At 40.7% G+C, this 255,412-nt stretch overlaps 14 protein-coding genes across 15 annotated transcripts; 6 read left to right on the top strand and 8 right to left on the bottom strand.

Annotated features, from left to right (window-relative positions):
• The first annotated feature begins 7,163 nt into the window (after positions 1 to 7,163).
• Positions 7,164 to 9,657, top strand: socs3a (suppressor of cytokine signaling 3a). Its single transcript, XM_083896379.1, has 2 exons — positions 7,164 to 7,295; positions 7,815 to 9,657. Exon 2 carries the CDS (start codon positions 7,975 to 7,977, stop codon positions 8,590 to 8,592), a length of 618 nt encoding a protein of 205 aa, XP_083752505.1. The 5' UTR covers positions 7,164 to 7,295; positions 7,815 to 7,974; the 3' UTR covers positions 8,593 to 9,657.
• Positions 9,658 to 42,542: 32,885 nt separating this feature from the next.
• LOC310933559 (transmembrane protein 235) lies at positions 42,543 to 47,451 on the bottom strand (the record flags this gene model as incomplete). The annotated part of the gene is made up of 4 exons (XM_083897072.1): positions 42,543 to 42,787; positions 45,206 to 45,343; positions 46,026 to 46,100; positions 47,280 to 47,451. 4 exons carry the CDS (start codon positions 47,449 to 47,451, stop codon positions 42,543 to 42,545), a joined length of 630 nt encoding a protein of 209 aa, XP_083753198.1.
• Positions 47,452 to 58,718: 11,267 nt separating this feature from the next.
• On the bottom strand, positions 58,719 to 63,155 carry fscn2a (fascin actin-bundling protein 2a, retinal; the record flags this gene model as incomplete). The annotated part of the gene is made up of 5 exons (XM_083897048.1): positions 58,719 to 58,924; positions 59,008 to 59,175; positions 59,263 to 59,384; positions 59,490 to 59,646; positions 62,333 to 63,155. The coding sequence occupies 5 exons, from the start codon at positions 63,153 to 63,155 to the stop codon at positions 58,719 to 58,721; spliced, it is 1,476 nt and encodes a 491-aa protein (XP_083753174.1).
• A 35,136-nt stretch (positions 63,156 to 98,291) lies between these two features.
• On the bottom strand, positions 98,292 to 161,686 carry bahcc1a (BAH domain and coiled-coil containing 1a). The gene is made up of 28 exons (XM_083895829.1): positions 161,480 to 161,686; positions 129,372 to 129,554; positions 122,334 to 122,459; positions 119,627 to 122,119; positions 119,252 to 119,366; positions 118,942 to 119,141; positions 118,662 to 118,820; positions 117,307 to 117,599; positions 116,615 to 116,960; positions 115,409 to 115,879; positions 114,473 to 114,528; positions 113,549 to 113,746; positions 113,308 to 113,444; positions 113,011 to 113,124; positions 110,589 to 110,703; positions 110,046 to 110,280; positions 109,734 to 109,928; positions 108,683 to 108,856; positions 108,264 to 108,547; positions 106,273 to 106,399; positions 106,070 to 106,184; positions 105,324 to 105,399; positions 103,080 to 103,188; positions 102,842 to 102,958; positions 102,577 to 102,738; positions 100,809 to 102,049; positions 100,428 to 100,664; positions 98,292 to 100,323 (listed from the first exon to the last, which is right to left on the bottom strand). Exons 1-28 carry the CDS (start codon positions 161,649 to 161,651, stop codon positions 100,114 to 100,116), a joined length of 8,460 nt encoding a protein of 2,819 aa, XP_083751955.1. The 5' UTR covers positions 161,652 to 161,686; the 3' UTR covers positions 98,292 to 100,113.
• On the bottom strand, positions 113,706 to 115,419 carry LOC310932823 (uncharacterized protein). The gene is made up of 2 exons (XM_083896192.1): positions 114,941 to 115,419; positions 113,706 to 114,803 (listed from the first exon to the last, which is right to left on the bottom strand). The coding sequence occupies exons 1-2, from the start codon at positions 115,368 to 115,370 to the stop codon at positions 114,724 to 114,726; spliced, it is 510 nt and encodes a 169-aa protein (XP_083752318.1). The 5' UTR covers positions 115,371 to 115,419; the 3' UTR covers positions 113,706 to 114,723.
• A 58-nt stretch (positions 161,687 to 161,744) lies between the features above and the next one.
• LOC310933191 (protein VCF1) lies at positions 161,745 to 191,634 on the bottom strand. Of its 2 annotated transcripts, XR_014592947.1 has the most exons (4): positions 191,118 to 191,634; positions 190,150 to 190,270; positions 188,047 to 188,425; positions 161,745 to 161,806 (listed from the first exon to the last, which is right to left on the bottom strand). XR_014592947.1 is itself a non-coding variant. In XM_083896617.1 (3 exons), exons 1-3 carry the CDS (start codon positions 191,132 to 191,134, stop codon positions 188,207 to 188,209), a joined length of 357 nt encoding a protein of 118 aa, XP_083752743.1. In that variant the 5' UTR covers positions 191,135 to 191,634; the 3' UTR covers positions 186,143 to 188,206. The 2 variants fall into 2 exon arrangements, 1 of the variants encoding a protein (XP_083752743.1); XM_083896617.1 differs by lacking the exon at positions 161,745 to 161,806 and having other exon boundaries at positions 186,143 to 188,425.
• Positions 191,635 to 192,529: 895 nt separating this feature from the next.
• Positions 192,530 to 201,421, top strand: hid1a (HID1 domain containing a; the record flags this gene model as incomplete). The annotated part of the gene is made up of 18 exons (XM_083896247.1): positions 192,530 to 192,595; positions 194,242 to 194,391; positions 195,304 to 195,474; positions 195,941 to 196,057; positions 196,517 to 196,623; positions 197,407 to 197,523; positions 197,648 to 198,017; positions 198,112 to 198,252; positions 198,448 to 198,538; positions 198,630 to 198,781; positions 198,877 to 198,955; positions 199,093 to 199,257; positions 199,374 to 199,601; positions 199,700 to 199,851; positions 199,935 to 200,021; positions 200,907 to 200,998; positions 201,115 to 201,273; positions 201,358 to 201,421. The coding sequence occupies 18 exons, from the start codon at positions 192,530 to 192,532 to the stop codon at positions 201,419 to 201,421; spliced, it is 2,508 nt and encodes an 835-aa protein (XP_083752373.1).
• A 1,234-nt stretch (positions 201,422 to 202,655) lies between these two features.
• Positions 202,656 to 205,821, bottom strand: LOC310933178 (proton channel OTOP2-like; the record flags this gene model as incomplete). The annotated part of the gene is made up of 7 exons (XM_083896602.1): positions 202,656 to 202,826; positions 202,906 to 203,708; positions 203,784 to 203,908; positions 203,991 to 204,049; positions 204,138 to 204,274; positions 204,347 to 204,744; positions 205,769 to 205,821. The coding sequence occupies 7 exons, from the start codon at positions 205,819 to 205,821 to the stop codon at positions 202,656 to 202,658; spliced, it is 1,746 nt and encodes a 581-aa protein (XP_083752728.1).
• A 1,260-nt stretch (positions 205,822 to 207,081) lies between these two features.
• Positions 207,082 to 208,515, top strand: amn (amnion associated transmembrane protein; the record flags this gene model as incomplete). The annotated part of the gene is made up of 1 exon (XM_083896997.1): positions 207,082 to 208,515. Exon 1 carries the CDS (start codon positions 207,097 to 207,099, stop codon positions 208,513 to 208,515), a length of 1,419 nt encoding a protein of 472 aa, XP_083753123.1. The 5' UTR covers positions 207,082 to 207,096.
• Positions 208,516 to 208,723: 208 nt separating this feature from the next.
• On the bottom strand, positions 208,724 to 213,096 carry LOC310933237 (tripartite motif-containing protein 16-like). The gene is made up of 6 exons (XM_083896672.1): positions 212,654 to 213,096; positions 211,778 to 211,873; positions 211,461 to 211,694; positions 210,139 to 210,310; positions 209,602 to 209,676; positions 208,724 to 209,508 (listed from the first exon to the last, which is right to left on the bottom strand). Exons 1-6 carry the CDS (start codon positions 213,062 to 213,064, stop codon positions 208,973 to 208,975), a joined length of 1,524 nt encoding a protein of 507 aa, XP_083752798.1. The 5' UTR covers positions 213,065 to 213,096; the 3' UTR covers positions 208,724 to 208,972.
• Positions 213,097 to 215,317: 2,221 nt separating this feature from the next.
• Positions 215,318 to 220,298, bottom strand: ush1ga (Usher syndrome 1Ga (autosomal recessive); the record flags this gene model as incomplete). Its single annotated transcript, XM_083896807.1, has 3 exons — positions 215,318 to 216,109; positions 216,309 to 216,762; positions 220,135 to 220,298. 3 exons carry the CDS (start codon positions 220,296 to 220,298, stop codon positions 215,318 to 215,320), a joined length of 1,410 nt encoding a protein of 469 aa, XP_083752933.1.
• Positions 220,299 to 222,351: 2,053 nt separating this feature from the next.
• On the top strand, positions 222,352 to 224,888 carry LOC310932884 (proton channel OTOP2-like; the record flags this gene model as incomplete). The annotated part of the gene is made up of 6 exons (XM_083896271.1): positions 222,352 to 222,787; positions 222,888 to 223,024; positions 223,126 to 223,184; positions 223,541 to 223,683; positions 223,777 to 224,624; positions 224,718 to 224,888. The coding sequence occupies 6 exons, from the start codon at positions 222,352 to 222,354 to the stop codon at positions 224,886 to 224,888; spliced, it is 1,794 nt and encodes a 597-aa protein (XP_083752397.1).
• Positions 224,889 to 226,495: 1,607 nt separating this feature from the next.
• On the top strand, positions 226,496 to 231,162 carry LOC310933360 (Golgi apparatus membrane protein TVP23 homolog B-like). Its single transcript, XM_083896832.1, has 5 exons — positions 226,496 to 226,602; positions 227,241 to 227,330; positions 227,644 to 227,766; positions 227,877 to 228,005; positions 231,047 to 231,162. Exons 1-5 carry the CDS (start codon positions 226,555 to 226,557, stop codon positions 231,086 to 231,088), a joined length of 432 nt encoding a protein of 143 aa, XP_083752958.1. The 5' UTR covers positions 226,496 to 226,554; the 3' UTR covers positions 231,089 to 231,162.
• Positions 231,163 to 238,319: 7,157 nt separating this feature from the next.
• LOC310932505 (Golgi apparatus membrane protein TVP23 homolog B-like) lies at positions 238,320 to 243,119 on the top strand (the record flags this gene model as incomplete). The annotated part of the gene is made up of 4 exons (XM_083895830.1): positions 238,320 to 238,366; positions 239,535 to 239,625; positions 240,163 to 240,252; positions 243,018 to 243,119. 4 exons carry the CDS (start codon positions 238,320 to 238,322, stop codon positions 243,117 to 243,119), a joined length of 330 nt encoding a protein of 109 aa, XP_083751956.1.
• Between the last annotated feature and the right edge of the window lie 12,293 nt (positions 243,120 to 255,412).

A 255,412-nucleotide genomic window follows, 5' to 3' on the forward strand; every position in this document is an offset into this window, starting at 1 on the left:
CAACAGCAGCTGACAGGACCAATCATTTCTAAACATTTCTCCAGTGCATCAATTCAAAACACTGTCAGACTCACTTTTACATTTTGTTCAGCCATAAAAGTGTCGATTGGCATAAATATAAATACATGATAACGTATTGTCCCTATATCATTTGATTAGACCCACATACTGTAGTCTCCTGGTGTAGAATACAAAGATAACAATAAAGTGGCTTGTATTCTGTTGAATGACCACCAGAGAGAGACCCATTTGGTTGTAAAAAAAAAAAAAGTTCTGTATATAAGTTTTCTGTAAAAATAACCCTACATCTCACTTGATTAAATAAAAGTAGTCTAAATAATCGAGCAATTGACTATGAGTGGTAACTTGCGTAGATAAACAAAAATCATGCCACTTCGTTCAGCCAATCAGCGAAGGTTAGGCAAATTCACAAATACAGTAGATTAAGTAAAGCATTTTTTAAAATGCTACTTTAGAATTTACTTTCAACGGGCAAGAACATAAATGGTAACTATTGATCTTGATTTTCTACATTCAAATTTAAAGGTGCCATATGTAAGAATGTGGCCAAAAACGGTTACTACACTCAACTTAACTGGCAACCCGTGGTTGCTCGGCAGCTGAGACTCTACAGACTGCAATGATTGATAGACGGTGGTAGGTGGCGCCACATGCCAAAACATGATTTCAAAACATAAACATGATTTGCAGTCTGCAAAAGATTTTTTTTAATTCAAATATTTTGGCTGTACTGTTGTTGTTGGTGAGTTCAGTTTGTTATAAAAACATTATTCCTGAGTCTCTGTGACATATTGGAGGATTTTATGGCCAGTTGCTTTAGATTTATTACCTTTAATATTTTTAAGTAAAGTAAAGTAAAAAAAAAAGTCTTGACCTGTAATGACACTGAAATTTAGAATTTCCAAGTATTTCAATGACGGCTCCATAAAGGTTTGAGGTGTCAGTCGCTATAGTTCCAGATGTTCTTCAAGCAAATGCTCCCATTTTTAGTAAAACAGACAATAGAGTATGAAATGCTTTAGGGTGAGAATACTGTATGTTGTCCCTCACTCCTATGTTAACCTTGTTTTTATGGTAGCACAGTTTCACACTAGCTTCATGAACATCAGTAAATTAACTGCATTCTCAAATTTCACAAACGTACAGTAGAGTTTACAACATTTTTACAGATGAAGTGCACGGGTTAGAGTTCATGTGACAAAGTCAGCCTCATCCTGAATCTAGAGGCCATTTTCAAACAGGTTTTGTTTGTAAACCTAGTTTGCATTTTTTATTTGACGTTGTTGTTGTTGTTGTTGACGCAATGAGGAAAAAACCATGATATTTTCCTGGACGCTTTCCTAACCTGACTGTGATTATCTTCATTTCCTCATTTCTTCTTAAAACACCACATGCTGACTAATAATAACACATTGTTGCTACATCTATAGACGCCGTCAGTCCTTTACGAAACATCATGGAGCTTACAGTTAAGCTGTGTGGAAACACACCCAGCCATTTTTGAGGAGATGGTGTTACCCTGCCAACTAATAAATAAATACCTATTTATTTGATTTTATTCCTTTATTTATTTAACCATATTTAACGATACTCTTAGAAATAAAAGTGCTAAGTAGAACCATATAAGTTTCTTTGGCTTGTCCTCATAGGAGAACCCTTTTGGCTCCAGGTAGAACCTTTTTATAAAGGTTCCACCAAGAACCCTTTAAAACCCTTTATTCAGGAAAGGGGTTTTAAAGGGTTCTCTGGATCAAAACGGGTTCTTACTGGAACCATTAGTGTTACCAAGAACCCTTCTTCGGGGAAAGGGTTTTTCAGAAGCAAATGGTTCTAGGTAGAACTTCAGCCCTTGTAGAAGCACCATTTTGGAAGCAAATGCAATAGACTTCACTCAGTTACACATTAAAAGAAAACAGATTCAATGTACAAACAGATTATGTAATAAGTGTACCTTGTGGAGTTGGCCTCAATAGTGTTTGGATTTAAAAAAACATATGGTATAGTATGGACATATAGGACAGAAAGCAACAAATGGTATTTTTTCACCTAAAAACACTGTAATGTCAAACATTTCAACTTCAGCTTTGTGGTAAATGTCGAGGTTGCCTCGTGTTTTTCGTTACCACGTCTATCGCAACGTGGACAAATGAAATAATGACACACTGAGATCCAGGCTCTGCACAGTGACGTTAGTGACATTTGCATTGTGAACTTCTCCTTTCGCAGCGTGACGGTGCAGTCAGTTTTTGATCCCTGCGTTTCCTGCCTTTATTGTCACAGGTCGGCGTTAAAATGTCTAAATAGTCATTGCCACATCGCGTTCATCAGCTACATGTGATTTGGAAAGGTTTTGAAATTCCAGTGCAGGTCTTTGGGGGGGAGTCAGTCCTGTGATGCCTGCTCTCAATAATAGCCCCCTGCAGACACGACGGTCACACGGTTAACAATGTTGGAAAATGACCCACATGCTCTTCCAGTCGCAGCTTATCACAACAACACTGGACACTAACAATCCTCCCATTGGCCTCTGCCAGGAAAATAAAAGCCGAGAGGTGAAATCAGGCACCAGATAATTGCAGGCAGCCGTGATCTCCTGTAGTCACTCTAGAGAAGCAGATAGCACGGGCTCTTGAAATCTTTGTTAATTTTCTGGCACGGCTAATGTCGGTAATTAGATCATTTATTATGGTTGTGTATCGCAACTGTTTTGTACATATTTTAACTCAAGATAAATATGAATAAAGGTCAAAGAAAGAAATGAGGAAAAAGAGAAACGCTGCTGAGAATAGCTGCCGTGGTCAAATATCATTGTGGATAATGTTCTGGGTGTGAAAGATACAAAGTTAATGGCTCTGTGTTCTGCTTTTAGCTCTTCCCAGAAGACAGCTGTGACAGTGACGATACTCACATGCCAGAAATAGACTCCGTGTGATTTGTGGGGAGGAATGTGAGAGCTGCATGTGCCCTACATGTTACACTAGATCTGACTTTTTTTATTTTTGTTTTTTTTCGTGTGACTCTTTGCTTACTAAAGAAAAGCGGCGAGACGCGTTTGATTGACAGCACGGACGGCAGCGTGCTCAGTTATTACAGGGTGTGATATTTTGAAGAAGTGTTAGGTGACAGGAATAGTTTCTGACTTATTACTTAGCCTCAAAGTGTAACTCAGTGTAAGCTTTTGTATCAGCTTTAGTTGAGCTTTTATACACTCACACTCACACGGTTTCTCATCAAGGGCTGGATGACAGATAGTTCATGATAACATGGTTTGCTGAAGTGTAAATTTACAGTAATGCTTCATGGAATTGCACAATGACGACAAGCATGACCGGCACTCATGAATGAACAAAATGTTCTGAGCTCAATTACTGGCACTAAAAAAAAAACAAAAAAAAAAAAACATATCTATATTTAAAAAATTCACATATTTTGATTGTGTGTGTAGGAAATTGAAAAAAAAAAAAAAAATAAATAAAAAAACGTTGTTGCCTCTTTGGGATTTGTGGTTTGCTGTTCAACTGTGGTGGCCACACATGACACTTCCCATAATTCACACACACACACACACACACACACACACACACACACACACACACACACACACACACACACACACACACACACACACACACACACACACACACACACACACACACACACACACACACACACACACACACACACACACACACACACAAAGGACAACATTGATAGCAGCACAATAGAGCGAGAGCGCATTACCAGGAAATATTACTGGATAACTAGTAATCATTCTCAAGTGATCTTACTCAACCAACAAGGAAGTTTTACTGTAACACATGAGCACACGTTGTACCAGACTGATACTGAAGTGCTACAGGTGAAGTTAGTATCAGAGATTGTGAGGCAGAGCTAACAGGAATACATGTTTTCTTTTCTGGTGAAGCAGGAAACTTCCTGCAAACATCAGCAGCATTGTCACATGCCGTTCCAAAGAATTATACAGAGAGGAAAATACAAATATTTTATGTTTGATTCCGCCTCATTTTATATTGTATAATAATAATAATAATGTGGCGCCTCTGCAATCTCATAGACTGGATCCCCCCCTGCTCTGTGAAATCCTTGCAAAATATTTTGTCGAATAACGTTTTTTTTTTGTTTTTTTTCTGCTTTTCACAGCGTCCTCCCAGTCGTAAGGTCTGCTCTCTTTTTACCCCTCTCACACCCAGACATTTTTTTTTGTTTTTTTCCCCGTTTTTTTTTTTTTACGGGAACCATGGGCTCGAGTAAATTTCTGAGTCACTGTGGGAAAACTTATACAGCCGCCTTTTCCACTAAACAGTGGTTTAGACCAACAAGCTATCATGCAAGGCCTCGTCTCACAGAGAGGACACTTTTTTACTTTGCACATGAAATTTAAACTCATGTGACTGGAGGTTTTTTTTTTTTTTTTTTTTTTTTTCTTGGTTGAATGTTTACATTCTGCAAACCTACTGGAAATGAAAGACACAGAAATGCACAAACTCATGCAGCCTGCAGATGTTTGGCTTCAGTCCCACTGTGTGCTCATAGCTCGAGGTCACTTGGTTCACCTCAGCCAACCAAACATAGTGATGGTGACTTCTGGCTAAAGCTAGTTTAGTTTTTTTTAATGATATTTTTTTAAGTAGTTTTGCTAGAGTACAACTGCCATGAGCTATTACAACAGAAATGCTAATAATTGAAGTCAGGATGCTGTAATAATGCGGTTTCCAGGGAAACGTGGGGAACTACAATAGTGTGGCGGGATTTTTCTGACTCCTTTTCCTTTATTTGACTCCAGGGGGGGAGAAGACTCGGGATGCTGAACAAATGCCTAGCGATGATGCAATAGATTTTCTGGAAACAAGAGGACCATTACGAGGTTATCCTACTGCCCAACCCCCACCACCACCACTGTGTCCTAATGATGGCCTGAATCACACAACACCTGAGTCACGTCTGTGGACACAGCTGGCTTTTACGAAAGACCCATCCGACTGTGTGGCGTCAATCCATTGTCAACAAGTCCCTCAGAGACAAGGTTTGGTGAAAACCAATGATTCTAGCCAAGCATGTACAGTACCGTTCAAAGGTTTGGGTTTTTTGTGTCAAAAGTCAGACTTTTATTCATCAAAAGAGTTGACAAATGAATAGCAAATATAGTCAAGACGTTAACAAGATTAGAAATAATGATTTTTATTCAAAATAAAGAACCAGCAAAACTGTGCTAACACAATTGCACAAGGGTTTTCTAATCATCCAATAGCCTTCTAACGCGATTAGCAAACACAATGTACCATTAGAACACTGGAAATGGGCCTCTATACACGTATGTACATATTCCATAAACCAGACGTTTGCAGCTAGAATAGTCGTTTACCACATTAACAATGTAAAGAGTGTATTTCTGATTAATTTAATGTTATATTCATTGAAAGAAAAGTGATTTTCCTTCAAAAATAATGACATTTCTAAGTGACCCCAAACTTTTGAACGGTAGCGTATCTTCTAAAAAGTACGGAAGTTTATTTATTTTTTTTATTCGTCTGACTGTGACATTTTTGTACCTACAGGCTCCTACAAGCTGCAGCACTCGTCGCGGTGCTCAAGCGTGTGATGTGACACCATAGCCTGGAGTTAATCTACAGCACAATAAGCACCTGAGGCCCGTGATTGTCATGGCTGAGTCAGGCCGCTGATGAGGACTGTATCAGTCACGCCGTATCAGTCACACACACACACACACACCCACACACCCACACACACACACTTTATCGTTACATGAAGATCTAAAGCAACACCTCCTTCACACAGACTTCTTCAAAAGATTCATAAATGAGTAAAGTGATGATTAGAGGAAGGCTCACGGGCAGGGGAAGGGAAAAAGGAAATTACAAATCTGTCGCCATGTCGCTCAGAAGCAATGGACTCTACAAAAAAGGGGAAAGAAAGTACACACTTATACAATATTTACTGTATTTTCCATTTTTTTTTTTTTTTTATCGTCGATAAGAAACTTAGATGTTAGCGAATATAAAAACACATTGATTAAAAATATTCCCCTGATGCTACAACTCACAAACACATAAATAAATATGTTTGTTCACAACATCATTATGTGTTAAATGAAATAATACAGTATATAGCATGTTTCCTTTTTATTGTACATGTGTTATATGGCAGGCGTTATTAATAATAGAGGAGAAGGTTTATTTTATTGTGCTGTGGACCTTGATAATGTCATTTATAGTCTTCTTTTTTCTTCATTAAGCTTCCAGCTTGTGCAGTATTCTGCATATTATAATAATAATAACAAGTTTATGTATTTACATTTTCAGTATGGAGAAAGTGTGTTTGGATATATGAGAAGCCCATGGCAACTGAGAGAGTTGCTGGTTCAAATCCCTTGCTCAGTGCTGGGTGAGGATGGGTTAAATGCAGAGAGATTATTTTTCCCTCGTGAGGATGAATAAAGAAACTCGACACAACACAAACGCAAAATATAGGAAATTACTTGAAGGGAAGCGCATAAATAATAACCCGTTGCCCCTGGTTACCAGCAGGATGCAGCTGCTGCTGCTGGTGGGAAATGCCTTTTAGTCAAGTTCCCCAAATGTGGCGCCCTCTATGGGGAAATGCTGCTCAATATCTGTGAGCCACTGACAAATCCACGAGAGTTTCTCAGAAATCGATTACACAAACTGTCTCAGGCTGAATCATTACCTCACATATGACGCCAAAGCGGAACTTCTACTCTAAAAAAACAAGTCAATAAATACAATAGTACAATAGTAATACACAATAACAAAAATAACACAAGAGTGTCAGAAATGTAAGTCTGTATTGATAAATGTGTTCATAGGTGGAGAAGCGTTGCTAGGAATCCCTGCTTAACTTCGTTTTGGAGGGGAGGGGGTGAGGGGGGGAGGGGGGGTAGGGCACTTCTCAGAGCAGGAATCCTGTAAAATAAATAAATAAAAGCACGCTTCCTGTCAATCTGCGCACAGAGAGAGAGGCTTTACTGGAAGGAGGCGGAGTCAGCTCACACAGAGGAGGAGTCATCACCTCCTCCTGCTCCTGCTGCCTTAAAGCTCTCAGCTCACCACACAGAGAGAGCGCACTCCACAGGAGGAGACTTACACACACACACGAAAAGAAGAAGAATAAGAATAAGAAAAAAAACTGAAATAAACTTTAAAGGTTTACAACAAACTGTCAACAAACTCTTTGGATTTATTCGGACAGAGAGCGTCTTTGGAGACACATTTGAGGTAATTCACTTTTTTTTTTCAGTTTTTTAAGGTATTGTTATTTTTAACATAGGATGTTTATTATAACAACGGTTTACTATTGCGTGTAGAACCTATGGAGTGTTTGCGTGTGAAGTAGTTGGTGTGTCTTGAAGCCGGCCATCGCGTGCGTAAATTGCGCAATCGGGAGTTTTACTGGAACTGACCGTGGTGCCTGAGTCCCGAGGGCAGATTACACACGAAAGTTTCCTAGAAACGGCTTCAAGTTAAATGACTGGGCGAGTCACGCACGCCGAGAAAACACTCCAGCAGAGGAGAGAGTCACGGTGGAAAGAAAGAAAGAAAGAAAGAAAGAAAGAAAGAAAGAAAGAAAGAAAGAAGTGTGAATTAGAATGAAGTGCAGAATACAGGGAAAAATCAACAAATAAACTATATTATATAGGGTTAAGTTTAACGGCACATATGGACATATAATTGACATTAAAAACAAACATGAATAAAATAATGAATTGTTTCCCTCCTTCCTGTCTTTCTCATCAGGTGTTCCATTTCCACACAAACCAAAGAAGTGCTGACCTCTTCTTGGCCCCGCCTCTCCCCACACGACCCTCTGAACCCTCTGTTTGACTTCCTCTCTTCTCCGCTTGTCTGTGTGGCGCCCCGGTGCTCCCCAGGCTACCCAGAGAGAGGGCACAGCGCCATGGTAACTCACAGCAAGTTTGACTTCGCAATGAGCAGCAGCCTCTTGGACTCCAACATGCGGCTGCCTCACCGTTACAAGACTTTCACCTCCAAGGCACAGTACCAGATGGTGCTCGCCACGCTCCACAAGCTCCAGGAGAGCGGCTTTTACTGGGGCGCCATCACTGGCAAGGAGGCCAACGCCGTGCTGGCGTCTGAGAGCAACGGCAGCTTCCTCATCCGGGACAGTTCAGACAACCGGCACCTGTTCACGCTCAGCGTGAAAACGGCGTCGGGCACCAAGAACCTGCGCATCCAGTGTGACGCTGCTTCCTTTCACCTGCAAACAGACCCTAAGAGCATTCAGTCTGTCCCCCACTTTGACTGCGTCCTTAAGCTGGTCCATTACTACATGCCTCAGAGCAAGGCCAACGCTCGCAGTGGGAATATGTATTACATTTACTCTGGAGGGGAGAAGATCCCCCTGGAGCTCATCAAACCTCTCTCCTGCAGCTTGTCCACCCTGCAGCACCTGTGCAGGAAAACAGTCAATGGACATTTGGACATGTCTACCAAAAGAGACCAACTCCCTCACCCTCTCAGGGAGTTTCTCCAGGAGTATGATGCTCCCATCTAGAGGCGCTGGCATGATGCTCTAGAAGGAGCACGTTCGAGTGCAACAGAGAAACTAGACGGTTTCAGTGCCGCTCCGCTATAGGGCGACGCGTGGACGAGTCACGACCAGAGCAGAGACAAGAGACAGTTGAGCCCAGGACTCATGCAAAGGAGCGGTGTTGTACTGACAAGTTCTCACAGATTAGCAGCCGGTCTCTCAAGGTTCCACATTTCCGTGAAAAAAAAAGACGTGGGACTGAAGAGTAGTAGTTTGTAGGGGCGCGAAAGATAGAGAATAAAACTCTGTCGGCTTCCTATACCGTCTGGTGACGTACAACTTACTGAAAACTGAAGTAAGGCTCAGTCAGCTGTCTACAGTCTGATGACACACAGGTTCTGTCTGCTGCTGCTAACCAGAGTGCTGTGACGCTGTGGAGCTCACACACACACACATACATACACACACACCAGCCTCACAAAGTCATTCATCCATTAAAGCTGGACTATGCTTTTACGATCAGACTTTTGCTGACAGTGGATGATAATCGTGGATGTTTGAAATAATGTCCATGCAGTGGTTTTGGATCTCTGACCAAGTGTACGCTCGAGAGGAGACCCTGATATCCTGGGCCCATAGTGGTGTCAACCATGATGGTTAAGGGCTGAAGTTTTTTTTTTTTTTTTAAAGAATGTACAAAGAAGATATATTTCTGACATTCTGTTTTGAAGAAGGGTTTATGCCAAATATGCCTGAGTAAAACCAACATGACTGAATCCCACAGGATCTTAACAGAGAGAGGCAGCACCACTGCTGAGATATTAATACTAAAAGAAAAGTGAGACATGTTTTTGTGAAAACAACAAGGAAACGCAAACCACGGCTTTCACATGAATGTATTAAACATGACATAAGTCTTTTCCTAATAAGGAGAAGAGTCAACGTGTGTCATTTCCTGAAAACCAATGTTTACATGAGTGAAGATGAAATGGTTATTGTGCTGTCTTTTGTAAAGATGTACCTTTTTTTTTTTTCCTCTCCAGCCAAACCATTGGCTGTGGATGCTTGAAGATATTTTGACAAGTTTGACAAAGCAAGCAGACTGATGCAGACATTTTTGCACTTATTTATATTTGTAGGAACATTTCATTAATTTATAATAAAGAGCACTATTTTTTTCTACGAAACAACCCTGATCTCATCGTTTCATTTGACTTGTGACGTGCCTTCATTTCCACTTGGTTGTGAGAAATGACTAACGCTGTGTCCTATTTTATCTTTTGAGGTTTTTCTCACTAATAGTGAAACACATATACGCACACATCCCACTTGGCTTGGATACCACGCTGCTGAGGTCACACCACAAGTTCACCGTTTGTCATTATTTCCTTTTTATTAGGCACCATGAACCCACTCATTTAAGTGACACTGCATTTTTCAAAGACACACTGAACACAACCTGGCATGTTACCAGTGTGTAATTATGTACAAGCGCTTTGAGGTTCCTTTGAACAGCAGTCTGAGTATTTTACTTACTAAGAGGTTGGGCAACTGCTTCCAACTAAATTTTGCAGAATAATCCAAGCCTCAGATGACGTGTGAGGACACTCCTTTGTTCTGTATCGACACTGCATCCTCTTGTGTCTGCTCTCAGACAAAGATGAAACACATTCTTACATATTTCCCCTAACCCTACAGTTGTACAATCAGGTAGCAGTGTCTGCACCTCTGCACGCAGGAATTCGAAGGCACGCCATGTTTGTCAGTGCCACACGAGACGTCACATCCAGTAATCGCCTGGACCGTTTCCAAGCCTTTGGCAGAACGTGTTTGGAAGGTTTGACCACAACATACTTGACACGCCGTCTTTCTACCTGCACAATAGCACAACAAAGGCCGGGTGTCTTTCAGGACACAGGATTCCTTCTGAGAATCACGTCAGATGTTATTTTTAGGATTATTTTTAGGATTATTTTTAGATCGACTCCTTTGAAAAAGTGCCTTGGTTTCCGTGCATAAATGTTTCCTCTTCCACTAAAGTTCCCACAGCAATATTTGATTTGTTTAACCTTAAAGGTCTATTATGCAATAAAGCTAAATCAACTAGCCATAAAATCCTCCTAATATGTCACAGAGACTCAGGAATAATGTATAATATAATAATCATATAACAAACTGAAATCACCAACAACAACAGTACAGCCAAAATATTTGCTTTAAAAAAAACATTTTGCAGACTGCAAATCATGTTTATGTTTTGAAATCATGTTTTGGCATGTGGCGCCACCTACCGCCGCCTACCAACCTTTGCAGTCAGTAGAGTCTCAGCTGCCGAGCAACCACGGGTTGCCAGTTACGTCAGAAAACAAAACCTAAAAGACCTCGGTATTTTGCATTTGAACGTAGTAACCGTTTTTGGCCACATTCTTACATATAGCGCCTTTAATGTTCTTTTAGAAGGAAGTTCTTTGCGTCACTAACATTTTACATTCCAGATTTTTTAATGACAATTCCGAGATGATCTGTAGCATTTTATTGCGAGCATGACTCCTACATGTCTACTGCACACATACAGCGTAACCGCAACCAGGAAGACATGCACATTTACTGCAAACAGCTGAAATAAAGGATGAACAGGAACCTGCAATCACCTCCGTAATTACCTGCTTCTGCAGCACTTTACCGTTTCCTCTCCGCCAATACGGCTCAGCACAGAGGATTCAATAAAAGAAAAGGTGATTTGCACTCTGTGAGTGGTTCACAACCAGAATGTGTTGACATTAAATGCACATTCTATTAGAATACACGCCGGCGCGCCTCGTCGTAAATTTGATTTAGACTGTTTTGGAAAGTTCTTGTTTTCCAAGTAAAACATTCAAGCAAAATGAGGGCAAATGCAATATTTAGCCATCTGTTTTTGCATCTCCAGCTGAATTCAGTTTCAGTAGAAAAGGGCAGGGTGAGGGAGAGAATATTAAATACAGCCTTTGTGAGTGATAATTACAAATAAGTCCAGGCTTCTTCGAAAATTGCCGAGCTTTAAAAAGAAGCCATCCTTGTTTCCCAGTAATCCTGAGCTCTTCCTATACCGAGAAACAGTCGACGTGTGCGTCTGTGGTATACTCATAGGATGAGTGTTTTATGAGATTGTTTGCACTTGACACACAGGATTTATGTGATGTGTCGTTTGTCCTTAATAAAACCAAGTATTCAGAATCATTTGGAACATATGTGGCTGGTTTGTGTTGCCTTATCAGGTGTTTAAAGTGTCAGGGACCTTTTTTGTTTGAAATACGACTGAAGCCTGGACAACTGATCTGTCATTCGGCAGAGAACTAATTTAAGCATTCAGGCTAAGCTCAGGAGAAATTCTCTGGTAGTGCATGGTCACATTGTTCTAGAGAATCTTTTGTCAGTGAAGCTCCACCCACAACCACTCCACTGTATCCAACACACAATCTGACACCAGTGCCTCTTCCATATCGGTTTTCTATTATGCTCTACTCACACCTGTCATGTTATAACAAACATACGCACGCACGCACACACACATTGATTTTAATATTATTTAGTTTTGGGAATGTGATATTTATGAATAAGTTGAGAAGTAAGTATTATTCTGCTGCTCAAAAAGGGAACATTAAAATGTGATGAATGGAATATTTCACCCTGAAAACTATCATACATTATATAATCCATCAATGGAGACAAAAAAACACACAGAAAAGAGTATTTCTACTTTATCTGACCTGAAAAAAAAAAAATAAAATAAAAAGAAACATCTGTTATATTTGGCCTCATGTAATAGTTAAACAATTATTATCCCTAAGCACATTCATTGTCCGTGCATCTATAGAAGATATTGTGGCACAAGTGTCTCATGCATTATTTATGATTCATGGTAAACACCACTTGTTGATTGGGGAAAATGAAAAAGAACGAAATAATCAAAGAAGAAGAAGAAAAAAAACGTCTCTATAATCAGTTGAAATCACTGATGACAAAAATGGCACAAAGTGATCTGTGATCCCACAGAGAAGACGTTTTAGAAAATCCTTATCCTTATCTTTACTGTCTTTCTGCTGTAATAATGTACATTTCCCCACTGCAGGACAAATAAAGGATTCTCTTATCTTATCTTAATCATAAAACACATTTTTAATATCTGATATGTCCTTTGGCCTTGTCTTCACAAGACCATACAGGGCGGGAAAATGTGTATAAATTATGGTAAATGATGAGATCATTTTATATAATCAAATATATTCGACTTAATTCAGGTTACATTTTCAGAATTATAACCCTATGGCCTCATATAACCTCACAACTAGACAGAAGAGGGTTTTGTTGTGCTTCAGCAGAACTACTATTTTGGGAAGTGCATGACTAAATGTGCTGCCACACAGAAAATGAGGGCCGTCACTGACGCTAAACATCATGCAGCAATTCAAATAAACGTTTAAATTAAAGAAATAAATCAATACAGAGGAAGCAGGAAGAAGTCTTTTTTTTTGTTTAGGTTATCATCTTAAATGTTACTCCTGAATGGAGATGTTGGTTCACAAGGGACATAAATTGTGGAACAAGTGTGCGATATTTCATTTAAATTAGATTTAGACATTCGCCATGTCAACTTTTTACAGTAGTATGGCCAGAATCTGACTTTTGAACACTGCGTATAATCATGAGTCTGTCTGTGCATCTAGTCATTTTCTCTGAGCACGTGAAGAAACAGGAAAATTCTAATTCCCACTCATCTTTCCAGTATCTCAGTCTGTTTACAATTCCACAACTGGTGGTTGCCATGGAGTTTTCTGTGAGTAATGAGTTCCAGATGCCAGGTAGCCGAGCCAACCAGTGAGGAGCCTTGAGTCACCACAGCCCACAAGTCCCACCCTTCAAGACTCTTCTCCGGGCATGCTCCTCCTGTTCCTCCTCTAGGCCTCCACATTTACTGTAAGCACTCCACTCCCCTGTGCTCGACTTCAGACGTTAATACTATAAATCTGCACTTTCATCTTCACCGTGTTCTTCGAGACTAACTCGTCTGCCACCTCAGCAGCTCTGCGCGCGCTTTTATATCCATGCTCTGCTGTGTTTCACGGTGACGCAAATGAAAGGCCGGCCTATGAGGGAATACTACACAATTAGACTTTCAGAGCCATTACCACTCATGGTCATGTGCACGAGAGTGTCTGGCTGCTCTCAAAATGACCTTGGATTTATTCCCCCCCCCCCCCCCGGCTTATCACTTATTTTTAAAATACACGTTATACTTGTATAATCTTAGTGTTGTAATATAACAAAGCACAAATACTTTGTCATGTATCAGTACTTTACTTTGTTATTTATATTCCTAATAAATTTTACTTTTACTCCACTGCATTACCCCTAACTATCGTTGTTACTACCGAATACCATCAGGGTAACACTTTAGATTGGGGAACACATATTCACCATTAACTAGGTGCTTACTAAAATGTATATAAGTAGCATACTAGCCCTTTATTAATGTTGAATATGTGTACCTTAATCTAAAGTGTTACCAAAATCGTAAGAAGTGTTGGTACTGGTTTGTATATAGCACTTTTCTAGTCTCGATGGCCACTCACACAAAGCTGCTTTACGCTACATTTTTTCCATACCCATTCACAGCCTCCAGGAGCAACATGCGGTTACGTGTCTTGCCCAAGGACACACGTTAGACTTAGTGGGAGCAGGGAATCAAACCCACAACCCTCCAGTTGAAACTATATTTTGATTAACATCTAATACTTTTAATTCTAAAACTAAACTACATTTTATTTAAGAAAATCTCTTTCGATACTTACAGTAAATTTTATATATACCTTATATACTGTATCCGTATACTTTAAGATACTTGTACTCAAGTATCACTTTTAGGTACTTTATAAAAGACTGCCGTCTCATATATCTTGTGCACCACGTCTGTTACACTTTCTTTAAAGCTGCAGTGAGTGACACACTTAAAGCAGCCATAATGTGAGATAAGTTATGTTTCTGCTGCAACAGGTGGAGATAAAAATAAATAAATGTGTGGGCAGCTGTAGGGGTTACACACTTGTAGGTAGGCGTTATCCATTTTCAGTTGACGAGGGAGTCATGCAGACATGTTTTGAGTCAGTATTACTCTGACTGTGGTTCCTGTTGTAGTGTGGAGACCCCGCTACAGTTTTACTGGAAACCAGTCATCCTGTCAAGTGAGCACAGTGAAATATTGACATCACCTTGCTAATGTGATCCATGTCGTGTGGGTTGTCTTTTCGATGGGTTCCATACACCTACGCTAGTGCACTAACAATAGCGAAAGTACGAGAAAATAGACTCATTACATTTATCACAAACCACACAGGTGCAAGAATAACCTAGGAAACAGGTGCATGCCCACAGTCGTGTTCGGTCGCTCCACTTTTGCTTTATGAAATGAAACAAAGCAATGTCACCGCTTCAGTTTCATTACTGATCCTTTTTTCTGCCTTTTTCGAGGAAGCCGTTTGCCGATGCTAATGTCAAGCAGGTCGTGAATGTAAACAATGTCAGCTGAGAAGAAATCCCAAACACTCCTTCAGCACTGCCGGGAAACACCCTCTGAGTCACAGCGGCACAAGGTAGGCTGGCCCAGAGTGAACATGACGTACTTGTGTTTGCTGGTTTGTGCACAGGATACTTTAACACAACACCATGAGCAAACAGTCTGATTTTCTTCGTCTTTTTTTTAGTGTAAACAACACAGCCCACCCTTGTGGAGCAGGGCATTACGAGCTTACATGACAACTGTAATCCGCTGTCAAATAACACTGAGCAGATAGTGATGAATGGAAAAGATGTGGCAACATGTTTAACAAGCTCGGTGCTATGAGCTTGTTGTGGTGATACCCTGACTCACTTCCTGATCAAGTTGTCTCTGTGGGAAACACTCGTAATCAAACTTTTGCTCACGATCACACGCCAAAACTAATCATGAGTGACACTGTAACACTGCACAATGCAGCTTCACTAATGCACCTGACACTTTAGTGTTTATATAAGCATTTAGTGACAAAAGAAGCCTCTATAAATAATCTATTTATAGAGGCAGTGTACAGGGTGTGCCTGTGGAAATGTGGCATGCTTACGTTAGTTCTTTGCCCGTTTATTGCGCAACATGGCTTCTTATCACCATTGCAACCAAATAATACAGCATACATATTATATATGTGTGTGTGTGTCTGCAGTAGGTGGTAAAGGTTCAGGACTACATGCTGATCCCATTAAAACTGTAGTGGGCAGGCGGAATAAAAATACTCTTGCTTTTCTGAGCCCCTTCCATCAAATGAGCAGTGCTAGAAGCCCAGTGCTTGGTTGGTGTATTAGTGTGGGTGTCTCTTTTGTCTCCTCCAGGTGGACTCTCCGCCCCCCTGAGACTCAGGTGTCTCTAGTTGGTCATCAGTGGAGGTGATAAAAGGAGGGTGAAAAGTCTCACTCACTCAATCGCTCTTTTGTGAGCCGAGCTGCTGCTTCTTGGTGAGGCCTTGACGGTGTTTGTGTAGAGTGTTTTGGCAGTGCTGTTTCCCTCCTTGGTTGTGAGTATGGTTTTTCCTTTGACTTCTTTTTTGGAACGGGTGACCAGCAGTTTAGGTTTATCAGACTTTGTATATTAGACTTCAATATCAATATTAATCTTTCAATTAATGTAAATAAAGTTACACCTCATATTTTGAAGCCTCAATGGCCTTCTTTTCCCATCCCAGTGCACAATTGCTTTGTTTGTCCTCCATCCCCATAGCCCAAAAAACTCTTTATCCAGATATTCCATCCATAGTCTATCGCTTTAGCCACCACATGAGGGTTGCGGGGATCGCTGGTGCCAATCCCAGCTGAAGGGATATCCAGGGTGAAAGGTGAGACACACCCTGGATAGGTTGTCAGTCCATCACAACCATTCACACTCACACCTATTGTCAATTTACAGTGTTCAATTTGCCTAATCCCCAAAACTGCATGTTTTTGGACTGCGGCAGTTAAAACCCACACGCACACATGCACGAGGAGAACATGCAAAACTCAGAAAAACATGCAGAAAGGCCTTTGTTCCAACTGGGACTTCATGCTGCAAAGGCAAGAGTGCTAACCACTACATTAACTGTGTGTCCTCTACACCAGTTGTTTTAAAGGGGTCATATTATACCCTATTTCTCCAAGTTAACCTTGTTCCTGGTGTCCTAATGAACATGTCTGTGACATGCTTTGGTCAAAAGACCATAAGGATGAAGCACCACAGCAGTTCAATCACCCTGCCAAAACAGCCATGTTCAGAACACTCGGTTTAGTAGTATCTTTTTAGGTCCACCTTAAAAAAAGAAAGAAAGTAAAACAAAACTTAAGGGACATAAAATTACTTCAGCCACAAAGACTACTGGGAGACAACAGTGGTTAGCATTTGGAAAAGTGATCATTTGCAGGCTCTAGCAGGCACATTGTCGTCATATATAACACGTGTCCACTGGACAGATAAATCCTCTGAGGCTGGAAGTTTGTGGAGGACTCTGTGCTGCACTGTGAAGCCAAGAATAGAACTTTTTTCAGACTTCCGGTTGTCAGACGCCGTTGCCCTTGCCAGCACTCTCACATGCTTTATGGACCTAGTGGAGCTCCTCGAGACAACAATTCCAGGAATTTAGCGGTTGGCTTCCCAATATGTGCGGAAGTCAACATCGCATGCTTCATCTCCTGTACTTAGACTGAAACATGACTGAGTAATCTTTTTTCACACTTTGCCGACTGATAGGGCCTCCAGAGTCCCAAATATAAGCATTTAAATGATTAAAAAGTTGATTTTTTATAATATGTCCCCTTTAATGCTTTTATTATCCAACTGTCATTGCAAAAATTGTTGCCCATGCTGGAGTAGTGACCTTTCCGCTGCTAATAGGAGCGCCCTCCCTGCAACTGCCCTAATTTATCAAGTTATGCCATCATGGGCTGGGTTTCCACTGAACTGGGAACAAAGCCCAGTGTCATTGCAGGAGTGTAGTTGTTTCTCAGATTATTTGCATTTCATTATGTTAAAACTGTTTTGCTCAACGTTCACATACATTTCTGCATTGAAATATCTAAAAAATAACACATATAATCACGTATATAAAGGTTTAGATTGATAAAGATAATATTTGGTACTACTAGTTAGCCAGTGCGTTGTCTTTTATTTCATTGTGTGAATTTGTCACTAATGGGAATCGAATGGGAATGAGTTCTCACTTCTATTTGCTATGTATTTTTCTGCCAAAGTGCTGTGGAACTGAAGAAGTAACCCCTAGCAGCAAAAATGACCGTGTTTTAATAATGCCAAGCATGTTTATTTAGATCTAATCTCCTCACATCAGCAAAACCATGTGTCAGAAAGCTCAGCAGTTTGACTAATAGTACAGTAACACTTCCTCTTGTGCGTCATCTCCAAATACATGTTCTCCAGAAACGCTATTTCCCAGGAAATACAATTCAATACTTCCCCAGAACACTGTTCAAGTGTATACAATATTCTAGATGTTTCCTGCAGCTGTTTGTGCAGCGTTATCAAACAGCTGGCAGATAATCATCTGTAACACACTGATGTGGCCGTCGTTCCTCTGAAGTTCCTGAGAATTTCTGTTTTATACACACGTTTGTGACACACAGTAGATAAGCAGATAAATGAATGAACGCTGACAGGTTGTGCTCGGATTGTCGAGGTTACGTTAATGTTGACACACATCAGTCATTAACTTCGTTCGAACACTTGCATTGCACACAATCTTTAAGTATGTTATGTAATGACATTCCCTAAGATAACCCGATGTTCATAAACTGAAGTGACCTCAGCACTCGTATAATATTAGAATCATAAAACACAACAAGTCTTAACAAAGGAAACATTAGATGACAAAAAAATTATGTATTTTTTCAATATGTGGTGATATTACGTATGCTTTGCATGTTGTCCTTACATTTCATTGAAATTCAACAAGTTGCCTATGTGTGGCTTTTATTCTCAGAGCTATATTGTTCTCCAGAAATATCAAAAACAGCTCTATGAAGAACATCACTTGGCAACATGTTTCTTTATTTATAAGCAGAGTTTTACCGTAGCAATGAAATCCTTTATTTCATCTTAATATCCCTTTCACACCTGACAGCTGTTGCAGTCCTGGCCTTTAATATTTGCAAATTCTTTTTAGCTCAGAACACTTTACTTTTTGTTTTTGTTTGTTTGCAGGTGACAGGGTTAAATCTATCATTCATTAATTGTCCCCTTTTTTTATCCTCCACATGATTGTTGCATGCAGGATTAAGTACACGATTAAGGGAAGTTAAAAACAACAGTGTGAATGAGCTGCCAAGCATTTTAGAAACATGCAAGCAGGAGTGCAGTGCGACTTCCATTACAGTCAGACTTAGTGGTCATTTAGAGTCGTAGTAGTAATAGTAGTAGCAGCTGCTTGCCAATCTCAATTGGTGATGGGGGCTGGTCTCTTATACACAGCAGCTCCAGATCTATTTTTGTTTTCTATCTTGTACATTTAGTTTCCAGCCATCGTTTGATTCACACTTTGTGTAGCTCCCTCTGCAACAATAAAAATGTTTTCTACAACACGTATGCAATACTAAAAACAGTATGATTCTCCTGGGCCAAGATACACAGAATGACAGGTTCGCACAAATGAAACTTGATTTGTTATTGTCATTTTCATAGACTCATGCTTCTGCATGTTGTTGCTGCTGTTCCGTGAATCAACTCGGCTCCCTGCAAGGAGAGCTTTTGTATGTCTGGAGCGTGCAACCTGATCCGACGCTGGAATTCAGTCACAAGAATAAAGAAAAACAGGCCCAAAGACACATTTCTGTGTGGACCATAAGTGAGCTGGTTAACTGGAAACTCCCTGATAATGTGTCAGAGGAGCCATTCAATACATCAAGCCACTGACTCAGTATACTATGACAGCTTAGTGTGTGTGTGTGTGCGTGTGGCTGCATGAAAAAAACATGGCTTTTATTTTCAGTGTATGCGTTTGTGTGTGTGTGTGTGTGTGTGTGTGTGTGTTTGCTCATGATGCAGCATTTTGATAAGAGAACAAAAAAAAAAAGAAGAAGAAGCTGAAACCAGAGATTAGTGAGGCTGCCCTTCCTGTAACAGAGGTCATCAGGTGACCTGCAATGACCTTGAGTGCATTGAAATCGCAGAGTGCCGGGATGGTACGTCAGCAAAGAGTTGAGCCACTTACTGGATCACGGTGTTAAATAAAGAGAGTGAGACAGAAGGAAAAACACTGGCAGATGATTAAATGTAAAACACTGTCTGATGTTTATACTGTGCAAACACTAAAAGTAACAGCACTTACGGTAATGATTAATTCATCAATATTAAATGTCGTTTTATTTTCGCGGTTGATGATTTTATAGAAATTTGAACATCTTGAAAACAGAATTATTTTGCCCATGGTTACCATGTATGTGTCATTATTATTTGTCTATTATGTAAACACGGCTAAGTAAGCAGCTGCAGACACACTGACATAGGCGTCTATATTCATTCTAAAAATGTTTATACAGTCATAGTATTTGCTACTGACACCACCACCAAGATGCAACTGATTCTCGCTCACTAATTATTTAGCCTCTACTTGGAAACTGTGCACGGAAACTTAGATTATATGATACGAGTGTTGGCATTACAGTGAGCTTATCACTTCTCATGTGTGACCAACAATTCTAATCTAATTAGACCATGGAATACAACAATAACAGCGCCAGAAAAAACTGAAATGTCAAAGCTTTTAGGCTCAGGAATAGTCCCCTGCTTGGGTCTTGCAACAAGACTCTCAGCAGAAAATTCCTGTTAGGACATGAGGTACCAGGGATCACCATGGAGACGTCCGCTGACGACATTGCAGGAAAGTGCACGGTGCGGGGAATGCTCCAGGAACAGCTGCTGCCACTTCCATGGAAACACAACAGAGTGAACAGCGAAACACTCTGACACTGTCCCGGCAGGCCCCCACAGAGCCCACACACCGACTGCAAAGCAGGTCCAGTTGCACGCCGCCTCTCACAGCATAACAAACCTAAACCTCAAATGTCAGTGCAATGACGGCGAAGCCCACCATTAAGGGCTCACTGGTCTGAGAGGAAACAAAACTTCAGGAATTTAGTTTTTTTTCATGATGGGAAAACCCAACTGGATCATGTCCTGGATATAAAACTTTGGTGGTTTCCATTGCCATGAAATGTTTGTTTCTCTCTCTCTCTGTGTATGTGTGTGTGTGTGCATGCTAGAAACTGGGACTTTCATCTGCAATAATGAATATCAGGAAAAAAGAAGAAGACTTATTTTACATAACTTATTTACATGATGAAAGATTTGGTTTGATTCGGGTTTGACCGAGGTCTTTCTGTGTTGATTTAGCATATTGTGTTCATGGGTTTCCCCCGGTTATTCCATCTTCCTCCCACTTGGAACAATTCAACGCAATAGTTGTAGCTCAGCTCGGCCATTTTAATAGGTCTTCATCCAAGTAATCAAGCACGACAATGTAATCAATATATGGAATGACGTGTCTTCACCGCTGCGTCTTCCTGTGGGCCCCCTTTTCAGCTCGTTGGTTTCAGGCATTTCCTGGTTGACCTATTGCTTCACAGACAACAACTCTAGTCTTTATTAGCATGTAAGGCTCCCCTCTTTGTCTTTCTACAACCATTAAGTTCTAAATATGTAGTTTTTTCAGCTGACAGTCCACATCAGTACACTTTCTCTGCGTACCAACTTCTTCATACGCAGAGTGCCGAGGACAGCTTGAGTCTTGAGACTAATATTTTTACATGTATTCTGAAAGACTGTTTTTAGTCAGACTTACACAGTACATTTTGTTTTCAATATTATATATTCACAGTCCAAAGACATGCCGTTAAAAGAAAAACTAAATAGAGGATGTTTATGTCGGTCTTTGATCCTCTCACCCATTGTCAAGTGAAATTGGCTTCTGCTCACTCAGTACGTTTACATGCACAGTGCAATCGAGCTAAGGCCATAGTCCGACTAAGACAGGCAATCGGACAACTTGCCTAGTCCGAGTATACACACCAAGGAGGAAATTGTTTTATTGGCCGTGTATGTCTGACTCCACCTCCGTAGGTGGCGCTGTAACTCTCTATGAGCTAGTGCATATTGAAGAATCCTGAGCCTTCTGTCACAGAAATCCTGGACTATCTGCTGTACACACAAATTAGACCAGACGGCTCTTGTGGTTGCTATTGTTGTTTGTATGATTTCCGGCAACAGTACTGCAGTTTTACAGTACTACATCGTCTCCTTCTACGACCGAGGAGGAAATTTTGGGGCATGCGCAGAATGCCAAGTCGGACTCTAGTCCGACTAAGCGTACATACAGGAGTAATCTGACTATGAATCGCATTAGCCCGGTATGTTACGAAGAAACTAAAATTGTACTTTGTGTGTTGCCAGATTGGAATTGTTGAAGTCACAGCAACTAGGTATCTTATTTTGAGGAAAATTATCATATGTGCACTCAATTTGCATTCTAGACCATTTGCTTCAAAAGCACAGCAGACATCGTGGACTATAATATTATGGCCTATAACACTGTTTTACCTTGAAATAATCTAACAGAACTGTTTAAAAAAAAAAATCACCTCTGGCAGAATTTCTAACTCTCTATTTACGTTGTGACTCGTGCTACGTAATGCGTTGATTCGCTGTAAAGAGGCACGTGAGACAATGGGTAAAAACAAGTGCAGTATGTATGGATTCATATTTGTGTTTTCTGTTTGTAATGAAGGGGTCAAATTATGGCACAAATCCGATAATTGTCATACGCCTGGCAACTCCACCCCCACCCCCACCCCCACCCCCCCACAAACCACCAAAGGTAAGCAACATAATGGATGGATTTTATAAAACAGCCCTGTTTTTCCATGAATGCATGATGTGTTTTAGTGCAATTAATTCAGTATGAAGCACCCTGACATGGGTTAAGGGGTCAAGGGTTTAATTTTCCAATTAAACTGTACAAGTGGATGTTTGACCCAGCGTGTTTTTACATCGATGACTGAAGTACTGGTAATTGGAGGCAAAGGTTAAATACGAATTTTCTCTGTCCATAACAGCCAACCGTGCAGTCAGTGCATGTCAATTTGATTTTTCGCTACATGTGGAGGAGAAACGGTGCAGGGAGAATTTCGATGCCCGCAGCAGTGTGTCTCTTCAGTGAAAACAGAGCCACATTTACTGTAACACTCCATAACATTCCAACACTGGTTGGGCAAAGTTCTTTTTTTCTAATAAGCACTGAGGTTGTTTTTCTCTTGAGGGTGGTGAATTTGCCAGATACAGGCCTCACAGCTGAGGAGGAATGAATGTGCTGGCAAGTGATTCACATGAACTACGCAAGCAACCATGGTCCAAGACTTCTTATGAACAAAGTATAGTAGAGGGCCTTTTTATATGTCTGCTCCAAAAAAGCAAGTAAACACTTGAGCCTTTGTAGACTGTGCCCAAGTATGTTAATGCACAACATGGAAGGGAGGAAATTGGGATGTGAACACGCGACTCTTTTTGGAAAACAACAATAATCACAGTTGAACTGGGGCTGACTCATACTGTTGGAAACTGTCCTGCACGAGGAAGCCCCGAAATGTTGCTAGGTAACAAACTTAGAGGAAATAGAAAATGTACAAATGGAACTTCAGCAATATGTGTCGAATATTTAACTGTTACCGAATGCCCTTTCGCGCCTGTGGGTGTACGTAAACTCTGCAGTTTGGTAAATGAGCTCACAGGTCAGTTGAGGACGCGGATACATATACAGGCCCACTCCTTTTTCACTGGGCTGACTCAAAAATGGGGATTTGAAGGGGGAGCAAACATGGAACACATCAGTTCAGAGATAATTTCTAAATGCTAATTCAATTCACATAATTGTACTAAGAGTGTCACCCATCTTTAGTTTTCCTGTTTCTTTGTTAAACAAAAAAAACCAAAAAACATTAAGGCTGTTTATTTTCCACCGAAGTGTAAACATTACTATATTAAAAAAAGCTCCATAAAACGTCGGATTTTAGATACTGTTTGAAGTGTGTCTCAATACAGGATATTAATATTAATGACACACTTAATGGGTCTGTGATTATAATAATTGACCAGAAGAATCTCAAGCAGTTACCCAAGAAAAACCTCGCAATGAACAAAGGTGATTACAGTTCCTGCAGGTTGAGTCACTAAATACACACACTGACTGTAAACAGGGAGGATGACTATTCCCATCATCATCTATGCACACATCCTGTCTGGACACATAATGTCCCAAAAAAATAAAAATACTTTATCTACATATATATAAATTTTTCAGTGAAGATAGCACTTGAACATGATCATTCTCCATGTGGGAAGTGCAACTACAGAAGTAGGTCTATACTGGAACTAATGTAATAATTGCAACATTGGTCAAAACAGGAAAACATTATTGCGACATACAGAATTTTACAGCATGTTTATCCCGGCACGAGGATGCTATAATGTACACTACGCGCTTGCAAAATGCCTCTAACAAGAAACACACTTGCTCAATTTACATGCCAGAGGAAGTGCTGAAATAGCTCTGTGCATTAAGTATGAACTAACAGGTGAGCGTGGCGGCACAGGTGCCCCCTCAAAAAAAACAAACAAAAACAAAAAAACCCACTGATGCGATATGTGGCAGCAAACCGATCAGCGAGAAACGCAGCTGCAGGAGGAACAGTTGCGATACCCGTGCTCTGCTGGGAAGTTCACTATCAGCGATCACATATGTGAGCGTGAGGTTTGGTTATGGAACTTTTTTTTTGACACCATCACCATGCAACGAGAGGGGAAGTGGGTCATTTATTATTTTTTTCTTGCTGATATTATGAAAGGACAAAGGCTGAAATATTCCATGATGGACACAACACAGTGATGAGTGCATGTGGCTGAAATTAGCTGGAAACTGTTGTGTTACAGTGAATCTGAATCACTTCAATTCTGTTGAAGATGAGTGATTCTGTCGATATTCTTTTATGGTGTGCCGCGTTCAGGATTTCCCAAGAAACAACATGCAAGCGTCATAGGTTTTGAAATGTTTCCACAGAACTGTGTATGTGATACTATCTGTCTCACTGTAACCTCACCATTTTCATTGTCAACAAACAGGGGACAGGGAAAGAAAATTAGATCACACAGGTTACAAAAAGCGTTGATGAAAGGCGAATGTAAAGTGGAGTGAGAGTGAGAGGACGTGTGCTTTAGAAGTGAGACCAAAGAAAGCAATAAAACCCTTTTTTGTGTAACATGTAAAGTCAGTCACTATCTGGGCAGATTATGACACACTTTGCATGAATGAGAAAATGACGACCATAGATAGAAGGACAGGAGGGCGCGGGGGAGGAGGAGGGGCACTTGTTCTCTTAGTAACAATTCAAGGAACTGATTACAGCCTCTGAGAAGTGTGACTCATCCTGTGCCATATCAGGAAACCCTTTAAATGTCGGTCATAACCTGTGTGCCTTGCGCAAATATGACTACGTTGTATGCAGAAACCGTATCACACACACCTCCTAATCTCTGTCTCTGTCTGTCTCTCGTTAAAATCATTAACACTCAGCGAAGGAATGACGAGCGCTAACTTTATTCAGCCTGTTTCACTTTAGAGCTCACACAGGATATTGACACATTTGTGATTGGAAGTGCAGTGAAGAAACACACGGGCCTCACATGCCGAGCTGCTCGCGTCATTTGTTGAAAGGCCTCGTCCTCGCTTCCCATAACAAAGAGAGAGAGAGAGAGAGAGACATAGAGTGTGTGTGTGTGTGTGTGTGTAGTGATGCAGTCCGTCGTAGTTACGGGCTGTACATGCACAGCGTCTAAGTAAACTTGTATGAAGCTATTTAAATGATGAACTGCTCAACCGAAAAAGAAAGAAAAAAAGAAGAAGAAAATAACTTTTTGGAAAGAACAAATGAATCACAAGTCAGGACATGCCAACATGTTACTCATTGAGCAGGAATCTGTGGATAGAAAAGCCCCACCAGATGAGTGTCAGTGGACTTTTATGTCCTTCGCTGAAAAAAACAACAACATTTTATTTAAATATTCTGCTGTTTCTAATAAAAAAAAACAAAAAAAAAAACACACCCCTTCCCTTAATGCCTCTGTTACACGATGTGTGACATGAAGTTGAGAAAGCTTGCACACCACCACCCTTCTCCCCCCCGCCTCCTCCTCTTACCCAGAGCAGTGATAGGAAGTGACACTATTGGGACCCCTGTGTGTAAAGCTGCAGTTCTGATAACAGGAGAAGGCTAACTCCTGTCAGACAACTGGTTTCCTCTAAACTCTCTCTCTCTCTCTCTCTGTGTGTGTGTGTGAGTGAGTCTTCTCCCAAAAGTGTTTAGTCAGTTACAGATTAAGGCTGTGCCCACTCAGATCGAATGATTCCACCGCTTTGTTGTCGGTGATGTGAACATGAGTCCTCGCAGCTCCTCTGAGATTTACAGAAACCTCAGTGTGGTGATGGTGAGGAGGCCAGTGTAGGAACTCTTGCTGTCATACAGTGACTATAGCGAGAGAGAAATTCACGAGAGAAAAATGTAAGAATGATTAATCTTATGGGAAAATGGCTCTTTTCTCTAGAATCGAGTAAAAGTATTTGTTTATATTTAAAGAAAGGGAGTACTTGCTATTTTTTTTCAAACATATTTTTCTCAAGTACATTGCTTCATCTTGCATGTGTGTGTGTGTGTTGAGGGTGCAGAGAACCATGGAAAAGACACCATGAAGCAAATACACACGCACGCACACACACACACACACACACACACACACACACACACACACACACACACACGCACACACACACACGAGATAAAGTCACCCTGCCGGTGCATATTGTGAGAAGTGAGAGTGAAACGCTTGAGGCTCGGGAGATCAAAGGAGCCAAGCTCATGTCTTTATGCAAATCTGACTCAGGTGAGCTGTGTAGAAGAGGCTCTTAATCTCCCTGCTTCCTGGAAAAAGTCAGCTTCTTTCAACATATTATCAGAGTCACTTCCCATAAACTAGATGGTTGCGACACCACAAAACCACGACACTCGCACGAAACGAAGCCAAACAGGGATAAAATGTTATGACCTTATGTTAAAAAGGTAATTTTTTTTTTTTTTTTTTTTTAACATTTTGTGCAGTTTGAAACAACTAAAGGATGTTGCGTTCCCTGGTGTGGCCTTCCTGGAAATCAACCCGGAAACACTGTAATTTTGTTCCAGTAATTCAGATATGAAACAGTGTTTCTGCACGTTGCATGAATGCACCTGTGTACACTCATTTCCTGTCAGGCATTCATTTTTATTTAGACATTTACAGAGGGATTTAAAAATTCATTTGTCTCTTCTTGTGTGTGTCTGTGTGTGTAAAAAGGGGGGAAAAAATGTAAATGTGAGCAACCACCAGAGAACTGACAAAAAGTCGGTCCTGACACAAGTCTTGTAAACAAAGAAAAATCTATTTTTCACGAATAAGCCACTCCTTGCTTCAAATAAGAGAACTGGGTTTTTTTTTAAAACTGTAAACATTGTATTTGAATTTGGTTCATTTAAGAGGAAATTCCCCCTGGGAGCCGTTTAATGTTTAACAAATGGGACCTCAACAGGGTCAGTGAGGACTGATCTTGTCTTTGCATAGACAAATTATTATACATCTTTAAAAAAAACACAACAAGGAAACACCATGTTTGGAAGGCTGAAGCAGAACTATCTATGCCAGCCTTACAATGTATTTATTTTATTTTATACTTGAATTCATTCTGCAAGTTGAGCGTTCATTTTTGTCACATTTACTCCCTGAACGTGGAGAGAAACTGCAGCTCTGTTACAGGTTTTGATTTCATTAACCACCAAATGTTCTTGATTCATATTTAAATACTGCAACATTCCAATGTAGGTACAATAAATGGACACCAATTTAACACAAATATTAGATTGATGTAAAATAAGGATTTTTGCTCTCGTACACACACACACACACAAATACAAAATCCACATTCAGTGTTTCCACATAAGATAAGTTAACTGGAGAAACTGGGGGTTTGAGGTTTCTGTGCAGTATCTAAGACTTCTGGATAGACAACTCCAATGTAATCTAACAGCGTCACTCTCTGATTTTGTGGGTCACAGCCCCCAGTTCTCCACCTACCACTGGCACCATTTTCTCTTTACAGCTCCTCTCTCAGCCCTTGGCTTTTGTTTTTTTAATCTTCTTGTGTTCCTTCTCCTCGTTGCTGTCAATTGATGGTTGTTCCATAACCAGTTGGTCAGTCTGGATCTGGAAGACCAATGAGGTCCGGTAGGGTCCACATCCACAATCCTTTTTTGGTCCAGAGAGACATAAAAGAAGACAGAAACCATGGAAACTTGCTTGAGGAGGTCTGCTGGTACCTACACACAGTACACACCAAATTGTTTAAAGAATACACGGACATACAAATGAGCAGGGACGGAATGAGATGCTGATTATGCATGCGTGGAATGGTGGACTGACAAGGACCCCCCTTTAGTTTCAACTGAACCCTGGTCAAGTACACACATGCACAAATGTGAATGGAAATTATTCTTCAATCACTTTATTGGAACACATTCAGATCTGGGAGGTTAGGGGGGGTTTTGACAGCAATATAAACTTTGATAAACAGCTTGACTCTGCAGCTTTATCTTAATGTAACTAAAGTAAAGCCGTTCATGATCTTGAAAAGGCCAGTGATGCATTCATGAGCTCAAGAATTGGCGTTGATCTTCACCGGTCTTCTCTGTCACACCTTCATCATGCTCAAAACGCATCTACTTGCGTTTTCACAGACACCCATAGGTGTGAACACATCCGTTCTTCACACACTCCTCTGGCTGCCGGTTTCTTTTAGCACTGATTTTTAAGATTTTACAGTTTTTCTTTTGTTTTTTTTTAAGCAATTAATGGCCAATCTCCACCTTACTTGGCAGAGATTCTCTGCTGTTGCTGGCCCAAAGCTTTGGAACCCTCTGATTTGCATACCGCCACCAATCTGGCACTTTTTAAAGCCAAACTTAAATCCATTTACTTACTTTACTTTCAATATCTGACATTCTTAATATATATTTTCTCATTTTATTGTTTCTTTTATTCCCATTTCACTGTATGTTTTACTATTACTATATTTGTATGTATGAAGAGCGTGCACACAATGATATTGTCTTGTGATATGGCTGTAGTTATGGTACAGAGAGTCAGAGCTGCATACTTCTTTGGAACTTCTTATAACCGAGACGTTGCTTCCGTTATCAGTTCCCTGATAAGATATAAAAAGAGAGAACTGTTTCATTGGAAATTATACGGCATTTACTGCTTCCTCGTAAGGCCGCATTTGGTTTTAAACGGACACAACACACACTTCCATTTGAGGAAACTTTTACAGCTTCTGGTAACTTTTTTTCAGAAATCCCATACAAACCACAATAGGTCAGTGAGTGCTTTCAGGTTTGTCTGAAAGGCAGACAATGTTTTGATGTGGTGTCCTGACGCAGAAAACAGATGCCACGCGTGGACACCTGCAAGGTCAGATTATAACAGTGCAGCATTTCAAAGCACTGCATTTGGGACAGAGAGAGAAACAGACAGAGAGAGAGAGAGAGAGAGGTGGATCAGTTGTCCAGATGTAAGAGAAAACAGACAAAGAAGGAAAAATTGCTTAAATGCAAACACATGAAAAAGCAGCTAAGGCTGCAGGATATGGATCTGTTATTCCACTCTTTACAGGAAAAACTGACCACACTGTTACTGTGGCAACCAGGTGACCTGCGCAAACGGGTTCCAGTGGTCAGGCAGCCTGACAGACCACAGTGCCTGACCAGAGCTGGACGCGAGTGACGCCAGGGCAAAGCCCTCCATTCACCAGGCCGCCCCGGGTGAGTCAGTCAAGCATTTCCAGTCAAGTAAGCCGATACAATCATGCACGTACAAGTCCATACAGATGCATGCACACACATACACATGAGACAGACAGACAGACAGACAGACAGACGCACAATTGGCAGACGGGAGAAGAAAATTGCAATGTAAGGAGAAAACCTCCACTTTCCATAGTCAGTCGCCATGTTTTCTCAGTAACATCTGTGCTGGAGCTCACAAAATAAATTCAATCAGGAGACACAAAATCATTCAGGTTTTGTTTTCTGGGCTTCAAACAGTTCAGTCTCAGCTGTACCAAGCCTAATATTTATATTTAAATGTGTGAACTATTTATTAAAATCAGCTAAACTGATATGTTGAATCTGCCGCTCAGTTTCTCACACACCTTTACCTGAGTGTAAGTCTTTCTCGGCTCTGATTGGTTTGTTCAAACACATGTGATCTGTAACCAGGAAGCAGGCCTGTGGTGCTGTTTCTCCTCATCTAGAGTTACCCAAACCACCAAACAACCAACTCTCACGTCATGACATCAACACTGTAAGTCAATGTTTTTTTTCCCACACGGATGCATTTCTGTTCACAAGTAATCAAGGTGCAAAGCCACAAATTAAATATATAAACTTATAAAGTCTTTCTTGTTAGATTTACCCTCTAGCACCGGAACACCCCTGAGTTGCTTGCTGTGTCACAACCTGGAAATAATGTTGAAAATAATGTTAATGTATTGTTGTCCAACAACAAAGAAGAAGCACAGATAAAATGGCAAAGTTGTCTTTGAGCAACATTTTTGAATCGGACAGAGCTATTGTTGCAGAATGGACCAGACTCCCATTTATTCTGAGCCTGAGAAACACAAGCTCCCCTGGCCTTAGGTAATGCATAGAGCTGCATGAGTGGATCAGATGACAGCAGAGAGACCAGGGAGAGACACTTCCATTTTTAATCAACTCACTGACACACACACATGTCCTCTCTGTCTTTCTCTGTTTGTCTGTGAGAGAGAGAGAGAGTCTGTGTTTTTCATGTTGATTTCTTGCTCTCTCTGAGGTGAAAATGGGGATTAAGTCCCAGCACATTATGTCCGGGGCTTATTGATCACACAGTTATCCAAACAGGATAGCAGCGCAAGCTTGACTTTTAAAAGTGCATTGGCTGCAAACTTATTCTTATCATTTATTTAATTCCCCTGTCCCAACATGAGTGAAGCTACAGGAACTTACTGGTTTATCTCCCTGTCAATCAATGTGCTTGTTAGCAAAATGAACGTTTAATTATTTCTTCTTATTACCCTTCCTTGTGCATACATATTGTGGTAAGCATGTGAGCAAGTTGTGTCGCCTTTGTCAATTATGACAATTATGCCAATTGTGATGCTTTTGTAAATATTTGACTTTCACTTGTACAGCTTTGTTTTTTTTTGTTTTTTTTTATACATTTCAAACAAGTCTGTTTACTTGCTTTAAGGCTCTGGGGAGTCTTGTTCTGTCAGTTTCACTGGAAACCCTAACACGGGTCACTCATTGGTCAGAAGAGTTCAGTGCAAATCTAAATTTACTGTATTTATACTGTACTGGAACATCAAAAAGATTCTTCCTATTCAAAAGTTGTGTTTTTTCTTAGTAAGGCGTGGGATTAGCATTTACATGTGAATCTAGTGAGGGACAGAAAAAGCTGATTCTGGACCAGGGTCAGAAAGTGGCCAAAGATCAGTGGTAGAGCAGGTGATCCTCCCCTTCTTTTCAAGTCCAGTCGTTGCTCCTGATAATGGGTTTGCTGGCAGCAGGCGAATGGGTTTGAAAGATGTGTGATAGATACGGCATTGACTGTAGGTGTGTTGCATAAATGAGTGAATGAATGGTTGAATGGCAAAAACTGTGGTGTTAAGTGAGTGAGGGCTCATCCAGACAAGAAAGACACATAAATACAGACTTTTAAAGGGGGCATATTATGCAAATTCAACTTTTTAATCATTTTAATCCTTATATTTGAGACTCTGGAGGTCCTTTCCATCGACAAAGTGTGAAAAAAGGTGGACCTAAAGAGATACTACTAAACAGTAAAAAAGTTTAACTAGGAGAAATAAGGTATAATATGACCCCTTTAACGATAATAAAATGTAGCAATAACACACGGGCAAAATAACCTTCCATTCCAACAAAAAGTCTAAAATTCACTTTAAACCAGGGACACAAACTAATGAAATAAGTTTGAAATGAAAGGAAAAGGCATTTAAATTGGATCAAAAAGGGACATTTTAATTTTGTGGCATTTCACATGAATCATGTGAGAACAATTTATGTAATTATGTTTCCTCTTTCCAAGTAACCAGTTCAGGTGCACGGCCAGCAGATGACACAGTCCCAGCTTATCAGGGTGAATTCTTTGGAAACTCAGCTGGTTATTTATTAACTTGTAAACTACTATGGGAAATTCAAGAGTATTGACAGCTGAGCCGCAGGAGTTATGCATTCACAGCCTGGGGGTCTATCTGGGAGCGGTTTGGTAAACTGATTGCACTACAGTCTCCATTCTTGTTGTTGTTGTTGTAATATTTAAGTCTTGCTCCATAGTCAAACAGAATTGTAAAATGAAGGTCAGGCTGACTCGTTTTTTCTAGAAGAGGCAGGGAGAGGAGAAACATGATCGGACAGAAAGGTTGTGTGTGGAAAGAGGCGATGGGGGGAAAAAAACCTTCAATGTTTTGACATTCAGCTTTCTTAGTGTAACACCTGGCTCCAACAGTAGATGTTAATAAAAATGCAAACTCCTCCTGTCTGTTTTCATTAGGAGATGGAGACTGGGGAGGGAGGGGGTACATGGGGGCTGATTATGTGTGAATAGCAGGAGAGCTGGCAGCAGTGCCAACAATGAACTCATGTCAGTGCTTCCCGTCTTGGCTTCACCTCTGCATCTTCATCCCCCACAACGGCCTATCTAACAGTGAGCTGTTTAGCGCCCAGTGGGAGTGACCTCCTCCTGCTTGCGGAGGGCGCAGGCTGAGTGGATTAAGATAGGAAAGGGCACATAGTGACCATGCCACAGTGCTGTTTGTTTTGGCAGCAGAGCCATGTCTACTGGAATGAACATACACACACACACACACACACACACACACACACATCTCAGCTCAGGCAATCTTCTCATGCTGGTTGCAGAGCCGGGGTCTGTGCAGAAATACCAGTCAGCAGATGTAGGCCGTGTAAAATGGAAATGGGTCCTATCCTGGGAAACACTGCATGACTGTTTGCTTGTTAGTTTCCCATACAAATATATGAGTCAGAACAGCTTTGTAAAAGGAGATCTTGTCCACCCGCACAAACATAGCAAAATAACACAATGAAGTGGACCTTTTGTTCTCACACAAAAAAATTGGGCAAAAGGGCCCTCTCTGAAACAAAAACAAAGGAATTTTCCTCCTACAAGTCATGGGCGTTAACGTTGTCCACATCAAAGCAGGAATGAACTTGAGCCTTGAAGACAATGGATCCTTATTCATGGTTAAAACTCCAGTGTGTAGCTTTCAGATATGAACAAATGTCCATTAGATTTAAACTACTGACACATGAGTTTGTTGCACAATGCTTCACACGACTCTCTCTCTGTTTCTGAGTATCGTGATGTTCTTGTGCACTGCACACAGGAAGTGTATTTTGTTAAGGCAAGAAGACAGATAAGAGGCAACAGAATCATTGCACTAGTGGAGTGAGGTTGGAGTTGTGACTGAAAACACAAAGAAGCACCGGCGAGAAAATGTCAGAAATTGATTTTACTGCTCAAAAAACCCAACTGTTCAACACTTTTGAGTCTTAAATTGCGTCTCGTCCCTACCACTGCACACACTCAGTCAGTTCTGATCAATATAATGTTATAATTTCCGTTGATGACGACACCAAAACATGTGCATTGTAGCTTTAACACAAAGCAAAAAAAAAAAAAGAACCAAAAAAACCTCACAAAAATAGAAGTGTGATTCCATAACAAAACAAACAAGCCCAAACAAAGTCGTGCTAATCAGGCAAGATTTATTGTCCAGGACCTTACTGTAATACAATAAAATATGAGGAAACGGTGCCCAGTGCCAACTCTAACTCTCTTACTGGAAGCACATAGCTCTCTCAGTGACCTCATATGACACATGTGTCACCTCAGGCCAGCAAGGAGTAATTTAGTTATTGTCACTTGGCACAATAGCAAAACTGCTCAGAATAAACTTGCAGAGTGACACAGGTGCTATAAAATGTGATAATAACGATTAAGGTCCATGTTGGATAACTTGAAGCTAAATTTAGAGCTAGGCAACAATGATTTACTTGATTTCAACTGCTGTTGCCAGGGGTAGCATCATAACTATAAAGTAAAGCGTAACAAAGGCGTGTATTTTTTTCTTCTTCTTTTGTTTACATCTGACAAACTGTTTCTTGCAGAGTGATACATGAAGAGAATGGGAGAATACTGACACCTGGTGGATGAGTGGATATCAACCCCCCACAAAAACAAAATCGTCCAGAGCAGGACATGGATCAGTGTGACAGCTGTATATGTTGCTTGTCCCTCTCTGGATGATTAATGACTCTCCTACAGGCTCACTACATGCATAAATGAGATGGCGATCAAGCTTGGGTAAGCTTTGGATTGCAGGCATGATAATGCTGTCAACGATAAAGTTAGAATTCTCCATAATTATTAGCAACACCAGTTTTCCTGCAGGGTGTGTGTTCTTATATGATGAAGTTTCCCCACGTAAGCAATGCTTGGCACTTACTTGCCTATGGCAGCATAGCTTTGTTGAGTATTTGCAATACAATGTTGTACAATGAATGGTTGGCTTGCCCATTTTTGCAGCTCTACTAGTGTTCAAGCAACTTTCATCTCATTGTTTGTCCATTGTTATCCCATTTTCCCTCGACTTTTGCATTATCCGACTACAATGCTGATGGCTTTTACAGCTATGTGCTCTTGCAGCTCTTTCCGCAATGTTCAAGAATTCTTCTAAGAGAAAACAAGAGAAGCTTCTCGGCATCAATAATTCAACTTATGCCGGTTTCTACCGTGTCAATCATGAAATGTCTGTATTCAGGTGAGGACTAAAATCACATAAGAGGTCGTGGGGTGTCATGGTGTATCAGGTTGCCATGACTCTGGAAGGCACCCGTCATAATGTTTGGAGGCAGTATAGTGCACATGAAGCCTGTTTCTCACTGACAATTTGCTTCTTTTGCGCCGTTTGTTCGTTTCATTTAACCTGATTAGCCTCACACGGACTGTTGTGGCTGGTGATTTGGTGGTATTAGGGAAGCTGCACAGCAGAGATAAGAAAACATTTAGCTCCAACAGGCACAATTTGTCTTTCTCTTCTGGCCTGAACCCAGTAAGGCAGAGAAAGTGGAATAGAGAGAGAGGGTAACAAAGGTGGAGGAAAAATATCACCGTTTATTTGCTGCTTTGCCAGCCATTATGCTTCCCCGTTCTTTTGTGGATAACAACACTGTTCATCATGAAGGGAGGCAATTTGATGAAGAGTGAGGAATTCACCATTCATTCTTTGTTCCTTCCACATCATTTTTGATTTACCAGTCTGAAACATACCTTTGCTATGTTTTTGTGCACATATTCTTTGTGTAGCACTACTCATTTTTTCCTCATGAATCACTGAGACACATCAGTTTTTTTACCCCACTCAGCAGCAAAGGTTGATATACTTTCATGCTGTTTTTTCATACACTTTTTAATGCAGAAAAACAACCATAGCTAATGTTTTCAATTAGTTGAACAGCAGCTATAAACGCTGTCTAAAAGTTAATCATGTGAAACAATAGGACGCCTTGTCTATAGTCTGCTTTAGAAAAATGGAAGTGGACAAATAAATCATTTCGTTCCTTCTTTTATGATATGTCATGGTTGGAGGAGCATCAGTGGAGACGAGTACCCACTCACCTCCCGCCTACAGTCTATAGAGTGTCCAATTAACCTCTGCATGACTTCAAAGTTGAACCCGGAGAACCTGGAGTAAACCCACGCACACATGAAGAACATGCAAACTGTGCTGAGTGCTGTGAGGCAACACTGTGTGCCGCTGTGGCCTGTAACTCAATTTAATGTATTTATAATTTTTAGTTCAGCCACCAAGGGTTGTCATAATTGTTATTGCTTCATAGATTAGCAGATAAATCTTTTCACTTTTTGGGACTTGGCCAAATGGAGTAAAGGATAAAGTCCTGTCAATTAGAAGGGACATGGGAAATGGTGGCTGTGGTTGACAAAAATAATAAATAGTGTTTATAGATAAGTATAGTCTATAGTATTGGAAATGTGTGAGGAAATAAGATACGCAACGTCTTCTATTTCCTGAATGATCCCATTAACGTTGTCACACACTGAGCGTGGCAAGGGTCTAATTAACTTTCCAAGTGGTTCCCAGGTAAGAGAAAACATCTTATTCACGTTTCTCCAGGGACTGAATCCCTCCACGGTTTATGAGATCACTTAATCCTGAGACATCTGCTCCTCACACGCCTCACTTTCACACCTCAATAAAGCGATGCGATGTGGTGAAGTGGCCAGCAGAATCAAGATTTAAGTAACTACTTCAAGATGGGGGAAATTATGGCTTGAATCAGAATGTGAGGTTGAAAATGAGGGAGAGTCAATCATCCGGCGGCGGTGTCGGAAGGACCCTTGCGACACTGCTTCTCCCCCTTGGTCGCATAAATCACTTTAGCTTCATGTCCTATTTAAATACATTGTGTATATTCTTCATTTAAAGTTGATATATGTACCGTTTGGTATGTGCAATCGCGACGTTCAGCGATTACTGCAATCTCAGTTCTTAAACACTACATGAGTGTAGCTTTAGGTTGCAAGACTTGACAAAATAATGAGGGGAGACGACAGGGCAGCAATAATGGGCTGAAAAAACAATATAAAATATATTTTTAGGTCGGGTATTGTTCAGTATTTATGATGCTGAGCAGCCAGCTGCAGTCTGCTGACATCCTTGTGTGTTGAAGTACTACATACTATTGAGTGGGTTTGTGTGACAGACCAAATAATTAATTAAATTGTTAATGCATTCATCGTCTACTGCTCTATCCTCCACACGAGGGTCCTGACACAGGGCGATAGGCGGGGTACACCTCGGACAGGTCGCCACAAACCAAAAAAAGAGATGTGGCATTGTTATCAGTGAAGCCAGTATTCCAGTTTAACGTTTCCTTAATCTCTGATGACACACCGTGGTCATTATATATCTTAGTATAATACATTTCTTACAAATGTCACCTTTAAAGGTCCCATATTATGCAAAATCAACTTTTTAATCATACTTATTTTTGGGACTCTGGAGGCCCTACCAGTCGCCAAAGTGTGCAAAAAGATGACTCACTCATGTTTTTGTGGTCCTCCTCAGTCTAAGTACAGGAGATAAAACGCGCGATGTTGACTTCCGCACTCACTGGGACGTTCAAGACCTTAAAATGTGCGAGAGTGCTGGCGAGGGCAACGGCATCTGAAAACTGGAAGTCCGCGAGAAGTTATTTTCTTGGCTCCACAGTGCAGCACAGAGTCCTACACAAACCTCCAGCCTCAGAGGATTTATCTGTCCAGTGGATACATGTCATATATGACGACAATGTGCCTGCTAGAGCCTGCAAATGATCACTTTTTCAAATGCTAGTGTGTGTGCTTAGCTCCTAGTAGCCTCTGTGGCTCATTTCCTCTCCCTGAAGTTTCGTTAACTTTTTTTTTTTAAAGAGATACGACTAAACCGAGCGTTCTGAACAGGGCTGTTTTGGCAGGGTGATTGAACTGCTGTGGTGCTTCATTCTTATGGCGTTTTGACCAAAGTATGTTACAGACATGTTCATTAGGACACCAGGGAAATAGGTTAACTTGGATAAATAGGGTATAAAATGGGACCTTTTAAGGGACGTGTGCCTTATGTGTTAAAACTCATTTCTTTAGTGTATTACCGTAGTGTGTTGAGATAAGGTAAAATTTGATCTTTCTTCATGGCATCAGTGGGGGTTAACAGCCATTTGTTGAAGTCGGTGTGTTGGAATCAGGGACACATGTTGCTGGTTAACAACTGCATGATTTATTAGTGTGATTGAGGAAAGGACAAATGATGAACCAGTAACAGGGGTCAGAGGCATCCAAAGCTCCGTCATGTGGTAGTGTACGGTCAATTAATTTATTCAAAAGGAAGAGCAAAATGACTTCATCAAACAACTGGTTCATTCTCAGTAGAGCTGAAATATCGGTCATTGTTAAAGGATGGGCGGGTGATGCATTATGTTTTACATTTGTTTACATTTGAATGTCATGTAAATGTATATTTATTCAATAAAATTCTGGTTATTTTGTATGAAATGTTTTCTAAAAATCAATGCTATACAAGAAGACGTCGGGTCATTTTAGTAAGAGGCATGGCTGTACTGTATGTGTAAGTCACTTTATCCTTTCACACACCTAGTATTAGCAGTCGTATTAAACATCAAATTAATGGTTTCCCCCAAGAGTCTGTGTTCTTCCTAAGAGCTCAGCACTGAGCGTGCAGATTAAGAAAACAATATACCGTAAATTAAACCTTTACGTTGCAGCCCAATGTAATCTTTTAAGCCTTCACACATCAATTGTGTTGCACTTCTAACCTATAATTTTCTATTATTTTTATTTGTGTCGTTGTATTAAGATCAGGCAACAAAACTGCTTGGTCTGGTCACGCCTCTACGAGAAAGCCTATTTGCCAGAAAGCTTTTCTGCCTTGAGGGGGGAAACTTCTCTTTGTGTGTGGTTTATTTATTATGATGTCAGACCTGAAAATGAACCATGGCCTGAGGGAATGACTAGTGGTACAACAGCCTTGTTTTAAACAGTAAATCCATATGTGACGCTTTTTAGGTTTATGACTTGTACCAGCGTTTCCTATAGTAATGATTTCTTGGAAGAAAAAAATACAGCATGTTCTTAAACCTTTTCCTGAGGGGATGGTTTTTGTTTCCGTAATATGTTATAATTCATGTGTTGTTATGATTGTTGTATTGGCCGAAGATGAAGGATATGAACACTTTCAGATCCATTTGACTCTGAACGTCGAGACATCGATTGTTTTAACCCACTTGATAGCGGTTCAAGATAAACATCAGATTAAGCCACAAAAGCTAACGACAAAGGAAATAATCGTTTCTTTTTAAATCAGCATTAAGAGGATCAATTTATAAATCCACCAATTTCTTTTTTTGGTTGAGTTTTTAAAAAAACAGCTGAAAGTTTTTGAGCAAAGACAAAGCAAATAAATCCTTAAATGTGTGAGTGTAAAGGTCACCCGAGTCAAAATTACTGCATTCTGTCAACGCTGAGGCCATAGACCATAAATTAATGGTCTAGTACCAACTTTGGTGTTTTTTTCTGCCTGGGAGGATTGAATTATTATGTTCCATAAAAGTTTAATGGGATTTCAGTAGACCCAATATATATAAACGGGAGGCTGCAAGACTGTGCCACTGTGCTCTGGTCCTTCCTTTATAGCTCTCAGTGCTCCCCCTCTCTATACCATCTGAGAGAGGTTTACTAGACAGGGAGATGCCCAACAAACAGCTGAGTGGACACAATGTTTCATGGTTTGGATTTTGATTCACTCGCCGAGGCACATTAAATCACATTGGAAATCACATGTAGGCGACCATGAGCACACGCACACTTTCCAGTGTTTTAGCATAATCATCTCCATCATGAGCGCACTTGGCAAAGACCTTTGCGTTGCTTTGTCGTTATAGTGCTGAAGATTGGTCCATTTACGGCACTAAGTGTAGTAAGTGCAACTCCTATTTTTTATTGTAGCCCGCGACTCAACCGTTCTGATAGCAACTCTGCAGGAGCAAAATCATCAGTGTAATTAGTCAATTCATTTGGCCATCACTATTTCTCATTCATCAACAGAATCTTGTTTTAAAAAAAATGCTTGGTCTGAACTAAAATTTAGACTGTATTTACAGCTATAACTCATCACATTTCCAAACAATTGAATATGTGTTTTTATTTCTAATTAACTAATTATCATTAGACTGTGACAAAGCTGTTGGTGAATTTGCTGAAAGGTGTCCTCCCCATTCTTGATCAAAATTCCTCAATGAGTAGACGATTTGTCAGTATGCCCTGCCTCAAAAACATCTCCCCTGCTGTTGCTCACAGCCACAATTGTCATCGTTGTTTTCTCTCTTGTTAACATTAAATGTTTTTTTTTGTCAAAACACATGCAGGAAGGATGAAATAACACGTTTTCTCCTGGATTATATCACAAAAACAAAACAAAACTGGTTGTCAGTTTTTTTGTTTTTTTTCTGGGCGGGTTTTGTGTCCAAGCTGTTCCTCTGACTGTGCTCCTCTGCTCACAGAGATCTCACATGTTGTTCCTGAAGCCACTCTCCCAGTTTGGGGCCTACAGTGTTCATATCACCACTGGGACTATTTAGGGTCGCATTTATTCCCCACATCTTCTCTAGCTTGATATTTCACAAGCTTTTTGTTGATGTTACTGTTGGAATTGCTACATCTATCACCATTGCTCCCATCTGCTGTTTATCAATGACTACAGTCTGGTTAATTATCCTCCACCAATTTGTTTGTCTGGATTTGGAAGTTCCATCTGACCTTAGCACTGTCATTCTCAACCACCTTTGTAGGCTTCTTCCATCTTCACCCTGATGGGACCTCCAGTCCATACTTGGTGCAGACGTTTCTGTGGACCTGGCTGTTATAGACCCCCAGCGTCTATTGATCTGGTGCTTAGGGCCTATTCCTGTGTGGCCATGATAAACACCTCTGTGCTGCTTTCTCCAGCCACTGGTATGTTTTCCCAATATTAGCAACGTCTTCAACATGGAACATGCCATGTAGGGGATGTTTGCCCATCTGGCTCCTCTTCTCTGCTGGTTTCCAGTTGCCTGGGTCTGTCACTTTAGCATGTCATCACTGGGGACCATACTCCTGATGCAGCTCCTTGGTATATTCCACATTTGATGCTCACTTAGGCGATGGGCTTTGTGTCAGCCTCTAGAGTAATCTTCCAAAGTCCCATCAAGTTCTTGATGAAGTCCCTAATTGTCCTATTGGTATTGTATCGCTCAAAGCACTCCAGTATCCAAGCGTGTGGCAGTGAGATGTTTCTTGTAGTCAATCCATATGTCCATCCTCGTCAATACCAATAAAAATCTCCACATTTTCAGCTCTGCCACCTCCAGCTCCACCTCCTGTCTTTAATGCCAATAATCTCCAAACCATACATCATAGTAGGTCTCACTACCATCTTGTAGACCTTCCCTTTCACTTTTGCTGCTGTCTTAGAATTATTGAACAAATTACGAGTCATTATATATTAATTTGAACTTATTTTATTTTAGATATATACAGTATATAGTAATAGTATTCTTATCTCTATTTCTTTTAGTTTAAGTTTAAATACTATAAATACGAGTTGTTTCCTTTAATACTGTGTGTCCATTGATATTATCTGTATGCAACAATCAATGAATTATAACAATTCAAATCTCGTTTTTAAAGGATATTTAATTGCTGTATATTGATATGGTAAAAATGATAATATAAAGGATCACTTGTTGCCAGTATTTCCCACCCCTAGTTTGAATAGAGGTACTCGTGTAAATTAAACAACATGCGGTGCATGACAGACACATCTCTGTAGTGATTTCGATTTTAATGTTTCATAACGCAGACAAAAATCAGTATGGTGAAAACATTACAGAATCTAACATGAGGATGTATTGGCTCAATATGCTTTTTTCCCCCTCTCTAATTTGTATTCACAGTATGGATTCATGCCACAACTGGACAGATGTTTTAGTTCTTGGAGCACACGTGAGGACAACACTACAGAGAACAGCATTGCAAAGGGTGAAATTTTCTACAGGAGTCTTTTTCTTTCTTCTTTTTTTCAATCTCAATATTCTGAGACGTGGAGGCTCATTTTTCACAGCACGGGATTGATACAACAACATCTAACTGTTATTAAGCAGGCAGCAACACATGCACATATTTGGTGCTGCTGTAAAGAAACAGCTTGCAGGATCCCCCCGGAATTCAGTCCTATTTCTGTGATTATGGGATTCACCACCAGAATGGGCACAGCAGGCTGTAAGCAGGAGGCACAAAATAAACAAACTAAACATTATCTCTAAATAACACAATACCCAGCAGCCACCATCATTGATCAATCGCTACATTGATGCTACATTGATCAATTGCTTTTCACAAGCGGTGATATGCAAATTAGTCTAATTGCAGCACCTGTATTCTTAAATTCTGTCATTCTGGCCCAACTTGCATTGCTTCTTCTGCTGCGGAATCCACAACACTTCCATTTGTATGCCACACACCAATATAGATTTAAATATATACATTATAACATAAAGGTGTGGCAAAAATAAGCCTGTGTTGCACACTTAATATGCCCGTATTCTTATTGCAAGGCAGCGAGTACGCATTTGCCTTGTAGATGAAGCTGCTTTCTTTATAGACATATTAATAGCATGGAAACACAGAATCAAATTATGCATTACAATGGTTTTCACAGTGTCTGGATTGTACGGCGGCAACAAAAGACTGCACTTATCGAGACTAATGAAGCCATGAAAGAAATACAAAATATATTCCATAATTACTCTGTGAATGATTAGTCTTTTTTTCCATGTTTCCCATTTGGAACATCTGGCACAGTTGAAAGAAAATGACAGAGAGGATGAAATGAGAGGTATAGTCGCATCAAACAGTGTCACTTAAACCAGCATGTATGCGCCTACGGTTAAGTCAATTTTAGCTTTCATCTACTGTACACTTTGATATCCTGGCTCTTGGCCATACAATACTACTGTACACTGTTCTTTTTTTTTTTCCAGCATCAAAAAAAAAAAAAAATTACGAAGGCAATGAAATTCCATCCAATCTGTGAGCTCTCAGCTTCAATCTACAACACGGCGATTGCTACCCCGGAGTCATAACGACCCTTCATTTGAGTTATTGTGGCGGCGAGCATGAGCAGCAGGCCAGCGGCCACCTCCAGACTGTAGGAGAGCCAGGCCATGGTCAAGGACCAGCCGAACGACACGTTCACGTAGGCGAGGTCCTCTTGGGAAACCGTCTGCTGGAACAAGTCCATGGCGTGGTTCGAGTATTTGATGTAGACGCTGACCCCAGACAGGGTGAACAGACCTGTTGGTGCACAGAAACGGAGAGATGTTACCAGATAAGGTAAAATATCACAGTCCTTTATTAGTACCACACTGGGGAGATGTGTGGTGTCACAGTATGTATAAAAAGATATTGACTATTAAGATAATAAAGTAGAATATAATATACATTAAGTATGGAACATGGAGCTTTTAAGCTGTGTAATCACACATTATCTTTGACATGGTCATTGAGGTAGAAATGCAATAATTAACAAAAATCTTTTTTTCCCCAAAAAACTAATTGTCTTTACACAACACAATGGATGTTATGAGATAATATAAGCCCATTAGTTTGAAGCTAATGGGCTTATATTATTATGAATTAGTATAAACTTGGAGCATTAGAAATTTAACACACAAAAAAATCTTATTCATTTGCAAATTATTCCAGTGCTTTTATCTTGACAAAAGTTTTCACTGGAGGGATTTGTGATTTAAATATGACAACGCTACTCTGTATTAGTTCAGTTTTCAAATCTTAATTGAATTATAATAATGATTATTAAAATGATATAATAGGCATGACTAAACAAATTAGACTGACCTTCAGTCAGTGTGGAACCGGGGAAAGCATGAACAACTACACACTGCAGCAATCAATCTCCCGTAATTACAGATCATTTTAAACGAACAACTGTGGGCTTGTCTGTCCATGACAATGATGAAGTGTGCTTCATATTCACGTATGGTTGGCTAAGGAAGGAAGGAAGGAAGAAATAACGAGACTTAATGTAAAGTCTGAGCTAGGATGAGCTGATACACTATTAAAGGCCAAATTAAAGCCCCCCCCCCCCCCCCCCCAAAAAAAAAAAAAAAATACAGTTTTCTTTACTAATCTCCAGACATAAATGCATTATTCAATCATCAGACAGTGGATCTGTGATACATGTCTCATTCCCACAACAAAGGATGACGTTGGGATTGTAAAACAATGTTTTTAAAATTGACAAAAAGTCAACATCAAAGAAAATAAAAGCCCCATACTGCTCTTTACTGTGTTTCTGTCAAGTTATATGAGTGAAAGATCTGAAGAAAAACTGTGGCCGTGGCATTGAGCCGTCCTAGCTTTCCCTACACTTTTTTTTAAAACAAGCCTCGGCAGTCGCTGTGAACTGTCAAAACCTGAAAGTGAGCTGCTAATACATTACATAAGAAATAGAACCAGAACAAATCAATTATCCCTTTCCTTTTGACCAATATCTGACATGGTGTTGTGCAAGAGCTCACTATGTGCCAGGATTGGATGCAGGATGAATGAATGTATATTCAAATTAGCTGTCTCTGCTGTGAGGTATAGGAGGCTGGGCCTGTCTACAGAAATAGCAAAGTATATAAAAAGACCTTTGACATCTATGAAACATTCATACTTTCCTCCTCGGTCTCGCCTTAACCGAAATTCAGACCCATTTTCGCCTTAGCTCAGACCAAATCAAATGATTTATTTGAAGGATATTCAATTTACCACAGCTGCCCAAAAGCTGAACTCTTCAAAGTGATGGAGGGAACAAGAAGGAATCCTTCTGTTACTACGCTGCTGATGAAAGTGTGTCCTCCGTGTATGGATTGAAACTTGGTTCCTTTTTGCGAGGAGAGCAACTCAATTTTTAAACTTCAATTTATAGCACACAGCACTGCTCTGCATGGACAGACAAACTATATCGGGCCATGTTCATTAGATAGCTATTAATGATTTGATTGCCAATCTGGGTAATTTCACATGGACAGTATATCTAATATATTATATTATAAAATTCTATCTAATATTATAATATTTCGTACACTCAAAAATGCTGCTACTTATTCCTTCCTACAAGCTCTTGCACAGTCTTCACATCAGGAATTACGCCTTGTCATACACTTAATACTAATACTTATTCATTCTAATATGATATAATTGCTGGCAGCCATGTAATGTTCAAGCAGTTCAGGTTCATTTTATGCAAATCTCACTGTCATCTGCTAAAAGTATCTAATTTTTCTCGCACACTACTACTGTAACCAGTCAATTTCGGACAAACGCATTGAATGAATAATACATTGCTGTTGCACCGCACTGGTACAGCCACCGGTATAAAAGTGCTTAACTGTTCGTCTTAATATTCTACAAGTACAGCTGATGGAGAGAAGTTTTCGAGCGGTGAGTCTTTGAGTCAGAAGTGAGTGAGAACAGAAGTGAGTGAGAACAGTTGACAGTTCAAGGTTTTCCGCACGCCGTCACACATGCACACAACAAACACACACTTGTACCACCCACACTTGTTGTTCCTGTGTTGCACATAAAGAAAAGGCATGTGAGTGAGCCTATGTCCAGAGACCTGATCACAGCTTGAGGCTCAGAAAAAGAAAGACAAACAACATTAACACACACACACACCATAACAATTATTCTGTGACTTACTGCAGATGAGAAGGTATGTTGCTGATCCAGCCAACAGTTTTGGGCTGCAGGCCAATGAACTGACAAGGCTAAGGATCCAGCCAAGCACCAGCAGAACCAGGCTGAGGGGCAGTAAGATGACCACCACCATGTGTAAGCCTGCAAACACGCATGCATGAATAATCACCCAGTGGTTTTTGTACTTGTTGTATGGGGGATTATTAAAAGCCCTGCGCCTGCAAGTCACTCGATTTTTCTGAGTACAACCGTTTCCAAATACAGTTCATATTTTATGATTGATTTCTATGGGGAGTCATTGGTTTTCATTACAATTGTTTTCAGAGCAGGAAAAATCCAATTTCACAATATCTATCTGGAGTAGCTTTCGACACAGATGAGAAAACATTGTTTTTCAACAACCTGTCAATCCGTCGAAGGCAATGTTTTAATAATTGGCACCGGTTGACGATGAGACATTTTTTTAAAATCCAAAAATACATATATATTTATTTTTGATGAGTTTATACAGTATAATTACAAGACATACCATAAATACCATGTTGCTCAATGACTGGTTGAGTGAATCAATAGTATGTATTATCATTAAACAGTTCGATTATATATGATGGGGGGGGGGCAATAATCTGTTAAATATATGGATCAAAATTGGCATCAACTATCATCCATCAACTGCCCTGATTTCTAATCATTAGCCATAGAAAAACCCATATTGGTCGACCTCTCCAAGAAGTACAAGCTACCACTGCTGTGACTCATTTGGTTGGCTCTCAAATCCACGATCATCTCCATCATCTATTAGCCGATTGACAAAAGCACTCACCAAGAAGGTGCCTTTCCACTTCTGACCAGCTGGACATATTTTCTGTGAAGGAGGGGACGACTGAACTGTTTGCTCCTGAAAATGTCAAGGGAAAAGGTTATGCATGAAATCGTCTGTGGACAGAAAAACTGCTCCTGGATTGTGGACAGTTTTAGAATTCGTTTTTCTTTTATATAAATACAATACATATAATTATCACAGTATGCAGAGATGCTTGTCTCTAAGGGGAATCTTGGAATCGTTTAAGGTAACCTTAGCAATTAAAGCTTTAGATATTGATTGAAAACATTTACATTCTCTTTAAGTGTTCGCTCTCAACATGGCCTAACGTGACAATTCAATTTCAGCTTTTTAAGGGAACAACCACAGAGATAAACACTCTATGTAACTTCTGCAGACACTAACTGCAGAACATCTTTGCATCTTTGGCTGACAACTTACCGGAAACAGTCCGGCTGACTTATTTAAAGCGAGAAATATGTATGCATATGTAATAGTCAATTTCCTTTTTGCTTTATTTCTCTCCTGCTCTCACACAGGAACGCTCCCTGAAGAGACTGAAACATTGTGCTGTCTCCTTCCATTGAAGCAAGTGGTAGGTGTGCAGCTTAAAAGCAAAATGTAACAGCTTATGTGGCAAAAAAAAAATACAATAAAAAAATATCATTTCTCTCTGCAGCTTCATGTGTTTGCGCCTGCTTTTGCCTGCAGGGGCCAATGTGTGCAACTCCCTGATGGCTCTGCAAGGAAAAATAACGGATATTTTAGTTCTATAATTGCTGCATTTGTGGTCCATTTTCTTCCTAATAAATCCAAAGTGAGATTTAGGGAATTGGAACAGTACAATTAGTGAGTAAATTTCATGTCATTGTATTTGAGAAAAATACTGTTATGTCACCTCTGTGCATCACTTGGACTGTCTCTTTCGCTTCAGTCGATGTAGAATGAAGGATGTTAAATCTCAAATGACCACAGATAAATAATGATCTTCTGTGTTTGCTCGTCAACACAAGGGACATGAATAGCCTATACCTGCAGGCTTTATTGTCTGAGGTACATACACGACTGGTTGTGGAATTACACATGTTATTTGAAATCATAGTGCGTTTTTTTTTTAACTGTGCGCGACAGTGATTGATGCTACAGGGCAGGGGCAGAGAAATAGCGCAAAAGTTGAAAAATCATATTTCACACGTATAATGATAAAAAAAAATAATCTGAACAGAGAAGAGCGCAAAACTCGGGATCACATACCTTCATAAATTGTCCAGAGTCCAGAGTGTGAACTCAGCTCGTCTGGACCTGTGTGGTTGGGCTTATTCACATCGATGATGTACCAATAATCAGTCCCAATTGCCACGGCCAGGAGGCTGAAACTGAGCAAACCTGAAAACCCAGCAGCGAGAACCACCGAACTGTACTTCATCGTAAAAACTCGACCCGCACACTGAGCTCAACAAGGCTTAAATTCAGCAGAGCTCTGGTGTGTTTCTAATCTGTGAGATCCACCGACGCTCCAAGATGTGCGATGCGTAAAAGCGGTCCAGCTGATGGGTCCTTTCCTGCAAAGTGTTGGTTCTCCGTGTGGCTCTCAATGCTAAAATGTAGTTTAGGAAGGAAACTGAGATAAAAGGCAAAATTCACACATTGTTTCCACTTAATTGCAAAAGAGAGAGAAGCAACGGGGATGTGCATTTTCTTTCTCTGCGCCAGTTTACAAGACTGACAGGTAATTGTAGCCAGCAGCAGCTGTACAGCGCTCCTGGATTCTCCCATAGTGACCATCACCTGAAGTCAGACACGAGACTTCCGGTGCCGTGTTTCAAAATAAATCTCTGACCGGCGGACATGTAGTGTGAGCGCACGCACTTGGTGAAACAACGTTTTACATCCGGCCGCTTTTTAAAGTGGACTTGACTATTTAACTGTAATTTAATTATTGCATATTTTCAACAGGGCAACATACCCCACGTTACCGCTGCTGTATGAAAAGACCAACGCGCACTTCAGGAATAAAAAAATAAAATTAAAAAAACACATTCAAAGAGATGGTTCAGGGTTTCTTTAAGCCTGGTTGTGTGAGGTTTATGGACACATAATCAACACTGTTTTCTCCACCTTCTTTAGCTCATGGGGAGCTGCTGCATCACCGCTGTCTCTTTTGGATAATTTGTGTAACTAAGGTAAATCGGAGCAAATGATTTCCAATACCAAAGTCACAAGACAACACGTTTTAACTTGCTGATGGAGGCAGCCGCGGATTAACAAGTCCCATGTGCATTGATGTGCTCCTGGAAATGATGCTTTTCCTTGTACTTTGGTGCAGAGAGAGAACGGTTTTACAGTCTTTGGTTACAACACAGAAGAGACTGTCGGGTGTAACAGTGAGAGAAAGTGGAGTGGTGAGCTTTTTGTTCGGTGATTAAAATTAGTTTTTCCTTCTGTTCCCCGTAGTCGGCCACGTTATCAGTCAGAGCGAGTGTCTGGGTCCCAGACTGGTTCTCAGAAACAGCTGTGCGCTCTGCAGCAGGCTCAGGGAAGAATGCATCAGATGAGATGGAGAGAGATTGCCTTGGGCTATCTTATGGGGCTTTTCCATTATACCTTTCTAGCACTTGTTTTTCCATTAGGGATAGTACCTGCATTTATACCTGGTGCTTTTTCTGGTCCCTGCTCTGGCCACATTATTATGTTTGGTGGCTGACGAGAGGATCCAGAGAGAGCTGTGTTGTGTATAAAGCAAACATGATATGACCAACATGACGAGGAGATGCTATGAAGTAATAGAAAACACATTATGAAATGTCTTTCTTTGCTCATCTGCTGAGTGGTCAGGAATGAGAGCCGGGATCCAAAAAACAGGACTATTTCAATGAAACGCTTCTGTATTTTTCAGTGTGTGATTGGTCACTTTCTACTTGGGGGCAGGTAGTTTATAAATACCCGCTTTGTACGCCAGCCTCCTTCAGTCTTCTGTTTAACAGCTAGTCTGCGCATTGGCATTGACATTTGAGCAGCTGTTAGCAGCGAATTAAATTCGTAGATATGAAATTTTCATGTATATATATGAAATGTTCATATCTACCAGCGAATATAAACGGATTTAAAGACCTTCTTTGTCGTGTGGATCGGACTTCAGCAGCAGTAGAACCAGCGGAGGTAAAGCGCTATCTCTCCTCTAATGGCTAGTTAGCATGCTATTAGCATAGCATATTAGCTTCAAGTCGCTCCCTGGTCACACGAAAAAACAACAACGATACAACGATGTAATTGAACGAGTCATTTAAAATAGTGTTGCCACAGCTTCTGTAGATATTGTTTTTCGGTTTTATTTTGTTTAATGTAGTTTACATTACGTTTTTTGCTTGATGGTGAGCCTGCCCCTCTTTACATGTGTTTAGCATAATGTATGTATGTATATATATATATGTATGTATATATATATATATATGTATATATATATATGTATGTATATATATATGTATGTATATATGTATATATGTATGTATGTATATATGTATGTATGTATGTATACATGTATGTATGTATACATGTATGTATGTATACATGTATGTATGTATGTATGTATACATGTATATATGTATGTATACATATATGTATGTATGTATGTATGTATACATATATGTATGTATATATGTATGTATACATGTATGTATGTATATATGTATGGATGTGTATATGTATATATGTGTATATGTATATCTATGTATACATATATATGCATGTGTATGTATTATGTATGCATGTATATCTATGTATACATATATATGTATGTGTATGTATAATGTATGTATGTATGTATATATATATATATATGTATGTATGTATATATATGTATGTTTGCATATGTATGTATGCATATGTATGTATGTATATATGCATGTATGTATGTATATGTATGTATATATATATATATATGTATATGTATTTATAGATATGTATGTATGTATATTTACGTATTTTTATGTATGTATGTATATATGTGTGTGTACATATACATACACATATAGGTATACATACATGTATGTATGTATGTTTTATGTAGTGTTTTTTTCTTCAACATTAAATCAGTCGTGTTGTTGATTGGCTTTTGTTTTGCATTTATAACTTTGAAAAAAACAGAAGGAAATGTGATATTTTCTCAGTTTTATTGTTTTTCTTTTTTCATGAATGGGCATTTCTTCATTTTCTACCATTAAAGCTCTCTTTTTTTCTGTTTCAAAGTGTGTTGAAAGCGTGTGGAAACGTTTCTTTTTTTTTCAATTTTGTATACTTTTGTACTGTGTGAGACTGTCTGTGTAAGTGTGTGACACTGTGACTGTAGTACTCTCCATCGCATCCAATCAGTCAAACTATTGACTTTTACGGAGTGGAATTTCAGCAGCAAGGTTTGTTTTGGACTGAGAATGCCCTCAAGATGTATGAAAACACAGATTAAGAGGTAGTTCATTGTTCATCGACAATCATGTAACATGTGAATGACCTTCACGAGACCAAGTTTTACTTGACCTTGTAATAGCTATGCAGCAATATTCAAAGAGGCATTCAAAAAAAACTTGTATGAAGAACAAAACTGTTTGTCAATTCAACTTTCTGAGACCTTCCTTTAAATCTTGAAATGTTCTTGAAATTCCTGTGTCTTGAAAGTCAGGCTGACTAAAATATTAATATTTTTGTCTTTTTTTTTTCTTCCTCTCCAGGGACACTCGGCACTTGAAGTAAATTGCTATCCCTGCAGACCCTCGACTTCATCTTCCTCCATGGAAGCTGGAAGGTTCTTTTAGTGGGAGTCGTGGTGCTTGTTTTAGTGCTGTCGTGCTGTCTACACCACACTTCCCTTGTCCCTGTCTCCTTCCCATTTGTTCAATACAGGGTTCCTATGCAGTATGGAAAAGTATGGAATTTCATTTGAGTAATTTACAGGTCTGGATAAGTGTGGAAAAAGGGAGAAGAACATGTTTTTGTTGTTTCCAGACTATTATCTCACTTTTTAAAATACAATATACTAATAAATACAAATCAAAACAAGTTTACTAACGCAACATAGCCTACCTGTGGATGATATGAAACTATTCAAGCTGGCTGTAGAATGGTGTCGGGTTACCATGGTTATCGTACGCCGTGCGACTGTGAGTCTCATTTATTTATTTTATTCTTTCCATACATGTCTTCGAGCCAGCCACCTGCCAGTAGGCAGTGACAGTGTCATGGGTCAGTGCAAGGTTTCCGAGGGCTTTCCGATGTCTTGTAATTACTTGGCAACATAATGGCAGTTAAACTTTAACAAATAGTTAAGAGTTGGATTTTAAAACCATTTATTTACATAATAAGCATCTCACAATTGGTATTCAGGTGTTTAATATTGACTGAAAATCGTTTGAGAAGTGTGGAAATTTGAGTCTGGGAAAAGTATGGAATTTTGAAATGGAACATGTGTAGGAACTCTGTCAATATGATTTAACGGCATTCTTGATGGTTCATGTTCTGAAAAAAATTTCATTAAAATCACAAACTGTAATGAGTTGTCAAGACCCGTATGTCCTGTTCCCATAACTGAATACACAATTACACGTGTGTATAGGCATGTATTAGCTATAATTGCTGTTAGGAGTAGGTTTCTCAGTATGTTTTTCTAATAGTTTCAGATCCTAATGGAACCAGTAGCTTTCTAATGGTATGGTATTATACTGGATTTTTCAGCAGGGCTATTCTTTGTCACCTGTCATATTGAAGAAGTCCTGTCGGGTGAAGCATCACTTTGACATTAATCTACCTAAATAACAAATCTGTTGAGCCAACAGGGATGAAGTTTACAAATAAATATTTGCGAGTGGAGTTGGATGCAGGCTATGGTTGGACAGTTACTGTGCACAGCTCCTTATTACCTTTGTTTACCAAGGACAAATAATGAGAGAGAATTAGCATCTGTGGGTTTGCATTTCTTCTGCACTTACACAAAGTGTTCATTTTCAATGTCTTTGAACAAAATGAAACTTCAAATTAAGTGGAGGGCAGTGTTTAAATGTCAATATGTGTCTGAGTTATTGAGGTTATATAATCTTTTTCCCCCACCTACTCTTCTGTTATATAACCTGCTGCAAGTGATTTGCACAGTAGTTTTTGGAGATTTTATCAGCACTGTACTAGATTTTCCTGAGTTCTTGTTTCACTATAGGACAATGAGCATTTAATGATAGAAAGGATGTGCACTACTGCACATAATCTCCTTTTAAATATTCTGAAGCACATGGTTTTTCACTTTAATCTCTGTTTCTGCAGAGGGACCAATCAGCATTGAATTGCCGTCTTGATGTGCATCACTTTTTGTGTTTGTATATAAAGTCTAGCTACATAGACGGATTCATTGTCAATTTGTGCGCGTGCATGGTTGCGGTTTGACGCGAGGGAGAACGGAGAGCCAGGAGAAGAATGAAAAAAGGTGTTTGTGTTCTTATTGCTATAAAACAGTGGCTAACATGCATGCCAGATGATCTCTGATAGTTGTCAGAGTAATTGGATCTTGAACGTATCTCCCGTCTTGGGAGAGTTTGCACCTGCACGTAGCTGCTGTCCACTTGTGGGATTGATTTTGATATCAGGTCTGAACAGAGCTTCTGTCTCTCACCGTGAGTCTGTTTGTTTGCACCTTCTGTTGTTGGCAGAATGCTGTCAGGTTTATCTGTGGGGGAACAGCCCCAGTTGCCATGCTGTGGTCACTCTCTGTCTTCCTCTGTGCATGTTGTTTGCATATCCCAGTTAATCTGTGTCTCTCAGTTTTGTCTCTTCTGTGCTAAACAGCAGTGACTTGTTCTAATAAATGACGTTTTATCACATTAGCTGTTTGATGAGCTGAGCCTGTGTATTGGTATTATGGGTGTTGGGGTGTGTCTACATCTTTGTTTCTTTATGTATAGCTTTTAAAAGCTGGGACACATGTTTGTGCTTCATTCAGAGGACATAATGCATTCCTTACCCCAGTGGTCAGCTATTGGTGGCCCGTGGGCCAAAACTGGTCCACCAGCATCATTATCTGGCCCAGGAGATGATTCAACAAATCTGATATTAAACGATTTGCTTGTCTTCACAAAAGAAAGAGTTCAGAGCTTTTATTCTGAAAAAAAAACAAACAAATGAATTGCCAGTTAACCTAAACTAAAGATTTGATTTGAAGAATAAAAATAAAAACATTGCTGTTGTCATGTGCAGCCAGGTTTGGGGAGTAAATGTCTGTAAAATAACTATTATGATATGTCGGCTCAAAGAAGAAGCTGTAATTATTAAAATTGAAATGATGCACAACAAATATTAACAGTACAAATCTCACATACATTTGCCTTCGTAACAAGCTGGTGATTAAAGACGTCATCCACATTATTGTTAGCTTAAGGCAGCAAACGTGGGTTTTTGTTTCTGACTGAAGACGTTTTAAGCCACTTTGACCAATGAAAATACGTTGTTTTCTCCCAATATTATCAAAATGGCCCTCGACCACATTTACTTACTGATTCCCTGTCACAGCCCCTTACCGTAACCTTAACCATCACAAATAAAAGCCTAACCCTACCCCTTACCTAAACCCAATTCTAACCCTAACCCTAAAACTAGGACTTAACCCCCCAAAAGCCTTTAAAGTGAGATGTGAGGACCAGCTAAATGTCCTCACTCCATATTGTTTACATTTTTTGCTGCACACATGGACATATGTGAAAAGACAACATGGCATTGTGAGTGAGATTAAATTTCAAGCTGGCTATTCCACATATAACCAGACCCTCTCAGGTCAGACTGCATGTGCTCTCTTCAAATCATTAAAAAAGCATTAGCGCTTCAGCCGAAACTTCAAATTACAAACGTCCTCGCATAAGACCTAGTGAAAGTAATGCAGGGTTCACTGTGTGTTCAGCCTAGAGGAACAGCAGATGAGATGCATTCAAGACCCTCTAGTAATCAACGCACCGCAAATTAGGCAATCACTGGAGTGGAATTTTTTTTTTTATCCGTGTAGTCACTGATATACATTTTTAATATGATATTTTTGTAATCATTTCATGCCCATTCATAGTTCAAGCACATACTGTAAATGAGTGCATATTGTGTTTCTGTGGACTTCAGTCTGCAGGTTTCAGTTGAGCGTCCCCACACTTGACAACCATATGGTCTGTGTTGTGTTTGATCTATGCTACAGGAAATTCTACTTTCATTCACTGAATACTAATAAAATAAAATTCGCCCCCTAGGTGTAATTTGTATTCCTTAAAATAGATAATTATGTTTGTTGTAGCTCAGTGGAGCCATGTGAAACCTCATGTGAATATCACTGAGGTCTGTACTTTTGTTGTTCTTTGCACAGCAAAAGTTGTTCCAACATTATCTGAAGATAATACTCTAACATCAGTTTGTCTGCGAATGCAAGAAAAGTAACATACTTACAAGATGGAGATAAGGGTTTTCTGAAGACACTTTTTAATTGTCTTCTTTTAACTGTCCATCACAGGTATGACAATACTGTTTGAGTTCAATACTAATTGGATGGAGTTTCTCTTAAAAATTAAGCACATTTTACATTGTTATAATTTTTATACAGACATTAAGAAGCCTGCAAAAATATCCTTAGGCACTTCTACTGTAACATTATGTGTAATGTCAAATATAATATAAGCTATGTATAGTTTAACCCTTAGTTCTCACGTGGCAGGTGAGGATCTCTGTGCCGTGGGAATAATACACAACTCCTTATATGGACATCCTAGGGTGTGTGTTTATAGGTATTCAGGTTTTTTCCGTCTTCTTATGTATTGTTGAGTCAAAGTTCTGATTCATTTTATATTACATTTTTAGGAGTGATATAAAGTACCAATAATTGTGCAGAAGTCACAAAAAATAGACAATTTTATAACTGTGTCATATTTCCAAATTTCACAAATACAATCCGATTTTAAACATTTTTAGTACTTTTTGCTCAGGTCATATAGGTGGCAAAGATAAAAAAATACTTGAATTATTATATATAGTTTATATTTTTGCTGATATTGTATACATCATAGACAATTTTGTAATGGTCATGCATACAAAATGAATAAATTATCTAATCATTTGACCATTCCTGAATCGCCCCCACGCTATTATTCTGTTCTGTAGAAAAGAAAAGTGCATAATAATAAGCCTATTAAACGCCAATACTGATATATCTGTGAAATGCCAATACTCTCTCAGTCGGGCTGTAAGTCGTGTTTGTTTGTTTGCATTTTTGCTGGAGTTTTGTCTCTGATCCAAGGAGCTGGCTGCAACCACGGATAAAGGCTTAGCTGAGCGTCTGCCATCTGTTGAACACAAGCTCTTGCTTTTAATCTACAAGACATCAATATTGGATTTGTCCGTAATGTTTGCAATGATGAGATAAGTGTTTGCTAGTGATTAGAAAATTCAAGATTTTGTGTCATCACAACCCGACACAGTAACCCTATATATAATATGCTACTTTGTTGTCTGTCCAGAACAACTCTGAGGAGAAGAGGGAGAGAGTGTGCCAGGAAAAAAACATCGTGACCTTACGCCGTTCAATCTTACCAGAGCTCTCACAGCTCTCCAGTTCACACACACAGAGGAATAAAAATAGCACTTTACTGGAAATGAATTTTTTACTTTGACTTCCTTCAGACTTTTGTTTGCAAATGTTTGTGCTCTGTGTTTCTTTCATGGCAGAAATTATACAGTCAATATGCATTTGGGCATCGTATTGAATGAAAGTTAAGCTGGTGAAACATTTCAGTGAGTTGTGTGCATTGATCAGGGCTGAACACGGCGTTTATATGGGCCATGATTCTCAGTGTAAACTTGGGCCAGTGTAATTATAGAATTAAACACGACAAGGTCGTTGCGTCTGTGCGTGAGTGTTTTAAAAAACATTTTTTTGTCACTTTAAACCTCAATAGAAATTATAGGACTTTTTTTTTGTTTTATATTGTTTTACCATTGATCGAGTGTGAGCTGCCAAGTCTGTCAAAAGATTCCAGGCGGTGTGGCAAATTGCTAGCAGGTGTTTGTATTCGTCATGATTGCAGCAAATTTTAAGTATTCTTGTCACCGTCGTAACTGAGAGTGAACTCAGAGAGACACACACTGCCACCCAGTGTAGTTAATGGAAAAAATCACACGTACACTCACTGTCATCAGCCTTTTCTCTGTGGAGGGATGTTGTCAAGGTTAGAATGTTCTATGTTGCTGTCGCTGCCAAGAGTATATGCTTAATTTTTATTTGCATGTTACCACTTAAAAATTCTGGAATTATTTCCTGAAATCAAGGTCATATTGACTCATCAGCCACTTTCAGGAGATAGTTACAGTATGTCATAGCAACTCAATTTACATCGCAAGAGAAGATGCCATCATGGAGCCAGAGGACCCTCAGCTAAATATATAATAATCCAATTTAATCTACTGTCATAAAATGCCTTTTTACACATATTCACAATGGTTTTACACACAGCTTTTTTTTCAAATAATATTTTGGCTTTTGTTGTTGAATCTCTGGCATCTCTGCTCAGAGTTTCTTTTCATATAAAAGTGAACCTTAAAATAAAAACAGGTAGAAACTGTTATGATTAATACCTGTGATTTTTTCCATTAGCAAGTAATTTCTGCTCCACGTCTTAGGTTCCTGAAGTGATTGCAAATAATAATAAACAGTAATTATGTTTGCAGACATTTAACATTATAGTAATTTGGTCAGACGTTGATGTTCACTGCCTTTGTCGAAGGAGAAATGTCCACAGTTTTAATACAATTCTCGTCTGAAAGTCGGCAAAGTTGATGTTGTCAAGTGTTTATTGTTATCAGCATTTTCAAAACTCATATCAGCAAACAAAACAATAAAATAAAATAAATCTACAAAGGTCTTTATATAATTTAGGGTACATTTCATTTATGGCCAGAGGCTTTCTATATCGAGCTGATGCAGGGTTCATAGGTGACCAAGCCTCATAGACCTTGCTTACTAGACAGACCATCACACATCCATTGGTTTAGAAATTATACCTGAACTATTGCAGATTTAATGTCTCCTTGGTTAGAAAATAGGAGCAAGATCTAAAGGATAAATTGTACACAGGTTTATACAGGTTTCCGATTTCCTTTGTAGTGCACACTGACATCTGTTTCAATCTAAACTTACGGCCTTGAATCTGCACTGCATGTCTCAGCCAACCAGTCAAACTGTGTCGACACGCACAACTGTGTTCCTCATGTTTCTAGAGACGAAGAGAAGAAAATGTACTTCCGTACAGTTTGTGACCATGAAGTGTCATCATTTAAGTATTCAAACGTGTGTCCTTGAATTGCAAAAAAAGATTGAATCCCGATCAGTTCATCTTGAAAAATCTGAGGAATTTGCTCAGGAAATGGAATGGACTTGTGATCATATTGACCTTGAACTTTGACCACTAACATCAGATCTTAACCATATTCTTCTTATTATTAGTAGTAATATTATTATAATAAAATCCTTTCACAAATTAAATTCATTCCATCATCTCATTTTGCATATGGGTAAACAAAAAAATATTGTTTTTTTTCCTAGATTTATATTCAAAACATTTCTTTCTGCATCACTCTTTTTTTTATTCATTTCACTATTTTCCTGGACACGTAATCCAGTCAATAATCAAAATGATTCATTATATTATATCATTTTAGACTGAGCGCCCAACTGTAAACATAAGATTAGGGTATAAAGGAATAATAAAGGAATATAGAGTGCAGTAAGGTTTAAGGCCCCTAGGCAGAAGACTAGAGAATCACTTCACATCTGGTATATTAAGAATGATGTACAGTACATCAAATACATTAAATGTGCGCCTCCTTTGGTATCTTGCTTGTAAAACATTTCTACAGAGATTTGTTTTCATTATGTATGGTCTACGTACATTAATCCATGTATTTCTGTGTCCTCTTTGGACATTTTTCAGCATTGCAGCGGTGCCTGATAGAACACTGTCTCACTATTTCCTTCAGTTCGCTTTTTTTTTTGCTTGTAATTTTCCTTTTATGAAAGCTCTGTACGGTCCATTTAAGATAAATGAAAACGCATCTGACTTCAGCCGTCTCTGTTCTTGAAGACAATGACGCATTACACCAATGACTCCACAGTGCCAAACTCTTAAAATCATTCAGAAGTTGGAAACAAACACAACTCACTAATGTCTACTAAATTTTTCATTAGGTGTTGAATTTGTATTTTATCTATTTGCCTTGTGGAACTTAACGGACATTCATTCCAAAAAAAAAAAAAAAAATACTAACCAAAGAATGTGTTACTGTGTAATAACTGACCAGTGTGGCTGATAAACTACATGGAACAAAATGTGTCTGAAGGAATTGGAACATTCACTTTCTTATTCCATTATGTGTGAAATTACACATTTTCCGCACTGCTTGTTGTTGGCATGTTGATGATGATCATTTGGAAGACAAAACATTTAACACTTACAGAAAAAAACATACCTTTCTATAGCATTCACTTCTTCCCAATTAAAAAAAAAAAAACAATGACAAACACCTGGCAACTAGTATAAAAACAGGCAGGAACATGTTTATCACTCAGTTCACTTCATATAAGCTGGTAGAAGCAGGTCGTGCACCCACTCGGCCCTCATTGAGGACCCTCATTAGAGCGCATCAGTACTCCCAGAGAGCAGATGCATCCACAGATGTACCATCACCCATAAGTGTGCCTCCCTTATCTCCACGAAGGTACTTGCCATTGGAGCCCTTGATGGCAACGCGTCCATGTTCCAGGAACTCGAGGAAAAAGTCTTCTGGCTTTTCTCCGTCTGAGTACACAAAGCCACTGGTCGAGATGTACCAGAACTTTCCGTTCACACCTGCAGAAGAACGTGCTGTGAGTTAACAACTAATGTCCGCCTACAGATATATGGAATGTGATGAAACACATTGAAACACTGACTTTTCACATTGTAGGCGCCGTCGTTGAAGATCAGCGAGAAAATGTCATAGACGGACCGGTTTGCGTCGAGAGTGTTGGAGTTCTTATGGTGACACACAAAGCCATTCTCTCCATGGAGGATCAGCATAGGGCGGTTGATGAGTTTCATCAGGAATAATTCGTCGTCACCTGTGATTAAGGATAAATGCTGTTCGTTCATTATACGGCGATTTAACCACTGAATTGATCAAATCGCTGAATCTTGAGCCCACTTACCCACTGTATCACTCACTGCTGAGAGCTGCCCATTCTTCTTTGTGCAAACATATTTTCCATTACTCGCCTTGAGTGCCACTCTCTGTCCTCGCCACTCAATGTCAAACATTGTGTTGATCTCTCTGGGTGAGAAAACACACGTTTGGGGAGAAGTGGGGGGTAAGAGGTGAATGCAATCAGACAAAAAAGCTTTTCTCGTAGTGCAAAAAAAAAAAAAAACTCCTTACACTTCTGTGGCAGTGGACTGGATCTCTGCGTGAGTGACTAGAGTCCAGTAGGATCCGCCATTGGTCCTAAACATAGCTTTTTTATTCTCCTTATCGATCTCCATCTGGAAGGTCTCCATGTCTGTCTCCGCATCCTGATTGGCTGAAATACTCACTCCTGGCAATGAGGGGGAAAAGACAGACATGACAGTTGCCCGTTTATTAAATTGAAATGATGGATTACAATGTCGGCGACTTGTGTTCATAATTGTAATAGAACATTTAATTACCATTGTGATGCAGATGTGCTGTGTTTACATCATTACTTTTTTTCGTAGTTTCGTTTTGTGTGAGTTTTTTTTCGTAATATTTGATTCGTATTTCATTTTTGTACACTTTTTATAATATTTATATTATATTATAACACAATATTCCATCACGATACTGCAATAATCATTTTCATGATATGTCACAGAAATGTCACGTACGCATGTTTGTTTTGAAATGAAATGATGTATAGTTGATATATAGAATCAAAAAATTATATTATTAATTAAAACATAAGGGCAACTGTAATTAAAGGTGCCATATGTAAGAATGTGGCCAAAAACGGTTACTACGTTCAAATTCAAAATACCGAGGTCTTTTAGGTTTCGTTTTCTGACGTAACTGGCAACCCGTGGTTGCTCGGCAGCTGAGACTCTAATGACTGCAATGATTGGTAGACGGTGGTAGGTGGCTCCGCATGCCAATGACATGATTTCAAAACATAAACATGATTTGCAGTCTGCAAAAGATTTTTTTTAATGCAAATATTTTGGCTGTACTCTTGTTGTTGGTGAGTTCAGTTTGTTATATGAATATTATTCCTGAGTCTCTGTGACATATTAGGAGGATTTTATGTATGTTTTAGATGTATTACATAATGCACCTTTAAAACACTAAACAAGCTAATGCATTATTATAATAAAAAATGTTGCTAACAGACATTAGTACTCTATCTTCATGCTTCCACCTCATTATGACATATTACATGGTGGGCCATATGTTATTGACTGGAAGGCCACATGTACTCTGCTTTAAACTATGTTCATTTAGATGCCTTCATACAACCTGCAAGTAAAGCTAAACCCGCTAGCCCACTGAATTATCTTTGTATTCAGTCGCTTAGTGCACTGTTGTCTAAACCTGAATGTTTCCACTTGCCGCCAATTGTGTGTTATTTACTTAATCCACATGTATTAACTCTGTCTGGTGAGGGTGATTTTAGGTGGAGGGGAATGCACAGACACAGAACTGAGCTGTGTCTGCTGTCGTTCAAACTGGATGCTACAGAAATATCCTTTAACCTTTCTCTTAAGCCTGTTACAACCCTAATCCCCCACAGTCACCCTTCCACCCTCCCAGTAATTCCCTGAGTGGTGAAATGCAAATCTGCACCACTAAGCAGCTTTCAGTGTCTTGTTCCTTAAAAAAAAAAATGCAAAAGGAACATTTAAAAATGTCACTATTTTCCTCACATAATGAGAATACAGTACTGCATTGTTGAAATATTGCCCTAACCATAACTTTTAAAAGCAGTTTTATTAATGCATAAGCACGTGACATGTAGTCTCAAGTAGGCCTGTTCTAATTAATGCTATATGGTTGCATATACACTGTGTCACAGTATGTCATGCAGTTATTAACTTGAAAGAATTGCTATCACAATGACGTTTTAAAGCTTTAAAAAGCTGTGACAGAAAACGCTTTTCGTCCTTGTTCACACACACACACACGGTTTGCTCGAATAATCATAGTGGACAGAGGAGATCACAGCATGCACGCTGTGACGAGAACGTGTAATCGATCTGTCTGCCGCGGCATAATCATAGCTATTTTGTGTCGCCTACTCATTGCCACAATGGTTGACAAGTTCCTCCATTTGAAGGAACTTCTGGCAGTACCTGAAGATAAAGCACAAGAAGCTACAAGGCTTAAATCCTGTTAATGGTAACTGACACCATTGAGGCACAAATGTGCCCTGGAGTCATTTGCACGCTTAATCTTCAATGGACACAGTGGACATGACAAAGCCCATTATCACAGTTACCTCCACACTGTAACTGTCAACCACTACAACAAGTACAGTCGAACAGAACGACTCCAATTCCAGGCCATGTGATGTTATTTTCAGTCCTTTTGTGACGACACGAGCGATATTTGAATTTACATCACACTCAAAAGTGTCACTGCTTCACTCAACAATATACTGTGTTTTGTGTCAAAGTGTAAACCGGGTACTGTACTGCGTGCGCTGTGACGTTTAGCTGTTTTACATAGGGAAAACTTGACTTCTAACCAAATGCACTGCAAAATGTTCCTATCTATATGAGAAAAGTAGAATAATCTTAAAAGGATAGGAGAATTATAACTTACCAGTAACTTGAAAAAAACATATTTTTCGCCACTCTTGATAATTAACTCACTGCGTTTCACATGCTAACTGCTGGCTTGTAGGAATCACAGCAGGTGCATAGCAACCTCAAAATTGTAGTGGAGGTAATGTTTGTATTTTATTTAGTCAAGTGCTTAATTTATAGATTTAGAGATATCGTTCTTATTGAGAATGCAGCCTCTGGGACTAGATCTAAATGTTTAGCTTACATATTTGCATGTACTTCGGTCTGTTTGCCTTTGTGAAAGCATCACACGTTTACATGTATTTGCCAACATCCCAGTCTCATTTGCTAACCTCTTGCTAACCTCACTACTTGAAAGCATCATTTTCAAAAAACTAACAGACAAATAAATAAATGTATCATCATTAGACGAGGTCAGATGCAATTACACACACACACAAATCACATTACCAGCTGCATTACCTTGCTTGACCGAGACAAATCTTTTATTGACGGCTTGAAAAACTACTTGTGGATGACTCTCCTCAAGATCAAACAGCTCATCCTTTCCGGGCTTGGAGCATCGGCCAGAACGCAGCGTTCCTGTGGGACCTATGGGGGTCAGATATTTCCCCTCACAGTCCTTAAAGGCCAGCTTGCCAGATTTCAACTCCAGAGTGAAGCTCGTAGCGTTAGTGTTCTCCTTCACCAGTTTGCCATTGTTACTGAGGAAACGGCTGTTACAGGTCTTTAGGCTGTACTTGCCATCCAGGTATACCAAGGTGACCAGGGAGTCCACTCCCCAGGGAATGTTGCTGTCCACAGAGATCTCCCCTTCCGAAGCAGACAGATGGGCATAGCGCTTACGTGCTACACTGAGCAGACTGGCCTGTGGGTGTAAAGCCAAATGGACAGCCCACAGTTCTTGTTCCCCAACGACTTGGGAAAAGCAAGACAGGTAGTCTGCAGAACCTCCAAAGTAGCGTAGATACGTCTCTGATTGCAGTGCCCAGCGACCATCCGATTGGGGCACAATAAGGAAATGGCAGTCATGGTCAGGCTTCTCGGCCCCACATGAGATCTTCCCATCCTTGTCAGAGGCCAGATAGCGTCCCAGGTGGCTGCGGAGGAACACTATTTGGCCATCTTGTTCATCCTGTTCTAAAGTCCAGATCTGTTTCTTCTTCATACTGGTGCCTGAGGCATTCACCTTGAAACTGAAGTTCTCGGCAGTCAGGTAGCGGTTCTCATGGTTTATGAGGCCAAACTGTAGCTTCAGGGCCCTGTTGATTCCGTTTGTGGGCATGCTTGACCAGGCCACACACGACGCAATTGCAAGAAAGTTAGGACAAAAAAGGGAGAGGGTAATGAGGGTAAGCAGACATGAGAAAGAGAAGCAAAATAAAAGGCTTGAAATCTCCCCTGTTCTGAATGGTTAGCTGATATTTAAGTCCAATTTTCAGCCTTTGAGAAGAGTTCTTCCTTCTGTTGTCACTTTCCCCAGAGGGCTTGTACAGGCACTTGCTCTCTGTTCCTTAATGAGTTAGGATTAAAATCAGCATGACACAGTAGCTCAGTCCAACAAGCTGCTGACGTCACCGACCAGAGCACCAACCACAAACACCCCTTCCTCCCACTTGTGTGTGACACACTCAGCCGAGCTGCACTTTGTGTGTTTTTTTTTTTCAACATTTATCTCATCTCTGTCTTTTCTCCGCTTCCCTTGCCTTCATTTCCTGGGCATTTTACAATGACACACATGAATTTCTTTGCCAGACCTCTTTTTGCTTAACTCTCATATTTAGGTCCGCATACCAGTGATCACAGCATTTCAGCCCGAGGATTATCGCAGCTTTGATCTTTTGTTCCCGCTGTTTCTCACATTTGGAATGAAATTTCCTGTCCATGACTGCGCATTTTGCCTCTTTAAAAACATGACGTAAAGATTAAAACTCTAGTCACAAAGAGCCTCTTTTACATCAAATTTAAGTATGGATGACTGATTTGGAAGCATAGTCTTAACTTCCACAGCAGGACAAAGGTTTCTATGTAAGAATTATAATTTCTGTTTGCCACATGCAGGTTTTTAAGGCGTTATAGAGCAACATTATGTTTGGCTAAAGGCTTCAGAGATATTTAAATGAGTCAAGTCGCAGAGCTCAGAATTTGAATAGGTCACATTTGAATGTACAAGCATTTGGCCTTTCCTCCACTTTTAACATGATTGTTTCTCAGCCTTAGTCTCTCTAATCTTTCCTATCTTTATTTATTTTTTGCTTGCCAATTGATAATAGAGGTTGCCGCTTCCTGCACGCTTCCTGTGACCTTTGTCACAGTGCACGCCAAGATCAACCTTTGTAAGAGCATTACCACCATCTTTCATTGAGGTTCCAGGGGGGATTTTAAGGGCAGTGGCTTCGGAAAAGTATATGCTGCAAATGCTAAGAACGTGAACGATGTGAGATTCCAACTGTAGCAAAAAGCAAAATCTGTAGTGTTAACACACTTTTATTTAAACACATTTAATGGCAAATTATCTCATCCAATGGCTGTGACGGTTAAGAGGTATTAGGATAATGATCTTTACCACACAGGAAGTTAATGCTCCAATGTTATTCTAAGGACAAAGTTTAGTTATAACCCAAAGCTAATTAGAAGCAACAATATGTGTTTCACATTGATATGTATTGTGTAGTGTAGTTTGGATCCAGATCCAACACACTTGAAAACACATTTTACATAAGTATTTACATACTGAAAGTATGAGACAGCAATGCTTTGCATTCACTGTCGGAGGTCTCATTCTCCAGAGGGACCTGATTCAGACAAACACCAATTAGTTACAGACAGACAGAAATACCGTAAAATCAATACTGACGGGACTCAGTTTGGAAGTGAATGAGGATGAAAAGTCTGTGTAGTTTCTGTCCTTCTAGACTAAAGCACAAAGCTTTTAAACCCAAAATGGAGCTGTCTGCTTTTCCAAAAAGCCTCTGTGTTATGGGCAGGAACCCTCAAGTTTTAGTGCGGACACTGTGGTTGCTGTGTTACCAGTATTGCACAGTGTTTGGGCACACACAGGTTATGTAACCAGCCCATGGGCTCAACCTTACCGTGCAGTGGTGGAGTCAGATCATGGGCAAGAGAGGGTGGCTGAGAGCCAAAACAGACAATTTGATGTCAAAGGACGGCAAAAGAAAAACATTCTGGAAGTATTGACGGCTAGAAAGTCAACTGATCCAAGCACAGTGTGATCATGAGAAGTGTATATGTCTGAGTATATAAAACCTTCAGGAAACACTGCACACAATTAAACACAAATGTGCTCAACACACATCTTTAAATGTCTTTAAATAAGAAGCAATGATTTTTGTCGTTAATTTTACTATCTGATGCAAATGTTTTGATACCTGTGTTGACACAGTATGCACCTGAACAGTGCTGTAACTTCCCCAAACCACTGATTTGACATACATACCCGTTTCACACCACGATGGAGCAGGATGTAGAGATGAGAGAGTAGATATGATTTTAATGTCTTTCTCTAAAACACCTTTTCTAACTGATATCCATCTGTCTATTAGCTACACTCCCTAAACATTTTAAGGGCGACAGGTGGAAGCCATGTCCCTGACACTTGGCACGAATGGTCGCCAGATCACCTCACCTTTATGTCTACATGTGTCTGTACAAGAGGAAACCCATGTGTATGCACACAACGTGTTTACTCTTAAATAAAGGCTCAGGCTGGCAGAACGAGTCAAAAACACTAACCACTACACTGCTTTGGCCTCCTAAGAAAGCCTGTGTGATGAATAACCTCAGTGTATGATCATAAACAGCCTGCTTGTGTCCCAGAAACAGGTGTGACATGTAAATTCAATGCGAGCATCTTTCACTCCCTTCCGGAGAGTCTCTTCTTCCAGCTTACTATTGTAACATGAGCACCCTCTGTGTCTGTGTCCATGCATTTTTATACAAAGGTAAGGTGAGGCAAAACAAAGGAGCAGGATTCTTTTCTTGAACAGGCTGTACACACTGGGCTTAAGAAAATGCCCTTTCATTAAAAACAACAACCTCATAGCTCAATTTTGTGTATGCCTGTTATTATAAAGTCATTAGAACATAATAAAGTCTGCACAGGCAGGAGTCTGTGGTGGATGAACTGTTTAATTATTTAACATAGGACTGTACCAACAAAAAAATGTTTAGATGTTAATTCTGGGTATCGTAGGGAAGGTTGTCATGATACATGACAGCAGTGTAGTAGAAACTATGAATGCATTTGAGAGATGATATTTCTTATTCTCCTTTAATGATGATTAATATGTATCTCTATGCCAATGCGTCTTATCGTTGACAGTGTCTGCTTGGAAAAACTGCCGAATAAACACACATCGGATTTTTGATAAGGTCAGACAAGGTGTTATTTAGGGACTCGTACATTTCGACCCAGATCTGGTGAGGAACTCAACTCTCATGAAACACTGTCTTTTCAGGTGAGACTGACTGAAAAAGCACCATTATCCCTAAATTTAACCTATACTCCCCACTGACCCCCACCATTTTATTTCACTTTTAAGTACATGGATGGATGAACAAAAACAATACATTCAAATGCATAGTTAGAGAGTCTCAGTTACTGAATGGCAGTGCTAATGTTGTATTGACAATTGGCTCTCATTTTACACTTAACTTTTTCTCGATTTCAACCTCAAATTAGAACCAACCCATCATATCATTCTCCAGCTCAATATACTGCATTTCTTTTCTTCAGAGTATTATCACAATGTGTCCATTAGGTGGCAGCACTGCATTGTAGTATGAGCATAAATAACAATGTTGTACAGATGAATACACTGTCAAGCTACTGATGTTTCATTACAGTTTCACACCAATTATACTAGTTGGTCTAAAGCCCTTTTCTAGTCTTGATGACCACTTTAAGTGCTTTACACTTCCTTTTTGCCATTCACACATTCACACACACATCCATCCAGTGCATCTGTATGAAGCACTTTTTTTTTTAAAAATCTGTCACACACATCCACACCACCAGGAACAGAGGCAGGTTAAGTGTCTTGTCCAGAGGCTCACTGTCATGTCGACAAGGAGTTGAACGATGATCACTGATCCACAGCAGTAGACTACACATTCATTAAATACAGTGAGATAGTGATTCTTTTAGTTGTGGGAAATCTTTAAATTGCCAGTTACATGCTATGGCTTTACAGAAACTCAAATAACAAATAACACGGCAGTGAAATTGCTGAAGTAATCTTATTTTGGGGACTATAGATTGTTTTGAGCAGAGATTGGAAGTTGTGAAGACAGAAAGAAAACATCACCAAACTGCATAGAGAAGCTTTTGGATGCATGTGTTTGTGAATTTTGCGAACAGGATGAGGCTAGGACGGAAAAGAGGACTCCGTCATCCCCAAGTCTCTGTCCACAACAGCCTTCGCTACAGGCTGTGACAAACCCATTGATACAGATGGATCCTTGCATTTAAAGACTTTTGAGTCTTTATTTTTTGTAATTGTGTATTGTGTGTTTTGGGTAACATCTACTGCACGTCTGTCTGTGCAGGGATCTCCCTAAGGTTTCTACCTCTTTCTTTTTCCCTGTTATAAGGGTTTTTTCCCTGGTAGTTTTTCCTCACCCTGGTCGAGGGTCTAAGGACAGAGGATGTTACCAACCCTGTGGAGTCCCGCGAGACAAACTGTGTTTTGTAAATTATGGGCTATAAACATCAAATGTAATTCCATCAGATGCTTCCTATCTCTTTGTACAATACCATTTTAACAGAATTCATATTATTTGTACATGGACGCCACCTGTTTTAAAATTGTGACCTAAAGCATGTGGTTGGTACAATTAATGCTTGTCCAGTAGATGGCACTGTTGACCATAAATGGTAACTGGTTTACTTACTCTAACACATTTGGACTCCTGAACACAAAGTAAACGCAGAATAATTTCACTTCTCATTTTTTTTTTTCCTCCCTAAAGAAGAGTCTCACTCAACTAATCCATGTAAAAGATGTGTACGTTTATTGGTAATAGATTATGTGAACAAGGGCAAATACATGTTCTGAAGTTCTGTTTAATATCATTTGTGATAAAAATGTGGTAAAAGGAAGAGTGACTTTTTTTGTTTTTGTGCTTTTAGGGGGCTCCTTATCATTCTGTGAGAGAAGTATGACAGAGTTGGGGTGTCACAGGTTAAAAGAACCATGGGGTGTTCTGAGGAAACGCTGTCACCATTACCCAGTGAGTCTGTGGTGATTGAAATATTTAGCAAATGAAGGCGATCATTCTTTTGTCCTTCAGACACGACTTCTGCCTCACAGGTCTGGGTTGCCTGGCACTCCAGCAGCCAGGCCATATTGCCTATACTGCTACCGTCTCCTGTTTCTCTTTCTTGGTTGTCCTCCTGGTTTTGTCATCCGTCTTTCTTCCCTATATTATCTATATGGCCGAATAATAATCATAATAATAAAAACATTGTTAGCGCTAAAAGAAAATGATTGAAGGGGTGGGGGAAAAAAATGATTGAAAGGGCCTGGTTACCCTGTAAACACATGTACAGTATATGTATGTGTGTAGACATGCATATACTGTACATGCACTCACACACACAGATCAAATGGCGAGCTGAGGTCCCCCCCTTGGGGCATGAACATGGATTAATGTGCCCGGCGTGATTATTTAATTTATAACTGTCCTGGACCTTTTCAGATAAGACCATTTTTCAGGTTGCCGTCCATTAGTACCCTTAGACTGCATCTATTAGCCTGCCAAGCACTCAGAGTTCCATTTAAAGGGCCAGTGCCCTCCTCGTTTGGCTTGCACTGTAAAGCTCTTTCACAGCGGAGTCAAGGTTGTCGAGTAACAAAATAGACCCAAATAACCCTAAAAGGACTATGGCACAAAATGTCTAAACTCGTCTAATGAATAACACAACATGTTTTTCACCTCAAAAAAAAATTTCCGCAATGAATAAGATGATTATTCACAATGAAATCATCAGAACGATAGAGTCACCAATTCTGGTAAGCTCAGTTGGAATTATTTGCGATTTCTTGGAAAAAAATCTGAATCATTGTACATCAGCATAAACCATTCAGAGTTTCTACTTAAGTGTTGTGTCCTTGGAGTGTCAGTGAGTATATAAAATCCTAACTGTGTAACTATCAATTCCATTGCTCAGGTGCAAAAATAATGTCCTTTCTCTGCTGTCTGTCCCTGTGGGAGCATCCCCCTGCCCCCTTTAAAACCACCAGAGGAAAACGGCCCATGAGATATGCAGTAAAAGTAAAATGTAAAATGGCTGCCTTGGCTGGGATTCTCCTTCCTCAGCAGCTTGGCGATCACTGACCCCATTAATCCAGGTGTTCATTCATCTGCAGGAAGATCCTCCCACAGGCCGTTAACAGCTCACCCCACTGTGTTTACCCGGCCCCAGTCCAGCCCAGTCCTGCACTCCTCACTCCCTGCTTTACCCAGCGAAATGGGCGCTGCCAATGAGCTAAGTGTGGGTAGCCATATAAATGAGCCCCGGTAAATGTCAAGCCTTTTAATTCTCAGTTGTAACGCCACATTTGTTTTGCAGGATATCATTTGTTTTTAGAGTGAGCCAAACTTGTAAAACCGCCACCACCTTCCCCCTCCTCGTCCTCACTCATCAAGAAGACAAAGACCTGCTCGTGCAGACAGAGATGGTAGAATAACCTAATTGGAGGTTATGTCAGCACAAAAAAAGTTATTGACAAAGATAGCTCAGGTCCCAGCGTAAGCAGACTGTAAATAGGTAATGTGTAAAAGCTGCTCTTCATTGATTAATCGGTGTCTGTGTTTGGCTCTGTGCAGACTAGACTCTTGTTCTGATGCGTGTGTGTGTGCGCGTCTACCCTAGAATTAGGGTTTAAATTAGGGTTAGGGGCTAGGGAACGCAATATGTTCTCACTTAAAATTCACCCATTCATATAGATAGATAGATAGATAGATAGATAGATAGATAGATAGATAGATAGATAGATAGATAGATAGATAGATAGATAGATAGATAGATAGATAGATAGATAGATAGATAGATAGATAGATAGATAGCGATGAAAGGTGGCGCTACAATGGCTACACATTATGACGCGAGATCAATATTGGCGCTGATAGCTAATGACACTGGCTTGAAGTCGGCAGTTGGAGCCGTCAGTTGGAAGAGAGGGGAGGATGTGAGGGAGGAGAGAGAGAGTGATAAAGAAAGGAGAGGGAGCCGTTATTATGTAGTGTGAACTGAGCCAAGCTGTATATCCAACGTCTGTCTCCATAAGCTCTGAGCACTTGGTTTGTGTTCATCTACACAGAGAGAGATGCCATTTGTCCAACCACACACAAACACACACACACACAAACACACACACACATTCCCTACAACCAGACTACCGTAGCTTGTCTGACAAATTGAGCACATTTGTTCGTTGCAGAAATGTTCATTGAACAACTGGGTCTTCTCCCCGTCTCCTGTTGTTTCTCATTCAGAGGTTTCCTCCCCTCTTTCTCCGTCTGGGTAGATTGTTTTACAGCAGGAAGTGGCTGGCATCTACTCACTTGGCATTGGGATACAGTGACTTGGCTAATGCAAGTAGACAACATCATTCACACAGGCCCGCTGCCTGCTTCAATGCAATTCATGTGCTTTTGGGAGACATCTTTTCCAGATAGAGAGCATTTTGGTTGATTATTCTGTCTGTTTTTGATTTCGCACTGGCTGTTCCTGGAAAGCCAGTGGACGATTCAGTTATCATTTTGTAGATTGGTTAATGGGGCCTGGGCTGGAGGTATATTTGCTGGGGTTCAAAACAGTGGGTTGGCAGGGAGTGTCAGTTGTTGCAGCCATGATTACTGCTTAGAAATGTGTGTGTGTGTGTGTGTTTGTTTCTTTTCCATTTTATTTGTGTGAACAGACAAGTGGCCGCGCAATTGTTTGTCAAAGCTGTAAGTCGTCAAATGTTTAATCCATCTCACGACTGTTTGGCCTGTTGTTTGCCCAGCTGTGAAGTTTACGTACTGTAAAAGAGAGAATTGGAGTCTTGAAGGTGCAAACAGAATCTTTGGCCTTTGACCCTTCTGAGATGGATGCTGCATGGTCTGAATAGTGCTGCATAAGTAGTCCAATTGCTCTCTGCTGAAGTGCTAAGCCCATTGGGGCTGTTTGTGCTGGGTAAGCTTTGTATTTCCTTGAGCATGCACCACCTGTCAGCAAACAACACCACTGTGCTTGCATATGTTCCCGCATGGAACTTACATGTGTATCATGACTTGGGGACCAAGTCAAACCCACAGTCAAACACACAGAGGTTGGCATCCACTGATTGAGGAGCCTCTACACTGTGTAATTGTATTCCAAGATTGTTTGTGCTTGTGTATGCTTATGTTCTTGCATGAGCAACATTCCCATGGGGGGCTACGTGATCCTATTACATTATCCAGCGCACATCAAAGGGTTAAGAGCTGTCTGCCTCTATAGTCATTAAACCCTCTCTTAGCCACAGTAAATCAACGCTGTGCTGGCAACAGCTGCTCTGATCACCTATTAAAACTTCCATAATGTGCCGTGTGTATAGAGTGGGGCCTGTAAGCTGATACTGGCCAATGGAGCCCAGACAAAGGCCATCGTGAGCCTCTGATCCGGTTCCTATGGTCAGTATAGGAAGGAAAGTGGAGCTGAGTGGGGAGAGATGACAGAACAGCCTTGTCATTAAGAACAACTGCCTCAGGGCTCAAAACCACGCAGATTACAAAACAGATAGGCAGCGTACTGTAGATGTATTTATACCTCAAGAGTATTAGATGTTATCAAGTCTTCAGTCCAGTTGGTTTGAAGTCTTTAAACATTAATATGTTAAAAGCTGGAGAGTTTCCTTTGCGAATGCCTGATAGCAGCTGAGAAAACACTTTGTCTGATGGGATAGGAGTTTTACATTTTCAGGGATGCATCATTAACTGTCTCTCAAAGCACTTCCTGAATGTTAGTGATCAACCAAGTGGCAACCTGGCGTGCTGTCAACCATGAGAATCTGAACTCTATGTTTTGAAGCCTCAAAATTCATGATATGATATTGCTGACCTTTTGCAAAAGGAGATGGACCTGTGTGTGATACCAGGTCAGTCATTTTGGAATGTGCTGTGCTTTATCATCTATTTTTCCTCGAAATGGGGAAATAACTCACCAAGTTGACATCATGTGCTATTGAAGAAGACCCGAAACTAGCGAGTGAGACATTAACTCTTCAGGAAAAAGCTTAATGATGTTATAATTCAAGTGCAAAGTGTCCTTATCTTCCGATAGACTTAAATTTAAAGTAAGTTCTTTTTGAAGTTGCCCCCTGGACACTCCTACTTCCCTCTAGCTTCATTAGCAAACTGGACATCTACATCAATTATTTATATGCGGTTTCTGTGATTAACTGAAAAGCAAATTTAAAATAAATAATAAATACATCTAAAGAGTTTTTTTTGCTGTCAATCACAGCAGAGAATATAACCACACTTTAGCTTTTTCCAATGATCTGGTCTGGGACATTGTGCAGAAATCAATAGCAGGACTAACTAGCCGGACAACTGTCAGTCTGTAGAGAAGTGCACACTCAGGAGGTCCGTCTCCATGGAGACACAAACAGGGCATAAGACTGCCTCAGGTGAATGCTCAGTGTGGCTCCGCCAGCTGAATTGGTCCATTTAGGTTTCATTTTCTGTCTTGCCTACATCTTTCTGTTTCTCCTTTTCTTTTACTCTCACCCCCACTGTTCAGCAGAATGTCCATATCCCGACTTTTCTGTCCCGCTCTTTCATTCACTCTCTCTTCTGTTTCTCTCCCACTGACAGATAGAAGGGCTACAATTCAAGAGAAGGTATAAGACAAAATTGGCTCTTCATACATATCAGCTGTCACAGGCCGTTCAGAGGACGGGAGCCGATTTGCCTCTGTCGAGGTTGCAGAGATGTTTGTCAGTTGATCTCATAGCACGACCCATGCACGCTGTGCTCCTCCCTCTCCTCCCTCTCGCAGAATTTCTCTTCACCCATCCATGTCCTCATCCCTTTGACATCTTTACCTCTTCCCCTCCTAGATTGTTTTTCGGCACCTCACCTCTTTATTAAAGCAAAACATGTGCGGCTGAGTGTCAGTTTCCTGCATCACAAGGTGCGTTTAGTGCTTTGAGTTTATTTCAAATTTAGCACAGCGACCCCAATGGATTTGTTTGAAGAAAACAGGAGATGTCTCTAAAAATGCCTGATCAAAGCCGGTTGCCCAGGGGCTTTAACTCATGTTGATGAGACATCCAAGTGCCATGGAGCTTATGACTGCCTTGTATCCAAGCAGATTATATATATATATGTATGTATTTTTAAAAGTGATAGATATAAATGAGGAGGAGAGCAGAGCCATATAGTGACTGATGAGTTTAAGGGTTCTGAAAAGCTGAGCTGGGGGACTGGCAGCTGGGAAGAATTATTTCATATCCTGCTATGAATGACTTCCATGTCCTACACTCACTCACCACTCATGCTGTTATTCATGCTGATATCCCATTTCACCGTGGGTGAGGCTACTACAGAACTGCACTAGATTTGAAGAAGAGCTTGTGATTGTGAGTGTGTGTGTGTGTTGCCTTCATTTGTTTAGTTTAAGGTCTGGATTTATTGCCTGTTTTGTCAGAAAGAGGAGACAATAGCTCAAACGTGCAATTAATTCATTTTCCTTAAGTTCTAACAGAACGTTTCTTTATTGACTGCCTAGTTTGCACAATGTTTGTTTTTTTAAGTTTCCCTATTTGCATAAAACCTTTCATTAAAAAAAAGAATTCAAATGAAACCACAAGGAAGTGCAGGCAGTGAGAGGGAGTGAGATCTTTATCTTTTTAAACAGTGGCGAAGATGACGTGGTTGTATATCATTTACATCACTAAGGGTTAAATCCCTATACATTTCAAATATTGACTGGATTTTAACTTGTTTCTTAAATGTGTAACTCACTGCATTGCTGCTGGTTGTTAATCATTTGTTATTTGAGAGGATCTCAGGCACATGAAACACGAAATGACACAAAAACGCACAGGCATATACAGTAGACTTCACCTATTACCACTTGTATACACATGGAGGAGCGTATAGGCCCAGACAGGCCCATATTCCGCTGGCTCTATGTAGAGGCTATTGTATTTTGATAAATGGAGTGTCTCCTGTCGCTATCGCCTCAAGGCCCCGCAGCGGTCTGCTGGGAGCGTGGGGATGCATGGTGGCCTTTCTCCCAGGTTTCCTGCCTCCTGACTCAGCACCAGCTGTGCAGGAAAAAGGAACATGCGAAGGGTAAAAATAATTCGGTGAAGATTCATGGTGCAGTGTGACCCTAAGGTAGTCAGTTGGAGAATACTCTTGCTTTTACCTAACAGCAAGGCAAGCAAAGCGTGACAGAGGAAGCGCCATCATTCTCTGTGAGATAATGGACAATGTCATGTAGGCACAGGTAGTGATTTTAAAACTTTTTTCTAACCCAGAGAATTGTGATATTTCTACTTAATTGATGAACAGGAACAGATAGCAGTTGCCAATGTTTCTGAAAAAGTAGTTTCCATGTTCCATCTTCATTTCAGGGTTTTGAGAAAAAGATATTTTTCAGTTTCATTTGAAGCGCGCTAATTCACAGGCTCACATTTTTGTGCTGAGTCCTGTTTTGAAAGGCGTTATAAATGTTTTAGTGCAGCCTTTTATTTTACTTATTACACCAATCGCTCAGTGAACACTGATTAGGCAAAGCTAAATAACACTTAATTTTCTACTTGGCTTAATTGCATCTATTTTAATATTAGCACGGGCTGCTAAATATAGCAGTTAACTGTTGTACATCATGTACCACTGTCCCATTCAATGTAGATAAATGTCTGACTGACGTGATATGTGCATTGATTTTTGAATATGTCTCATATGATAAATGTGTCATGGTTTATAGTGTTAAGAAATCATTTAGTTTTGGTTTAAGGAAGAAAATAAAATGACTTTTATCAACGTTTACTGAATTGCACCACTCGTTAAATTAAATCGCCACTCAATTATTGTAATACAATCGAATCGCGACCGAAGCATATCGTCTAAAACCCTAATGCTGTGTTATTGTCACACTGTAAAAACCTTGTTTTCTTGTAAATATGTTTGTGCCAGTTCAGACTACATCAGCTGGATGTGATTACTTCTTGTTTAAACCACCACCAGAGGATTGCACTGCATCTTATACAGAGATACTTAATCAGAAGCCGAACTCTGCAAATTTGTCTTGCGGTTTGTAGACACTCTCCAACAGTTGCCCTGGCTGACTCTACGCCCAGAAGCCCCTGTGGCATTTTAGGAGATTGAGCTTTATGGCAACAATGACAGACGTGCCAGCGGACCCAGCCTTCGTGGTTGCGACCATGGTGGGCTGTCGGAGAGAGAGCTGTGTGGCAGCATTGTGTGGTTAAAGCGCCCGATCTCTCCATAATGGAACAGCTGTTTGGAGCGCGGTGCACCAGTGTGCTGGGGCACAGAGTAAATAGAGGGGAAGAGCAATGTAAACAGAGATGGGATGGAGGGAGCTGCTTCCCTGCTACTGTGAAGGGGGATAAACACCCTAGAGAACTAGATGGAAGGGTTGTCGACACAGGAATGCACAAACACCACTACACAGGAAGGTGTGGGAAGAGAGGAGGGCATTATGTAAAGGGGGGGGGGGGCAGTTATGCTTTTATTTCCACATCAGCTCCCTTTTATTTTGATGGAACAGATAATTACAAGTGTCGAGACGCAAAATCATACCTGCTGCCTTGGAGACCAGCCCCGGTAATTCATATTTTAAAACAGAGTTTAATTTGATTTGATTTTGGAAGAAACTAATTAATAGTGTCCATTGGTGATCTCCCTCCGAGGAAGGCCAAAGGCCGTTCTCTCTTATTTATGAGATACATAGTGTTTCCAGCTGTTTAGCACTTACAAATTAGATAGTATGAGAATGTGCCTGACCTCTTTTATTACAGGCTGTAACTCTTCCTGCTGTTGTTGGGTCAGTAGAGTACTGTGTTGGCACAGCTTTGGTATTTTTTTGCACAATGACAACTGTACATGTATGTAGTAAGATGAAACACAGGAAGGCTACAGTTTATTTTAGATCAAACATGGATTTGCGTAGGTTCTGGGGTCATTTAGGAGCAATAAAAACAAGTGGATCTGAATTTTTAACTATTCACAAAAGCTGAAAAGGCAGTTTGATACACCTATCTCCTGATTATGCATTATTATCCTGCTGTTGGCCAATTATTCTATAAATTCACCACTAAATTAATTGTTTTTGATCTTTATGTCAGATACAGGTATAGTTGAAGATGATGATATTGGAATGATTTATCCTCCTTAAATTGTTGACTTACATTGACATGTTAATTCTGCCTTTCTGGATTACCTCCATAGTGATTTATGCAGACTACCACAGGATCAAACAACAGAAGGAACAATATGGAAATATCTTTTGGATAAAAAGAGGATGTGTCACCATTTTAACCAAATAAAATGTTTGGTGGGATATCATATCCACGTTTGTGAGCAACATATGCAGTGAGGAGCAACACTAATCCCGTAATACTGCGAAAAGCTCTTTTAGCATAGCTGATATCGGATCTTTACTAGCCACTAATAACGAGCAACAGAGAAATGGATTAGGGGTGGCATGGCTGGATCTGGGCCACAGTGAGCAACACACTTGCACAGTTGTGAGATGACTGTGTGCTAGCATTTGTCTGTGCAACGCCACAAGTATGCGTCAGTCCAAAATATCCCTAAATGAGGAAGCACAGATATCTGAAAACAGCAGGTGGTTCAGCAGTCAGCATGAAGCAAATAATATCATCTTGTTTATCACAGAAATGCCTTGAAACTTGCTGGTAAAGAATACTTTGTCATGTACATTACACCTAATTCCTCTCATCTGCACATCTCACTCGTCAAAATCTGGATAAATCCAATCTGTATTAATCCAAATGTAGACATGAAGGATATTCTGTGTATTCCATGCACAGTTTTGTTTCTTTTCATGCAGGAATTGTGAGTGTGTTACAAGAGCATACAAGCATAAAGTATGAATGCAGTTATTTAATAGCTGCAGTAACTGCTTCAAAATTCTTGTTCCTAAAGAAAATGTAGGATCAGAAGTTTTTTTTTTTTTTTTTTTTTTTTTTAAATGACCTCTTTGACTTTTTTTTATCACATTTTGAACGACATACTATAGTATGACGTTTTTGTCAAGTTTTGGACCAAAAAAAAGATGCTTTTCAAAAAAATTGTCAGATTTTGGACGACATAGTATAGTATGTCGTTTTTGTCAAATTTTGGACCAATTAATTATATTTTTTTAAAATGTTCACATTTTGGAGACATAGTATGGTAAGACGTACTACATAGTATAGTATGACGGTTTTGTCAAGTTTTGGACCAAAAAAATGTTTTTCAAAAAAAGTGCCAGATTTTGGACGACATAGTATAGTATGACGTTTTTGTCACGTTTTAGACCAAAATAAATGCTTTTCAAAAAAATTGTCAGATTTTGGACGACATAGTATATAGTATGTCGTTTTTGTCAAATTTTGGACCAATTTATTTATTTTTTTTTAAAATGGTCACATTTTGGAGACATAGTATGGTAAGAAGTACTACATAGTATAGTATGACGGTTTTGTCAAGTTTTGAACCAAAAAAATGTTTTTCAAAAAAAGTGCCAGATTTTGGACGACATATTGTAGCATGAACTACTACATACTATAGTATGACGTTTTTGTCACGTTTTGGACCAAAACATTTTTTTTCAAAAAAATTGTCAGATTTGGACGACATAGTATATAGTATGTCGTTTTTGTCAAATTTTGGACCAAATGTTTTTTTCAAAAAATGGTCAGATATTGGACGACATAGTGTAGTATGATGACTACATAGTATAGTATGACGTTTTTGTCAAGTTTTGGACAAAAAAAAATGTTTTTCAAAAAACATTTTGGACCAAATGTTTTTTTCAAAAAACATTTTGGACCAAATGTTTTTTTCAAAAAATGGTCAGATTTTGGACGACATAGTGTAGTATGACGTACTACATAGTATAGTATGACGTACCACATAGTATAGTATGACGTTTTTGTCAAGTTTTGGACCAAAAAAATGTTTTTAAAAATGTGTCAGATTTTGGACGACATAGTGTAGTATGACGTACTACATAGTATGGTGTGACGTTTTTGTTACGTTTTGGACCTAAAAAATGTTTTTCAAAAAAATTGTCAGATTTTGGACGACATATATAGTATGTCATTTTTGTCAAATTTTGGACCAAATGTTTTTTTTTTTTAAATGGTCAGATTTTGGACGACATAGTGTAGTATGACGTACTACATAGTATAGTGTGACGTTTTTGTTACGTTTTGGACCTAAAAAATGTTTTTCAAAAAAATTGTCAGATTTTGGACGACATATATAGTATGTCATTTTTGTCAAATTTTGGACCAAATGTTTTTTTTTTTTAAATGGTCAGATTTTGGACGACATAGTGTAGTATGACGTACTACATAGTATAGTGTGACGTTTTTGTCACGTTTTGGACCTAAAAAATGTTTTTAAAAATGTGTCAGATTTTGGACGACATAGTGTAGTATGACGTACTACATAGTATGGTGTGACGTTTTTGTTACGTTTTGGACCTAAAAAATGTTTTTCAAAAAAATTGTCAGATTTTGGACGACATATATAGTATGTCATTTTTGTCAAATTTTGGACCAAATGTTTTTTTTTTTTAAATGGTCAGATTTTGGACGACATAGTGTAGTATGACGTACTACATAGTATAGTGTGACGTTTTTGTCACGTTTTGGACCTAAAAAATGTTTTTCAAAAAAATTGTCAGATTTTGGACGACATAGTATAGTATGTCGTTTTTGTCAAATTTTGGACCAAATTTTTTTTCAAAAAAATGTTCAAATTTTGGACGAAATAGTGTAGTATGAAGTACTACATAGTATAGTATGACGTTTTTGTCACGTTTTGGACCAAAAAAATGTTTTTCAAAAAAATGGTCAGATTTTGGACGACAGTATAGTATGTCGTTTTTGTCAAATTTTGGACCAAATGTTTTTTTTTTAAAAATGGTCAGATTTTGGACGACATAGTGTAGTATGACGTACTACATAGTATAGTGTGACGTTTTTGTCAAGTTTTGGACCTAAAAAATGTTTTTCAAAAAAATTGTCAGATTTTGGACGACATATATAGTATGTCATTTTTGTCAAATTTTGGACCAAATGTTTTTTCTTTTTAAATGGTCAGATTTTGGACGACATAGTGTAGTATGACGTACTACATAGTATAGTGTGACGTTTTTGTCACGTTTTGGACCTAAAAAATGTTTTTCAAAAAAATTGTCAGATTTTGGACGACATAGTATAGTATGTCGTTTTTGTCAAATTTTGGACCAACTTTTTTTTTCAAAAAATGGCCACATTTTGGACGAAATAGTGTAGTATGACGTACCACATAGTATAGTATGACGTTTTTGTCAAGTTTTGGACCAAAAAAATGTTTTTCAAAAAATTGTCAGATTTTGGACGACATAGTATATTATGTCGTTTTTGTCAAATTTTGAACCAAATTATTATTTTTTTAAATGGCCACATTTTGGAGACATAGTACGGTATGACGGACTTCATAGTATAGTATGACGGTTTTGTCAAGTTCTGGACCAAAAAAATGTTTTTCAAAAAATTGTCAGATTTTGGACCAAATGTTTTTTTCAAAAAATGGCCACATTTTGGACAACATAGTGTAGTATGACGTACCACATAGTATAATATGACGTTTTTGTCAAGTTTTGGACGAAAAAAATGTTTTACCAAAAAATTGTCAGATTTTGGACGACATAGTATAGTATGTCGTTTTTGTCAAATTTTGGACCAAATGTTTTTTTCAAAAAATGGTCAGATTTTGGACGACATAGTGAAGTGTGACGTACTACATAGTATCGTGTGACGTTTTTGTCACGTTTTGGACCAAAAAAATGTTTTTCAAAAAAATTGTCAGATTTTGGACGACATAGTATAGTATGTCGTTTTTGACGAATTTTGGACCAACTTTTTTTTTCAAAAATGGTCACATGTTGGACGACATAGTGTAGTATGACGTACCACATAGTATAGTGTGACGTTTTTGTCAAGTTTTGGACCAAAAAAAAGTTTTTCAAAAAATTGTCAGATTTTGGACTACATAGTATAGTATGTCGTTTTTGTCAAATTTTGGACCAAATGTTTTTTTCAAAAAATTGTCAGATTTTGGACCAAATGTTTTTTTCAAAAAATGGCCACATTTTGGACAACATAGTGTAGTATGACGTACCACATAGTATAATATGACGTTTTTGTCAAGTTTTGGACGAAAAAAATGTTTTACCAAAAAATTGTCAGATTTTGGACGACATAGTATAGTATGTCGTTTTTGTCAAATTTTGGACCAAATGTTTTTTTCAAAAAATGGTCAGATTTTGGACGACATAGTGAAGTGTGACGTACTACATAGTATCGTGTGACGTTTTTGTCACGTTTTGGACCAAAAAAATGTTTTTCAAAAAAATTGTCAGATTTTGGACGACATAGTATAGTATGTCGTTTTTGACGAATTTTGGACCAACTTTTTTTTTCAAAAATGGTCACATGTTGGACGACATAGTGTAGTATGACGTACCACATAGTATAGTGTGACGTTTTTGTCAAGTTTTGGACCAAAAAAAAGTTTTTCAAAAAAAAATTCAGATTTTGGATGACAGTATAGTATGTCGTTTTTGTCAAATGTTCGACTGAATAAATATGACTAGAAAAACTGTTTAACAGGACTGATCCTTTAGCTCAGATGGTAGAGCACCTGACCTGCCCCTTGTGTTGAGGCTTTTGTCTCCTCTGCAGGTGGCCCTGGTTCGAATCCCGCGTCGTGTGGTCGATCTGTTATGTCATTCTCCCCTTCTCTGCCTCCCATTAACGGAGATGTAGAAATTTAGACATAGTATAGTATGACGTTTTTGTCAAGTTTTGGACCAAAAAACTTTTTTTCAAAAAAAGTGTCAGATTTTGGACGACATAGTATAGTATGTCGTTTTTGTCAAATTTTGGACCAACTTCTTTTTTTCAAAAAATGGCCACATTTTTGACGACATAGTGTAGTATGACGTACCACATAGTATAGTATGACGTTTTTGTTAAATTTTGGACGAAATGTTTTTTTCAAAAAATGGTCAGATTTTGGACGACATAGTGAAGTGTGACGTACTAGATAGTATAGTGTGACGTTTTTGTCAAGTTTTGGACCAAAAAAATGTTTTTCAAAAAAAGTGTCAGATTTTGGACGACATAGTATTCTACGTCGTTTTTGTCAAATTTTGGACCAACTTTTTTTTTCAAAAAATGGCCACATTTTGGACGACATAGTGTAGTATGACGTACCACATAGTAGAGTATGACGTTTTTGTCAAGTTTTGGACCAAAAAAATGTTTTTTTCAAAAAATTCAGATTTTGGATGACATAGTATAGTATGTCGTTTCTGTCAAATTTTGGACGAAATGTTTTTTATCAAAAAATGGTCAGATTTTGGACGACATAGTGTAGTATGACGTACTACATAGTATAGTGTGACGTTTTTGTCACGTTTTGGACCTAAAAAATGTTTTTCAAAAAAATTGTCAGATTTTGGACGCCATAGTATAGTATGTCGTTTTTGTCAAATTTTGGACCAACTTTTTTTTTCAAAAAATGGCCACATTTTGGACGACATAGTGTTGTATGACGTACCACATAGTATAGTATGACGTTTTTGTCAAGTTTTGGACCAAAAAAATGTTTTTCAAAAAATTGTCAGATTTTGGACGACATAGTATAGTATGTCGTTTTTGTCAAATTTTGGACCAAATGTTTTTTTCAAAAAATGGTCAGATTTTGGACGACATAGTGTAGTATGACGTACTACATAGTATAGTATGACGTTTTTGTCAAGTTTTGGACAAAAAAAATGTTTTTCAAAAAAATTGTCCGATTTTGGACGACATAGTATAGTATGTCGTTTTTGTCAAATTTTGAACCAAATTATTATTTTTTTAAATGGTCACATTTTGGAGACATAGTACGGTATGACGGACTTCATAGTATAGTATGACGGTTTTGTCAAGTTCTGGACCAAAAAAATGTTTTTCAAAAAAAGTGCCAGATTTTGGACGACATATTGTAGCATGAACTACTACATACTATAGTATGACGTTTTTGTCACGTTTTGGACCAAAAAAATGTTTTTCAAAAAAATGGTCAGATTTTGGACAACATAGTATAGTATGACATACTACATAGTATTAAATGACGTTTTTGTCAAGTTTTGGACCAAAAAAAAATGCTTTTCAAAAAAATTGTCAGATTTTGGACGACATAGTATAGTATGTCGTTTTTGTCAAATTTTGGACCAACTTTTTTTTTCAAAAAATGGCCACATTTTGGACGAAATAGTGTAGTATGACGTACCACATAGTATAGTATGACGGTTTTGTCAAGTTTTGGACCAAAATAAATGCTTTTCAAAAAATTGTCAGATTTTGGACGACATAGTATAGTATGTCGTTTTTGTCAAATTTTGGACCAGATGTTTTTTTTTTTTAAAAATGGTCAGATTTTGGACGACATAGTGTAGTATGAACTACTACATAGTATAGTATGACGTTTTTGTCACGTTTTGGACCCAAAAAATTTTTTGCAAAAAAATTGTCAGATTTTGGACGACATAGTATAGTATGTCGTTTTTGTCAAATTTTGGACCAATTTCTTTTTTTCGAAAAATGGTCACATTTTGGACAATATTGTATAGTATGACATACTACATAGTATAGTATGACGGTTTTGTCAAGTTTTGGACCAAAATAAATGCTTTTCAAAAAAATTTCAGATTTTGGACGACATAGTATAGTATGTTATTTTTGTCAAATTTTGGACGAATTTTTTTTTCAAAAAATGGTCAGATTTTGGACGACATAGTGTAGTATGAACTACTACATAGTATAGTATGATGTTTTTTTCACGTTTTGGAACAAAAAAATGTTTTTCAAAAAAATGGTCAGATTTTGGACAACATAGTATAGTATGACATACTACATAGTATTAAATGACGTTTTTGTCAAGTTTTGGACCAAAAAAAAATGCTTTTCAAAAAAATTGTCTGATTTCGGACGACATAGTATAGTATGTCGTTTTTGTCAAATTTTGGACCAATTTATTTATTTTTTTTAAAAATGGTCACATTTTGGAGACATAGTATGGTAGGACGTACTACATAGTATAGTATGACGGTTTTGTCAAGTTTTGGACCAAAATAAATGCTTTTCAAAAAATTGTCAGATTTTGGACGACATAGTATAGTATGTCGTTTTTGTCAAATTTTGGACCAAATGTTTTTTTTTTTTAAATGGTCAGATTTTGGACGACATAGTGTAGTATGAACTACTACATAGTATAGTATGACGTTTTTGTCACGTTTTGGACCCAAAATTTTTTTTGCAAAAAAATTGTCAGATTTTGGACGACATAGTATAGTATGTCGTTTTTGTCAAATTTTGGACCAATTTCTTTTTTTCGAAAAATGGTCACATTTTGGACAATATTGTATAGTATGACATACTACATAGTATAGTATGACGTTTTTGTCAAGTTTTGGACCAAAATAAATGCTTTTCAAAAAAATTTCAGATTTTGGACGACATAGTATAGTATGTTATTTTTGTCAAATTTTGGACAAATCTTTTTTTTCAAAAAATGGTCAGATTTTGGACGACATAGTGTAGTATGAACTACTACATAGTATAGTATGATGTTTTTTTCACGTTTTGGAACAAAAAAGTGTTTTTCAAAAAAATTTATTTTTTTCAAAAAAATTTATTTTTTTCAAAAAAATTTATTTTTTTCAAAAAAAATTATTTTTTTCAAAAAAAATTATTTTTTTCAAAAAATGGTCACATTTTGGACAATATTGTATAGTATGACATACTACATAGTATAGTATGACGTTTTTGTCAAGTTTTGGACCAAAAAAAAATGCTTTTCAAAAAAATTGTCAGATTTTGGACGACATAGTATAGTATGTCGTTTTTGTCAAATTTTGGACCAATTTATTTATTTTTTTTAAAAATGGTCACATTTTGGAGACGTAGTATGGTAAGACGTACTACATAGTATAGTATGACGGTTTTGTCAAGTTTTGGACCAAAATAAATGCTTTTCAAAAAATTGCCAGATTTTGGACGACATAGTATAATATGTTATTTTTGTCAAATTGTGGACAAATTCTTTTTTTCAAAAAATGGCCAGATTTTGGACGACATAGTGTAGTATGACGTACTACATAGTATAGTTTGACGTTTTTGTAACGTTTTGGACCAAAAAAATGTTTTTCAAAAAAATTGTCAGATTTTGGACAACATAGTATAGTATGTCGTTTTTGTCAAATTTTGGACCAATTTCTTTTTTCCAAAAAATGGTCACATTTTGGACGACATAGTGTAGTATGACGTACCACATAGTATAGTATGACGTTTTTGTCAAGTTTTGGACCAAAAAAATGTTTTTCAAAAAATTGTCAGATTTTGGATGACATAGTATAGTATGTCGTTTTTGTCAAATTTTGGACGAAATGTTTTTTTCAAAAAATGGTCAGATTTTGGACGACATAGTGTAGTATGACGTACTACATAGTATAGTATGACGTTTTTGTCAAGTTTTGGACAAAAAAAATGTTTTTCAAAAAAATTGTCCGATTTTGGACGACATAGTATAGTATGTCGTTTTTGTCAAATTTTGGACCAAATTATTATTTTTTTAAATGGTCACATTTTGGAGACATAGTACGGTATGACGGACTACATAGTATAGTATGACGGTTTTGTCAAGTTTTGGACCAAAAAAATGTTTTTCAAAAAAAGTGTCAGATTTTGGACGACATAGTATAGTATGTCGTTTTTGTCTAATTTTGGACCAACTTTTTTTTTCAAAAAATGGCCACATTTTGGACAACATAGTGTAGTATGACGTACCACATAGTATAATATGACGTTTTTGTCAAGTTTTGGACGAAAAAATGTTTTACCAAAAAATTGTCAGATTTTGGACGACATAGTAGTATGTCGTTTTTGTCAAATTTTGGACCAATTTCTTTTTTTCAAAAAATTGTCACATTTTGGACAATATTGTATAGTATGACATACTACATAGTATAGTATGACGTTTTTGTCAAGTTTTGGACCAAAAAAAATGCTTTTCAAAAAAATGGTCAGATTTTGGACGACAGTAGTATGTCGTTTTTGTCAAATTTTGGACCAATTTATTTATTTTTTTTAAAAATGGTCACATTTTGGAGACATAGTATGGTAAGACGTACCACATAGTATAGTATGACGGTTTTGACAAGTTTTGGACCAAAATAAATGCTTTTCAAAAAAATTGTCAGATTTTGGACGACATAGTATAGTATGTTATTTTTGTCAAATTTTGGACCAAAAGTTTTTTTCAAAAAATGGTCAGATTTTGGACGACATAGTGAAGTGTGATGTACTACATAGTATAGTATGACGTTTTTGTCACGTTTTGGACCAAAAAAATGTTTTTCAAAAAAATTGTCAGATTTTGGAAGACATAGTATAGTATGTCGTTTTTGTCAAATTTTGGACCAACTTTTTTTTTCAAAAAATGGCCACATTTTGGACGACATAGTGTAGTATGACGTACCACATAGTATAGTATGTCGTTTTTGTCAAATTTTGGACGAAATGTTTTTTTCAAAAAATGGTCAGATTTTGGACGACATAGTGTAGTATGACGTACTACATAGTATAGTATGACGTTTTTGTCAAGTTTTGGACAAAAAAAATGTTTTTCAAAAAAATTGTCCGATTTTGGACGACATAGTATAGTATGTCGTTTTTGTCAAATTTTGGACGAAATGTTTTTTTCAAAAAATGGTCAGATTTTGGACAACATAGTGAAGTGTGACGTACTACATAGTATAGTGTGTCGTTATGACGAATTTTGGACCAAAAAAATGTTTTTCAAAAAAATTGTCAGATTTTGGACGACATAGTGCGGTATGACGTACCACATAGTATAGTATGACGTTTTTGTCAAATTTTGGACCAACTTTTTTTTTCAAAAAATGGTCCGATTTTGGACGACATAGTATAGTATGACGTACTACCTAGTACAGTAGGACCTTTTTGTCAAAGTTTGGACCAAAATTTTTTTTTCAAAACAATGGTCAGATTTTGGACAAAGTAGTGTAGTATGTAATTAAGGTCGATGACATAGTATAGTATGACGTTTTGGTCACATTTTAGGCAAAAAAATGTTTTTTCAAAAAAAGGATCAGATTTTGGACGAAATAGTGTAGTATGACATTGAGGTCGATGACATAGTGTAGTATGATGTTTTGTTACGTTTTGGGCTAAAAAAAAAAAGTATTTATTTTTTTCCGATTTTGGATGACAGTATAGTATGAACTTTTGGTCAAATTTTGGACCAAATTTTTTTTCAAAAAAATGTTCAGATTTTGGACGAAATAGTGTAGTATGAAATTAAGGTCGATGACATAGTATAGTATGACGTTTTGGTCACATTTTGGGCAAAAAAAAGTTTTTTCAAAAAAAGGATCAGATTTTGGACGAAATAGTGTACTATGACATTGAGGTCGATGACATAGTATAGTATGACGTTTTTGTCAAATTTTGGACGAAATAGTGTAGTATGAAGTACCACATAGTATAGTATGACGTTTTTGTCAAGTTTTGGACAAAAAAAATGTTTTTCAAAAAACATTTTGGACCAAATGTTTTTTTCAAAAAATTGTCAGATTTTGGACGACATAGTGTAGTATGACGTACTACATAGTATAGTATGACGTACCACATAGTATAGTATGACGTTTTTGTCAAGTTTTGGACCAAAAAAATGTTTTTTAAAAATTTGTCAGATTTTGGACGACATAGTATAGGATGTCGTTTTTGTCAAATTTTGGACCAAATTTTTTTTCAAAAAAATGTTCAGATTTTGGACGACATAGTGAAGTGTGACGTACTACATAGTATCGTGTGACGTTTTTGTCACGTTTTGGACCAAAAAAATGTTTTTCAAAAAAATTGTCAGATTTTGGACGACATAGTATAGTATGTCGTTTTTGACGAATTTTGGACCAACTTTTTTTTTCAAAAATGGTCACATGTTGGACGACATAGTGTAGTATGACGTACCACATAGTATAGTGTGACGTTTTTGTCAAGTTTTGGACCAAAAAAAAGTTTTTCAAAAAAAAATTCAGATTTTGGATGACAGTATAGTATGTCGTTTTTGTCAAATGTTCGACTGAATAAATATGACTAGAAAAACTGTTTAACAGGACTGATCCTTTAGCTCAGATGGTAGAGCACCTGACCTGCCCCTTGTGTTGAGGCTTTTGTCTCCTCTGCAGGTGGCCCTGGTTCGAATCCCGCGTCGTGTGGTCGATCTGTTATGTCATTCTCCCCTTCTCTGCCTCCCATTAACGGAGATGTAGAAATTTAGACATAGTATAGTATGACGTTTTTGTCAAGTTTTGGACCAAAAAACTTTTTTTCAAAAAAAGTGTCAGATTTTGGACGACATAGTATAGTATGTCGTTTTTGTCAAATTTTGGACCAACTTTTTTTTTCAAAAAATGGCCACATTTTTGACGACATAGTGTAGTATGACGTACCACATAGTATAGTATGACGTTTTTGTCAAATTTTGGACGAAATGTTTTTTTCAAAAAATGGTCAGATTTTGGACGACATAGTGAAGTGTGACGTACTAGATAGTATAGTGTGACGTTTTTGTCAAGTTTTGGACCAAAAAAATGTTTTTCAAAAAAAGTGTCAGATTTTGGACGACATAGTATTCTACGTCGTTTTTGTCAAATTTTGGACCAACTTTTTTTTTCAAAAAATGGCCACATTTTGGACGACATAGTGTAGTATGACGTACCACATAGTAGAGTATGTCGTTTCTGTCAAATTTTGGACGAAATGTTTTTTATCAAAAAATGGTCAGATTTTGGACGACATAGTGTAGTATGATGTACTACATAGTATAGTATGACGTTTTTGTCACGTTTTGGACCAAAAAAATGTTTTTCAAAAAACTGGTCAGATTTTGGACGACATAGTGTAGTATGACGTACTACATAGTATAGTGTGACGTTTTTGTCACGTTTTGGACCTAAAAAATGTTTTTCAAAAAAATTGTCAGATTTTGGACGCCATAGTATAGTATGTCGTTTTTGTCAAATTTTGGACCAACTTTTTTTTTCAAAAAATGGCCACATTTTGGACGACATAGTGTTGTATGACGTACCACATAGTATAGTATGACGTTTTTGTCAAGTTTTGGACCAAAAAAATGTTTTTCAAAAAATTGTCAGATTTTGGACGACATAGTATAATAGTATGTCGTTTTTGTCAAATTTTGGACCAAATGTTTTTTTCAAAAAATGGTCAGATTTTGGACGACATAGTGTAGTATGACGTACTACATAGTATAGTATGACGTTTTTGTCAAGTTTTGGACAAAAAAAATGTTTTTCAAAAAAATTGTCCGATTTTGGACGACATAGTATAGTATGTCGTTTTTGTCAAATTTTGAACCAAATTATTATTTTTTTAAATGGTCACATTTTGGAGACATAGTACGGTATGACGGACTTCATAGTATAGTATGACGGTTTTGTCAAGTTCTGGACCAAAAAAATGTTTTTCAAAAAAAGTGCCAGATTTTGGACGACATAGTATAGTATGTCGTTTTTGTCTAATTTTGGACCAACTTTTTTTTTCAAAAAATGGCCACATTTTGGACAACATAGTGTAGTATGACGTACCACATAGTATAATATGACATTTTTGTCAAGTTTTGGACGAAAAAAATGTTTTACCAAAAAATTGTCAGATTTTGGACGACATAGTATAGTATGTCGTTTTTGTCAAATTTTGGACCAAATGTTTTTTTCAAAAAATGGTCAGATTTTGGACGACATAGTGAAGTGTGACGTACTACACAGTATCGTGTGACGTTTTTGTCACGTTTTGGACCAAAAAAATGTTTTTCAAAAAAATTGTCAGATTTTGGACGACATAGTATAGTATGTCGTTTTTGACGAATTTTGGACCAACTTTTTTTTTCAAAAATGGTCACATGTTGGACGACATAGTGTAGTATGACGTACCACATAGTATAGTGTGACGTTTTTGTCAAGTTTTGGACCAAAAAAAAGTTTTTCAAAAAAAAAATCAGATTTTGGATGACAGTATAGTATGTCGTTTTTGTCAAATGTTCGACTGAATAAATATGACTAGAAAAACTGTTTAACAGGACTGATCCTTTAGCTCAGATGGTAGAGCACCTGACCTGCCCCTTGTGTTGAGGCTTTTGTCTCCTCTGCAGGTGGCCCTGGTTCGAATCCCGCGTCGTGTGGTCGATCTGTTATGTCATTCTCCCCTTCTCTGCCTCCCATTAACGGAGATGTAGAAATTTAGACATAGTATAGTATGACGTTTTTGTCAAGTTTTGGACCAAAAAACTTTTTTTCAAAAAAAGTGTCAGATTTTGGACGACATAGTATAGTATGTCGTTTTTGTCAAATTTTGGACCAACTTTTTTTTTCAAAAAATGGCCACATTTTGGACGACATAGTGTAGTATGACGTACCACATAGTATAGTATGACGTTTTTGTCAAATTTTGGACGAAATGTTTTTTTCAAAAAATGGTCAGATTTTGGACGACATAGTGAAGTGTGACGTACTAGATAGTATAGTGTGTCGTTTTTGTCAAGTTTTGGACCAAAAAAATGTTTTTCAAAAAAAGTGTCAGATTTTGGACGACATAGTATTCTATGTCGTTTTTGTCAAATTTTGGACCAACTTTTTTTTTCAAAAAATGGCCACATTTTGGACGACATAGTGTAGTATGACGTACCACATAGTAGAGTATGACGTTTTTGTCAAGTTTTGGACCAAATTATTATTTTTTTAAATGGTCACATTTTGGAGACATAGTACGGTATGACGGACTTCATAGTATAGTATGACGGTTTTGTCAAGTTCTGGACCAAAAAAATGTTTTTCAAAAAAAGTGTCAGATTTTGGACGACATAGTATAGTATGTCGTTTTTGTCTAATTTTGGACCAACTTTTTTTTTCAAAAAATGGCCACATTTTGGACAACATAGTGTAGTATGACGTACCACATAGTATAATATGACGTTTTTGTCAAGTTTTGGACGAAAAAAATGTTTTACCAAAAAATTGTCAGATTTTGGACGACATAGTATAGTATGTCGTTTTTGTCAAATTTTGGACCAAATGTTTTTTTCAAAAAATGGTCAGATTTTGGACGACATAGTGAAGTGTGACGTACTACATAGTATCGTGTGACGTTTTTGTCACGTTTTGGACCAAAAAAATGTTTTTCAAAAAAATTGTCAGATTTTGGACGACATAGTATAGTATGTCGTTTTTGACGAATTTTGGACCAACTTTTTTTTTCAAAAATGGTCACATGTTGGACGACATAGTGTAGTATGACGTACCACATAGTATAGTGTGACGTTTTTGTCAAGTTTTGGACCAAAAAAAAGTTTTTCAAAAAAAAAATCAGATTTTGGATGACAGTATAGTATGTCGTTTTTGTCAAATGTTCGACTGAATAAATATGACTAGAAAAACTGTTTAACAGGACTGATCCTTTAGCTCAGATGGTAGAGCACCTGACCTGCCCCTTGTGTTGAGGCTTTTGTCTCCTCTGCAGGTGGCCCTGGTTCGAATCCCGCGTCGTGTGGTCGATCTGTTATGTCATTCTCCCCTTCTCTGCCTCCCATTAACGGAGATGTAGAAATTTAGACATAGTATAGTATGACGTTTTTGTCAAGTTTTGGACCAAAAAACTTTTTTTCAAAAAAAGTGTCAGATTTTGGACGACATAGTATAGTATGTCGTTTTTGTCAAATTTTGGACCAACTTTTTTTTTCAAAAAATGGCCACATTTTGGACGACATAGTGTAGTATGACGTACCACATAGTATAGTATGACGTTTTTGTCAAATTTTGGACGAAATGTTTTTTTCAAAAAATGGTCAGATTTTGGACGACATAGTGAAGTGTGACGTACTAGATAGTATAGTGTGTCGTTTTTGTCAAGTTTTGGACCAAAAAAATGTTTTTCAAAAAAAGTGTCAGATTTTGGACGACATAGTATTCTATGTCGTTTTTGTCAAATTTTGGACCAACTTTTTTTTTCAAAAAATGGCCACATTTTGGACGACATAGTGTAGTATGACGTACCACATAGTAGAGTATGACGTTTTTGTCAAGTTTTGGACCAAAAAAATGTTTTTCAAAAAATTCAGATTTTGGATGACATAGTATAGTATGTCGTTTTTGCAAATGTTCAACTGAATAAATATGACTAGAAAAACTGTTTAACATGACTGATCCTTTAGCTCAGATGGTAGAGCACCTAACCTGCCCCTTGTGTTGAGGCTTTTGTCTCCTCTGCAGGTGGCCCTGGTTCGAATCCCGCGTCGTGTGGTCGATCTGTTATGTCATTCTCCCCTTCTCTGCCTCCCATTAACGGAGATGTAGAAATTTAGACATAGTATAGTATGACGTTTTTGTCAAGTTTTGGACCAAAAAAATGTTTTTCAAAAAAAGTGTCAGATTTTGGACGACATAGTATAGTATGTGGTTTTTGTCAAATTTTGGACCAACTTTTTTTTTCTAAAAATGGTCACATTTTGGACGACATAGTGTAGTATGACGTACTACATAGTATAGTGTGACGTTTTTGTCACGTTTTCGACCAAAAAAATGTTTTTCAAAATATTGTCAGACTTTGGACGACATAGTATAGTATGTCGTTTTTGTCAAATTTTGGACCAAATGTTTTTTTCAAAAAATGGTCAGATTTTGGACGACATAGTGTAGTATGACGTACTACATAGTATAGTATAACGTTTTTGTAAAGTTTTGGACGAAAAAAATGTTTTTCAAAAAAAGTGTCAGATTTTGGACGACATAGTATAGTATGTCGTTTTTGTCAAATTTTGGACCAACTTTTTTTTTCAAAAAATGGCCACATTTTGGACGACATAGTACGGTATGACGGACTACATAGTATAGTATGACGTTTTTGTCAAGTTTTGGACCAAAAAAATGTTTTTCAAAAAAAGTGTCAGATTTTGGACGACATAGTATAGTATGTCGTTTTTGTCAAATTTTGGACCAATTTTTTCTTTCAAAAAATGGTCACATTTTGGACGACATAGTGTAGTATGACATACTACATAGTATAGTATGTCGTTTTTGTCAAATTTTGGACGAAATGTTTTTTTCAAAAAATGGTCACATTTTGGACGACATAGTGCGGTATGAGGTACCACATAGTATAGTATGACGTTTTTGTCAAGTTTTTGGACCAAAAAAATGTTTTTCAAAATATTGTCAGATTTTGGACGACATAGTATATAGTATGTCGTTTTTGTCAAATTTTGGACCAAATGTTTTTTTCAAAAAATGGTCACATTTTGGACGACATAGTGCGGTATGAGGTACCACATAGTATAGTATGACGTTTTTGTCAAGTTTTTGGACCAAAAAAATGTTTTTCAAAATATTGTCAGATTTTGGACGACATAGTATATAGTGTGTCGTTTTTGTCAAATTTTGGACGAAATGTTTTTTTAAAAAAATTGTCAGATTTTGGACGACATAGTGTAGTATGACGTTTTTGTCACGTTTTGGACCAAAAAAATGTTTTTCAAAAAAATTGTCAGATTTTGGACGACATAGTCTAGTATGTCGTTTTTTACGAATTTTGGACCAACTTTTTTTTTCAAAAAATGGTCACATGTTGGACGACATAGTGTAGTATGACGTACCACATAGTATAGTGTGACGTTATTGTCAAGTTTTGGACCAAAAAAATGTTTTTCAAAAAAATTGTCAGATTTTGGACGACATAGTATAGTATGTCGTTTTTGACGAATTTTGGACCAACTTTTTTTTTCAAAAAATGGTCACATGTTGGACGACATAGTGTAGTATGACGTACCACATAGTATAGTGTGACGTTTTTGTCAAGTTTTGGACCAAAAAAATGTTTTTCAAAAAAAATTTCAGATTTTGGATGACAGTATAGTATGTCGTTTTTGTCAAATGTTCGACTGAATAAATATGACTAGAAAAACTGTTTAACATCACTGATCCTTTAGCTCAGATGGTAGAGCACCTGACCTGCCCCTTGTGTTGAGGCGTTTGTCCCCTCTGCAGGTGGCCCTGGTTAGAAATTCCGCGTCGTGTGGTCGATCTGTTATGTCATTCTCCCCTTCTCTGCCTCCCATTAACGGAGATGTAGAAATTTAGACATAGTATAGTATGACGTTTTTGACAAGTTTTGGACAAAAAAAATGTTTTTCAAAAAAAGTGTCAGATTTTGGACGACATAGTATAATGTCGTTTTTGTCAAATTTTGGACCAAATATTTTTTTCAAAAAATGGTCAGATTTTGGACGACATAGTGTAGTATGACGTACTACATAGTATAGTATGACGTTTTTGTCAAGTTTTTGGACCAAAAAAATGTTTTCCAAAAAATTTTCAGATTTTGGACGACATAGTATAGTATGTCGTTTTTGTCAAATTTTGGACCAAATTATTATTTTTTTAAATGGTCACATTTTGGAGACATAGTACGGTATGACGGACTACATAGTATAGTATGACGTTTTTGTCAAGTTTTGGACCAAAAAAATGTTTTTCAAAAAAAGGTGTCAGATTTTGGACGACATAGTATAGTATGTCGTTTTTGTCAAATTTTGGACCAACTTTTTTTTTCAAAAAATTGCCACATTTTGGACGACATAGTGTAGTATGACGTACCACATAGTATAGTATGTCGTTTTTGTCAAATTTTGGACGAAATGTTTTTTCAAAAAATGGTCACATTTTGGACGACATAGTATAGTATGACATACTACATAGTATAGTGTGACGTTTTTGTCACGTTTTTTACCAAAAAAATGTTCTTCAAAAAATTGTCAGATTTTGGACGACATAGTATAGTATGTCGTTTTTGTCGAATTTTGGACCAACTTTTTTTTTCAAAAAATGGTCACATGTTGGACGACATAGTGTAGTATGACGTACCACATATTATAGTGTGACGTTTTTGTCAAGTTTTGGACCAAAAAAATGTTTTTCAAAAAAAAATTCAGATTTTGGATGACATAGTATAGTATGTCGTTTTTGTCAAATGTTCGACTGACTAAATATGACTAGAAAAACTGTTTAACATGACTGATCCTTTAGCTCAGATGGTAGAGCACCTGACCTGCCCCTTGTGTTGAGGCTTTTGTCCCCTCTGCAGGTGGCCCTGGTTCGAATCCCGCGTCGTGTGGTCGATCTGTTATGTCATTCTCCCCTTCTCTGCCTCCCATTAACGGAGATGTAGAAATTTAGACATAGTATAATATGACATTTTTGTCAAGTTTTGGACCAAAAAAATGTTTTTCAAAAAATTGTCAGATTTTGGACGACATAGTATAGTATGTCGATTTCGTCAAATTTTGGACCAAATGTTTTTTTCAAAAAATGGTCAGATTTTGGACAACATAGTGTAGTATGAGGTACTACATAGTATAGTGTGACGTTTTTGTCACGTTTTGGACCAAAAAAATGTTTTTCAAAAAAATTGTCAGATTTTGGACGACATAGTATAGTATGTCGTTTTTGTCGAATTTTGGACCAACTTTTTTTTTCAAAAAATGGTCACGTGTTGGACGTCATAGTGTAGTATGATGTACCACATAGTATAGTGTGACGTTTTTGTCAAGTTTTGGTCCAAAAAAATGTTTTTCAAAAAAATTGTCAGATTTTGGACGACATAGTATAGTATGTCTTTTTTGTCAAATTTTGGACCAATTTTTTTTTTCAAAAAATGTTCATATTTCGGACGACATAGTATAGTATGACGTACTACATAGTATAGTATGATGTACTGCATAGTATAGTATGTCGATTTTGTCAAATTTTGGACCAATTTTTTTTTTCAAAAAAATTGTCACATTTTGGACACAAAAAAAAGAGCCAGGGGGGAAATAAGTCAAAACGCTCATACTGCTACAATAATGGCTTCCTGATGATATACACAGAACAGCATTTGTAAATGAATAATTGAGACCTAAATTAATTGTTTATTAATGCTCATCCAGGTAACATGTCCACTATATTGCAAATGTAGATGCATTAGTTAGTTACTTAATGCTTATTCACTCCAAATAAACACCATTCGTAAATGATTTCTAGAGACTATATTCATGGCTTATTAACTAATGTGTAATTAGGTAATTCATTCATAATGATTACAATTTTAAATTTTTATTAATGCTTATTAACTAACTTTGATTGGTAAACGTCAAATAACTGCTTATTAATGCATTAAATAATATGTTAACTAATACTAAGTAATACATAATAATGATTGTTAATATACTATTAAACAGTTAATTCATGCTTAGTAATGTACTAATTAACGTTAATAAAGGGACTCTCATTGTAAAGTGTTACCCTGCTCTTCCCCCAGCACCTTTTTTAAGATCCAAGACCTCACCTCAGACCGAAACTGCTACACACACATTCACCTCCATACACCAGGCAGCCTGTCCCCTGTTCAACCCCCTCAAAGTCAGAGGCCAGACGGGGTCAAGCAGAAGGTGAGACATTTATGAGGTGTAGATATTTGTGCAGCAAAGTAGCCCTTCTGTTGACACTGAGCAACACAGTCTGGATGCTGAGCGAGTTGAACCAGAAGAGGCACTGAAAAGTGAGGCAGACAGACCAGTCTGTCAAGTGAGAGGTAACAAAGTCCAGGTTATAGAGTGCAATGTGTACAGAATGTGCACAGAAATAGAATCATCTGGTGCACTGACTTATCTTTTCCACAGATAGAGCATGTTTTGGTTTGTTGTGTTTAATTTATGAAGTATCTTAAACGCAACCTAAATTGTCCGTATTAAGGGTTCTGGTGCATCTTATCTTGCACTGCATATCTTATGTACACAGGGTTAATGGAGCAAAACTCTTTAAAAGCATAATAACACACACACACACGCACGCACGCAAGCACGCACGCACGCACGCACACACACACACACACACACACACACACACACACACACACACACACACACACATTCTTAACCCTGTTCTCTGGTCCTGTGGTGTGGAGAGTCCCCTCTACCCCCATGTTGCTGATACAGGAAGTGCCCCAGCTCAGACACGGGGCAGTGGCCATAGTCAACACAAAAGGTTGTGGTGGTAAACAGCGATGTTTGTGTTCACTGGGTTGCTGTTAGAGATGACTGATGTGCCCATTAGCCCCTGTCTGGGCATTAGGGGGAGGGGAGGCAGCACTCAGGCTCCATGCAGGTCAAAAAGACCCCTGGGCTTGCAAAGAAAGGTCACTGACCCATATTGTGTCTCCTTCAGGCTGAGCCAGTGGTTATTTCACCGATTCATTTGTGAAGAGATTGGCTTTGTCCAGGCTGATGAGCATGTATGCAAATGGACAGATGCCGCAGGTTAAATAAAGATATGTAGTTGTGGCACACAGACGCTGCTCCAGACATTTAATAAAGAAAGGTACATATTTTTACTGCTCCGTTGTACATTACTTAAAAAAATGTCATTATACTACACTGTATATCTGAATCAATATGACATTTTTTGCACAATGTAGGGTGCTTTATAATCCACTAGAGAGCGCCCTCTTTTACATATAATCTGTACATTGGTTATTTAAGAGAATGAAAACGTTTATATAAATATATATTTTTTGAGAAACATGAATTTAATGTGAATAAATTCATACTTTACTCAAATTATTAAATATTAATCACAAATTGTAAAAAAAAGTGTAATTTTATTTATTTATATAAAATACTGAAATTGTACATTTATACATTTAGGAAAAAACATTACGCTGAATGATGAAGTTAAATTAGTTTCTGGCTCTATGTAGTGATTTTCTGCTACCCCACATTTACACCCTTCATTTAAAAAGAAAATGTCTGAGAGTTTGCATTTCTCTCTGAATCAGTCCACATCATATTTGCAGAGCTTGGCAGATAAATCCTGCAGGTTTTATGCGATGCTGTGACTGATCCATCTCTATTTACGAAAGCACTCAAAGCTCACATAAACTTAGTTCGGCTAGAGGCACTTACATCAAAGAATTTATTTCAACAAATAAAATAATTTGGCAGAAAAAGGACTTGTGCTTAGTGAATTTTGCTCTACAAATGAATCTGAATCGCCTCAAGATTTAAGGGGAAAATGGGAGAACTCTTTAAAGTGTATAAATAACACCACCCACACATAAGTAAGTGATATACTGTAGCTAATGTACAACGAGGCTGCTAGTAATTAAACACTTAAACAAATGCAGTTGATGGTTAATAGTGCATCTCCTTATTGACTCGTTGACTGCTGGAGATTATTATTATTATTATGTTCAAATTATACTGATGGGCTGGTGACATAGAGCAAAAGTGCCTTTTCTCCACTAATCTTCATGGACAAGCTGAAAATTCAATTTATTCTTCCTTTTAAAACACTAACAAACTAACCTCAGACACGTATTGAGAAAAAAAAGTACCAGTGCATTTCACAAAGTAAACTACTGAAAAGAAATGTTGTCTCCATTTGTCTCATTATGCAATTTATTACGTCGTTTAAAGGTGCCGTCTCTGCCACATTACATAATTGAATTAAATCTGTCTATTCCACACTCTCTGAAATATCTCTCCCTGCTTGTTTCTCGTCATGTACAGTAAGGTCTGCTTTTGTCATTTTAATTACCACATTCATATCCCACACATATGCACACACCACAATTGGGAATGGCAGTAATGTTTTTACGGCTACGGGAGTATTACTTATTTCTGTGTTTTAGGCTGAGCAAAAATAATGGTGCAAACTGAAAACATTAAGCTTTGGAAACAGGTGAAGTAGGTGCATAAGTGCTGGATTTAACACATACGTGTTACTCGGAAATTACAGATGCAGCGAGATAAAGAGGCAACAATATAATAGAAAAATTCACAAAGGTTTGTGGATGAGAAGAATCCAGTGTTGCTTTATTTCTTTTCACTACATGGCCTCTACAAGACCAGTTTTATTTAAGAAACATTCTCATAAAGCGCTCTTGGCATAAACAAACAGCAACAATGACAATAAATAAAATGTTGGCGGGAAAAAAAAAAAATACAAATAAAACTTTCAACAAAGAATACTTAAGATTGCATAAACAAATCAAGAACAGACAAAATGTACTTGGCACAAATTAAATAATCATAAGTATTTTTCAGACTCAGTGAAACTAATCGATGTCCATTGCTTTGTGAATCTGATTGTCCTTCACAGTTAGCATTGAGTATTTGCGTGTACTGTACAAAATAGACACAGATGGCTAATGGAACTAAGAGAAGACTAATTCCAACAAATTGTCAGCACTCAACATCTTACTTTGTCAGTACCTTGACCTTCATAGACACACTCCCTGGTGGCCTTATGCTGCATATTTTTGTACTAAACAAAACTGCAGTTACATGTGCAAGAAACCATTGTCACAATGCAAAGCCAACATAATATGCAAGTATACGCAAGGACAAGTATTCTAAGTTACCAGTGATCTCTGATTTTAATTCAGTACAGGTGCTAGACATGTGTTAGATTTAAATAAAAATTTAATAAAGACACTTTGGTATTTTTGTAATAGTGTGCTAAGTTATGCATTCATGGGTGCAATGCACATTTAACTCATTTTAATTAAAAGACCCAGTCTTGTTCTAAATTGATTTGAGTGGACATGATTATAGTGATGCCAGGACACTCATCATACACAGAGATCGTGTCATAATGGTACACTCATATCATTACTCTTAAATCATTTTTGACCCGTGATTTCAGTCCAGTTGGATCTGACTTGTGATGATGTTCAGCATAAATAAAACTTTTGTTTGTTTGTCTGTTTGAATAGGATAACAGAAATGCAAAGTTACAGAACACATATACCAAAAAGCCCCTTGACCTATTTTTTTTAAACAAGACGACTCCTCGCTCTCAGAAAGTGAGTCTTGTCCCGTTTTAGACTAAACCCCTCTGTTTTTGTCTGTGCTCTGTCTGTCTTTCTGTATGTCTATCTAGTCTCAGCAGGGCATATGCAGTGCAACACTTACATCTCCAATCTTGACTTCCCAAAGCAAAGGATAAAAACAAGGTAATGTATTTCACACCCATATAAAAATAAATCAGTCGCAAACATGGAAAGATACATCTCATATATATACAATAAACTCCCATATAAAATAGCTTTTATGTACATATAGACAACAGACAACAATACAATAACTGAACTGTACAATGTACACCTGAACAGTTGAGACAGGCAAGAGGTACTGAAGTGTATGGCTTGATTGGGAAAATTTAAAAATATTTACAGACATCAACTTTACATCCTTTACATATTTTCAACTTCACTGGAATGGAGAGGTCAAAGGAAAGCCCCTATACGCCTTGCTTTCATTTCAATTTTCTCAGGTAAGGCTACCTTTAAAGAATTGGTCCACTGAGACTCTACGGCTTCGTGATATTTTGCACAATCCAGTGCAATCTAAGCGTTCCTTTGGTGACACACTATCATAGGAGCTGGAAGCGTGAGTCTTAAAACCATTTATGAAGCTGCAAATCACATGGGATCTGTTAAAAAGAGATTAACTCGACGACTCAAACACCACTTATTGAATTTTGTGTTACCAAGGAAGAACCAGACTTTCAACTACTCTTCTTAAGCGATCAACCAGTTATGGACACCCCCTTCACTTCTAACAAGATTAGAGGCCAGTAGACTCCAGTGTGTAACCTCAGACAGCCCTGCGTTGGTGCTGACATTAGTCCATAGGTCCTTGGGGCATACCCAAAGAACAATTCTACTCTTCCAAGGCTGAACCGTCTGGTAGGTAAAGTCAAATACTTTTTTTCTCTCTCCATGGGAGTCCTTCAGTAGTATTGTCATGGAGGTTTAACGCAAGACGGAAACTCCCTCAGCAGTGACCAACTGACCAGTCGTAGGATCATATGTCCCAGCCAGGTAGTATAGGTCTGAAGAGGTACTGTTCGACTTCTGAATGCGAGTCAGACACTCATACTCCTCTTTGCTCACCACCTGGCACTTATGAGAGATTGTCTGGACGTCGTTCTCATCCTCATGACATGACTGGTACAGGGCATGCTGGAGAAGTAAACCACAGGCTTGGTCACATCATTATCATCACCAACAAAGACATAATGTCATTTGAAAATGGACAGTCTTTATAAACTGCCACCATGACTTACCTTGCCATCTTGATGTCTTTTGCCGAGCTTGGTCTCTTCAGGGTGGTAGAACCACTTGACTTTGACCACCATGCTGGATGTCCAGGACTCCCAGAAGCTCTCAATTCGACCAATGTATGGGAGATTCGGGCGCCCAGCCGAGAGGAACACAGCACAATCTCCCACTCTCACTGTGTCTCTGCCTCGAACAATGGCCTTGAAGAAAAGTTTCCTGGCCTTGCCTTTTAGACCTCGCCTCTGTGGAAAAACCAGACACTTGAGCCACTCTTCCTTTATGACTTTGTATCCTACATAAACTGAACTGATATCAGTAAACCTAGAAGGCCATAGCTTTGCTATATTGCTGTAGACGCAGTAGAAACACAAATATTATATTCTCACCTGTGTAGGGTTTCCAGACCACTTCCACATTTGTCGTCCTGCTAAGAAAGCAGACATTTTGGGCCTTGGAATAAATGAGGAGTCATCTGTAAGCATCCTCTGCTTCTTTATGAATTCCTTCAATTTAGGCATAGAGCTGGTGCATTCTTTTCTCTTCAGAGACTTGCTGTTGGAGATCTGGTCAGCAGTTCCACCTTTGGAGTTGGAAACAGCCAAAGCTTTGGCCACAAAGGAATGCTGATGTGGCCTTGAAGAAGTGGTGGGTTCAGATGGTCGTAAGAGCCCACGGTGGGAAGACAGACAACTCTGCAGCATTAGTGTAGAGCTGTCTTCATCCTCTGAGCTGTAGGATGAATCGTTGTCTGAGGAACACAGGCTGGAACTGGAGAGAGAGCCTGAAGAGGAAGAGCTAGAAGAACCAGAAGAAGAGGAGGAGACAGAGAGACGAGAGAGGAAACGACCTGCTGTCCTTAGTCCCCCTGAGGCTGCAGCCAGTGCAGCCCTCCTCTCCTCCTCTTCTTCTTCATCATCATCCAGATCAGAATAGGAGCTGTGACAATCTCGGTGAGAGCTGAAGCCCAAATCGCCATACTCCCCCGGACGCAAAGAAGGGGGGGGTTTTCTTTGGTGTGTAGTTCCTTTCGGTAGAAGTTCGACCCTGGAGGCACCACCTTTTTTGTTGTCCTTGACCAGAAGGACTGGGTGTGAGTATGCCTCTGTTGTGGGCATACTGCTCACATTGGAAGATCCACCTCGCAACAGCAGAGCCTTGCTGTTCTTTGTCTTGGGAGAGGTCACTCCTTCATGATCTAACTTGACAAGGAATTCTTGTCCAGACTTCCTGTTCCTTGGTATAACCAGTTCATCTTGCCTGCGCTTCTGGCCATATAACCCGCTTCTGGGGCCCAGAGATAAATCTGGACCTGGTCCCGTAGATTGAGTACAGAAGGAGGAGTAGCCATTTGCAATGCTGCTGAACGAGTCCACCTCAAAGGAGCTGCTGCTAAAAAGGCCTTTGGATGGGACTGAAGACAGTGGCTGGGTTTGAGGCAAGGGAAACAGGTCGTCGTCCTTCCCTCTCATGACCTTCCGAGACGCCCCATTGAGTTGAAACAGATTGTCAGACGTTCTCTTCCTGGTGTTAACCAATGGGGGCCAACCCAAGAAAGGTGAGGGATTTTTATTGGCACTCTCGGCCTGCTGCTGTTGCTTCTGCTTTTTCCCAGAGCCCTTTGGTCTCCCTGAAATGAATAAAACATATGTAATATTTATAGTTTTTGCAATACAAGTCCAGTTCAGCAGCCCCACAACATAACCTGTTGCTCATTTTTTTTAACTCTGTTTTTGAGATGTATTGATTTAACAATTATGTAGTTACGCCACCCATCCCAATGTATATGCATGGTGTAGATAAAAACTAGATTACTGTATATTGAATGGAAATATCCAAAGAAACACCAACAATTGTCTCAGTTTTTATTTAGCTTTGTGTATCTTTGTGGTGTATAAACCGATAGGAATGGATTTTTGAACTTTCTGTCAAGAAACCTTGTCTTTCAACTATTATTGAAACTGAGTATAAAAAAATATCTCAAGGTTGAGATATTTTTTCGGATTTACACTATGCGAGTCCTGGTATTTCAATTTCAGGTTATAAGCAGCTATATGAATATTTGTATTATTATTTTTCTATCGATGTAAGCATTATAGAAGGTTACGATAAATAAAATTACAAAAAAACATTTTTAATTTCAGAATTTTTTCTTACCTGGTCGCCTTTTGTGGACATTTAGATTTTGACTATTGGTTACAGTATTGATAGTACTGTGTCTGTCTGAATGTCTGTCACTGATAGGGGCCTGCTCTAGACAGGAGCTTCTCTTGGTTGTTGTCCCACTGGGTACCAGTAGGGTAGGTGATGACTCTCCACCTAAAAGACAAGAGGGTGGAGGATTATGTTGAGTTACAGGTGGCCAATTTACTGTAACTTTAAAGGGCAAATTTCCAGCAAAAAAAAATAAAGAAACACCTACAGTGAATCTGGTATCCTGGAGGGAGGAGGCGGATGTGTGGGAGAGAAATCTTCCCTCGGTCTCCATCATCAAACTCTACCATCACTCCTCCATGCTTCCCCTCATCAGTTGAACCACCTGCAATGAACAGTGTGATTGTAATTGTGTGATAAAGAGTGATTGTATGATCGTGCAGTGCAATATAAAGTTATAGGGCATACACAGAACATAGAAATGGGAAAAATAGTTGATATCTCACCTCTGCGAACGTAGCCTGGATATAAGCAGCGCGAGCGCTCGCTCCAGTAAGCACACACCCTGGTTCCTTCACTGAGCACAGCCTCCGACACTGGACGTATATCCAGGACCTGAAAGCCCGACCAAAACATAATTAAGATTCATTACAGACTGCACACAAGCACACGAAGACAGACAGACATACACACATACACAGTGGGAGAGCAAGGGAGCATTGTGCATGGGCAGCCACTGTGCCACGTTTCCAAGCGGCACTTATCTCATGCCAATGTGCCAGTCAGAGCTGAAAGGAACGGAAGCCATAATGCAGTAAATCCTGACTTGCTGAGTAATACTAAAGAGGGCCTGAATGGAGTGCTTGTGATTGCAGGTTGCCAGATCTTCCCTCCAACAATGCAGGCAGCCCCAGCATCCGCCACTCAGTGGGGGCTCTTTTAGGTTGCTTTCATTTACTGTTGCCATGGCAAGGAACCCTTTGACTGATGAGGTGTGGATGCGGTGGCGGCGGCTGGGGGGGGCTGGGGTGTACATGGGTGAGATAGAAGGTGTTCGGTGTAAATTGGTGTCATATAAATGGCTTTTGAAATTATTTTAAGACAAGAAAATTGGGAGTATGGCATAATTAGAACCAGCTGCTGCAACGGGTGAGTGTTTTGATAAGACGAGAAGAACTTCCAGTCTAGAAAGTGAAATTGTATGAGCAAGTTTACATAGATGAGATAATAAGAAGATAAATAGTCACATTTCAAAATGGCGCGGGGGTGAATGGGAGGATCTTCAATTGCAAACAATAAGAACCAGATGGGTATTGATCTTCTGGACAAATGAATGGTATGATAAGTCTTTGCCAATAGGGAGATTTAAACAATCGTAAAAATGACTATTAGATGTATTCGAAAATATACTAAAACTAAGAGGAAGTGAGAAGTGTATTATTGAATGAATGCACACAAGATAAACTTGGTCTCATTTAAATTAGCTTTTTGAGAGATGGAAAAAAATAGGGTTTCAAATATTTACTGCAAACATTATACTTCTGTATAATGTATATAATATAATCCTTCGAAAAGAATGAAATAGTCCGGGTCAATACATGAAGCATTTCACAGTCACGACTGTATAGTTAATTGAATGTGAAATGTGTGTAGAACTGTAATTATCACTTTATTATTCATAACTTGAGATTAAATATGATCCAAGGCCATGTCATACAAGGTCCCTGAACAGTTATTATCATAACCATTTGTTTGTATATAACCCAAGGCACAGTCACGCCAGTTAACACTCTGCTCTTCTATTGCAGGGTTCGCCAGCTGCAGACTCTCCATTGTGTGTAAACACAACATTCTGTGCCCCATATGGAAATAAGGGAGACCTATATCCACAGTTGGACAACATGGGGGTAGAGGACCACTGTCGGGCCGACTGTAGCTCAGTGGTAGAGTGAGGTTGTGGGGTTTGATTCCCTGCTCCACTAGTCTACATGTTGATACACTGGGAAGGACACTTAATCACATGTTGACACTGACAGCTGTACCGGAATTGTACATAGCTGCACTGTATGAATGTGTGTGTGAATATAGGTGTGAATGGCAAAACTGTAATGTAAAGCAGTGGTCATCGGTGAGTGGTCATCAAAACTATATAAATATAGACCATTTACCATTCACTGTCCAGAGAGACCAGTGATCTTCTCAATCAAAAAAAGTGGGACAAATGTAAGTAAACACTAACATTTCATTGTGGATACAAAGCACACGTGGAAGTGCAGGTTATAACAGCCAACAATGTGCAGTGGTTTCTACAACATATAATTGCATCTCATGACTGTATGACTTAGCACACCGTAGTCATACATTAACATGAAACTCATGACTGACAAAAGCAAACCTCTGGTATTTTGCAACACATAAACATTGTTTTTAACCACTCCTGGTTATCGTTGGTTAGCTTCTCTTTGTATGCTATCTTAACCTTTAAACAACTTTGTTACAAATACACATTTCACAAAGTATCCCATTTAAAACCCCAAAACATGACCAGGTGTAAATGGCCTTATTCCACCCACAGACAGAGCTGGCTTTAATGGACAGACACTCGCTCACTCACAGAAACCTAAAGAGAATTAGATGGCCTAGCTGATCTCAAGAAACGGTCAAAGGAGTTTGAAAGAGCGAAAAGGAAAGGAAATTACAAACAAGCAGAAAGGCAGGAAAGCAATAAAGAAATGCAAAGCGCAACTTACAGCTTCCTGCAGCAGTTGCTCCAGTGAATAGATTCTTGGGCGGTTTCCTCTTTCACCATCAATAACAATGCTGAAGCTGGAGGGGGGGAAAAAAAACACAGAACAGAAAGCAAATGATTAGGCTATTTTCTGTTGCTTTTATTATACTTGCCTGGATCTCATGTCATATATAACCCCCACTCTGCTGTTGTAATAGCATCTCTTTCCTGCTCGAGTCAGACGAGCTGCATCGACACCCAGAGCATTGTATTGGATTTTACTGAATGTATTGAAAAATGTGGGGTTTGTTACGCAAAGAGGAAAAAGACAAAACAATTGATACTGGTAACTTGGCTCCCTCATGCAAGATTACACATTTCATTGATTTCATTGTATTGATGTCTTTCCCAATAAACCCAATTAGCATTTATTATCTTGACCGAGGCGGTTGTGTTTTCGCTAGTGTCTGTTTGTCTGTGAGCAGCATATCTCGTAAAGTAAAGTATGGATTTTGATTACGTTTTCTAGGCTATGTTTCAGTTGTGTTGTTATGGCCCATGGTAGGAATGGTGACATTTTGGTGATGATATGGATACGGACCCAGAGCAGCAATTTAATGAATGTGAAGCATAAACTCTGGCAAAGCTATTGTTACTTTAAATACTGAAGTAATCCATGTGTGTTCATAGGTAGATGCAGGGTTTTACGTGGCATATACTCTATGTGCACTGCAAGGACATCGCTTGAATCATTGCACATGTGCTTACATGTCTGGGAGCTCCAGAGTGTGGACCCTGGCAGCATAGAGAAGCTCATCCTCCTTGCAGATTAACACCTTCAGACCATCAGTTAGGAGTTCTTTGGTCAGGACACAGTTCGGAACTGCACAAGGAAATGCAAACATCGCAAAATTAATATTTCATAATCAAAAAAAACTATCTGTCACTTGAAACCCAGTGATGCCACTTACTTTCAGGGCTTTTGTTGTGTGAACAGCTGCTGTTTTCCTCTTCCTCCGAGAAACTGCTGCCATCCATCTGAAAGCCCTCGTCTGCTGCAAAGCTCTCCAGGAGTCGACTCACTGCTCTTCCCTTTGGCTGTAAAAATATAGCAGAAGTATAAATGGACAGTGAAATGGACCTCATCGGATTTAAGAAACTATGAAGGCTCGCATTTTCATAATTTTGTTTTTGCCCGTTTCCTGAATGAGAATTTGAGAGTTTTTGTTTTTTGGACCTACACAGCCCCAGGCTAAATCCCTAAATGTCCATGACTGAGTCAAGTTTCAGAATTAAGCTACACCACCAGTGGTTGGTTGAGTGCAGGAACTTTCTGCCAACTGAGTATTGGGTATTTCCCCATTGGGTGTTTCTATTGTAATCAGGGGACAACCCAACCTTTGGTGACCCTTCAGCAACACACCTACAGACAAATCTACCAGCATTTTGGTGAAGCCTTCACTTTTTTTCATAGACAACCGTTGTCTGTTCATCTACCCTTTATACCCAGATGAAGATACAAAACCTTGTACTTTCCTGAATATGACTCAGAAAATTTGTGTTGACATTATTTCAATAACCAGACATTTACTAATTATTACACTGCCAGCTGACAGTCCATGTAATGTCCGATCAAGCTTAAACATAATTAGAGGCTCTTTGTTTGGAAGAAATCACAACAAACAAGTAGGCATGTTCATGCAGTTTCATTTGCCCTGCTCCCCCCCAGGTGCTACCCCATCTAATAAAAAAACAAACTAAATATTTCTAGCATGTGTGAACTCATCACACATGGAATATCTGTGGTTGTGTGCTGCACGTGTGAAAGAGCTCTGCAGATCTGCTACAGCACATTAACCAGGGTTGAAAAAGGTTAAAAATGCTCAAATAAAAAAAATCAAAGATATTATATCACATTCAACATTGTGGTTATGCAATAATTTTGCATATTATTAGAGCCAAACTTTCAGCACTATCCTTTGTTTTTAACTCGGGCATGGCTATATTTTTAGACTATGTTTTGGCAAAGAAATCTAGGTTTTAGAAGTGCAGTGCAGCAGCTTGGAAATGCCTCACTTACTAAATGTAATCCTGATGGATGTCAATATTTCACATCATAGGATTAGATGTCTGAAAAAAAAGCCTTTACTGCACACAGAATGTGAGCACAGAGAGTGATAATAGCAAAAAGGGCTTAAGTGGCTGACCCAAGACACAATTATTTATGATGCAATAGTATCATGAATATGCAAACTGTCCTCACGTGATGGTAAACTGTCCAGCCATTGACAAGATTCTGACCTTGTCTTGTTTAAATTCACTCTGTCTGGTACCTGTTGGTCTTTGCTCCTTTAGCCACTGATGCCCTCCTCGCTCTGTAAAGGTGAGGCCCTGACTGACCAACAACTTCTCCTTTATGAAAGCAGCAGGCCGAGTAGTGAGTGTGAAGATGTGGTTCAAGGGGAAGCGGGAACCAGTGCAAAAATCTGAGCACAATATTAGTCCTTAAAGGATATAAATTAATAGTTCAAGGGGGCATATTTCTAATTTGTGAGCACTATTAAATTTTTTTTTATTCACATCCACTAGTTAAATTTATATGTATAAATTATCAAAATGTTTTATACCTGCCAGGCTCTGCTTGAACTGTTGAGAATTTACCATCACCTTACGCTTAATATATCACACACCTTTTTACTATCATGCACATTTATGTGATGACAGAGAGATAAGCCCACCAAAACCGTTAAGTCGCAAAGTTATGTGCGGAGTACATACAGCACGATGTATGGCTGCTCTTACGCTCAGGGCTAAAAAAAATTCATGTGACATTTTTAGGAGGCTGCGATGAGTGTGTATACCGTGCCAAAACTATACATTTTATTTTGATACTTCATTCCTTCCTGTTTGCATGCTGTATCAGTGCTATTCAGTATATTTCTGTGAAGACATTTCCGCTCACCTTATCGATTGCTCCTCTCAGCATGGTGCTCTTGCGAGTCGCCCTCTTTAGCCTCTCACTGGTTGTAGGGAAGGTAGCCAGTCCCATGCTTCTTCGGAAGCGCTTGCCTCTGGTCCCGAGACTGCCCCACCGTGGCTCTTTAGAGCGAGGCCCACACGGTCTTCTAACCCCTTCAGGCCGGTGATCGTCGTGATAGTTCTTGACTGCAGTGGCCAGGCCCATCCTACAGGGTGGTTTCTTCCTTATTTTGACCTCTCCCTCTGCTCCAGATAGACTATGAGACGCTGTGTGGTTCAATTAGAGAAACAGTCTTACACTGAGCTGACAAGCCAGCAGGAAAAACAAGAAAGCAGATGCTTCCCATTAATCTGTAGGGCATCGTTGTTAAGTCGTAAATCAGTTTCTAAGGACAGTCTTACCATACAGCTCCTGTCTCTGTTTTTTGTTCCTGGCTTTCTGATTGGCCTCCAACTTTACGACAGAGGAGGGACTTGGACCTGTCATGGAGGAGCTTGAAGTGACGTCTCTGGGTGGTTGGGCTCTGTAATCTTGACCTTCATCCGTATCGTAACTGCCGTCGTCTTCTTCGTCATCTGGTGGAGATGAAAACAATACAGCCATAAGATGCGAAGGTTTTTATGAAACAGCATCTCTTTGAGCAATTACCAACCAGATCATTTTTTTTAAATCTCGTCTTCTTCATTTCACAGGCACGTCTTTAGCATATCAATAACTAGTTTTAAACTGTTGATAGAAATTATGTATGAAGTGCTTTGACTCAGTGGTAATTCCTGGTGTGAACCCATGAGCTATAGAGCTTGTGTGTTGCATGTGCATGTGCATGTGCGTCTTTCCCAGACAGCTCTTTGGCCCAGTCAGTTCGTCTCCGGGGCTGTCAAAGCTTCTCACGGGCAAGTGTCCACAGCTGTGGCTGCACATCTAGTGCGGATCGGCCAAGTGAGGTGAGGTGTCAAATGTCCATGCAGATCCCTGTCTGCTCCAACACACTCATCAACACTTTTTTTTTCACTCGAATTTGATTACTATACAAATTTACAAAAGGTGTGCATTACACACATGTGAGGAAACCGGATTCAGTGTGTTGTGAATCCCCTAGTTAGATAATCATTATGGCAGAGTTTGATTCTTTATTTTTGAGTTGAGTAAATATTGATGTGCTTCCTTTCTTCGTATTGTGTGAGGGCCATGTACAAAATGTTTTTGTTCGCCAACAGAAACACCCCAAACAGGTGTTTACATAGATAGACGATTAGAATTCCACCGTTTACCAGAATTGTCTTGCTATTTGGTGAAAGGAAGCCATAAATCCACTGGGTCAATACAGGAAAACACATATTCACTTTACTGAAAGGATTAAGACCAAGGGCCTTTTGCTTTGAGGTGTTTACCATTAAGCACGGGTTTGCCCATTTCATTACTGAACAACAAACTCAGTATTCACTGCCGCACCTTGATCAGAGGAGTCACTGTCTGCAGGGGAGCTCTCCTCCTCTGCAATGGCCTCCTGTCTCTGGCCGCGGAGAGCCCTCGGCCTGGGCTGGCTCAGACAGGAGGAACCATGTTTCAGGGTGGTGGAACCCTTTTTACTTCCACGCTGTACCAGTCGAGCCCAGCTCTCCAGGGGGCCACTGTCCACACTAGCTGCTGAGAAAGTTTGCAAAAAACAACCACAGTTCGAATCTTAGTTACGCAATGTTGGTGGAACTTCATCAGCCTGTTACTGAACGAACCTTACAGAGTGCGTGATTTTTCTGAAACTACCTGTGTCACTTTGTCCCCCAGACTCTCGCCTGGATTCCACTTTGCTTGTACTCTGGCTTCTGTGTCCATGCTTGGGGTTAGAGTTGCAAGGCACAACTTCCTTGTCCCTGGAGCCAGTCCCTGAGAGATTCTTTTTACCCTGTGCTTTCTGTTTGAGCTGAGCCACATCACTGGCCAGCTTAGAGCTGAGTATGCTGTGAAGGTTGCTTTTTCTGCAGCCCTGCGCTTTCATCTGCTGCAACAGAGAGAGATGTGAGAGAGCCAGTGAGAGCCGGTTACTCCCTCGGCCACAGAAGCTGCAACAACATCAGGACGTCAGACGAAGAGGTTTTTCGTTTGCTCTCACACAAAAAAAGAAAAAAGGAACACTCCCAATGAAAATTACATTAATATGGAGAGCAGAGGATTTGGCTCCTGAGGGTAGCACCTAATTATGTAGCATGTGTAACACAAGAGTGTATCAAACATAAAGAAACAAAGACTTTGCTCTTTTATTTCAAGCAGCATAGAGGACAGGAGGGAGGAGGACAAGGGGACCCTGACCTGTGTGCTGCTAAGTTGCTCAAAGCCTCGATTGGATAGCCTCTTCTTCCTTCTCTGGCTGTCTCCGCCTGCTCCCAGGTCCTCAGGTGACAAGGCAAGCCCCGCCCCCATCAACCTGCCAAGGGAGAGGCAATCATTAGAGAAGAATGGTGGTGGTTTGAAAGAAAAATAATGGGTAGAACATCACAGTAGAAAAACAGAGTTGCGTCACCTCTCTAAGGGACCTGATAACTCTCCATTTTCAATTTGATAAACTGTATGGCACAAAGGAAGAATGGAGAGCCCGGTGTCTAAACAACACACTTGTAAAATTAGGGTCAAACAAGGAACCTGGGATTGTTTTAGGGCAGTGTGACATAATGAGCCTTACTGCTTAAACTAGGGAGTGTCATTGCAGCGCCTGTGAAGCACTGCACGTCTTTGAATGATACAGTAAATGGTTGGAAGTCATGGCAATTGTTTGCAGCTCCATTGTTTGTGGCTCCATTGTTCTCCGGGAATATCATCGCTCTCCTGTAGCATTTTCATAACCCTGTGGCGAACTCTTTCCGCTACACTGTGCAGCATCACAGTCCAACCACTCCAAATACCTTTGAATTTGCCCCAGGAAACCAACTAGGCTCGGCTCAAACGAAAGAACTTCCCCTCTCCACGTGTGCACTTTACAGTTAAAATTTAAAAGATAAATACACTATACTCACTTTACTGTCTGTAATTACACATTGTTTCAGATCAAATGTGTGACTATGTACTTTTTCTATGCGCGTGTTCACCACAGGAACACAACATTTTATACAAATTATTCCTAAAACTGATTACGAGAGTGTCAGTGCACATCTGTAGCAGAACGTGAAGAGAATGAAGGTGACTGTCTGTGAGCTGGACTGTCTACCCGCTGACGGGAGAATGACAGAGGTGGCAGTGAAGTGTGAGTTGTCCCTGTAAGGCAGATCCCGTCATGGCTTGCTTTCCACGGCTGACAAACACAATGTGACAGAGTCCCGCCCCTTCTGTGGGAGTTGGGAGGGATTGAGCGTACAGTAACTAATTAAACAGAATTGATTAGCGGGGTTTGCTGGCGAGCAGAAGTTCTTTGCAGCCCCCCCCCCACCCTAACCCAATCAAAGTGGCACCACAAAGGACCCCAGTGCTCTACCCACAAGCAAAACAAACAATGCCCGAATAAATGCTCACGAGCACACAGCTGCATTCATACCTAATTACACAGAATGCACAGGCAGGGAGGCATAAATACATCTCGAAGTGAAACATCACAGCACACACTCCCTGCGGATCGAACAAACTAAGCTAAGAAACAAGACACTGAAAAGATGGGCCCGATACCCACTGACCCACTTAACCTTTCATGTGAGTGACATTGTCACCAATCATCAGTGTCCCCACTCTGATCAGTGCTGGCCTGGCGAGGGGGGGCAGGGGGTACATGAGTGGAAGGAGAGTAGAGGTGACATTGCAGAGGGGCAGCTGGGAACACTATGCCCGCAACCCACAGTGCGAAAAGAGGGAGATGGCGGGAGGGAGCGGGAATAATGCGAGGCGAAATTTATTGGCCTTTCTAAACCCTGACAACAAGAGATATTGTCGTCTGACAGCAAACCTTTATTCCTTCAACCCATCTGGTTTATCAGTTCCCGCAGCCACTGACAAATAGCAGTGATGTCCCTGTTTTTTACTAAAGCCGACATTTGAACTGTCTAAAATTTTTATGAACAAGGACGGTGATGTTTTGATCTTAAATGTCCCTCAATCTTTTTATACCTTACCCCATCGCTTTTTTTATTATTATTATTATTCACTTCTTCCCACTGTATTATACTTCTTTTTTCTCACTCGCAGTAAACACACATGTTGTATGAAAGCTCCAAATGTCAGCTTATCTCTGAATGCCTGGACAGTCTGATCGTCACATTATCCTTTGGACCGCTAGTGACCCCGTGGGGCTGTAATGGCAGTGGTGTGTCACATTCCTGCTGCTGGGACAGATTACAGGAGAATTCACAGTACTCTAATTACATCCTCTGCCTGTCATCTCCCTCCAGTCGGCCAGCACTCCCCACCCCACTCCACCCTCAAACGCTGCCCAGCTAAGCCCAACATGCACTGCAGTAATGCCACTGTGGTTTACAGTTTGCTGTGTTGAAACCCAATGGCATCTATGAGTGGTTTTGTGGGTATGAATAACTTACATAACAAGCGTACAGCACTGACACCAATTATGCACCAATTTACACAAGTGTTGAGTAAATTAGAAAGGGTTCAATTTGACATCCATGAGTGGTTCAGCTGAATTCTCTCATTTTCTGTTAATGCCAACAAGAGGCAGTCCCTGTGACACAGTAGTAGCTTATCAGGCCACGGTGAACTTTATCCAGCCATTGGAGATGGTCAGATTGACACTCACTTGACTTTTCTTTGGCCCTCTGATGAGGACATCGGACCTGTGCTGAGGGTGGGTTTCCGCTTCCTTGGCCTCCCCGGTCCTCGTCGCGCTGGGCTGCGGGGAGTTTCCTCTCTCCTGTTTGCACATGCAGATGTAAACACACAGGAGGACAGGGGAGAAACTCTTGAGATATTAAAAACAGCAAAAGTTGGCACAGAAAAGAGTACAGCAAAAAATACAATACTAAAAGACATCCGTTCTGAACAAGCAAAAAATGATTTAATGTGGCATGGTTAAGGAGGATTAAGTCATACTCACTGGTGGTCATGCTTTCTCTGAAGTTTGGCTAACTCCTTTTGCTTCTCTTTGTAGCGACGCTGTAGCTCAGCCAATTTCACACGCATTGCAAGCTCAGGGCCATCCATTGTTTCCATGCTGCCTTTGGCTGGGCACACCTGAAGTACACGTCATGAATAGTTGATTTAATCTTTAATAGCAATTTTGAATGAGTGTGTGTGTGTGTGTGTGTGCAGGGTGGGGTCTGTAATTGCAGTCTTACTGGTTCATTGCGAGGTGTCCAGCTGCATTTCCTGCGTAAATTGAGGATCTTGCGGGCTGGAAATTGTCCCCCGGCAGCGCTACCTTCATGAGAACCCATCTCCAGTGCACGAGCAGTGGCCAGAGTAGCAAGGCTCTGGAGATCAAACATCAGCAATTCCTCGTCTGTTTGGAAACAACAAGAAAAATTTAGTACACACTGCGTCCATTACTGCTTCATTAAGAGGCACTACAGCTTATTTCAAAGAAAGCAACAAAGATCGGGGTTGGGTTCGTAAATGTGCACATCAAATATAAACAAATTCCTGCAAACATGTGGTTTAGCAGTAACCATGTGATACAGTGGGTAAACTGTGAGGAAGTAAGGCATTATGGGATATTAGATATGCTCAGCCACGAGGAGCTGCTTCATTATCATGGAAATTGAGAAAATAACGTATAAAATGTATCCAAATAAAAACAGATTTTCTTTTCTTCCTTAATATTTGTTTTAGCAAAGACCTTTGCTGTAACATGTGACACTTCTCGTAGCTACCAATTGTATCGCAACATCCCCGACTTGAATCAGTTGATGATACCTTTTTTATGGAGGCCTCTTTTGGGAGCAGTTAAATGCATTAGGATGCTGTGGTAAACACAAAACATCCTTTTGCATGAATAAAAAAAACACATGGCGCTTTGAAAACAAGGAAGCTTTTAAAGGCACTTTAAAACAATGGGGTCTAATTAGCCAGGCAATGCCCCAGGGTGCTGAAAACATCGACTGCTTTTGTGATTACACACTAACTTTCAATAACATGTTGTGTTTGGGAGAGTGGAATACCAACTGGTGTGTCTTTTGATTTTGGTTTAAGTGTGTATTTTCAGCTGCGTTTCTGTGAGTGTGTGTTTGGCGTTTGAGTTTTTGTGTTTCACACAAGCACACGTGTGGATCAAACAGCGGCAGGATGGAGAGACAGAGAGACAGCTCCCTGAGGAAAGCTGGAAGAAGGAGTGGGAACGAGAACGGGAGGTGTACACCCCTCGCTAGTAGTTCAGCCCTGTCCTCCTCCTTCTTCTCCCCTCTCCTGAGGCCTCCGCATCGTTAGAACAGCCTTTTAGGAAATAAAAGTGCCTTTAACACACCAAAGAAGAGGAATGGCAAGCAGGCATGCCGATGGCTTCTCTGGGGACATGTTAGAATCCACCAGAGGCTCTTAAGACCAGCAGGAAGAGAGGAAAAACTGGGAGGGAACACAGAGCGACCGAGGCTAGGCCTGAGGGAGGAATGGGACTTTGTCATAGTGGATGCAAAACAAAAGGAGTGTAAACTAGGAGCAATAAATGCATTCACCAGATATGTGTCTGCGTGCATGTTAATGTGTATGACTAATGAAGAGCCACTGTCCCTCACCCTGGCTGTTCCCACAGGAGCGCTTTTGCTGCTGCAGCTCTAGATCTGCCAGCTCACTCAGAAGCTCCATACCCTGGTGTGGGTTGGGTGGCGAAGGAGCAACTGATGGGGTGTTAAATGGGAACAACGGAAATGGCGGAATGTCTGTGCAGAAGGCAGCGGCAATCAGCAACTCCAGACTCCAGTAGCAGGGCACAAGAGGTTTTTGGGGCACAGCAACTGTCGCCTGGCAGGCGCTGGAAGAGGAAGCTGAGGCTGGGGAAAGACACGTGAAATCTACGGCGGCATCATCAGTAGTCATCTCATTCTCCTGCTGCTGCTCACTGTCCTTTGCTCCATCAGGGGCTGGGGACTGCGGCTCGGGGGCTGCAGGGGAAGCTGGGTCAAGCTCGATGATGGTGGGCAGGTCTGGCTCCTGCTCAACAGACATGTTGACCTTTTGAGCATGATCCACCTGGCTCCCCTCACCCACCGCCTCATCATCCTCTTCCTCTTCCAAGGTGATGACAGCTTCTGGCCTTTCGGACTGCTCTGTTGAAAGGGGGACTGGACAGGAAGCAGCCTCGCACACTGGGCTCTCAACAGGGGGGCAAACCAGCACCTCTTCCTCAGTAGGCCTCTGCTCCTCCACTTCCTCCTTCTCAGGCACATAGTTGGCTGCTACACCCACCTCCTCCCTCTGTTCCAAAATTCTCTCTACCACTTTTTCCGGCTCTTCCTGCAACACTTCTTCAGGTGGGAGTGGCTCTGAAAGAGGTCTGACAACAGCTTGGCAGTCTATCTCCTCCCCCAGTCTGGAAAGAGAGTCGGGCGCATGCTCAGCAGGCTCCACTTGGACTGCTTCCAGGTCCGCTGGCTCAGCCAGTCGAACATCCTGAGGGGAAGGCCCACTCCTGTAGCCCATGGCAGTTGGGGGGTAGGTGTATCCAGGAGGCAAATCTATGGAAAGACAGATAATGACTTTACTATTCTGATTATGTCAAATAACAGAGAGCATGATTCCTCTCAAAGTGATTGTCTTAGACAGTGGTGTGAAGTAAAACTAAAATTCTTACACATTAGACTCACTATGAGCTTAACTATCTTGCTACCTTTAAGGTCACAAGGGGGTGAACAACAGGAAATGGAAACAAAGTGGCACTCGGGCTTGATCTCCAAGCAGCAGTATATGAAGAAGAAGAATGCAACCTTTTGTGAGTGTGTTATTTGAGGTGGGCCAGGGCTTTGGTTTATCAGAGTGCCTGACACAATTCCTCTGGCGTGCGGCAGCAGTTAGCTGGACGTTAATGATGATAAAGAGCGTACGTTGCCTGTGGGGGTGGCGGAAAGGTGAGGCTGGTACTGAGGTGTTTATCAGTTATTACTGGGGTAACAGTACTAGAAAGGCCCTGCTCAGCTGGCAGCCATTTTGCTGGAGCTTAGAGCTGTTGAGTCAATCAGGGCCTTGCCAACAGTCACCCACACACAATATGAGAACACCAACAGGAAAAAAAAAGGGGATTGTTACTGATGCATTTGGTGTCATGTAAAAGCTACTGCTATCTTTCTATCACTGTGACCTATTTCACTTATCATTTCTAATTGGTGGCATCACAAACATTTCACAGGCTTTCACCTGTTGTTATCCATTATCTTTCTATATGTTATTATTATATTGTGTTTGCTTAAACTTACCAGGCTCAGGAGACTCTGGGTAAACCTGTGGTGGCTGTCCCTCGGCTCGCTTGTCCAGTGATCCTGCCCCCTTTGGCCTCTGAGGTGGGGCTGGGCTGATGGCAGGTGAGTGGGGCACTACTGTGGCAGGGCTGAGAGCAGGGCAGGGTGTCGAAGGAGTGCTTTTGGGATGTGGTCGCAGTGAGGGGGACTGGCAACAAGGGGACAGGTGAGTGGCGCAGGCCACTGGAGGAGTGGTGTTCTTCTGAGGTGGGTTGTAAGAGTAGGGCTTGGCAGGTTTGGATGTTCTGGGCTCAGAAATGAGTTCCTCTAGCTCAACCGAAGGCTCATTTGGCCTCTTCTGCATCTGTGGCATTTAAAAAAATAAATAAAAATCACTTTCTCTGTATAAGAGCAATGCAGCAATTACTTCCTGGCAATCAATTATATTATTTGTTTCATCCCTCTAAGAAAAACAGTGCATCCCAGAAGGGGGATTATTTTGAACCTTCACAAAACTGCTGTTAGTGTTTTTGCTATTCGGCTTATAAATTATCATTCTCTTTTGTTCTTTAATGCTTTGATATTTTAATGTATGCCTTGAGATTTTAAAGGCGCCTCAGGGGTTGTCACAAAAGCTATTTTTTTATGTATTACACAATGACAATAAAGTTGCTCAATCCTGAATAATATTTTGAATTTTTAATAATAACCTGGGCATTGTGTGGAGTGTGATGTTGCATGTCCATGCCATGCGTAGCTCTGTGCTGCAGCTGCTGTTGCTGCTGCTGCTGCTGAGGTTGAGCCTGTGGTTGTATTTGCTGTGATGGGTGGCTCTGGTGCTGATGTTGATGCTGATGTTGGAGTTGTTGATGCTGCTGGAGAGCGTACAGCTCCTGTTGCCGTAGAAACTGGGATCGAGAGTACACAGCAGGATGTTGCATGTGGGAGGGTGGGCCCCGGGCACCATACACAGGGGGCCATAGCCCCGGCTGCTCCATCACGTCTAATGAGAAAAAAAGAGGAGAAATGTGACAGAGGCTACCTTTGAACAACAAAAAACATCCTCACACATAGACACACTGCTCCATACACAAGAAAACAACATTATTTTATCCATATGTCTCATTATATAACTCCCACGCAACCACATCAATTCAGTAAAACCATTATGGATCATTTTATGATAACAAATCTGTAAATCTTAAAAAAAAATGACTTCATGGAACAATATCTCCCCAGACAACAGTAATCCCACACTCCTCCGCTCTGAACACAATTCTCTTAAGAACAGCCTAGAGAATTTGCAGGAATGTTGTATAAAAATGTTTTTAAAAAAAGTAATGACAATGACGAAATGTGAACAGATGATGGCTACATGCTGATTAGAGGTCAGAAATACTGGGCTGGTTATGCTCATGTCCCAGTAGACAATTTAATGAAGCCTATTTGACGAAAAGTCCCACCTTCAAGGCAAACCATAGACGAGTGTAGTCTGTGAAAGAAACCAGCAGGAAGCTCAGTTCCCACGTCCAGAGTTGGACGACGTTTGTCAGCATGTAACCTTGTGGACACGATGTGGTTTATGTGCTACGGCTTTACCACTGGGGTAGTAATTGACCAAAACAATAATAACACAGCCGCTTTTTTCTGTATTTAATACACTTTTTTCCCCTTATAAGCGGTTATGTCCAATTTGACTCTCTTCCAGCAGTTTTTGCTTAGACCCTGCAAAAATATGTGATCGGTGACATAAATGTGGCCACTATAATGTTTCCTGTGGGAAAGCTTTTGCGGATACATGTCCTTTCTCAAATGAAATTCCTGTGGAGTGCACAAAGAAACATACCGTTTAGACCTGTGAACTAATTAAATTTTGCAGCCTCTTCACACTGTGGGTCGAGAACGACTTTTAGTGAGTTATCTTTCCTGTGCTCACACAAACTTCCTCTTTTCTCTGGTGTGGTTGTCTAACGGATAGAAGCTCATTAACTAACCATTCATAACAATTTCTGTTTAGAATGGTGTAAAAATACACTACAGCAACTTAATTGGTTAAATGGCTCACCGAGGTGATGTGTCGCAGGATGGGCAGGAGGCTCAGTGGGCAGGACCACAAGCTGCGCAGAGGGATCCTGAGGCAGAGGCAGAACTGGCTGCAGAGGGCCTGGCATGGCTGCAGAGAAACCAGGAGGCAGATTCTGGTGCAGGGCTGTATGACCTATACCTGCTAGCAAAGACATCAGTATTGCTTATGTATTCCTTATACAATTAGGTACACACTTGCTATGTATGTCAAATAGCTGGTACAAGTAAATGCATTGGCATCTTAGATACTCCCATCTTACCATAAGAGTGTCCAGTCATCCAGAGGGATGGACTCCCAGTTCTTGGCATCCAGTGATGGTGAGCAGAATGTGCAGCAGGGTCTCCTAATTGACCAGACTGGAGGGAAGTCCCGCCTGGGACCATGAGATGAGAGGTGAGGTCACCATGACAGCTGTTGGAGGGATGGATCCTTGCAAACTCCACCCTTTCCTTATTATCCCTGACATCAGGATGACATAAACATAAAGAAATGAAAATGGAGACCAAATATACTGGACAATTCTAAATAAGTTCATTTGTGTGTGAAGCAGCGGTTTCACATCTAGCTACCTGATATATGGATCTCTCTCTCTGTCCAAGCATGTCAGACCTATCTGTTCCCCACTCATCCTCTTCCTCTCCTCTTCTGTGGTAGGATCTGAAGGATACATGGATCGAGGTGGTCCTGTGAAACAAACATTAACTGAAACTTAAGCTCTCACCGATATGTCTTAATGCTTCAAAAATGGTGTATTTTTCAAGGAAATAAGAAAGCTGAACAATATTGCACTTGTGTGAGGTTGAATAACATAACATTCTTAAACCACACACTAAAAGTAAAGGCTTGTCTCAGCACTAAAAAATATTTTTTTCACAGTTAGGTCTTAAAAGGTCACAGATAACAAAAATGACTCCCATTATGGGTATGTGACCTTGACAGCCTACCTTTCAAAGAGGGATGTACTCTGCCCTGCCGGCTGTTTGGATGACTGTCTGCAGAACGACAAGGTGGCTCCCTTTGTCTGGCCACCGCCACTGCAATTCCCACTGGTGGCTGTCTCACCTCACTTTCCCCATGACCTGCTTCCCCAATATCTCTACCCCGCCCACTGTAATCAGGGCGCTCGTCATTGGCTGGACTCTTCTTGGAAGGCAGAGTCTGTTTGTTGCCCTGCAGGGCACAACTCCCACCAGCAGGACCTGATTTGAGGCTTCCGAGTCCCCCAAAAGGGCTTTTCTGGGAGAGGAGCAGTGGTTGTTGCTGGTTGCTGTACTTTAGTAAGCTTTTCATAGCACTGCTCTCCCCCTGAGTTGGACATTGGGGTTCAGGCTGCTGCTGTGGCTGTGGCTGTGGCTGTGGCTGTGGCTGTGGCTGTTGCTGTGGCTGTTGCTGACTGAGTGGAGGTGGAGGGAGAGGCTGGGGAGGAGGCAAGCTCATACTCTGCTGCTGCGGTTGCTGCTGCTGAGAGAGTTGCCCACCAGTGTTCCCTAACTCCATGTAGGACTTCCTCTGCTCCTCTTCAGGTTGGGACATGGGGTGGGGAGGCCTCATGGACCAGGGTGGCACTGGTGGCTGCTGGTGGTGGGCCTGCCCACTATTGTTGCTGTAACCATAAGGAGACATATCCATCTTTCTTTTCAGCTCCTGATTATTCCCCTGGTTCAACTCAGCAGGAGAAGAAGCTTCGGGGCCAGGTCGGCCATGTTGCTGGTGGCGTATCCTGGCTACCTTTTGGCCATCTCTCTGTAACGAGCAGCTACCTCCTGGACTTGGGCCATGGGTGGGTCCTGCCCCACTATGTTGACTCATGCTTTTACAACCAAGTGGGGAGGAGTTAGGTGGTGGTCTAGAATGGGAACAGTCTCTATAAGGAGAAGTGTTTACGGAATGAGAGACTGAGTGTCCTGCCTTGTGTCCCTGGGGCAGCGATGTTCTAAAGACATCCATGTCCACACCACTGTTGATACATTCAGCACTGCGTGATCGTACCACCTGGTGCTGCTGTTGGGGATGTGAAGACTGTTGTTGCTGGGAAGGTGGTGGAAGCTGTGAGGGCTGAAGGTGCTGGTGGTGGGACTGCATCCAGTCTGGAGCCTTGTCTGTCTTTCTGTATTGGTGCTGCTGTTGCTGTTGGTGTTGTTGGTGTTGCTGTTGTTGTTGCTGTTGTTGTTGTTGTTGCTGCTGTTGTTGCTGCTGCTGTTGTTGCTGCTGTTGTTGCTGCTGTTGTTGCTGTTGTTGTTGTTGTTGCTGTTGCTGTTGTTGTTGCTGCTGTTGCTGTTTTCTGTGCCAACTACTATGATGACCATTACCACCATTCTTCTCTATTACCTTGTCCTTGGCATTGCCACCTCCCCCACAGCTACCAACACCCTGGCAGTCGGGGATACCAAGTTGAAATGGCCCATTAGTTTTGTTCCCCAGATCTGCCACTGATGGCACAAATGTAGGTCCTGTGACTTTAAGTTCTCGTCCCAAATTGGCTGGTCCACTCTCGTGTGACGCTGGGTGGGCTAGAGGAGCAGAGGGGGGTGGACAGAAGAAGTCCGGATGATGGTGTGTATGGTGGGAATGGTGTGGGTGGTGTGGGTGGCTGGGGTGGAGCTGAAGGCAGTGGAAGCCCCCTGGGTGAGGATGTGTGTGGGGGTGAGCATGAGGATGCGGATGTGGATGGGGATGGGAGTGTGCGCCTCCTGCAGTTGAACCCATGTGTAAGGGTGGAGGTACAGAGTAGGGTAGAGAGTGGTGGAGTGGTGCCTGACCCCTTTCCAGACAGTCTGAAGATTGTTCACTGATCCTCATTTCCCCACTTACACCCTCCTTGGTGCAGCGGTTGTTGCCACTGGAAACCATATGTCTGCCCTGGCTGCTCCCTCCAGCACCAATAGGCCCAAGGGCTGTGCCCTCCCCTCCATAGCTGGACATAGAGGCCTTAGTCCCTGCTCCAGTTCCTGCATCTCCATTTTGCATCTTGCCATTGTGCAAGCAGGCACTGAGGGACTTGCCCATATTCTGAGAGTGTTCCTTGCTGTACTCCATCGTGAGTGATGCCTTGTGTCTCTCCAGAGAACGACTGTTGATCTCCTCCAAGGGCAGTGGGTGCTGTGGATAGTGTGGGTGCTGCTGATGGGAGTGGGAATGGTGGTGGTGGTGTGTGGGCTGGGGTTGCTGATGGCTGTGGTGCTGTTGCTGTTGCTGCTGCTGTCTTTCCTTTGCCTCTTGTTTGCTACTGGACCTCTCCTTGTCCTTGACAGGTACCACTCCTCTTTCAACAGACCCCTCTTTAAGACCCTTATGTATAGCTGTGCTGACCCCTGCATCTCTGTCTCTGCTGCAGGACCCCTGAGAGTGGCCTGAACCTGCCCTGGACATTGGTGGTAGACTGTGATTGGCTGAGATGAGAGGAGGCTGGGATGGGAGACCTCGAAGGTAGAAGTTCTCTAAGATAAAGAGAATGGCAGACCAGTAAAGACACATTCTTTAGTCAAGAAAGGAAAAGGCAATGACAGAATTAAATTATTCAGCTCTCATGATAGTGTCCCTAGGCATCCTTATATCAGTATCCCACATCAAATTACACCACACTGTGTTGTATAAATTGGATTTAAATATGTTATTTCAGAATGATTGAATTTTAATCATCACACATCTCACCTTTTTGGGTGTCATAGAAACGGTGCTGCCCATAGAGGACTCCGCTGTTGGCATGGTGATCCAAGTGGCTCATGGGAAGGAAAGTGTGGGCCAGACTCCCTGAGAATCGTGGATACCCTGGAGCTGCTGAGATGGATAGTGGAGGGAGGAGAGAAGAGAATTGATAAGACAGGACAATAACCACCGAGATGTAGTTATCCAGAGAAACCCAGTATAATCCTTCAAGTCCAATGCAGCTGGTGGTGTTCATACAAAAATAAGTGCAGACTCTGCCTGTCATGTTTGCCTTTCGTGCCTGATTTCAGTATCTAAACAATACAAGACAAGCTTGGGAATTGCTGTGATGTATGAAATTTGTCTTTGACACGTACAGCTCCTTGTTTTATCTCTCTCAGAATAGGCGGTATCATCTCTATCCATCTTAAGAGGTTGTGTTTGCCATGACGTGAAAGCTGGGCGGCTGACCTTTGCTGACCTACATCATGGGCAAAATGTCATATGGATGTTGGGCCTTTGAGCCAGTAAACCTGAGCCTATTACACCAAGCCAATCTGTAGGATATTTACACTAAATACAAACATAAGAGGAAGAAAACAAATTTAACTGTAAGATCAAGAAAGAAGATATAATCAAATCAAAATGGTAAATTATATTTGGGTGTCATCAAGAGAATTAACCAATATGCACTGATTTGAATGAACCAGAAACAATTTGCTGTAAACCATCACCACATACAAGCATCTCAGTGACCTTCAAGTCATCTACATAAGTCCAGGTGCTTCTCGTCTCTTTCTCTCTGCACCTGTTTCAACCCCAGCTATACTTTTAAACACAACTCACAGATGGAGTGAAGGAAAGGGAAGGGGAGGGGGGAGAAAGAGGAATACATGGCTCTCAGAGGTAAATGAAAGACAGACATATTTGTGTTGGCAAGCACACGACCTGATCCCGTAAAGCACAGATGCAGTGTGTGTGTGTGTGTGTGTGTGTGTGTTTGTTTTATACATCAGCGAGTGAGTGTTGAATGTCTCACTTTCTGCCACTAGAACAATAGGGCCAGTGCTGTGGGACCAGCTCTGGTGAGGGAGGAGTGTTATAGTGGGCTTAATGACCTCGTATTGGAGAGGCCTCTGCATCCTCCTGTTTTAATTAATGAAATGCACAGAGATGGCCAAAAGCACTGCAATAACACAGGAGGTGCTGCTTTCTGAGAAGGGCAATGGGGTGATAATTACAAAACATATATGTTCCATCTCTATTTCTTCCTTTTGTCTATTTTCTACCTTTCTTACGTATGTTGTCTCTTTTCCTTTCTTTGCCGTCATGATTAATACGCATACACATTCATGCCCATTCATCTACAGATGGGGAAGAGGGTGGGGGGGAATCCTTTGTCAAAGCAAAAATGGTTTTTTTTCTATGTTGTGGGGAGGGAAAAGAGCAGAGAGCTGGTTGGCAGTCTTTATCAAAGCTTTTTCTGCAGCAGCATGTTGTTTGTGAGCGTGACGACTGACGGCGTAATCCCTTTTCACAGCGTGGTCTGGCTGTGCCCGATAATGCCAGCCCGCTCAGTTTCACCATGCCCTCCACTGGGGCGGCAAGAAGGGGGACTGCTGGGCATGGCATAGCTCATTCAGCCATTAATCTGGCCAGGACAAGGAAGTGGCTGCTTCTGCTGCAGGCAGTGCAGGCAGGGTCTTAGTGCAGTCTGCTGACGACACAGCAGCCTCACAGCCTCACTCTCGTTTGCTCCATGCACATATTCGCACACACAAATACAAGTCAGCATTGGCAGGTTCACGGCGTATGCTATCCTTTCCGTGGGTAGGGCAGGACAGGGTCAAGAGGCAGAACAAAGAAGAGGTGTGTCCCAGGGAGGCATTTGTAGATGTTCTGAAGATAGTCGGCAACAGCATGGTGAAATGAGAGAAGCAGGTCAACAACACGGACAAAAATGGGAGCTGGGAACAGAAATTAGATGCAGAGGAGGATTAAGTGTGCTGAATAAGAGGCAGACAACAGAATATTTAGATGCCTTCATCTCCATCTCGTGTCCACCTATCTGAAGACAATGTCACTATAATTTAAGGGTTTCTTAACATAAAGGCTAAAGTGCATGTTCTCTCTAGGTAAATAGCTGTAGCAATCCAGAAATAGAGCGATAGCAGGACAGCGAAAGAGCATAGCAGAGGAAATCAAGAGGGAGGAGTGGGCTGAGCTGCCTGTCAAGTCTGCTAATTGAGAAAAAGTGACAGAACCATCAAGACAGAAAAAGGGAGGAGAGAGCAGAGAGAAGACGAGAAATGTTTGGTGGAGGAGGGGCAGTGCTGTGGTGGATCTCTTCAGGTTTGACTAATTGAAAGGAAGGGATGCAGCCTGGCACAAGAGAGTGTGAGGGAGAGAATTAAAGAGGCACCGACCAGTACGTAAAAGAGGAGAGCCGAGGGGGTGCAGCTTAAATCCCACAAAAGGGAAAGGTAGCAACTGCTCACAGAAGGAAAGATGGACAACTGACGATAGGCTCGGAAAGGCCTTTCAGTCAGAAGTGGATTAGACAGGTGTGCGCAAGGCATGTGTGTCTATTTGTATGATGTGTGGACCGAGATGTTTTCAGCACAGGGTATGAAGTCATCTGGACCTTTGCCAACTGGCCTTGGGCTTATGAGGTGTCTACAGGGTTGTTTTCCTTTCATGTTGTCCATTTCTTGTTTTTATTTTTTTGCACTCATTTGATTCAGAGGGGTTTGTTCAAACAGTCAAATACACGAAAATCAATATCTAAAAAGGGAACTAATCCCTTTTCACAGTACATGTATTAAAATAGTCACAACAATACATCTGTCCTTGTTTTTTTTTCATCTTTTCCCCCCGTCTCTCTGCTCTCACAGCCAAAATCAAAATGCCACTCCTCTCTCTAGTGTCAGTAGGTCTTCATCTCCCACTCAGCAAATGAAGGACAGTCAATCCCACATGTGGTGTTCTGTACACAATGGCTGTTACAGTATTTCAATCAACCTGGAGATCTGATCTAAAAGAGAAAAAGACAATTTCCTTATATACACACTCACAAATATCTCAGCATCTAAGGGAGAGTATACGCTTCCTTTTCCTAATGCAAACGCACTACATTCATCCACTCTCTCTGCCAAACACATTGTGATCCAGAGGATCATGCACCACCACCTTTGTCAGGTGGTGGTGTTATTTATAGGTGTGTGTGTGTGTCACTCGCTAATGGTTTGTCACTTATGCTCCCAGTAGGAATGTAATCTGCATGCATAACTGGCCTCTGAACACACACTGAAACCACGTTCATGCTGATGTGTGACTACAACATTTTTCTCTGTAGCCTTTTAAACCCAGAGGCCGAGCTTTAAATGGTAGTTGCTACTTGGATTAATTGCAAAAATAATGCTTTTCATTTTCACATGGTCCCAGGAAATACCAAGTTCAAGTTTGTTTTTCAAAAAAAATATGTGTGCCACCTTAGAAATCCTTTTTCAGTAACACTTAAGATTAGGGAATATTCACCATTCATACATATTCACCATTAACTAGGTGCTTACTAACATGCATATAAGTAGCATACTAGCCCTTTATTAGTAAATATTAATTAATTCATATGGTAATAGAGGTAGAATAAGGTGTTAATACATGCTTAATTACTAATAAAGAGCTAGTATGCTAGTTATATATGTTAGTAAGCACCTAGTTAATGGTGAATATGTGTTCCCTAATCTAAAGTATTACCCGTTTTTACCCCAAGTGATTAAAAGAGCGAGCAGAGACTAGTCAGGTGTATTTGTTTAGTCGCTACTCACATATTTTATTTATTTAATGACCACCTGGGAGCTTTTGTTTACAGGATCACTGTTGTTTCTGTTAGTTAGTGGAATACCACAGAGACAATTTAAAAGAGTGCACGGTTTGGCAGGGATGCAAGACAGGTGCGTGGTGCAAAGTCATATTCCAATTTTTTATTCAGAAAACAATAACACAACAAAAAAAACATATGTTCTATGTATCCTCACACAGTTACTACCAACAATGTGATTTTTTTTTGGCCACCTTCTGCTCTGACAGGCATTTGCGGTGACATTTTCAAAGGGCTTGAGATCACTGTATTGGGTCTTCTCCAGCACATCCCAAAGATTCTGAATGGGGTAAAGGTCTGCACTCCATGGAAAGGGTCTAGACTGATGTGGAGGCCAAAATGAAGTTTCATGATCCCTGAACAATTATTACACAATTTGAGCTCAGTGAATCCTGGCATTGTCATTATATGTTTGTGCCATCAGGAAGAAACAAATCCTTTGATGGAAAAAGCTGCTCGTATTATTTGTGGCACATAACGTTGCTGAACCCGGACCAAACCAACTGAAGCAACCCCTCGATCATAGCACCGTCCCCACAGGCTTCTGTGGTGTAGGCACTAAACATTATGGGTGCATCGCTTCATCCACCTTTCTTCTTAAGCTGATGCATCCATCACACTGGAACAGGATAAATCCTGACTCATTTGACCACATGACCTTTTTCCATGGCTCCAAAGAGTCATATAATCTTTATGCTCCCTGCTGATGCCTTTTTTTTCCCTAGTTTGATTCAGTGATAAGTGGCTTTCTTGAGGCCTCACAGCTGTGTACTCCCAATCCCTTAAGTTTGTTTCACAATGTGCATGTGGAAATGCTCTCATAGCAATAAGTTATAGTTGATGAAGTTGATCTTTTATTAAATTATTTCTATGATGGAATCAGCACTATCCACGACCATGAGTAGGTCTATTGACGTAGTTAGTTAAATAATACTGTATGCTGCCAGCTGAAACTATTAAACACTGCAGTAATCATCCAATGCAGTTTTAGCTATATTTAGCAACACATATATATATATTTACATTCAGAGAATGTGTTGACTTTTGCCAGATCTATCATAAATTGACATTTTTATCAATGTCTAATCAATAGTTTTAAACCTTTTAGATCCATGTCAATTGATTCATCCAGGTAAAAGATATGAGTCATCGTTTTAAATGTCTGAGTCTGGAATGAATTGATTAAATGTCACCTTTGTCCACCGACCAGGACCCTGAAGTCTGATCTCTGTATACTAATGAGAGACTGGGGAGGCCACTGTATGTCAAGCCAACTCCAGCTCTAACGGCAATTATTTGGAGCTTTTCTCTGAAACGACCACTCAAAGTCCTTCACAAGTCGCATTTACCTATTCACACACAAGTTCATACAGTACCATCTTTATGCAGCACTTTTTTTTTTTTACGAGATCATTGTTAATGACTGCTCGGCGCGTGAGATGCTTTATCGCTTTAATCTGCGGAAAAATCTCCTCCACGGCACGTACTGTATGTGTCGGAGACATGAGGACCGTACAGTCATCTTTGAATGCGATTTCACGCTGCTGCTTGGTTTTGCAGCATCAAGTGGCGTCTTTTAAGGACACACTTGCCGGAAGAATAAAATATACAGAGAATTTCTTTAAGGCTATAAAGTTACACTAACACACACACACACACATATGCACAAGTTAGGGAGTGCTCCGCTGCTGGTGGGGTTCTGCTGACACCCGGAGAGCGGAGGCGAGAGCCTGGGTAATTGTGCCGCTCATTTTGATGACTTGCTTTTTATGCAAAACAGGAAAAAGACAATATGCAATTATCTTGAGGAGGGAACAGCTGAATGTGGTTGATGAACAGTCTGGATTCAATCATGCTCTTAGTGCGTTATATGCAATTAAACTGCAATAGAGATAATGGCCTCCATTGCCAACTGAGTAATAATCCCAGTCATAATCACCTCCATTACTTTTATTAGGCTTGGCATTATCATCATCACTCTTATTAATATTATTCTATTTTTCCACAAGAGTAAAGTCTGACAATAAAGCCACTGAAACTATACTGTAAGGTAAAGGAACACAGAAATCAGTTTGGAGGGGAACATTGTCCAATTGAGCCGATGCTTAAGCAGATATTCGACTTTAAACTTCTTGTCTCCATGTTTTAAATGTTTTTTTTTTTACCCAATCCCCGGTGGTCAGGACATAAAAGCAAGGGGGGGGTTGGGAGTAAAGGCGCTGTGAGGCATCTACTGGCTTAACAGACACAGCATCTCAGCTGTAGAACATCCAAATCAGCCCTTTAGTAACACATCCCACAACAGAGACACTGTTGATCAGAGACCACAAATGGAAGAAAAAAAAGAAAACCCAACCCCAACCCTATGGGCTAACAGCTGGTCTAGTCTTCGAAAACAAATAAACAAATACAAGATAGCTGAAACAACAAATCCATCAACTTCAATGAATGTGGGTTTTCCAGGAGGTTTTGAGTCATCACTTTGTCTAACTATTAACTAAAGATGGTTAAAAAAAAGTCAATCTAGCAGTGAAGAGACCAAGCTTTTATATTATAGTTGACTGGCATTTGATAGGTTTCACATTTTTCTGAACTAGTACTGAGCAGAGTGATGGCTGCTTCATCCCTGCCCTGACTTTCTGGTTTTATTTAGTCAGAAATGTGAGTTGCTGAACTCCGTGTGTACGTCTGAGTGTTTATTTTTGTTTGACTGTGTGCGTGTGTGTGTGTGTGTGTGTGATTGTGCAGCTGGAGTTTTTGAAATGGGGTTGGGTGGGAACTACCCTAGTAAACTGTGGCAGAGGCACCATCTGAAAGCGTTGCAATGTTTTACTGGCCTGCATTCAAACATGCTGCCTCAGAGAGCCTCGGAGTGACAAATTCTGCTGACGTGAATGGAATACCGCAAGATTCCTTGGCTGAACTTTTGACCCCGAGTCCCCCATGCAGAAAACCATGGCACTGTGATCCTTCCAAAACATGTTGGGCCTGGGCCTGAGCCTATTTTGGTTCACAAATAAAAAAAGGGTGGGAGCTTGGCTCTTGCTACAAGCTGTGTTTTAGTGGAAACCCAACACATCCAAAAAAAAATAAAAAAAATACAATATCAGAGTAACAATACACCATGTAAAGCTCGATCAGATGAGGAGTGAGAATTCAGGTACCTTCGTGTGAATGGGGAAACCATATTTGCGAGGCGCTGGAGTGCGGTCCGCCCCGGAAGGAAGGTGAGGAGGGTGAGGAGGGCGGCCGGGAGGGGTGAGACGGGTGGGAAGGGGGGGAACCCAGGCTACTGGCCAGAAAGGTTCCCATGAAGGAGGCGGAGGAATTGCCCATCAATCCACTGCCTGCATTCCCAAAAAGGGGACAAAAGGTAAGGAGAGAAAACATGGTTAGCATCAGAGGAGTGCATGTACACTGTGACCATGAGTGTGACCAAAGACGGGTGGCAAAAAAACAAAACAAATTGAAGATCTACATGTAGATATAAAAGGATGATGGCTCACTGACCCTCTAGGAATCATTTAACGAGGCAAATTTGATTGCTGTGATGGGAGAAGGTGAATGTGCATGTGGGAGAGAGAGAGAGAGCAAAAGAGTATGAGACTCTCCTCCCCCTCGCTGACAGCTGAGTCCTTTCCCCTCGTCTTCTCTCCCCATGGGCAGACAGAGGTCTCATCTCACAGCTGAGTACACACTTTCTCAGGCTCTCTCCCTCTCGCTCTCACACACTTTTACTCCCGCTCCCCAGTGTCCCTTTCTCAATTTCTCTCCCTCTCTCCATTATCTTATGCTCTCCATCTCTCACTTTCATGGCCTCAATCTCTCTTATTGCTCTGCTCCATTTCACCTCCTCTCTGTCTCTCTCTCTCTCTCCTTTCTTGCTCTCGTTCCGTACAGGACAGACAATCCCGTACCCTTCCTTGGTTCCATTTTGGTGTTTTACTCCTCCTGTTTGCTGCCTCTGCTTTGTCACGGTGACCCTCTCTTCTCCTCGCTCTTCCCTCCTTGGTGCCATCTCAATGAGCCTCCTTACCCAACCATCATTTTCCTCTCTCTCTCTCTTTCTCTGTGTCCCACTTTTTTTCTGACACATAACATTGCTTTGCTTTGTTCTTTACCATAATGATGGCACCAGCAGAGCAATCTGTCCCTGGCTGGCTGAACTATGTGTTTAACAAGACTATGATGAGTAATTGACCATTGTAGCAACGCCCGTGTGACTGCGGGGTGATTGTCTATTATGCATTACTGGGCAAGCTGGCGAAAACACACTGATTAACCACTGCTTAAATTGCATTCCCATTACGCGCCCGCCAGTGCACTTGAGCGAGGGGCCCAGGTGCCCAACTCTTCGCACATTCATTTCCCCCCCCCCAAGTCTCACTGCTGCAAAGCCTCATGCATATGTATAAAGATGCCCGGATGAGCGCTCACATGCACATACTTGCACAAATGCGCACGATTCTGTTATCACACATTGTGCACACAGAGGTAGCTGCAAGAGCAACATGGTTTAAATTCATTATCAGCCCCGCGTGACGAGCTGATCTAACAAGAAACGATCGTGTGTTTAGCATTTTTTCTTTAAGCACGAATCAGCTCAAAACATGGATCGATCCTTTTCTGGGAGTGTAGGAACAATCGCGTGGAAGTCTTGATCAGCCAGGCAGTGAGTGCGCACATCCTCTGGGCAGACAGCGGGGATAAACCCATCAGTCTGCCACTCTCCCCTGCACCACATAGGCTACAGCTCAAGGGCCAGAGCACAGGAGCATGCACAGGCACGCTCATACACTTCACAGATAGAAATAGGCATTGATATGCCTCCTCGCACACAACAGACACACTTCTTTCACACTTTGCACCACAACCCCAGACAGGTGGAAAGCCCCCAAAATCCCTCTAGTGTGTTAGTGTGTGTTTGTGTCTGGGTGTGTGTGTGTGTGTGGGTGTGCTATCTATCACAAACTCAAGGAAAAACAACTGTCACCTTTGTGTTTAACTCATAGAGTTAATATTACAGAGCAAGATGTGATGACAATAGAAAGCATTATATTCTTTGTTTTTGGTAAAAATGTTGTCACTTGTTTCCATATAATTGTATTACTTACTTGGTGTTATCTAGTGACTTATATTTACCATGCTTGTGAAGCAATTTTAAAAATTGTTTTCCCTCCCAGAATCATTGTTGAACAGAAAAGGCTAAGAGTAGCAATTAGCTATTTACCTCAAAACATATTGTAAATGGTGTTTATCAGTGTTATCTGCAATGCAGGGCTTTGATTTGAAGCATGATAATTTAAAGGCTAACATCTGTTTTGAGGGGCTCATTTTTGGTCCAGTGGTTAATTGTATTTTCTTGCACCACACGCTCACACTTTTTTTTTTACTTGGAAAAAATACTTGGAATATTACTGGAATATTAGCAGCTGATCTAAAAACGTTCTGCTGTACATTCACTTTAGATGATTTTAATGTCTGACAGACTGATTGGCATGCGATGTGCGTTGCTTTCGGAAATATGACTGTGAGGCTATTGTCTCAAGAAATGTATCATTTAATTTAGGGAAAAATACTATTGAAATACAATACTTAATCGAATCAGCACCCAACTATCGTGATACAATTGAATTGTGTAGAAAAGCGTATCATTTCAGCCCTTAAGAAAAACTGCTTTCCAGACAACAAGCAGAGACAAATGAGGGGAATGTTGACACCCGTCTCAAACATTAGCAGACAAATTAATGTGGACGACTTCAAATATCTGGTGCTACGGCAACATGTGCATGCGTGTGGGAGACACTGCGAGTCAGCCTGATGATGATCACATGCTACAGTGTTCGAGCCTTCTTCTTTCCAGCCCACCTTCCCCTCCTTGCACCCTCATTGCCACCTCCAATCACCCCTGTCCCTGCAGAGAGCTGCTGGCTCTGCCCTGTGGAGTGCAGACTGGGGGTCTGGGGTGTGCGTGTGTGTGTGTGTGTGTGTGTGGGGGGGGGGGGTAGATTATGGCCAGCATGCTCACTGGGCACACATCCAGCCCCCGTCATCCAGACACCCAGGGCTCCTGTATGCCACCGCCCTCTAACACTGCTCACTCGTCAGCCCCTTGTCTTTCTCTGTGTCACCCCCAGGAACCCCAGCTCACATAAATCAGCTAATCCCCCTGCATTATTAACAGCCTCACCCCAGGGGGACAAAAAAGGGAGAGAGGCATAGAGAGTGACAGAGAGACGCTGCAAAGCCCCTCTCTTCACACACCAAGAGGAGAAAGCCTCTGCCACAAAGACAAGGAGAGGAGGAGGCGAGGGACAATAGATAAAAAAAAAAAAAAGAGAGAGAGAAGTCTTGACGTAAGACAATAGGATGGTTGAAATTTAAAGCTAATGTTAGGTGGGAAAGATGATGAAGAAAACGTTTAAGGAAAGAGATAATTATTATCCCTCACAAATGCTTTGCATAGACATGCGTCCACTTAGCGCATTGGTTATGCATGCCCTCATAAATTTGCGAGATGCACCCGCAAGATGAATGAATGATGGAGGTCATGCAGAGGCAGTGTTGCCACTGTCGCAAGATTGTTGATTTAAGGACCTCGCGTAGCTACAATCGTTTGCTGCCATGATTTCAGAAGTAACAAAGCGGATCACATCCAATGCTGCCATGAAAATGATAAAATTTGGTCTGCAGCCTCCAGAGTTCTGTGTGTTCCTACTGAAACAATGTTATTTCAGGAGGTGCCTTTCAAGAACACCTTCCAGGGACACAATAATAAAACAAAGCAATTAAAAACAAATTGAAGCAGCAGATATGAAAAAGGGTGAGTTTTGAGGTGGGATTTGAAGGTACGAAGAGAGTCGGTGTTATGAAAGGTTTGTGGGAGAGAGTTCCAGAGACAGGGAGCTGCACAGCTGAGGGCTCTTGACCCCATAGAGAATAAATGGGCTGGAGGAGTAGTGAGATGCGTGGATGATGAAGGTCTTAGAGTACAGGGAAGTGTGTAGATATGGAGGAAGTCGGAGAGGTATGAGGGTGCCAGGTTATGGAGAGCTTTGCAGGTCAGGAGGAGGATTTTATAGTCACAGTATGCAGTGTTTGACAGAGAGCCAATACAGTTTTTGGAGGACAGGGGTGATGTGTTGTATGGATGGGCTTCCTGTGATGGTTCAAATTATGAAAAGAAATGGAACAAGGTGGAATAGTTTTGGGATATTTTATGTTCTTATGTTCAGAAACGGACAAATCAGAAGCAGCACAGTGACGTGGATTTACACCGGGGCAACAGATGAGATCAAGGATGTGGTCTTTGGAGAGGGTAGGAATTTTGAATTCAAAACTATCGAGGCCTGACGTAAACTCAATAGACAGAACATTTTTTGTACCAATGCAAATGCAACAATGCAGAACAAGTGGATGATAGACAAATGTGCCATTAATCCTGAGATAAATTCAATCAATCAATCAATCAATCAATCAATTAATCTTTATTTGTATAGCCCACAGTTTACAAAACATAGTTTGTCTCACGGAACTTCACAGGGTTGGCAACATCCTCTGTCCTTAGACCTTCGACCAGGGTAAGGAAAAACTACCAGGGAAAAAACCCTTGTAACAGGGAAAAGGGTAGAAACCTTAGGGAGAACCACAGGTGAGGGATCCACTCCCTGGACGGACAGACGTGCAGTGGATGTTACCCAAAACATACAATACACAATTACAAAGACTAAAATTGCCTCAAATGAAGAAGACACGGGAGGACACTCACAGAGGTTGCTTTCCACATCTCGTCGTAGAGTATCGTGAGACCACTGCTTCAGCCACAAACATGTTGTGCAGTTGACAGATGAACAAAGCCAGGATGGGGCAGTTTAATTAAGCAGAGCAAAGCCATTGCCAAGTTTCAGTCAAACAGAAGAAAGCTAAATTTGAGGTGAAATTGATGTGAACAACTGAGCTCAGGACGCATCTGATTGTCCGTGCAAACTCTAGGCTAAATATTCAAGTACACCTCCAGCCTTAGAGAGTCCTACAACCTCATATATTGAAGCCCGTTCTGCAACAAATGCACTGAAGTCCTGATGTCAAGACGTTTTCTGGACCTTCTCCTTACAGCTCCATAGTCAGATGTTAGGATAATGTCCAAGGAAGCCCATGTGAGGACCATGAACTGAGAGCTGAGTGGAGGAGTTTCCAGCCTGCCTCCTGTATGGTCCACCCATGTGTCAGCCTTCACCTAAATGTTCTAGACATTCTCCTGCTGTTGGGAACTCCTTTGACTCAGACTCCATTCACTGCTGCTTCATCACAGGTTAATAGAAAACTTCATTTCTAAAAAAATATCACAGGGAGTCTGGACAAGAAGAAACACTGACCCCTACTATTGGGGCTGTAGTAGAACAAAACAACAGGAACCTTCATCTCTTACATAACCTGTCACGTGTTACACCTACGCACCTTGCTGAGAAACACAGTGTACATGATGCTGCACAAATCTCAGTCTTTCTTCAGCAGTGTGCACGGACGTCCTCGTACCGCTCATCCACTGTACTCACCCTTGGTTTATTTAATGCCCTCCCTGAAGCTACTAAAAGCCTAATGATTCAGTGATGTTGGAGAGAAAGTACACAGGTTATTAAAGTGTACCGGCTCCCCTGCAGTGCTTGGGCAGTAACAGTCTAGGTTTATACTGAAGCCATGCAGAAGAAAAGTGGAGCAAAGGTCTAAGTCATGACAACTACAGTGTTGGACTCACTATAACTGTTTATTTAGCAGCTTATTTAAAGGTGCATTATGTAATAAATCTAAAGCAACTGACCATAAAATCCTCCTAATATGTCACAGAGACTCAGGAATAATATTCATATAACAAACTGAACTCACCAACAACAACAGTACAGACAAAATATTTGCAATAAAAAAATATTTTGCAGACTGCAAATCATGTTTTGGCATGTGGCGCCACCTACCGCCGTCTACCAATCATTGCAGTCAGTAGAGTCTCAGCTCCCGAGCAAACACTGGTTGCCAGTTACGTCAGACAACGAAACCTAAAAGACCTCGGTATTTTGAATTTGAATGTAGTAACCGTTTTTGGCCACATTCTTACATATGGCACCTTTTAAGTATTAGTGATTATTGTGTGTTATTATTCTGCCTCTAGTTGGTCTTTGTGAATAGAAGTGACCTAATTATTTGTTTGCTGTGACCTTCATCTAAAAATTTGGTCCGTCAAGCAAAACTATAACACCTTCTTCTTCTTCTAGTTTTTTTTTGTGCCAGTAGACTTCACTTCTGAAACTTTTTGTAAGCGCTTCTTTGTGTTTTTTCAACCATCACTCACTAGCACAATGTTGCTGTTTGCCTCTGTTTGTATTGACATAGATCAAATCAATTACTGTGCGTAGCTCAGGAATAATGACAATCAACACAAAATCTAAACACTGCTATTCAGGGAAACACATGGGATTTGTGTGGAGTGGATAGGCTTAATCAGCAGTGTGCGAACTCATTTCGACAACGGTTTGAAAGCAAAAAGGCAGAGTTACGCACCACAGCTTTAAAATGTAACATGGTTCCAGCAGTGGACTCTTAAAAAATGTGCATTCTAATAGCTGCCAATCCCTGACAGAGATGAAGATTCATCCTATTAGAGAACTGAAAGAGAAGGGAGCCTCGCATCCCTCCCTGACTGATATTTAAACATGGTCACCTATAACGCTTTATGTTTAAATGGGTCCCACTGTATAATTATGCATCTTTATGAAGGATAAAGAAAAACTGAAGAGAATTATTGATTGGAAAAAAGAGAGGAGACTGAATTACGCCTTTCAAACACTGAAACCATAAGTGTCCTCTGAATGACTGTTCTGTACATTTCTCTGTGCGGGGGAATGACATATTTCTCATTGACCGGACATAGCTATGCACTTACTTAAGCGTTACGACTGTGGGAAATCAGATAATGATGAAGGGGAGAAGACGTGCACTGTGTCCAAGCTGTGGACAATTACAAGATTGCAAAATGACAAGATGTGTAAGGGTATATCACCGGGTGAGGATAAATGACATGAATGACCTTGAGAATGTGATTAAAAACTTTGAACTGTGGAGGGCAGCATCACACCTCGAGGTGTACAGGCTGGGAATTATTATTATTAGAAGAAGAAGAACAATGCCGAACAAACAACAGAAGGCCTGTGGCTATGAAATCACAAGGAGGGAAACCACATGGTAACAGAGGTAGTCTAATGTCAAGATGTTCAGTAATGTAATTGCCACAAAACTGATGTTAGTGTTTTAATAACACATTCAAAAATGCATATGAATCTTAACTATGTAACAAAATCTAGTGCAAAACTACCAGGCTCAGGCTGGCGGTCCAATGAAAATCCCTCCTTTTACTTTTGATCATTCCCGTTTCTTGCGAGTTGTATTTTCTGCAACTAAGCAACCAACTGCAAGTACACAGTCTGCTTCCTGTTTATGCTGGCAAACACATTGAGTCTTGGTTCTGAGACGGAGTTAGACTCTTGTATGGTTTGAAGATCCACTGAAAACAGTAATATGGATGTCGTCTTAGTGAGAGTTAGAGTTTATTTGATTTGCTAACGTCGCTCCATCTTTACAGACAAATGTCAGCTGCATGAAAGCAGTTTTGTTGACTAGAACGCACATTCTGAGATTAAAGCTACCCTTTAAGATTTAAAAGTCGACAGTAAAATATGTGACGAATATGACTAAATATGTGAAAAAAATAAATCTAAAAATAGCTCATAGAATTAGCATTTCGAACACCAAAACTTAACAAATGCACAAATACTGCAGAACCTCTGGAGGTGGAGGTGTTAGTTGCAATGTATTTCTTCAGTGTGGGTGTGCGGGGTGAAAGAACACAACTGCAAACACCCGCACACACACAAAAGCAGAAGCCCTCCTGAATGGCACAGAATGAGCTGCAGGCGGAGAAGCAGAGCAGGGAGAAGAAGGCCTTGTTGTCATGGGAATGAAACAGTGCTTGAGGCAAGGAGTCTGAGTGCTGGCCATTACACCAGCAGTGGCCAGATGCAGTTGGTCAGTGTGCTGCTCGGCAACAACGGTCCATCCTACCCTACCTTGAAACCACACCCAGTTAACTGTTTAGATCACAGTGCACACACACACACACACAAACCCACAATTTAATCTGGATTCAATGGTGTCATAAACATTACCCTGTATGGGTCACTAATCTGCCGCTATATCCATGCACGTAACTTGCTTGGTGTCTTAACGAGGAGTTACACAATAACGGGATGTAAAGAGATTTAGTGTGGGCCCAAGAAAAAACATAACCAAGACAACAGGCAGCCACCCACAATACGCTGTCCTTTTGAATGCTGGGAATCAGAGCAAAATTTCTTCCGTGAGAAACACACACCTATCCACACGCACTTACACTGGGCATGCTGTTCGCACACCTACACACAGACACAAATCTACAACTATACTTATTGTCTAAGAGGAGATAAAGTACAATTATCACAGTGTGCAACATCTTTCCGTCTGCTCTTGAAAAACGAGCCAGGGTATATTTTTTTTTTTGCTCTCTGGTTTTACCCCGGAAAAGGCAGCCTGAAGGGACGGACGGACGGACAGACGCATTGTCTACAAGGACACCAGACAGGCAACAGGAGATGAGAGTGATGGTGACAAGACAAGGGGGAAGACGGAGAGAAAATTGAAGGTGTGACTGCATCAACCTGTTCTCCACAGCTCAGTTGTCAGCAGGCACCAGAGAGGGAAGGACAGAACACACACACACACACACACACGACTAGTTCAGTGGGTAAAAAAAGGCAGATGAGGTTGTACAGTAAGCAGTTAAAGCTACAGTATGTACTGCAGCTCACACACGTTCTCTCACTCCATCATGTTCCGTGGCAAAACTCACAAAAAAATCACACCCTCCAATAAATCAAATAAAGGGTTGAGTGATCAAAGAAGCATTATTCTCAAGGATCCTTAAAATTCAGCAACAGTGTGTGTTAGTTGAGCCATTAAGACCTGTGTTAGCTATAAGTCTTTTGGGATTTTTTTTTAACACTTGACAAACACAAGGATAGCAGCTAAAAAGCAGGAGGCAGACACTGAAGACGGAAGAAATAGACATCTGAATGTTTACTTACCAAGTAAAAACATAGTTAGCAGGCTGTCTAATGGTTTGAGAATTTCACTCCCGCTTCAGTGTCTTTCTCATCAGACTCTCTGACTGATGCAGCTCCATGTTCTGCCCAAGAATTCAGACGCCCGAGAAGAAGCCGGCCAGTCTTTCCACACACAAATTCACTCATGAGCACACAGCTAGGTTTTGTCAGAGCCTTCGCAGTTACACAGGGAAACTGGATTGGATTGGGCAGCTGTACGCACCAGTGGCCCCAGACAGACTGAACACGCTACCCTGAAGGGCCGCTGACTAACCCAGCGCCTACTTCCTCACAATAAAACACAGAAGGAATTTTCGAATGGCTACTAAAGAAGGGGGGATTTCCTTCAAACAGTCAAAGTCATCTTGAAAACATTAGCACAACTGGTAGCCAAATTCCTCCTCACTTTCGGAAACAGCGTTCACAAGAGTTTTTTTTGTTTTGTTTGTGTTGCTCGCCTCCCCCCCCCCCCTGCTTTTAAAATCCGTCCCAGACTTTATCTTTTCAGGTCAGTGGGTGGTTGGATAGTGGGACTGAGGGACTGCGCCCACATCTACATTTCTATACTCGGAGGCTGGTCTGATCAGAAGCATGCTGTAGTAAGAGAGAGAGAGAGAGAGACAGTGGGAGAATGAGCAAGCAAGGCGTCCAGTCCTGGAGCTGGGCCCAGTGCAGGGGTGGGGGAAAGTGCCAGCAGCGCACGCCTCCGACACTCTCTACACTGCGTGCCTGTGGAGTGAGTTTAGTGGATGTGGTCAGTGCGGGGGTGGGAGAAGTGGAAAAGGAGCAGGAGAAGCAGTTGGAGGGATGGATGCAGGAAGAGAGTGGGAGAGATTGCCTACACAACAAGGCAACATCCAGAGGAGGGGGTAAGGGGTGAGAGTGTGGTCAAGAAGTGTCGATAAAGGGTGTAAGAAAATGTGAGAAAGTTTGTGAGTGAAAGAGCGGCAGAGAGTGCGTGGGAGTGTGTGCTGCTCGGCATATGCCAGCCTGTGTGTGTGCGCGATTGTGTGCGACGATGGTGGTGGTCTCGCTGAAGTTGCCAGTCTGTGTTTGCAGAGTGGCTTCGTGGTCAGCCACTCTGTGATTGAAGCAATGGCAGGGGTAAAAGAGGTTCTCAGGGGTTTTTTTTCTTATTTTTGCAGAAGTGCTATGCAAATAAATCGGCTCTGGGAGGTCAGCCGGAGTACACCGCCCACTTCACCCAGCTGTTTATACAATATACAAGTCGACATGATGGGAATAAGCGATTCTAATCCTAAACAAATTAGTCCAACTGGCTTGTCCTAGTTTGGCCGGGAGCCTGAAAACAACAATGCATCTCCACATTACTGTGATGCTACAGAGAAAACAGGGGAAAATGTCTGAGGGGTATTTTGTTTTAATCAGGGCGGAGCGACGTCAAGGAACACAGCATCTAAAGAAATCTGCAAAAACATGGGCTATACAGCGCAAGTGCAGCTATTTTGAGCCAGAAAGACCTCTGGGTGTCAAAGGAAGGTTGAAAGCTACAGGGTGAGAAAAAGAAGCTGTGGTAAGGGTGAGGAGGTGAAAGGTAAACACAGGTCAGGACCTGCGGCTCATGTTCAGTGTAACCATTGAAGTTGCTGGGACATAAATGGCTCCGTCTGGACTTATTAAGGTGGCCTCGCCTGCCATCCGTGTGAAAGTCAAGCAGCGCGCTGAGTCACAGGCCTCATCTGTGGAGAACGTGCAGGCATCTAAGCAGAGACACACGTAGGTGGGAGGATGGATTTAAAACAGCGAAACAGCAACAGGACCAGGCCAGGACATATGAGCTCAAGGCCCATTACCTTCCCTTCACTCCCACCCACACATGCTCACTCACATTCCCTACTACGCCCACAACACACATTTAATAGTTCGCACAAGAAAAGCAGAGTCACAATTCAAAATTACCTAACCTCACTCTCAGATTCTCTCCCGTTTGTTCCTTCGCTCTGTTTTAGAACTTGACGGTGATGCAACAGGAGGTGGATATTTCACAGGAACAGTGCAGTTTTATTTTGACTCGTCTCTCGTGGTATGACTCAAAGCAGCACCTTATTATTCCCATCAACATTCACATTATTAACGCCCTGCCTCCATGCTTTCTTTCTTTATTTTAGAAAAGAGGTAGCGATGCACACAGGTGCTCTTAAAGAGTGTGGAGAGGATATTGAAATTTAATATACTGCAAGTGTATAATTGCTTCATAATAATAAAAACAAATGTTGGTTCATAGCATTAGGAAAAGTATGCTTTTTAGGGTAAGGAGCTTGCTTTAAGGAGACATTTCTATTGCTGCTCAAACATTGCACATTTTGTGGGAACTTACTCTGGAAATGATGTTGAACAGCTTAGCCCCCCCCCAAAAAAACCCTGGCGCATAAACCAACAAAGAAGAAAGAAGAAATGGCATGAAGAGTGGGAGAGTGGAGGGATTTGCAAAAGAGTGTTTGCATTCTTTCTGGTATGCGAAGGCCACCGTAGTTTCCCGACGTGCTTAGAGAAAAAGAGAGAGGTGAGTGGTAGAGTCTTCTGATTGTTCAAGTCTCACCATTTGATGTCACTGATTCTGACTAATTCTTACACACTAGAGCTTTAAAGCACATGGCCAACACATGAGAACAAAAAAAACTCAAAAATAAGGTTTGTTTTCATGGCACAAGAGCAAAAAATACTTATTTCAGAGAGAGCAATACATCACCAACCTACATCTTTTTTTTCCTTTTGCTACAGATAAAACGTTTTTTTTTTTTTTTTAATACATTTCTTTTTACACTAAAGTGGAGCAGAAAGCAGAGTGCTCGAAAACACCATGGAGACATGGTCACACTTGAAGCTTCCACTTAAGTTCTTCTTTCAAACTGAGTGGTGACAAAACAATGATTAGAATGCTGCTTGCACAGTGTGATTCATAGAGTTGGGCAGAAAAGGTGCAGCAATCAGACAGGGGCTGACAGATTTTAGGGAAAAACATTTTGAATGCAGTTTTTCTGCCAAATAGTGCAATTGTGATTGATTTGCAGTCTAATTTGTTAAGTCCAAGTTCAGTATAGTAGTTACTTTTAAAACACAATGGAGCATTACCACATAACACCATCAAAAAGGATTAACCACTCTATATTATAATGCAAACTGCTCACAATATGTATTGCATTCACATTAGAAAATAACCATTAATTTACAGTTAAAGGTGCATTATGTAATAAATCTAAGCAACTGGTCATAAAATCCTCCTAATATGTCACAGAGACTCAGTAATAATGTTCATATAACAAACTGAACTCACCAACAACAACATTACAGCCAAAATATTTCCTTTAAAAAAAATCTTTTGCAGACTGCAAATCATGTTTATGTTTGGAAATCATGTTTTGGCACGTGGCGCCACCTACCACTGTCTACCTATCATTGCAGTCAGTAGAGTCTCAGCTGACGAACAACCACGGGTTGCCAGTTACATCAGAAAATGAAACCTAAAAGACCTCTGTATTTTGAATTTGAACGTAGTAACCATTTTTGGCCACATTCTTACATATGGCACCTTTAAGTGTAAGCCCTGAAATGGATGTACTGCTTTTAAATCACTGCATTTGCAGATTGCAAATTTCAATTTGAAATTTATCAATTGTTCAGCCCTAATCTGGAGCGCCAAAATAAAGGAAATGAGCACATTCTCCCCGGTTTCCATCATTGTCTAACAGCACTGATAAAACCCCAGATTTTCTGCAAAGGCATGTGACCTTGGGGTAAATGCATAATGTACATATTCCCATTACTGAACAAAAAGACCAGATGTTAGTGGGTGTTAGTGGCTTTTTGACCAGTGGAAAAAGGGGGACGATATAGAATGGCCAACATGGGCTTGATTTTTTTTTGCTTCAAACTTTTGGGGCCACAGGCGCTTTATTCTCCGTTTACAGGGAAGCTATTGTACACTCCTCAAGGAGAACCATTTGTTATGTGTCAAAACTTTGGTGAGTGTGCTTGTTAACTGACCCATTGTTCAATGAGAGCAGTTCAGGGCCGTTTGTTGTATCCCAATATTTATTTTTTTATTCCTGAGGCATGAAATTGTGATTACCATAGTGGGGCTCATCCATCTCATTCTCTCATCTACAAATACACACTTCCGTTTTTTTTATTTTTTTTTATTTTGCTTTTTCTATCTCTTTTCTTCTCTCACACACAAGGCACAGATGCAGCAACACACCCTAACACACAAAGAGCCGCCCACAGCTGCGTCAGGCCATCTCTTTAACAATCCAATCTGTTTTCTTTCCCATGATGTTTCCCATTGGCACAGAGAGGAGAAAATCAGATTTACTCCCCCACAGGGCCCATGCAGTTGCACTGATATGGAAAATGATTTCAGTGCTGCTTGAGCCCATAAACATTATTTTGGTCTCCCCTGTTAATGACACATTTCTTCCCAGCATTGTGAATCTCACAGCGGAGGGGATGAGTGTAAGGGAGTGAAGAAGGGAGGAAGATGAGGAGGGGGAGGAATCCCCCAGGATCTCACATAAAACAGGGGAGTCCTTCACCCCTCAAACTGCATCCTGACATCCAAGACTTCTCTCACCGTCTTTCTCATTCTCTCTCGCTCAGTCAGCTGTACAATAACTTAAATTGTCACAGCCTTTAAATAATCCAAAAAAAGAAAATCAAGGCACAAAGTTATCCCTGCTGTAGAAGGAGCAGAGTCAAAGAGGGATTTCTCACCTCTCGCTCTCTCTATCTAGCTGTCAGCCTGTTTCCAAATACACTGCATTTGGCTCCAGGGCTCAAAGCAGTCACACTACAATTGTGTCATACAGCCCACATTTCTTTTATAGGTGCTTCGGCAGACGATATAGTACCCTCCCCCCCTTTCCTCCCTTTGAACACAGGGATAAAATTTGTACTTTTACTGGTAAGTTACAAACACCTCATGCCCAAGGCTTATTGTCAAAGAGAGGAGCACGCTGTAGCCTTGAGTGCTAAACACAAGTCATTTATTATCGCTGTGTTAAAAAGAGACTGCAACAGGCCAATAGCAAGGCACTAAACCTCCCATTTGGCATCCATTAAAACCCATCTGCGGGACCCGAATACGACAAAGTGCACAGGAAGCAGCCACGTCAAATGTGAAGACTGTCTTCCACTTGCGAATGCTCTCTCACAGGTCTGTCATTGTCCAGATCAAAACTGTAAGGATTTGCATGGTTCTCTTGTTCCACATGGAAACATCACAAGGAATGCTCTGGGTCTGGTTTGCTTTACGGCTGATGACTGATCTGTCTAAATCCAATGGTTTTATGTTCCGGCCATCCTGGGCTTGGATGGGTGAGTAACGGCGGCTTGCGTGCCATGTTTCAGCCGACACAGCCAAAGCTCAGCCAGCAAGGTCACGGACACAGACAGGGCTGGTGGAAGGGGAAAAAAAAAAGGCAGATGAAAACACGTGCTCAGCGCTATTCTCTCTAATTAGTCCCCCGTTAACTTTTGAACTTAATTGGTTAATTGAGATGTGGTTAGACTGGGCAGGTTTCCCCTCCCTCAGGGTGACCATACGGCTCCAGTATTTCAGCCTGGCACAGGAGGTGGCTGCTGCTCCCTCACTTCTCTTTTCAAGCATCCTACAGCTCCGGTGATGAGGAGTAATGATGCCGCACAAGGAGGCAGTACAGTAAAACTGTGTTTTTTTGCGAGTGTGTTTTAGCAGAGATTGTGCCCATGCACTGCACATATGCTTGTGCCACATCAAAGCAGCTCTTTGACTACCCGTTCCTGGGTGGTCTAAACCTCTCTTCTCTCACCCGGTGGTGCTAGATAGATAGGCTTTGGAAAAGTGGAGTGTGGATGTGGGTGGATGTTACCTCACCACAGGAGAGTGTGCTCCATTGAACTTAAAAGTAAATTTGCCTTGGAAGAGACATGAGCAGCATGAAGAGGGAGAATAAAAGGGGTGCAATAGCCTACATACACAGATAAACAAACAGATAAGCCCCACAGGCGTCCCATGTCTCGAGTCTCCCCATCTCCTCTGGATGTATAATGATACCCACAACACCACATAAATCTGAAAGCAGCTCCATTTATTAGGGTACATTTTGCCTGCTGTCTTCCCCGTTTTCACTTTCATCCCCATGCTCTTCCAATAAGCCCCATCACTCACTCCCCTTCTCAGTTTCCCTTTTCTGTTCTCACACCCTCTCCATCACTCTCCCCTCCTTCCCCTGCTGCTCAGCTCCATATTCCTGTCCTCTCTCATCACCTCACTCACTTCCCTCAGTTGCCATCATCAACGTGCTTCAAAATGGAAACACTTTCTATTCTTTCTTTTTTTTTTTTAAGAGAAAGGGGTTGAAAACTACTTTCCTTCCCACGTCCACTCTGTACTCGTGTTCATTCATTTGTTTTCCTGAGGCTATTGAACACCTTGGTTTAAGTAGAGTCACAGGTTGGCCCCACCTACTGCCAAAATGACCCATAAATCAGCATCCCAGTATTTAAGTGGCAACCAGGGCTTGTTGGAATGCCCCGTCCTCTCTTGTCCTCCAGTCTTCAGCTCAGCGCCTCCTTGAGGTCACAGAGAGCCGTTGTGGACTTGACCTGCATGCTCAGACGGATCTGCATGCTGCTGTCCGGAGAGTTCTCTTGGACTGGCCAGTAATATGATAAAGTCTGGGAGTGATGTGTGTGACAGAAACAGAAGGCAGCTCCCTGCTCTGGCTTCTCTCCGCCTGATGTATTCTGTCAGGGACACAGAGACGGAACAGAGCAGATAACGGAGGGGAGAGCCACCATGCCAGCCCACCAGTCCAAGGTCTTTCTGCAGCCTTGAATATGATTTGCCGATGGTTCACATGGGAGAACAAAGGAGTTTAATTCTTGCAGCATTGGCCAAGACGAATACAAGCTTTTGTATTCTGATAACCTACACACATAGTCAGGGGGGGCACTTAGGCAGCCAAGGCCAAATGATATACAGTATGACCTTGTAAAGAACAAGCTGTACAGTCACAAACACATCTCCTTGACTTCTGTTGGCGCAAACCCTCTAAGCAATGACAACAATAATCCAGTTTGCCTGTACAGATACCACCTTTTTTACTTATTATAGGAGAATACAGTACCTACAAAATGTCAATTATTAGATGAAATGTGTCCAACAAACTAGGCCTTAAAGGGGACATATTACGCAAAATCAATACTTATATTTGGGACTCTGGAATGCAAAGTGTGAAAAAAGACTCACTCACTCTTGTTTTTATGGTCCGCCTCAGTCTAAGCACAGGAGATAAAACACGCAATGTCGACTTCCGCACTTATCGTGACGTCACAATGAGACATTCCTGGAATTGTTGTCTCTCGCTGAGCTCCACTTTTTCCCTCAAAAACGAGAGAGCGCAGGCGAGGGAGCAGAGGAGCGAAAGTACGCGAAGTGTTCTATTCTTGGCTCCATAGTGCAGCACAGAGTTCTACACAAACGTCCAGCCTCAGAGGATTTATGTATCAAGCGGATACATTCTGTATATGAAGGCAATGTGCTGGCTAGTGTCAGCAAATGATGGCTTTTCCAAATGCTAACTGCTGTTAGCTGTTGGAGCCTCAGTGATGCTGACGTCTTTTTTTGTGTCTCATTTGCATTTAAAGAGACAGGCACTGAAAACCGTCCGTTCTGAACAGGGCTGTTTTCGCAGGGTGATTGAACTGCTGTGGTGCTTCATCCTTAAGGTATTTTGACCAAAGCATGTCACAGACATGTTCATCAGGGAACTACGTTAACTTGTAGAAATAGGGTATAATATGTCTACTTTAAAGTAGAGTTATGTATCCTGACCACTGACACTGGTCACCCCTGGAATGCGGTTGCAGTGGCCTGCTCAACATCTGCAGCAACGCATTTGAGCGGAGATCAGTGAAATTGGGAGAATTTCCTGAGAAGGGAAGGTCGTCATCCAAACATGAACAGATGAAGTGTAACATAGAGCAGGGCAGCCATAAAAAAAATGCCTCTCCGCGCCTCCATCTGAGCAGAAAAGGCACAATCCAAGGTCAGACCAAGGAGATGGAGGGGCTGTATTATCTTGATCAACAGCTCGTGGCTTGTCTCTCCGGACGGTTGGCTGCATCGCATCAATTGTGTTCTCCTTTTGCCGTGATCACATCTAATCAGCTGGACAGGTGGGCAGGCCACATGATGCCCCCTCTCTCCTATAACTCTGTATTTGTCCACAGATCATATACAGGGATGACACTGAGGCGGAGGGAGGTATACTGGAGTTGCAGGAGGCTTGCACCATCTGATCACAGTCAACAGATGTGCTGCAGCTGCTTATTTGCTTTGCCATAACACTCCCTCAATCACACTCCCTCTCTCTTTCACACGCACATGTGCAGGCTCACTTTCACTGAAAAAGAAACACAAATACCACCGACTCGTATACACTGTGTACATATATTAGCAGGACGAATATTAAAATCATATATTTTCAACGGGCTATACTCAGTGGCAGTGTTTGGGGTTTTAAATAAGACCCTACATCCCAGAGTAACCATTAAATAGCTTTGAACAGTGCGCCTATGAGAGCCCATGTTGGCTTTTTCTTATTTTTCTTGAATATATGCTTCGCCCCTGCCGGCCATAAAACATGTCAGCAACTTCTCATTGGGCCAGAAAAACTGGAGCTACGCGAGGAGCCTGACCAGTGAAAGCGATTTGGAGGAATCTGTGGAAGCAGGACAATCAGTCACGGTCATCGAGGTACAGAGAGGAAGCACAAGGAAGATGAAGCACAGGGAAACCTCAGCTGGGTGTCCTCACAACCATGGGAGTGCAAAAGCTTTCAGCAGGTTATCACAACGCCAGTGGAAGCCAAGTTTAAACCTGGCAAGGTCCATAATGTAGTGGATGGGGGGGGGGGGGCAGCAGCAGAGGAGGGACAGGGAGAGACAGGCAAGGAAAATAAAGAAGAGTTATTACGGTGATGTGAGGCAATGAGGGGAAGACGGCCTACTGAAATGTTTTGACACAGAAAAATAGCAAATGTGACACAGGTACTTAAACAAAGGGTTGAAAAGCAAACTGTGGGAATTTTTCTTTCACTGCCCTCGTTGTCTTGTTATCATTCTATCTGTCTGCGTGGTTTGACATGCACTTACACACAGGCATAGTGACTTCCACAAACTGCTCACTGACTTAAGCCTGAAGGCAGAGCTCGTCTCATGACAGTCGGACTGGGGCTTTCATTGCTTTACCGGAATGAGTCCACTTTACCCATGGAGATTACTGTGAACCTCAGCATTCCATTATTTTTTACAGGCTCACATGAACACTAGGTATGGCATCATTGTTTGCCCATGATGGGACCAAATGTTACCACTATGCTATCTTGTATTATCAGTTACTGTACAAGAATAGTATGCTGGAATCAATGGCAGCAGCTTTGAATTCCCTTGCAGTCTCCGAAGTGCGTGTGTGTTTGTGGTTTCTATCTGCTTACTGTATTTGTTCTGCTATTGTGGGGGCTGGGCTTTGCACACCTTAGATAAGAGAACAGATATGTCAACACTGGGTGCTATGAAGGAGCCGCCTGGTCATGTTGACATTCTACAATGCTGCTTATTTACTCTGACCACAGAGTCGAGCGATCGTCTAACCTCTGACGCACTAATGACCGGAAGGTCTCATGGGGTGGTGCCCCCTCCTGGCTCTGCCTGGTACTGCCTCTGCTATTGCTTGCAAGGTGGGAAGAAAGATGAGGAGGGGTTACAATTTATTTTTATTTTTTTTTCAAAAAGTGAGTTTAAAGCAGACTGCCAACAGATTCAGGGGAAAAAAAAAACCTTTGTCGACTCCAGCAGCATGAGTCTGCATATAGAGCTGTGCTGAGCAGTCCTATCAGTAAAGAGCCAGCGGAGCAATCCATGCATAATTAGAGACGGGGGAGGGGGTTAATTGACTTCTTTAAGAAAGATCCTGATTTCTATCAGCCAGTCCCATAATCATGTGAGCCAGGGCTCTCATTAAGTCCCCTCCCTCATTTATCTCTCTTCCCCTCTAACCCTTTACTCCCTCCCTACCCTCTCCTCTCTCCTCCCCCACTTTGAAAAACAGCGAAACCCCAACTGCTCCTGCTGTGTCCTCAGCGGGCAAGGAAAGGGTGAGGGAGATTTATAGTTAGCACCTGAGTGAGTGTGGTGCACACTGGCACATAAACACACAATGAGCACACACACACACACACACACACACAGGAATGCTCCAGACTGCAGCTGACCTGACTGTGACCTCAGTGCGCTAATGTACTGCTAGCAGGTATTAGCAACAAACCTGTGTGTGTATATGTGTGTGTTAAAATGGATACGTTGTTTTTCACACACAGAAGATTCAAACCCAGTGTTGACTTTTCTATTTCCAACAATAATGCGACAGTAAAAACAGCAGGACCTGGAACATAATAAGTGCTTTCAAATTATTTACAGGCAGAACATACAGTAAGTTCATTCCACTGGGATGTCAACATACCAATGTGATGTACAACTATAAATATTATAACTGAAACATATTCACTAAGACCAGCTTTTTTTCGTGAGCATTGTTTTAACCAGATGCAGAAAGAACCCAGCTCCCTCCAAGCTTCTCTCCTTGCCTCGTCTCTCCCTCTCTTCTCTGGGAGCAGTGGAAGATTTGGGTAAAATTCCATTGAGAGAGACAGAGAGAGAGAGAGAAAAAACTTTAATGATGTGGAGAAAACAGATGAGAAGTGACAAATGAGAGATTTCCTTCACAAGCCCATAAATCAGCAGACAGGACCAGGGGCAGTGTGAGGCCTCCCACAAAAAGCCAAACTTTTTTTTTTTTTTTATAGTCAGCACTAACCCTCTCCCTTTACATGCATGCAAACACAAACCTACACAATCATATACACATATGCGCATACATAGGAATGCACACTTCTTTGCACATTCTTCCAGATGGCGTGTGCAGGAATGGCATCGCTATTGCTCTCCACAAATCTGGTTGTGGCACAGCAGCGTTGGCTGACTGGCACAGAAGCACATCTCATAAAATCACTTACTCTTGAAAGCAGCGCAGCTTCAAATCAGCGCGGTTAAAGGGTCCAAGCATGTGTGCTGATATTAATCCTGCTCGTTCTGTCACATAAAATGCATAGAATGGAGGGCCTGGGGAGAAACAGCTGCTCCTTCAGGTGGATGAGGGAAATTAGCTATTCAGAGCATTTGCTATATGCACGCAGTAGGGTGCCACACAGTGGGCAAGGAAGTGGGTGAGCAGAGGCATCCTGCTGGGTTTGGAGGTATCTACTGAGTTGGTGGGGATGAAAAGGAGTGAGCAATGGGAACAACTGTCAGCAGCCTGCTTTTTCAGCTCCATTGTGTTTGTGAAACTGAATGTGCACCATTGTAAGATGTGGGATTAAATAGCACTGCCGATGGACTAGACATGTGTGTGTTGTGTAGGGAACACAGTGACTGCGGCGTGGTTGTAGAGCTGGGATGGCTCAGTCAGTGCTGAGAAACTTGAGCCCCATGTGGGATGGTCCCAGAGACTGGTGGATTGATGGAGATCCAAAAAGACTTAGGATCTGCTTTCATTCTGAATGTTTGCCATCTGCTTGGCTGGAAGGAGCATCTACGAAGCTGGAGCAAACTCTGTCAAATGACAGATGAGACAGTGAGCCTAAAAGAGTGTGCATGTGTGTGTAAGTATTGATCATCTAAGCAGCTCCACTTTCTGAAAGAAGATATGTTAAATGGGGCTACACATATTTTTACCAACATATATGTACAAAAAAGTGGCATTAATGCATCGCAGATCTCATAGTTAAAAAAAAAAAACTATTCTCTAATATAACAGACATCTGCACTGCCATCATATGTTCCAGCATGCCCAACCATCCCCTCCTTCCCACACAACTGCATAGTTTACCACCATACCAGAGGTATTGATCCATCCATTTTCCATGTGTGCAGACAACTCTGGTCTGGTCTGGTCTGCTGAAGCTCTGTCACCATGGATGACCACTTCTCTCCTCATACTTTAATGCTCTGTCATGCATTAGCCGGGAAAGTACAGAACTTCCACATCAACAAAATGAATCCAGCACATGCACTGTTTCCTAACAACCACTGACAAATCCACACACGCACACTCGGGTCCATCCTTGAGCAGCCACGGTCTACTGCTGACCTCTAAAGGCCCTTAAAACACATTCCCTTGAGTGGTCCTTGAAATATTCCAACCTATCCATGACTAACACAGGACGAAATCAGCACAACAAGATCCCTGCTAACATTTTGAAATTTGTCTCTGACCCCTGACCCCTGGAGAAATCCAAAGAGATGTCTGTCATGCGTCTGTCATCAAAGGGACTCTTCTCTGTCTCGTTCAAAGTGGCCTGATGAAGAAGCAGCAGATACTCTCTCATAACCGTCACCCCATTCACTGGGAATGTGTTGTGATTTACAGCACTCGCAAGCAAAACAGTGAACTCTGGCTGCAGGAAGAGCTAGCACACCTGAGGACAAGCTGTTCCACAAACAAAAAAAATATGTGGTGAAAAACGAACGCAGCTTCTTAAATCTCTTAGGTTAATTTATGCAATAGGGTACAATATGCTATAACCTAGCCTTAGCTTCGGTATACACTATTGTTCAAACATTTGGGGTCACCTATACAATTTGTACAAAGTTTTCCATTAAAACTCACACTTTTATTCATCAAAGGAGTTGCAAAATGAATAGCGAATATAGTCAAGACATTGACAAAATTAGAAATAAAGATTTTTATTCAAAATAATAATTTTGCCCTTCAAGCTTTGCTTTCGTCAAAGAACCAGCAAATCTGTTTTCAGCTGTGCTAACATAACTGCATAAGGGTTTTCAAGGGTTTTCTAATCATCCAATAGCCTTCTAACACGATTAGCAAACACAATGTACCATTAGAACACTGGAGAGATGGTTGCTGGGAATGGGCCTCTATAAACCTATGTACATATTCCATTAAAAACCAGACGTTTGCTGCTAGAATAGTCGTTTACCTCATTAACAATGTATAGAGTGTATTTCTGATTCATTTAATGTTATATTCATTGAAAAAAAGTATTTTTTATTTTACAATATAGTGCTGTATAATTCCATTGTTGTGTGTGACTCTTCTGATAGCTGTCAGAAATGTATCAGCTAATCATCATTGAAGCTGAAGGATGTGGATTTACCAGCAGCCTCGTGCGGGAATGCAGGAAAACAGAAACGGGTAGAATGTAAAATGCTCAGAGCTGAGGTAGAATTAGGCACCTGCATCAACCCCCTCATCCACCCCCACACGCTGCCCTCTCAGCTGCCTGCCACTCATTTTTGTCCCCACTCTCACTCTTTTCTACAATCTCTCCACAACACAGTCCCTTTGATTGCTCTTTCCCATGAGCATTCACACACACACACACTAACACACACACACACAATCTCAAATATAACACATGCGTGTACACAAAAATTCAAACATGCAACAACACACTTGTTCCATGCTGTTCACAGACAAGTTGTGGCAGCTGAGTTTTGATTTGGACAGAAAAAAAAAGTTGTTTTCACGGCAAATAATGACAGGCACTCAAGAAACAAGCAGAACATAGTTATCATATGGAAAACACGCGCGCACACACACACACACACACACACACACACACACAAAAACCCACAATGATGTGTGCAAGCAAAATTCACAAAAAAACAACATGCAAAAAAGCAATTGTAATCACAAACAAACACACAAGGCCAGGCACCCACACAGTGAAAACACACACACACATGCACACACATCATCCCATTATGCTGTATAACCAAAAGGCATTCAGCCATTTCAGCAGCATTCTGAGAGCCAGCCAAGTGAGAGGTCTGTCAGTGCATTAGCCAGCATGTAATCATAGCCCAACCTCACTGCAATTAGAAGTGGTTCTAATTCTTCTCTGGTAACACTGCCTTCTCCCACCGCTAATAGTTTACTTTACCCCAACAGCTGACAGACTGAACCCTGCCTCCTCACCTCGGCCTCCTAAACTCTCTCTCTCACACACACACACACACACACACAAAGCTGCAGCTTGTCTGTCAGTGAGGGAGATCAAAATGGATCTTGGGAATAGTCCCTTGTCATGTCCCACTTGTGCCACATCAATCCCATGAGTCTTTAGACTGTGCCACAGTTCACCTGTGCGGTGACGCTCTGCGACTGGAGGCCATTCTGCCTCTTGCTGGCTTTTCTCTTTTCCGCCGTCAACATAATAATAATATTAAAAAAAAAAAAACTTGTATTTTAGCAAACATGACAGAGAGAAATGGCAGAAAAAATATGAAACAAGTGCAGAAATAAAAACCTAAGAGCTCCTAAAGGCTCGCTGTCAATGAGGCGGGCGTGTGAGAGGAGGGTGGCGAGATATCGCCGGGGAAACATTACTTAATGAAGACTGAGGAAGAGGGAGCTATACTGATGGTATTGCTATTAGCCCATGAGCCAGTGCACTTGGGTGTCACTTCAAAGCATTCTCCACTATTAATCAGGGGCTATCCCGCCCTCCAGAAAGGGCTCTGTTGGCTGTGCTGTTAACTACCCTCCTCAACATCAACACAATGGAGCCATCATTACAGCCGTTACGCTACACCTTGGCCAGACAGCGTACCTTTATCTCGGTATACACATTACATACTCGCGGCCAATTAATTTACCTGCCATGTCTCAGAATAAGAGGGGGGTGGTGGTGGTGGAGCGTATGCAAGCACCCGCTGCCTTTATGTAATGTTTTCGTACTACTTGTGGGGGATGGGAAGCACCTGGCTCAGACTGCATCCAGCAGCTTTGCATGTGGCCTTTGGGGTTCTTTATGAAAACACCTGCAAGAGGCAGCAACCTGGCCCAGACCCACAGGCCCAACCCTGCCCTGCCTCTCACCTGGCAGCCCAAGATCGCGCTGACGGATTCCACCCCATTACTAACAACAGCCACTCAGCTGGATATGAGACACCAAACTAGAGGATTAGTGTTGCGTTCCATTTACGTTAGATCGTGGGCTGGCCATTGTTAGCAATCCTAGTCCATAACAGCGAGTTTATGTGCAGACAAACAGCATAGCAACATGTCCACAGATAAAAGTTGACCAGTACTAATGTCTTAGACTGACTCCTACTGTGGAACAATGCAGCGCCATTCACAGTAAAAGTAGCAGTGTTTGTAGAGTGTAGCCATCTTGGAATCCGATGTCGCGGTTGGTGAGGTTGCTCCGACTTTCCAAGTTGGAAATCCCAGTCCTGTGAAGCAACGCCCCCTGAACGCCTCAGCAGAGTTCCAACTACAAATGGAAAGCACTGTAACCGCAGCAATGGCCCCGTCTCTTTAATATTACATACACTTTATACAATGCTAATACGGAATATCAACTCTTTAATGTTTCTACTGTCACGAGGGACAGCATTTATCGAGTCTAAGGAAGAGCCCGTAGGGCAGGGGTGAAGAAATTATTCCTTTATCGTGGAGATTGTCTACTGAATGTATCAGGGAGACTATCGGGGAAAAAAAAAACATTGCCTTGTTACATGAGGATGAGAGGGCTTGCAATACAAGACACGCTTCCCCTCCCCCTCCATCTCCTGTTGTAGTGAAGTGTGAGGCTGCAGACTGTAGCAGCGCTGAGGGGATGAGATAACCGTTCACCATTGTGAGAAAGGCTGTCAAAGCTTTGTTTTTTTTTCCCTCGCTCTCACTTCTCTCTCTCACTCTCTCTCTCTTTTTTTCCCCCTCATTGTAAGAATATAAAAAAAGCTTGAGCAGCAGTTGCAGAAATAGTCCTGTTTCTATAATTAGATGTAAACAGACGAACCAGACTCTCAAGCTTGCTCTGTCCCATTGGCCCCACAGTCTCCTGGGAAGCATGCGTGCGTGCGCGTGCATTTGCACATGTGTGTGTGTGTATGTGTGTGCACGTGCCTGCCTTTGTATTGTTTCTGTTTGCAATTCACCAGTGAGTGTATGACAGCATGTGACAGTGTGCTTCTAGTCTTACTGTCATCGTCGTCGTCTCTTTCTCTCCGTCTGTCTGTCTCTTTATTGTGCAAACACACAAACTGACTCTGTCCCCTCCCCCACATTCACCAAAGGGTCGGTCAGTGGCCGTGCACGGCGAGCGGAGGAACTTAATGCATGCAGCACCAGCAGACAAACCCACATCTGTTGCTGAAGGAGCCAGTCACTTGCCCCAGATCCTCAGGACACAAATCAGAGAGAGGAGGCAGTGTAGCCTAGTGGTCACACAAGGCAGAGGGGGACCAAAAAAAAAAAAATCCACAGTGAGGTAGTGAGGTAATGGGGCAGAGAGGGACTCAGTCTGGGAAACAGGGAGGACAATAAATGTATGAGAAGGAGGGAGGTAGGAGGTGGGAGGACCGCTGGGAGGGGTGGACAGGGTGAAGACATGGATCATCAAAAAGAGAACATGTAGACATAAAAGAATTTGTGTAAAACAAGGGGTTTCTGAAAAAGCAGAAGGGGAGGGGTTTTATATAATAATCAATAGCAGGAGGAGCACAAGAAATGCATGCAATAAGGAGGAGAAAAATAAGGAGAAAGAGAGAGCAACAAGTCCCGTTTGGATTGAAGAATAAGCAGCTGGTTGGTTGGTCTCTAGAGACTTATTAAAATGGAATTCCTGATGCTAATCTTTGTTTTCTCACAAAAGGGCTGACACATCCTTGAGAGGCATACTGCATGTATATTTAATGACAAATCTCTGCATATATTAAGCACACCTCGATGTTTGGTACGGCATGTCACCACCGCCCACTGCACCGCTGACAGTCCCCGAATTGTGGCCCATTATTTGAGTTTATCTGCTCTCACTCTAGGCCCCCTCCAACACATACCATCTAACATTCATGGATCATAGTCAGCCAGCTGAAATGTGGAAGCGCTGAATATAGAAAATATGCAGTAACAATAAACAAACAGGAGCGGAGAGGAAGCGCCGCACAGGAACAACTGCTGAGCTGTATAATTGTTTCCCCTCTCTCCAAAATGAATCCCATGCGTTCCCAACATGTTACAGAAAAACTTGGACAAGCAGATAAAAATCAATCTAAACTCTTATGTGAAAGAGAAAGCGCACACCATTAGTGCAGGACTGTTGGCTGCTGTGAATGTAGCAAATGGTGTCGCTGCCAGACATCATGACGAGGAAATCTCGGGGCAGGGACAGATTCAGACGTTAGAGGGTTAACAATGCACCTGTCGAGGCTTCACAGCCAACCACAGGGTGCCTCGGCTGAAGCGGGGGTGGGGGGTGGTGGGTGTTGGGGGGGTGTTAGTGTTGTCTGGAGAACGCAGCCCTGAATTCACACACATGTATGAAAAAAAAAAAAAAAAAAAAACGCCACCCAAACAAAACCACACACAATCAAGTGCCTACAATATCGTCACTGGTCACAAATCTGCTGACAACAATGGGGGCAACGGCCCTTTTTTTTTTTTTTGTTCTTTTTCATTAAGCGATTACAATAATAAAACTGAAATTAAAAAAACAAATAATCTGGATTTTCTGCTTGAGCCGTTAATAATGTCTAACAGCTGTCACATGCAATATAGCCATGCACTGAGGTGGGCCTGGGGCTGCCTGATGAGTAGCAGCCTGATACAGGGAGAGAGGGAGGGGGATGGAGGGAGACAAACCAAGGGGAGAGATCCAAATCACAAACAAAACTGCAGTGGTTGACTTTGGGCAAATGTATCAGTCTATTCAATCTTGCAACAATAGGTTCTTCTTGTTTATTTATTTTTTAAGTAACGGCGTGTGTGTGTGTGTGCAGGTGTGTTCATCACGCACCAAAACACGTAAGCCATGTTGGATTCTTGATGCACCTTCTCACTTCCTCGTGCTGAGTGTAAAAATAGATGGTCAGGTTTTGAAATCTAACACTCCGAAATCTGATACAGGAAGGTATTACCCTGCCCGTTGCTCTCACCCGTGGGTCTCCTTTGTGTTTGTCCTGAGTATACGCCCCGTGCTTGAGGCAAGGGCTCTGTGGCTCCGTGCCACACGGCGTAGTGTGGGTGGCGGTCTGTTTGAAGGGCTCGTCTCTGAGGCGACATGGCCACTCACTAGCCAAAATCTTCTCGCAAAGGCAGGCCGCTATTTTTTTTTTTTTTTTTTTTTTTTAAAGCCACTCATCCAAAGCCTTCTCTGCTGTGGACATATTTGCTGATGAGTACTAAAACGTGAAGAAAATAGATGATTAAACCTTTTATCTGAAACCAAATCTGTCGCTTCAGTTACCTGAACGTGTTCTCCGGTAACAGATGCTCTTACTCATTTTTTTTTGAAGACTGGTTTTTTGGACATCTGGTATGATGATCTAATAGTGATACTATAGTAAACAGTGAGGCAAAGCCTGTGGCCTGCCAAAGATTTAATATATGGATGCCTGAATTCACTCAAAGCAGTAAGCACATGTTACCCATCTCACCAAAAGTATTTTGCAAAAATGGAGAGGTCCTTTCTAAGACAGCTGACCTTGCCCAATTGAGTACAGTAATTTAGGCCTCCGATGGGAGAGTAGGGGGAAGGTGACAGATGGCAGCAGTACTGGGCAAGGTGCTATTTCAGCCAGGTGTATGAGGCCAAGCAACACCTCCACTATTTAGGTGGACTCCTGTGACATCAAGTCTGAACCGTGTCATCTCACACCAATCCACAAATGAGCCCAACAACAGGCCAAGGGTTCTTGCCCTGCTTTACAGAGAGCTGGAACAAAGGGAGGGAAGGAGGGAGCACACGAAAATGTAGCCAAATGGAACTTGGCCTAAGATCCATGTTCTGTCACTATATTTCCTCCACAATGGCTTCTGTATACAAGAGGCTATTTAATGTAATATTTAAAACAGATTACTCAAGATGTCAGGTTTCTTTTTTTTTTAAGTCAGGTTTAGGTCTCACCTCTCGAGTTTCTCTCAATAAACCCCCCCAAAAGTTGTTACATGTGAAAAAGAACGTAGTGTCACCAGCTTTGAGTTCATCTGGCAGCTGTTCCTCTTGAATAATTACACTGAGCATGCAACACCGTCTCACCGCTCTTGCCTGGGGTCACCAGAGGAGTAAGGTAAATGAAAGGTTGAGCAGGGTACGAACTGTGAGTGCTCACAACCCAAGAGTTACAAGGCCAAGTAGAGGAAGCCTCCATTCCCACAAACAGCCCTTGCCCACTCACTGAGGTTTATTCTTTTAAAGACCCTGGTTGTAACCAGCTCTTTGCTAACTCAGCCAAACACCTGTGTTTGTCTTTGAAGCGTCTTCCCAACAACCACAGGCCCATGGGATGTTCCAGCAATGACAAGTTCAATAAAAGTCTCCGTAAAGTTATTTATTCCCCTTTGAAAAAAAAAAAAACAGAAGAAGGCAGACAACACAGCTAACCTTTAAAGGGGGGGGGGCTGCTCGGATATCCAGCTAAGACATAAAAACCAAGGGAATGCCAGGGACATCCTACCAGAAAACAATAAAGGGGGTGGAAGGGACTGTTTTTTATCTTTAACAGCAGCCGTAAAAACACACACAAAGCTGGGGTCTGCAACAATGGCCCGGAGCAGGGGAGGGTGGCTGAAACAGAAGTGGCAGGAAGACCACCGCTTCCCAGACACAAGGGTCATCCTGCTGGAAAGACAGGAGACTGAGAAAAATGCAGAGGAGGAGAAACAGTGCAGCTTATAGAAAAGGAGGCAGATGAGATGTTAAGGATGTGGAGGCCCAATGCGCACGATGACACAAATATGACCTTTGATTACACGGGGTGTTTAGAACAGAGCTCAGCCATGGACAGCCACTGAACCCCCCCCCCGCTGCTTTCACAAAGCCACACCTCAGCCAGAGCACACTGATCAGAACAATATGGCTGAAAAATGAGCCCCTGCCATAAATGCCAGCAGTAAAGACAGCTCCACTGTGTCTCCTGTTCTGACACTATCCAACATCTGAATCCCGGGCCTCACAGCCAAGTGGAGATCGTCTCCAACGCTGCGCCGGAGCCAGCAGAAGATAAAATTACTACTTCAAAGTCCTTGTAAATGAACTGGCTGAATTAAACAGTATTAGATGAGTTAACAGTCTGTGTCTCTGTGTTTGAGCGAGCACACACACAGAGAGAAGTTGTCTTATCGTTGCAAGTGCAAACTATAAACTGACCACCTGACGTGCATTAAAAATGACTGCCTTGGTGAAGATGGACAGAGGCAAACGCACACGGACAGAAACTCTACCAGTATCAGGAACATAGGAATGCATGTTTGATTCTGATGTTTCCCGATTGTAACCAATCTGCAAAAAAAAAAAATGCATTTCATTCCAAAACATGCAGAAATTCTGTAACCCAGTAAAGGAAACAATGCAGAGGGAGGGCGTCATCGCGGCCGCCATCACTCTTTTCAGCAGCAAAGGGCGAAGGGAGCGTTCTCGATAAATACCTCGGCAAAGTCAGAGGAACACTTTCATGGAGCCACATCAGAAACCAAACCCCTGAATGCATTTTTACATCAATCCTGAAATATTCATGCTCTTTGTTAAGTATTCATGCGAACCAGTGTGCAAGTTAGTCCCCAGGGGGAAAGTGCAGAGTAACTGAAGGGATCCAATACACTCGGCAAACAACAATCGCTCGCTCGTGCTAATGTTGCTAACATACGGGAGACTTACGGGACAACTAATGACCTGTCCTGTCAGGATGAACAACAGTCTGAGGCCGGTTCAGTAACACTGAGGCCTGTATTTATTCCAACACTGGGAAAGGAAACCTAATATTATTTTTGCTTTTATTAAACATGGGCCTAATTGATGAAAATGGCGTTTTGAAGACAAAACTGTTCCAATTTCCACTTTAAAAAAATATCTAAATGAGAATAATTACGAATGTTACCCATGTATCATTCCAGTTGCATGATGACATGTTTTACGATTTCTCATATCATCAAAATAAAAGATTCAACAGAGTGCAGGGACCAAAAAAAATGATTCGAACAGAGGGCCCGGAGAAGACGTAGAAATTATGCATACATCAATCCAATGATCCTCCATCATTCTGAGGCAAATACGAACTCTTTTTTTCTCTTCCAAATCTTAAGGATCTTACACAGACTTCTCTCCAGTCACGCCCATGTGTAACCGACGAGACTGGGGGAGAACAATAAACCACCTGTGCTGCTCATTGAACAGTGTTGACATTTGGAGGGTATGTATTCATGTTGGTGCAGCACGGGGACGACAAAAGAAACACCAAATCTTGTTGGGTAAGCACCTGTACCCTGTAGCCAGTATTAGCCTCCATGTACTCGACAAAACATCTTTAATAATAAAAAATAAAAATGTGTGTGTGTGTGTGTGTGAGTGTGAGAGAGAGAGAGAGAGTACTGCCAAAAGCAAACATGAATGGTGAGAGATGAATGGTGAACAGCGCCCATGAATTCTCCTGAATGACTAATTATACTTCACGCTCAGCACAATTTTAAAAGGGAATTTTGAATCCTCGTAGAAACACAATAGATTTGAAAAAATGCCTTTGATTTGCCCGCATCACTGATGCCAACAGTTTAAAAAGATATCCAAATATACGTATATATATATATATATATTTATATAGATAAACAAACACACAAACAAACAAAAATCAGTATACTGAACTACACTTATACGCCCAAGCAGAATTCAATTAGAAATCGAGTTGATACACAATAACTTTAAACAGCTTCATTTCCATGTGACTGCAGATTTCTGCTGCTGCTGCTGCATCAAGAAACTGCATTAACATATTTTCAAAGGGAATTGTTCCAGAGGTGTAAGCGTTTGATGCAATCAATATGCCACCAGTGTCACTTATCTTATATTAAAGGCTCTTTTGTGTTACGCTGGTGGACAAAAACAAACAGCATATTGTAATCAAGTCCATCACATCTGTGAATAAAATAAATAATAATAATAATGATATCGTCTTGACAACAAGCCTGTAAATATTACTAAATATAGCAAAGTGTTTATTTAATTGTACTTAATTACATTTTATTTACCACCTAATTTGGCACTACAAGTGTTTCTTTAATTAAGTCATTATTTATTTTATTTTATTTTTTCAAAAAAAACAAAGAACAAATGATGTCAAACGTGTTGGCAAAAACGTGCACATTTGAGCACACACTATATTCACAAGTCACTTGTTAAACCTGCTGCATGCACACTGTAAACACATTTGCACACACACACACACACACACACACTTCGAAGCACGTTTAATATAGGAGGAGGATTTGTCTTCCAAACTGTGCAGACTTACGTGCAGCCTGCCTGCAATGAAACACTAGTAGACCTGTTCATCCTGCTCCTTTCCTTTGATTGCTTATGGCTCCGGGTAAGGCCCGGGGTTTGGGGGTGGTGGGGTTGGGTGGGAGGGGGGGGGGTAAGTGATGGCATCGGTGTGACACGTATCATTTTTAACGTGAAGTGACAAAATCTCATTGTAGACTCAGCTTCACAGCCATTGGCAAACCAGTGCCAGTGTGTTCTGCTCCACATCCCTCTGCACTAAAACAGATTTTAAATGCCGTTCTTTTCTCTCTCTCTCTCTCTCTCGTTCTTTTTTTATATATAAATACCACGACATTTACCTTACTTATCAAATTGATGTTTGTTTAACAAGGATGTTTTTGTTGCCTTTGGATATATTTAAGCTTTAAATGTTGATTCAGCTTTAAAAAAAAAAAGAAAAGAAAAGAAAAGATCTCCCTCGTATGTCTACAATGAAAGTAAAATTTATTAGCTGATATTTGAATAGAGCTTATTTAAGACAAAGCACCGTCTATTCGTGTTTTGTGCACACAAAAAAATCAACAGTGACAAATGCACAGACAGGGTTTTTTTTCCTTCTTTCTTTCTAAAATGAAAATGATTGAAAGAGCCTCAGCGTTAAGACAGATGGATGACACAAAAAACATTCCAGTTGCTGCTGCATTATTGTGTGACAAAACAGAACACAGCCTTGGGTGTTTGACTGACCTGAGTGAGGAGCCATCGGTATGTGCGAAGGGTAGTATTTCCCCGGCGGGAAGTGACCGGCATGCTGCACAGAGCTGTGGCCCGAGGGAGCGATCCGAGAGGCGGCTCGGTGCACCAGGGCGCCCCGCTCTGAGAGGAGGTGCGCCGGAGCAGCGAAATCCCGTCCTTCCATTCCCGAGGAATGTCGAGTAATCCGAATTCCGGATAGGGCAGGTCAGGAAAATCAAATGCAACCCATATATAATAATCCTTTCCTTCAGATCTATGTGTTGCATTCAGGCGACTGCAGGCTGATCCAGCCAAAAACGTAGCCCTCGATCATGTTTTCTGTCAAAAAAAAAAAAAAAGGAAATGCAAATGTCATTATTAAGAGAAACAACAAATAAATAACAACAAAAAAACTGTGAAACCCCAGTTAAGAATTACAAGGTGGAAAGGAGAAGAAAAAAAAACAACTGACATTGCATTATAGCCTTTGAAAATGTCAGAGAAAACAAGTCATTAGTAGCGCTCCATTGAATTCTGTTGTAATAGGCTACCTATCACTCGTGTCAAGGTTTATTTTGCATTTTTTGCTGAAATTACACCTCCCCTTCTCCGGAAAACACTGATGCTCGAAAAGTAACCGCGCGGACACAAGCGAGCAGCGAGGCGTCCGCACTGAGCCTGCAGGACATGCAGGACACGCAGGACACGCAGCCTCAGCCCCTGCTCTATTGATCAGCCCGGGATACACTGGCTCTAATATGCTTCATATGGAGAGGAGCACTTGATATTCCACAGACACGTACACACACACACACACGGCGAGAAACACTGACACATTTACAGGTGCTTTTTTCTCTCTCACACACACACACACACAACACACACATATTTAATTTTTTTATTTTTATCAGTTCCGAGAAGCATATTCTCTTTTCATTATAATATTGTTTTATGTGATTCCTGCAACAATAAACCCAGTCGTTCTGTTAGGAGGACGAGCTGTGTTGCAACTGTTAGGGTGGATTAAAAATGATGAGGGAAGAAGCTTCATGTCTACATCTCAAGGTGAACAACGCTGCTGCTGCTGCTGCTGCTGCCTTCGTCCTATTGTTTCAAACACAGGCGTGAGTGTGAGTGAGTGTTTTTTTTTTTTTTCCTTTCCCTTCTTCTTCTTCTTCTCCCCCCACCCTGCAACAGCTCTCATCACACCTCAGGCTTAGATTTTCCTCATTCATGATCTTACATGTAATGTTGTGCAGCATATATGCAAACTGCAGAACAAGAAAAAAATAATAATAATAACCCCACTTTACTGTGGTTAAAGTAAATGCACCCATGCATCAATTGTAAATCTGAATGAACCATGTGCACTTGTCTGTTCTTAAAGTTTAGGGAGCAGCCGTGTTGTAGAAGGCCTGGATGATTAAAATAAGAATATGATTAAAAATACTGATCCATAATAGAGATGCATCATGCAGCTCCTGCAGACACAACCCCCCATCTTTCCTCTCTCCCTCTCTTATATCTCTTTCTCACACACACACACACACACTAAGAAAGAGAGAGAGAGAGAGAATAACTGCACTCTCACTGCCTTCATGTGCCCTGACCTATTTCAGGTCAGGTAATCAAATGGAGTAGTAAATACATTATAGGCTACGTCCTCTGCCTTGCCACAGAAAAAAACAAACAAAAAAAAAACATTATTAGGGGTTGGACTAAATCAAAAAAGTTTAAATTAAATTATTGTGGGCTAACTTCACTGTAAAATATTTATATATGATTGTGCCTTTACAGCAACCATCTTCATCTGACAGTTAAAGCTAATTATTAAGAAACAAAGCAGCAGGCAAACAGAAGGCATGGCTCATTTCATAGTTAAATACAATAATTATTGCTCTTCTAAACACAATATATATTTGTATATATATATATATATATATATATAGGTGAGGTGATATCTTGAAATGGTTATGTCTCTTGACAGAAGGGTTTCTTTATTTTATGTTTTAAAATGGGACAATTTAACCACAAATTAAATGACTAAATAAGACAAAATGTAATATATAATGTACTGTAAGGAACAAACAGGCTGATTCACGATCAGCACTATTATCTCTCCATGCAGCTGCAGCTCCAGCCACTGCTTCACCACCAACAGTAAAAAAAAAAAAAATCCTTACTGCTCCCCCATCCAAAAAAAAAAAAAAAACCTTATTCCCTGGAATAAAAAATCATTTCGGGACACAGCTAGGCTTCGATCAGGGAAACCATTTTTTTTACACGAGCCTTCATGCAGCTCGAGTATCGTGGGCTTGGAGATCCGAAGTGAATGGCCGCCCTTTGTCTCCACAGACTGAGAGAGAGTGTCTTACAGTCAGCCATTACCTTCGCCATGCTGCTGCTGCTGCTGCTGCTGCATTCAGCTCTGTACATCCACCATCAAGCAAACATTTTAAATCACCCACTGCCCACGACACTGACACGACTCTTCCGTCCAGCAAATGCTCAAAATGTACAATTTAATTCTAGCAGCAGGACACACACAAAACACACACACACACACACGGCTTCATTTACGTGTGCGAAACGCTCAGCAAATAAACGCTGCATTTACTTTTAAAAGGATCAAAATGATCGACGCTCGTAATGTCATTCATTAAGCGGCTGCCAATCCCATTCCACCCGGCCTCAGAATTCATCCAAGCGACAGCAGAAAACGCGCGTGATAAATCGAATTATCTTTGTAATTTTTGTTAGCGTCGCAAAAATCCTCCGCGGACCTCCGCGGCTGAGTTGCCCCGGCAGGGAGTGCACCTCGGCCGGCGTGAGTGGAGCTACGCCGCCCGAGCCTTCCCCTGGAAGATTTCCCGCTCGGGAGTTCAAAGAATCCCAGCCGCACTATAACCACAATTCGCACATTACCAAATACAATAGCACATAAATATATATATATAAAAAAAATATATTTGCACAATTTCCTAAAGACTACATACACTTTAGGCTCGACACACACAAAATAAAGAACATCACGTTAAAATAAATTGTAGGATAATTTTTTTTCTTTTAAAAAGCCCTCGATTATAAATAAATATTTTTAGAATTATACAATAATCACAAAGACAAAACGATTATCCGCTTATTATAATATCAATAATAACAACAATAATGATATTTTTATTTAGTCATTTGTCATTTGCCTTGTGTTAAACCATCATTATTCCACAGGAAACACCTTGCAGATATCCTGTTTTGTTATTCTTAAAAAGAGAGCATTGTGGACTAAAATAGCCACTTATTGACAAGGAAACAGGCCTTATAAAAATGTTTATTCAATTAAACTATTGAGATAAAATATTTAAAAAATCACTACTTACTGGTATGTTAAATCCTTTCATAACAATAAATTACAAAATCACAAAACACAGGGAGGGACGGTGCAAGACCAAGTGCGACGCCCATTTAAAATCTTTAAAATGTGAAATAAAGCGTGTAGGCTGGAGAGTGAAATCCTACAGTAAGTCCATCTGTGGCTGCTGTGCAGTAGTAGCTGCTGCTGCTGGTTTATCCTACGGAAGCAGTGGGAGCGACTGGGGCTTCCGGCCTGGCTGGATCGCGGCTCGGATCTCCGAGCAGCGATTTCTCTCCCGGTGCAACTGCGTACCTAGCTTCTCGGGGAGCAGGGTAAACACGGGCTGCCATTGGTCGGACACCTTCATGGTAATGAGCTCGTGCCGCCCGTCCGCGGATACAGACGGCTGTGATTTGTCGACAGCGCGGGCCAATGGCGTGGCGACTGGGGAAACTAAACAGAGTAAAAAGCGCCAGATTTAAAGCACGGGATCATCAGTCACACAAGCACAATAATAGAGCTGCAGCTCAGCTTAAAATGCTCAGTATATGTGCAACAGATCTGCAGGTCGTAACCACAGATCCTATTGCAAAAGGTGGACATTGTCTCCTGGTTTGCAGATTGAAGCTAACCAGAAAATAAGAATATCATAAATAGCCACCAGGGGTCGACTTTGTTGTTTGCAAAAACAAAATCTATTTGAATGGAAGTTTATGGGGAAAAGAAGTTGGTTCTCAATCACTGGTTCCAGGTCTGCTTTAGCGGCACATGATGCCAACGTTGTCCATTGAGAGGAAAACAGTTGGGACATACAAACTCAGATTTTAGTCAGACTAAGACAATAATTCAGTATAATCAAATTAGTCCGACTAAAATCAAGCTAGTCTAACATACCTGAATGTGAGTCATAGTCCGATTACTTAGCTTAGCCGGACTGGAGTCGTTATGCGCAAGCACCAACATTTAAAAAAGTAAATGACATATAAACTAGCTACAATAACTAACTATACTAAACTAAACACAGCAACCAGAAGAGCCACGCTCCATCTAATATAGTAAAGATTAATATGTACAGCAGGTATGAAACGTACAGAAACACAGCGCCATCCATCTCACTGTTCAGTGTTGGTTTTTCTGTGACGTAAACGTCTTATTAACTTATAGAGCAATACAGCGCCACCTATGGTGGAGAAGTCAGACGTACACAGTCAATAATTCCATTTTCTCCTCCACAAGTGTCCCCGGACTCTGCAAAGTTGTGCCTTAGCTCGATTAAAATGTGTATTCAAATGTAGGTAATGAGTGTTGCCAGATCTCGCGAGATAAACAAGCAACTGGGCCTTTGCAAAGAAGCCCAAAATAAGCAACAAGCGGGGAAAAAAATCAGTACAATGACCACAAGACGGACTTAAACCAGCTTTTAACATTCATATAACATTATGAAAACAGATGGGATATTATAGTTTTATTATTATATTATATACACAATAACGTCTGGTAATTAAACACACACACAAATATTCTGAATCCATCTTCCTTTGTTTCTTTCAGTTCCAGTAATTCAAACCAATATGTCATAAAATAGAACCAAACAACACAATATAATAATAATAAAAATAATAAATACAAACAAAATTGACCTACTCTACCCCTGATTGGCTCGTGCTCGTTGCCATCAGAGTCAGAGCCAATCAGAAGCAGGGTGTGGGTGGGGGAAAAACTCTGCTGTCACTTGTGTGTATGGTGAACAGAAGGGGTGGAGACAAACTGTCCTGCGTTTAAATGACATATATCCATATACTCATGGAGTTGTTGGGAATCCCAAATACACAAATACACCTTAGAACAACAAACAACCTGCGACTACCAATATTTGTTAGCGACTTTAAAGAAAAACAAGACAAAGACTTGATTGTTATGCAGCAGTTCTCACTAATTAAATATGCGTATTCATGCCTTACAATTGCACCTGAATGTGTGGTCATTGAAATGAATAAACACATTTAAGTGCAATATTTGCCACTGTAACATATATATATATGATATAAAGATGATTTGATTAATAATTATGAAGGGGTGCCCCTTTTTCCCACTTGAGCCCCTGCCCATGAAATGCCTGTGCACACCACTGGCCATTCACATAGGCTGGTTGTGACCAATGCCTCAAATCAAAAAGATACATTAGAGCACATAAGACGGAGAAGATAATCCTTTGTTAGTCCCACCGTCGTGGAAGATTTGACATAAAGTAATGAAGGTAATAAATAGTAGACATGCATCATAAAGGCAAGGAGGTATAAAAAATTAAATATATATATATATAAAAAAAAGAATAATATATGCAGTGCAAATATATGCATCATGCGTGTGTTATGTACAGAGTAAGGAGTGTAAGGGATGTTAAATATTACACTTATTATATTGTAGCCTACCTATATGACCTAGATTAGATTTTGAAAAGGAAAATAAAACAGAAGGTTTATTGCAATACAAGTGATTCTATGCAAGTGCATTAAATATGAAATTTAATTTTGTATTTAAATATAACAATAATAAATAATTAAAAAATTATTATAACTGGGTTTTTAAACTGAATATAAAATGAATTCCCCCAAAAATATGAGGAATAAAGAAATAATGATATGATATTGACAGAAAATAAAATACATTTAATAATGTTTAAAGTTAAATTACAGTATAATTTATTTTGGCGTTTTATAAACGATATATATGAATAATTTTTAATTGTAACATAATGATGTTTAGATTAAATATTTATATTAATATACATATGCACAGTTTTTTTGAACAGTCAATGTGGATGTTTTTACTTTAACTCAAACAGTAAATTCTTAAACATTTCACACATAATCCAATATTTCCTCACGTTATTACTCTGGACTTTTGGTTATTACAATATGCTAAATGTTGACAAATGAAACCCCCCCTTGTGTGCACGCGTGTGATTGGCTGGCGCGCTGCCAGAGCATTGTCAGTCACAGAGTGTAAACAAGGCTCTGATTGGCTGATGGCCAGTCCGCATTGGACTGTCTGAAAAAAAAGGCAATAACTGGCCCCGCGGTTTCAAGGCGTCCCGAGTTAGATGATGAAAGGGGATTAAAAAAAAAGGGAGAGAGAGAGAAAGAGAGAGAGGGAGAGACAGTTTCAAGGCGCCTCAAAGGCGGACCCCTACTGGCCCTGCAGCCATATGAGTCAAGCGCGAATCAAAGGGAATACTGCACACAGAGAGAGGGAGGAAACTACATGTCGGATATTTGATACAATCGAGGTTAGTTTTCGGACAAAATGCGAATCCGCGGTGGTTTAGGTGAAAGAAAAGTTATGAAAACAGGTGAAACATTTCAGGTTTCAATGCTCCGTGCACGCGAGGAAAGAGAGAGAGAGAGAGAGAGAGAGAGAGAGAGAGAGAGAGAGAAGAGCGTGGATGTGATGGAGAGAAAAATAACAGCTGCTCGGACTCTTTCGCCATGTTTAAGTGTTTCTGCATGAGGTTTGTCCATGTGGGGTAAAATGGTGTTAATGTTAGTAATGTTAGTGTCAATATCAGTGTTATCTGTTAGAAATTGTTATTATTATTATTGTGATATTGTTTTGGGAATAGTGTCGCATGCTGTTATGGTCTGGTTGTTGAATTCAGATGAGGGTGTAAAAAAGAAAAACATGCATGAAGACATAAGACTGTAGCATATGATCTGATAACAATACATATTTAAAATAAAAGTGGTCATATTATGTCTACTTTGTCAGAATAATAAAGAGTCTTAATGTCCTTCTCATTTGCTTTATTTGCACCACACAGTTTTCTCTGCAGAACATTATTAGTTAAATTAATTCATTAATTTTAATAATTAGATCACATTAAAAAAGAATGGTCTAAATAATATTAATTTTAGACGAAAGGGAAATTATTGCCACTATTACTGTGTGTATTTGCAGTCGTATATTGTGTATTTATGTATTCTTTGGTCCAAAAAGTTTCCTGCCTGTATTCATATTAACCAGCCACACATATTTATATATCATATATATATATATGTGAGTAACATTTTCATATTGTAATTTACCACACACACACACACACACACACACACACACACACGACTGATTTCTTCACACAAAAAAGTCCAGTTTTCTGACAACAATTGTCCCTGATCGATGAGCCCTGATGATTGACAGTCTGCGCCCCACGTCTATATTCAAAGGACGAAAGGACCCTTGGATATTACAAATAAGACAAACTCATTTTCTACCTTTGCTTATGTTCCTCACATTAAATCCTGTGCTCGACAGCAAAGCATTTTCCAGCACGGCTGATCGTCTAGAACGTTTGACGGTGACACACGACTCCACGTCCTCTGCCATTGTTCTGAAGCGTTTAAAACACAAGAATACATTTCTAGGTTTTCTTCACATTTCTTTTTTTTTGCTGGAAATACTGAAAAACATGTTTGCATCTTCTGACCTGCGTAATATTTAATACTCTACATCCTACTAAAATGAGGGAATGCATGACTTGGGCTTGGTTTGATTGAGTTAAATCTTCAAAGCCATGATCTAATATAATTTTGACACATTAGCAGATATCCTTTGAGCAGTGTATGTGTGTGTGTGTGTGTGTGTGTGTGTGTGTGTGTGTGTGTGTGTGTGTGTGTGTGTGTGTGTGTGTGTGTGTGTGTGTGTGTGTGAATATTGTGGACCTGACTGAATATCAGCTGATATTAATTAGTAATAAATATAGTTTATTTGAGTAAAATTTACATAAAATAACATACAATGGTTTTGTTATGGATAGTGTGTTTGTGTGTGTAGTGAATTGTAGTGTCGCTGTATTCTACACCAATAACATGATCCATGTTATTGTTTTTTTTTTATTTTCTCATGTATGTTCTCTTTGATAAAGGGCAAGTCCAAGAGATGCCTATAAACCACATCTTGTTACCTCGTGTGACTGAAAACAAAAGGTCTGTGGGAGCGTGCAGCAGCATCAGCAGACAGCACTGGGAGATACATTACAGCCCACACACATACACAACATATAGTATTTTGACAAATGACCATATAAATTAAGTTTAAAAAGTATAAAAAGAGAACTAAATGTTTCCTTATTTATGGTCTTGGCTTTCACCGGATTTCTGAAATGAGGCATATAGGGCGTTGGTCTATATTGATGGAGCATATAATCATTACAAGCAGACAACTCCTGTGCTCTCCTCTGGTTTGCCCTTCTTTACCTTGAAGTTCACTGACCCAAGCAGCACTGACATCATATTTTAACCCCCTCCATTACCTCACAGTTTCCCTCGCAGACAACAATGTATTCAACTCCCATGTTTTTACAGTGAATAGAATGGTTTTTAAATGTATACACAAACTGTCTAAATGTTCCACTGCAACCCAGGTGGACCATTGTCTCAAACCCACAGACAAATAAATATATTTTTTTTTTTTGTTATCGAGTCTTGTGATCGTGGACATCAAACGCAACAACACAAGAAAAAACATTGTGCGTCCATTATTAAACTCATCTGCCGTGCTGTTACCCAAGATATGCAGTGAGGGGTGCCGGGCAGCACTGTGTGTGTGTGTGTGTGTGTGTGTGTGTGTGTGGGGGGGGGCACGTTGAATGATGCTTCCATGGTCATGTGACCAAGATGGCTCTTGTAACTAAAAGCTCTTGTTTGAGAGAAGAAAAGGAGGTTTGTGGTGTGATTGATTTCTCCCCCAGCTGCAGGTTGGAGAAGCATTGCATAAGCATCACATGGGCCCCGAACTGGGCAGCGATCATGGAGCTCAGTTCAGGGCTCCAGACCTGGGTCTGTGCGTGGCTGAGTCAGCTCAGCCCTATGGGCTTCCTCCTTTCATTCACACAACTCGTGCTTTATCCTTGTCCTCTCAGGACACCCTGAACTCTTTTTTGAAGATAAATAATCGGGACATTCAGATTGTTCTTGTTAGTTTGATACAGAAATACAATAATAATACTCAAAAAAAAACAACAACACATTAACTGGCAGTGAATGACACATGACACGGTGGAGATTGGATTATTATGAACACATAATGAGGAAGTAAGGAGAGTGAGCTGAAGCCACTTCTCTTAAAAGAGTATGATCCACACCTTTTCAGCAAGAGAGACACAACTAATGCAACAAGAATATGTGTAAAATGAAAATCTACAAATCAAAATTGACATAATTGAACACAAAATGCTAAGATTTAACTCATTGGTCATGTAGGTCTGTAACAACAACACATTTACTGATCAATAAAATGGGAATCGACTTCTAAAATTGACAACTATTTTGTTTATTTATTATCGGTATCTTTTTTTTAAATAAAAACATAAGCGTATTAAATGTGAATATATCAAAAATATTTTTGCCCACATTTAAGGACTTGAGGAGATTTGGGGATCAATTGTCATTTGCAGTCATTTCATGGATGAAATACCTTTTTGATTAATCCAAAGAAAATCATTGACGGATTAACCTATAATGAAAATAATTGTCAGTTGCAGTTCTACGTTTGTGTCAGCCGCGCTATTTAAAGAAAACTAGATTAAAAACATGTCTGAGGCCAGACAGCAAAAACCATATCAGAGTATAAGAGTGGCAGCGTCTTCCTCTCTCATAAGTTACTGAATCAAGAAGGTGCCCAGACACTGTCACCAGCTCCTGATGAAGAATCAATATGGATTCAGTGATTCAGGTCTTTTGCAGACGTTTGAATGCAGGCCAAAAGTGAGAATGGGAGGCTCAGTAGGAAAAGGTGTGGACATGTATCTGCTCTAACAACAGCTACAATATCAAGACTTAAGTGAGGCGAATCATGAAAATATGAACGTATGAACAAGTCTCTCATGTTTCAGTCTACGCACACCACTTTTCCTTTTCTTCTAAGAATCTCTTCCTCTCATCATGTCTCTGCGATCACTGCCGTAAATCCGGCTCAGCCTCATCACAACCAACAAATCAGTTTATATGACATGTATACGCTTTTCGCGTGAAGCGTCCAATTAAAAATGTCCTCTGCAAAAGCCTAAACGTGTTTCCCCGGGTCGCCATTGGGCTAACGGCAGGTGTAGCCTTTCTGTCATATTAATATCACCTCCCAATGGCCGATTGTGGTTCCAACATAAAAAAAAAAAAATGAAGAGCCATATTTCACTGTGTCCCAGCACAGGGCCCCCCGTCTTTTTATAGATCTTCAAATATGCAGTTATCACTCTCGCTGCCCACCTGACATGCCTGCAACATCTGTCAGAGATAAAAGTTTAACAACGCCAGATCGTGGCAAATGAAGAGCAGCGGACATGGTCATCTTCAGACTAAGACTATTCTTCTACCATTAACACACAACTTACTTTTTTATACATTCAAATGGTTTGATTGTTACCAATAAAAAAGGTCGACCAAAAAAGCAAGGGAGAAAAAAATAGGCATATTCTTTTCAATATACATAAATTCAGCATGTCAGACATTTGATTTAACTACTAGATATGCAATGAGGATTATTTGCAAATGTTGTCAGCATTCAGTAAGTGTTATCTTTTTTTTTTTTATTAATCTCCACCAGTGCATGTAAATATTTCTCTTTCTTCTTGCAGAAATGTAATACCGTTGTATTAATTCAAAGCGAAGGCGCGCGTAACATCTCTTCGTTTGTATGTTCACGAGCAAACACTTGTCCCCCTCTGACAAAAGATATTGCCAAAGATTAAGTTAATATTATTATTTGACCGAGGAGCCGCGATCACCGTCCTCAGGAGGACGTGACACATGGCCTGGACCAAAGGACAGAATAATGTGTGGCAGAGTGAATGGCTGCACGTGCTCATTAGTTTCATTAATCACCAGGGACAGAGATGCCTAATGATAGAGAGACCGGGGACTTCACAGAGGGAGGAGGGAAAGGAGGACGTGACAAAGATGAAGCAAATTCTCCAGAATATTAACAGCTGCAGAATATATACTGTATATAGTTGCTGAAATATGTCTGTTTTGGGCATATCGTGATTCTGGCGAAAACTGCGGGGGTTGCAAAAGTGTAATTAGGTTGTCGTTCCAAATTGTCATGTCATAATTTAACGCCACGCTCTCACACGAGAGTGTGTGAGGGAACTGGGCCGAGTCTGCTCCCTTGTGCAAACAAAGAATATCCGTGGGGATCAAATAGGTGTGTGATATTTTTCCTCGCAGAGGTTTGACTGTGAGCATCGTCTTGTAGCACTTCAGCTTGCTTGCTGAGACGTACGTTGCCCCGCCATAGCACACACACACACACACACACACACACACACACCCACACATACACACACAGCTGAGCCTCGCACCAGATATCAGGGGTGGAGAGAGGCAGGCGTAGCCCATGCAGGCAGCTCCTCCACAGTCTGTTTGGTGGTGGGAGTGGGAGGCCCTGAGCCTGGCCATCCCTCTGCAGCAGCACAGGCTCTTGGGATAGTCGTGCATGGCGAGGGCAGGCTGTTTGATCAGCACATATTTTTAATTGGCTCCGGGCACCCTGGGGTGTCAGCATTGCCACGGCGTAGACTCCTATTGCATCTTTTCCTAATTACAATCATTATAAATTCAAGGCACATCATAAAGGATTAAATGAGACTTGTGTGTATTTTATATCTGTTAGTCTGTGCAAGGGTGTGTTGTCTCCTTGATAGCTAACATGTATAACTTAATTGTTTTTACCTCTCAATAACAGTAAAAGGAGCACGGCGCTGAGATATGGCTCGGCTAATCAAATGACGTGAAGGTATCAACGTATCCACCGCGAAATACTGCGGAGAAATAAGTCTCCAATGCGTCTCGCGGAGAAATTGATTATGAGTAAGAAAAACTTAAGACGTCGGGGAGCGTTGAACCTGCAACTTGTGTTGAATATTCACATCCGTCCTGCTGTGCGAAGCGGCTTTAACAAGGGCAGTTTGTCTTGTTTGAAATGATTGATGTCACACAGACTGTGCATCTCTGTGGAGAACTATTTTTGAGCGGCGCGGAAAACAAATGGTTCAGGCGAAACTCGCGTTTTCGACGTCAGTGGACATTCTGTTCGTCACCGCTTTTGAGGCGAAACAAAACTTCTTCTTGTCTTAAATTAGACGCATATAGATGATGATGGTGCTATATTTAAGAAGAGTCATTATGGGTTTATACTTGTGCATTAGTGGGCTAGATGGGAGTGGTTTCCAGTGCCCTAAACAAAGGAGGCTTAAATCTCTTAGTATCTACCATTGTCACTTTGCCCCAAGGGAAACCACAAAACAAGGCAGTGTTTCTTTGGTCTGATATTGGAAGCTGGAGTTCATGAGGGCAAGATGCATGCGTAGACTCTGAGCCGGCTCTGTTCGAAAAACATGCCCGTAAAGCCTTAACACACACACACACCCTGACACAAACATTAACCCAATATGACATTATGACAGAGAAAATGACGACAACTTATAAAGGTAATAACCACGTCTGACCAAAGTTGGAGCTGAATACCGCAGTCATGAGCCATGAGAAGAACCTCAGGGATGCATTCAGGGACAATGCATAAGAGTCGGGAGAGTGTGAGCCAATAGTTATGGTGATCAAGACTGATAATGTCTCTTGTGGAACACAGTGGGACCTCTATCCACATCAACATCCAATAAAACTACAGCCGGTCTTTTAATAGTTAATGGGCATTATTGTTCTGCAGTGAATGGACATGCTATGGGCAGGCAGACACAAATATCACAAGGCTCAACTAGTCACGGAGAGATTTCCACTGCTTTTTTATACATATTTAAAAAGACTATAATTGTGCTTAATAATATTAAGAATGACTTATATCTGGTCAGAGATTAAGAATGCACATGGACATTTCTCCACTTCCTTCGCGTTGCTCATACATAATAAAGAGAAGAGATTTGTTTTTTGTACCAAAAAGCCATCGCGTGGACATGTTTTGAAACGCGATTGCTCGGTCTTCTACTGAGTCATGGAGGATAAACAACAGAGCGGCGTGGCAGAGGACAGCGAAGTGAAAAATGGATCAGAAAGATGAGTGAGGGCGAGGTGTCTCCTCACCCATCGCCGTCCGGAAAAGTCTATTCATCATTTTCACGTCTCGTGTCACGGCTTACTTTGGCAATGGCCAGAAGAGTGGCAATGAAGACACGGAGGATTGATGAGGTGCAGGCGGGGGTGCCTAGCGGGGGTTTGGGGTGGAGATGGTCAGAGCAGATGTTGGCGTGAGGTGGGGCCTGGGATGGACGACAAGGGGGACCCGATGAAGGTCACGATGTTACGCACTGCCCCCATTAACTATGTCCATCTGCGGACATGCATAAATGTAGGCCACGCGCAGAGACTGGACGGAGGTTCGATGCGTCGTCATGGCAGCTCCGCACGCGCCAATATCCAGCACAGCATACTCTTACCGTCCAGTATTCATAACACTGCAAATGAATCACAAAGTCAACATACTGTACTAACATAATGTAATGGAATTATGCAGAGAAAATTAATGTGCTCATTAATTTTCTTGCCAGACCTTGATACCTCTCCTATGTACCATAAATGAATTTACCACCGGCAGCTGGTTGGCTAAACCTTTCCAAAATGGACTGGAAACAGGACGGAAAGGTAACAAAATCCAACAACCAGCACTTCTAAAGCTCACAACTCCACACTATTAACAAAAGCTAAAGCGTAAAACTCGAGCATTGTGATTTTATGGTTTCCACTCTTTGTACTAATACGAGCTAATAAGCCACAGGGGTTATAGCTTGATATTACGCGGTTAGCTATGCGAATGGTCTGACTTTAACTGTTAGTCGACACAGTTCCCTCTCAATATTTTGAAAACACAAAAGTGTTTTACACTTACAGTTTTACTGACGGACAGATGTTTTTAATCTGCACCGTCGTGGGAGCATGTGAGCCATTAATTAGCTTAAAGAATCAATTAATGTAATTGTTTTATTCGTTGTTTAGAGCATTTTGTGCAGCAACATGTTACATTTATGTGTACTAGCATGCATTATGTGTTTGCAAGTTTCTTTTTTTATTGATAAATCTGGACAGGTGCCAGCAAAAGGGAACTGCTGGGTTTCTAAATGTAAAGTGCCTTGAGATAAAAACACCGGTTACCGCTTGCACAGAACAAATAACATTTAATTTAATTGAAATGAATTGAGTCAGGCTGTACCTCGAAGATACTTTATCTAAATTGTAAAGTAATTCACGTCTTCTCTCTGGTGGATGCGTGTTTGCAGGTCCACATCAGCAGTCACAGTGAGACTTGGTAGGCTCCCCCCTGTGGTAAAACATCACACAGCTGTAAAAGACCACAGTCTGCCAGAAAAAGGAATACACCAAAACGGGAAAAGGGGGAACTGAATTCAATTCGTTGCCAAGAGTAATACTAAAACGGTGTTTCCTCTTCCCACTCGGGCCTGTCTTTTCACTTCTCACTCCCCTGCTGGCACTGGGCGTGCTCCAGTGTGAAGAGCGTGGTTCTCCCAACTCAGTAGCTGATCAGAACCAGGTGGACAGGCCTCCATGTGCTTTCCATTTGTGCAGGATGTAAATGGATTCAATTAAATCCAAATGCACAACCTGTCAGCCAGGGGGAAGTGGCAGACTTTCAAAGGCCATTAGATTATGGACAGGATTTGGAATAAAAACTTCAGTGGCCCAGGATTGTGCCATTAAATTGGTTGATGTGAAACTATTGAAGTGATTGGAGCTTGCATGCTGACTGTGCAATAATAACGCGGGTACGGAATCTGTCACCCCCCTCTCATATCAACATTAGCAACCAGCCCCTCTTTTTTCTTCCCCCCTCATCTCTCTCTCTCTCCCTCTGTCATGCACATACACACAGATTTAAACACACGTCTGTAGTATATATTCCCAGACATTTTGCAAGTAGTCACACAAACTTGTCCGTATAACAAACAGCAGCCGTTACAAACAAGCCAGCATCTTTAAAACCAAATGTCTCCGTCAGCGGCGGCTGTCAAGAAGCCCAGCTATAAAAATTAAAGACTTCCATGCAGCGAGCGGACCAACTGTAACACATCTCCTTTGTTTTGAGTGGCTGGAACAATACGATGTCCACTGTTCAAATTCAGTTTCCCTCACTCGTCTGTTGACTTAAAAGCGCTGCTTTGTACATGCTGTAATACACTTTTTAAAGAAGACACTTCGAGATGTGTCACCTACACTTCGTGGACTGCAGCGAGGGGGAGGGGCGGATGGCGTTGAAAACAAAGGACTCGTCCCACAGATCCAAGAGATGGATAGAAGCGAAGGGTTCAGCCGACCTCCTATGATTTTAATGTAGAGAGCCTTTACTTTAACAGGCCTGATATAGAAGTGAATCAATGGGACATTTCTCAGCCATTATTATCAATCACCATTGCTTAAGACACCCTAATGAGCTCATTAGATAAGACGAACAGCAGATTGATTGCAAAATGGGCCAAGTAAAAAGTAAGATGTAGGAAAGTAGAGGGTGATGGAGGAGAAAGGAAATAGGTCTCATGGATCTCCAGAAAGAGGAATGGGACTGTGAAATGAGTAAGAGACAGGCGATGCATCTCGGTTCTGCATTTTTACGATTTCAAAGTTCTTTTCGCGATTCTTCGAGTCTGTTTTTGCAAAACCTGCACGAGGGGGAGCCAGTTCTCCAGCTGCTTTGATGACATTTAGACATGAGAAGGAGGGAAGAGGAGACAGACAGAAGAGGCGAGAAGTAAAAACAACAGAGGCAGAGAGAGAGAGAGCGCCACACAAAGTCAGTGAAATCACAGAGGCGAGAACACAAAGGAGGGGAGAGCGATGTGTACGAGAGTGTAAACGATGTGATTTGAGGAGACATTTGTTCCCCTCGCGCGAGCACGATGGGCCATTCTGTCTGAGACGGGGGGAACGTAAGAGAACCCTGCTGGTGCTGGATTTTTTCGGCTGCTGCGGCACCACAGTGGGACTGAAAAGTGAAAATGTGTAAGAGAAGGTCAGCCTTAAAGCTGCCGCAACCTTCTCTCTCTTTTTTTTTTTTTTTTTTCACCCAGGACAGAACAGATGTGTTCATGACTCCAGCTGCTGCCAGATGTGGATACAGCACCATCTGCATGAGCGTTTTACTGTGTGTGTGTGTGTGTGTGTGTGTGTGTGTGTGTGTGTGTGTGTGTATTACTGTAAAAGCGGGCACTAAAAGCTGCCACTCGCATGACTCAAATTGAATAGCATCACTATTTTTTGCTCATTCAAGTCGAAAAATCTACTTCTCAGATTTTTCTTTTAGTCAGGATTACAGCAGCTCCTCAGTAGCTTCAAGCTGCACGTTGGCACTATTTTAAGCACACACACACACAAAAAAAACAGCTTAATGATTCATTTCATTACAGTGGATTATGTACATAGAGTTAAAAGCATCTTGTCACGTTCCTGCATTAAAAAAAAAGATCATAAAATTGTAGGTGGACAAACATACTTTGATCTTATATGTGGTCTGGCACATACTGGAGACTGCCTCTATTTATCAGTGGATCCACACACTGACAGCATTCATATAAGGTGAATTTAGGAATTCGCTGACAATACGCCTTCCTATTTTCGTAAATTAGTACAAATACGTCCTTCATTTCTGACTCTTCTATGGGCTCGTTTTCTTAGAAACATCCAAGCTTTGGGAAAAGGATATGATGTTGCATAAAAAGCCAAAAGAGGAGAATATCTGTGTGCGATCCTCCATTGTAAAACCTAATGAGATATGAGTGTTATGAGACCCCAGGAGATGGCAGATTAACATGTGCAAGGGGCAATTTTCACCATTTAAGTTGGTAACTCCGCCGCGGTGCCCTGCTCCACCAGGCGAACTGAATGGTCTGAATAGATTTTTAGCAACCTTCATAAAACCAGGACTAAAGCCACTTCACAAAAGGGAGAACAGCAACCAAGCCAATCAATTAATGCACCCCAACAATGAGCAGCATAGACAAGAGAGAGAGAAATGCTTTCAGACCCCGGTGTCTCAAACTTGCTCGGTTCCAACATTCTGTGACACTGAAAGAAAGAGTCAGGGTCTAAACTCTCTGTACGTTCACGGCTGCTTTCTTTGTGTGTATGCGTGTGTTCCAATGCATGTGTGTGTGTGTGTGTGTGTGTGTGTGTGTGTACTGAGAATTCTACCATTGAAAGACTACATTCAGCTGAGCGCCGCGCTCTTTAAATGCCAATGAAAATAAAGAGAGGGAAATTGTAGGCACTGTGAAGCAACAGGGAAAAAACCAACAGAGCGAGACGGAGAAAGCAAAACCTCACAGCACCAAGAGAGACTTCATAAGGTTTAGCAGCCCTCCACTCAAATATATGGTGGCCATAAATCCTCCACTTAATGTCCTTTGGGCTCCACTCTTTATGGGTAGTGACAATGACAATGAGTGACTTTCTTTTTAAGAAAAAATGTTAATCAACACAGCAAATTTCAAACGAGGCTGCGCCTGGACAAACTCCAAGGTTTACTTTTCCGAAAAAGTCGACATAACGCTCCGTTGCACTACACAAGACTTTCTGATGGATGTAAAATATTATGTTTCCACTGAAGTTTGGAAGGAGTAAATCCTTAAATAGAGCGCAGATACATGATACCTTTAGCGTTGAGAAGGCCGCATTCAGTGAAACATTTTGTGTTTTTTTGGTGTTGTCTCTAGTCCCAAATGTGGTCCTAAAAAATGACGTTTATTGCGACAGTTTCATGAACAACATGACAACAGAAGTTGTGCTCAGAAGTATAAGCAGTGAAATATGTTACTCATGCCTCAGACATGTAACAGCACTCATGGTGAAGAATGATCTCTTTCAGAATGGTAAATTATTAATGCAGGAAGCTGATGGGAATATTTTAAAGTAGTTGGTCAAACTACACTGCACAGTCTTGGACGGTCTCAACTCCAACTATGCATCCTATTAACCTATATTTTTAAGCAAAGTTACAACAATATGACATTTTAACAGTTATCTGTCAGTTATCCAAACACAATGACTGGAAACGTGAAGACAAATGTTCTGGTCTGGCCCTGAAACAATTTCACCCCATTATCACGTCTGAAGCTTGCTAATAATGTAGCTTTGAGTATTTAATTGAACCTATACAAACGTATAGTGTAAAAACAGTTTGCCATGTCAAATTTTCAAATCGACGATTGATATTTCTTGGCTCCACAAGCAGTTGCCAGGCAACCAGTGGAGAATCCTGAGTTTCTTAGCGTATAAACTTATCCACTGTATCGTGCCCTCAAAAAGTCCACAATGACATTAGTTCAGCTGCTATGGTCGGCATGTTTACTGCTCTCAGCAAATGATGCAACAGTGCAGTGCGGTGCAGGGGAGGATGGGCTCAGTCATCATTCACACAGTCATAAAATGTCAAATTGTGATTTTTTTTTTTTTTTTAATACTTTGATTTCTGTGCAGATTATTAAAACCAGATTTACAATGTCCATCTGAGGAGTCTTGATGCTATTGGACAGAACCAGGCTGTTTATCTCTAAGCTCAGCAGCTTCTAGCCGTATATTTAACATACAGACATGAGAGTGGTGCCCATCTCTTTCTCTCTCTCTCTCTTTCTCTCTCTCTGTGCCAGAAAAGGAATAAACTAGTATACTTTAAAGTGGTATCGCAGCAGTTCAGAATTCATAAAGTTGGGAGTCGGGAGAATTGGAAGATTCTGGTTAAAACTGAAGCAGCAGACACAGACAATATATCCTGACTTTTAGTCCCAAGTGTGGGCCAAGCTCCAAAAACTCCCCTCCACTTTGTAATGTGGGTTCAATGTGAACACATCTGCAGCATTATTGACATCATCAGAGCTTTTTTTTGTATTAAGAACTCTGACAAGATCCCTCCAGACAGAGCCATGTGAGAGATTAGACGTCTGTAGTGCTAAAGGTCGGACTGAACGTGGACATTATCAAGAACAGTGAAAGTGAAATCTCTTGTTTGCTGTATTCAAGCACAACAATCGGGCCTGCATTGGGAGAGACTTGTCTTTATGTGTTTATTGCTCATGAGAATTCCTTCCTCTTGCGGTTTGACGGTTTTCCTCGTGTTTTTACAACGCTCGCCCCCGTCACTCACCGTGGCATCGAGGTGTTTCAGCAATCGTGTTCATGCCCAAACAATACCCAGTCCAAGGATTACTCACCGTTTTCTTTGGAGAGTCCGTTTGTTTTTCCTATTTTCTACATGCATCCATGACTCCACGGACTGGGGGCTCTGTGATGTTGTGATGTCAGCCTTTTCCCTCCATGTTTCGAGTTGTTCACCAACAGTCTTGATGGCTCATCAAGTTGTCATGGGCTTCCAGCTTTTACAGCATTCCTTTCTTTATGTCCTGAGAGGGATTTTTTTCCTTGGTGCAGACTGAGCTGTAAAAAAAAATGAGCCAATGAATAGACCAAAAGCTTTAAGGTGAACTCAAGGCCAGGTATGTCGCGCTGGTATTGGAGGAGTCCTGCCGTCCCTCTGAGTGTGATGCCACTTTGGGCTTGGCCTGCCTTTTTGGTGAAACAGCAGGTGGGGAGAGTCTTTAGAAGTTTGCCGTGGGGTTTTATGCGTGTAAAAACAAAGGGTTTTGTGATGCAAGAGAGAGAGATTGCCGTGTGGGAGGGAAAAGGAGGAGGAGGAGGAAGGAGGAGAAAGTTTGGTCGCCATGGCCTTGGTTTCATGTTCAACAGAGGAGTGATCATCAAGAAGGAGGAGGAGGAGGAGGCGGAGTGGGTGCTTGTGACTGAGTGACTACTAGCCCAACAGACATGATAGATGGCTTTAATAACCTCTGGCTGGTTTTTTTTTAGTGTCCTCCAGGATTTGTTGTTATTAAGATCTTGGTCTTATTATGATGACCACCTCTTGCACCATCTCCCACATCATGCTGGGCGTCAATCCAGACAGTCAAAATAAATATAAAGTCAAAAGCCCTCCCCCTGTACTTGTGCTGATGTGGCACTTGTTGATGGTGCCAGTGTGTCTCGGTCCTGACCTACGACCACGTGGCTTCGCGACAGTTAATCATCGCGACAAAACAAAAAAACGTCCTGGGCGTCGATCACCTGTTGAATCGTTTGAAATCTGCCGTCTCTTCAGCCCCGTAGCCGCTGATCTAACACCGCCACGTTACGATAATGACGATGATGGCTTTAGTAAGCATTTCTATTATGAAAAGAAAGAGAGGAGCTCACCGGGAATTCATGTAGGACTGCAGGACCCATAAAAACTCATGCTCATCGCTGCTGAAAGACAAAATGAGAACGTTTTATTGTGCTCAGGTTTTTTTTTTTTTGTTGCAAATAACAAACACTCTCCTTTAGTGCGTCTAAGTAGCTTCAAGCTCTATCAGAGCATAGATTTGGTGAGGTGAGGGCCTATGTTTTATTAATTTGTAGATGAGCTCAGCTATTGATGGCATTGGCGACCCATGGGTTCAATTAGGATAATACAAGGAGATGGGCAGATTATGGGCAGCTATTTAAGTGAGAGTATATCTCTTCCTGACAGTTATAGTCCAAATGCAACAAATTGCACCTCAGCGGCCTCGAGCGGCGCCATATCAGTCCTCTGGTGGTGAAACATGCCAGTGTGGCAGGTCAGCCATGTGGAGACAACATCAGGCTGTGTGTGAGCCATGTAGCCCTGTGCGCTAACGCAGGACTGGGTGCGGCCTATTCCCAGTGAGTTAATAGGGGCCATTTAGAAAACAGCGGTATACGGAGTGCACGCTCTGCCCAGCCAACCCTTAACAGTCCCACTTAGCACAACTCGCTCTAAACTATTGCTCTTCTGCTCCCCAGCATTGAGAGTGGTGACAGCTGAACAGGGCTAAACTGAACCACGTAAATATCGTGTTTTTACAAATGCAAGACGGGGTGTGGGAACATTCACAAGCAGCCATAAAAGGAGGAATGGCTGTGGTCTGTATGTGGGACAAGAAACGGCACACAGCCTTTCTTTCTGTCTTTTGGACCGAACATTTATTATGATTGATCGCGGCCTTGACTGTAACTTCGCTGTGCAATGAAAACAGTCTACTGTACATCGTCTCTGGAGCACATTGTGTGAAATTGAATAGTGAGGCCATAAAGTGGAACTGGAGACACTGACCCAAGCATGTCAAGCCTGTCGGTTATCTTGCTTCTCTACTCGGTGCATTCAAAGCGAGCTGAGAGAGAGCGTCTGCTCTGTTTGGTTTCCCTTACTTAAGGAAATCACGACTGTTTCTCAGCTGCTCTGGGACAGCATGTTTAGGCTACAGTCAGTGAGATAACACAGTCCTCCTCTCAACACCCTGACAGCAACACTTGGGGAAAGAGTGTGCACTAACAACAGCAGTGTTGACCTGACCAGAGAGGATATGAAGAAGATCCTCCTCAGTTTTAGTATAACTCAAGAGCAGGTCATTTCAGTCCGACTGCTGTGCCGTAATAACCATACATTTTCTATTCTGACAGCCTCTTCCCTCATCTTGTATCACCTGGATTCCAGCGCCCACCACCTGGTAAACTGTCAAACACAAACAATGTTATTTAAAGGTGCATTATGTAATAAAACTAAAGCAACTGGCCATAAAATCCTCCTAATGTGTCACAGAGACTCAGGAATAATGTTCATATAACAAACTGAACTCACCAACAACAACAGTACAGCCAAAATATTTGCATTAAAACATTTTTTTTTGCAGACTGCAAATCATGTTTATGTTTTGAAATAATGTTTTAGCATGTGGCGCCACCTACCGCCGTCTACCAGTCATTGCAGTCAGTAGAGTCTCAGCTGCCACTCAAGCACGGGTTGCCAGTTACATCATAAAACGAAACCTAAAAGACCTCCGTATTTTGAATTTGAATGTAGTAACCGTTTTTGGCCACATTCTTACAAATGGCACCTTTAACTCCCTTACACGCATTGCACAAAATGTAAAATTTTGCTAAATCTTTCCTAATGGTTGTAAAATGTTCGATAAAGTCCTGCTGTGAAACCAAAACAGACTTAACACAAGGAGTTGTCTGGAAAGCTTGCAATAGCAGGCTACACTACCAAAAAAAAAAATTGTAATCGATAAATCCCGCGCCTCCAGGCAGAGCTACACCGCCAAAACACTAGAAGTCGAGAAGCGAATCATTCCGTATGACCTTTGTGACGCGGATCGCAACAAGTAAGATTTTTTAAAAAGTGTCTCCGAAACAATTTATGGTAAATGCAGGAAACAACCCAATATCAACTGAATATCAATGCATCATTCTTAATTCCTGACCTGTGAAGTACTTCATCATCCAGACACACTAACCCTTCCCTCTCCTTGTTCGCTTGCCACAGCTTTCTCCATCCCGCGCTCTAGCCAAGCCGGGGCAATAGGGCACCGCTAATGTGCTTGGTGGGTCATTAATTCTACGGATGGTCATGAGGGCAGCAGAGCAGGCGAGCTTTGCTGTTTGATATTGGGGCGAAATGGCGGCGGGGAGGCAAAGCAGATGTTTGTGTTGGCCAATACAGGATAACGGCGTACTCCATGCCAGCCCAATCACCATCTCATGCCAGGCAACAGCTGCCCAAACACAACTCAGCCAAACTCTGGCAAAGAGAAGCAACGGTGACCAGGTCAGCGATTAAATTACTTTTTTTTTTTTTTTAATGTTCCAAAAGCAGTGACTTGAAGGACCGTGGTGTGACTAACATCCTTTTCTTTTAATCTCAATCTTGGCTGTGGGATTATTCAAGGAGGTTTTGATTGAAGCAGAAGGTGAAGTGGGGAAAAAAAAAGAAACATACAGTAGTTTGTCTGCTTGCTGTGTGTGTGTGTGTGTGTGTGTGTGTGTGTGTGTAGCTGATGCTCACAGGGCATCTGCCTTTGAGGACAGATGAGAATCTTAGCAGAGAGGACACAAAGAAAAGGAAACATAGACTAACCCAGATTTTTTTTTTTTGCTGGCCATGGTAAAAATACAGCAATGTATGCGCATACATAGACCCCAGAACAAGGACAGTTCATTTAACTCTCTCCTGCCTCTCCACTCAGCTGATATGAGCCATTCATCACCGCCCACCTTCATATCTGCACGCTACAAAGAAAGGACAATGTGTGTATGAATGTGTGCGTGTGTGTGAGAAAGAGGAAACAGATTAGGCGGGGAGAGAAATCTTGGAAGTATCCCGAACATTCTGATCCTGTTGTAAAAACCCCCCAACATTTATGAGATGCACACTGTTGAGAGATGTAGCTTGTGCCACAGCAAGACTAAGTGTGTGCTGCCCTCTACTGCTCTTTTTATGTACATGAACTTTTTATTTATCTCTTTTCTTAGCCACTGAATAACACCAGCCGCTGCTGGATAGTGTCAGTACAATTGCAACTTGTATTAAAAGGAAAATATATTAATTAATACTGTATAACCATGTTGTTTAATGTCAATTTTCTTACACATTGAAACAAAATGTTGCTGAAACACTCACTGAAACACTCACTGAAAAGATGCCTGATGGTAATCTGTATCCTTGAATTTGTATTTTTGTGGAAGTGAAATTAGTATGATCAACGAGAACACTTATTCATCCTGCCGTTTTCTGCATCGCCACATTTATTTCATAGCACTCAGGATATTTCTAATGTGATATTTGCTCCTCGATTCAAATACCTGTTAAAGAGAGAGACATAGACACAGGTGATGCTCAGATGAAAAGTTCAATTACTGCTCACTAATGGCGCCTCCGTGTCTCCGCGTGTTGTATTTCTTTCAAGATAATGAGGCGCACACCTGAGAAAAGAGACACGCTGTCACAATAGAGAAGGATTGTTAATCCTGAATTATCACTGGTCTCACTTGTCCCGACCTTAGTAGAGGTGGAGCAAGGGTATCAAAGGAGGCCCAGAAGTAATGAGGACCTGCCATAGCCGGCTCAGTAACCGTGGTTACATATGGTGCATTAATGTATGTAATCTGTTACGAGGTCTGTGAAGAGACAAAAGACGAGGATGTGTAGTGTGCTAATTATAGAAACCTGACACTGCTCCTCTCTCAGACACAGGTCATATCTCATTAATGATGGGTCGGACTGGGAAGGAGGAGGGGGGGGTGTCATTACTGGCTATTTGCATTTGGGGGGAAATTATTACTATGTGCACATACTGAACGAGGAATGCAGGCATAACCGGCTTCTCCTCAGCACAGATCAAAAAGAGCATCACATGTTTCGTGTGTATAGAATAAGAGTAACAGTAGCTTTGTTCCAAAACATTACGTTTTATTTATTTTTTTTGAAATGAAGTGATATTTACAAGAAAAGAAAAAAATAAAATAATGGCAGGTTAATGTCATGTGCATTTACAAGATACAAAAATATTGTAAAAAATAAAAGCAACCACATCTTCCAATTCCTTCCTGACGCAATATAGTCAAAACAAAAATAAGCCGAGCTCACTCCCTGGGATTAAAAAAAGAAAAAGGTCCAGGGCCTACCCCACTTTTAACTGAAGATGTGCACAGCCATGTGGTCAGTGCTTGTACCTGGATGTTCAGTGCACACGGACATTCATGCAGCAACCATTGAATGGTGGTGCACAGGCAGAAAGGCTCGTCTGATTTTAGAACACCATTTCTAGTGGCTTCCACGATATTGCAAACAAAGCCATGGGATTGTGGTTTGGTTTCTAGAGGCTAAACTGAAAACGCCTCTGGACAAACGACATTTCCCAACATGCTCAACTGCCATGTCAAAGGGAGAGAGAGAGAGAAAAGAAGAGCGAAACGCAAAATTTGGGGGTTGTGGAGTTCACGAGTGTTAATTTTGTCATTTATCCAGAGAAATCACTTTTTCAAGATCACACAACAAGAACACTCATGATCTCAATATAGTTATCATTTGAAAACAAATCTGTATTGACACAATTATTAGATAAGATTCTCAAGATGAAGTACGCCTCAATTTACTCCACAAACACAATGTAGTGTCAACGTCATATTGCTTTATGTCATGGTCAGCGGGTTAATTAACAGATGACCAGCACAGGAGAACCATCACAACTTAGAAGAGAGATGTTATAGTGACTTTACTTGGACTGTTACTTTGGTTGTAATCGTCATCAGGTTATAACAACAGCGTTTAATTCTGAAATCAAACATGAGGCCTCATAGTGAATGTGGCAGTATGAAAACACTGTGTGAGCACTGAGAGGAGGGGAGACGCTACAACCAGATGACACGAAGCAAAACGCAAGCAGGACCCAATGTCATTCTGTCATGACTTCTTTTCAAGTAGGCGTCGGCTTCCTTCCATTGGGTGTTACATTGTGTACATTGACCACATTAGTTTTTGACAGATTCTTGTCCAATAATCATGAGAAGCTCAGGTGGGCCATGTTGACTAACAAAGTGCACACTGGTTGAAATAATTTACTTTTGCCATGCCACGAAGAAGAAGAAAAAAGGAAAGAAAAATGAGTGCTTGAAAGCAACACATGGGGACTGTTAAATGCCAAAGCTGCACAATAATTATAGTTAAATACATAATAAAAAGGTACCAGATTTTTAAACTCAAAATTAGGGAAAATTTACACCTTATTCAATTCAATCATTTTGGCAGTGAAATTGATTCATTTTCATTTCTGATCCAAACAAAAACCAAGCCACTTCATGGTTTGACTCTGCGTTACTTCCAAGTGGAATCTACGGACAAGATATTTAAACACTATTCACTAACAAAATAAGGAGAGAAAAGAGCTTCCTCGGCCAAATTACGACCCATGGCATCTACAGCTCCCAGTAACAGAGGCCCCTTTCTGTATATGAAAACAAACAAGCAGCCCAAGACAAGTGCAAATCCTCCCTGAGACTGGTCCATGTACTAACACAGACAGGTTCAGCAAAAAAAAACCAACAACAATCCTACTAGGAGACTAAATCAATCACACTAACCTGCCTAAAATTGTGTTTGGTGCCATTTGTGCAGCTCCAGTAGCACTATTTTCATACAACATTTAAAACACAGGGGTTCATCATCTTCGTCATCATCAGTCAGTCACTAAAAAGGCTCTTGGAGCGACATGTAAACCAAACTTGTCAGAAATCCAGTGGATCACAAAATATGTTTGAATGGATCACACAGTTATTATTGCTAACATGATTATCACTTTGATTTATTTGTATGGTGAACGCCCTTCAGATACCTGACAAGGAGCTGGTCTCCAACCACAGATATGCAGAGCTGTGAGATTTCACAGTAACTGGAGATGGGTGGGGAAGAGCTAAGTGAAGTGATTCAGCATGTGGCGGGTCCAACACACTTTGGTCTCTTGGCCGTCCGGCTGACGGACCGACGGCGAGTCATCATGTGTCTCTGACATGGTGTCGGCTCTGCAGGCTCTGAAAGTGGGCCTCCTTCAGGACCCGGTTGATCTGCAGGTAGGATACCAGGTTCGTGGAGCCGGGAAGTTCTGAAGAGTCGCCAGAGCTGAGGGGGCTACAGGAACCCACAGCACACCGACTGCTACAGCTCCCAGCTGCAAGTTCCGGGCTGCTGATGCTGCTGCTCTCGCTGTTGGACGACTAAGACACAGATGTGAACATAAGCAGTGTGCTCACAAACCTTGGCCTTTGATTGAGACTATAAAATACTATTCCTTCACCATCAAAACATTCCATGATCACCTGGCATTACATTTTATATTTCACTTTGTAAAACTGGCCCTGTAATAGGATGGCAACCCAGCCACCCTTTGCTCAATGTCAACTGCTGCAAAAAGACTGTAGCGAATTCTGCCATACATGTACATGACAAATCACATAGGTCTAACAAAAGATGTGTTCATGCACAGCATTGAAAGTAGGTCACCCAATTTTTCTGCTCTGCGTCACTGCTGTTGACAAAGACCTAAAGCATAGGTTTTCAGGTAAATTTGTTCCTGCATATAACTAAATAAATTATAATATATGGTCAATGTAGACAACCGATTATTATACAGTGTATACACAGGAATCCTACAAGTTAATTTCAATACCTTTTTGAGACTTTTTCAAGAACTTCTCAAAATATTTTAAGACCTGTAATTAAATCTACAGAGCACAACCATACAAAGGAACTCATAAGCTGGAAAGGAACAAAGCTCGAAGAATACATTAAACCATAGACAAGGTTATTAAAATTAAGTAGTAACACTTGCAGCACCTTTGCAAGATGCGTAACGTCACATGTACGTGCGTGGGCCCCGAGCCAATCTTGCAGGGCTAACATGCATGCACATCTTTGTTTTTAACAAACGTGGGGAGGAAAATAAATAAATAAATATACTTTTTGCAGTCAAACTCTATTGACATAATGTCATACCTTATGGATATTTTTCAGGGCCATAATTTTCCCAAAATTAATTTAATAACTTTTAATACTCTTTAAAGAACCTAGGACACCCCGTTATAAATTCTGTCAGCGATGGATAAATGAAAAGATACCTGCAACACGTCTTGTGAAAACATGTCTTCCCTCTACTTCAAAGCCAAACTCTGATGTGGTTGTTTTGTGGTGTAAAATCAAACACCTCTAATACAGTTTGTAAAGCTGTTCGTTACCTTGTCATTTTAAAGTTTTATGCCACAAGTAATCCAAACCTACAGAATTATATAGGGTATTACAAAATATGGAGTGCAAGTGACAACGCTTCAGCATGATCATCTTTCATTGAACACAGAGATGGTGTTCTATCTTTAAAAAAAACCAAAACAACAACCACGTCACACAAACATGTTCCCAGATATTTAGATTGAGGCCCTCTAATGTAATTTGAAGAAGAGGGCCTATCTATACATTCCTACTTCTTCCTACTTCTTCCAGACATGTGCTAAAGCGATAAAGAAAATATGTGGCATATGCTCATCAGCACATGATTGCAAGGATTCCCCAGCATTCATTCACAAAAAATGTGTTTTATGAGATCAAGTAATACTACAGTACTGTTCAATTTGCATAGCTTGATTTCTGTTTGCGAGTATAAGCAGCTGAAACTTAAAAATAGTTCAGATTAAACAATTTTTGTCAAATCTGTCAAAAGAACATGTTACCAGTGATATAACTTGACAGTTAAACCATCAAATTTCTAGATTTTGGTGGTGATCCAGATTCAGGATTACACTTTAAACAAATATTAACCTTGGTAGAAGTTTGCACTCTTTAAGTGCTTTCTTGAGTTTGGAATGATTCCGAATAGCATCAATGTAATTTTTGCGTTACTCCTGTGAACCTAAGCACTTGTGTAAAAGCAACTCAAGTTGGTATGTACCTCAGAGTCCCAGGCATCCCGGCCTGTCTCAGGAGAGAGAGGATGCGCTCTGCTTTGCCTTTTGGCCTGGGGCACCAGGTGGCCGCTCTCCTCATCACCACCGCCACTGCGCTGTCGTTTCCTGTATAAAACCAGATCAAATCAGATTTATGGTAATTTTGCTGTACACATACATACATAGAATAAAACGTTGAATGTCCCTTGAAATTAGGAATGCACGGTATTGTAATGTTTGCCAATATCCACCATGCTAATTGGATGATTGGATGTGCTTGGGTCATTTTGTCTCTTCTCTAAATCTCTGTTGATATCCGATAATACATTTTAAAGCCAATATCTGCAGATACTGATTGACATTGTGTCAATGATACTGTCCATCCCCATTAGAAATGTTCTTATTCCATTGCACGCAGTGAAATACAGGTCACTGGTAGGTGACAGGGATCACCACCATATTTTAACACCCACCAGTAGATGTGAAGCACATGACAGGTGTCAAACCAAAGTATTGGTCCTGGCTCGTTTCTTCAGACTCAATAAGGCTATAATCAGATTTTGTGACCTTCAGAAAATTCAGTGCAGATAAATGACATTGTTCATTCATCCAGAATAGATCACAAAACGTATACATCCCTAAAAGACACACTCAACGGACAAAGTGCTGTTAGTGAATATAAGGGCATAAGCAGACATTTAAAACATACTCATGCAATAACAAATATGTACACAGTACATGCCTTTCCAAACTGAAACGAAATGTGAAAAGAACGGTCATATCTTCGACTCACACTTGACGCATAACGTTAGTGACAAGACACTAATCCCGATTATCTGTAAACACGACGAACTGTCCTGAAATGGCTGCTGAGAGCGGCTCATGAAGGCCACAGTAGATACTCCACCACTTCTATCACATAACACTAGACCGACCGGTTCATGTTGCGTTGTCCACGCCAGGACTCACTCACCTGTTGTCAGTCAACATATGATGACACGAAATCAGTCAGCTCTCCTTTTTTGTGTGTTTCTTAAGACTTGACTGGAGGACGTGGCGAGTCGATGTTGCCGTCTCGAGAACCGTAGCTTGTACGATGTCCGCCGATGGCCTAGTGCCGGAGTTAGCAAAACTAGACCTTTTTAGCTAGATAATTACTCCAGATAGTGACGTGGCGTTATAGGTCATCCTGCCAGACCAACGAAACGATCAAATATACGGATATAGGGCAACGGCTACACGATTAAATTGTTAAACCACCAGGTTACCTAGATAACAAGTCATGCTAAAGCCCTTTATCATTGGGTACAAGCTAATGCTAACGTCAACGCGAGCTAGCCTTCTAAGCTGGTGCTCTTCATATGTTTGCCGACTCCAACATTGGAATTGGAGAGAAATTACGTTCGTTTCTTTAAAGCAATACTACAAAAAACGTTGTACAATAGCCCGAGAAAAAAAACATAAGCTATACTGAGCTACTGATGTTAGCCCCAAGATACAACCTCAGTTGTGTTTACATGGAACTGCGGCTGCGCATAAAGCAGCGATGGTGCTTTTAAGGCGAGTCAGGAAAAAACGTCACCTCTTCTGTTTGGTGGATTGGAATAGGCTGTAAGTAGGCGGTACCATGATATGTCGTTTCCCTGGGCTATCGGAAATAATGTCAAATACGGTGAATAATATAATTAACCTCGTTACTTCTCATTTTAGGTTAAACGCATGAAACATGCCATATATGCAACATACAGTCTCGGACAGGACAATGGCGCTTACGTGAAGCACATTAAGGCAACACAACACATATCAAAACACAATGGGACACTAGTGGATCTTGGTGGTATTGCAGGTGGGCCTCAGCCAGGGATAATCAAGTCCTTCCATTTACTAAAACATGACATATTAAACAATTTTAAAATACGTGTTATACAATCTCACATTATTATTCACATTTTAAAATTAGAACATGGGCCTCAGAACACTCAATCCTCATTTTGGAAAACTGTCTTAGAACATGTTATAATATGGTGTACAGTAGGTGAAAGAATATAATGATATAATACACACACGCACTTATGTATGTATATATATATATATACATACATATATATCAATATATATATATATACATACATATATATATACATACATACATACATATATATAAATATATATATACATACATATACATATATATACATTTCAAGTTGCATCTTCACAACCCGGAAGTTACAGCAGGAGTGTAGCCAGTCCAGTCAGCCCAAAAAAAAAAAAAAAAAAAAAAAAACGCCTCCGCCAAAGACTCCAGCAGCGGAGCTGAGGTGAGATTATCGGGGATCTGAGCTGCTGCACTGCTCCTGACGGACGACACGCAGGAGAATCATCGCAATGGGCAGCACCGACTCCAAACTGAACTTCAGGAAAGCGGTGATTCAGCTGACAACCAAAACACAGGTACATGCGCCTCCGCGCACCGGAATAAACGGTTGCCCAGAATAAACGGTTCGGTTGTTTATACGGAGGGAGAGAGAAAGACGCGGAGACGATGAGCCCACCGTGGAACACGCAGCATCACCGAGGAGATGATGTGACGCTTGTCATGAGGCAGTAAAATGTCTGACCGTCTATACAACCAGTCTTACTTATTTGATTTATTTTACATAATCTTAAAGCTATAAAACATTACCTTGCATTTTAATTATTGTATGCGTTTTGCGGCATAAACAGTTGCATTAGATGCGATAATTGCCGCGATCGACTATTGAAGCTTCATTCATTGTTTATTTCTGACAATAACATTAAAAACGATGGCGTAGCTGAATCCGTGCTGGTGACGTACACGGCTCTGGAAATAAACCTCGTTTCGCAGCAGAGGAGGCAGGTGGACTGTGCTGAGATCAGTGTGCCAGATAACAGAGATTGTGTTTACATTGTCATTATGAAGGCAATTGGCGAGCCGTGTAATAGAAAACTAAACAACCACACGATTGAAAGGGCAACAGGACGTTTTAATGCACTGTATTCACATGCATGTGACCAGTGTTCTCCTATGACCTTCTCTGTTCCTGTTCATCCTCTGTAAACCCTAGGAAATGTCTGTATGTGAAACACCCTGTAGATTTCTCGATCCTGGTCCTGGAGACCCACTGCCCTGCATGATGGGGATGTTTCCCTGCTTCAACAACACCTTCATTTAAATGGTCAGCTCATAAGCAAGCTCTGCAGAAGCCTGATAACGACCCATTTATTAGAATTTGGTGTGTCTACAGGACCAGGATTAAGAAACCCCTTCTGTAGATTAGTGAAATCAGAGATGGGGAGTAAATCACATGTGCAAATCACAAGCAAGTCCCAATTCATTCTTGCAATAATCAAGCAAGTTACAAATCAAGTCACAGATGAAGATGATTTCCCAGATATACTACATTTAAACATGTTGCTATTAAAAAAAAACAACTATATAATTAACTCAAAAAAATTAAAATGCTTTAAATCAAATAAATACTTGTTTTAAATCAAGCAAGTTAGAGATCAGGTCGTATGAATATAGAAGATGAAGATGATTTCCAAGATATTCCAAGATATCTCATACATCTCATACAATGCAAGGACTGCTTCATAACTGAATTGTTCATTAAAAAAAAACATAATTAACATCAATAAAATGAAAGTAAATATAACAGAGCCTAAAATGGCCTATACATTAAACGGTGCATTACAAATATTAGGCAAAAAACTAGCGTGAACTAGCGTTAGGTAGCAAAAGTAGTAGTAGTAGTCAATGTTTTTCCGTCTTTTAAAAACAAATTGTAATGGTAAGCCCTCCGTATTTGAGAAAATGTAAATATCGAAGTCGAATCATTTCGAGTCATTTTACTGGAGAGTGAGGTCATGACTATCAAGTCTAAAGTCTCGGACTCAAGTCGCCGCCTCCCGCCTGAACTATTCAGCCTGATCACCAGCAGGTCGTCATGACCACATCTACATCCTTAAATGCACCGAGTTTATTGGCTGATTGGTGTTTACAAGCAGTTAAACAAGTGTACCTAATGAAGTGGCCTGTGAGTGTATATTAAAATATACTTATATATTTTCTACAGCCCGTGGAAGCCACAGATGACGCCTTCTGGGACCAGTTCTGGGCCGACACCACCACCACAGTCCAGGATGTTTTTGCACTGGTGCCGGCTGCAGAGATAAGAGCTGTTCGGGAGGAGTCCCCCTCAAATTTAGCAACCCTCTGCTACAAGGTAGTATCCACAGACAGCACCAATGACATCTATGTAAAACCATGTAGACTAGATTTTGCAGGAACATGAAGTTGTGCCTTTAAAAAAAAAAAGGGATATTATTTTGGAACGAAGCAGGATTTTGTTTGTTTTAGTTCAGCACTGGTGTCTGCCGTTAAGTCACTGCCTTAAATGTGAGAACATGTGAGTCAACTCCCCTTCCTTTGCCCTCGCTTCCTGTCTCTGGCTCCCATTTGAAATTGCCGTTCAAGAACAAAAACAGACATACTGGGAGCGCGCAGCCTAATTAAGTAAAGAGGAGAAGAGAGGGGATAAGAGTCCTTGAATGTGAGCGGACTCAAATGTGTTTGTTAATCTATTTTAAAGGCGGACTGCAGCGCGCTGTTGATTAAATGTAAACAGTGATTCATTTTCCACGGCAAATCTGTGATAAAGGCCTCAAAACAAGAGCGGGGCATGTCTGCGTCTCACAGACAAAATATTTTAATGAAGCATTAATGAGGTACTTACTGACCCAAACGAAATGCACAATTCTTGACAGATCCGATGTCGTATCTTTGCTCTCCAAAAAGAAAATAATTAGTGGGGAAGTTAATTGTTTTTTTTCTTTGCACATTGTTTTATTTGGCAAAGATTTTACACCTGATGCTCTGCCTGTTGCAACCCTCCCTATTTACACTTCTCTATTAGGCAATTTAGCATCAAGTGTCCTGTCCAGTATTAAACCCTCCACCCTCCAAATATTCTTCCCACAAGTGTTTTGTTTTTTGCTTTGCGACTTCTTCCTTACCTGTACATGATAGTGAAGCCCATTGTGACTCTGAGATCTCAGACCGTGTGCACACCTCAATAGGGATTCTCCAAATCCATCATTCTCACTTTGTACCTCACTCCTGTTGTCTACGTCTTCAGGCGGTGGAGAAGCTGGTGCAGGGGGCGGAGTCAGGCTGCCCCACAGAGAGGGAGAAGCAGGCAATCCTGAACTGCACTCGCATCCTGACCCGCATCCTTCCTTACATCTTTGAGGACCAGGATTGGAGAGGATTCTTCTGGTCAACGGTGCCTGGTGCTGGGCGGGCTGGGGTAAGTGGAGTGCATTAAAATAATTGTCAGAAAAAAAAACAACAATACATAATTGTTTTTTCAGAGAGCAATTGTGTCATTTTTATCATCTCGCTTTGAACCTGAGGTGCTTTTGTTTGTTATGGGGATGTAATCGTCCAGTTTGAAAAATAAAATGTTCCCCTCAGGCTTTTAAAATGTCGAGTCACTTCCGTGGTACAATATAATGAATGCACCGAGGTCACAAAGCACTTCTTTTTAATGAGAATGACGAATTATTTCCTCATTCCAGCTGTAAAAAAAATAGATTTTATTTTTCCTTTTTCCTATAGAGCAGGAAATATTATGTTGCGAGGTAATTTCAGCCGCACTGTGTTATTTCTTCCTACCCCGTAAGCACTTTTTTTTAATGAATGGCGAGAGATAAATTGGAGACTAATGTTCAGCATCTGGATTTAGTCTCATCAATGTATCCTTCTTTTTCCAGACAGACGAGCTGGATGAGGATGACGGCGGTCGACCACTGGCAGAGTCGCTCCTCATGGCTATCGCTGACCTGCTCTTCTGCCCTGACTTCACTGTGCACAGTCATAAGAGAGGCCCAGTGAGTGTTAAACACACGACGCGATCTACTGTCGTTATGCAGTCACTTCATTGACATCCAAAAAGAAATGCTGCCTCTCACACATGAAACCAATAGGGAGACACACAGGAATGCAAACATTTGACATTCGGTTCTCTTGTCCTAAGTATAATGGCAGACGTATTTTTAAAGCACAGCTTCCCCCTTCCTCTTCCAAAAGTTGCCCAACTAACCTGTCACTCAAGTTTTCCTGAAGAAAGGACGCATACACAAACCATGGTGGATGACACTCTGTCATTGTTAGTAGAGAATTCCTCATTCCGCTTGACAAACTTGTTATAAAAACCCTACTCATTCTACCACTCTCCATTTAACAACATTATATGCCCTATTTATTTAAGGAAGAAATTTAGATTGTTCTTCAACACATGGTGTTAGACAAATATATACATATTAATGTTTTTGTTTTTCTCCATCTAGGACTCAGTAGAGAGCATGCAGTCCATAGACAGCTGTGAATATATCTGGGAGGCAGGGGTGGGCTTTGCACAGTCCCCCCCGCTCAATTACATCCATGACCTGAACAGGTGAGTCAGCACGCTGCATCTACCTGTGCTCGGTAACATAGGAAACACATTCGCTCCGTTTCCTTCAAGGTACGATACGGTTTGGAACAGTGCAGCCTTCGGTCAGGCTTACATTTGAGACTGAGGACAGATGCGTACATACAGCGAGATACGTAGCGTGACGTTGTAGAGGTACACCAACGACGACAATGAACGCGACACAGCAGACAACAACACAATAGACAACAATGGAGCTTTTCGTTCGTGCCGTTTGTCTCAACAAGACGTCAAGTTCTGTATGAGAGTAAGATTGTGGGCGTTCAAGAAACACCGGCCGCAAGGGAGTGACACTTTTCCATCGCCCAATCAGCTGATTGTGATGGGTCTCGTTACACCTGTACTGTACCGTGCCATTACTCTGGTTCGTCAACGGTTGAGGCCGATTATTTTAGTATTATTCCTAATTGAAACGCAAAAAAATTCCACTCAGTGGAAATACGCCAATACAATCTTTAGCCTCTAACTAGCTTTATGTGTCCTTGCTTCTACTACAGGTTTGAAGGCTACTAATCTGTCCTGAATGTGTCCTCGGATCTATTCACAAAAACCATAAATAGATGTGATTTGAAAACGTACTTCTGAGCCGCATGAAAACAGTCTGTCCTCAGGACGCGTTATAGGCCGCAGCTGACACATCTGTACTACTTGGAAAAACAGAGCTTATGAAATGTGGTCACAGTTAATGCCATGTGTGAATCCATGGATTCAGGTCTGAACACGGCTCTCTTCTCTGATCCCCTTCAGAGCAGAGTTGCTGAGATTGTTACTTACTTGCTTTTCTGAGGCCATGTACCTGCCTCCTTCATCAGACAACAGTGTCCTCAACCCATGGGTGACTTTCTTCTGCTCCACAGAAAACAGGTAACCTCCACCTTATTTCTATCCTATTTAAAAATGACAGGAAGTCCCTGACAAGACATCTTTGGAAACCCACACAAGCACATATAATAATATGCCAACATTGTCTTCATATATTTGTCTCTAGACATGCTCTGCCCCTGTTCACCTCTCTGCTGAATGTGGTGTGTGCCTATGACCCAGTGGGCTACGGCATCCCATACAACCACTTGCTTTTCTCTGACTATCGGGAGCAGCTGGTGGAGCAAGCGGCGCAGATCCTCATTGTGACGCTTGAGCATGACGGAGGGGTTCCCCACCATCAACACCACCACCACCACCACCCTGCTTCACCATCCAGCATGGAGGAACAAGAGGTACGGCACCAAGACCACACAAACGACACAGACCCAAGACACGTGTCTGAAATCTTTCAAATAATTCTCTGTGTCTTTGTGCAGTCGCCCGGACCTGAAAACCTGTTTGTCAATTATTTGTCAAGGATTCACAGAGAGGAGGTACTCACATTAGCTATAACCTCAATAAAATATGCAAAGGTTTTCTCTATGAAGATTACCAACTCAAAAGCTTCTCATCTTCTCCAATTTGCAGGACTTTGACTTTGTACTGAAGGGCCTAGCTCGTCTGCTGACCAACCCTTTGACCCAGACGTACCTGCCTAACTCCACAAAGAAGATCCAGTTCCACCAAGAGCTGCTGGTTCTCTTCTGGAAGCTCTGTGACTTCAACAAGGTTGGAAATAACTGAATTGAAAGTTTCTTTCTTGCCAAAATGTACACTGACCTGTTTGACAGACATTATTGGTTATCACAAATATCACAGAATAGTCAGAGCTGTACATGCAGAGACAGCGATGCCAGAATACACAGTGACTGAGCTCAAGTCTGTAGACAAACTCTAAAAGTCCAGTTGGTTTTTCCTTTACAGAAATTCCTGTTTTTTGTGCTGAAGAGCAGTGATGTGCTGGATATTCTGGTTCCAATACTCTTCTACCTGAATGATGCCAGGGCTGACCAGTGTAAGCCTCATCACAGTCTTATTCTATTCAAATCAAAGTAACACATTTCTGCATTGCGAAAGTTAAACTGATGTGTTTTGCTTGGACACAGCCCGCGTTGGACTCATGCACATTGGCGTGTTTATTCTGCTGCTGCTGAGCGGCGAGAGAAACTTTGGTGTGCGCTTGAATAAGCCCTACTCTGTCCATGTACCGATGGACATCCCTGTGTTCACTGGGACTCATGCCGACCTGCTCATCGTGGTTAGTCACTGTGCGCTTTACATTAAGGGATGTGTTGTTGTTCTTTGCTGTGGCTTCAGTCCATGCTCACAACCGTCACTCTGCTCGTTTTGTAGGTGTTCCACAAGATTATCACCACAGGCCACCAGCGTCTCCAGCCTCTGTTTGACTGTCTTCTCACTATTATTGTAAATGGTGAGTTGCTTTGGCGCCACCTGTTGGACAATGTGAAGAATGTTTCCACTGATACAAAAAATTTTGAATGTCAGAAAAAGCAGTTTTTATGTTATTTATTTATTTTTTTACACATCTTTCACCTACTTGTTCTGCAGTGTCTCCCTACTTGAAGAGCTTGTCAATGGTTGCAGCCAATAAACTGCTCCACCTGCTGGAGGCCTTCTCCACCAGCTGGTTCCTGTTCTCTGCAGCCCAGAACCATCACCTTGTTTTCTTCCTTCTCGAGGCTTTCAACAACATCATCCAGTACCAGTTTGATGGTGAGAGAAAGCCGAGTTCTTTAAACATCTACACTTAAGTAATATTAATTTTGCATCTTTTGCACGTGCAACTGCTTATAGACAATCTGCTCATCCATTTGTTCATACGCCTCCAGGAAACTGCAACCTGGTGTACGCCATCATACGCAAACGTAACGTGTTCCACCAGCTGGCCAACCTGCCATCTGATCCCGCTTCCATTAACAAGGCTTTGCAGAGGAAGAGAAAGTCGCCAGATGTCATTTCTCGCACCAGCTCCCAGGAGACCGTATCCATGGAGGGTTCTCATCCTGCTGTGCCTGCGGAGCCTGGCACACTGAAGGCCAGTCTGGTCGCTATACCGGGTACTGACTCAGCTATTTTGCCTCATTGGTCATTTTCCTAAAAAAACAGATAAGGTTATTCTATTGACTAATTGTGTGTGATTCATGTTTTGTTGCAGGCATTGATAAACTCACCGAAAAGTCACAGGTGTCAGAAGACGGCACCATGGTGTCTGTCCCAAAGACAGCGTGCCCACACACCGTCCTCCCAGACCAAAGTGCAGTCAGCGGAACCAGTGATACGGAGTCAAACTCTGGCAGGGACAATGAAGTGAGTGTGTTGTTTTTGTTTGTTTGTTTGCGAGTTTGTTCGTAAGTATGCACATTTGTAAATCTACTTCTCCACATTATCAGGATGTTTTCTACACTGAAGCAGAAATGGAGAGGAGACGTCTATCAAGTGCATCTTCTACATCACTTTGGGCTCCCGCACCTGACTGGGTAAGAGGAATATTTCCCTCTCACCTTTGCCTTTATTTTATTCTAGGGATAGACCGATTATTATCTTCGAGCAATATTCTGTACTTTGATGCAAATCTGCGTCAGCCTTTTTTCTTTAATCCACTTTATAAGAGATGGTGCTGACCCTGGGAACTCCCTGCACGTTTGATGTTTGTTTGAACTTAAAACAAAGATAGGTGAAAGATAAAATAACATTTCAGCGATATTGACATTTTGGAAAACTTTATTTACTCTAGAAAACTTTAGGGAGCTATTTATTTGTTTAAGTTTTCATTTAACTTAATTTAAGACTTGCTGCTGAGCCTGTGAGCTTCCTGCACTTTTTGTTAAAGATTAAAAAAAACCTTTTACATGTTGCAAATCTGAAAAGCGGTTTACTAAACATATGCGTAAAGGCATTTAAACGTCAAAGTTAAAGGTGCCATATGTAAGAATGTGGCCAAAAACAGGTTACTACATTTAAATTCAAAAAACCGAGGTCTTTTAGGTTCCGTTTTTTGACGTAACTGGCAACCCGTGGTTGCTCGGCAGCTGATACTCTACTGACTGCAATGATTGGTAGACGGCGGTAGGTGTTGCCACATGCCAAAACATGATTTCAAAACATAAACACATCTCTGTGACATATTAGGAGGATTTTACAGGCAGTTGCTTTTAGATTTATTACATAATGCACCTTTAAGTGTTGGTGTTTTGACACCAATATATTCACTTTTACTGCAATATTGGCTCCAAATATCGGTTATTGGCCTCTTTGCCGACTAATAATTGGTATCGGCATTGAAAAAAACATAGCAGTCTCTATTTTTTCCTTTGTCGTATGTTGTTTGAGAAATGTATGCATATTTACCCGTTTTGACTTAGGTGCACTCCTGGAAGAGTAAACTACCTCTGCAGACCATCATGCGTCTTCTTCAAGTGTTAGTTCCCCAGGTGGAAAAGATCTGCATCGACAAGTACGTAAACACATCATTGATTCAATGTAACGGCCACATATTTGGTTGAGATTTTAAATTTTTTTTGTTGCAATATTTCCTGCCGTTTAAAATGTACTTGCATTTTTTTTGTGCAGAGGTCTGACAGACGAGTCAGAAATCCTGAAGTTTCTTCAGCACGGCACATTAGTGGGTCTGCTGCCAGTTCCTCACCCCATCCTCATCAGGAAGTATCAGGCCAACGCAGGCACAGCCATGTGGTTTCGCACTTACATGTGGGGTGTCGTCTATCTGCGGTGAGTCAGACATCAAAGCTGTGCATCATGCAAATAGCCAGCTTTCCACACTGAATAAAAATAATATTCCATTTTCTTTTCTAGCAACGTGGACCCTCCCATCTGGTACGACACGGATGTTCGGCTTTTTGAGATTCAGAGGATGTAGGCAGACTTAAAAACCTGTGTGTGTGCGCGCCCGTTCAGCACCAGGTCTCCTCTTCCTTTCATCATCTGCTGGATTCCAAGTAAACCTCACTGTGTTTAACTAGCCACTGTAACGTTTTTCTTCATAATGCTTGCTCACTTGGGTAGGAGAGTCATTCAGATAAAGCGGAGAGGAAGCTCAGCTCAAGAGGACAGGCGACTGAATTCATCTTGCTCATAAAAATAAAATACATTTCTTCAGACCTCAAGACCACAGAATGTCAGTCAAATCACAGGAGACGATCGAGGTATTTGCTGAAAGATGAGGCTCTTTCCTCATAGTCGTGACAAAGGAAATATCATTTTAACTTTTTAGAGTCAAAACTATAGACAGTGTTGTGCTTTCCAACAGAGGCTTCTAACATACACATCTTGGATGGCAGAATATTGGGATTTCATGTTGTACTTGCCATGCTTTAAAGTGAACATGCACTCTTTTTAAACAAGTAAAAATGTCTTGTTATGGTTTTAGTTTACGTGAAAATGTAACTGGATTTTGGAGACAATACAAATGTTTTTTATGTATACGACAAAGGTTTATGTTTAGAACTGGCTGAATATGCTTACAATGCTTGATGTAGAAAATGTAGTTTCCTGAAAATATATATTGATAAGCATCTGAGAATTTTTGTATCATTTGTCACATCTGTGAACGGTGTGATTTAATGGAACATCCCACTCCCAATGGTTCACAATCATCATTTAACACCGTTTGTGAATGGCAAGCACCACACATGCATAATTGAACAGCTACTGCGAGCCATTCACTTCACCCACCCACAGGTCGTAGCATAGCCATGAGAACATGTTCTGTAAAATGAATGATGTGCTTTTAAACCCCAACCACTCATGTTTCAGTCATGTCCCTCCCTGGGTTTTACACCCTGAAAACGAAAAACATTTTCCCCTAAATCTGTGCAGCGATATACAAACAAATCATACAGGGGATAAAATGGGTTTTACGGATCACAGAGCAAATCTTGAGGAACGATGTCCAGCAGACACAAAATTAGTGATAAATATCTTTTTTTAATTCTGTAGATATTGTATATAAATATCGAATATAATCTGCAATGTGTTAAGACTGCAGTACAACGAAAGCAAATTCACAGCAATTTATTTAAAAAAGTTAAAATGTATTAATATAAGTTCAATTAAATCATAAATTTACTCCTGAAATTCAAAGTCAAGTTCAACTAAGAGGTTAAGTAGACCTCAAAGAGACTAGCAACTGAATGCATGCGGTAGAAGATTCCAAAAGGTAGTCCGACATTCACGATAGCTGCCCACATTGTGAATTTGTAGAATTTTATCTCCATGGGATGATCGAACTGGGGACGAGCACCAAATGCAGGCATGATCCACAGCTGTCAACAAGAGAAAGACAGTAATTCTGCGTCTGTTGTGGTTTATTAATCAATCAATAGAAAAGCAAAGATTACTCACAATGATGTTTGAAAGCAGCAGAAAGGCGCACACTTCCTTCAGGACTCTTCTCTTCCAGCTCAGCTCATCAACACCATTCAGGATGTAGTTCGTCTTACTGGTCTCCATAACAACGCTCATCTCGGCTTGTTCTTGTAAGGCATGAGCGTTCGTGTGCAGAGCTGCTTCCTGCATGACGTGGAAGGGCTCCCGATGCAAGCCCTCGATGATGAAGTAGTTCTGAAGGCCGAGCTGAAGCACGATCAGAACAGCCCAGGACAGGTTGAGGGCGTTCAGGTAACCATTAGCTTCAGTTGCCACCACTGCCACGATAGTGAAATAGCTGATAATGAACTGTCCCAGTGATGCTCCCACCAGCAGCCCCATGTCCAAAGTACGGGTGGGGTTTTTCTCCGATACGTGTTCCCTGCGGTCCAACCTGTAGACGATGCAGCCAATCACAGCGTAGATGGACATCAAGCTCACGATCACGATATTCGAGATGAAATGAATCAGCAAGGCCTCTTCCCTCTTCTCCATGTCCTCCTGTAGGATATACATCTCGTACATAATGAACGTGATCAGTCCCGCCAACAACACAAGCGTTCCCGTCACCGGTCCAACGCACACATCCTTGAGACGAAGCTTGATTTTGTGGTGGCTGTGGTCCTCCACAAGTCGACCCACGTTTTTCCACATGACGTAGGCAATGGCTGAAGCGAAGAGGCTGTACTCGATGTTGAAGGGGTACAGGTAGTAGAAGGCCTCTTTGAAGGTGTCGCACACAGAGTGGCTGCATTGACACTTCGTATCTCCATAGCTGGCTGAAATGGGGATAGCAGTTTGAAGCTTTTTTTTGCAACAGGGACCATGAATGCACCCCTTTAGAAAGGACATACCTCTGTACATCTTGTGCGAGACACTGGTATTAAAATCCGGAACTTCAGTTTGGTGAATCGATTCCTCCGTCACAGCCGCCATCCACAGCACCAGGTTAGTTGATAGTGTGAGTGTAAGTCCACACCTGAAAGAGTAGACGCGGTGAGCTTGTCCTGCAGGATTAACGCACAGAAGTAAAGAAGTGATTGAAACGAGGAGGCATTTACCTTGTAAAGTTTGTGTGTCGCTGCACACAGTCCTTTGCATGTCTGCACAGGAAGTAGGTCTGGAAAAAAAAGAAGACATTTTATTACGTTTTTTTGTCCAAAGTGCAGATACGGCGACACGTCGTTGAGTTACACAAGCATATTAACCTGGAGAAACAAAAACACAGCTTGCACGACAGGGAAGGCGACTTTAACACCCGAATCGCAGTGAAGGTAACCCACGTAGTTGACAATCTTGAAGCAGTCCATGAGTAGACTGAGCACGCCAAACAGCACAAGTCCAACTGCAAAAACAAAACACAATTACGCCTTGAAAAAAAAAAATGCTCAGTCAAACAAACTATGAGAGTCCTCACCCATGAGCCACACGGGCCCCGCGTGGCTATCTTTGAACAAGCCTGCTTGATCCTTTCGAGAGGTGAAGACGATGTAATAGAGCATCCACAGCATTGTGAGGAGGATGAGAACAATGAGGAAGATTTGCAGGTGCACCGACGTAATGATGCCGCTCATGGCGTTGCCTGCGACAAAAGCACAGCCCAGGATCAGGATGTTCATGCAGATGATGCCAGACAGAAGCCACCCACCACCGTGGTGAGCCCGCTCCATCACAGCGTCCACGTGGTGGACGTGCTGCCTCGAACCCCCTGTGGCGGGAGGATTGGAGGGGCTGGAAATGTGTTGGATGTTGTCCAGATGTGCTGCTGATTCTATGTTTGATGGATGGGCCTCCAGGACAGAATTAGGTGTTTTTCTGCAAAAGGAGAAATGTAATTTAGATGCTTTACCTGCAGTAATATATAAATAATCCTAAACTATCTGGTATTAGCTGGTGGAAACCAGAGGAGAATGGCATACATACTTAATAGCAATTGTGGATAATTGTTCAGTCTGTTTAATTGATATTTTAGTTGTTTGTATAGAGCAGAGGTCTGCAACCTTTAGAATGAAAAGAGCCATTTTTGTCCCCTCTTCACCTAAATAAAATTAATCTGGATCTTTAAAATGAAGATAAAATCACATGTAAAGTAGAGCCGCAGGTTGCAGACCCCTGGTATAGAGTAATTCACAATTTATGGTATTTCTGAGAGCTTTTTAACCCTTTAAAAAAAAGGTACGCACCAAGAAAATTGCAAAAGGAAAAATTATTTATTTGCATTTTTTATTATTTTATTTACTTATGATAACAATAACGACAATCAATATATATATATTTTTTTAATTAGACCCTACAGTATTTCAGATACAGGCCTCTACCAAACGGTTGAGACATTGGTTCATAATAAACCTGATTTGCATAATTCATAAAGTACTACATTCAGAACAAGTGACATTAAGTGTTAGTGAGTTTTCAATGCGATATAGTGACTTAAAGTGTGGTCGACCAAATGGTTGAGTAGCACCTTAAAGGGTTAAGATGGCAATTGACTCAGTTGCCAACCAAATTGATTACTTTTCCAGCACTATTATAAATAAACTTTTACTTTATATAATAATGGTAGTGGTGATCTATCTATCTATCTATCTATCTATCTATCTATCTATCTATCTGTATGAACACTGGTCAAAACTATCAAGTGAACATAACATAAGACGCACAGAAAAAAACATCAGCCCCTGGGCGATATAAGTTGTATAATTAATTTGCACTTGCATAACGTGACATACATTCATCACGAGTGGAAACAAAAATGACGTATTACAGCGTATGAAACTACAGGTAGAGCAGTGGACACAGCACACACGTTGCACTGTTGACTAAACAGGCTCAGATTTACCTGGAGAAAAGTTTGTTGCAGGTCTGGAATATCTGCTGAGCGGCAGTTTTCATGATGCCACAATGCAGAGGGTAGATCTCTCACGCACACAACATTAGAAGGGAGATCTTTGACGACACTTCAGGATTTGGATTAAAATTGGAGATGCACAGAGAGCTACGGCATGAAAAGTCACTGCACTTCCGCTGCTCTAATAATCACACGGCTTCCTCAGTGGAGAAGTGCAGGTGTTGTCAGTTTAGGCTGATTGGTTGTTGGCACCTGTTTTGTCTCACCTTGAAAAAAACATGGTTACTTTGGGCAAACCATGGATACATCCATGAGGCAAAACCCTCTTATATTTCTGCATGTTCTGTAGCATGATAATGTTTGCTACTTTTAACTAAATGTTCAGGCATATATTTATATGTACCATTGCATTTATACATTTGAATTTGAATTTAATCAGGATTAAAATTACACGTTCAACGTTACAATTTGATTCAGAGATGTTCTAATTCTTTGGTTGAATTCCAATTCCTTGCTTAACCCTCAATCTCAAAAATGCGCGCTCCCGCTAGTGCAAGTGGTGTCCCGATTCTCAGAAAAATTAAGTTAGGGCAAGTTTAAGGGCTGTATCGCCCTCAATATTGAGATTTTCTAAGACCCTTGGGAGCAAGGGCTACCCAGAATGCATTGCGTGTTTTGACATAACGAAGATGGCGCCAAAAGCATCGACACGAGTACGCTACAAATTAAGTATTTTCTTTGTTAATAGAGATATTAAAATTATGAAAACCATTGTATTATCTTAGTTTAGGCCCATATTATGGATTACTGACGTCATTGTTGCATAACATTTATTTTTATTTTACGATTGTCTGAAGACGTATCTGCATTTAAGGGATTTAAGGGGTGTCCCATTTCTAAGTGACAAAATAACCCTCAACACTTTTTTTTCTTTGAGGCCCAGTTAAGATTAAGGGTTGAGCTTGAGGGTTAAGATAGGAATTGGAATTGGCCCTTAATCTATGTATAAAACATGCTGTAAAAAGTGTCCGGGCTGATTTCAAAGTGGAAGTAGAACACTGAACACTGAATTAAAACTGTCATCAGTCATAGTATCAGGACTGAATAATCTAATTAGATTATTTCACATCAGGGGTATTTTGAACGCATATCCTTATGTGGACAAAAGAGAGAGCAATTTCAGCAAGTTATTGCAGGAGATGTTAATCTTTCACATGTCACCTGCTTCAGCATTTGTGAGTTAACATGCAGTGGTGCTAGTCACAAGGTTGGCAACAAAGGTCACTGAATGCTTTGCTGGTCTGTCACAAATATTCAGGATGCTGAAACCACCGCACGCGCTCCTTCTCCTCTGTCTTGTCGGGGCAGGAGACGCCTTGTACAAGCAGTGGATCCCTGACACCAACTATGAGAATAAGACCAACTGGGACAAAGGAGCAGTTCCGTGTGGCAATGACATCGCTCAGTTTTCAGCCCAAAGAAAAGTGTCTGTGTTTGTGGAGACTCTGCACGCCGTGAAGGAGATGTGGTTGCCAGCTGATGGGGAGTTCATTCTGAATTCAGGAGCTGGGTTTTTTGTACTGCTGGGACAAGAGCCAGGCTGTGGACAAGGTGTCACAACCAAATTCAAAGACTCCGACTCTCTGCAGTGGTTTGATCCAGCTCTCTGGCAGGGAGCTGCAACACTGGACGATCTGCAGCGTGGAAATGTCCTGTTCTCAGTCCATGAAGAGACAGTCCCTTGCCAGTATGACGATGTGGTTTTCAAAGCTCTTTCCTCCTTTAAAGTGGACACCAGCTCCAGTCAGTCCAGCATTCCTGTGAGATCTGCGTCTGTGCTTGGGCAGAAGTTTGACAGTGGGTCTGAGTTTTCACAGTATCTCAGCTCGCGCACGGGTCGGCTGCAGTTTCACGGATCTTCTGCAGTCACTGTTGGGAATCCCGGCTGCGGGGACCCTTCTGGCTGCGAGTGTGGGAACTCCGTAAACCATGAGCGGATCTGCGGCAGTGTCAAATGTGCTGCTTTGGACTGTAAGATGCCTCTCAGCCCTGTTGGACACTGCTGTGAGGTGTGCGGCGCCATCGTCACCGTCCATTACTCCAGTGGTTTCAACATGCAGACTTACAGGCAACGGATCCATCACCTTTTTCTTGTCTTGCCACAATACAAATCCATCCAGCTGGGCATATCTAAAGTGTCCAGGTCACAGCGTTTGATGCTGATATTTCCATTCGGTGCCTCACCTGAGATCCAGGTGATTATTCTGGATGGAGGGGTTGGTACACAGGCAGAGGCTCTGGCCTGGGACATACTGAATGATGCTCGCTCTCATGGCTCCAGCCTTGGAATCACTGAGGCTGAATTTCAAGCCTCCTCTGGCAACAGCAGTGATCAGTCTGCAGGCAGTGTAGGAATGGTGGTCGGCGTTGTGCTAGGAGTTTTAATTGTTATTGCACTCGTTCTCATTGTGGTTGGCCTGGTTCGCAGGGGTGTTATTCGAATGCCGTCAGTGAGGCTTTCTCTGAGCAGCTTTAAGAGAAATAGTGATATTGGGGAACTTGGTGGCCCTCTCGACCATGGATATGCTAACCCAATGTTTGAAAACCTCAACACGCTGCCTAATATTCCCAGTCTGTATGGGGGTGACACCAATAATTCAATTTCCATTACTCAGACAGGTGGTGTGTACTTTGTAAATCCAGTTTTTGATGAGAATGAAACAGACTTTAATGCCTGAAGCTGCAATCAACTTGATGTAAATGATTTCCAAAGTGCTTTTCGTATGAACTTTATGATTTTACACACCTTCCACACCAATAAATCCGGGTTTTATCTGTAATAATTCAGAGATGTGATTAAAAACACACATATGCTGACAGTCATAGTAACTGAATGAACTTGTAAGACAAATAAAACAAGTGTACCTTTCCCATCATTAATGTCACATTTAAGAGCAGCAAAGTTACAACTGCAGTAAATTCCTAACACACCTACTGCTGCACAACATGCTGATGTTGTGGAGTTACCACTAGATGGTGTTAAACTTAATCTTCACTGCCATGGATTGAACGTGTTATGCAACCTCAATAAATATCTACAGTGTACTGTTTTGCTGTCTATTCAAACACACAGCGGTGGAACCTGGTGAATTACATATTTTGATATATTTATGATATTATTATAATTATTATACATCATTCTGTGTCAACCAGACAAACGACATTTTCATTCTTTGACAGCCAGACAGCAAGATATAAGGGCTCAATGAAATCAGCCTGGTATTTGTGGAGCAGTGTCATTACAGCAGTTACGTCGTAGAAAGACACAGAGCCTAGGTGAAAGTCAACATACAAGCCAATTCTTCTGATATTTCCCGCATCCACAGGCGTTTCCACGCCAGCATGCCAGACAAAGAAGCCTCGGCTGTTCCTTCCCACACACCAAGAAAAGTCATTTCCTGTGATGCAACAGTTGCTCTCCTCACCCTTACGATCAATACTCTTGTATGTGACTCCTACATGAGCTCCCTCCCCGCTCAGTTCTGCTTCAATGTAGTGCCTCCCCAAGTAAACACTCTGTGAAGACATTGCTTGCCGCCAATACTCAAAGCGTCCAGGGTGTTCTGGGTAGCTGTGCTGCCAGGGGCTGGTGTTGGTGAGCTTTCTATAGTCCTCTGTTATACGCAGGAAGTGATGGCTGGTGTCCGGGTCAAAAGTCAAACTCCTTGCATCTACAAGGCATATGGAAAGCAAGTTGAATATGATGACCATTTACTGTATGTGTCAAATTAAGAAGAATTAGTATCAGAAATCATTGTATTTACATTTTAAAAAGTCTTCTCTGGTCTCAGGATCGGCCGAGGGTGACAATTCGGTTTCTGGCTTCAGGGATTTAGGGCCTATAGTTTAGAAAGGTTATTCGTGAGGTGCTCTGCAATGCACTGAATATTGGATGATAACACAATTAATAACTGCATTCCAAAACAGCTGAACAAATGGGGATGTGAATTAGCTTTGAGCTAAACATGTAGAGCTGACAGTGAGCATGCAATTTGTTTTACGGGCACTTGAATTGATGATGGTCGTACATGAAAAACCAAGGGCCAATCAAAGTTAGTCGAATCAATCCTGAGGGGAACGTCTTTATCACATTTCATGGCCGTGGGGACTCGGTGTGAAAAGGTCACAGGCTCACTAAAGTCATTATGTTTCATTTATCTGGGGAAAATTAATGTTTATGTCATGGCAATCCATGCCTCATGGCTCAATATGATCCCACAAACACACACATCACTATTTCAGTGTATATTGTGTGTATATACAAGTGTGGGGGGGGGGGAAACAATACATTTAACACTCACCACATTGACAAAACATGGTCAGTTTGTCTCTGTAGGAAGAGAGAATCAGCTCACACAGCTCCTGCGTCATGTCAGTCAATACATGAAGGTATGAGGTTAAACGGTACATGCAGTTGATGTACACACTGGGCAGACATGTGTCTGGCACTCCTTTCTTCCACTCGGAGTATTCCTGGAACAAATAGAAGTAAAGCATGTAACAAATCCACGTAACATGTATCAGGTGTCACGGTGTGAAGTGACGTCGTCATGCTCGAGTTCTTGCGAAAGCGTGTGTTTACACTGTCAATATGGACACATCAAACAAACTCGATCTTTTCTCATCGAGTGGCAGATCATATGATGTTTCACCAAAGTCTATGACTCTTGTACAGTGGCTTAAATGTTACCAACATTCACCTACATTCATGATTTTACATACAGTACTGTGTAAAAGCCCTAAGCCACCGTTAGAATTGATGACCTTACGGTATAATTATTTCTCAATCGCTTTATTGGAACATACTGGCAACGTGTATGATGTTTTAAAATCTAAACTCGGGATGGGAATCGGTCAGTATCGGTATCGGTCCAATACTGGTCAAAATCACTGGATCGGATATCGGACAGATAGAAATGTAGAATTCGATACAGTCCAAAAATCCTATATATTGCATGCTTCACTATGCACAGGCTGTAGAAATATAAATAAATACCAAGTCATGTTTGTTACACAGAGAATTCCATCCATCCATCCATTATCTACTGCTTTATCCTTCCCTGGAGGGTCACGAGGCGTGTGGTGTCAATCTCAGCTGACATAGGGCGATAGGCGGGGTCACACCCTGGACAGTTCGCGAGTCCATCGCAGTGCCACATATAGAGACAAACAACCGTTCACTCACACTCTCACGCCTACGGTCAATTTAGAGTGACCAATTCACCAAATCTGCATGTTTTTGGACTGTGGGAGGAAGCCGGAGAACCCGGAGAAAACTCACACTCACACGAGGAGAACATGCAAATTCCATGCAGAAAGGCCCTTGTTCCAACCGGGGCTCAAACCCGGGTCTTTTTGCTGTAAAGGCAAGAGTGCTAACCACTGCGTCAATCGTGTGGCTCCAGTTGGAGAATTACGTCTTTTAAAATGAATCAGCACAAATGTGTTAACAGCTTCATAAATGGTCTAAAATAATATTGGTAGATACTCGAGTTTTTGATATCGGTGTCGGGTACAAAAAAGCGGATATCCCTAACATTAACTTATTGACAGCTTGGTAATCTACTGTGCGAGACCAACTTTCAGTCACATCATCCCAATCCAATTTTACTGTATTTTGGACCTGCAGGAAGTCAACGTCAGACTTGATCCTGGACATTTTGTTCACGTGAGCCAGCGTTTTCATCAGCTCCGCTCTCCTCTGCTCCAGATGTGCCTGGATGCCGTCTGCCTGTCGGAGGGCTTGTCTCTGCTCTCCCTCCAGCACATCCATTGCCCCTTTCATCGCCTCCGCCACAGTCGTCTGCACCCGGGCAAACTGCTGTTCAACGAGTGCACGGCTCTCCTGCACTGAGGACTTAAAGAAGGAGACAGAGCGAGATTAGAAAAGCTGAAGACTAGAATCAGGCATTTCTGGTGAATTGCTTCAGATGTCTATACCTTTATTAAGTCGCTGTTGTTCTGCAGTTTTTCAATCTTCTTCTTGGCTGCTGAAGCACTTTGACTGACCTCCTCTTCTTTCCTCTGTATCTCAACCTACAATCGTCAAAAACAGTGTATCAGGTTTTCAAATGTGTAAGGAACCAATGTTAGCCCATCCATCTTCTACGGGGGGGGGGGGGGGCTGGTGCCAATCCCAGCTGATACAGGGCGGAAGGCAGGGTACACCTTGAAAATTTCTAAATGAATATTTTTGTACTTTCAAGAAAACAAATCATTAGCTTAAAGTGGAGCCAGCAACACTCTGGCATGTGTGTGACTCCATGAAGAGAATCACGGAGGCTGAGATTCAGTTTAAGCAGGTTTACTTAGTATGAAGGTGCGACAAACAAATGATGTAATAACATAACCAAAAAAAAAAAGCTCAAACATTACATTTGAGCATGACTAAGTTATTTGGGAACATTACCTCTCAGCATGACTTAGGCAATGACTTTCATCAAAGAAAACGCGGTTAACGGTTAAATAAACAGTTGCTAACAGTAAAACAAACTGTGTAAAGTGTCAGTTGTCAAGATAACGATAAAAAGGCAAACACAAGTTATCTAAGTTTCATGAGGCATGAACACACACCTTCCCTTAAAAAGGAGAGACAGAGTGGATAACTGGGAGACTGAGGCCTTTTGTTAAAGACGTCTACTCTGAAGGGCCAACATTAGACATTTCAGAAAAAACTTAGGCTAACAGATATATTCAGGTATTACTTAAAAGTAACACCTTGACCTTTTGGTAACAACCAGCTTCCTTACAGGAGCCAAAATTAATAAAACGCTCTTGAACACAAGGCTTAATTGTGTGCATGAGTAAGTTTGAGACCTCAATCTGCTTCCGTGCCTCCACTATGATTGCCATTGAGTGCCCTCCGTGTTCTTGGACCTCACACTGCAGACACACACAGCAGTTGTCCAGCAGACAGAAGCGCTCGAGAGGAAGCCGGTGCAGCTCACAAGTGCGACTTTCAATGTCGTGGAGAGGAGCCACCAAACGGTGATTCTGAAACTTGACGTTTTCCAGATGAGGTCTGAGATGGGCCTCGCAGTAAGAGACCAGGCAGGTCAGGCAGGACTTTGCGGCCCTGCTGGGGTTGTCCATGCAGGAGTCGCACAACACATCATCTTCTGGGTGGAGAGAGTCAGCCGAGCGAGTCGTCGGCTCCTGCGGTTCTTCGTTTATGTTGTCGCCGTGTTCAGCCTCCTTCAGATTCTCCGTGCTGCTGATACTTGTCATGTTTCAGTGTTCCTTAGTCACCTCAAACCTGCTTTGCGTCCTTTCCTGCAATCTGAAGACCCTAATAGATGAATAAGAAAAGAATTTAAAACCACACCTAAGGCATGTGCTCTGCCAGTGCTGCACCCCTCCCTTGTTTTGCTGTCCTCTTTGCCCTGTATTCAGCCTCACAAAGCACACACATCAGATAGCAGCTATCTGGGGAGGAAATGACAAGCAAATCATGCAGCTGGGGAGGGAAATGGACATCCTCTCATTTATTTAGCCCTATAGCTAAATAAACACTACTTCACTGTCTTTACATTCTCTGCTACAACCGAATAAGACCTTATGTATAATTTATAAATGTAATATGTCCAATTTGCTTTACTTTGTGTCATTTAGTACATGGGAAACATGGTTGTGTTCAATTCAAGAGGCTTACATACAACACAGCTTATCTTGTGACAAAGCTTCCTGACAGCTTGACTTCTGCACAATGCCAAAAGAAGTATTTTTCCACTCTTTGTTTTCCAGTGTCTGTTTCCCCGTCACAGGCAAGCGCCAGAGGCAAAATTATGGCTTTGTAAACAAAGACCGTATGTTTTCTGACCTGTAGACAAAACAGAGCATTAGCCACACTCCAGTGATAGATTGATGAGAAAGCATTTGTTTATTTTTTTGAATTTGCCCAATGACAAAGTTTCTCAGCAGAATTCCACATACAGCTTTATTTTGTAATTTATTATTATTATTTAGCATCTAATGCTTTTTTTTATGTTTAATTGATACATTTCAGCTTTGGTGCACATTTTTTGGTAGACAGATAAGAAATACCCAAGCATATCATCATTATGTAACCCATAATGTTTCATGCATGTTTTTATGCAGTTATTATGCAATTTTAGAATAAATATTACATCATTTCTCTCTCACATATCCAGAAATGTGACTCAGGACAAATGTCCTAGTTTCCTTTCAAGGTTTTTATGGCCTTGCTATTTAAAAGGCACATCTCACTCTTCATTTTTACTTGGGCTGATGAAATATAGCAGGTATGGTTCGGTAAAGAGAGCAAAACATGTGGATCTGCCATCTTAATCATTTACAGCATTAAAAAAATAATATTTGTACAAAGAATCCTACTAAAAATACCCAAAAAAGACTATAAATGTCAAGTGTAAAATTAGGTTGCATAAAACAATTGGAAGACGAACAAAACAAATAATTCAATTGCGTATAAAAACTAAATAATACAAATTACAGTGAAGCTAATGTCATAGATTTATTTGGAGACAAAAAAGACACTTTTATGCACAGGCACAAGCAATGCAGGCACATAAGATGGTCGGATTTTACCCCACAGGGGCAAACACATTTAGGGGACACAGACCCCACAATTGACTCTTTGTTAACTATGCCACATGGCATACAATGAAACAGTAGAGCACTACACTCTATAATAGTCTTTCAGATTGTTAAACCATGCAGCACGGGGATCTCCAATCGACCAACATACAGGGATTTTTCCAGTTATCCTTCTGTGTCTAAGACCGTAAAAGAATGATCACTTTTTGTTTTACATATTCATGTTGACTGCATCCTTCTTTTTTGTTGTTGTTGCCGTATCACCACTGAGCTACAGTGGTCCACTGACTGTCCACTTTAAGACCATTTACTGCAGGGCACGAGTGAAAACGAGAGGTGAACACACTCCCAACACATTCTCTCAACACTGCACCGTGCTCACTGTGCTTAGTAAACATATGCGCACAATTTTACCTTCTTCTTTTTTTATGAACCCAACTCCAGACCGCTGCATTGAATATCAGTGACTGTGAGATTGTGATACTTTACTTTACTTTCTGAGTAATGAGGAAAGGACCATTGTTCCGTACTGGAAAAGTAATCTGACCTGAATACAAAATGAGCATCTGTTTCCTTGATAACTGATAACTGACGCCTGGCAGAGCTATGTTTTCCTGATAATGTGGGTCAGCGACACGTGTTACTGACTGCAAAAGTAGGTACAATTTACAGATCTGAACAGAGGGAGTGCTAAAGAGCAATGTATTGATGGGCAAGCCTACTTTATGTATTTATTTATTTATTGTGATTATGTTCATGGAGGTTCCTCCTCCATAGAAAACTCCCTGCAACCTCAAGTTTACATTGAAAGTTGGCACACATATTTTGCTTCATATCAAATCCAATGTGCTGGAGTTTCCAGTACGTGACTGCTAAGATACCTTCCTCACTGAACTGTAAAAGCAGTCACAATTCGGTGTCCTCGATACAGTCGGGGTCCTCTATTGTTTCCAGCCGCCTCTTACAGGCATCCAAGAGCTTTTTCCTCGGCCCTAATGGGATGTGGATACTCTTAAGATCAAAGTCAGAGCACAGAAGCAATGCTTCCAGGTCAATTTTCTCTCTTTTAAATATTGAGTAAAACTCGCTCATGCTCTGTGTGGCCAGGAAAACTTCCAAAGAGCTCGTTTCAGGCTCATCATCATCATCCAACCCTAATTCGACTTCATCCCAGGGCAGCTCCTCTACGTTCCTCTCCTGTAGGCTGCGTGCACTGCCAATGCTATCTTGGTCATGACTCCGATACTGCTGTAGTCGACTGCGTAATCTCACTGGCATCTCTCCACTGGCCTCATCCCGACCGCCAAGGTCAAACAGCCCCCCGCTCAAATAATTCCTCCTAAACACCATGGTGCCCAAACCAGGACGGTTGAACAGGGAATCATGTCCAGAGTCAGTGCTGATCTCGGAATAGTCCATATCAGGCCCATGGAGATCAGGCTCGCTCATGGCACGTGAAATGGCATCGTCGCTGTCTCTGGGGAACATGTCGCGAATGTTGCGGCGGCCCCGGTCCTTCGGGTTCACGTACGTCCCCTGTTTGACAAACATGACATCGTTGCCAAGCTGAAGTCCAGAGAGGGAGCGCACACTCTTCCTTCCGTCCTCGTAGATTTTAAAAGTCCCATCTCCTTGTTTCCTCTTCTCCAGCTTCCTCTGGATCTTCGTCTTCCCTCGATTTGTGGCATGGAGAGTAGCCTAACAGGATAGGGACACAAAGAGTAAACACTCATAAAGAAGCCAGTATGTGATCAGCGAAGTAACACTGAATAGTATTATTATGCAGTTGGTGACAAACTGAATTGCAGAAATATACATGTCATTCCTTTAGGAAAATATGTATCAAAAGTGAAATAAATGCAATAACTTGTTTATATTCCAATAAAAAGTTCCTGACCTGTGAATATGGCACACTGACAGTAGCAGCATTGAAGTGGCGCAACTTATGGCTAACAGAGCTGCCGGTGTAGCTGGAGAAACTCATGACGTCAGATGCAGAGGCCTCGGAAGCATCCCTGTGAAACTTTTGCTCCATGCGTTTGTGGTGTTTCTTCTGCATCTTCATGCACTCTTTGATTCGCCGCTCGGCCTCGCGAAACGCCCGATTCTTCAGCTTGCTCACCAGCTTTGGGTTGAGGCCCGTCTGCTTGGCCGCGATGGAATCCAGGTAGCGGACGCATTCCATGTGATTCTTTGTGGCGGACATGTCCAACGGCGTGTGGTAGTCGTTGTCCAGGCACCATATGTTGGCACCAAAAGACACGAGGAAGAAGAGGCAGTTGAGGTGACCGTTGGCAGCCGCCAAGTGAAGTGGCGTGTTCCCCCATATGTCACACTTGTCAGGGTTTCCTCTGTGGGTCATGGGAAACATGAGATACAACCTTAATTCTCGCAGAATATGTATCTATAACATAGATTGTAAATAAAGCTCCCCTCTTTGATCCACTGTTTATATGACTTACTTAAAGTTGCATATTACTTTTGAGAAACCATGGCATTGACCTGTCATGGTTGGCCAACCATACACACTAAGAAATCAAAGTACGACACTGTACCTTTTGCTGTCGCTCCAGTTGTACCCTATCAGGGTACAAGCACTGTATCTTTCTCTAGTGTGTGCAGGTACATTTTTGTCACTAGGGGTGCAGAAATGTTTCTTTAGAGGTACAAACAAGCACATATACACATTTTAAAGGTACAGTGCTTGCACCTTGATAGGGTACAACTGGAGCGACAAAGCATGTGAACCTTTTTTTTTTTTATTAACCACCTGGCAAAGAGGGTGGTTTCAGTAAAACAATTGTACACAACATTTATAATTACGCAGGCCAAGGACTTTGCATATAAGCAATATTTACCCTTGGCTGACAGCCCAAGACCTTAGCATCACCTCTGCATGTGCTGGACTGTTGCTGCAGGTCTGTAATATGACCACAGGCTTGCCAGCACCACTGCTACACTACCTGTATCCAGTTTCAGGGACAGCTGAATACTAGGTTGCACTTTACTCCGAAAACACAATAGCGCATGAGCAGTGATGTCATGCTGAATTCCATGAGTCAAAACATGAAGTGTTTACTGCTGGTGGGATGATATAAACAACAGAGGCATATGGAACTTTTACTTTTTTTTTTTTTTCTTTTTTCATCAAATTAAATCTACTAACTCTACAGAAGCTTGTGTACTTGCTCATGACTCAAATACTGTTCGAAACAAATATTTCTTATATCGTTCTTATAATCACTGATGTTCAAATGTTCAGATTCGTCACGCCTGTAATTCATTTTAATTAATACATGTTCTTTCTAGTTTAGGCTCCTCTATAGTTGTTGTTACAGCTGGGGTGGACATGTTTACTGAACTGTGTTGTGTCCAGTCTCCTTCCTCCAAAGTTGCCACGTACAGACTGCTAAATATTTGATGTGATGACACGAAGCTGATGTTGAGGTGCAGATGTATTATTGATGGACAGTGTTGTAATGTTTTCACACAGGGAATGTGTGTCAGCTCTGCCAGACCCAACCCGGGCAGCGATTGGGGAAGTCCAACTCTGATTTCAGCCCTCTGCTCTTACAGGTCTATGTTCAAACACTTCCAAAGACAGAATTAGCTCTAGGATCACAGATGTGAGTCCGTGATGGAGTGTGTGTGTGGCGAGCAAAAGATGACAGCATAGAACACAACGGTCAAACAAAGGAACCCGGCTAATATGAGGGAACATAATGATAATGTCCTCACATGCTATAAACTGACAAGACAAGATAAACAGTGGTAAGCTATGTACATTATTTTTATGTCAAGATGAAACATTGATCACCTTCACTACTCAAACACGCTTGTCATCAGATGGGATCATCGACCATGACAGCTTTATGTGTCATAATTTACGTATGTCCTAGTAAAATGCTGACCGCAGCTGTGATAGTTCTGCTCACTTATTCCCGCCCTGCGTTTTATCACATTATGGGCTGTTTTTATCTTCGCCTCCTTTGACAGCTTGATATTACTGAAGACGACCCAATACAATATATTTCCCAGACAGAGAAGAGCGTGGCACCTTCCCATGAAATTATGAAGTGGCATTAACGAGTCTGGTGCCTCTGCGAAACATTATGACAGCTGTTAATGTTTCATTTTAGGACCTCATGTCAAACAAGAGTTTATGTTTTGTGCTATCAATACAGAACCAATATGTCCCAGGAAGACAGATACCATCAGATCCTTGTTTATGCTCACAATCCGTGGGAAATAGGCTTTTCTGCCTTTCTGAGTGTGCGTGGGGTTTCTTTCCTCCCCCAGTCCAAAAACATGCAGATTTGGGGATTAAGTAAATTGTAAAATCTAAATTGACCATAGGTACCGAGTATGAGAGTGAGTGGGTGTCTCTATGTGTCCCTGTGATGGACCGTGACCTGTCCAGGATGTACCCCACCTTTTGCCCTATTTCATCTGGGATTGGCACCAGCGCTCCTCTGCAACCCTCATGTGGAGGATAAAGCGGTAGAAGATGAATGAATGAATGAACACAATGAGCCTCGATTTTTGGCTTCATCGTGACATTTCGCAGATAATGAGCCTGAAATGCTGATAAAGGATATTGACTCACTTTTACAGTGAACTTGAGTCAATTAAGTGAGCTGATAATGGGCCAATTTTTCTGACCAGGTCAGCCAGAAAAGATGGGAAGACGACGAATGGTCTGTTGGATGTTTCCTCATTACAACTGCCCATGAAAACCACGCAAGGGTGTCTCCACTTTTTCAAACAGCACATATCCCGAGTCAATAAAAAGAACTTGAATTTCACGATTAAAGGTAAACATTAAACACAGGTGTCTCATATTTTTTGCCACGGAGGCTCCTTCTAAAACATACATGTGCACTGTTTATCTATTAAATCATGATTTTGAATTAAACTTCGTAGGCCAACATGGATGTTGTGTAGATGACGGTCGATCAGCTGCACTACACTGGACCTGGATCACGATTGTTGTGCCTTCAATGTTTCCAAAATGAATAGTCCAATCTTTTTGTCATAATAATATCAGTAACAGCCAACATATATGACCTCCACAAGGAGTTACAGAACTATCACCATGATGGGAAACCTCAAAAGCACTCTTGAAGTTTTAACTTTGAATGTACACCACACAAAGCTGTGTGTTTCTCTATAAGATTTATAATATCTTACGAGTGTTCGGCTCACCATATAGCTTTGGTCAGATCTGTCCAAAATCATTTTCTACAATAATTACTGAACGTGATGTAGTGTCCAGGTAACACTGCATGACAGAACATGTTTATAGTATGGTAATAAATGTGTAATGGGAAATAATATTATGGTTGTGCCATCCTATTTCCAATGTTATTCCAAGCAGCATAGTAAATCATGGTGTGTGTGTGGGGGATAATATTACAGAAATATTGTGTTAAATCCAAAGTCCAGGTAATATCTTAGTAATTACAAATACTAGTACTTTCAGTGTAGGCTATATGGAAATGTTTGGGAATCCGAATCAAAAATGATTACACTATTAAGTGGAACTCCGTCCTTCCTAATGTCCCACACATGTCCCATCACTATTACCATACAATTACTATAAAACCAAAATCAACATAATATTACCACAATGAACGTCCCCAAACAAACCCATAACAACCGTCGCCGTGGTTACTAAGCTTTGCGCACTCATATTCTACCGGATTCATAAACTTTCCACCCACCCCCTCGCCACGATGAGCCGCAGAGCCTCCAGGTTGCCGTGATAAGCAGCCCATAATGTCGGTGTCATGCCATCCTCATCCGGTGCGTTGAGATCCTTCCGAGTCGCCTCCTTCAGCAGGTCCAGGTAGCCGTCCCGGGCCGCCTTGTGGTACCTGTCATTCATGGTGCAGAATTAGTCCTCCCTGCTCGGCTCCAATACGCTTCATCAAGTCCACCATCATCGCCGTCGTCGTCGTCGTCATGCGGGCATGTGGTGGGCGCACAACGGTGCCCCTTTGTCCCGCGGTGTCCCAATTTCAATAGCTTTCCTCGTCGGTGGTGGAGGAGCCACACCGGCAGAGTGCGTCGCTGGTATCCAGGGACGCCACCACGGAGCGCGCAGCGCGCTTATAGTGCTCCCCGTGGCCGGCGTGGTCCAAAACAGACTCGGAACAAAGAAGTCTGGGCATTGCATTTGTTTATTGTTGTCTCTGTTCCCCTTTCTCATGGGACACAAGAGACTCTTGTTGTCCTGTCAGTGCCAAGACACTTTAAAACCTTATGGGTATTTACGTTTTTGTTACATAATATCTAAAGCCATATATTTATATTTGAATGTATAACATAGTTCATCAAACTTTATTCCTCCAAACTAATGAAATAGGTAGTTGATGACTGGACTATTCATTGCAAGTTGCAATTGCATAATTATGCAGGAAACTATGAACACATTTCTAAGTGTAAAAGTATCACTGTGGCGGTAAGTGTCTTTATTTTTCCGTGTTCCTCTCAATAAACCATTGTTCTAATGTTGAACTTGTTGCCAGTAAGACACAATATGCAATTTGAAGTTGAACAATGGAGTATTTCCTGATGGAGTTGTAACAAAAAAAAAGCTCCTCTGCAGTCAGCCACACCCCTTTGAAAAGGATATACATTTGCCTAAAAGCTCCAAAGAAAGTAAAGTAATCGGCACTGACCACACACTATCAGTTTCGTTGTATGCACACTGTCCATACATTCATATTTGAACTTTAAAAAAAAAAAAGAAGAAAAAAATAAGAAGTAGCTTTGGCATGTATATTCCCCTTACTGATGGAAGAATTGGGAAAAACCTGCTGCCATTTGAAAGTATGTGACTGTGGCGTTGATCTAACCTGACCATGCTTAACCAGTGTCTCAGAAACCGAGGTCCCCAGATATGTATGGTATGACCCAAGTGAAACTTACATGACAATAGGGAAAGATAGTGGTCAGTTATCTATGCATTTTGCTTTGAGGAGATAGCCACAGGCACATGACATTAAGCTATGAATAGTATTTAAGACCTCAAGGTGTTCGACTTCAAGCACTTAAGAAAAAATAAAGTGTGCTGTTTTTGTTGATGATCAAAGTATGCATGTTGACTTTCATATTTGTTTTGTGCACACTGCTAAAACTTTGAAGTAAGAGACTGACATTTCAAATCTATTTGTCCAAAATCAAAAAACCTGCTGTTCATATGAAAAGGAACCGGTTTTTGTATTTGGGACATTGTAAGAAAATGTTTTTCTTGGAAACATCTTTTGAACTTCACAAGACTATTTAGTGCACAACACACTGTGTTTGGGGATAATATGGTTTTGTTAATAACAGATTTATTGACATTTATGACTCTGTACAGTAAACAACTGTGGCTTTGGAGGAGTATAAAAGCCACGCTCATTCTGCGCCAGACTGCTTCTTAGGATCAGACTACATCAGGTAAGCTTAAACCTTTTCTTTATTTGCATAAGGTCACTGCTTTGTTGAACTGCCTGATCTTGGCAAAGAGTAAAAGCATTTTTTTTTTTTGTATTATTGTTGTTGACGTGTTATATTTCGACACATTTTATTTCACATTTTATCAGAGATGGAGAGCAACATTTTGCTAACTTTTTCAGGGAAATTGTTTAACCCACATTAATATGTGTATTATTATTCATTACAGCCTTGTTATCATGCATTGCTTGGCAAAACAAGGGGCACAAGAGAAGGAAATTAAATCCCATTTGTTTATTTGAAACTGCTCTTTTGTGTAGCACTGACAGGGTGACAATTACGCTGACTTTGTGTTCATGGAAAAGTTTCACCTGGGCGGGATCTGTGATTAAAGGGAGCCAGCCAGTGGGTGTAGCTGTTAAACCTGTAATGTCTCGTATGTGGCCAGATGCATGTGACAAACTATTCATTTGTGAACCGACTGAGGAAGGGGAACCATGTGTCTGAGCACTGGTCGTCCATGCCAGTGTCTGACGGACGACAATCCTTGTGAACCATGCAGACTGATGGCCAAAGACAAGGAGGTGGAGGAGGTCCATCTGTCCAATAACATCAGTGCAACGAGTCAAGCATCGGTCACATGTGAACCCGATCTGAACGAATCTCACGCCGCAGCTGGGAGCAAGACGAGCCGAAACTGGGGATGGATAGTGTCTGTGGTCATTTGTGGAAACATTTTGCTGCCGGGATGTGCCTTGGCCAGTGGCATTGCACACAACAAAGTTGACATCAAAATTACGGACCTGCAGATTTTCCAAATTATCCTCATCGTCCTCACGTCCATCTGGATGATCTATTACTCCATCTTTGTGGCCAGGAATGAAGATGCTGTTCTTTTCAAGGATTCCCATGCTGGACCAATATGGCTCAGAGGTAAATATTGTTATGAATTATTATTACAATATTAGCATTTTACTTACAAAGTGTCAATGGAATTAAATGTGTCTCCTATTCTGTGTTCTTTTTCTGTCAGGGGGACTTGTGCTATTTGGAATTTTGAGCATTATCATGGACATTTTCAAGATAGCCAGCTATGTGGGCTACCTCCACTGTGACTCTGGTGTTAAGGTTGCTTTTCCCGTGGTGCAATTTGTTTTTTTAATTGTGCAGGTAAACATGTCTAAAGTATCAGCACGTTACATAAGGCCACATTTCTGACTAAAGTCTCTGAGCTTGTAGAACATTAAGATAATCTTGGAATTATTTTGCAGACATACTTCTTTTGGGTCCATTCAAAGGACTGTGTGCAGCTGCAAAGGAATTTAACACGGTAGGTGACAATTTTCACTCGTTGGGTCTGGCGTAAAAAATAACTACCCTTTAAAATGGGTTTTGCAGGAATTTATTACATTCACTGTTGTATTTATGTTTAAATTAACAAGAATTTGGCCAACTTTTTATTTTCATCATCTATTAGTTGGTCTAGTTTCTTAGTATATCAAATGCTCTTTGGTTAGAAAAACAAGGTCTGAAGTCTAGGCTCAGGTTTAGGTTCTGCTAAAGTTTTTGTTTCATATGTATATGTATATGCATATGTATATACACACACACATATATGTATATATATATATAATATGTATATTTTGTGACTGTAATTGCCTTTTTTTACCCTCATCCTCCCTGTAGCTGTGGGCTGATGCTCACCCTCTCCACAAACCTGGTCGTGTGGATGACAGCGGTTACTGAGGAATCCGTTCACCAAACAGTCATTCCCGACTATGACAGCAACACCACTAAACTCTCTGGAAGAAACATGTACATCAGTAGAGGTAATCAATTAAGCTATCAAGTAGATTAAATCACTAAAACACAAAAACACAGAAGAAAAAATCTCACTGTCTGTATTCTGTTCTGTCTTACAGCAAGTTATGGAGACAGCAGCTGCAAGTGCAGCCACACTTCATGCAGCCTCTTCAAAGAGGCCTACTACTATCTGTACCCTTTCAATATCGAGTACAGTCTCTTTGCTTCTGCCATGGCCTATGTCATGTGGAAAAATGTCGGCCGGGTAGTCGATGATCACCCCCATCACGAATTAAAAATTCATCCGAAAGAAGTATTTATTGGTCCCGTGACAGGAATTCTCTTAGTCATTGCAGGTCTGGCAACCTTTATAGCATATGAGATGGAGATGGCAAACAAAAGCAAGTACGACAGTGTAAAAGACAGAGCCATAATGATGCACTTTGCCATGAACATAGTCATAGTCACCACGATGTCCGTCACCACTGTGATTGGCTGTGTAGCCTACAGAGCAGACCACAGGGAGCATAATTCCGAGAAAAATCCAACACGCAGCTTGGATGTGGGGCTGCTGGTGGGAGCTTCACTGGGACAATTCATCATCAGCTATTTCACTATTATAGCCATGATAGAAACCGGAGCCAAAGGCTATTTAAATAGGCTTAATGTGACTTGGGCTGTCCTGATGATAATCCAGTTGGGCCTGCAGAATTTATTCATAATCCAAGGCCTGCATCGGGAGCCCTACCATGAGTTGCATCCAGTCACTGTGGTTTCAAATCCATATGTGCTGCAGCCAGGCAAAGATGTGAGCGGCCTCGAGGAATCAAACATGGGTGAAAAGTCTAGCGAAGTGCCCGCAGAGCACAATGCGCACGGACACACGACCGAGCACAAACACAAACTGTCATGGAAGAGACGGGTGTTAAAGGAGGTCTCTGCATTTCTGCTGCTGGGCAACGTCATTGTGAGTAAAACTTCCCCTCGCTGCCTCAAATGCACCATTCAAAAATTCACAAACTGTCCCTTTAACCCATTCTCTTGTCTCTTGCATCCACAGCTGTGGATCATGCCAGCATTCGGTGCTCGTCCTCAGTTCGACCACGACGCAGAAACGGAATTCTACACCTTTGACATATGGGCTGCAGTCGTCAACGTTGCCCTTCCGTTTGGCATCTTTTACCGCATGCATTCAGTCGCCAGTCTGTTTGAGGTTTTACTGACCTCGTAACACAACAGTTTGTCAAGCTATATGTTTGTTTTGTTTTGAAATTATGAAACTGTTTTATACTGTGTTAGAGGTACTTTGTTTCCAACATGCTTTTGTTATTTCTCCACAAAAGAAAGTCATTATTTTTTTTTTCAAGTAGATGTTGACTGAAGAATATGATCACGTGTTGTTAAGATAAGTGATAAGTGAGATAAGAGAGTCCTTTAATATTGTTGCTCATACAGCCTGTAAATGTGACGAAAATGAAAATGTATTCTGAATTTTTTTTCATTGATGTTGATCTTGAACAATTTAATGTTTCATGCTGTGAATGCACATAATAAAACAGCTGAATGAAAAGGAATGTTTTTGTTGTTGTTGATATTAAATATTATTGTTGTTGTTATGTAATCGTTCATCATCATTTAATCTATCCTATGTTTTAATGTCCTAGGATTTTAATGTCCAATGTCCTTGTGTCCAGAAAAAGCCCTTTTTAAATAAAATGTATTATCAGGAACTCTGATTATCAGCTAAATCTACCCACCCGAGCCTACGTTAAGAGAGCACTCACTCATTATATTCACTTTGATTAATTATTTTAATAAGTATTGTTTCCAAGATAAATATATATTTAAAAACACACCAAAAGTTATTTCCCCATTTTTTTTTATTTTCTTCTCTTGAGTTAATAATAAAAGCTAATGGACATGAGCATTTTTCAGTTGTGTAGGTTGTGACAAATTGCTAGTGCTGGTAAAATTAATGTTTTTTTTGTTTTTTTTACTAAAATATATACTAAAATGAAATTATTAATATCTTTGTTGTCATTGTACAATTAAATTATGTGAGGCTCTGTCTTAGTACACATAAAGAAGTAAAAGATAAGAATAAGATAAAAATCAAGCACCATAAAATATAATCATATAAAGTTAAGCACTTTGAAAACTAGAATACATTACAAAGATACCAACACGTTAATGTAAAGTATAAGTAATGGAAGCAGAATTCAATGAAAATTGAAAAAAAGTGTCATATTTCCATAAGTACTTACTTACTTATATATATTATATTATATTATATATTACAGTACACACACAGGGCTTAGATTTCAGTCAGGCAAATGTGAAGCCAGACTCACCTGGGGTCCTTAGCACAAGGGTTTGTTTACATCCACGTCACCAGGAAGTACATCCTGAAGTATCTCAGTCAAAGAATGCTGCGACAGGTAAATCATCTCAAATTGGATTTTCTGTAGATTAAGAGAACATTGTGATTAATTGAACACGATGCGAGTCTAAAGTGATGTTTTAGACTTGAAACATTGGTCATTTCTGAGACGTAAATTGCGAATCAAGCGGAAACAGGTAGTTATTCTGCGCTTCAACGTTCACTAGGAAATGCTTTTCTTTTTTTCAGGACTCTCAGGACGCCCCACTTTTTGGCGAAGAACATGACCACGGCAGTCGGAGGAAGTCGAACATTAGGTAAGATTAGCTGCTTTCATGACTAAGGAGACACCTGTCCCATATTCTGACCAAAGTTGGTCCATTTAATCTGCAAAGATTAAAACAATTCCATTTGTTTCAGGCATCCTCTGGCGTCATTCTTCCACCTGTTCTTCCGAATAAGTGCCATTGTAGTGTACTTGTTGTGTGACTTCTTTAGCAGCCGTTTCATTGCCTGTATGGTCGCCATCATTCTCCTGCTGTCATGTGACTTCTGGACTGTCAAGGTGTGTGTTTCGTCTTATGTCTAAATTAGGGGTCTCAAAGGCATCTGTTCAGTCGGGGTGGGCGATATGAACTTGAAATTATATTGAGATATTACAAATATTTTTTTTTATATAATGATATTTTACAGAATTTCAAAACAAAAGCATTTGTGTTGATATGGAACAATGTATAGTTTACAATAATAAATTGTTTAAGATGCTAAATGAATCCTAATTTAAAAAACAGCATACGGAAACAAACTGTTGTGACATGATGTTAAGTGGCGGGACGCGTGCATGGGCTCCGATTTTCAGACCTCTGCTCTAGGGTTTGCTTTACCTGAAAAACAGAAAATATCAAGTGAGCAGCAGTTTTCTGGCCAAACATTGAAGACCAAAGGAAGGCAACATCAACTGACATGTTACAACCATGATACAGTATGCAGGAGATTATCTCTGAATGCATGAATGCACATCACATCAAACCTTGAAGCAGATGGATTACAGCAGCATAAGACGACACTAAATGCCACTCCTACTCTGTTATGTGTTCTGCATAGCTAGCACGGTGGCCAGTGAGTGTATCTGGTGTTTATAACAGACTAAATCATAGTACCTTGTTTTCATTCACACTGTTTCTCTTTCTCTTCTTCTTTAAGAATGTCTCTGGCAGGTTGTTGGTTGGCCTTCGCTGGTGGAATCAAGTGGACGAAGATGGAAAGAGCCACTGGGTGTTTGAGTCTAAGAAGGTAAGTAGAAGAGCCATGTGCTGTTTTGCAGTGGACTCCATTTAGCTTTGCTGGATCACAGTCAATTAACCAGTTAAACTGGACCATGGCAGCAAATACCTTGCTTTCTACAGAATAATAGTGATATTATTTCACCAGATAGATATCTAATATCATGTCAGTATTTGTCTTGTGTTTTGTTTTTTTTAACAGTTTTACAGTGTAATGAAGCAGCATGGACAAAAGAGGGTAGTGTTACATGAAACAACTGCATTGTCATGTGACACACTGGTATCATTGGACAAGACAGAACCTTGTTTACATTTGTTTACAGATACACAGTGTGAAAACGACCAGCGCTGAGTCACGGATCTTCTGGCTTGGACTCATCGTGTGCCCCATCTTCTGGATCCTCATGGTGGTCACCACCATCTTCTCCTTGGAGATTAAATGGCTGGTCAGTTTTGTTGTTTTTTGTGTGTGAATGGATGCCAGTTTTATGTCTGTCAGTCTGAAAGGGATAGGGAAATTACGTTTTGTGATAATGTTTGTGATTTTGTCTCACAGGCTGTTGTGTCGATGGGCTTGGTTTTGCAATGGGCCAACTTGTATGGTTATGTCAGATGCAAGCTGGGTGGAAAGTCCAACCTGAGAAGTTTGGCGAAGGACTACATTGGTCTTCAGATTTTTCAACAGGTATTGTATCATCCTCCACATTTTTATACAGTGAATTGTTGCATTAACAAACATATATATATATATATATATATATTATGGCATGCCGTTCAGGAAATTAATCTTTGAATATATATAATGAAACCTTGAATATATTGAATGAAACCTTGAATATATATAATGAAACTTGAATATATTGAATGAAACCTTTAATATATATAACGAAACTTGAATATATTGAATGAAACTCGAATATATTGAATGAAACCTTGAATATATATAATGAAACTTGAATATATTGAATGAAACCTTGAATATATATAATAAAACTTGAATATATTGAATGAAACTCGAATATATATAATGAAACTTGAATATATTGAATGAAACTCGAATATATTGAATGAAACCTTGAATATATATAATGAAACCTTGAATATATATAATGAAACCTTGAATATATATAATGAAACTTGAATATATTGAATGAAACTCGAATATATATAATGAAACCTTGAATATATATAATGAAACCTTGAATATATTGAATGAAACCTTGAATATATTGAATGAAACCTTGAATATATATAATGAAACCTTGAATATATATAAGGAAATCTTGACTGACGTCAGACTTCGCGGAAGTGCCTGCGGCCATATTGTGTAACGAGTGGATGCTGCAGCAAAAAGTGACAATGAGTCAGGCCGCTCGCAATCTCGTTGCAGCAATATTAAACAATGAGGACATCATTAAGACACTGGCGAATGCGTGTGAAAATCCTCCGATACACCTGCTCAATATGCTGCCCGTTCTTCTGACGAAGAAGTTCGCTCCCTCTTTAACTGTGGCAGACCGACTACAACAGCTGTTTATCAGGCCAATCTCAGCATGCCTTCAACCTCACAAAAGTGCCCCAAAACAGCCCCTGTGTACAATCTCCGGCCGTAGCCCAAGACACAAGCGGTAAGAATAGCTAGGCTTTATTTAAAACTAGATGAGGGCTCTCAGTAGATTACATATAAAGATATACATCATATTCTATATCTCGGTGGAGCGGATGATGAGCCCTGGTAACAGCGAATCCTTCATAAAAAAGCAGAACTATTAACGGAACACTCTGCTGTGTGTATAGGTCTGTATGGTTAGCTTGATTTAGGTTTCAGGTGATTTAATGAAGGTAAACACAGTGAATGGCCGTGCGTAATGGCACTGCGCTCTGACGCGGCACTTCTCCGGGACTGGAGAAGCTGCTGCGACTACAAGGATTTTGTGAAATGAAAGAGAAGCTCTTCATATATTGTTTGGACATAATACGAATCACCCACAATCACAGACCAATGCAGGCTGAATATTTAGTTTAATATTGAACGTATTTGATGATCGGCGACACATTGTCAGCTTTGGGCACGTTACTCACACAGCGGATTGACAGACAGACAGTTTTAACAGTTACACTGTATTCATGTATGTATTTTGTGGTTGATATATGCCATTAAACTGTGTTACAGTGATAAACACAGCAGTAATGTAGTAATATATTTTTTTAATTCCATAGAAATGTTCTCCGTAAGGCATAATCTCATTATGCATTTGTCTGTCTGTCAATCCGCTGTCAAACTGACAATGTGTCGCCGATCATCAAATACGTTCAATATTAAACTAAATATTCAGCCTGCATTGGTCTGTGATTGTGGGTGATTCGTATTATGTCCAAACAATATATGAAGAGCTTCTCTTTCATTTCACAAATCCTTGTAGTCGCAGCAGCTTCTCCAGTCCCGGAGAAGTGCCGCGTCAGAGCGCAGTGCCATTACGCACGGCCATTCACTGTGTTTACCTTCATTAAATCACCTGAAACCTAAATCAAGCTAACCATACAGACCTATACACACAGCAGAGTGTTCCGTTAATAGTTCTGCTTTTTTATGAAGGATTCGCTGTTACCAGGGCTCATCATCCGCTCCACCGAGATATAGAATATGATGTATATCTTTATATGTAATCTACTGAGAGCCCTCATCTAGTTTTAAATAAAGCCTAGCTATTCTTACCGCTTGTGTCTTGGGCTACGGCCGGAGATTGTACACAGGGGCTGTTTTGGGGCACTTTTGTGAGGTTGAAGGCATGCTGAGATTGGCCTGATAAACAGCTGTTGTAGTCGGTCTGCCACAGTTAAAGAGGGAGCGAACTTCTTCGTCAGAAGAACGGGCAGCATATTGAGCAGGTGTATCGGAGGATTTTCACACGCATTCGCCAGTGTCTTAATGATGTCCTCATTGTTTAATATTGCTGCAACGAGATTGCGAGCGGCCTGACTCATTGTCACTTTTTGCTGCAGCATCCACTCGTTACACAATATGGCCGCAGTCACTTCCGTGAAGTCTGACGTCAGTCAAGATTTCCTTATATATATTCAAGGTTTCATTATATATATTCAAGGTTTCATTCAATATATTCAAGGTTTCATTCAATATATTCAAGGTTTCATTATATATATTCAAGGTTTCATTATATATATTCGAGTTTCATTCAATATATTCAAGTTTCATTATATATATTCGAGTTTCATTCAATATATTCAAGTTTTATTATATATATTCAAGGTTTCATTCAATATATTCAAGTTTCATTATATATATTCAAGGTTTCATTCAATATATTCGAGTTTCATTCAATATATTCAAGTTTTATTATATATATTCAAGGTTTCATTCAATATATTCAAGTTTCATTATATATATTCAAGGTTTCATTCAATATATTCGAGTTTCATTCAATATATTCAAGTTTCGTTATATATATTCAAGGTTTCATTCAATATATTCAAGTTTCATTATATATATTCAAGGTTTCATTCAATATATTCAAGGTTTCATTATATATATTCAAAGATTAATTTCCTGAACGGCATGCCATAATATATATATATATTCATATATATACATATACATATATATATATATATATATATATATATATATATATATATATATATATATGCATATATATATATATATATATTCATATACATATATATATTCTTAATTTCTTTTCACTAAAGGCAATGAAGCAGAGGGACTCTGAAGGTAAAGATGCAAAGTGACGATGGTCTGTACTGTCACTGAAAACTCAACTGGGAGAACATTGTATTTACCTGATTCATTTTGGAAAGAGTGGCTGGTCTTTTCTGAGGTTATGTGAATTTTGAACATGTTTTTTCTTGTGCATTTGATTTAAGGAATGACTGTGAACTTGTCTTTAATACGAATGTACTCACTTAAGTCCTGTTTTTGAGGTTTTAATATTTTACATTCAATTGGACATGAGCAGGTTTATGAGCCGAGTTTACCACCAGGCAGTGGCAGACAAAGAGACATTACATTCTGAACATTTTGAGCCATCACTATCACACTTAATTCCAAGATGCACAGACACAAACACAAATAACATTAGAAGGTGATGTTAAAATGGGTGAGCTCTGCGTGGATATTTCATCGCCCTAAATTCAGGGCACTTTTCTGAGAAATTGTTCCTGTTGGTTTGAACTATGAACTCTTTCACTTTGAAGGTAGAACATTTTAATACATATAAATATAGTAGAGGAGTTAGAGGTTACAGTATGTATAGCTGCAGGTGGCTGCGTATCAAATCTAGGTTGTGGACATATAAGTTTTCTTAATTTAATTTAAAAAGAAAACTATTTTTGTTTAAAAAATGAAGCATAACTGATATTCTTATTTTATTGTCGTGTGGGGAGAAATGTGTGTTATTTACCCAAGCCTGGGGTGTTGTATTTTACAATCGATGCAATAAAGTTTTACAATTCATTTGGAAATCTTATTGAGTATATATGAGCAGGTCTAAATAAGAACAGACTAATCAAGTCGGTGCATGGTGTTTTCATTAAGTGTCATAATTCAACTATAACTTCCATATTAACCAGATAAATTGTTCTTTTTTTTTTTTTTTTACTTTATTATTCGCCAATATATTCACATGACACACACACACAAAAAAAATAATAATAATGAAATGAAGCTCAATTTCATGGTGGACATGAAAACAAACAAATAGTCACCCAAGCTGGTCAAAGGTGAACAGGTGAAGGCAAAGTGAATGCAGTTCGTGCTTGACCACTAGATGGCGGCAAAGCAACATTAACCATTCCTTGTGCCACTCATGACCCATGACTTCGTTTCCTTTCCTCGCTTGATATTATGAGCACAATACACGTGCTTTGACCAGTACAGTGAGTTTGTTGTTGTCCCACATAAAATATGAGGATAAAATAATAGGAAAAGGTTATTCCATTAAAGTGGATCAATGCAAACAAAATTATGAATAATCATGAAAACAGGACAGATATTATTATATATGCAAACATGCACACATGCGCTACATCTAGATTAAAGTCTGTGCCTAATGATCTACATTATACATAATATATATTGCTGATTTTAGTTCAGCTTTTAACATGATGCAGCCACATCTTTTAATTAAGAGGTTGAATGATTTTAAACTCCACCCCCTTATTATTAAATGGTATCATTCATTCTTAACCAAATGTAGACAGCAGGTCAGTGTTAATGGAACTCCATCTGAACCTAGAACTTTGAGCATGAGCACTTTGAGAACTTTGAACCCATCTGACTACTTTTTGGAAATATACCAAAAAAAACCACCTTATTTTGAATGTTAACGAGAGTGAAGAGATGGTGTTTGAACCTCAGGGAGTCTGGGACCACAGGCCTGTCGTCATCCACAACCAAACCATTGTTCAAACCCATCCATCCCTGGACAGCGCGTCAGTCCATCGAAGGGCCACAGACAAACAACCATTCACTCACACTCTCACACCTACGGTCAATTTAGAGTGACCAATTCAGCTAATCCCCAAATCTGCATGTTTTTGGACTGTGGGAGGAAGCCGGAGAACCCGGAGAAAACCCCCCCTACACACGGGGAGAACATGCAAACTCCTTGCAGAAAGGCCCTTGTTCCAACCGGGGCTCGAACCCCAGGGAACCCGGGTCTTCTTCAACCAAATATGACACATGTTGATAGCCTCTGTTGCAGATTACAACAACGGTTGACGTCGTCATCGAGTTCACGGTGTTGATAAAAAAAGTGACGATATTTTCATCAGGTCGTTCAAGAGTGCCTTATCAGGTACAGTATCACAGCCTGGTTTGACAAACTCTCTGTGCAGTTGAAAAAACAAATTGTTCAGATTGATTCATACTGCATGGAACATGATTGGTGTCAAGGAGTCTCCATGCAGAGACAAGCCAATAGAATCACTCTGCACACAGAGTATGGGCTGCTGCCCTCGGGTAGGAGGTTTGGAGATCCTGGCTGCAGACTGAACCGATAAAACTAATTTATTCCTGTGTCTATTAAGCTTTTAAATCTATTTATTAATTAATTAATTTATTTATTCATTTATTAATCAGAAATGTGTTGAATAATGGTGGGACAGTAAAGTTAATCTTAATTATAATCATTAACTTCAGTGATTGAGTTTATGGGATCCTGCAAAGATAATTTAACAATTTAAATGTGTTGCACTCTCTTTTCTTTATATCACAGTTTTAACCTTATCACTATATGTATCATCTTTATCGTACCAGAAGTTAAAGTGGTCAACATTGCATTGATACACCATCATCACAGTATTCATTGCACAGAAGTATCCAAAAGCAACTAAGAAATAGATCCAGAAAAATGTCTTGTCCAATGTGTCAGCCAACCTCTGATATCTCTCATTCTCCATGTCCTTGTCTTGAAAATTGTCCAGGAAGTTGACCACCTTTCTGGGCATTTGTTTTTCCTCCTCTGGGCCGTCCAGCTGAATGACACAGATGTCACCGGTGATTTCTGTACGGTTTGAAGCAGCAATAAGGAGATGCTGAATGCTTAACACAGTGATTTTCTACTGACTTAACAGACGTATACTTTACAACCAAATATTCCTCACCCTTGTTCACGTTGTCTTCCTTGCTTCTTGCAGTTTTTGGTTTGACCTTTTTGGAGAAGCAGCAGAAAATGATGCCGCCATCCTTGGCCACCCGTGTCAGCACCAAGGACACCAGCATGCTCACGACCATGAGCACCAGACAAACACAGAAGTGGATTTCTGCAGCACAGACACATGGTTAGTCGCACAAACTGTGAAGATGCTCTTCATATTTTGTTGTGTTGCAAGGGTGTCTGTGTTTTTCTCGAATAAAGGCAACTTGACTGACTGATGACGGGGCTGCACTCGCCGTCTTCAGGGAGTTTGTCATTGAGGATGTTGAGGAACATGGTAAAGCTGAGCACCAAAGTGACCTTGAAAGAGTTGCGTTCTCCACTTTGCAGAGGCAGGGAGAAGCTGACCACATCAGCTAAGACGATCAGAATGGTGGGCAACAGTAACGTGATGAAGGGGTTGGTTGGTTTGGTTTTCAGGCTCACCTGAGGAGTATGGGCAAGAATTAAAGGAGAATAAAGAGACAGTCCTTTTGATTTTATTATGGTGTTTTAGGGCTGAGCAACATGGACCAAAAGTCATATCCCGATATATTTAGGCTGAATATCTATATATATACGATAAATATCCCAATATTTTTTTTCGGCAAAGTGAGAGCTGTGAAATGAAATGTTCAGTCAAAGTTAAAGCCAAATATGACATGCCACAAGTAGTTTTATTGAAGCCGGCTATTTCAGTGAACAGATGGACGATCAAGTGAAGAAATAACAAACACAGGTTTCTTCACCAGGTTCATGAATCAAATAATAAAATGTAAACTGTATAACAACAGGAGTACCTTTTTTGAATTCAAAGCTCCGTAAGGAACTATATTGATATATGCGATATGGTCTAATTCCATATCCCTTTTAAAAATAATATCAATATATTTTTTATCGCTATATCACCCAGCCCCCAATGGTTTTTTTTTTTTTATACATATTTTTTACAATTTCAACTGTGTCCACAAAGGATACTGTAAAGATTTGACTTTTTCAACTTTGTGTTTTGAAAAAAAGGTTTCAACTTGCCCCTTTATCCTAATATTGTCTTTTGAGGATTGTTCTGCTTATATCCAGTGTATTCGTTTAGTTTATTGTTTATTACAACAATAACAGGGACAATGGACAATTTTTACGATTGTTCCAGAGTTGGCTCATACCTAATTTACATCTGCAGTCCCTGGGCAGGCAAAAACAACAATTAGGACAGAATAAGAACATAATACATAAGAAAACTAATAAACAGGTAGACAAAGTAATAATTAATGATACATCCCCATGTTAATTACTTACCATAATGTAATCGCCATGTTTATTTTTCGCCCACTCCACATCTACAGTTTTCCAGTCTCCTCGGGTTTTGCCAATTGCGTTCAATTTATGTAATTCCAGATGTGTTGCACAGTCTGAGCAAAAAAAGACAAACAAAAAAGTTTATTGTGTATGTGTATATATATATATATATACATATATGTGTGTGTCTATATATATATATATATATATATATATATATACTGTGCAGAAGTCTAAGGCCACCATTAGATTTGTTGTTTTAGCAAGCCTATTACGACAGCAGAGGATAATTATTTCTATTTCACTTTACTGGAACACATCCAGAAAATATTATGCAGTTTTTGGTGTTTAAAAAATAAAATAAAAATAAAATAAAATAAAATAAAATAAAATACATAAATAAGGAAAAAGCGGTAGATAATGGATGGATGGATGGATGGATAATAATAATAATGTTCAGGAAAAAAAAAACATCCTCTACAAGTGTCAAGTATTTAGCGTGATCAACCCTTACACTTGAACAATAACACAGCTCTGTTGACACTGGACCTTAATTAATGTTACTGGTAAATCCTGTGTTTGTCCTTAAAGAAATATCTGCTGTAAAAAACATCTATTACGCCAGGTTTATTCAAGACAAGCTTGAGCATTGCATAAACATGTTGCACGAGTTAAACTCATTGACAGCTCGCTAACATATAAGACCAGCTTTAAGTCGCATCACTTCATTCCAAATCCCAATGATCACAGACTTTAACGGACAGAAAAAACAACAGAGCAGGTGGTGCCTGAAACTTTTGCACAGTACTGTATATATTTATTTATGATATAGCCTATTATTTGTTGTGTTTTGAATTGCTGAACTTACCACCAGGCCTCCTCGCGGTTTGCATTGCGAGAGGACATTTATCGGCGGCAAAGGGATAATTGAACATATTGACGTCACAGTTCACCTCAGCATTTATGATTATCCTGTGGTACACATCGCCCACAGCTGACACCGTCAGGTCATTGGAGGCATGAGTCATAGTTGTCACTATTCTACGTACATTAGAGACAACGGTATCAGTTAAATTGCACATGCACAGACAAAATAAAAATAAAAATAATATGACTTGTGTATCTGACTTACCCATTTGTCACACGGAGCTCTGGGGTCCAGATCTTATCCACTGGCAAGCTGACTTCAAAATAATCGTAGACGGACGTGTCCCACACCAAGCCAGGGTCATTCCAAATCTGTGGTTTAAAAAAAATAATAATGAGCATAGTTGAAACACACACACTTTGTTTCTTTTCATTCACTTCAAGGTATCTCAAACCTTACAAGGTATGCAATCATTCGACTAATCAGTCGGAGATTCTTTGTGTCCTGTTTAAGAAAAGAAGAAGAAAAAAAAATGAAATTGAAAGAGGTAAACACTCCTGTTAATTCTCTCATAACTGAGAGAATTAACAGGATGAAATGCTCTATGTTATATAAAATGTACAAAAACAATACTTACAACTTTAATAGTTTGGTACTCAATGAAATCCACAAATACTACATGGGCACAGTCTTCATACTGTGGTTGAGATATATATCCTCTGCTTATTAGCATTTGAGCCAGGCATCTGCGATCTGTGCAGTTAGTTTCAGCGTCTCCACAGCCTAAAATTGGAAGAACAAAAAGAAAAAAAGTGAACCACGGCTATGAATTACTAGAAATATTATATATTACATTAAGGTGAACTTACCAACTAGCCACAGCAACAAGGCAGCCTGCTTCAGAACGTGGTGAAGAAAAGTTCCTGAAGGCATCACTGCAGTAAATCCCACTCACATATGACGGATAACTGTGTGCCAGCTAGGCTTCCACCATCCCTACCATCCCTTTGCTTATAGGTTTCAGCCTGAAATGACACTTAAATAGGCGGAAACCACAGGTTCAGAAAACTCTCCTGTCCACCAAAGCATGACAATGACCCACAAACGTGAGAAAGACGTACAATGTGTAATTAATTTCACCTGGTGTTGAACGTGTCCCGCAGTGATCCTTTGTAAACAATCGGGACAAAAGTTAATTTGCTCCCACTGTATGTTTCCCTACTTCTACACACATGAGGCTCCAGCTTCTTTTTGTTGTGATAGCGTTCCGTCTTTATCCTGCGTTACAATTTCAATGGGTCTGTAGGAGAGCGTGATGAAGCAGAAGATAAATATGGAGACATGAGTTGATCTGAAAGACAAAGGAAGGAGACAGAAGGCCGATTTATCAATTCAGGTTTTGCCATATTGGAAAACTTTGCTGTATAAGCAATATCATATAATACTGACAATAACTGACGCATTACTTTAATTACCCTTCCATGATATGTGTTTCATACAAAAGTGTGTGGATGTCAATAAAAAGGAAATCTAATATACTTCAAACAATGAAGGAAGAAGGCAGCGGATTAAAACCCAATGTTTTCCGTCTTTGTAATATACACCATTGCTGTGTTGACAGTGAAGCTGAATTCCAAGTTGCATAAACAGGACAATTAGAGAGTTAATAACTGTACTGTGGACAGAGTCAGATCAGCCATTTTACTCTCATATACTCAGACTAAGCCATTATCAGTCACATCTGAGGCTCTCCAGTTTGTCCAGTAGTACCAGAGGTCAAAGGAACTGTAAATTCTGGCTGTAGTAATTATTGGAGATTACCCACATTTTTAGGATTGTTAAGTCTTTTTAACTGATCTACAGTTCAGCACTGTTCAGCTTGATCCTTGTGTCAGACGTCTCCGGAGCACAGACGGCGTCTGACACAGTCACTGCAGCTGCAGAGTTTATGCAGCTCGCCGCTCGTCCCTAAACACACCAGATTCCTCTGTTAAATATTGACATTTTAGACATTTCCCATGGTTTTTAAGATTGTTAACTAGTTTTAACAGTTCGGCATTGTTCGGCTTGATTTTTGTGTCGGACGTCTCTTCCTGTGACACATAGTACCTACTCAGCATGCTTTGAACATCACCAGAGCAGGTACCAGGTACCAGGTACTATGCTAGTGGAAACGCAACTTAACCGCGCTGTGCCGAGGCGAGGCAGGTATAGAGCCGGTGGAAACAAGCCGATAGATACATACAATCATTACATACAGTCCTTGTTTCAAATATTCCATAACAACAGATGAGCAGAAACTGGAAACAAGATTCTTTCTCCAGGGAAGAAAGATTCCTCTGACCCAAAGACTTGTTTGACGGTCTTAATCCATACAAACATATCCACAGATGGGCTGAGAACAAAGTCAAACATAAGGGACTTTTTTTTTTCTCTTACAGAAATGTAAGGTGCCCCGAAGTCAATCTGTGATTTAAGAGACACTTGTCATGTAATGTAATAAATTGGAGACGTTCAACAATACAATAAAAGGCAGCAGACGTTGCCAATGTTATGAAAAATGAGCTTGTACATTTATTGCAGCATCGTATGACACAACAAATCCAGGCAAAGACAATTTAGGAGAGATAAGTGTGTACTATAGTGCATATACTGTATATAGCAGTTCACTTCTGGCTGATGTGATACACAACACGTGTACACAATAACACAATAACACTGCAGAAATTCACGCCATCGTGGAGCACTGACAATCGTGCTGTCTGTCTGTGAAATCAGTCACCTAAAATAAGAAAGTACAAACTGTTTATTTCAGAGGTCTCAAACCTGCAGCCCGCAGACCATATGCGGCCCTCCAATCCATTTCATGTGCGCCACTTTATCATCAAGTTAAAATGAGTTAATTGGAGTAACAGATACATTTTGCATCATATATGTTTTTGGATTGTGAACTATACACGATTCCATGTCAACAAAGACACTTTTTGTGAAATATTGTCCCAAATTTCATAATGTCATTCTCATCACCCAGCCTGACGGTTGCCCCCCTATACTGACCCCAGGTTATTTCAGAATGAGACCTCTGGTTTATTATGAACACGTCTCGTCCTGATCCCTCTTTCTCTCTGCTGATTTTGAAAAATTGATTGAAATTAATTTGTATACATATCTCCTTGTTTCTTGCCAGGAGTGAAAAACTAGTGTGATTTATGCGTTAGTTTGAGTTCCATAATAGCCACTAGGGGGCAACTCTGATGGTTCGAAAATAACTCAGTTTAATCCCGTTAGTGTGACCCCGGGGAACATGCCTTCTTCGAAATGCTTTCTTCAAAATTAGGTAAGATCTGCTACTTTCATCTGCTCGTCTCTGAACAAGTGATCTGTTGTGTGACATCATGAGCAGCAGTTTCATTGCCTCTACGGTCGCCATCATTTTCCTGCTGTCATGTGACCTCTGGACTGTCAAGGTGAGTATTTCAGCGTATGTTTTAAAATAAATAATGAATTTAAAATGTGCAGGATATATTTGCCAATGATGTCATTGAAAAGAGTTTTAGTGTAATGTGTCTGGTCTGAGCATCAGATACTGTTAATCTACGGGGATTTTCCAACACAACATTCTCTAGGTTAGTGGTCTTAAACTCAAACGACCTGGGGGCCACTGAGCGTCTAGTCTGGTCAGGATCGGGCCAATTGTGAAAATTAGTCAAACTTGTTTTGGGAAAAGTCATCTGTTCAGTAGGGGCGGGCAATATGAACTTAACATTATATTGTGATATTACAATTAAAAGAGTTTTCTAATGATATTTCACATAATTTCAAAACAAAAGGATTTGTCTTGATATCGGACGATGTATAGTTTACAATAATAAATTGTTTTAGATGGTAAATGAATCCTAATTAAAAGAAAGAAAAAAAAAACAGCATACAGAAACAACCTGTTATGACATGATGTTAAGTGGCGTGATGCATGCAATCAATTTGAGGGTCACATCTTCTTTAAGAATGTCTCTGGCAGGTTGTTGGTTGGCCTTCACTGGTGGAATCAAGTGGATGAAGATGGACAGAGCCACTGGGTGTTTGAGTCTAAGAAGGTAAGTAGAAGAGCCATGTGCTGTTTTGCAGTAGACTCATTTTAGCTTTGCTGGATCACAGTCAATTAACCAGTTAAAGTGAACCATGGTAGCAAATAATAATAAATAATAATTTTATTTATAATGCACTTTTCATCATAGTGCTACAGTTTAAAAACAAAAAAAGGAAGAGCAGTTTTCAGTAAAACGAAAAGAAAAAAAGTCTTTAAAAAACATCTAAAGGGGACCAAAAGCTTTGCTGAATAGAACAGTCAGTGGATTCTGGTGCCCTCAAGGTGTCAGGGAGGGCATTCCACAGACGTGGGGCAGCAGCACAGAAGGCCCTTTCCCCCATGGTCCTGAGTCTGGTTCTGGGTATGTGGAGAGGGTTTTAGTGGGTGGAGCGGAGGGAGCGTGTAGTATTGATAATTTGATAATTTATTTGAGGTATTGGGGGGGCATGTCTCGTGTTTGGATGTATTGAAGCCTCTGCAGACTCTTGCAAGGGATGTCAATGTCAAATGAGACAAGACACCAGCTTTTTTGACATCTGAGAGGGAGAGAATGGGGCGGAAATGTTATAGAGGTGGTAGAGGTGATTTATATGGACTTCAAAGGTGAGTTGGGAGTCCATTTTAACACCAAGATGTGTGACTGTTGGTGAGAGGGGGATGTTTGAGCCAGAAAAGGGGGATGCTGGTTATGGATGATGATTTGGTCTGGTGAGGGGTGCCAACCAGGACGGTTTTGGAGCTGTTTAGTTGGAGGAAGTTGTGCTCCAACCATACCTTTATCTCCTCCAGACAGGTGGTGAGTTTTGATGGGGATGACTGAGAGGATGGGGTTGCAACTGTGGCATTTATATAGAGCTGTGTGTCATCAGCATAGCAGTGGATTTGGCCAAGTGGGGTGAGGTATAGAATGAAGAGGATGGGGCCAAGGATGGACCCCTGGGGGACACCGCAGGTGTCTGTGTGTGGATTTGATTTGGAGTGTCCCAGGGAGATGTATTCTGTACCATTTGTGAGGTATGATTTGAACCAACTAGCAGTGTCATTGAGTCCAATGGTGCGGTGGAGCCATTTTGAAAGAATGCCATTGTTGACAGTATCAAATGCAGCAGAACTGTCCAGGAGGATGAGGAGGGAGGAAGAGCCACCATCAGATGATATTAGGAGGTCGTTTGTGACGAGGGCAGTCTGTGGGCAGAGGGGAAACTGGACTGGAATTTTTCAAAGAGGTTATTATGCTCGATGTGGTCCTGAAGGTGGGTGGCAACTGCTTTCTCATGTACTTTCGATATGACAGGGAGATTAGAGATGGATTGCACGGTTCTTCTGCAGTAAGTGGGTGGGGGGGGGTTATGGTTTGAGAAGGTGATTGACAGTGGAGAAAAGCTGCTTGGATTTTCCTGGACTGTTTCTGATGGCAAATAACCCCAGCTTTCTACAGAGTAATAGTGATATTATTACACTAGATCAGGGGTGTCAAACGTACGGCCCGCCAGAGGGTCCAGTCGGGCCCACCGCAAAAATTTGCAATATGAAAAAAAAACAAAAAAAAAACTGCCATTCCTATGTTGTCCGCTAGGGGCACACTGTTATAGTCAGAGTAGACAGCACTGCCACAGAACTAACAGCAGAGGGCATCTGGGTCTGTAAGTGCCATTTTGTCTTATCATGATTGGAATCTTACCCGCTTTTCTTTTGACCCTGACTCCCTCATCAGCGAAATGTCTTAAACTGTCAAAAAACAGAAAAGTGGACTCGGATTTTCCAAGACAAATGGACCACTTCCTATTTTTTTACCGGATGTGAGTGGAAAACCTGTGTGCCTGGTGTGCGTGCCATACATGTTATGTATGTGTTCTTTAATGTATATTTCATGCGTACATTTAATGCGTTAACTAGGCAGGTGACAAATTTACTTAATTTTCTGTTTAAAATAGCTGCTACTTTAAATAAATGTGAGGAGTCAGTTTATTTATTCAGAATTACTAAAATAAAATAAAGTTTTATAGTTTGATGAGTTTGATTTGTGTTAACATGCAGGCCTGTGTTTGTAAGTTCCACATACCTGTGACTAAATGTTTTGCGACATTGTACGATGACTGTGACAAGTTGTAATGCACAATGCACAAATAACTGTTAAACTGAGGCATAATGTCGTTGAAATTGAACATAAGTCTGGGTTGTTCATAACGTATTTTGTAAAAGGACAATTTATTAAATTTTAATTTCTTATAATATACTTGTCTTCTTTGCGCGAAAACAAAGAAAACATTTGGACTTATTGTTACATCTATGTAATAACGCTACAAGTTTACTGGTCTAGCCCCCTTGAGATCAGATTAGGACGTATGTGGCCCCCAGACCAAAATCTGTTTGACACCCCTGCACTAGATAGAGATCTAATATCATGTCTTGTGCTTTTTTAACTGCTTTACAGCGTAATGAAGCAGCATGGACAAAAGGGAGTTGTGTTACATGAAACAACTGCATTGTCATGTGACACACTGGTATCATTGGACAAGACCGAACCTTGTTTACATTTGTTTACAGATGCACAGTGTGTAAACAACCAGCGCTGAGTCACGGATCTTCTGACTTGGACTCATCGTGTGCCCCATCTTCTGGATCCTCATGGTGGTCACCACCATCTTCTCTTAAATAGCTGTTCAGTTTTGTTGTTTTTTGTGTGTGAATGGATGCCAGTTTTATGTCTGTTAGTCTGAAAGAAATGGGGAATTTAGATTTTGCGATAATGTTTGTGATTTTGTCTCACAGGCTGTTGTGTCGATGGGCTTGGTTTTGCAATGGGCCAACTTGTATGGTTATGTCAGATGCAAGCTGGGTGGAAAGGACTACGTTGGTCTTCAGATTTTTTAAACAGATATAATATCGTCCTCCACATTTTTATACAGTGAATTGTTGCGTTTGCACACGCACGCACACACACACACACACACACACACACACATACATATATATCCATATATTACATGTCATTTTGCAGACACCTTTATCCAAAGCGACCGAAGGGAATTGAGTACAACCGATTTGAATACAAATAAATATTGTAGAAGAGTTAGAGGTTAGAGTATGTATAGCTGCAGATGGCTGCTAATCAAATCTAGGTTGTAGACATTTAAGTTTTCTTAATATAATTCAAAAATACAACTATTTTTGTTAAATAACAAAACATAACTGATATTCTTGTTTTATTGTCATGCGTGTTGTACAAAAATATTCTCATCTACCAAAACCTTGGGTGTTGTATTTTACAATCGATGCAATAAAGTTTTACAAATGAAATGTTCATTTATTGAGTATATTTGAGCAGCTCTAAATAAGAACAATACATTTTTTTTTTCTTTATTATTCGCAAATATATTCAAAAGATTGAAAAAAAAAAATAATAATTTAAATGAAGAAGCTCAGTTTCTTGGTGGACATAAACAAATATTCACCCAAGCTGGTCAAAGGTGAACAGGTGATGGCAAAGTGAATGCAGTTTGTGCTTGACCACTAGATGGCGGCAAAGCAACGTCAAACATTCTGTGTGTCACTCATGACCCATGACTTCATTTGTTTCCTCGCCGCACTTGATATTATTAGCTGAAGGATCATGATTTTGCTATGTGTACAAACAAACACAATAAATGTGTTTTGACCAGTACAGTGAGTTTGTTGTTGTTCCACACATAATATGAGGATAAAACAAAAGAAAAAGGTCATGACATTCAAGTGGACAAATGGACAAAATGATGAATAATAATAAAAACAGGAGATATTATTACATAACATGCACACATGCGCTACATCAAGACCTATAAGCCTGTGCCTAATGATCTACATTATACTAGAGATTTGCATCAATCTTTGAAACACATTCGCCTGTTTCATTTACTTCTTGGATTGAGTTTATGAGATCCTGCAAAGACATATTAGAATGGCCATTTTATTTAAGTTTGTTTCTCTCTCTTTTCTTTATATCCCAGTTAATTTGGAAGTATTACTCATATTAGTACTATTAGTATTATTATAATGAGTATTATTAGAATAATCATGAACATTATTAGGATAAACAGGATCTTTACCGTCGTCGTACCAGTAGTTAAAGTGGTTGACATCGCATTGATACACCACCATCACAGTATTCATTGCACAGAAGTATCCAAAAGCAACAAAGAAATAGATCCAGAAAAATGTCTTGTCCAATGTGTCAGCCAACCTCTGATATCTCTCATTCTCCATGTCCTTGTCTTGAAAATTGTCCAGGAAGTTGACCACCTTTCTGGGCATTTGGTTTTCCTCCTCTGGGCCGTCCAGCTGAATGACACTGATGTCAGGTTTGATTTCTGTAAGGTTTGAAGCAGCAATAAGGAGATGCTGAATGCTTAACACAGTGATTTTCTACTGACTTAACAGACGTATACTTTACAACCAAATATTCCTCACCCTCGTCCACGTTGTCTTCCTTGCTTCTTGCAGTTTTTGGTTTGACCTTTTTGGAGAAGCAGCAGAAAATGATGCCGCCATCCTTGGCCACCCGTGTCAGCACCAAGGACACCAGCATGCTCACGACCATGAGCACCAGACAAACACAAAAGTGGATTCCTGCAGCACAGACACATGGTTAGTCGCACAAACTGTGAAGATGCTCTTCATGTTTTGTTGTGTTGCAAAAGTGTCTGTGTTTTTGCAGAATAAAGGCAACTTGACTGACTGATGACGGGGCTGCACTCGCCGTCTTCAGGGAGTTTCTCATTGAGGATGTTGAGGAACATGGTAAAGCTGAGCACCAAAGTGACCTTGAAAGAGTTGCGTTCTCCACTTTGCAGAGGCAGGGAGAAGCTGACCACATCAGCCGAGACAATCAGAATGGTGGGCAACAGTAACGTGATGAAGGGGTTGGTTGGTTTGGTTTTCAGGCTCACCTGAGGAGTATGGGCAAGAATTAAAGGAGAATAAAGAGATGGTCCTTTTGATTTTTATTATGGTGTTTCTGTCATTTCAAGCTCTACTGTGTCCACAAATGATACAGTAAAGATTTGACTTTTTTAACTTTGTGTTTGGAAAATGGAATCAACCTGCCCTTTGATTCTAATATTGTCTTTTAAGGTTTGGTCTGCTTATATCCAGTGTATTAGTTTAGGTTATTATTTATTTAAAGCTCACATAGAGTGGTCCTGTTGCACATAATTTTAGTTATGGAGGTCTACTTGCATACATACTTACATAAAAACCTCCTAGTTGCTGTAAATGAGCCGATCTCATTTAAAAATCTCTCCTAACTGACACTCTCCTCAGCTGCAGCCGAGACCCGGAAGTTACATAATTAGCACACCAGCTCTCAGAAGCACAGCTCCCCCCTCTGGAATCGGTGGATGCACTGCTACTCATTATCAAAACATTTTTTTAACAATGTTCAATTATAGGTTCGTTACAAGTCCCCACCGCAGTCCCTTTTATGACTTTGACCCGGAGTCTGACCCAGAGTCAGAAGACACTGTCTCGAGTGAAACACCTGCACAACGGACTTCTTCTGCGGTTCAATGTACGCAAGTGGATGTGCCCGGAGCAGGAGGATCTGCTATTCAGGAGAAATGCTGGTTAGGAAACCAGAAGGGCTTTTTTCAGAGATCTCGCTGAGTCCGAGATTACAATACAACACAGTGTTCTCAGCAGTGGCTGAACTGTTTGTTTCAAACCTTCAGGGCTTTATAAACGAGGTTACGTCGCAGATACACACCAAAAAAACAGCGTTAATTGGAACTTCCGGTCTAGGTCCACTTTAACAGAGAAAATGGACAATTTTTACAATTGCTCAAGAGTTCCAGAGCAGCTCATACCTATTTTACATCTGCAGTTCCTGGGCAGGCAAAACAATTATGCAATTAGGACAGCATAAGAACATAATACATAATACATAAGAAAACTAATAAACAGGTAGAAAAAATAATAATTAATTACACATCCCCATGTTAATGAACTTACTATAATGTAATCGCCATAATTATCTTTCGCCCACTCCACAGAATCAGTTTTCCAGTCTCCTCGGGTTTTGCCAATTGGTTTCATGGAACCTGTGACCAGCTTTGAAGCACATTCTGAGCCAAAAGACAAACAAAATCCAGTTTATTGCTTATCATAATAACCATAATAATGAGACGTTTAAACCTTAAGATGTCAAGGTGTAAATTAAATACATGTATATGACACAACTTCAATGCACAAAATAATTTTAAAATGTAAAATATGTTCAATAAAAATATCATATAAAATAGTAGATAATACATAAAAAAAAATACTAATTATATATATACACACATATATATATGTATATATATATATATATATATAAACACATATACGCACATATATGATACACCCTATTATTATTTGTTGTGTTTTGCTGAACTTACCACCATTTCGCCCTGTGGTTTGAATTGCCACAGGACATTTATCGGAGGCAAAGGGATAATTGAACATATTGACGTCACAGTTCACCTCAGCATTTATGATCACCTTGTGGAACACATCGCCGTCATACCACACCTTCAGGTCATGGGAGGCATGAGTCATAGTTGTCACTATTCTATGCACATTAGAGACAACTGTATCAGTTAAATTGCACATACATTTAATTTGTGGTTAAAAAAAAAATACTTGTGTAACTGACTTACCCATTTGTCACACGGAGCTCTGGGGTCCAGACCTTATCCACTGGCAAGATGACAGTGTAATGATTGTAGACGGACGTGTCCCACAGCAAGCCTGGGTCATTCCAATACTGTGGTTTAAAAAAATAAATAAATAAATAACATGGTTGAAACACACATATTTATTACTTTTCATTCACCTGAAGGTATCTCAAACCTTACAATTTGTGCAGTTATTCGACTGATCAGTCGGAGATTCTGTGTGTCCTGTTTAAAAAAGAAAACGAAAAAAAGATAGTGAAAGGTAAAACACTGCTGGTGTGTAGAGTTAAACACATAAGATAAGTTATGAGAGAATTAACAGAATGAAATGCTCCACGTTATATAAAATGTACAAAACAATACTTACAACTGTAACAGTTTGGTACTCAATGGAATACACATTCATTTCTTGGGAGCAGTCTTCATACTGTGGTTGAGATATATATCCTCTGCTTATTAGCATTTGAGCCAGGCATCTGCGATTTGTGCAGTTAGTTTCAGCGTCTCCACAGCCTAAAATTGGAAGAGTTAAAAATGAAAAAAGTGAACCACGGAATTGTTTCAGAAATAATATTATATTTAACATTATGAAAGGTGAACTTACCAACTAGCCACAGCAATAAGGCAGCCTGCTTCAGAGCGTGGTGAAGAAATGTTCCTGAAGGCATCACTGTAGTAAATCCCACTCACATATGACGGATAACTGTGTGCCAGGCTTCTACCAGCCTGAGATGACACTTAAATAGGCTGAAACCACAGGTTCAGAAAACTCTCCTGTCCACCAAAGCATGACAATGACCCACAAACGTGAGAAAGACGTACAATGTGTAATTAATTTCACCTGGTGTTCAACGTGTCCCGCAGTGATCCTTTGTAAACAATCGAGACAAAGTTAATTTGCTCTCACTATATGTTTCCCTACTTCTACACACATGAAGCTCCAGCTGCTTTTTGTTGTGATAGCGTTCTGTCTTTATCCTGCATTACAATTTCAATGGGTCTGTAGGAGCGTGAGATGAAGCAGAAGATAAATATGGAGAAATTAGTTGATCTGAAAGACAAAGGAAGGAGACAGAAGGTTGAATTATCAATTTAGGTTTTGTCATATTGGAAAACTTTGTTGTATAAGCAATGTCATATAATACTGACAATAACTGATAAATGTTTTCAATTACCCTGCCTTGATATGTGTTTCATACAAAATTGTGTGGCTGTCAATAAAAATGAAATGTAATATTCTTCTAACAATGAAGGAAGAAGGCAGCGGAGTAAACCCAATGTTTTCCGTCTTTGTAATATACACCATTGCTGTGTTGACAGTGAAGTTGAAGTCCAAGTTGCATAAACAGGACAATTAGAGAGTTAATTACTGTACTGTGGACAGAGTCAAATCAGCCATTTTACTCTCATATACTCAGACTCAGCTGAGGCTCTCCAGTAGTACCAGAGGTTAAAAGAACTGTAAATTCTGGCTGTAGTAATTGTTGGAGATTACCCACATTTTTAAGATTGTAAAATCTTTTTACCTAATCTACAGTTTGCCACTGTTCGGCTTGATCCCTCTGTCGAATGTCTCCGGAGCATTGACGCCGTCTGGCAGGATTTATGCTGCTCGCCGCTCGTCCCTAATAAACCAGATAAAAAACTAAATAATTTACCAATTAGTCACCTAAAACAAGAAACTGAAAACTGTTTATATCATAGGTCTCAAACCCGCAGCTTGCAGGCCATATGCGGCCCACTAATCCATTCCATGTGGCCCGCCACTTTAATGTCAAGTTAAAATTAGGTACTTATAAATGTTTTTCAGACTAACAGATACATTTTGCATCATAAATGTGTTTTTTGATTGTGAACTATACACAGTTCCATGTCAACAGAGACAATTTCAGTAAAATACTGTCACAAATTTCATAATGACATTCTGTAATGTAAATTAAATGTCTCAGAGCTAGAGCATCCCAACACCCCTTTCCTCGCACAAGATACCAGGTCCTTTTGTGTATTCAAATTAGCATGTCTCGACTCAACTTGCACCTACAAACAACATCCTGCAGGATACCTCTGGGGGTCAACTCCGATACCTGCAGTAGACAAAAGGGTGAGAAAGCACCCGAAAAAAGACAATAGAATTTGAGAGGGGTTAGGGGTTTACGTTAGCTTAGGTTTTATACCTTAGGTATAAAAGTTTCGCTCTCGCCATGCTCTGGGTCTTTCTTCATCTTTGACCACTTGTGTGTAGATTGACCTTTTCTTTGCAAAATAAGTCTCTATTTCATTCTTCACCAGCAGCAGATAAAATTTCCACAACAATTTGGTGTCAGAAGTGGGATCCCCCCAAGCAATCGTATGGGGCGGTACACGGACAGTGACAGACCCTCCTGGAAGAAAAACGTTCAAGCCTCCAACCTCAAAATACTCTTCTGAGAAGGGAGGACTGACCGCAAACACCCCGGATTGTCGACGCTGGGATTTCAACGAATGCAATTCAGTGAAATTCATCTGGTGAGCACTGAAATATTGACACCTCAATTTCTTTTCTTTAAAATTTGGGTTCAAAATTGGCTAAACATTTTCGTATCTCACATAACCACAATTGACTTAGTTGTAAATGGTTGTAAAATCACTTGTAAAACACCAGCATGCTCACGACCATGAGCACCAGACAAACACAGAAGTGGATTCCTGCAGCACAGACACATGGTTAGTCGCACAACTGTGAAGCTGCTCTTCATATTTTGTTGGGTTGCAAGGGTGTCTGTGTTTTTATAGAATGCAGGCAAGTTGACTGACTTATGACGGGGCTGCACTCGACGTCTTCAGTTGGTTTGTCATTGAGGATGTTGAGGAACATGGTAAAGCTGAGCAACAAAGTGACCTTGAAAGAGTTGGGTTCTCCACTTTGAAGAGGCAGGGAGAAGCTGACCACATCAGCTGAGACGATCAGAATGGTGGGCAACAGTAACGTGATGAAGGGGTTGGTTGGGTTGGTTAACAGGCTCACCTGAGGAGTATGGGCAGAATTATATATATATATATATATATATATATATATTTATGATATACCCTATTATCATTTGTTGTGTTTTGCTGAACTTACTAACGGTGGTAAAGGGTTAATTGAACATATTGATGTATTCACCTCAGCATTTATGATAACTCTGTGGAACACATCGCCATCATAATACACCCGGTCAGGGTAGGTCATAGTCATAGTTGTCACTATTTTACTGACATTAGAGACGACGGTATGAGTTAAATTGCACATTTAATTTGTGGTTAAACAAAATTATAATATAACTTGTTTAACTGACTTACCCATTTATCACGCGGAGCTCTGGGGTCCAGATCTTATCCACTGGTAAGATGACACTGTAATTATCATAGATGGACCTGTCCCACTTCAAGCCAGGGTCTGTCCAATACTGTGGTTTAAAAAATTTAAGAATTAACATGGTTGAAACACACATTTTTTTTCTTTTCATTCACTTGACGGTATCTCAAACCTTACAAGGTATCCAATCATTCGACTAATCAGTCGGAGATTCTTTGTGTCCTGTTAAAAAAAAATGTCGGTAACTGCTGGTGTGCAGAGTTAAACATATAAGCTCTCTGATCAGTTATGAGAGAACTAACAGGAAATGTACAAAACAATACTCACAACTGTAATAGTTTGGTACTCAATGAAATACACATATACTTCTTGGGAGCTGTCTTCATACTGTGGTTGAGATATATATTCTCTGCTCCTCTGCTTATGAGCCAGGCATCTGCGGTATGTGCAGTTAGTTTCAGCGTATCCACACCCTAAAATTGGAAGAACAAAAAGAAAAAAAGTGAACCACGGCGATTAATTATCTTAGAAATAATATTTTATATTACATTATGAAAGGTGAATTTACCAACTAGCCACAGCAATAAGGCAGCCTGCTTCAGACCGTGGAGAAGAAATGTTCCTGAATGCATCACTGCAGTAAATCCCACTCACATATAATAATAATAATAATAATAATATTAATAATAATAATAATAATAATACTACATAGGTTTTATATAGTGCTTTTCTAGGTACCCAAAGACGTTTTACAAAAACACAAAACACAAAAGGGTACAAATGGACAATACATACAGTGTACATACACACAAAAAACACATACTCAAAACAACAATACAGAGAGAGTAGATAGGAAATTAAGAAAGAGAGAGGGAAGAAAATGAAGAGAAAATGTAGATTTGAGTGTCGTCGGCATAGCAGTGAAAGTGAAGTCCATGGTGGCGGATGATGTGACCAAGTGGGGGGCCAAGCACTGAGTCTTGGGGGACTCCATGTGAGACAGGGGTGGTGTGGGATTTTTTGATCGTTTATTGTGATAAAATTAAATCTTTCAGACAGGTATGAGATGAACCAGGAGAGGGTGGAGTCAGAGATGCCTACGGATTTCAGGAAGCTGAGGTGGATGGAGTGGTTGATGGTGTCAAAGGGAGCACTGAGGTCCAGGAGGAGAAGAATGGTGAGGAAGCCGGAATCAGAGGAGAGTAGGAGGTTGTTTGTGACTTTGATTAGAGCTGTTTCAGTGCCGTGGTGGGTTTGAAAGCTCTATCCAGTAGTTTTGAGATGAATGTGAGGTTGGAGATAGGTCTGAAATTGTTGGGGTCGTCAGAGTTAAGACCAGGTTTTTTAAGGAGAGGGGTGATGGCAGCAAGCTTAAGAGGTGAGGGGACAGTGCCAGAGGTACAGGAGGAGTTGATGGTGTCAGAGATGAGTGGGGCGAGAGAGGTGAAACAGGCTTTGACAAGTTTAGAAGGCATGGGGTCCAGGGGGGAAGTGGATGATTTCATTGTGGAGAGTATTTTGGAGAGGTCTGTTGTGGTTATGGGTGAGAAGGTAGAGAGCCAGTCAGAGGATGGTCAGAGGATGAAGGAGGTGTGTGTTCAGGGACCAGGGTGGAGGCAGAGGAGGTTGCAAGCTGGTTGGGGATGTTTTCTTTCTTGGAGTTGAAAAATGAAATGAGGTTGTTGCATTTCTCCATGGTGAAAGAGGATGAAATGTTGTTGTGGGGCTGGAGGAGTTTATTTATGGTGGAAAACAGGGTGTGTGGGTTGGAGGATCCAGAGTGGATGATGCCAGAGTAGTAGACAGAACAGGCTTTGTTTAGTGCTGATTTGTAGAGGTGTGTGTGCTCTTTGTATGCGAGGGCGTGTACTGTGAGACCTGTTTTCTTGTGAAGTCGTTCTAGTTGTCGCAGTTGTTTTTTGAGTTTGTGAAGTGCTGTGGTGAACCAGGGAGCCGTGTGAGTGAAGGTGACAGTTTTGGTTTTCAGGGCGGCCAGTTTATTCAGGGATGAAAACAGTGTGCTGTTGTAGATGTTGACGAGGTCCATGGGGTTGGATTTACAAGAAAGGTGAGGCTGGAAAGAGTGTTTGATATGCAGGTGGAGAGAGAGACTGGGCAGATGGATTTAAGGTTGCGAAAAGTGATTGTGCGGTCCTGTTTGGACTGGGGGGTGGGAGTGTTGACGACAAATGTGATGGCCAGGTGGTCAGATATGGAGAGGATCGGAGCTGGAGATATCGTGGATGTGGAGGCCAGTGGAGCAAACCAGGTCTAAGATAAGTCCACGGTTGTAGGTGGGAAAGTTGATGTGTTGAGTGAAGTTGAGGCACTTGATAAGGTCCAGAAAGTCCATGGCATATTTGGTAGACTTGTTGGTAGATGGCAGCAATGCCCCCTCCTCTGCCCTCAGAGCGTGGGTTGTCCAGGTAGGAATATCCAGCAGGGGTGGTTTGGTTGAGTAAAAAATAATCCAGGGGTTTTTGCCATGTTTCATTAAGGCACAGAAGGTCAAGTTGTTGGTCGAGGATGAATTCATGGAGAATGAGACTTTTATTGTTAAGGGATCTTGTGTTGAAGAGGGTGATTTTTAGGGGCTTTTGTTTTGAAATTGATGGGGCAGAAGTAGGAATTGGACAGAGGTGGAAGATGTTCACTCTGGGTGCATTCTGATGGCATGTGCTGCTGTGATGACGCGGAGAGGAAGTGCCGGAGCCAGTGGGTGAGCTGCGGTCAGACCACAGCACTGGGATGAAGTTTTTTGCAGTGGAACTGTATATAAACTTGTGGCGGGACCCTCGATGAACATGACAGAGACGGAGGAGAAGTTGATCATTTTTTAAAGTGGTGATGAGTTGGCAGAGCTGCATGGATGAATAGCGAAGTGCCATGGCCGAGGCTGTGGAGAGGCAAACGCTGGCGAAGCAGCCACACCGGTACAGGTGGATATCCGTCCGGGTTTACCTTTGACCAGGTTATGGCGATGGATCCTGTGGCGGAGAGGCCTTGGACACCGGCCGGTAAGTGTCTAAGCTAATGCAATGCACAGAACACTGAGAGGGGCTCTGGAGCAGTGGCCTAGCACCACCATGGATGTTAGTTTGAGAAAGATCCAGGTAGATGGATAGATTAAATAGATAATTAGATAGATAATAACGAGTAAAACACGTGAAAAAGTTTCTCAGAGCGAGAATATGATGGATAACTGTATGCCAGGATTCCACAATCCCTACCATCCCTTTACTGAGGTTTTAGTCTGGGATGACACTTAAATAGGCTGAAACTACAGGTTCAGAAAACTCTCCTGTCCACCAAAGCATGACAGTGACCCACAAACGTTAGATAGGGCGGACAATGTGTAATTAATTTCACCTGGTATTCAACATGTCCCACCGTGATCCTTTGTAAACAATTGGGACAATGTTAATTTGCTCCCACAAGAGGCTCCAGCTGCTTTTTGTTGTGATAGCGTTCAGTCTATATCCTGCGTTACAATTACAATGGGTCTGTAGGAGAGTGAGATAAAGCAGAATTTAAATATGGAGACATGAGTTGATCTGAAAAACCTAAAACAAGAAAGTGAAAACTGTTTGTATCAGAGGTCTCAAACCTGCAGCCCGCAGTCCATATGCGGCCCTCTAATCCATTTCATGTGGCCCGCCACTTTAATATCAAGTTAAAATTAACAGATACATTTTGCATCATAAATGTGTTTTTTGATTGTGAACTATACACAGTTCCATGTCAACAAAGACACTTTCTGTGAAATACTGTCACAAATTTTGTAATGTCATTCTGTAAATGTCAAGTTCAGAGGTGGAGCAGCCCAACACCCCTTTCCTCACACGAGATACCAGGTCCTTTTGTGTATTCAATTTAGGATGTCTAGAATCAACTTGCACCTAAATACAACATCCTGCATGATACCTCTGGGGGATCGACTCCTATACCTGCAGTAGATAAAAGGGAGTGAAAGCACGGCCTGGAGTGTCAGACACCTGAAAAAAAGACAAAGGGGTGTGAGAGGGGTTTTCCTTAGGTATACAAGTAAAGTTCTGGCCATGCTCTGGGTCTTTCTTCATCTTTGACACCTGGTATGTAGATTGACCTTTTCTCTGCAAAGAAAATAAAACCTGCAGAAGTCTCTATTTCATTCTTCACCAGCAGCAGATAGAATTTCCACAACAATTTGGTGTCAGAAGTGGGATCCCTCGAGCGATCATCTGGGGCGGTACGCAGACAGTGACAGACCATCCTGGAAGAAAAACTTTCTAACCTCCAAGCTCAAAATACTCTTCTGAGAAGGGAGGACTGACCGCAAACACCACAGATTGTCGCCGCTGAGATTTCCATGAAAGCCATTCAGCGAAATTCATCTGGTGACCACTGAAATATTGACATATAAATTTCTTTCTTTCTTTTTAACTTGGGTTTAAAATTAGCTAAACATTTCCGTGTCTCACATATCCACAATCGACTGGCTTTTTGTAGCTTGTAGTATTAAATGAAGCAGCCTGGTTTTTTAAATCACTTCGCTTGTAGCACAGACAAAGCGATCAGGTCTCATGATTTGTCCCGTAAATTAAATAACTAGGTCTTGTTGCTTGTTCCTTAAATAAAGCAATCTGTTTTTTTAATCACTTGTTGCCATAAACGAAGTGATTTCTTTTCCGTTCACTTGTTGCTCAGACAAAGTGATCAGGTCTCGTTATTTGTCCCATAAAATGAAATAACCAGGTCTTGGCTCTTGCCCTTTAAACAAAGTGACCCCTTACAGAGACGTCTCAATTGTAATAGTAAGAGTGCACAACTTCCATTTGGAATGGGGAGTACGTTGAGGTTGGACCTCTGGAGGGGGCTTCTTAGTTTCCACAGCTGGCGGTTTTTAAGCTGGATCCAGACCTCTGCGGCAACCCACCTATTCATCCTTCAGCTCCACCACCATACAACACAGAGACACCCAGCAAAAGAAGGGAAACAGACTCCACCATGCCACAACAAAAAAACAAGTTCAGGAGCAGCTTGTCGGAGAGGAATGGACTCCTGCTGACAAGCCAAACCAACTTGTGAGATCAGAAGAAGGTATTGCACCACACGCACACAAACATACTGAGCATAGTAATACACAATATATTGAGAATTCA

This window comes from Microchirus variegatus (assembly GCF_963457635.1).
Source record: "Microchirus variegatus genome assembly, chromosome: 10".
NCBI classification, from domain to species: Eukaryota; Metazoa; Chordata; class Actinopteri; order Pleuronectiformes; family Soleidae; genus Microchirus; species Microchirus variegatus.

Bases quoted from the DNA above. Each gene is read 5' to 3' on its own strand.
- socs3a (XM_083896379.1), top strand. From the start codon at position 7,975: ATGGTAACTCACAGCAAGTTTGACTTCGCAATGAGCAGCAGCCTCTTG.
- LOC310932823 (XM_083896192.1), bottom strand. From the start codon at position 115,370: ATGTCTGTTGAGCAGGAGCCAGACCTGCCCACCATCATCGAGCTTGAC. The intron at 114,804-114,940 runs GTGAGGGACAGT...TTCCTCCCTCAG, and splicing joins CTCCTGTGGGAACAGCCAGG to GCCTAGCCTCGGTCGCTCTG.
- bahcc1a (XM_083895829.1), bottom strand. From the start codon at position 161,651: ATGGAAGGACGGGATTTCGCTGCTCCGGCGCACCTCCTCTCAGAGCGG. The intron at 110,704-113,010 runs GTGAGTGTCAAT...CTCCCTTGGCAG, and splicing joins GAGGGCCAAAGAAAAGTCAA to GTTGATGGGGGCGGGGCTTG. The intron at 100,665-100,808 runs GTGAGAATATAA...GTTTTTCCACAG, and splicing joins GGTCTGGAAACCCTACACAG to AGGCGAGGTCTAAAAGGCAA.
- LOC310933191 (XM_083896617.1), bottom strand. The intron at 188,426-190,149 runs GTACATACCAAC...TCTGTGTCTTAG, and splicing joins GGGATGCCTGGGACTCTGAG to TCGTCCAACAGCGAGAGCAG.
- LOC310933237 (XM_083896672.1), bottom strand. From the start codon at position 213,064: ATGACAAGTATCAGCAGCACGGAGAATCTGAAGGAGGCTGAACACGGC. The intron at 210,311-211,460 runs GTCCAAAATACA...TATTTGTTCCAG, and splicing joins CTGACGTTGACTTCCTGCAG to GAATACTCCGAGTGGAAGAA. The intron at 209,509-209,601 runs GTAAATACAATG...TATGCCTTGTAG, and splicing joins CAGAGAAGACTTTTTAAAAT to ATGCAAGGAGTTTGACTTTT.
- LOC310933360 (XM_083896832.1), top strand. From the start codon at position 226,555: ATGGTCGCCATCATTCTCCTGCTGTCATGTGACTTCTGGACTGTCAAG. The intron at 226,603-227,240 runs GTGTGTGTTTCG...TTCTTCTTTAAG, and splicing joins GTGACTTCTGGACTGTCAAG to AATGTCTCTGGCAGGTTGTT. The intron at 227,331-227,643 runs GTAAGTAGAAGA...ATTTGTTTACAG, and splicing joins GGGTGTTTGAGTCTAAGAAG to ATACACAGTGTGAAAACGAC.